The sequence below is a fragment of the Emydura macquarii genome, unplaced genomic scaffold (assembly GCF_026122565.2).
Source record: "Emydura macquarii macquarii isolate MOO-44397 ecotype Brisbane River unplaced genomic scaffold, CSIRO-AGI_Emac_v2 contig_2372, whole genome shotgun sequence".
Lineage (NCBI taxonomy): Eukaryota > Metazoa > Chordata > Testudines > Chelidae > Emydura > Emydura macquarii.
The window spans coordinates 1,956,616-2,185,226 of record NW_027132509.1 but is presented as its reverse complement, the minus strand read 5'-3'; the positions used below and the strand labels follow the sequence as shown (position 1 = coordinate 2,185,226).

The 228,611-nt window shown below is 41.5% G+C and overlaps 1 protein-coding gene across 5 annotated transcripts; it reads right to left on the bottom strand.

The window, feature by feature from the left end:
* Positions 1-361: 361 nt before the first annotated feature.
* On the bottom strand, positions 362-218,851 carry GRK5 (G protein-coupled receptor kinase 5). 5 transcript variants are annotated; one of them, XR_010922183.1, is made up of 17 exons: positions 218,584-218,851; positions 132,888-132,983; positions 86,359-86,471; positions 70,125-70,202; positions 45,723-45,823; positions 42,373-42,465; positions 38,748-38,811; positions 37,781-37,921; positions 35,297-35,487; positions 28,652-28,689; positions 26,891-26,980; positions 25,135-25,343; positions 15,115-15,252; positions 11,733-11,870; positions 10,256-10,387; positions 8,136-8,744; positions 362-1,292 (listed from the first exon to the last, which is right to left on the bottom strand). XR_010922183.1 is itself a non-coding variant. In XM_067561319.1 (17 exons), the coding sequence occupies exons 1-17, from the start codon at positions 218,633-218,635 to the stop codon at positions 1,197-1,199; spliced, it is 1,839 nt and encodes a 612-aa protein (XP_067417420.1). In that variant the 5' UTR covers positions 218,636-218,851; the 3' UTR covers positions 362-1,196. The 5 variants fall into 5 exon arrangements, 2 of the variants coding, with proteins under 2 accessions (XP_067417420.1, XP_067417421.1); XM_067561319.1 differs by having other exon boundaries at positions 8,676-8,744; XR_010922185.1 differs by lacking the exon at positions 362-1,292 and adding an exon at positions 10,014-10,092 and having other exon boundaries at positions 8,654-8,744.
* Positions 218,852-228,611: the final 9,760 nt, after the last annotated feature.

Below are 228,611 nucleotides of genomic sequence, written 5' to 3'. Positions count from 1 at the left end.
TGGTTCAAATCGTGGTTTACACCATGGGGTAAGCTAAAGCAGCACAAGCCAGGGTTTAATCAATACTGCATGTTCACACTGATGCAGCTATCCATGGCTAGTAACCCCAATGTAGACATGGCCGAAGATGCTGAACTATGGCAGATCAATTGGCCTGAGAGATGAGGTGACAGAAAAATGTATTATAATAAAACATACAAAGACAGCAGATGTCCCAGCAATGTATGAACTTGATCCTGCTCCCACTGAAATCAGTCCCATGGACTTCAGCTGGAGCACTATTTGGCGCAATATGAGCTCATGTCCAATAAAATAAACATAGGAAATAATGCATCAGAATGAGTAATTTTAATGTATTTAAATTAAAGAATTTATTTTTTTTTTAAAAAAAAACCCCGAACAAAACCAATAAACAAAACAAAAGTGGTTTGATCTAGATACAGCAGCACTGTGACATTATTAGACATTATGTACGAAGAATTCAAGCAGCCATAGAACACAGAAGCCATTATCTTCAGTAATAACCTCAAAATGAAACTAGTTTTTTAAAACAATGTTAGAATCTCCCTGTAATAAAAATAACAACAAAAAATCCTTTGGATACTAGAATGATTTTTTTTTTTTTGTACAATACCAACAGCCACTAACTCTTCTAATTGAGAACATTTGCTTTAATTTATTACAAAATTGATTTGTTGACTGAATTATGAAAGACAACTTTAACATTTCTTTAGAAGTGTCTGTTCCTCTTGCAGAGATTACAGTATTAGCAGTGTTTAAAAACACTGACTCCTGGATACGCTTTTGAAATTAGATCAGAAGAATACCGTGTGTGTGTGTTTATACCAAATATGAATTTTAATTTTCAAAGCAGGTGAAAAGACTAGTCTTAATATGAAACTCTGCAATTTTACAATTTCATCATTAGTCAGATATGGGCAAATACAAGATGGTTCATGAAATCTTTAGCTCTATCTACATTGCTTGGAAATGCAGAATGAATTTTTTTACATCCTCCACCTTCCAAGTAAAAGCTAAAAAGTGGAGTCTTTTAGAAGAGTGTCCAGTATTTAAAAGAAGTGCAATCAAATGAGATTGCACTCAACACATACAACATAACTCACATGGACTGGTTCATAAGCACACTGAACAGCTGTGGGATGACAAGAATGGAAAATACATTTGTAATCCAGGCACTATCTGAAATGTTTCTTCTTCCCTGGTAGTGATGGTTCCTTGGTGGCCATTTGATTTCCAGAAGGCCTGGGATTCCCTTTTGAAGTCCTTTGATCCTAGAAATGTGATAATCTCTTTAGTTTTCATATACGGGCCAGTGAGTTTTCCCAACGTTTGTCCAACATGCATAATTCTGATTTAATAGAGCATTTCAATTAGTCAGTATCTAGGAATTTTGTCACATGCAGAACAACTATTCAGCAGGCAAAGAGAGATTTTGAAGTTTAACTGGTGAATGTTATTTTTGTCCCTTCACTCAGACCAATTTTTTTTTTTAATATAAAAAGGGGAGGAGCTTGAATGATTGCTATTACTGATTAGCTCTGAAACAAGGAAACGAACACTTCAAAGTTATATCATCAGCTCTGCAGGAGGTCTCACTGCTGAAGCAAAGTGCATAAAATCTCAGCATCTCAAAGGAACTAGGACAAAGTATTTGAAAAAAATCATGAGCTCTTATTTACATGAGTTGTCTCACTGACGTCACGTAAGTAAGAGCTGCTAGATTAGGCTTAATTCATTCAAATAATAAAAAAGTAATTAATATTGATACTTAGCATCTTTTTCCATAGACTTTCAAGTGCTTTACAAAGGTGGCTAAGTATCATCACTCCTTTTTAAGCACAGGGAAACAGAAGCACATAGGTTAATTTTGTTGCCATGGACAAGACAGAGAATCAATGGCAGAGCAAGGAATAGAACCCAGCACTCCTGACTCCAAGTATAAACAAACAGACAAGGGAAACCAAGCCAGACACAAGGAGATAATCTGAAATCAAATAGCACTCTGCCAAAGTAAGTAATAGGTTGCTGTCTCTTTAAGAGTCTTTCAGGGTACGTCTCTTCCTTTATAAAAAAACGTTTGATAATATTCTGCAGTAACAGACCCCAACATGTCAGCTTACCTTTGTATTACTGCAGAGGAGAGGGGCTATTACTACAGAATGCTGTTGGGTGGAAGACTAACTTATTTTTAACAAAGATTTTGCTTTTGCAGACAAAGGGGGGAAACTATCCTCTCACAGCACTGTATAAAGGATATTAATTGTTATCGCTAAAGGAGGTTGTTGTTCTCCTGATACATGCAAGCTGGGAAGTTGCTCCTGGGGTGAATTTGATTTAACCCTGTTTTCTCAGCTTTAGCACAACGATGCTCAGCACTATCATTATTTTCTAAATTGTCAGTGGATTTAGTGCTTGTGAAAGGTTTCACATTGACAGCTCTGGAAAATGATGTCCTCTGCTTAGCCACATAACAGGCCCACCTTCTCATGTACATCCCTGCTAATGTTTCTCAACTCAGCCTGGTATAGACCAGGACCACCTCTAAGGATGAGGGCAGGTCAATCTCTGAGTCCATTCACCCCTTGGCCTCCCTGCTTCAGCTGCCCTCAAATGGGCCAGTGATATTTTGGTGAAATGGGCATCTGTTCACTAGGCATTTATTAACATTATTATTTAAATTAAACTAGCAGCCCCAGGCCCCATTCAAGACCAGGTCCCAATGGGCATGGTGCTTTTCAAAAACACCATCTGAAATCCAATTTTTCCAGTGCTGTTTAGAGAATACTCAGGAGTAGCTGATGAGCAATCTCATCTTGAACATGTGGGAGGGAGTGTTACAAACTTTGAACCACAAGAACTTGTGAACTTTTAGAACAGCAGAGGCTGGAACACCGATGCTTTCGTGTATACCCACTGTATAGTCAGACCTCATGAGCCACATCCAGGCCACGTAACCCCTGGATGCTTATGCTTGGGGGATTCTGGATGGAGAAACAAGTGTATGGGAACACAGACCCTCATACATGCTATCTGTCTAGGATTGGTGTACACCTACTTGGCTCTTAAAATTGTAATGGAGTCTGAGTTTGGTTCATAGGATCTATTTTCTCTTCTATACCAAGTTACACCAGTTGATGATATGGTCTCATGTGCGTAACTCCAACAACTGCTGTTACTTGCCCAACGAAGGTAGAATATGGCAGCTTTGGAATGATATTTCAGAATTGCCCTTTGCCATTTTCTGAGAGCCTTTTACATGTACACACCCACACACTAACCTAGTTCTCCAATTGTACTAAAAAGATCATTGATACTGTATCTCCATGCTTATGCTTATTTTGTTTGTACTATAGAAGTTTATCCAAGGCTTCTCTACTGGAAAGGATAATAGCAACTGGCTTTGAAATGTGAGACTTGGATGGAAAAAGTAAAGATGCCAGTTGGATCTAGCTTTGAAACATGACAGTTGGCTTAATAAAAATAGTCCCTGCTGGATTTTTGTGGGTTCTATTCTATGTCTACTCTGAAGAACAAAAAAAGCATCTATATGTGGTAAGACACCAATCAATCAGCAAAGTTTGGCTATCTGTTTCTTACAATGAAATACATAGTTACCAGCAGAAGAGAATGATCACAAGTGACTTCAAATATTTCTTAAAGACATTTCAAATTTTCTTTGAAAATGGAGAATGGCAATTGAACAGATCCCTCTTACTATCTACATTGAGTAGATCTGATGCAGTACTGCAAGAACAGTGTTCACCAAAGTTCATTTTAATTCCTATTAGCTGCTTGGTTTGATCAGCTTTGAGTATTTTTTCATTTGCATGAACAGGTTTTTTGTTCACATATGTCTTAGGAATGACCATGTGTGCACAAACACCCTTATTTTTACATGAAAAAGGTTATATGTGCACTTTCAAAAGTATTTATTTGCTATTATTTTAATGGTTTAGAAGTTTCAATCAGAGAGCAGAAAAAATGCCATGTGACTCCTTCACACACCACTCGTAAAGAACAACAAAGCACTGAACTGGAAAGTTCAGGATGAACTCATAGGCTGAAAATTATTCATCAGTCTATTTGGAGAAGACTTACAAATAAATCCATTTGCAGAATTCAGAACCAGTTTGTAAATGATTCCCAAACATTAAACTAAGCTAAATTTGCTCCACGGTCTACTCATCCAAATAGTTCAACCACATCTAATCATGTGCACTTCCCAAAAGGATCTTTGCTCTAACAGGAAAGATAATAGATTAAATGAATTTTGTGCTGGAAAACCATGAAATAACTATTTCTTCCTACTCTTTTGTTATGTACAAACCCACCTCAAAGCTATTCATTATGATTCAGAGTACTAAACACTCTCTTGCTAGCAGTATACTCTCTCCAAAGTAATATAAAGAAATAATAGGCCTGGTTTTCAGATGTGCTGAACGCCCACAGCTCCCATTGACTTCAAATTGAATTGTGAGTATTCACCACCTCTGAGAATCAGGCTCCATGCGTTTGGGAGAGTTAGGTTGTACAACAAATAGATTCACTAGAGTTCCATCCCTAGAAATCTGTGTTCCAATTTTTACTGGATCACACAAGTGAATCTGAGCACAGTGCGTTCTCAACCTAGTCTCCAGTGGGATATTAGCTGCATAACAAAAAATACTGCACAGCTTGGCACGGTAGGCAAGTCCTGTTCCGGAGAATCTCAGGACTGGCGGTCGAGACTGGTATTGACTGGCAGGGTTGTGGCCACCCATGATGTTCCTCCTCGCCAGCATTACCAATTGGTCATTTAGCCATAACAAACAGCCTTCAAGAGTGGGTTTGTTGCAATTATGGTTTTAACCATTAATCCATTGGTTCTCAAACTGGAGGTCACGTTCCCTCAGGGGGTCGTGACATGGTTATGTGGGGATCACAAACTGTGAGCCCCAACCCCTGGCGAGGTGCAAGGCTGTGAGCCGCCCTGTTTCCTCCCAGTGGAGGAACATGGGTGGGGGAGATGAGCAGTGACACACAGACACTGCTCACATACCCCCAGCATCAAGAACTGTTGCTCTCTCCCTTCCGCTTACGCACCCCAGATGAGGAAAGTGACCTGGATACAAGGAGCCCTTAGATTGCTCATTGCTGCCCCCCTTGCATTCCCCTAGGGGTGCGCAGAGGAGTGTTGTTGGAGGGGGACCGAGCAGCAATATTAGCTGCTCCGTGCATGCAGTGGGTGCAAGCCGAGGGTGGGGGGGAGTGCAGGGGAGTGGGGAGCCCATGGGGGATGGGGGTTGCACTCAGGGGCTTGCTGTGCGAAAGGGATCACCAATACAAAAAGTTTGAGAAGCACTGAAAGGTGAAGCATTCACACACAAAAAGAAAAGTGAGCTTCATAAAAGTGTAGAGAATGAGGTCTTCACGCAGAAGCTCAGCACTCACCCACATTTAATGATGAATATTACCACATGGCTCTTATACTGACTTTTATCCAAGGGCCTCATCACACTTTACAAACATTCATGATTTAAGCCTCACAAACCACAACGTGAGCGAGTAGCAGAGCTGAAAACGGAACGTAGGACCATGCTCTATCTATCTATCGCCCAGTGCTCCCTTTGCTTAGCATTTGTGCTTATGAATTAACCTGTTTGAGAGAGCACTAACATACTGCACACACAGATGAATCAGAGTGTATTTCTGGCATGTGGACGTCAGCCGCTCCCTTTTAAAAAACTTGGCCCCATAAGAATATTCTAGGCAAAGCAGGTAAAATTCTACATACAAAGCTTCTCATATACGTTTGTACTGAATCAGTGTGCCGTACAGTAAGCCCCACAGATCCTGAGGTTCACCTTAGATCCACACTTTGAAGTCTCACCTATATTTCTTGAAATTGGGTGAAATCCACCTCGATGCAGAGGGCGTGTGCAAGGCCAGCCACAGTACTTAAACTCTGCAATAAAGACCTAGTTACAAAGCCCTCTAAAGTCAGTGCACGGATTCCCATTGACTTCAGTGGGCTTGTGTCAGGCCCTCAGAACATCAGTGGAGAATTTCACTCAGATGGTACTTCTCTCTACTCACGTCCCATGCCTACTAGTGAGTTGGAACTATTACAACTAAACTGGAGACCTAATTAGTCCAAATTCGCACCATTCACTTCTCAACATCCTTTCACCTCTGCTAAAATCTGCAGTGGCATCACTGGCACAGGTGAACTGCTGGAGCTCTCTCTGTTGGATCTCTGAATTGATAAAAGTGTGGGGTAAACACCCTCTGTGCCACCCCATCTTCCCAGAACATCAGTCAAAAGGAAAAGGGAGGCAAATTTCCATTGCTGTTTTGGATTGTTTACACAGTCTTAATTAGCTGTATCTCTACTCGTGACTGAGAACCCACAACCTTATTAGTTGCCCTTCAGGGTGTCTTGGCTTCTTGGCATACTGTAATCCATCACAAACGCATATAAGCCCAATACATACATACATAGCCCAGTATCTCCATTCCTTTTTCCATCAGCTAAGTTACAAAAACCCTGACCCTGGTCTCTGTCCCTTACTGACCTTAAGTTGTTCTAGAACTTACTTTATTTTGAGTCCTTATCCATCATGGCTTTGGCTGTAAAAACCCTCATTGCACTCTGTTGCCCTTCCTGTGTTGGCCAGGGAAACCAGGTTCACACCAAACTAATAGAAATTCAGGGTTGGAAGGGACTTCAAGCGGTCATCTAATCTATCCTCCCAGGCTGAGGCAGGATTAAGTACCCCTAGACCATCCCTTCCAGGTGTTTGTCTAACCTGTTCTTAAAAACCTGCCGAAGTAACATATTCCTTGTAGTTAAACATACATGTAGTTCTTGCTAGAAAGATGCTAACCCAGTTTTCCTGGGCAGCACAGACATGGCCTAACCTTTGTATAATCGTTTAATTCTTAGACATGACTTGTTGGACATCAGTTGTCCAAAAGATACAGGAGAACTCAATCAATTCAGCAACTATGGCCAAAAAAACCAAACCGTGGTCAACCAAACTATTTTACAGCAAATGGTGAGTTCAGCAGACTGTCTACAGCAGTGGGACAAATGTTTTCCAGCATCAGCTGAAATGGGTGGAGCTGTATTGGACACCTGATGACCCACATGGCATATTTAAGCACAGATACATTCCTAGTATACAGTATGCTTTTGTTAACTGGTTCGCAGTATGGATATTAAACCTGACTGAGCTTGTCTACACCAGTGAGGCAGTTGTTTTAAACAATGATTTAGGGTGGCCTGAGATGAACCACTATAAAATTAAAAAAGGGCAAACTATGCAGTTTTACAATGTGCACTGACCTCAGCTACCTGTCTGTACTGGGACAGTCATTTCATCACTGATTGAGGAGGCCAGGAAAGGAGGCATGCTATGTTTGGCGCAGCCTCGGGGCTCTAGAACAGCTTACTTGAAAGTGGGCATGGGCCGGAATGGCTATAATGGACGTGGACAAGTTGAGATCCAGAGCCAAACCTTCATGGCTTGGTTCTGTCCCTACTAGAGAGGTGGCATTATAGCTTTCTTGGCCAGCACAGACAGGGGTACTGAGTTAATCTCCTGATAACTGTTTGACATGAGCAACTGCTTGTAAAAGCCTCACTTGTGGCCTGCACCATTGAAATCAATGAGAGCTTTGCTGTTCATTTCAATGGGTGCAGGATTTCAGGCCTTTGAAGAACTGAAGACAACTTGCCTTCCTTATCTCCTCTTGCTAGCTTTGTTCTTCCTCTCGTTAGTAATAGTAAAAAAGGTTAGAAAAGGAGGGCGGCTTAAAACAGGGTTCCATTTCAAACAATAAATATTCTGATGCTCTAACAACAAAAATAAGTGCAAATCTCAACAGTGCTGGTCCCATGACATTACGAACCTCAGACATAGCAAATAGTATTCTTAGATGCGGCAAAGTCTTGATTATGTATTTCAGCATTTAATACAAGACTTTACATACCAACAGAGGAAAAATGTATGCAGTGTTGCTGTAAACCAAATATACAGATGTAAAATAATTAAGAATAAACTGTGCCATAAAAATGCATGTCAGTAAAATCAACTTGATAAAGTGAAATATGAATAATTTTCTACACTTACTAAAAAGGTTTCTCATTTGAGGCTCTGGAAGTCTTGAGTCACATTTCTTTTTAAAAAAAAAAGTCTTAAAACACATGGCTTTACAGCTGCTGCTCAGAAAATATACACCCCCAAAGTCTGACTTTCTTTTAAATACAAATGTACAAAATGTAAACTGAGACAATAGAGAAATTTACAAAACTTTTCTTTAAAAATAATAAAGACAAAATTCAGTTCTAGTATGATGCTATTTAAATACGTGCAAGTAGTCATGTTCGTTGAATTTCTATTGCAATGTTCTAAATAGACAAATCTGATTCACACAATCTTGAGTGCCACCTCCAAAAACAGACCTGAGTGGAAATTTCTTCATAAAATGTGAGGCTCCACTGGAAGGAATAGATAGAATATCTCCATTGATGGGAGATCATTTATTTTTTAACTCAACGGTGGATGCTCTCTCATCCTTAGAAGCTCCATAGATTATAGTGGAAGGATGCAACACGTTGTTTCATGAAAGTCGAGTTCGAACTAGCTGCTTCCGGTGGAGTTTGAACTTACATGGTTTGAATTTATGTGGTGATTTAAACTCGCCTTTGAATTCGGTGAACTCTTTGAATTATTTTGATGCTGGAGAAAGGAAAAAACAATAATTATATCCCCAAAACATTCCATATCTGCCATCTCTCTCACAGTTTGATCATTTTCTTAGTCATGTCATATTATCCTGTCTGCTTCTGGTCTTGTAACATTGTGAAGATTCACTGAAATAAAACTTATTTGGCAGGTTTGCCCTTATTCTCCATAGGCCAGGAGAACCATGGGAGCTCTCCAGGGTCACAGAGAAGAGTTTACAAGTTACAGGAGCCAATTCAATACAGCACAAACTGTTCTGGTCTTCTTTGCCCTGCCTTATTCAGAGTATACCTGCTACCATTTAGGGAGACATGCCTTGTAACTCCAGTGTAATATGCTGGGCTTGAGATGTGGAAAAATGGTCAATCTTTCTCTAAAAAATAAGGCCTGTTGCTCATAAATAGGGATGATGGGTAGGCATGTCAGAGTCAGCACAGCAAGGAGTCAGGAATAGCATATGGGGGCCCAGCATATACCACTGCAAAGAGGACACAGAGCTGCGCATGCAACACAGTAAAATACGAAAGCCAAGTCTAAGCTCCACACACGCAGTAGGGAGCCCAGGTGGAGAGAGGCAGTGGAGGTGCTTATTTTGGGAGGGAGGCAGCAGAGTTTGGGTTCATTAGCATGACTAGTTCTCCCAACCTGGCAGTCAGCTTTGCTAATGCACCATTCTTAACAGGTGTTCTTTTCATGGACTCTCCAGTAGCAATCAGTAGGGGTGGCAGAGTTGCCCTCTGTTGGATATAGGTGCTGAGCCAGGGGTTACTGAGAACCTGTGAGGATGGAACTAAAACCAGCGTGTGGAGTAGAGAGTGCCCTTGCTAAATGCCAGCCTCTTAAACAACTTGCAACCTGTTGAGGAGAACATGATAAATAATAGAGCTGGTCAGGAAACGGGATTATTTTCTGCAGAAAATTTAGATTTTTCAGCGAAATTTCAAACACTGAAATATTTCAGGTAAAAATCAAAATATTTTAATTTGGAAATGTTGCTGTGGTGCCTCTTGGGAGTTGCGTTTTCGATGTCTCTTGCTCCCATTCTCCTTTGTGGGCTGGGTTCTCTAGTCGGATAACTCTCTTGTGTTTTGGGAGCTCATTTATTTAATGAAAAGTTGAAGCTTTCTAGGAAAAGCATGACCATTTTCTCTCCCCCACACACACTACAATTTAGCTTAAAACCCCAATTTTCCATTAAAAAGCCAGTTTGGATGGAAACTTTTCAACCAGCCCTAATAAATATCAGACTAGCTATGGACAGACCTTGGAATGTTGAAAGTACAGAATCAAATAAGAGCTCCCAGGTGCAGACACTTATTTACACCACCTGAACTTACGGAATCTGCAACATCAAAGAGAAAATTACAAGGGAACTGTGAGAACAGGCCCTCTCTGGTATTCCATGTCTCTCTCATGATGGAAATACCATAAGGGTAGTAAACATATCATACAGGAAAGTTCATTAGGACTCAGAGAGGCTCCCTGTGTTACACTTAAGATCTCACCTGACGTTTAAATATTCTGTGTAGTAATCCTTTCTTGGGTGGTTCTGGGGGGTAGCTTTTGTTTAGGTCTGGTGAAATAGTACCATTTGGTCCAAACACATTTAGTTCTTTAAAACACTCTGTTTCTATCATCTGGTAAAATACAGAAAGAATAAAAGAGATGATGCATTACTATTAATTATTAATTATTATTATTATTATTTAATATTACAAGAGACTCCAGATGCCCCAATCAGGATCAGGGGCCCCATTATGTTAAGCATTGTACAAGCATGAAATAAAAGACAGTTCCTTCCCTAAACCGCTTACAGACTCAAGAAAGACAAGATGTGACAGCAGGATGTAGAACACAACCAGGGCAAAATCAGTAACAGGACACTTGTCTGGCTATTATCATTAGGCAGTTTACCGTGGATGTAGTGGCAGAGATGCACAGTCTTCTGATGGCTTGTTAAATTGAACTGAATAACTCTAAGACCACAGAGTGGGAAAATCAGAGTTAACTTCACAACCTAAATACCACATCCAGTTTTCCCTGGGAGCTTCCGTAACTAAGCAATTCTGACAGTTGATGCTGTCAGCCCAAGACGACCTGACCTTAGTCACCTTGGGGAAGAGTCTCACTGTTCAAAATAGCAAGACAGTTTATTCAGCTTTCCCATCATATTCATCACCTCCCATGAGGAGCTGTCAACATACTAAGTAACCAATACAGTGTAAAAAGCATCTTTTGCCATCAAGGATTTGAATGGGGAAAGTATATTGTGTTTGAGCAAATTGTGCCAATAGCTGAAGCTCTACTTGTACTGGCAGGAGGAAAACGGATGGCTTCAATCTCTAATGTATATGATTCTGCACTATTCCAGTAAGTCTCATTAAGAGAATGCCCAATTAAATTTTGCATTGTTTTTCTTTCCTATGTGAGAGAATATAAAATACAGATCGTCCTGACCCCAAAAGACCAGTTCTGAGACCCCTAAATGATAGGGAAGTTTAGACTTGGATTTGAACTTTGCTGCTGGCTCCGTTTCTACGGCAGACAGAACAAATCCCCCAATCAAAAACCCTCGCACTTCAGAAAAGTTCAGATCCAGATTCAAATACTGCAGCTGGGACCCATCAGATACAAAATAATAATGAGATGAGTGTCACAAACAGAGCGCCCCATTAACACAGCAATCCATTCTGCGGAAGTTCTTTGGAGCTGTTATCAGAACATCTCTATGGAGACCAGCAGGAGGAAGTACAGGAGGGCCCTTGCCAATTTACACAAACGTGCAGAATCAGCAGATACAGTCACCTGAACCTGACATCTGTGGTGCTTTATAGATCTTGAAAGAGCGCATTTGTAACTTATGAATGCATTAGAGTCTGGCAAGTTACCCAGTGGGTATATATTACTGGAAGCGTACAACTGCTCTTATGCAGACTGGGTTAGAGATTGCATTGGGGTGATATGAACATGATGTACCCTTACCTCATTCTGCCATGGAATAGATACTGATCCTGTGGAAAACTTGGAATAGAAATCGTCATCGGTTTGGTCCAGGTTTACCCCTTTCACTGTTGAGAATTGCTCGATGTCCAGCACATCCTTGCAGTACACTGCTCTGGGCTGTCTCAGCAGAAAAAGCAGGAGAGAAAATGTTTTTGAGTCTGGCCACGTGTTTTTATTCACACACTCATTCAAGTGAGAATGTCTAACCACAAGTGACTAGCCGCATCCTGCTTTCCTATACTTGCTCTGCCCATGCATTTATCGTCAAAGGCTGACTTGCTTTAAGCATTTAAAGCTGTTCTCTTTGAAGTCCTTACAGCCTCAGCAGAACCACAGTGGGCTTTACTCATCCATGTAGCACATGGATAAGAGGTGAAGTGAAGAGCACAGAAAAAATAAGATAAGGTAAAAAGAGGGAAGGTGTCTTTTCTTTTAGAGAAGGACACACACACAAGCCATTCAAAAACTAGAAAAGCCATAAAAAATGCACACCTGAGATGGCTCTGTCTGCCCCAAATGGAAATCTCATTCTGGTCAGCCAGCTGTGGTGTTTACAGCTTGAAATTTTAAAGGAATTTGTACTAAATGCTGGAGAACACAGAAGAGCTTTGGAGTTTTTCCGTTGTTTGTGTTAATAGCTCAGCTCCTTCTCAACTGTCGGAAGCTCTCTAGAGCTATACCTATTAACTGCTATAATTTTCCACTGCTGTATTTCTAGAGATGCAAAGTCAAAATAACTTTAACTATTTTAATATAGTACTTAGCTATATCACTTTGAAATAACATTTTCCTCAGCTGACAGACCAATACTCAGGCCTGGTCTATACTGCCAGTGAAAATCGGTGGCAGTCGACGGGAGATATGCAAGCTACATAGAGTATCTTGCGTATCTCCCGTCAACTTCCTAACTTCTACCTAGTGCGGCATCTCCACAATACTGTGCCTACAGGAAATGCCCTCCCGTCGACGCAGCGTTAATCTTTTTGTGGGAGTGGATTAACGGCATCAACTTCCAGATCGATTGAGCGGGTCTCCAGTGCGGCTCAATCGATCCTGCAGAATCGATCCAGTGGCGGCGACAGTGCCACCATCAATATAGACATACCCTCAGTCATATTAAACAGAAATACTTGCTAGTGGTTACTTAACATGGACTCAGTGTGGCCACATTGCACGTCCATAGCATGTCCATAGAATTGCACAAAGTCACCCTTTAACACAGGCATAACCCAAGTGCAGCTTGCAGGACCACAGAATTCTACAATGTGATCCACTTATGCTATCATCGAAGTGTAGCTTCCCAAGCCTAGAGATCCCAGCATGCAATGATTAATCTAGAATTGAGCAGTCTGGCCAACTTAATCAAAATGAAGTGCTACCTTATTAAAGCTGAGGACAGCTGCAGTCTACTTAATTCTCTGTGGAAGCAGTGCGGTGCAGTGGCAGAGCGGGAGACATGGGTTCTCTTCCCACCTTTGTTCCTGACTGTGTGACCTTGGGCAAATCAATTAACCTCTCTGTAGGTATGTCTACACTGATGGCGGCAAAGTCATCGCCGTCAGATCGATCTTTCTGGATTGACTGAGCCGTCAGTGAAGACCCTCTCAATCGATCAGGAAGTCGACCTAGTAAAACCACCTCCTCAAGTGGTGTAGCACTGCGTTGACGAGAACACAGTTCCCATCGGCGCAGTGCAGTGAAGACACCGCGCAGAACGGAAGCACAGCAGTCGACGGGAGTTACGCAGGCTACTCTGCGTAGCTTGTGTAACTCCCATCGACTGCCACCAAGTTTCCAGGTTAAGTATAGATCAGGCCTGTGCTTCAGTTACCTTATCTGTAAAATGGCTATAATAATACTGTACCTATCTTTGTAAAGTGCTTTGAGATCTCTGGATGAAAAGAATGATGTAAATGCTGAATTATCTAGCATAGATCTAGCCCTTGAGTTACCAAAAAATTGCCAGGCTGCCCTTAATGGGGCAAAAAATTAAGCAGACACAGGTATAAGAGATGCCCTCTAGCCATTACATGCTACTATTAAGCTTTTAGTAGGCTGTAGCTGATCCCATATTTGAGCCCAGAATTTTCTAATTTTCTTTACGAGAAAGAAATACTACTTTGTCTCCTATTTCTTCCCACTGAAGCAGGTCATAACACCCTGGGCTAATTGGCAGGAATAACTAGGCCACATAGTAAATTGCAATGCCAACCAGAGCGGCTAAAGTAAACTTTTGTAGCTTTTAAACCACTTTGGTTTGGTTGAATTTGCAGCAATGAGACAGTTGCCAAACTGTTACTTTCCCTAACATGTTAAAAGTACAATGTTTACTTAGAACCATATGGGAACTTTAAGGCTAGAAGACCTACCCAGAAAGACAGGCTTGGAAGAGGAAAGTAATCATGGAACTCTATGCACTGGGGAGGAGATATATACCACAGAGGGCTTTGAAAGTTTTATTACTGTCACTGCAATACTGACCTTCAATACGTGCAATAGTGATGGGCAAACCTCAAGGGGAGGATCAGAGTTGTGATTTATTTCAAATAAGCACTAGAGAAACACTGTCGTTGGGAAGTGTTTGATATCCGAACCTATTTCTGAATTTTTCAAAGAACAGCTGTCTTTATAATGGCCAGACTTATTCCCCCAGATCAGAACATCTCAGAACTTGAATTCTGGATCCAGATTTTGAGGTTTAACCTAAAAGAAAAACTATCTATCTAAGGCACTTATATAGCCCTTGTTACTGGCATATCTGAGCACCTCACAATCTACAATGGTATTTATCCTCACATCACCCCCTCTGAGATAGAACAGTGCAAATATCCCCATTTTACAACTGAGGCCCAGAGAGTGTAAGTGACCTGCCCCAGGTCAACCCGGAAGTTTCTGGTGGAGTAGGGAATTGAACTCACCTTGCCTAAGGCTGGACTATTCTCCCTCTCTGTACAAATATACATACGTGCTTATCTGACCTTTCTGAACCTCCTAAGTCTCCAAAACTGGACTGGGAATATTTTGTGAAAATCTGTCTCCTTGTGAACTCGTTGCTACTTTGCAGGAGGGCTGGTGCCAGCAGGAGGTGCTTACAAAGCCCAAAAATAGAGGAGAAATAAAAAGAGTTCTTTTGGAACCCAAGAAAAGGTTGAGTTTAATTTGGGGCTCAGAAAAGGGTTTTATTTAAACCAGATCACCATCCTTAGTGGATATCCAAAAAGGAAATGAAACAAGGCATTGCCAGCTCTGGGAAACATAAGGGAGCAGTGATTTTAGGAAGAAATCTAAAGAAGGGGTGTGTGAAACACGTTCTGTCTAGATCCAGTCACGCTGTGTGATTTGTCTATCATAAGCTACTCACATCAGGGACAAAGGGAGGGTCCAACATTCCTGCTTCTAATCGTTTGAAGTTCATACTTTTGAAGAACGGGTGCTTCTTCACTTCCACTGCACCTTCCCCCTGACATCCCAGCCTCTGCTTCACATCTTTGGTTAGTAGCTGAAACAGACCAGGAGAGATTGTAAGAAAAGTCTGAAAAGCAATAGCCCTACAATAATAATTTTCCTCCTATTTGTACTTGAATGAACAGGGGCATGGGGAAAAAATTATTTTCATGACTTAACATTTACATTGTGGTACAGCCTAGTGGCTAAACATGTCAGGACTCCATTGTTCTAGGCACTATTCAAACATATAGACAATGATCTGCCCCAAAGAGCTTACAATCTAAATAGTGTTGTCCGCTGTCCTATAGCCTCCTCCCACTTATTTTCAATGGGCAGCTGAAAGAAGAGGGTGTTTGACATAGTCCCATATGCTCTCTGAACACTCATTCTCGAGTTGCTGTTGTCAGAATGATGCCCCTTTGTTACTTTGGCCTGTTTATCCCTGTCCAATGTAATACTTTCTAGTATAGTGTGTAATACTGAACTTTTAAATCACAATTTTTCTTTACTAAATGTACTGGGGCCCATTCCTTCTCCTGGTGAAGTCAATGGGAGTTTTGTCAATGGAGCCATGCTGATTCACACCAGCTGAAGATCCAGTATCGGTATATGTCAGTATCAGCAATGTGTCCAACCCCCATCAGTCCAAGCCTGGACTTTTACAGGGTAGCACAAGAGACAGACTCTGCACTGCTACATAGGTTTTAGAGTGAGCTCCTAGATCCTGAATTCAGGTGTCTTGTGATGCACTGAGAGACGTTCACGTGCAACACTGGAGGAGATCTGGCAGAATTAGTTTGACTGCAGAGGATTTCACTCTGCTTGCTAGGAATCCTTAACAGGGCAATGGGGATTAACTGAACTCAGCATAATTGATAAATTAGATAAACGTGCACAGGAAGACAACCCTCGGGGAATGTGTGTTAGAACCATGGGGAGGGCTCTGTGTTTCTGATAATTGGTCTGGGAGAGACCAGTTAGTTCAATGAAAGATCGGCATTGGAGTGAGATATTTTGGTGGATGAGGGAGTAGAATGTCTAGGCAAATGTTGCCTAATCCTTTTAAATCAAGTACCTGTAATCACTTAGAACAAGCCAATGAATTATTACATGGTGTTTACTCCATCTAATTATTGTTATTTTTTAGCATCAAAAGACAGGCAGACCTATGTGTGTAATGACTACCTTTGTGCATCAGCCTACACCCATTACAGATGGCCTTTTTTATATGTTGCTACTGCATCACAAATTTCAGACAGTATCCTGAACAGTAAAACTGACAGTGACCTGAGAGGTTTGGGTGGGGAGGGGTTGTCTTTCATTTCCTTTAAGTGGCTTTTTGTGCATGGATGCGTTTTTTAGCCAAAGCGGTGAAACATGAGTCAGAACTCATCAGAAACTCACACGGCCCAAGGAGACTGCAGTTGGCTAATATAGTGAAAAAGACTGCCCCTTGATAAGTCAAAGGAAAATAAATATGCAATAAAAGCAACTAATTTTACAAAATGATTAAAGTTAGATTTGTTAGCTGATTTCTAATGCTGAAAGACTAGGGAGAGAATAAAACACCTGTCCTTTTAAATGAGAAGGGGATACTTACTAGAGTCTGGGGAATACCATATGGGGAATATCTGACTGGTGAGTTAACTACAGACTCTCCTTTGGGTGTCTGAGTCCAAAAAGGTTGCCAAAGACACATGCTACACTGACAGGTCAGGCTAGCAAAAGTGTTAGGTTAAAAAGTTTTAACTTTTATCATGCATTAGAAACAAGGCTGTATAAGGGGTACTCCCTCCTTCTCTCCAAACACTGAGAAAAGGAGGGAAAAAAGTAGGATGGGGGAGAAATATAGCTTCATTCTCACTATGGAGGGAAATTATTACATAGGAGGGTATAGAGGATAGCGCACACAGCTCAGCTATTTTTTACCTAAAACATCTCAATCCACCAGGGGGCAGCAGATGAAAAGCTAATTGCAGCAACTACATAGCAAACATCTAGTATTCTGAGCAGCATTACACTTTCAAAAGCATCAGAAAACCTCGCTGAATAAGTTGACAGACCTCCAGCCAAATACACTCACTAGCACCATGTGATTCTATGATTCTATGATTTGCCTCTTTGAATAGTCAAGTTGCCCATTCCCAAAACGGGTTCTGCCCCCCGAGCAGGCAGATGATCAGCAGGGACATGGCTCCCTCTTTTGGGAAACTCTCTGGGGAGACTGCTTCCGAAGACGAAAGCACTGATAATTCCCAGAACAACACCACATCTTACTCTGAATTGAAGGGCTGCTGGAGCTCCAGCCTCGGGAAGGGCTGGAACCACAAGCCTGGATGCTCAGAGAAGAAAAGCCAGCAGGTCTTTCTTGATCATCTCCAACTTTGCCCTTCTACAGTGGGAGTTCTGCTGCAGTGAAACCCACAGGGAGGGACATGTAGATAAACCTCGCTGAGGCTAACATATCATGCTGAGAAATGGCTGCCACGGTGGACTTCCAGGTCTCCATTTTGAACTGTGATGTCTCTATGGATTTGTTCAGGGTCTTTGAACCCAAGCAAGCCATGCTGCCTGGGGAACGATCTGAACTAATCACTAGACATCTCTCCAACCGCAGTACTGAGCTAAAAGCCTCAATAATCAGCAAATGGGGACATAGTCACCATCATCTGCTTGTGCTTTCCCATGTCCCAGGAGCTAGGAAGGGGACAAATCACTTTGGAGGTGGATGTGAGGGAAACGGAAGAACTGCCGAATTTACTACACAGCCCGCTGGACTGACAATCAGAGGAGGATTCCTGCAGGGATCCCAGCACCTCAAAGATGGGGAAGGAGGATGCAGAGTCAGGAATCTTTGCTGCAATGAGAGGGTTGTCTGGAGATGCAACTCCCAGGCTTTCCACCTCATGATGTGTTCCCGTGCCCTCTGGCTGAGTTACCGTCTCAGCTGCAGGACCTGGCTGAGACAAACCTGGCAAGGATGGCTCGCTACTGATGGAAGGTCTGTAATCTCTCCTCAGGTGTCTGGCTAATGACAGGGGTTTCTCACCCTTCTCCTTGGCTTACAGGATAACATGTCCTAAGGCTTCTCCGGTTTGCTCCCTGCCTGGCACCAACAGTTTGATGATTTGCCTTCCATTGCCTGATCCATAAATAGCTTTTCACTTGTCACAGACCTAGTCACAAAAAGTATCCAGTGACAAGTCTGAGACCAAAGCCACTGGCTTCTAGTTCCTAGGTTGCATGATGCAGCCCCTGAGAGGGAGCCCATACAGCCCTGAACAGCTCAAACAAGGGATGCAGAATCAGCAGAATCTTAATGTTGCAGAGGTGGAATTGCCATGCCAGGAAGACTGAATCTGGCAATCGCTGGGATCCTTGGGTAAAAGATCCCCTCCCAACATGAGAACCTTTTCATTCACAAGGTTAGCAATGACAAAGTTGCCCTTTGTGAGGGTGACCGTCTGATTCTGGCACTGAGACTGCAGGAAACCGTTGAGACAGCTTAATGAGCCTCATTGTTGAGTAGCTCCACCCTGAACTGATCACCTTCAGAGCTCTTTTGGGGTAATGGATGGGGTTCGAAGGACAGCATCTATTTATTATCTCACCATCCTATGTGCACAATAGATTCAAGTGATCAAGGTTCAATGGTTACCTTGTGCGACATCATGCTGAAACAGTCCAGGGGAAAGAATCTTTCCTGGGACTCTTCTGCTGGATCCAAACAGACAACTTGCCTTCTTCAGATGAGGGGGAAGGAGGAAGTTTTGCTTTTGAAGGCTTGGATGAGACTCTGAACTGGGATGTCTTGAGGCATGTTTCTCTGCATTTGTTTTTTTAACCACAGCAGGATTCTAGATTTAGCCCTTTATAGGGAAAGCTCACTGAAGTCTGATGGCCTGAAGGGTTTCCAATCTGAGTCTGACTTTTCTCTACCCAGTTTCTGTAGCTCCGGGGCAGGGTGGACAATGATAACATCCACTTCCTGCATTTATGCTGCAGGTATTCTCTCCTTGTATGAGAGGAGGAATCCGAAGGCAGAAGGCTCTGTTCTACTCTTAAGTTCCCTCTGGCTCGTGTGCTTTACTTTTGCTGGCTTTTTCCTGGAAAATGTTGTCCAGAAGCTTTCAGGGTCAGGGCTGCTGACAAGTGAGATGCAGTGGGCAGGGGTAGACTTGGAGCAGCCTGTGTTAGACATAAAACACCTGCTGCTCTTGCTTAGAATGGAGGGAAGACAAAAGGGTCCTGTTGCCTGTTTACACTTTCCAATAGTCCTTGCAGGGTTTCAACCTCTAGGCTGGCTGGGGATATTAAATCAATCTGGGAATTGATCCTTGTCTGGCTGAAAATATTGGCTGCTGTTTGGTACATGTGGTCAAACGGTGTCGGGGCTGAAGCAGGGTGCGGCCTGCTGAGGAGACCTGAATCCCTCAGCAGTGTCCAGGAGCCAATTTGCAACAACCTTTGATGCAGAAGGCGGTCTCTGGAGCAGGAATGAAGTTGGCAGCTGGTGTATTGCTGCTTTTGGCCGCTGAGGCATAGCTGGAGCAGGCAGCTGGGAGTTGGCTGAAACTGCTGGTCACTGAACAACTGTGGGATCCTCCCGTCTGACCACTGCTGAGACACTGCCTCACAAGACCCACTGAGCTTGAAGCAGAAGTGCCAACAACTGTTCCTCCAGCTGGGGCCACTGCCTGGAAGCTGTTTCTGCGGGTGCTCTGGGGACTGTTTGAGAGGCAAGTGCACTTGCTGGGGGAGCTCCACCTGGAAGCAGAAAGAGCAAGATTCCCCCACCTGGCCAGCTTCAGGGAAGCAGCACTCGAGGCATTGCCTCCACCTGAGGCAATAGAGGAAAGCTGTTGTACACTGCTGAGCAATCGCCTTAGAAAGGTGCAGCGAGTCCCAGCAGGGACAAACCTGGAGCCATGTGAAAATTCTATAAGGATTTCCCAATGCTCTGTAGCTCAGGTGAAGTAGGAGACAGCTTATCTGTTGCTGTTGGCAGGAAGCAGAGTGAATTGGGGAGTTTTGTAGGAGGAGGACAGTCCACATGCATTGACAGGTCTGGTCCTGCCTCTGAAGCTCCAGAGCACTTTAGCAATGGCCATGCTGGATCCAAGACTGAAATGTACATCCCGTTTAGATATGACCAGGAACAGAGATGACAATTGTCATGTTTTGAGCTCTCTCTCTAGGTTGCAGGGGTTTTTCTTTTTAATGTTAAATTTGCAAACGATGCATTTAATATGAATAAAGCAGAACAAAAGCAAATGCATCACTACTGATGGCAAGGCCTCTTGGGACATTAGATACATGATACAAGCAATGAGACTTGAATTTAGTTCAAAGCCGATAATCTATGAACAGAGCTACAAGTCAGAAGGTCTCTTAGAGACCCTCAGTCCAAGCAGTGAAGTTCCTAAGCAGGAATACTTTCCATCAGGGTGATACAGGCACAAAGTGGGACAGCATGAGTGTGAAGGCACAAATTAATCCATAGCGATTTACAATGACCAGTTTAGAACTATCACAGAGTGGTCTGAAATGGCAATGTCACACTCATGTTAATATTTCTGCTTTGATACAAAGGATTCTCTGATCTTCTGATGTCACAAATTCAGATCCCAGTTGGGGATTCAAACTCTGTAATGTCAGAGACATTTTCTGTATAGTTTCCCCCTCTACAATAAAATAAATCACTGGAGCAGGGATTATAAAACAAATAAATCCACTATATACATTTATGGATTAAATATGTGTTAGGAAATTCAGTCAGTCAGATATAGATCATATCGTATGACAAAAAATGCTTTTCAATTCTAAAGTGACAGGAATAAGGGAAGCAGTTTATGAGATAATATGGAAAATGCTGATCATGGGGAAAAACAGTGAAAGGAGTCATAGCACCCTTTAGGTCAATTAATAAAGGGGGCCCATTAGATTAATTTTGGTCTCAAAATAGAAACAAGCACACAAAGGAGAGACTTTGTCTTAACTAACTTTTTTAAGGTTAGAAAAATAAGACAATAGGCACTAGGTCAGCACTCAGTGAATGAACAACAATGATAGTGAATGGGTTAGGTTATGAAGATGCAGGGATAAAATAAAACACTGTATATTACGCTAACCAATGTGCATGATGAATTTAACCCCAGCCCCATCAACCTGGAGGAGACTGAAAGTCTCTGGACAGAGTTAAAGGGGAGATTTTGTGATATTTTACAGTTCAATATCTCATTATTAGTGATTATTATTATTATTCTGTATTATTATTAATTTTGAAGAGTGCCCTAAAGTGTGTGAGGGGCCTCCCATGACAGATAAAAGAGATTATCAATGCTACCAGGCGTTTACAAGTTAATATCAGATATGACACAATGAGGAGGTAATAAGATGGTGGGGAGGTGAAGGAGTTGTGAAAAGAAATAAAGGGATCAGATCAATAAGCTGACCTGGTACTCAGGGTGATCTAGTGCACAACATAGTGAAGAAAAGGCTGGTGGGTTTATAAGGAATACAATATGCCTTTGTTGATAGTTTCTTATAGGTTTCACAGAAGAATTGTGTCATAAAATGGGACTTCTACGAGAAGAGGATATTGCGTGTGTGGAACACCTCAGCATGGTTGTTCTAAGCAGAGGGGGCAGCATAGAAGAAGGCACAATGGTGGTTGTGGGAGAAGCGGACAAATAAGATATCAAATCTGGGGTGATTGGCAAAGCAGAGAAGCAATGTAATAAAGGCGCAATCCAACACTCCCTGAAGTCAGTGGAAAGGCTCCTATTAACCTCAATAAGCACTGGATCACATCCTAGATTCAAGATTGCATTTGCCTTTGAACACATTTGTAAAGGTGAAACACGTATGCATGAAGGGCTAATGGACATTGCCTAGAATAAACAGGGAGCATTTTTAGAAAGATTTGAATTTTCACAGAAAAGAAAATATAAAGCAGCTTGTTATATAGGAATTGCACGTATGGATGCTTCCCACCAAGGCCGGCTACCCCTATTCCTAATAATTTATTATTCAGATCCATTTCATTCCACTAGAAGCTGGAGGGGTTGGCTTATGGGCAATGATTACAAAAATGACATATGCATAAACTGGCTGAATGATGACTGATGGGAGTTGTGAAATCTGCCTACAAGTATGTGAAGGGTATAAATATCAAGGAGGGAGAAGGATTAGTTTTTAGAATAAGTAATAAGGTGAAACTGAACAAAGGCACATTACATTTCCTAACAGTGGTTATTAAGCTATGGCATAACCTCCCAAAAGAAGTGGTAGAAGACTCATTTCTCATCACTCAAATCATGTAAAGCTGGACAAAGCAGAGGGGAAGGTACTGTAGGAAATAATCCTGCCCAGGGAGCAGACAAGGTGATCCCATATGTATTTTCTATCTTTAATTCCAACAATTCTACTTCTCATTTGCAGGTATGGTAGAACCTTAATTTCCCCCCATTTTAAAATCTTTTGACATCACCCAGACATAGCCCCCCTCCAAGAGGGTTTTGTTTTCCTATAAAATCAGCCAAAGGGTATGTGAAAAAAATCTATAAATCACATGTGTCCAAATTATACAATCTTAATAATACCAGCTGAGAATGGAAACAACTTTTGGATGAATCAGGAATCGCATATTCACTCACCCTCAGTACAGCACGCAATGTGCTCTCATAGCCTGTCATAATGGACTGTTAAAAGCATTACTGCCCCAAAGGACAGCATTATCTTTATGCAGTGTAGTTGTAGCCGTGTCAGCCCCAGGTTACTAAAGAGACATGGTGGGTGAGGTGATATCTTTTATTGGGACAAACTGAAAGCTTGTCTCTCTCACCAGTAGAAGCTGGTCCAGTAAAAGATATTACACCTCACCCACCTTGTCTCTCTAATATTATCTTTAGATACATCCATTGAGAGTTTGTGGAAACCACATGCCCAAACATTCCATCACATTCCTGGGACAATAATACATGTAAATGACTGCTAGTGGATCCGACCCATTACCAACAATCAATATTTATAGTATGGTGGCACTCAGACACCTCCATCAAAATGGGAGCCCCATTATGCTAGCACGGTACAAAACACACAGGGTATGTCTACACTACAATTAAACACACACCGCTGGCCCTTGTCAGCTGACTCTGGCTTGTGGGGCTCGGGCTATCGGGCTGTTCAATTGCAGTGTAGATATTCAGGCTCAGATTGGAGCCCAAATTCCGGCACTCTGAGCCTGGCCTGTAGCCCGAGCCCAAACGTCTACCCCGCAATTAAATATAGCTCCATAGCCTGAGCCCTTTGAGCCTGAGTCAGCTGGTATGGGCCAGCCGTGAGTGCTTAATTGCAATGTAGAGATACCCATAGATACACAGTTCCTGCCCCAAACAGCTTACAATCTACGAAAGGTGGTGGGAGAGGGATAAAATATAACACATACACTTTTTATATGTATGTGCTGTTTTATTATTCTCATAAATAAAGTAAGTACCAGCTACCTTCCACTGTCCTTCAACCTACTCTACATTTATTGGCTGATTTCTGATATGCATGACATCAGAGATGGGACAATTCCAGCACCGTTCCACACACCCTCACTTAACTCTCCTCAGCTTTAACTTTTCCTGGACAGTGGCTACTTCATTTTATTCTGAATGACACTTTTCCCCATCACACGCCCAGCCCTATAGCTAGGTGCAGAAACAGCAGTAAGAATAATTTTTGTCTCTTATCCATTTCTTTTTAACAGGCTTGGAGAAGGAGAAGGCCGGCTGTTTGAGCACATGACACCATCACTGAGGAGCCGCATACCGCCCTTGATCCTTGCACTCGACTCCGTGGGAGTTGACATCAGTGGGAGTTCTGCAGGCAGATCAAGAACTGTATATGGCATCGAGAATCTATCAGGAGTGATGCCAGTTAATTACCACGCCATGGGATGTTAGAGCACTGTGAGTCAATGACCTGCAGTCATGATACTTGGCAATGATGCCGTTCTTAGCTTGCTGGGAGACCTCAGTAGCTCCGAACCAGTCCACCAACCAGAATGGTATTAACACGCTGCTTGCCTGCGTGTCGCACAAGACTTTGGTGACGCTCGTGCTAGCTATTCATTAACCTTTCCTTTTCCTTCTGTCTCTCTGCTGATCTGCATTATCCTGCTATTGCCTCCACAGGACTCCGCACTAGAAATCAAGGCCAAGGCAACACCCCTTTCCAAATTAAAATTTGGCCTTCCGAAGCCATGCTCTGGAATGGCACCAATTAACTCTTATGTGGTTTGAGGATTTCCCACGTGGTCTGGGGATTTCCATTACCAGCAATGGCCGTTGTGCTAGAAAAGAGCACTCTCAGCTGATAGGGCAACAGAAGGCATTTTAAAGGACAACCCAGTAGCTATTTAAAAAGCTGATCAGCATGGCAGCCCTAGGGATAACTGATAGTAAAGGTAGTGGGGTGAGGGTGAGGAGTTTCATTACGTCATCGAGGTGCTGGGTACCCTCAACTCCCATGGAAGACAATGGCAGTTAAGGGTGCTTAGCCCCTTGCAAAAGATACTCAGAGCCCTGCAGCATCAGGACCCTTCTTCCCACAAGGTTATGAGAGCCACAAGGTGCATTCTTGGATAAAATGTGATGTTCAAAGTCTCCCAAATCCAGGAAAATATAGATATTGCTCCCCCATCCAAAAACCGATGAGATAAAATCAAGCTGATTATCATGAAACTCAAAACCAGCATGAGGGGAAAAAATGTCCAAATGAACCACTCAGCACAATCTGGATGAACAGAGGATGTCAACCTCCTGGCCATGGACCAGTGAGGTTAACCCTGGAGCCTGCAGCCCTCTGAGCTGTAGTTTATGTTCTACTTATTGGACACAGCCTGCTAACATATCTACCACAGTAAGTCATCAAATACCCTTACCATTTTACAGACAGACTTGGCCTCCTCAGAAAACTTATGGGAGTACACCTCTTCTGTCTCCAGGACTCTCCTGTCCACCTCTTCTCTCTTTACCTTCTCTTTCCTTCCACGAAACGGTGATTGTCCAGCAATCATTTCATAAATGAGGCAGCCTAGCCCCCAGTAGTCAGGGCTGAGGGTGTATCTCTGATTGTTCAAGACTTCGGGAGCTATGAGAAAGAAAGACAGATCTTGTGAGAACACTTGACATTTCTACTGAAAAATAACTAAAAACCCTAATCCTCTTATTTCAATGACTGAATACACAGCTGCAGAGAACTGTGGGGAAAATATAAGAGTCCCTCCTGGCTTCTACTAGCTGAGTTACAGAAAATACAGAATGAAGCTATTCATGCAGATGCATATATAAAAACACAGCTGGGATTAAAAAAAACAGCATAAAAAAAATCAGTGGAAGTTAAATATTTTTGACTGGCCCAATCTTAAAAGTTCTTTAAGACTTTAAATTTAAAAAAGAAATTACAAACAAACACATATTATTTAAACAAAAATGAAATTTCCTAAAAAGCAAATTCTATCCTTTGGATCAGTTTGTATATACTTTTTTATTTAAAAAGCAAACATTTACTGTTTGCTGTATATATACTCACTCTGCATACACACTATCACGCAGTCACTTTCCAACATGCATGTTTACTCTTTGAACACAAACAAACACATGGTCCTGATCTACACATAAATGTGCACCAGGATATCTAAAGGTCTGATTTACAATTTATTTAGTTACTTAGATGTAAGACTACATATGGAATAAAAGTGGCTAAAGTCAGTTCGTTTCCAACTTTAGCCAAAACATTTTCAACCACTTTTATTCCAAAATGTGTGTCCACGTACAGATTTACACTGAAATAATAGTTGGTTTTAGGAAACTGGGTTAGTTATATCCGTGCATGTTTGTGTGTAGACAATCACACAGACTCTTTCCTTTTCACACAAAGAAAGTCTCTCTCTGTCTGAAACATACAAAGATACACAAAGACTTGCTCACTCTATCACAAACACACAGAGACAATCTCTCTACCTCTCCTCCCGCCCACATGCTCATTTTAACCTAGCTATTTTATAGTAGTAGTGAGAGGTGGTGGCACGGGCTTCAGTACAAGCTAGCAACCCATGTACAAGTCCGCTGGGAAGCCTGGGTATATACTCTGGTTGTTGGACCGTGCTGCCACATCTTCCCTATCTGGTATGCCTACTGATGTTACAGCCACACCTTCACTTGCAGGGTAGATGTATCCTCACACTCTAATACACATACACATACAGCTCTCCCCCCTCTAGTGCACGTACGTGTGCGCACGCACTCTCTGTAGTTAACACTAGTATAACTCTGCTGATTGCACGGTTAAGTTTAGCCCACTCACACTCTCTCTCACTCTCCTTATTTTGAGGAGCTCTGAATTTGTAATGTGCTAACAGAATGCTGACTTGTTTTGTATTCTAAAATAGGAGAGAATTAATACTGCACTCATTTGAAGACCACTGCAAAACTTGAAACCCCTTTGGCAATTACCAGGAAGGAGGAACAGCTGTCCCTTAATATAGCACCTTAAAAATACAGGAAAACTCACAGACATTTCTTCTGGTTTGAGGCACGGGTCCTATAGAACAGTTTCCTGTAGGGTTAGTTAATCTTCACTCCAGACAGAGCTCCAAAGTCACAATAATCAATTAAATGAGTTACTGGGGCACTTACCCATATACCCTACTGTTCCTACCCTTCCACGGATTGATTCACCCTCAGGGATTTTAACGGCTAGACCCAGATCAGATATTCTAATGTGGCCTAAGGGGAAAAAAAAGCAATTATTATGGTACAGTCCTAAAATGGCTAAAATCACAGAAGTTATAATCAGTGGACGACTTTTGAAATTCATCTAAATAATGTGAGAAGAAAAATGCCACGAGCACTGAATTTAAAAAGTATAATCATTCAGGAAGGGAGAAATTATTGTGTGTGATGAGAAGGGATTTAGCTTAGAGTAATGCAATGGAATTAAAAAAGAAAGAAGGTTTAGGCTGAATGGCAGTGAAAAAATCAGAACAGTGAGGTCTATTAGACTGTGCACTAGTCTTCATTGCTTAAGACACTTAAAACTGGACTGGGAAAAAGCAATGGTGGGTATGCGGTCAGGAAATACGTTGCATTGACCTCAGTCAACTGACAAGTTGACCTAATTGGTCTTTTCTATCTCCAACATGTATAACTTTGTGATAGTTTACCTTGTAAGAGTAACTAAATGTAGTCCTGAGTCTATAACTAAAGGTCAAGTTTCAGGTCCTGTTTTGCTACATAGACTCTGTTCCTTGAGAAATGCTATTTTATTTAAGCACCTTAAAAAGCTGGAGGCTATTACTCCTTATATCCAGATCTTGGAAAGGCAAAGATTGGGGTGCATGTGAGCAAAGGAATAGGTTTTGAAATGATATTTGCCCCCCTCCCAAAGACCATATTTTTAATTAAAACTACATAAAATTATCTCAGAAAGGAAACCACTCAACAACTATAGAGTTACAACATAGCAATCCACTCAGGACTCCTGCATTTTACCGCAGTGTTTTTGTCAATAACTTTACAGATCCCTAGTCTATTGCACACAGTTCCCTGAGAAGGATGGGAAAGAGTCAAGACCGAGATAACTTGGGTAACAATCTATTCTGTCTGTTTAGGTCCCTATTGCAATCCCGTCTCTGTGGAAGAGGACCCATGTAGTAGCAATTTGACAGTACACTGCATTCCAAATGGTCTAATGATTTAGTAATGGTCTGAAGGCGGCGTAGGCTTGAAAGCCCCAGCTGAAATGGAAGCACATCATATACATGATGGTAGTCACTCATATCCTGTGCCAGGAAACGTGGGACTAGCAGGTCCGTGCTGAGCCAGAGTCATAGGAACACAGGATTTGCTGTGTCTCTGGCAGCAAACCAAGATTGATGCCTCAAAGAAAGATATTGGCTAATTCTGCAATGCTGTAAATAGGGGAAATTTCCTACCTGACTGTAGCAGTGACCAGTTTATGCACTGAAGCATGATACTTGATCATGGCAGATTGCAGCTAGCAATGGGTGCACTGGTTTGGATAAAATGAGAGCTGACCCAAACAGCGGGTAAAGTACCTCTGAAAAGGTATCTGGGAGTATAGATTTCACAACTTTCTTCATATTGTGGAAGCCTCCTTCCACGATGAAATGTAGGGAAGACGGTGGCAAAGGCATACCCATTGCTAGGTAAGACACTGTCCAGAGGAACATACTGTGCTATGCAGCCTGGTTTCCTCAGCTAATTGTAGTCCTTGTGCAAAGTTCTATCGCTTTATGCATCCAAAGACACAGGCATTAGTATGTGATGAGCCTCTTATTCACTTCAGAGCAGTATTTGCCTTCATACAATATGTGTCCTAAAACTAACTTAAGATACTTTACAGAGAAAGAATCTTTCTAAACCTCTGAGACTTACCATAATCATCTAACAGGATATTTTCTGGCTTCAAATCTCTGAAAATGAAAGATAGCAGTTATTTGTGTGAAAGCAGTTCATAAGCCCAGTGCAGTGTGTGAATACATATCCTGCTAGCGACAAACCAGTTGGGAGTCAACTGAAACAGTAAAGAACTTGTAAAGCCAATAAAAGACTCTATTACTTATTTCACAGTAAGACTGAGTCCATATACGTCTTTTTCTTAACTGCAGTTAAATTGTTTCCCTAAGCAAAGACTTCACTTCATAATTTGCTTTCTAATAGATTCACCCTGCCTTCTGATAGTTGGTGCGGCACATGTTATAGGCAGAGCTGGTAGCTACCCGACCGGGAGTTAAGGTTGTCTGATAATTCCCATTATAAAACCCCATTTTCAGTTGCTTATAAATTTGGCCAGCTGTAACCATTCAGGCTGACACTTTCCATGCCTGGTGTCTGCCTGAGCCTGAATTCTTGTTGGAAAGATTCAGCAACAATGGTTCAGCCATTTGAGAACAAGATTAGGGAAAAATATGTTGTTTTGCCCATGTTAAAAATGTTCTTACAACCATCTCACTGAGAAGCTCTACCACCCTCTATAGTTTGGAGCAAAGGCTTGATAGGTGATAAAAGGCTTGCCCTGGTGCCAGGGATGCGTTTTTTGCTATTCCTGTTACAAAATGCCCAAAGATTAAAGCCATTGAAAAATCTCGGTTCACACATACTCAGTAGAGACGTGTTAGAATTTGTCACTTTAATTCTTGGGATGTGACTGGGACTGGCTGGGCAAGAAACCTGGGACTGGGAGCAGTGGAGGGCAGAAAGACTAAGATTGGATAAGGATCCTGAAGGTGAGGGAGACTAGGACTATCTGAGGAATACAGGTTTGGGAAGAGGCACTCTGCTGCTCCTAATAGACCAAGTTCTTCCAATAGACCAAGTTCTTTCCTCAGTAACTCATTAAAGTAATGGGGTTGAACCAGGTGTAAATTCAGGTAGAATTTGGATCACTGTTTTTTAAAGGCCACCTGGATTTATGAATGTGTTAGATTCCCCGGTAAGAAACATTTCTTTTCAAAGTGTGTATGTGCGTGTGGGTGGAAGGTGTCAGAAGGAGAGAAATCTGCATTTCAGGAAGCCCACCCATCATAGACAGTACATACAAAAGTTCTCCCTGATATTTCAAACTGTTCTATTTGAATATTTGGAGTTTTATATTCTGACAATGCCGAGGGCACATTTTCATAACCTATCGTGCTCTCATTTATTATTTCAAGTAGAAACACATGGTGCCACGAACATTCCTCTCCTCCTCCTTTTGCTAGTTTAAAACCCTCTTGACCTCACAAGATAAACTTTGCTGAGTACCCAGTGGTACCCAGCCTACTTTTCAAACAAACAATACTCAAATATGTGAAGGGCAGAAGAATGCTGTGGAGAACGCATGGCTTTATTTTACATACTACTGTGTGCTTATCTCTCAGTGTTAACAAAAGGCTCTGAGTGTTGGAGCAATGCGACACAGGTCATTTCCCACATACTTTTTCAATCTAATTTTAAACTCCTAGAAGCCATTTCCTTAAAGAGCCTAGATTTCATCTTTACTTTTGTTTTCAATCCTGTCAGTCATCAATCACATTTCATGCTGCAGCTACAGCCAAGTGAAGTAAGAAAACAAATTCTGCATATTCAGGCGAATTCAGAAATTAATTTTTAGGTGAATAGGGGGCAAAGATGGTCTTGTGGTTTAGACTCTGGGCTGAGACTCAGGAGACAATGATTCAAGTCCCAACTCTGTCACTAGTTCCGTGTATGACAAGGCACTTTGGGTGCCCCTGTTCCCCATCTGTAAAACAGAGGTAATAATACTTCTGTTCTCCCAGCCTTTATTTGTCTTTTAGATTGCAAGCACCTCCAGGGCAGAGACTGTCTCTTATGCTTGGTCTAGACACGAATATTTTCATAGTATAACTATCAATTTTTAAAGTGGTGTGATTTTTTACTGAAATAGTTACACTAATAAAAGCCCTACTGTGGATGCAATTATAGAATCATAGAAGTGTAGGACTGGAAGGGTCATCTAGTCCAGTCCTCTGCACTGAGGGAGGGCTAAGTATTATCTAGACCATCCCTGACAGGTGTTTATCTAACCTGTTCTTAAAAACTGTCAACGCTTAACTACTCTTACAGTTAGGAACTTTTTCTGAATGTCTAACTTACTGCAATTTAAACCCATTGCTTCTTGTCCTATCCTTAGTGGTTAAGAGAACTTATCACCCTCCTCTTTATAAGAACCTTTTATGTATTTGAAGACTGTGTGATCATATCCCCTCTCAGCATTCTCTTCTTCAGACCAAACAAACCCAATTTTTTTCAATCTTTCCTCATAGGTCATGTTTTCTAGACTTTTAATCGTTTTCATTGCTCTCCTCTAGACTTTCTCCAGTTGTCCACATCTTTTCTGAAGTGTGATGCCCAGAACCGGATACAGTATTCCAGTTAAGGCCTTATCAGTGCTGAGTAGAGTGGAAGAATAACATCTTGTGTCTTGCTTACAACACCCTTGCTAATACATGATGTTTGCTTTTTTCGCAACAGTATTAGATTGTTGACTCATATTTATTTTGTGAACCACTATGACCCCCTGATCCTTTTCTGCAGTACTCCTTCTTAGGCAGTCATTTCCCATTTTGTATTTGTGCAATTGATTATTCCTTCCTAAGTGTATTATTTTGCATTTCTCTTTACTGAATTTTATCCTATTTATTTCAGACCATTTCTCCAGTTTGTCAATATCATTTTGAATTTTAATGCTGTTCTCCAAATCACTTGCAACCCCTCCCAGCTTGGTATCATCTGCAATCTTTATAAGTGTACTCTCTATGCCATTATTATTATTATTATGCCAAATAATTTATGGAGATGTTGAATAGAAGTAGACCAAGGACAGACCCCTGCAGATCCCACTTGATATGTCCTTCCAGCTTGACTGTGAACCATTGATAACTACTCTCTGAATATAGTTTTCCAACCAACTAGTTGTGCACCCACCTTATAGTAGGTTAGTCTAGGCTATATTTCCCTAGTTTGTTTATGAGGTCATGTGAGACACTATTAAAAGCCTTTTTAAAGTTGAGATATATCACATCTGCTGCTTCCCCCCATCCAGGAGACAGTCAAAGAAGGATATTAAGTTGGTTTGACACAATTTGCTCTTGACAAATCCATGCTGACTGTTATTTACCACCTTATCATCTTCTAGATGCCTACAAATTGATGGTTTGATTATTTGCTCCATTATCTTTCTGGGTACCAAAGTTAAGTTGACTGATTTATAATTCCCTAGATAGCCCTTATTCCCCTATTTATAGACATGTACTATATTTGCCCTTTTCCAGCCCTCTGGGATCTCTCCCCTCCTCCGCAAGTTCTCAGAGATACTTATTAATGGCTCAGAGATCTCTTCAGCCAATTCCTTAAGTATTCTAAGATGTATTCCATGCCCTGCCAACTTGAAGACATCTAACTTGTCTAAATAATTCTTAACTACTGCTTCCCCTATTTTACCCCATTTACACTGAAGTTCATTATATTAGTCATCTGACCACTGCTAACCGTTCTGGTGAAAACTGAAACAAAAATGGTATTTAACACTTTGGCCGTTGCTGCATTTTCTGTTACTGTTTTCCCCTCCCCATTGAGTAATGTGCCTATCCTGCTTGGTCTTCCTCTTGCTTCTAATATATTTGTAAAATGTTTTCTTGTTACCCTTTATGTCTCTAGCTAGTTTAATCTCATTTTGTACCTTGGCCTTTCTAATTTTGTCCTTAAATGCTTGTGGGTTTTTTTATATTCATCCTTCATAATTTGACCTATTTCCTATTTTTTGTATGACTCTTTTTTGAGTTTCAGGTCATTGAAGATCTTCTGGCTGAGGCAGGGTAGTCTTGTACCATACTTCTTATCTTTCCCACGCAACGGGATAGTTTGCTGTTGTAATAACGAGTCTTTAAAAAACTGCAAAATCTCCTGAACTCTTTTTTCTCTTAGACTTGCTTCCCATGGGATCTTACCTACCAATTCTCTGAGTTTACTAAAGTTTGCCTTCTTGAAGTCCACTGTATTTATTTTGCTGTTTTTCCTCCTACCTTTCCTTAGAATGGTATCATTCTATCATTTCATGATCTCTTTCCCCAAGCTGCCTTCCACCTTCAAATACTCAACCAGTTCCACCCTATTTGTCAGAATCAAATCTAGAACAGTCAGCCTCTCCCCTAGTCACTTTCTCCATTTAGGCAGGCATAATGATACCTTGTACTGATATAAGGTTATTCCCCTTCCCACATAGGAATAAGTTATACAGGTATAAGCACTCTAATACTGGAATAAGTGCATCCACAGTAGGGAGGTTGTACTGGGGTAGTTAAAGCAGTACAACTTGGTAATAAAGAGAAGGCCTGACTATATTTCTATCATGCCCAAAACAATGGGGCACTGATGTAGACGGGAACCTCCAAGCACTAATGTAATATCAATAATAATTAATAATTCAACTGGGCCAACACCATGCTTGCTTTCCATGAATAGTTGAGCAGTTGAGCACAAATATGGTTGAAAAGTGAAATTTAAGCTCAAATGTGTGATTAGTAACAGGAAGTGAACTCTGAATTGTGTCTGACTATAATATTCCAAATTACAGTTTCCTTTGATGGTTTGTTATATAAGTCACCCAATCAGGTAGCAAAACCAATAACACATTACTAATGTGACTGCCCCAAAGAGTGTGAGGTATTGGTTTCAGAGCTGTCTAATAATTAATATATTTTGGAATTTTTGTGAACTACTTGCAAATATTTTGCAAGTAGAGTAAGAAGTGAAATTTGATGAAAAAGTGTTTTGTTATGAATTATTCACTCAGCTCAAGCTGTGGCATTTTAGTTACTATATTTTATTTGCAAATAGTGCCTGAGCCTCCTTGTGAGAGCTAACAAGATCAAAGCCACAGCTGATATAAAATTGCAATAAATACTCTATGCATTATGGCCTATTCCTCACAACAAAGATAGCACCAGAAGTTTCATGATTTAGATGGCCACATTAATGATTTAAATTATGCTCTCATTTCAAAATGCATTATCTTCCTGTAAGTAATGCCCCTTGGATGGTGTCTTATCAATACACTGGACCTCTGCTGTATAGAATGCCAGTAATTATTTCACAAGCGAGGCTCAGGAAGACAAACATTACATATTATTTTAAACTATATTAGAGCTCCATTTAAAAAATAATTTCCTGGCATCCATAGGGCAGAAGTCATGAAAACTGGCTCTGCATCCAGCCTGCTGATTCAGCAAGAAATCCCTCAGCTGTCCTGCAAAAGCACTTGTACATGGTGTCCTGGTGCGATCAAATGCTCAGCCAATATGGAGATGGAGAGCTCAGACACCTTGTCTGTCCTCCTGCTCTGCTCCCTTTGTGCCATAAAGGAATGTTTAACCCCCATCGAGACCCATGTGCTGAGTTTTTCAGGTTGGAGTCAGATTCCGTCTGCCAGCTGCACATAGGGCCCCCATTCAGCTCGAAGCTCCACACATGGATCAAGGTTATGACATGGCCTATAGAGTGCCTCACATGCATGACTTCTATGAAGCTCAAATCAGTGTTCTTTCTTTCAAACATATTGTTTTATTCACCGTGCTGGAAGGAAGAGGAATAAAGCCCTCATCTACTGGAGGACCACATGCCTTCTAGTGTCATTATTCTTTTCTCTTCCCTGCTTATAGGTCTCCCTGTTAACTGACCTGTCTATTTTCAAGAACAGTGTTGCTGCTTGAGGGAAAGAAAGAAAGAAGGTTGGGTGGAGAGGGGAATTCGGTCTCTAATTTTCTCATGTTGCTGCTGATCCTGAGTACACTTGTGGTGCTTCTGAAGTCAGTATGAGAGGAGGGAAATTTATAGCTTGATTCTCATCTCACACCAGGTTTAAACCTCTTTGTTCATTAAGAAAAAAACATATTTGGTTACCTTGATGGAAAGAAGAGGGATAGCTATCCATAGCTTCTTTTGACTTTAGTGGAGTACCTCCTGATTTATACACTCATTCGTGATAGGAGAATTACGCCCAGTTAACTTAAAAAACTATATCAACAAAGCTCAACCATGTAATTAACAAACTTCATGTCCATAATCACTCTGATCACTTTGTTTGTATGTTATATTCCTTTCCATCATCCTTTGCCTTTGTATTTTTAAACTGTACCTTTCTTTGTGGGCAGGGAATGTCTTCCTCTGTGTTTGGGAAGTACTTAGCACATTACAGTCACTGCCACAATCTAACTAATAGAAATGGAAGTTTGATGTTCTAGGATGATCTCTGTATAATACTGACTAAGAAATAGCTTCGAATAAATAACTCCTAAAGGATCTAGCTTTAATTAGTTCTATAAAGTTAGTTCTATACTATCTAGACAGAATGTGTTCAGTAAAGCTACTGCTTCCTTCCAGTATTAGTGAGTCTTATTATGTTCCTCCAAAGCTCTGAGAATCCAAGACACAGAATAAACATCTAGGATGTATTGCACTGAAATGGGCCCTAAAACTCAAGATTCCACTGATGAATATCCCAAGACACTGGGGAAAGCTTACCTGTATACTGTGTTTTCTCTGTGCAGGTCTTCCAAGCCACAAAGAATCTCTGCTGCATAAAACAAAGCTCTCTCCTCCTCAAAGCCCGGGTTTCCCATGTTGTAGATGTGGAACTTCAAGTCACCCCCATTCATTATGGTCAGAACTAAACACAGTGCATCCTTTGTTTCATAGGCATAGGCTAAGTTAACCTAGAAAGATATTTGTAAAACAGCGCTCACAGTTCTGTCATAAGGTGGGTTGAAGCCATTGCTAACTGTAGTACATTAAAAATGACAAAATTGGACAATAGTTTGCGGTAAACAGAGCAAAGTGAGTAGAAGATGATATGAGCCTTCTTGCAACATCAGGCTTGTTTTACGAAACTATGTAAAAAAAATCAGCAATTGGAATATTATGGATTGATGTATTGAATCCTACCTACACGTATCAGAAGTCAGTGTTCAGTGGCACAGCCTCTTTACAGGTTGGGTAAGTTGCACTAATTCAAGCCTGCCTTTCCAGATAAATGGGATGTAGTCTTAATAAATCAATGGATGCACCCCTACAACTGCATTTACTGTCATCCAAGTTTCACTTTGTCATTGACAGTTGAACACAGAATCCAAATGCTAAGTCAGCTGTAGGAATCACATTTAAAGGGATCTGATCTAATTGAATGTATATATTTATTTACTGTTGTCAGGGGACATGTTCAGCAGTTGCACAATTCATGGTAAAGAGCATCTCAAAATTTGCGGCTTCACACAGGCAACCCAATAGGGTTTTGCCAACAGTGTAGTTGAGTAGAGCTTTGAAAAGAGCGTAACAGGGAACACAAAGCCCAGAAATGAGAGCTCTCTGCTGGAAATAACCAGCCATCAACTTCCATCTAGGAGCTGTCAGCTGAAGTCTATCAATTGACAAGAACTGTTACAATGGGCGTGGGGAAAGAGGCAGTTTCTCAGCTAACTAGGACACATGATACACAGGACTTCAAAAGCCATTGCGCCAAGAAGCAAATAGGCAGCAGAGAAAGTCTTTGCAATAGAGACTCATGTAAAATGCTTCCTGTGACCAATCCCAGTAAGCAAGGGGTTATCACATTCTGCAAAGCCTATTGTTTCTGAGGGCATGTCTACACTGCCGGCAGCTCTGTTGGCGCTGCTGGATCAATGACGTAGGATCAATTGAGTGGGTAGTGTAGACCTGCTCAATCAATCCCGGAAGTGCTCTCCGTGCTCTGTAAACCCACCCGCACAAAAAGCATAAGGCTGCGTCGACCGGAGGGCGTCTCCCGTTGGCACGGTGCAATGGAGATACCGCAGTAAGTCAAAGTGAGTAAGTTGACAGGAGATATGCAAGCTACACTACGTAGCTTGCATATCTCCCATCGACTGCCCCAGGCAGTGTAGACCAGGCCCCAATGGTCTTCAAGGAAAACCCAAATAGAGAGCATTGCAGTGGTCAACCTGAAGATCACAAAAGCATGGATTCGTCTGGAATCAGCCACAGTGGCTAGACTAAATGCAGATAAAACAAGGCACTTCTGGCCTACAATACCACCTGGGACTCCAGGAGCAATCAGGCATCTAGAAATACGGTGGTCATGCTTAAATACTTGCCAGTTGCCTTTGCTCATGCCTTCGATAAATAGGCATGGGTACCTCTGTATTTGCAGGATTCAAGGTATTTTCTAGAGTAATCCTATGGGATCCTGCAAACATTGAGGTAACTGTATTTATTTCTTTAAGGCAAAATTGACCAGTGTTTAAGAATGACCACTCTACTCTGAATGGCTGATCTCACTGACAAGCCCCTAAGGGCATGTCGATGCAGTATTTTGGACAGAGTGGCAGAAAGGTCAATAGACTTGGGCTAGAGGGGCTCAAACTGGTGTTTTAAAGCTCCAGCTGGAGCTCAGGCTCCGAGGCCCATACCACGCCTTAGGCTTCAGAGCTTGAGCCACAGCTGGTCTGAGTCTGTCAACCCATGCTGGAAGGCTGGCTCCCACTCGCTCCAAAACCCATGTAGACATACCCTCAGCCACAGGAGAGACCAGACCCACCATGCTGACTAGATGCTTCCTGCTAGCCAAGCACCATCACCTCTGTCTTATCTGGACTGAGCCTCAGCCAGCTTGCTCTCATCAAAGTTCCTCTCTCACCCAGGTGCTGGGAAATCAGGTGATCACTGGGGATAGAAATAGCTCAGCCTGATGCAACCCCAATAAAACGGGAGGCTGCAAACAGTAAACATTTAAAGTTCCCTAACTAGAAATACCCACCACATTTGGTGCACTTCTCACATACTGCAAGCGAAACTAGAGTCAGTTGAATGAAACAGAGAAGGGCTCAGGTAAACTGACTAGGCATCTAACAGTGGAACAGCTTCAGCTGCCACTACAGGGTACCATGAAGCCAATGGGAGGCACTGAAATTGACAGGAATTATGCACAGGGACTGACTACATTACCGGGCCCAGAAAAAGGACTTCAATACTCACTACAAATTGACTATTGACTTTTTCTAAAATCTGCTTTTCATTTAGTGCCATGGATTCGCCTTTCCGCTTTTTTATTCTCTTCTTCTCTAATCTTTTGCAGGCATACATTTTCCCTGTCGCTCGGACTTGGCAAGCGCAGACCTAAACATTAAAGAGAAGGGAAAAACAATTACTTGGGTAACTTAAAGAAAATACCCTTTATCTATAAAGTTTAATATCTCACTGTCTTATTTGTCTGCAGGCTTTTTAAGTGCATGCTACTGGTGTGAGAGGCAGTGTGGCCTACTGTGTATGGCTCAGGACTAAGTATCCAGAGACCTGAGTTCTCACCCCTGTTCTGGAACTGTGACCTGCTGTATAAACTTAGTGTAGTCACTTCACCTTTCTATGCCTGTTTCCAGTCCCACCCTTTGTCTGTCTCATCTACACTGCAGAAAAATCCCCATAGCAGCAAGTCTCAGAGCCTGGGTCAACTGACTCGGGCTTCCACTGCGAGGCTAAAAATAGCAGTATAGACATTCCAAGTTGGAGTCCAGCAGGTTCTGAGACCCTCTCCAGGTTTCAGGACCCAGGCTCCAGCCTGAGCCAAAGATCTGTACTGCTATTTCTAGCCCCACAGAGCAAGCCCGAGTCAGTTGACCTGGTCTCTAAGACTTAAGCTTTTTTGCTATGTAGACATGCCCTTAGATTATAAACTCTTAGATTATAAACTCTTAGATTATAAACTCTGAACAGAGGCCTCCAGTTGCTATTGTGATACAGATAATAACGGCGTGAGCATAATTCAAAGTAACTGTAACAGACAAAACAAAAGAGTCATTTCTGTAACGATTGTAATCTTATGAAATGTTAACAGAAAACTGTCAGCAATTAAGTGTAAAACCATCTTCTTATCAAAGATTTTTTTAAATCTACAGTGCCTGTGAGGTGAGAAACATTCTTAACAGAAGCTTTCAGAATTACTCACCTCCCCAAAACCACCTTTTCCTAGTACCCTGTATTGTCTAAATGTGTTTTTCGTTACTGGTTGCCTGCAAGAAAAGGAAACATAAAAAGAAACTCTAAACATTTAATGCACTCTCTAAGATGTATTTATTTCAGATCATACTTTTGAAAGAGCAAAATAGGTAAATATTATATAATCACATTATTTCAAGGTAATCACGTTACCTAATAGACTATATAATTATGTAATCACATTACTGCAATACTATGTATGGCTTGAACTTTTCAATTCCAACATATTAAGCTGTAATAAAATACAACACATTAGTGAGTCATCGGTGTGCAGCATAATTTCTGACTGAGTCTAAGGACTAAATGGGGACCAGACTCTCCATCATATAGTTTGTTTTTTTAAAAAATATGAGGAGTCAGAAGAGTCTGAAAAGACACAATCATTCTATGAATCATCTGATAGTTCACAGGTATCTATGAAGGGTCAAATCTTGCCCCTTTCTCCATGGGCGCAGAGTGCCCTGCCCCAGGTGGAAATTCTTCAGGCTCACTGGACTGATCAGAATCCCGTCTCCCATTTGTGACATGGCACCAAGCTTGTCAGGAGCTTTTTCCATGTCCCCATGCAGTGGGATTTGGTGAGGGGAGGCAGGAATGGAATGGGGAAAGAAAAGGGAATTGAGCAGCCATGTTTGCAATTTACTTTCCCACTGACCCAACTCAGTCTCCTGTAGTTGTCATGAAAGCCTGTTATTGTAGTTGTTGTTGTTATTTATTATTTGTATCACCATAGCACCTAGGTCATTGACCAGGACCCCACTGTGCTAGGCGCTGTGCAAACACAGAACAAGGAGATTACGATCTACAGACTGGTTTTCCATTCAGGCGTGTTTCTATAGTTATTTTAGAATAACTCCTATAGAACTCTACAGACTTCATCTCTATTAAATGTTATACAACTTTCCCATAAAAGTCAGGTCGGTCTCCAACTCTAATTCTGACATTTACCCCCCTCACATTTTTATGATATGCTGGAGAATATTTTATTCCAAATATCTTATTTTTTATCCATCACACTGTCACTAAGGAAATAAAGAAAATGACATTAGTAGCCACTGCTAATGAATATTGATAAGAATCTGATAGTAGTTTTGTTTTGTTGCTGTAGGGCAGCTGGCTGGCCAGCAAAGAGAGTACAAGTTAAATAGCATAGCTGTGAGAACAACACTGAGGATGTGGCTGATGACAATAAAGGAAATAAACATTAAGGTGAGCCATGCTCATTTGCGCTCTATTTAAAAAACAAGCGTGGGGAAGGCAGAAGGAAACCTTAGATAAACCAAGTGAGAACGGACCAAACTGGAAGGGGAAAATGTTATTTTCAAGCTTCTAAGAAAATATTGCACACACTGGTAGGGTTACAAGCAACAATTAACAGTGATAACTACGTCCCTGGAATAAACTGAATGTTTAGCTGCTCTGCTGACGCCAACAGGCTGTCAGAACAAGTGTTAATCATTCCATGCTAGTGAAGTTGTCTTTGTTTAATGATGGAAAGTGCTCTTCAGTTTCCTAAACAGAGTGGGCTCATCTGATGTCTTGTCAAGTTTATTTGTGGAGGAGGGTGGGAAAGAGAGGGAGAATAAAAATCTTCAATACACTGGACAAAACTCCAAATCCTAGGTGTGAAAAGAGGCTGAAAAAGGTCAGACTAGATAGGAAACATCTGATCTTTTTCAATTTACGTGTAAGAAAGAAAATAGAGCAGCACAGTGAATGTTGGGTGCAGTGGTTTTCCTGTGGAATATGGCATGTGCTGTCCTGAAATGGTTGACCATCAACCAAATGGATTTGTTGGTTTTTAATTTGAAAAGCTAGATTTTTAGCTGGTGCCACTGGCACATCTCTGATGACTTCATCTGAATTATGTTACACAAGCTGAGAATCTGGCCCTAAATCTTCTCTTTTAATTCAGTTGGTGTAAAGGGGGCAATTCCTTTAACTCACAGTGAAAGTGACCATTACCCAGCAGCCCCTGCTGTGGCACCAGCCAACAAAGAAAACATATTTCTTTGTCTTGGCAGGTCAAAGCCCCTAAAGATTCCTGAAGATGAGGTGTGTCTGGAAATGTGCATCCAATAAATTTGGCTCTAGGACACACATGCTGTAGAATTTTCCTCTGTTTTATAAAAACCGTAATAGTGGGTCCTCCAAAAAAAACAAAATGTCATCCTAGATCTGTCTTGGTCATCAGCATTCAAAGGTTGGCTATGTAAAAGGAAGGCTCAAATTGCAGAGTATATTTTTAAGTAGTACCCAGTGAACTGGAAGTTAAACACTACAACACACTAGCCAGAGCTGGGGTGTTATTCTGTTTTATTATTTATTTTTCTAGCAAGCAGAATCTGGTTCACATTGCTTATGCAGTCCATCTGTAAATGTGAAAACTGGAGACTTGACTCACATCTAAAACTTAGCATCATAGACACATGCAGGTAAGATGTAACCATTAAAATGGGTCATATAAGCATTTTCACAACAGGATGCAAACTTCTATTTGCCTGCAATGAATAACTTTTTGTGACAGGGAGCTCAGTAACTATTCGGGCAGAGATTTTTGAAACCACATAAGGAGATTTGGATCCCAGTTCCCATTACTTTTAATGAGAATTGGGTGTCAAAATTCCTCAAGCAGCTTTGAAAATCTCATCCTAAAGGTCTATGGCACACAATCAGAGTTCTGCACTGTAGCTTCCCAAAGTATTATCTGTGACTTATGGCCTGGCCTATATATTAAATCAACCTAGCTACATCACTGAGGACTGTAAAAAATGTCATGCTCTGTGCAACATACTTGGGTCAACCTACTGTAGATGCAGCAAGATTGGCAGAAGAATTGTTCCACAGACCTAGCTACTGCCTCTTGGAGAGGCGGATTACCTTCATCAATGGAGAAACCCCTTCCGTCAATACAGGATGCATCTACACTGCAGCGCCGCTGCAGCTGTGCAGCGGTAGCACTGTAGTGTAGACACATCCTCACTATCTTGAGGAAAATGGTACTCTAGAGAGTGGAGGGAAGGGGAGATTACTCCTGCGTGTGTGCATGTACATGGAGGAATGGGATCTAGCACCAAGTATGATTCTGATCTGTTTTCATTCTGCAGGACAAAGCCTCAATCTGCTTTTTTGGCCTTTCTAACAATGGACACTTATGATGACCAAATACTAAGCTTGGGGAAGTCTTTATGAGAGGAATGGAGATCCTGAAGCTCAGCTCAGGGCAGCAGAGAGCATGGCACGATGAGTCTTTGGGAAGGGGAAGAAGGAGGAGAGCAAAATCCAAGCACAGGCAAGAGGGAAAGCCGATGGGACAGGATGTCTAGCAGACGTCTGCACGGTCAGGTCAATTCTCACTACAATAAATTATTTCTTTCCCCCCATCCCTCTCCTCATCCATTGTAGTTTTACATTCTAAAATAATTTGTAACCCAAAGATAGGGCCAAATTCTGCCTTTGATGTAAAAAACAGAGGGAGCAACACATGCTTTTCTAAGGGCAGATTTTGACCCACAGATAGCAAGCTTTGCATAGAAACTGAAAATATATATATTTTTTAAAACAGCAATGCTTACCTTTCCAACCACTTCCACTGTAGAAACCTATCAAAGTACATGCTGTCAAGGTATTCTTGAAATGGCTCCCCGCTTAGGTAGTCAAGGACAGATCTGTCTCAGATGAAAAAGATATATAAGCATTTTATAATCCTGAACTTGGGAGGGTGGGGAAGGAATTCCAGTTTGGTTTTGAAGCAACGTTGCTTCATTTATTTCCACCTTGTTTTATTCATGGTTTTAATCAGTAGGAGCTACATTGGAACAATGTGTCATGTACACTGTACTTCACGATGTGTGGTATTAGTGTGGCAACATGGGTGGCCATGGTTAGTTTGACAGTGGCACTGGTTCTGAAACTCTTTAGCTGGCTGGCACCAAGAGAAGGTACTAAGCAGAGCTAACAGTGAAGTCACATGTAGTGGGCTTATAGGTCCTGATCAAAAGTGTATTGAAGACAATGGAAAGGCTCCTATTGATTTTAATGGACTTTGGATTAGGCCCTTAGCCATGAGGACAGTTAATAAGTTGAGGAGTAGTCCAAACCAAACCCCCCACCAGCCAGTTCTCCTGAACTCTGGATAATGTTCAGACCTGTATTCAAACTTTCAGGCATGACATCATCTCAGCTATCAAGTGACCGTCAGGGATGGCTGTTAGCTACAGCAAAGGAATCAGACGTAACTCATGCTTTTGGGAAGAAGTCATTTGAGTTCAAAGAAAGCAAAACATTACTGTAATGAAGCCAGAGGACCCTGCCCAGCAGCTATGTTGCTGGTGGCATGAAACAAATGAAGAAAGGAAGGACAGGCTTGTGGATCTGGCCCTGTGTCAGGAAGGGGCGTTGAGTGGTCATATCATGGATGCAAAGCTTTGGTAGAAAGCCAGTGTGACAATGTGTCAGAGAATTAGTGTGTGACAGGCAGCAGTGGCCAGAGGTAAAGAGAAGTCCTGTCAGACTGGCTGAGGGTCAAGGCTGAGAGAAATAAGATGAGCCAGGCCTCAGACACTGATGTGCATGGTCTGCTGCTGTACAGCTGGTGGCTAATCTGCCCCCTCAGGTCACTGCTGATTGGTGTGCTAGTGCCTCTGCTGGCATGCCATCAGGGGACAAAGTCAGCCCAGAGGAGAGGAGAGACAGCACAGGGAATGAGAGTCTCTCTCCCTGTGCCTCAGAATCACATGGCAGTGGCCCAGAGCGACCTGGGGGAAAAAGGAGGCACCTGCTCATATACAGTTTTGAGATAAGTCAGTCAGGGCTACTTTGATAGCTTGTGGTCTCCTGATTGGCTAGCTGCTGGAACCAGTCTTACCTTGTGACCAACCAACCAGCGCAATGGTAGGTATTGCATGCTTTCTAGCCAAATACACTTTAATTTAGAAGCGCATTTCAGAGTCAGAAAATGACATCCAGAAAAGCACGCGTCTAAACTGCTGGCAATGGAAACATAGCACAAGTGTCTCTCTGAGAAGAAGGCTGCCCTGAGAGAAAGGAAACATTTCTAGGGTATTTCCCATTGAGAAACAATCCTGCTTTGGGACTAGTTCTTTTCATTATCAGATATGGTTCTAGAGCCGAGCGAATTATTCACTGTTATTCATTTAGCTCCTGAATTTAGCTTTTCTCCATTCGTTAATTGCCCATGAGCCATTTTTAATTTTCTGGAGTTTGTTGGTTTGAAATTGTTTCCTAATAATTCTTGGTCTGCAGATTGTGAATGAGCAGTTAATTGCCAGTATTTTACATTCAAAAATCAAATTCAAGTTGTCTTGGTTAGTTTTGATAGGACACACAGGTGTATGTGGTATATGACAGGAAATATTTTTCCTCAGAAGTGTAAAGTTTACAGAAGAAAATCTCAACATTAGCCAATTACTACCAAAAAGAAACAAACAAAAACCACATCTAGACCCAACAAGATACCAGTGGTAGGAGAAACAGTATCTACTAAAAAACAAAACAAATACGTGCAAACATATATATTTCTACTGGGGATCAGTCTAATCCATGGAGATGTATTTGAAATAAAGTCAGGCAAACATCTCATTTGTGTGTCTGTTTTCCCTCTTTGGGTTTGACCATGCACACTTCCAAAATTAACATGGTTTGATACATTTAGCAAACACCAACAGCAAGTTTTTAAAAATTCCTTTTGAACCCATTGCAGTTCATGTGAAATGATCAGCATTTTTATTAATGAGGTGTCATAACTGGCTAATTTATCTGTTTCAGTTCATAAATGGTTATCACAAACTCTTCTGAATACAGCCTTAACTAAATGACGTCCAAAGCTAGCCATTTAGCAATGAAAAGCTTCACGAATTGTAACAAACAATGGCTGCCTTTCACCAGTTATTTGCTTTTTAGTTCCTCAGGTCAGCATCAATAAAATACATTTTACAGTAAACTGTCAGGTTAGAAATTGATATCAGAAATGGAAACCAACATCAGGTTTTTTACGTCAAGCACAGCTTTGCCTTTGTCATCATCAGGACTTGTGTACTCAATTGGTATAAGTTATATTAGCATCCCAATGGACACAAAGCCAATGCAAGTAAACAATTTGTTATAACAGAGGGCCAGAAATAATCCACAGCTTTTCCCAATGCAAAGCATAACTGAAAGCAGAAAAGGTCAATACCAGGAGTCAAAACAGTGAATGACAGCAGAGCACATTTTACAAATCCCCATTACATCATCGAGGGAAAACAAAATGTGCTTAGCCAGAGACCACATAAGATGATTCCTCCTTTTCGTATTTTTGTTGGTTTGTGATCTACTGGCATTAAATATACTAGGATCAGTGTTTGCAAATGCAAATTGCATATTGGGAATTTTAGGACAATAGCTTCACCTCTGCAAAACTGATAAGCCATTTTCCTGTCAAAAAGATTAAATAACGCACATACATCTCAACTCTCAACTGATGGTATTTTTTTGTAAAGCCCCATCCTTTTGTTGAAGGTTTTCAGGAAAAGCCATGCAAGGCAAAGTTTGCACATTCCACTCGCTAAATGGACTGTATAGCCACTTAATTTTTATTCACTTTTAAACAAATGTTTTCTTTGGATTCATTATCATTTTACCTCTTTTCACACAGCATGAAGTCTATGGCTGGTTTACTTGGCTAGAACATTCTGTCAAATACATGAAACATTAAGTGCCTGTATGTAGTCTGTATAGTGAAAGGGAAATATTTATTGTATTTTATATGGATGAAACAATTTCATCACTTGTCAGTTATTTGTCTGAGAATGTAAATTTAAGAAAATGCAAGCTGCAGATCCAAATTCCTCCCCTTCTCTGACCCGGTCTTTTACAAGCCTGAAGACTGCAACTGTGTGATCTTTGGAAGTCAAGTTATACTTACTTTGCACAGTGAGAAAACAGCTCTTTGCAGGGGCTGATTTCAAGTTTTTCTTCAGTCTGCTGGACAAGATCTTGACTGACTTCTGCAACATAAACTGGGGACTAGGGAAAGACAAAAGGAGCAATATTATCTTTGTGATAAAGAGCAGCGGATTCCCTGCTAGGACATTAAGTCATGTTCATTAGCCAAACTCTTGGCCATTCAGCTCCTTAGCCAAACTCTTGGCCATTCTAATTCAGCTCCAAGGGTTGTACAAGAGCAAAGGCACACTGAGTTATGCTGCAATAAAGTAGGATACTATGGTGATTTGCCCTACATGCCACTGTACCCCGACCCAAATGCGATGACCTTTCATGTACCCTTCTGTATCTTCACCCTTTCTTCATCCCCATGGATATGCAAAAGATCCTGGCCTGCCACCTCTTCTATCAGTTAACAGACCACATTTTACTTCCTTGAAAAATTTGCTATATTGAACTGCATAGGGACTAGTTCTGCATTCATAAAATCATAGAAGAGTAGGGTTGGAAGGGACCCCAGGAGGTCATTTAGTCCAACCCCTCCTCAAAGCAGGACCAATCCCAACTAAACCATCCCAGATAGGGCTTTGTCAAGCTGCACCTTAAAAACCTCTAAGGATGGAGATTCCACCACCTCCCTAGGTAACCCATTCCAGTGCTTCACCACCCTCCTAGTGAAAAAGTTTCTCCTAATATCCAACCTAGACCTCCACCACTTCACTTGAGATCATTGCTCCTTGTTCTGTCATCTATTACCACTGAGACCAGCCTAGCTCCATCCTCCCTGGAACCTCCTTTCAGGTAGTTAAAGGCTGCTATCAAATCCGCCCTCATTCTTCTCTTCTGCAGACTAAACAAGGCTAGTTCCCTCAGCCTCTCCTCATAAGTCATGTGCTCCAGCCCCCTAATCATTTTTGTTGCCCTCTGCTGGACTCTTTCCAATTTGTCCACATCCTTTCTGTAGTGGGGTCCGCAAAACTAGACACAATACTCCAAACGAGGCCTTACCAGTGCCGAATAGAGGGGAATAATCACTTCCCTCAATCTGCTGGCAATGCTCCTATTAATGCAGCCCAATATGCTGTTAGCCTTCTTGGCAATAAGGGCACACTGCTGACTCATATCCAGCTTCTTGTCCACTGTAAACCCCAGGTCCTTTTCTGCAGAACTGCTGCCTAGCCATTCAGTCCCCAGTCTGTAGCTGTGCATGGAATTCTTCCATCCTAAGTGCAGGACTCTGCACTTGTCCTTGATGGACTTCACCAGATATCTTTTGGCCCAATCCTCTAATTTGTCTAAGTCACTTTGTATCCTATCCCTGCCCTCCAGTGTATCTACCACTTGCCCCAACTTAGTGTCATCAGCAAACTTGCTGAGGGTGCAATCCACCCCATCTTCCAGATCATTAATGAAGATGTTGAACAAAACCGACCTCTGGGGCACTCCGCTTGTTACCGGCTGACAACTAGACATTGAGCCGTTGATCGCTACCTGTTGAGTCTGAGGATCTAGCTGGCTTTCTATCCATCTTATAGTCCATTCATCCAACCCATACTTCTTTAACTTGCTGACAAGAATACTGTGGGAGACCGTATCAAAAGCTTTGCTAAAGTCAAGGTATATCACATCCACCGCTTTCCCCACATCCACAGAGCCAGTCATCTCATCATAGAAGGCAATCAGGTTGGTCAGACATGACTTTGCCCTTGGTGAATCCATGCTGACTGTTCCTGATCACCTTCCTTTCTTCCAACTGCCTCCAAATGGATTCCTTGAGGACCTGCTCCATGATTTTTTTGGGGACTGAGGTGAGGCTGACCGGTCTGTAGTTTCCCAGATCCTCCTTCTTCCCCTTTTTGAAGATGAGCACCATATTTGCCTTTTTCCAATCATCTGGGAGCTCCCACAATCACCATGAGTTTTCAAAGATAATGTCCAATGGCTCTGCAATCACATCAGCCAACTCTCTCAGCACCTTTGGATGCATTGTACCTGGCCCCAAGGACTTGTGCATGTCCAGCCTTTCTAAATAGTCCTGAACCTGTTCTTTCAGCACTGAGGGCTACTCACTGCCTCCCCATTCTGTGCTGCCCAGTGCAAAAGTCTCGGAGATGACCTTGTCTGTGAAGACAGAGGCAAAAAAAGCATTGAGTACTTCAGCTTTTTCCACATCATCTGTTACTAGTTTGCCTCCCCTGTTCTGTAAGGGGCCCAGACTTTCCATTACCTTCTTTTTGTTACTTACGTACCTATAGAAAACCTTCTTGTTACCCTTCACATCCCTTGTTAGCTGCAACTCCAGTTGTGATTTGGCCTTCCTGATTTCACTCCTGCATGCTCAAGCAATATTTTTATACTCCTCCCTAGTCATCTGACCAAACTTCCACTTCTTGTAAGCTTCCTTTTTGTGTGTAAGCTCACCGAAGACTTTTTTGTTAAGTCAAGCTGGTCGCCTGCTATATTTGCTATTCTTTTTGTACATTGGGATAGTTTGTTCCTATCCTCAATAACATTTCTTTAAAATACAGCCAGCTCTCTTGGACTCCTTTCCTCCTCATATTAGCCTCCCAGGGGATCCTGCCCAACAGCTCCCTGAGTGAGTCAAAGTCTGCTTTTCTGAAGTCTGGGGTCCATATCCTGCTGTTCTCCTTTCTTCCTTTTGTCAGGATCCTGAACTCCTGAATTCTTTAACACAAAAGAGAATTCTCCCAGTGTTTCACCTCATTGATGCTTCATTGTGCTGTCTAAAAGAATCCCAATTAGTAGTACAATGAAATCTCAGAAGTATTAAAATAATCATTTCAGATAGGCCAATTCCCACCCAACTACCTACAAACTCCTTTCCAACCCTTCATTGCTGTAGGAAACATACCTTCAGCACTCTCCAAAATCCCTGTCATACAGATGTCTCTTGCAATGTACCCAGAAGGTCACCAAATCGGTCTATTTCAGACCAATTAACAGAAGGGACTTGTTTTTAGAAACATTTCATACATTTGCAAGTTGATAAGAAAATTGTGTAATCATAACATATGAACGAAATCTATCTATAGCTATATTTCATTCACGTTGTTATTTGGGCCTTATTCTCATTTACACTAAAACCACCCCTTATTTATTCAAATCAGTAGGATTTGAGCACCTCCCTCCCTTCAGCTCCTTTGAGATCCCAGCCATATGTATCGATTAAACCCTCTCAATATACGTGCAGGAGCTTTAACACTTTTGTAAAGCAAGTTTTTCATTCATGACCATGATCACCAGATGGTGCTGAGTGGGAGGATCACAGCACTTAATCACATACTTCTGATCAGATTGTCTGGGCAGCTCACGCTTGGTTTGTGATGTCCTGACAAGTATTGCAATAAATTGCTGTGATAATTGAACAAATGATTGGGGTGAAGGAGAAGGGAACAGGAGTAAGTAGGAAAAAATCTCCAGATTGATGGAAGCTGAATTAAATTGTTTTTTTTTCACTGCTGAAATGAGAGTATGGTCCTGATTACAACATGGAAGTATACCCTGTGCTCTGCCAGAGTATTTTTAAACAGGGCCACATTCTACAGTATTGGGCAACGGAGACTCAGAGTTTAGCATTTTAATAAAATCAGTAGAACATGATGACGTGTTTGCCCTCAGTGGAAGATTTCCTCCTTCACTCTGTATGTCTATCTGATCTTCCTTAGCCAAAGAAGGTTAGGTGGAACGCCCTGTAGAGCTCATCATTACCACTCAGCTCAGCCACAGGGTTTCTATGGAGACCAACATGAGGTGCACTTTCACCTGAGCTGGAGCAGACAGTCTCTACAGCATTCCCAGCACCGCCAGGAGGAATAACAAGAGAGGAGGCCTGGGAGGCGACACTGGTCAGCATCAAGTGCTACACGCAGGACCCATTGACATGATACGAACATTTTTAACTCAGCAAAAGGACTTCTAACCGATGCCATCAGACTACAACCAACTAAGTAATCCTCACGGCGCCCTGTGCGGTAGACAGTACTACTGTGCTCATTTAACAGATCAGGAAACTGAGGTAGAAGGAGGCTAAAGCCAAATTTTCTCATCTTGATTGCTCACTGCAGGCAATGGGAATTGTCGGGTGCAGAGCACCATGGAAAAAAATCAAGCCACTTATTTAGGTACCTGAATAAGGAATGAGGTCTCTAAATTTAGCCGCTCAATTTTGAAAATGTTTGTGTATGTGGCTAACCTGAGGCATGAACAGTGAACGAACTGAGAACAAAACCCATCGCTGCAAGATTACATTTGCTGAGAAAACATAATGTAAATTCTAAGGCATTCAGGAATACTCTTGTAGGGCCTGATCCAAAGTAACAGGAGTTTTTCCATTGAGTTGGGTTAGAAAAAATGTTAACTTGCATGTTTTAATTAACATGTGGTTAACACCCATTTAGTGTAGACAAAGGCAGCAGTGTTTAAAATGTGTTAGTTGGATGTGGTTAACCGAGCTGAATGGCGAGGCAATGATGTAACACAGTGGTTCCCAACCTTTTTGGCTCGAGGGCCACAGATATCATTTATACAACCCTGAAGGGCCACCAGTCTCCACCAGCAGCGCCCCCCCCCCCGCCCCCCCACACACACACACACTGCAGCCAGACAGAAGGAGTTCAGCGAGGAGGCTGCTTCCTCGCTGATCTCCTGTCTCCCTGGCTGCATAAGGGAAACCGCACATGTCCCATAGCCCTGTGTGCTCCACCTGGGTCCTTAAACAGTGGCTCCCATCTGCAACTAGTGGGAGGGGAGCTGTGGGCTATTTTGAAAGCCCCCGCAGGCCACTTTTGGCTCCTGGGCCACAGGTTAGGAACCACTGATCTAACATATTACAACATTCCTGTCCATAATTAGACAGCTAAAAAAAACGGCCTGATTCTTAGAGGTGTTGAGCATCTGTATCTCCTATGGGCTTCATGGGACCCTACACTACTCAACACTTTGGAAAACAAGGCCTTTATTTAAGTGTCAAAATACAGATAAAGGTGCCTAGTTTTAAATATTCAGTTAGAACACTTTGGCTCTCTTTCTATCCCCATTCACATAGCCATGCTCTCCATTTCTCCTCCTTTGTCTGGGATCAAGTTAATGTTATGGCACTCAATACATCACTTTTTGTCCAGAACCAAAGTGCATGACAAAATGGGGCCCAGCCGGGGCCCAGCTTTCCCCACCAGTACACACATACGGACACGGAAGTGTGCAGGGGAGACCTCTTACATAAACTCAGGGGAAACTAGGACTCAGGTGACACCTAACCTACCCTCCTTGGGGAAAAACTGCAGAGAGCAACCAGACACTAGGAGCAGTCACAGAAGCAGCCCAGGCAGGAACTTTTGCACATTCAAAGAACTTCCTGCAATTTTGACTAGCCATTCTCTGCCCTGTGCTGATTGGCTGTTTGCTCCAACCCTTCCTTTCCTCCTGCCTCAGTTTCTTCATCTCAGCTTCACTCCACACCTGCCCCTCATACCCTCTCTTCTCCTGCTCTCTCCCCCTCCCCTTCACTTCTCTTTCCATTAATCTTATCTCCTCTGAACTAACTCCTCCCACCCCGAAATTGGAACTAACCATGTTTGCTGCCCTCACACTGTTCATGCTGCTTGTATGTCATAGCTCTTCCCTGCATCCTGTGTCTGTCTGGTCCATAGATTGCTAGCACTTCAGGGCAGGGACTGTCTGATACTCTATTTGTACAGCGCCTAGCACCATAGGATCCCATATATCATAAGTACAATTTTAAGAACCATTTTAATACACAAGGAGACTGAATTTGGGATAATATGAGGGGAAAAGGAAGGGAAGAAAAAAGATTGTGAGAACTTTGCCATTCCACATTGCAGTTAATTGCCCTTTCCCATCCCAAGTTCATGAGAGACAAAGTCAATGCTTAATTTTTCAAAACCACTCGCAATTGACCTTTGAATCACTCTTTTCTTTCCTCCCCTCTTAACAAATCAACAGCAGACTCACAATATTAATGAAAGTAAAGCCATCTAAGAACACTAACATTCTGCACTTTTTAAAAGGAACCATATGGATGGACTGATGCCCAGTATGTAATGCAAACAGTTTTACTAGACCGTTTCATTTTCTATAACAAAATGCATTTTTTTCATGTGCAGTTCATTTTCAGAGGTATTGTATGTCTATGAAAACACGTTGTGTAATTGTGCAGTCATTGAAACCATTCAAAACCAGAGGCTTAAAGCCAAAGGGACCAATCCAACTCAATTAGTGTAGCCTATCCTTCTGTACAATGTATAGTTCCAAAGAGTCATCTATATATAATATAGACTGACATAATTCATTAGATTTTTCTTGTGATTTCATACCCCACAATGATAGACCTAATGTGTTGTCCATCTGGATTCTTAAACAGTCCTCACTGTCATTTTTCCTTAGCTTTTGCAATTCAACACACATTCACATCGATTGGATTTAAAAATAAACAAAAAAAAACCCTCTCACTCCCAAAAAACCCACCAAATCACATACCTTATTTTTGCTTTGGGGAACAACAAATAGTTAACAAAACTTTTGAAACCAAGAAACAAGCATTTGGGTCCCAGCAACTGAAAGTTACAAAACTAGCATCTTGTCTGACTAAAGAAGAGAATTGTTTCTTCCCTAGATAAGGAGAATGACAAACAGTTTGTGTAGCTTCAATGAAAAGTGCTCAGTGGCACTTATTTCATGCCACTCTCCCAGGATGCCATGGGCAAGGGCTGTAAAAGTAGATTTGGCTTTCGTCAGATGGTGGTGTACTCTCTAGTCACGTACACCACTTTTGCATACATTAAATGTTCTAAAACAGCCAGGAGATTAATTTATCAAAAGTAAACCTAGATTGTATAGATTAATACCATACATCTTGAATCTTGTGACTCAAGATCTTCTGTTAACTCCCCAAGTTCTCATGTTTTTCTTGTATTAAACCAAACAAAAAAACCCACCAAACCTCCACAATCCTGAACAGACATAACTGATGCATAGTATTGCATTTTCCCTAATGACTATTACATTTTCTCAAATGCTTAAAAGCCCAATTTTGGTCTCACTTGCACCAATGTAAATCAGAATTAACTCCACTGAAATCAATTTCACTGGTGTAAAACAGGAATTTCACTGGTGTAAAACATGTGTAATTCAGATCAGAATCACGTCTTAAGACTCTGACAGTGCATGAAGCTGCTGAGTTGATCCAATAAAAATAAAACTCTCATCAAGTTACACCTTTTGATTCATAAAAGTCCAAAGGGTAATCATTTTTGCCAGATTTTTAACCAAAGTAAAAACCATTATATGCTGCTCTGTTTGTGTACAGATGCATTTGTAATGATGAAGGTCAATAGGTATAGACACCTCATTATGCAAGTATTGAAGGGAAGCTGAGTTTGATTCACACCCCAGTGAAAGCTTCCAAGATGATTCTGAAGTCCCCATTATCTGTTATTTTAAACGTCACATTGTATTACTGTGCTTTAAAAGGTAAACTGGCCTGTTACGACAGTGCCGTATGTTTTGCTACAGGATGCTTCACTCATTATTTGTTGTCTACTGAACAAAAAAGGAAGCAAATTCCCCCTTCATTTCTATATGTTTTGTCATAATATCTGTAACATTTCTATGATGAGGAGATATTTTTCATGGGAATCTGTGCAATTCACATGGCATCTTGTCATTCTGCCAGGTGGTCAAACCCTTCAGAAATGAACAAATGCATCTGCTGTATTGGGTAATTCACTTCAGCAGTAAATGGCTGTGATTGGCGTATTAATTTCTCTTGTAATTATATTACTTTGTTAAGATGTGTTAAATGTGCTACTGCTCCTTTAAGATGGGGAACTGCTAAATGTGGTACTACTTTTCCTTTGAGACATGGAAACTTTGGTCAGGATGTAGTGAGCTGGAAGGACATGTCTGGAAGTTTCTGGGGGCTAATGGAGGCAATTAATTAGCTGAGGCTTGGGTCCTAAACCTGTTCTGTGGATAACAGAAGTTTCTTGTTCATCTGGGTCAGACTGACTTTTTAACCAGCAACAACAATTTCTTAGTCCATAAATAGGAATAATTAATACATTGCATTTATACCATGCTGCTCATCTAAGAACCTCAAAGCACTTAAGAGACACTAAGTAATTAAGCCACATCCTGCAGAGGCAATGTGGCTTAGATGGTAGAACACCAGACTGGGTCTCAGGAGACCTGCATTCTGTTCCTGGATCTGCTGCTTGCCTGCTGGGTGAAATTGGGCAAGTCACTTCACCTCTCTATGCCTCACTTTTCCTATCTATAAAATGGGGATAATGACAATGAGCTCCTTTGCAAAGCACTTTGCGATCTACTTATGAAAAGTGCTATATGGGAGCTAGTTATTATTATTACAAGCATTTTACAGATGGGTAAATTGAATATAGAGAAGTTAATGACCCCCCCAACACACACACACATCTTTCAGAGGAAATCAGTGAAATCAAAGAAGATCCACTGAAGTAAAAGCTGTGGGTGTTCAACACTTCTAAAATGCAGAGCATACATAGCTTGCCATTGTCACATTGTATGTTAGTGGCGACATAGGGAATAGAACCCAGGAATACAAGCTCCATCGTATGCTGGCTCTAGGACCATGGATGACACTCCTTATAGAACCTTAAACCATGAATGTTCATATAAAAGCATATCTAGACGTGAACAAAAATATCTTTTTGAATAGTACTGATTGCATGCAAGATCTCTGAGCATAAATATGACTACATTGCTAGCAAGTTTCAGAAATGCAGCAATGATGTGATATTGAACCATTATATGTTATTTTAAATGTCGCTGGTATAAAACAAAGTTCAGCATATGTTACGTTTCAGTTTCTGAAAACATTCCACAACAAACTAGTCTAAAATTAATTTAAAATGGTTCAGTCCATGGACAAAAGGTCGAGCCATAACTTTTCCTAAGCTGTCTCCAGACCCAAGCACTTATTTCTTAATAATGTGTATATTTTCAGATGTGGGCAGCCGACATTCCATGTGTAAACAATTTGCAAATTCTCTTTGTGGACTAAAAATTAGAAGAGGTATGAAAGCTCTGAAAGGAACAGTTTAAGATGAAAAGCAGACGTCCTATAGCATGATGAGATCAGAATGGTCATGTGAAAGAGAACCTGGAAAAAATGACTTTGTCCAACTGTCCTGCAGCTGCACTTGACCTGCATTTGCATATTTCACACAGCTGTGCAGCATAGAAAGCAACAGACTGTGTCAATGCTAGCACAACCTTGGCATGCAATATATCAATTCTGCTGCTGCTGCATTCATCCCGAATCCACTTCCAGATGTTTGTGGAAGGTGCAGCCATTAAAGGATGTGGTTAATGATGCCTAGTGGTGCTTAAGATTGTCCCCACTGTACGTCAGATGAACATGGTGATGAGAGGTCCTGCAATCAGAGAAGGGATTGGAAAGATCGGTGGTGGGTGGCTGGACTGAGTGTGAGTGCTTCTTGGATGAATGCATGGTCTCTGATGGCTGCAGAGAGGAGCACCCGTGTATGTGATAGTGTAGGAGGGTAGGAGAAGGCCCTTTAGATGGATACATTGGGAGTTGGGGAGCGGAGATAGTGGGCTGGTTTCACCCTGCTGACCAAGGCTAGCATTCTGCTTGCCAGTTGGGATTCACCCCGGAGAGGGCAGATAGTATTTCCACTAGGGGCTCCAGTGGTGCCCCTGCAATGGGAATACGCTGACTCTGCATAACCCAGGCCAGGCAGGGCCCCTCACTGAGGAGAGGGTACAGCTACTTTCTGCCACTGCAATCTCCACTTCCACCCCAAAGGGCAGGGAAAGGCCAGCACAAGCCAAGATTTAATGTGACCCAGAGACTGAGGGGCTGGGAAGAGGTAAGTAGGGTGAGGGACAGACTGAGGGGGCATGAGGTGAGAAAGGCGAAGGAGAGCGCAGTCAGAGAGGAGGCAGTAGGGAGATACCCTAGAAACTATTTATATTTCACCGTGGCATGGATCAGATATGTGTCTGTCCCTGAGAGAAGAAGGGATCCCAGTACTGTCTCATCACACACACATTTCTTTGGTCTCTTTGGTGAGGCACAAAGATGTTTGGAAACATCTGGTTTTTTCCCTTGATCCCCGAGTGTGATCCCGCCCGTTCAGAGCAAGTTGCATTTGTAGAAAATGGCCAGTTTCAGATCATGAGCAGCTGCAACATTTTAAGTAATCAGCTGCTGGGTTTTCTTTTCCTACCACAAAGTCATCTGGGTCCAGCTCAGGCAAGCCAGCTAAGCACAAGGCTTCATAGTTCCAGAGTATTTTTGTTTGATACACAGCCATAGGAATTGACACTGGGAATGGATAAGGAGCATGAACTGCAGCTGTGTTATTATTAGTATTAATTATTTATATTGATGCAGAACCCCACTGTGATACCAAGCCCCACAGTGCTAAGTGCTGTACATACACTTGGCAAGAGATAGTCCCTAACCTGAAGAGCTTACTGTCTAAATAGACCACAAAGAATGGGAGAGGCAATGAAGGCAGAGAGAGGTGAAGTGACTTGCCTAAGGTCACACAGTGGATCAGTGGCAGAAGCAGAAATAGAACCAGACTCTCCTGACTCCCAGTCCTGTGCCCTTAAATTAACATCTTCAGTACTGACTACAGCAACATGTATGGGCAGCTAAATGAAGCAAATCAGCACCTAGTAGCAAGAGTAAGATTTGTTTCATAGTCACATAGCTGATTTGAGACCATGACGAGATATAACCCGTCAGATAAATTTGCTCTAATATTCCACCAAAGGAACCAAAACTTTTGTTACCATGTGGAAAAAGAAAACAATTGATCACATCAGACCCCACATCAAACAGTTTGCTCCCCTCTCTGGCATCTTTGTTTCTCTCCTGAGTCTGACGTAATCAGACGTAATCTGACGTTCCAAAACATAGCCTTCCCTCTTCGGGGCTGGTTTAATAAAGTCTCATTTACACAGGAAATGTATCCCAACGCTTCTACAGGAAACTCTCACATCCTAGTCTTCTCCTCAGGTTTGAGTCACCCATCTGTTCCAAACTCAACAAGCTGTCTCTGGAGCCTAGTGTCAGGGCAAACTCCTCTCCTTGCATCAGGGTTTCCTACATCCTTCCTCTAGCTCTTCCAGGGGTCTCGCCATTGGTGCAAGGGTTCCAGACAGTTGCTGTCTCTCCCTGCTGGACCCTTGCTTGGAAAAACAGCCACTGTCACTTCCCTTCAGCCTTCAAGGGAGAAACTCCCAAGCATGCCACACTGTCTCCAACTCTCTTCTGGACTGGGGGACAGGATCTGTCTTTTAACCTTGTTTATCCCTTCCCAGCAGACCTTGTTGTAACCTACAGTTCAGAATTTTTTATTCCATGAATGTTTTCAATATTTCAAATTTTCCATTCTGATTCAGAATAGAAATGGATTTTAAAATAGCAAAATTTCCCATGGAATGAAAATTCTGTTTCCTGACCAGCTCTACGTGCAATGCAAGTGCAGTGAACCAGTTGAAAGACTTTGAACTCCACTGTCATTTAAAGAGGAAAACACCCCATTCATCCAAAGCAGTTAAGTGTTTCTTTTATAGAGTTTAGATTAAGGTCCCAGTTCTGTCATCATTGAAGCCCAGTGTGAGTTTTGCTGTGAACTTCAAGAAGGTTGGGCCCCATAGGAAGCTGTCAGCAACAGACTTTTCAACAACTTTCACATCTAACCCTTCCTACCCACACTGTTTTAATAGCACTTTGGAAATCTGAGTCTAGTTATTTCCATCCCAAAAGGTGTTTTATCTTCATTCTGTGTATATACTGGTTTATTGATATAGGGTTGTTCATGAATCAGAATACTGGAATTGTTTTGTATGAACTTCTTTTCAGAAATGAAAAAGAAAGTCTGGGTTTTAGCTGGGTTATTGTTTTCATTTTAAACAGAACAAAAGTTCAAGAGCTTTGCAAATGGCGAAAATGTAGTTGAAACATGGTACTTACTCACAACCAGATACCACAATTAAAAGCAGTTTAAGAACCAGAATAGAAGAGAAATAGTAAATAGAATTTTCAAGCTAACTGAAGTTAGAATACTCACAGAATCCAGATTGGTTCTGTTAGGTTACAGTCCAAAGGAGCTTATGGATTCTGGGAAGGATCCTTTGATAGCCCAATTACTACTAGCAGCTAGATGTGTGATACCTCATTTTTGGAAAAGGACAGATTTCTCAACATTTGTAGAAATAAAGTATGGGAAATCCATTCAATGGGGTCAAAAATGACAGCCTTTTGTTCAAGATCAAGTAGATCTGACAATATATGGTTGCCATTTTTGGAATTTGAATAAAATACATACACATATAATGATAAGATTCATTTATCATAAAATATGATAAAGATTCATTAGGTCTTTTAAAGGTAACAATTGAGGTTATGAATGAGATTTGTTAATACCTGTATGAAAAAGTTAATGTGTGTTAATAATGATAAAATAAGAAGTTAAAAAAGAGAATGGAATAGAACAGAAAGTGCTCTTTCAAAAACCTAATTTTCCTGACACACCTTAAAGGTTTCAGCCAAAAATCAAACATCTGTAAGAAAAAGGCACAGGATACCTTACATAGTTGGAAGAAAATCAGAACCAGTCTAAATTTTCCTGTTTCTGCTACATTTTGCCTGACCTAAGCACAAGCACCAGAATCAAATACCATTAGAAAAGTCTGGATTTTAGAATCCCGGCTTGTCATCTGGCCCTCCTATGTATCATAAAATAAGCAAACCCAAGCCCCAGATCGGAAGGCTCTGACACTTGTGGAAAGTTCAGACCTGACCTGTCTATCTCTAGTTCAACTGAACATTTTTCTGGGTTAAAAAAAAAAAAATTTAGATGACTATCGTCAACAATCAGTTTTCTTTTGTGCATGGCTCAGATTTCTGTTCCCATACAAGACCTGGCAACAAGAGTGATAAGACAATACAAGAAAGTCTGTTCTCACAAGCTTTCCTATACAGTTTAACAGGCTCAATAGGTTTGGATATGCACCCAGACGCTCAGCTGCTTATTGGAACTTCTCTACCTTTTGATGTTCTCCCATCTCTAGTGAGTAGTCTAAACATTAGCAAACAAACTTAGGTTGCAATAGTCACAGCTTGGCTTGCTTTGGTAAACCAAATGTCATTTGTTCCATTAAAAAAAGGTCTCTAAATCTATAAACACTCACTTACAACCTTACCTTTATTTAATGGCTTTCTAGTGGGAAAACAAACAGACTTCTGCTCAAATTAGCTCACCCCAAACACAAGAGTTTTGCAACTTTTATGCATGTGAGTAACCCTTCCCTTGCAAGCAGCACCACTGAGGTCTTTGGAGCTACAGTACTTGCACTGACTAAGGTTCGCACGTGTGCATGTGAGGCCTGATCCAGCTGAAGTCAGAAGCTTCCATGCTACCAACTGCAATGGGAGTTGGATTGGGCACAAAGTTTGCGGGCTCTGGCCCTCTTTAATAATGAACTTTATTAAATAATAGGTCAAAATCCTGAGAGAGAGAGTGAGTGTATGTGTGTGTGTGTGTGTGAGAGAGAGAGAGAGAGAGAAATACAAACACAACAGGCAGCTAGCTATTTGAGGGTATTAAAACAACTTGGAAATGAGTAAAATAAAAATAAACCAGGAAGCGGAGTGCCACTTTTACTGAAAGACTAGAAACACCCACATGAAAGCAGAATAAAAAAATCACACTAACACCCACCCCTTTTCAAAAGGGAGTCCCCTGATCATGTGTACTATGTGAACCAGCAGTGAGATAACACGCAGTAACTGCCATCAGAAGCGAACAGAGAAGGAAGATGTTTATTGTTCAGGATGACATGCTGTTTACAGCAGCATATTCTGTTCTTTCTCAGTTTTGGTCTGTTGGACAAACAACAGCTGTGTTAGGCTATTTAAATTATGATGCTAGGATTTTGAATTGGGTCCAGGCTTTAGCCTGATTAAATGATATTAAGTTAATTTACAAGCAGAGGCTTGGCATGCAGGTCAAGTGCTTTTTGCATGTGTAGTTTCCTTCTTCTTTTTTTTTTTTTTTTTAAATTAATTTAAAGTTGAGCACTTTGAGAGCCAACTTTCCACAGCATGAATAAGCTGGTTATATTTTAAACCCACCTGCCATCAAAGGAATTTTTGGAAGCTCATATTTTTAAAAAAAAGATTTTTCTCCAGTGAGGTTTTAATGCTTTTAAATACATTTTGTGTATTTATTACTTGTGAGACAAAAACAGTACCATAAGATGCTGCTGTGATTTTTGGATCTTGTTTAAATAAAACACTCTAATGTTATTAACAAAATGATTTTCTCACTTGAATTTTACCAGATAAGAGCATAATTCTCATGGCTCACCTCGTAAATCTGCCAAGCCCATTCATAAAAGGCTATTTCTAGACAGAGAAATTCAGAGGAAGGCATCATGTTTGACCTCGCTTTAACAGTCATTCATTCTTAAGGGAGATACAGACAGCAGGTAACAGCACAAACAGGCTAAGTGTAATCTGCATTAGTTCTGTTTGAGTCTTTGTCTCCTTCTACCGGCTGCACCACGTATGAGGGTTTATCAGTCTGCCACTGCTTCTAAGCTATTACAGATGCTCCTTTATTTCAAGAAGTAGAAACCCCCCTTCATGCTTTTAGATCCAGAGATTCCAGGTTCTAGTCCCATAGATGATCTCCACCAGCAATGTTGTTATAAGTGGTGGCCCGTATGGGGATTTGAACTGCTTTGGACCTTTGATGCTTAGGACACGTTTCCTTGATCTATGTGTGACCCATATATACCAGTCTAGGTTATGTGGGTTATTCAAGCATGGTGGGATACTTGCTTCTCTTCCGCACCCAGCACCATAAGACGTGAGCAAGCTGTAATAAAAGAATCACTTATCTCAGATTCCCCTGCTGGACAGTACACTATTATTAGTATTAATAATCATTTGCTGTTCACTACTTCAGTCACAGGCATCATGGTCTTTAACTAACTTTATACACTTTGTCTATAATATAGGAATCTCTTCTTCATCAAGCTAATTGTGAGAGGAACAATGTCATCTGCATAATCTCTGCAGCCCAACTTTTAGGAATGAGGTGAAGATTATCTTCTCCCAGTGGAACTGCAGGGGGGGATTTTGTATAGATTGGCAAAGCCAGGGTTGTCTTAGATTTGTAAATCCTTGTTACCTGGGTTTGGGTTTTGAAAAACAAATCCAAGGGTTTTGTTGGAGTTGGATCCGATTTTATGCAAAGTTCTATAGTTCAGGGTTTGGGAGTGGGGTAGAAACTCAGACAAATTATTAGTTTTGGCCCATTGCTAGAATGTAGATAGGCGGACTAGAATTACCCTCAACCTAAGCTGCAAATTGGCCTGTTACGAATGCCATGGGATAATGGTTTAGGAACAGAGCAGTCATTCTGCCCTCCTAGCTAATAAAGGAAAGGTTACTGCAGCAGAGATTACTCCAGGGTAAATGATGTGTATCCAGATATTAGGGATAAAATTCAGCTTTACAAATTGTTGGTTAAACATCCAACAAATGCAGCTCTAATGCTGACATCCGTAGAAAACAACACCATCTAACTTCTCAGCTACATTTGCTAGAACACAGTCTCCATGACATGAGTCACTGTGAGTTAAACAGCCTATGAGGCCTGTCCAGATCGAATGACTCCTATGTCGTCCAGTTGCACACATTTTGCTAACATGATTCAGCCGGCACAAACTTTTAATTTTTCAAAGGCTCAAACTAGAGTAGTTCTGTCAAACCTGAGCCCGATAAATGGCCTTTGGCCGTAGACCAAGACGTCTCTTTGCCTTTCCTGACCACAAATGACAAACGGTTGAGAAGCGTCTGCTCGGCAAAAAATATATGAACCTGAGAATTTAACCCCACTACAAAGACAAGGAGGGGTCCATCCTCAAGTGACATTTCCATTTAAAATGTGAGCAGTGCAGTTATTGTACCTGGCCCAACCTTTCAGCCACACAAAAAAGTGTCATACAAGTATAGCCCTATTGAAGTCAAATGAGCACAGAGGACTGCTCAGAGATTTATTTCAGGACAGTGGACTAGAACAGACTCCATATAATTTTCAATAGGATATCTAGCAGTTTGGGATCATTGCAGGAACCAGAAGTCCTCAGTAAGTGTTTAGTTAACTAGCATATATATTATAAACAGTAAAAACAACGTGAGTTCTGTAGCACTTTAAAGACTAACAAATTATAAATTATAAACAGTGGGTAAGGTATTAGGGAACAGGGCTTGACAAACCATGGGAAAATGCCATTTACTCTGAGACCACAGCAAGGGAATTCCTCATCAAACAAGTTGTATGATTTTTTTTTTTTAGAGCTTGTCCCCTGTAATTTGAAGAATGCTTATTAATAATAAAGCCTGATTATAAAGCACTAATTTGAGTAGCAAGGTCACCAGGCTGCTGTTCAGAACCTTTGCCAAAATGGGAACATCCATGTGACTGTATGAGATGTGCTTGTATAGAAAGCACACTGCAAAGTTTACTTCCCAACTTCCTTAGGATTGAGACACACTGATCACCAGAGACATTGATTATGCTGTTTCTGAAACAACAACAATTACATATTGATTTCTCTGGAGCCTGGATTATGTATTGATTATGCTCCATATAAGATGGAGGCTCAAGTTACACACTCACCACTGGATAAAACTGTCAGTGTATAGTAGCAAAATCAATACAAGGGGGAACGGCAAATTCATCGAGTCAGAGGATGAAATCCTGGCCCCACTGAAGTCAATGACAAAACTTCCATTAACTTGATTAGGGTCAGAATTTCACCTAAAGTATTGGGCATCCTAAAGGTCTTCTGCTAGTTCTAAAAGCCACAGTGAATCACATTCTGAGCTGGTAAATAACCATAGCCAGTCTCAGAACCAGGCAGCATGTTGTGTACACATAGGGCACCGCACTGCACGCCTCTTCTGTGTCAGAAATCAAGTGCTCACGGCTTTGCCAGTAATCTGGCTAGGGGACTCTTGTGCAGTCTCAGAATAGTTCTGTGACCAGCTCTGCAGATAGCCACTCCCCTTTGCACAGGCTCCTACCTCCAGCACGACATGCATCATGTATGTTCTGTGCAAACACTGCAGGAAACACACACAGGGAGTCCAGTGAAAGAGCACGCACTGTACTGTATGGTGTTGCTCTCCTGTTGAGACATATAACGGGAAAAAGAAAGACCAGCTGGATATATGGCCAACCGGCTGGATTTGCTTGAGAATGCAGTATTCTAGAAAGCAATTCCTGGAAGTTCATATCTCAGAACACTAAGCCTCTGTCTCACACTAAGCTTTCTAGATTTTACGGGAACTTTAATTTCTTCTTTCTGAGCATCGTTTCCAGTAACTTTCAACTTCTGTTCATGGCTGCTCCAAAAAATAATTATAGCATCTTTCCTACAAGGCATTTAGCATAACTAAACAGACAGGGAGCAAGAGGTCTCAGAACTATAGTGCAGTTCTCAGTAGGATGTGACCTGCCGTTCCATAAATGGGATACAGCCAAAATTATTAAAAAGTGATACAGTGAGCTTTCTTCATGGGAGATGGAAGGCAGCAGTGATCAGAGAAGATGATTAATCTAGCGAGTTGAGTGCCTTGATTTTGCATTTATTTCACCAGTGGGGAAAACAAGAAAGGAAAAGAAATCTCAAGGAGAGGATAATGGATGTATTTGAAAGTGGAAAATAAAATCCTCAGTAGCAGGATTAAAATGATGCTGTGCAACAAGAAGCTTATTCTACGACAATGCACAACAGAGACAGGCTCTGGGAACACTAGACTCAAGTGGGCGAAGTTTGTCCAGCAGAAGATGTTAACATACAACTGTAATTTCCTCCCATCCATATTAAAAAGAAGTTGACATCACTGAAAGAGCCTAATGTGAATGCAGAGCACTCCTTAGTTGGTATGCAAATACAAGGCCAGACACTGCTGATCAGCAATTTCCCCTTCATAAGACTGAGCCCTCCCTTCCTTATCCTATAATTGTTTGTAAAAACAAAGGACACATTTTTTTAAACAAAATACCCATTGCTCTCCCCTCACTGGAATATGTGGAACTATACCCTTGTCCTATTCACCTTCTGAAGAAAAGGGAAAAAATGGCAAACATGGCCTTTATTCAGTGCATTTCCTGAAGGAAAAGTAAATGAATAGGAATTCAGATAAGAAAACAACTGCAGTTACCGTTCTGCAGATTCTGTAAAGTATATTAATGGGAATAACAATGCACATTAGCCATCCCATTCAGTAACATTTTTAGTACCCAGCTGAGTCCAAATATAAACTGTAATGGCATATGGAGAATGTCTTAAGAGACATTTCAAATCAATTTGCTTTTATATAGCCTCTCTCAGACAAACTTTGCAGTGAGAGAGAAAATAATGAGCTAATGATTTAGTAGATTTGGGTAAAGTGGCTCTCATATAGACAGCAAGGCAAAAATGATGCAGAGAGATGAAATGCAAAGCTCTAATTTAAAAGCAGTACTGATGTAAATATACCTCTTTGCCTGCTATTACAATAGGTGGGGGGAAGGAGAGGGAAAGAGGGTGGGAGGAAGTCAGGTACAAAAGGAAGCTAGATAATGAAGTAAAGCTGTGTTGGGTTTTGTTATAACTGATCTATGACTACCCCTGGGGACTTTCTATCCATAGATAAAATGGAACTTAAATCTCAAATATTCCCATTATATCTGGATTTAGTTTTATAAAATTAAAACCCAGTATGAGCTTATGAAAAACCAAAACAACAGCCTGCCAGTGAAATCAGGAAAAAATGTTTGTGAAAATTCACAGGAACATTTTTAGCAACTGATGTCACAGCCTCAGAAATTTGCTTTCCCTTTCAGACTTCCAGGGTGCGTCAGCCTGTGCTCTTTGAGTTGGACCTGTCTCTCCAATATCTAGTTAAATCAAACAGGAAGGTGTTGAATAAAGCTCATTAGGAATTTTTAGACAAAATATCTTTTGTCGAAAAATGCCAATTTGACAAAACCAAAACTTTCAATGGAAATGTATTGGTTTTGTCAAAACTTTCATTAGAAAGGTTTCTCACATCCAGGATTAAATTTCTAGACAAAACCTGAAAGAGAGAGAAAGAGAGAGAGGTCTTTATTTTGTTCTGATGAGGAATGAAACAAAATTCTGAAACCTCAACATTTTTCACAAATCAGAATTCTTGTTTTCTGGTCAGCCCTAGTGTTGAATACATTGTTTGTAGAGATTGTTAAAGTTTTCCTACAGAAAGTAAGGTGTCATCCTCCTTCAAACAAGTCCCTAGGCAAGAAACTCTCTCAAAGCTAACTTTGCAGACAATTATTGCCCAGCCTTTAGCCTTTCCTTTTTGGTGAAGATTATGGAGAAGGTTGTGGTGAGACAACTCTGAAGTCATCTGGAGTCTTCAGATTTCCTAATTCCTTTCAGACGGATATTCTGCCAGGGTATGTCACTGGTGTTGTATTATACAGGTCTCTTCTTAGTGATGGACAAAGGCCTTGTCCATGCTAATTGGCTGGCTCTGTCAGCAGCCTTTGATTCAGTAGCCCATGAAATTTTGTTGACTCACCAGTGGTGCCTATCTGGGGAAAAGGGTGCAACACTGGAGTGATTCTATTTTTTCCTCTTCCATGTAAACTGGGTGAGGTTTAAGGTAATTGCTCCTCTGCCACAGGAGATCTCATATGGGGATCTCAAAAGGATCTATTTTATCTCCTCTCCTGCTCAACATTCGTGTGATGCCACTAATGAAGATAGCAAATCTTCTTGCACTGAGGCAGCATTAGGCTGTAGATGCAGTTCTCTGCATTAGTATGTCTTATTTCCACCAGAGCCAGAGAGTGCAGTGCCTCTGTTTTCCCAGTGCCTGTCTGAGACTGGGACTTGAATGTGAGTGTGGTGGCTTCCGCTTAGTTCAAACAAGAGAGAGGAGATGTTAATGCATCAGGGTAAGGTGGAAGGATGGAAGTACCTGGAAGTACACCTGGAATTACACCTGTCTTCTGTGGCCAAAGGAACCTATTTTATCTGCATCTGGTTAGGCAGCTCTGCATCTTGCCATGGTGAAACATGCTTTTGTGGCTTGCAGATTGGATTATTACAGCATGCTCTAAGTGGGCCTGTTCATGGAGACGATTTGGTGGCTACAGCAAATGGTCAGAATGAAGCTACTCAGTTTCTTTATCATATTAGCCATAGCAAACACATTAGAACTCTTCTCCATGAGCTGCACTGGTTACCTACTTGCTTCCAAATGCAATTCCAGATGTGGACTTTGATCATAATCTGAGTCATAGTTATCTAAGACATTGCCTCTCTCTTCATCACCTGATGTGAGGTGCTGAGCTAGCACAGCCTAGGTTTAATTGTCTGAGGGCTAGTGCTGAATATTCTCAATACAGGGACTTTTACTCTGGAATTCACTTCCCCTACTGCTCTGAGGACATAGTGCAGGGCTCATCTCTCTGCAGGGGTAGTGAGATATGGTCTGTTTATTTTGGGGAATATTTTCTTCTTCTTGTTTCTATGAGATGTGTAACTGAGCGTATTTTAGAGTGATGATATATTTTATTTTGTTATACTTGTAATTCTTTCTATCTTCATTCCTTATACTTGAACTCACTTAAAATCCTATTGTTAATACATTTGTTTTAGTTTTACTATAAAGCAACTCAGGGCAGTGTTTGAAGGGAAGGGTATATTTACCCCAGTTAAGTTAATAAGCTGTAATGTGCTTTTGTCTTCGGTTGTAGAGAAATTCAGAACTTGGGGCGTTTGGGTCACATTGCTGGTTGTAAACAAGGCTGGGAAAAGCCAGAGTGTAGATACGTCTGCTGGGGTCAGAGCTGCTGAAGCAGGGCTGTCTAGCACACAGACACTTAAGATGTGACCTGCACGCTTGCAAACTGGCTGTGAGCATCCCATGATATAATGATGATCTGTTACATATATTGCATCCTAATGGGCATGACACAGCTACAGCAATACTTAAGACAACTTAGAAATCTAAATAAAATATAAAAATAATAATGAATAGCCAGAATAGGGAGTCTGCATTTTAGTTTGATTTTGCTTCTGATCCTGCATTCCAAACGGCAACAATAACAAATGTACTCTGATTCTAAATCTGAACCATCTTTCAAAGAAATAAATCAATAACATCTACAATTTTCTTCTATCAATCAAGTTTTATGTCAAACTATTTTTATACCAAGATAGTGAGGTTCTTTGAAGCACAGACATAAACCTTCTTAAGAGAAACATTCATCTGAAAGCAGAAAGTGTTTGAATCTGAGATTACTTTTCTTTGCTGGCTTGGCTGGTCCCCCATCTGCTCTATGTATTTAGGCTACATCTACGTTTACATTGCCTCACAGTTCGGACTATCAGGGTGTGAATAGCAATGAACACTCTCCACTGTAACTCCCCCAAGTAGACCCTGCAGGCTTGAACTAAAAAGTTCCTAGTTTGCATTAATTTAATACTGTTTATGGGGGAGTGTAGACAAGCCCTTAAACTCCTTGAGGCATGAGAGGATTTGGTTTAGTAAATCTAGTAGCCAATCTGCAGAGGTGGCACAATTAGCCTAGCCTCTGGGAAATAATTTCTGCTACATATCGAGTTGCACTGGTGTCATCTCCAGAAAGAAACAAAAATGCCACAGTCAACTTCTTCCAGTAATAACAAAGTGAAGGGCTGAGGCTAGTGCAGTTACTAATCTCCCACCTCTGGAGACCCAGAGTTAGGTTACAAGGGAAATAATATAAGTTTGCATTTCTATGACCCCTTCTACCCAAGGATCTTAAAGGAATGAAGCCTCACTATACAGTTAGGTGGGTAAATATGGCAGGGCACAGGATGGAATCCCCAACTCTTGAGGCCCAATAAACTTCATAAATCTTGATATATCTTGATTTTAATAAGGCTTTTGACATAGTCCCCCACAACATTCTACATAAACAAATTAGGGAAATGTGGTCCAGATGAAACTACTATAAAATGGATGCACAATGGTTGAAAGAATGTACTCAAAGAGTAGTTAACAATGGTTCATTGTCAAACTGGGAGGGCCTATGTAGTGGGGTCCCTCAGTCCCTGGGTCCAGTTTTAGTCAATATTTTCATTAATGACTTGGATAATGGAGTGGAGAGCATGCTTTAAAATATGCAAATGTCAGCACTGGGAGGAGTTGCGAGTATTTTGGAGGACAGGATTAGAATTCCTTGACAAACTGGAGAATTGGTCTGAGTTCAACAAGATTAAATTCTTGTGACTGCAACACTAATTCAAATAACAATAGCAGTGAAGCCATAGCAAAAGATGCAGCAACATGGGCTGCACAAGTCTGTCAGTCCCGGACCCCGGAGATGTACTCAAGCAGCTTCACTGCTATTGTAATTCAAGTTAGCTAGATCAAAGCTCGCTTAGGTATGTGTACAAGTGCTGCAATCACGACCGACTGCAACGTAAACGTATCCTGGGATTGCAGTGGTGCTGTTGGTCAGCACTGAGGTGGATTGTCAGAGATGTGTTGGGAAACTGCACAGTTCCTGGCTGTGCTTAACTCAAGCCAGTGAGGACTGACCTTCTCTCGCTTTGCTAAAATCATAGAATCATACACCTGGAAGGGACCTTGGTCATCTAATCCAGTCCCCTCCACTTATTATCTAGACCATCCCTGACAGGTGTTGGTCTAACCTGCTCTGAAAGATCTCCAATGATGAAGATTCCACAGTCTCCCTAGGCAATTTATTGCAGCCTTTAACTACTCTGAAGTTTTTCCTAATGTCCAACCTACACCGCCCTTGTTGTAATTTAAGCCCACTGCTTCTTGTCCTATCCTCAGAGGTTAAGGAGAACAATTTTTCTCCCTTCTCCTTGTAACAACTTTTTATATACTTTAAATGTCACAGACATCACCAAAGCTCATTTCTCCACTCCAAAGAAAAACAAAACATGTTTCTGGGGCAAGATGAGAATGATGGATTTTAAATAGTCAATCCTCGCCCCACATTACTCTGTAACAGAAACTTTAAGCTAAACTACCACATTGGAAAAATAAAACGCAGTGTTAAACTTAAGGTCTATAATGAATGGGTAGCAGCAATTCATACCAGCGGCACCTCCTCTTTATATACCTGAGATATCAGGTTCAGTCAATGAAACTAAGTTCCAGACAGAACTTAAAGTACACAATAAACTTTATTGTAGGAAAATGATTGACTGGAAAAAAAAAAGCGGTCTGCCCTGCCTCTCCACCTCCAAAACGTACTGTATCATTTAAATATTTTAAAAGGCATTTACTATAAAATGTAGTATGTTATCTTTGGGGTTAAATGCATTCCTCTTGTAAAAATCATCTAAGCAGTGTTCGTGGGACTCAGTTACTCTTTAAGCTTTCAGCAGCTTAAAGCCTACGCTAATTTATGTGTTTGAAGATCAGCATTTGTTACGTACTGGCACAAACTTCTGCAGAAGGTTAAATGTGGTCAGCAAATGAACAAAAAAACAAAAAAGAACTAGTCCCAGCTGCAGCCTGCCCAAAATTCTTGCAGCAGTCTTGTGGTCCAGTTCGTAATGCCACCCAGTGGACACAATGTTCACATAAGCTTTTCTCCTTCATGAATACCAAAGATTTAACAACAAGGATTTGATAGGGAGGAAAGAAAAAAATGTGATTTCTGAGTATGAATCCATCCTTAAGAAAGCAGCTGAAGAACAGCGTCCCATATCTTATGCCATAAAGCCATATATACCACATAGCTCCATAAAGCAGTATGCCGGGGATATAGATACAACATTAAGGAGTCTAATTCACCAAATGATATACAGCAATTGCCACTAAAAAGCCATTATTCGCCAATGCTCAGCACATAATTGTGTCTTTTCCCTTTGATTAGGATAGGAAATAACTGTGGAATCTGCTGGCAAATGTTGGCTTCTTAATAGTGGCCACAGTGTGAGGATTGTATTATAGTGTATATGTGTAACTTCTACATAAAGGGAAGAGAAACCCTCTTCAATTGATGCATAAGGCCCCTAAATCAATTGATGCATAAGGCCCCTAAAAAGTTCATTATCTTTCAAAGTCAACTTTTGGACTGAAATTTGAACTAATTTATACCTAGCTGTTAACTTAACAGATTAAGTTTTGTTCCCTGGAAGATATTTCCATTAAACTGCATAACACTGGTTTAAGATCTTGAATCACTCCATTTAGCAGAGGAGTGCCCTGAATTCCTTCAGTGATATCATTTTGGCAGCTTCTTACCTCTGGGGTGAGGTATTTCATCATGATTTCCTTTCCTTTCTCCCCCAGTTTTTCATCTGGAGCAATTTCATATTCTGCCTGGAAAAGAAATAAAGAAACCATCAATATTTGTACTCACGCTTCATCATTATATCTTCATTTTGGAGTTGGCCTTAATTGAACATTCCACTTGAATTATTTGGAAGGCAAATAAAATCTTCTGATAGAGGTAAAAACTGTAGAGTTGATCTAATTGAAAAGCAAAACATTGCTGTCAAGATGTTTGGACCAAGACCAAGAAAACAGTTCTCTGAAACCAGCTCTCTTTGACTAGGCCCACATATGAGTAAATTTCATTTATTTATACTTTATCGATTTGCCAAGCCAATGTTTTGAAAATGTTTCTGATAATAAAGGACACCTCTCATGGAGCTTTATTTGTTTTCGCTCACTGTCTGCTTAGATGTAGGGAGTGGAAATTAATTTTTCCAAATGATAAAGGAGGATTATTTGTTTTGTCAGTCTCTATCACAGCAAAAACTACTTTATATAGGCATAAGGAGAGCGCCCTCAGCAGGTTGGGCTTTTGGAATCTTGGGTCCTCCTGTGGATTTTAAATTTTTCTCTCAGTATAACACTCATTCCTCAAAACTGTTTCCCTCCACAGAGTTTTTGCCCATTACTTTCAGCACTTCTTGATGCAACCTCTTGAAAAAGGGAAAGCTCAAAAACCTGGGTTATTCCAGAGCTTAGAAAAATAAAAGGGACTAAATGTAGAGTGAAGTTCAAAATATACTGGAACCTTGTTTGATTTCTACTGTGCATAACAAAAGAGCATATACATTGTCTGCATTTTTAAAATATTATTAGGAGGGTTCTGCATATTGTACCAGCACTGATCTGTGATAAATTTTATTTAGAAAACAAAATATTACTTAGGCATCACTGAGACATTAATCATTTTACTTAAAATTCGTCAGCAATGCAAGTCATTAAAAGACAAGAAAAGAAAAACCCCAAACACTTATAACTTGCAAACCCAATCGAGACAATAACTAAACGATAATGACAAATTCTTAGAGACATCCTAATTTGTCATTGGTTGGGGTACAAGACGTCAGTCTTACGATCAAAAGCGCTTTCCAGAAAAAAAAAATCAGTTCAACATTTTTTTATGAATGCTCATATGAGAAAAAGAATCCCAGACCCTCTTGACAAACCAGTTAAGTAAGTTAGTCCAATCAATACAAGCTGTCAGACGATAAATGAGGAGGAAGTAAAAGAAAACATGATAGATCAGTCTGAACTGGAATTTGGAGGAACGAACTTCAGAACTGTTGCCCACTTTAGAATATATACATTGCTCTCAGACTGATACAATAAAGAGGAATAGGAAGGATAAATAGGAAGGATGTAATAAATACTTTACCTACACAGACTAAGGAACAACATGAAAACCACAAAAGTAATAATAATGCTATTTCCCATGTAGTCAGCCAATGAAGATTATTTAGCCATTGTAGCTTAAGGCTGCGTATTTATACAGCAGGTTGTTCAAACAATCAGATTTAGTTTGGTAAATGACAATGGTCACAAATAAAAGAAAACAGTACTGCTGATGAGAAATACACTGATGGTTAAAATCCACAAGTACAGTACTTCCTTCTTAGTAACCATGTTGGGTTTGAACCGATTATGTTCCCATAAAATTTAATACAAGGTTTTTTTTTTAAATCTTTCATTCAATTTCCTGTCTATTTAGATGGTATCTGACTATAGGTCATTTCAGCTCTTGAGAGCATGAACACTTGAGAGTGTTTATAGCATTTTAACAGCATTTTTCTCCCAGAATCTGTGCTGAAGGATACAGCAACAGCTGAAAGAAGAGCAATTTAAAGGTCAGAGAAGTTGCATTTTATCTAGGCACTCACAGTTTCGGATAACTTCAAAGACTGACTAGGGAATTTCTAATTTAAAGTAAAGATTTAAATACAAAACGTCTTTTAAGAAGAGAAAATATTTGTATTTAAATTTAACTTTCTGTGCAGAAGACTGCCCCCCAAAAAGCCAAAATTTATTGGTAATGTCTCAATGGAAAAGCATTTGGGAGCATAGCTAAGCCCTCAGTTCAACACAATTCATAAATCATGTCATTATTATCATTCATTGTTCCATGAGTAGCTTTGAGATGCTACATATTTTACCATATAAGAGGTTTAGCAAACAGATCCTTTAAATGATTTTAGTGGAGCTGAATTCATATCAAATTTGGCCACATAGTTCATATAGTTTGAATTAATATCGCATTTGCTTCAGTAAAACAGAGATCAGGAATTCAGGTAGTATTCTCAGTGTAAGCATCGTATATTGTGATTGGCTGACAAGTATCATATTCTCTACTGGATGTAGTTAGACTTGGGTACGTGTGTGATTGTCTTGTTTTGTGGCTTAAACAGAACAAACAGAGATTTTTTAGTTCATTTCAAGTGGAAGAAGCCTGAGTTTCTGAAACAGATCACAAATTCCGATGCCCATGCCACATATATTCAATTTATTTTATGACGTTAGTGTCTGTATCCAGCTATGGACCATGGAACTCCTGTCAATCCTAGATGCCTAAAGATAAGCTTTGCATTGACTCAACTTTGGAAGTGAAAGGAGTAAAAGGAATTATGTCATGTATTTGTTGGGGGTGTATATAAACCACTGCCCTCCGCTAGAAAAAAGCAAACCTCCTCAAACAGCTGTGATTATCCTCTCCTCATGGTGTGATTATTGCAACTTATTTGATCTAACAATGAATTCTCTCTCCTCAAGAACACTACATCTGGTACAAAACACAGCAACTTGTCTGCTTAGCAGCATAGGGTGCTGTAAACAAGACACCTCAGCTCTTTACTCTCTTCACTGGCTCCTGACTAACTGGAGTCTAGTTCAAAGTCTCTGTTCAGATATTCAAAATCCACCATGGGACTGTCTACAGCTGCCAGGAGAACGACTCTCCCTTTGCAGCCATGACATCCCATTAGCGTTACCACCACAATGACACTGTTGACCAGTAGGCAAAGCAGGGAAAAAGACAAAACTTCAACAGGAGCAGGACATATACGACAGAACTCACGCCGTAAGAGATAGGGATGACCGTGGGCCTCACCACATACAGAACTAAATGCAAAACTCATCTCTTTGACTAGCTTTCTGGCAGCAAGTTGCACTCACACACATTCTACACTAAGCCAATTTCTCCTGCAGCTGGGAATGACGAAAGAGATATTTTTATAGTTATTTCTATTTTAAGTTCTCAAGAGGGGCTCAGATACTGTGGTGAAGGGAACAGATAGACAGATATGAGAGTGATGATCTTATATGGGCCTATAAACGCTAACACTGGTGAGCGTTAACAAAGATTCTCCTTTAGCTCAAATGTTAGAAGCTAGGTTTTGATTTTTGGAAGGAGATCATGAGTTTTATCTCCCGTATCACTTTTGTGCTAGTCTGCTCGCCATGGGCACCTGTGCATATTCTGCCATAGATGGTTACAACAGGAAGAATTATACAAGTACAGACAGATGAAGTGACATGCCCACTCAAAACTTGTTCCAGAGCATGGAAGAGTGCTCGGGGCTGCTCACTCACAATCTTGTGCTTTCACCACCAGACCCAACCCCTTTTCCCCCAGCACTAGAAAGATTGGTGATACTTTGAAAGGACATAATTAATAGAAATAGCATCATTAGTTAAAAGTGCGACATGGTGCGCACTCAAAGTTCCTTAGGGTGCTTTCACATTCATTAAAGTCCTGTAGGGAACTTTTAGTGCACACAGCAGAGTCTGCTTGGCCCAATTAGCGCACAATACGTTAGTGCACTTTAGAAATCACACCTCCGTAGCGCGCAGTGCCGCGCCCTGTAGACATGCCCTGTATCTTACTGCACAAGGGGGTCAAATTAAGGTTATATGAGGAATCTTGATTCTGGCATTTCCTCATCAGGGTGCTTGCCTTTGAAACCTTAATAATATTCTTTAGCGTAGGTTTTTTATTGTGTGCAATTTCCTAGCTTAAAATAAAAAAAAAATCCAAAATGTGAATGTCACAGGGAGCCATATAGATCCTCCACATGGGTCATTGGTAGGGTTGGGATCCAGTAACTGGCAGCAGTAAAAGGCTGTTATCTTCCATGCGGACATATTGCTACAGGGGCATGGAGCTGCACACTTTGCCCATGGGTTTCACAGCTATTTGCCAGACAGCAAAGGAATGTGGTGACTCAGGAATAATGGGTTCAATTCCAGGTCCTGAAGACCCTTCTACCCCATTCCCTCTAGCCTCTCCCTGTCCCCATCTACTCCTATTCCCCTCTCCCTAGCTCCTGCACTGGTCCCGCTCCTTCTCCTGTCCTGAGCCCTGGCCCTTCCCTCAGCTCATGCCCATGTTCCTCCCTGCTCTTATCCTCCCCCATCCTTGGTTCCTGTGGTTTACCCACCTCCTTCTGCTCTTGGCCCTCCCCCCCCCAGCTCCCAGCACCTGTTCCTAACCCCTTTCCCCAAATCTATCCCCTGCAGCCATCCATCTCTTCCCTCTCTTACAGTCCCTGTAGCCCAAGAATGGAGCGTGCTCAGGCCCTCTGTGGGTATGGTGCAAGAGCCATGTGGTCAGCACATAGACACTGGGAGGGGATGGAACATGCTCTGTAGAGATGAAATCTTTGGAGAATCTGAGAGAGCAAAGGGAGTGAGGACAGAGCTGCCTGCAGGAGACTTGAACCCTGGAGCAGGCTTGCTAAATGAGCAAACCAGAGATGCCTGGCACAGGAAGGGATCCAGAAGCAGCTGGTTCTGTATGAGAGAGCTGAAGCAGATGTTTGAAGAAATTGACTCCAGGAAGTCTATACAGGAGTCCGATCTGAACGGGCCGAACCCCCAGGTGGGTCACCCCCTAAGAATCCATAAAAAAGAAAAAGGACTAGATGAAGGAGCCCTTTCACTCACCCAGGCTCTGAGGACAGATTATTTAAGGGATTCTGAGTATTACTTTTGAGTTATTGCCTGAATAAACCCAGACCCCTATAAAGGTGGTGACTGGACAAACAAGTGTGTGGAGTCTCTGTAAAAGGGCCTGGAACAGGGAAAATAAAGGGCAAAGCAGAGGCCCCCCACCCACAAGATGGCACATGGGAGGGAGGGGGGGAGGAAAGGCAGCTCATTCTTCCACAGAGAATTTAGTTGCCAAACTCTCACAAGTGTCTACTGCGTGTGTGCAAAATGAGATTTTGGCCAAATTTTGGTGGATTTTCACAAGGACAACAAAAGCCCATTCTTGATAGCAGGGCAACCCCCCTGCCAGATTTTAAGTCACTGACCCACAGCATAGAGATACGTCACCTTTTCAGACACATGGTTGTCACAATTTTTATAACATGGGCTAAACAACATATTTTCCCCTAACCGCAGTCTATGAAATGGCTTAACCTGAGACAGACATCCAGAATGGAAAATTTCAGCCCAAATGGTTAAAGTTTGGCAAAGTGATAACGGGAAAAGTCAGGTAACCTTAACTGTAGACATGTGCTGCTTACCACCACCCCCACCCCCTCTTCCACACACACACACACTGCAGCTTGTACACCATGTACGGGAATCAAACTAAACAAATTGAAATCTGTCTAGACAAAAGGGTAACTTTTAATAACTGGCATTAAAGTGAATGCTTGTTCATCATTTTACCCCCCCAAATGTATGTCTAGGGAAGCATTCAGCTGAAAAATTCCACATGAGGTAATTGTAACCCCCACTGCCAACCCCTGGCTCCAGCAGGAACAACCTAGACAGGCATTTGGGCTGTTCTCTATTCTTAGATCATACACCTCACATTTCAGTGTATGTAAGTACAATGTATCTCTGCTCTTCAGTGGGTGAAGTGATTTGGGACCTATTTCCCTCTTGGCCCAAGTCAGCCAGAGTCCGTTCACGACTCCCTCCTCAGATCAATCCTGGCTCATGTTATAAACTGAGAAGCTCCCAAAATGACTAGGAATCTTCAATGTAGAGGAAGAGGGGGAGGGAACTGAGGGATGCTGCGCAATGGGCAGACGACCAGACCAAAAGGAAATGATGATATAGCAGACACCTGCTGAAAGTCGGAGCACCTGTGCATGGATATTATTTTATGAAGTATTCATGTAGAAATCCTGCACTGCATTACCATATGCTAGTTCTGCAGATATTGGCTTTGAGAACAGGAAATGTATACAGCTACCAGGTCAGCTGCTTATTGATCCCCTCTCCAGCACAAGAAATGTGCCCCATCCATAACACTTTATTTTAAGTGGTTCTTTCAACAGGTCAGAAGAGATGTTCCTTTGCTACAATATTTGTAAGCATGCTAGGATTAGTGATAGGGCAGCATATGAATAAATTACAAGGGTTTGCAAGAAAGTTAATTTCATCACAAAGCAACTACACCATGCTGCAGTAATAAAAGCTTTCATTGTGTATAATGCCTTCCTCTGAAAGTCTACCAAAGAGTTTGGCAAACGACTGTTTTATGCACAGGAGATATTATATACGTATGCATATGGATACAGTGGGGTGTGTGGTGGTGGGGAATTGGTAGCGTGATGTGGTAGAAAGAGGATGCCTGCAATTCAAGGTTGGGGTGCTCCTCTCACATTTAAGGGAGGGACCTATTTTGATGGAGTAGCTCAGGAGGCCAATGGAAGCAAAGAGATTTCAGATGACTGGAGGGGAGTCCTTTATTGCCAGCTGATCACCACATCATAGCAATCTTGTGCCCATGACTGTTGACAGTGGCATCTCAATGCTGTGTCCCTTGGCTTTGCCAGCCCCGGGCACTGTGGTTTACAGGTGAGTTGGGACGGGTGAGGTGAGAGGGAAAGCTGGTTAGAGTGCAGCTGGGGTAGGGCGTCTCCTGATTTTCAGGGCTGGTCCTGGGCTCCCTGTTGGGTTTATAAAATTTAGTCAACTCTCTCTTTGGAGTTTCAGCGCGTTTCACTAGCCAAAGGTCTGGCAGTGTTAGGCCACCACATGCACATTGAGCCATGTCCCTCCTGCCTGGTAAAGACCAATGGTAAGACACTCCTGTCGTTTATATTACTTAGCCAAGGTCACGGCCCCACTCCCCTAGGTGCTGTTCGTACACGTAGCAGAAACTGTCCTGTCCCATAGCGCTTACAACATAAATAGTCAGGACAGACAGTGGGTGGGAGAAAGAAATTCTTATTATTCCCATTGCACAGATGGGGAACTGAGGCACAGAAAGACTTGCCTCGGGCCACACAGGGAGTTTATAGCAGAGTTAGGAATTGAACCCAGATCTCCCAAGTGGTAGTCTAGTTCTTCAGCCACAGGATCATCCTTCTTTTTCTGTGTATATTAAAACCACCAGTTTTATTACAAATGTGGGACGTTGCCACTTGCAAGCCACTTATACATATCCATTGTTCATTTTAAGGGCCGCCAATTTCACTCCTAAGGGCTCACAGAACGTATCTAATTTCTCTAGACACACATGCCGTCCTTACAGAGAAGCACATGGACGCAGAGCTGTAATTCTTCTGTGTGGCAGGACAGACTGACACATTCCTGCACATTTGGTCCGACAGCACACCAGTCCCCCAGTGCATAACAGCATCACAGTCTCAACCCCTTGCAATGCATTGCTAGGAAACATTTAAAACACAGGGGGACCAGTTTTAACTTTCGGATAGTTTATTCTGTTTGAGAATGGCTTACATTTACAAAATTGTGGCCCAGTTTTCGGTTAAGAGCCACAGCTACCCTTTTGGCAGATGCACTTCTTAGCAATGGGCTCTAGCATGCCATTTTGGTTAGCATCACTAAGGCTATGTACACATGAATTCGCCGTCATCAGATCCATCGTTCTGGATCGATTTAGCGGTCAGTAAAGACCCGCTCAATCGATCCAGAAGTTGGCGCACTAAAACCACCCCCTCAAGTGGCGTAGCGCTGCGTCATTTCCCGTCGGTGCAGCGCAGTGAAGACGCCACGCACAACAGACGTTAAGAAGTCAATGGGAGTACTCTGCGTAGCTTGTGTAACTCCCGTCGCCTGCCACCGAATTCTCAGGGAAGTGTAGACCTGGCCTTACACTTACGGTGACCATACGTCCCGGTATGGCCAGGACAGTCCCCTTTTTCAGCTCTGTCCTGGCCGTCCCAACTTTTTTGCCAAAACTAGGCATTTGACCCTCTCTTGCGTAGGCAGTGCTGCCTGCCAGCAGTAGCAGGGAAGTAAGCTTCTCCACTGCTCCTGGTGGGCAACGCTGCCTTCAGAACTGTCCCCCGGGCAGCAGCTACTGCTCTCTGGCTACAAGGGGTCAGCAGTGCTAGGTTAGCTCTGGGCTTTGCTGACACCACCTGCTGAGCAGGGGACTCCCAGTAAGCAAGACAGAACTAAGGGAAGTGTTGGGGATGGGCAGGAATGTGACTCTGCACAAATGACCCCTCCTCAGCCCATCTCTGCTCCCCCTACATCTGTCACTCCGAGAGCTGCTGTCCTCACTGGCACACACAGGCTCTCGCTCCCATTAGGAGGAGTTGATAAAGCTACAGAAAAATGCCCCCTGGGATTGGGACACAGATCAAGTGTTCCAGCAAGGAGGGAAGCAGTTAGACAGGGAAAGAGGAGAGAGACACACTGAAAAAGGTCTGCAGGGGAAATAACTGGGGAGGGAGATTCCCAGCTCCCAAATCTGCCCAGTTCCATTTACTGCATCAGCCCTGGGCAGATTCCTCCAGTGCTGTGAGCATGGATTTCCCCCTCTCTGGCTTGCACAGGGGTTTCTTTTATGCCAGGCACCTGCCTCACTGAATAATTGCATAAATTTATTGCTGCTCCTCCCCTTGCTTCTTTCAGACAGACACTTTTGTGATTATTTTCTCTTCTGTAGGAGGCAAAGAGTGTATCATTTATCTGTGGGGGGAGGTAGGAACCTCACACTCTCATGTGCATTGTTAAAATAATAACCAATGATGCCATGATTATTATATTATCCTCCTGAGGCCAGTGTTGCCCCACTACTGAGCGAGAGATGGCCTAGGTCTTGTGGGTCAGTTTCCCAGTGAAGGAGAAATCAGTGAACAGAGTTAAGGTTAAATCTCAATGTGATTTGCTTTATTTACACAAATACGCCAGCCCTGGAAGAGGCAAATAGCATGCAGGCAGCCCTGTCCTCCAGAAATCTCAGTACACATCGATGCCTGGTTCCCAGGAAGCTACTCTGTGCCAAGCATTGCTGCTGCATACAGAGAATAAAGCAGTGCAAACTCTGCTGTCTGCCACAGCTTCTCTCCCAGGACAATTGCATCACTGAATTCACAGTGATGCGCTTGTCTTCCAAAGACTGAACATTTGCTCACATGCTAAGAAAAAGAACCTGTCAGCCAGGGTAGCAAGCAGAGCCAGCTGGTGCCTCCCACAATTCCTGGTGGAAAGAAGCCAGGAGCTCTTGGGGGAGAGGAGAGTTCAGCCTCCAGCACCTCTTCAGCCTGGGGCTGTTCTGCTGAGGCTGTGGAGCATATTGTTAGCGAGGGGCAAAGAGGCTGGGTGAGGGATGGTTCTTGTGAGTTCTCAGAGCTCTGTGCAGCTCTCAGATGCCCCTTAACATGCCAGGTGTGTGGGGGTCCTTCTTTCAAAGCCACTCCATAATTGAGGATTCAGATCTGGGGTCTGTCAGTTTCCTGCCCCCTCCCTGGCAGCAAAGGGTGACAGGGATTGTGAAATAAAGTGAATTAGGCAAAAACCCTCAATGAGAGCAGCAGGTAGAGAAGCTTATATCCCCGCTGTCTCTCCGCTGCCTGGCTGGAGGTGTCAGGGATTCTGGTGTTACTGCTGTGGGACCCTGAGCTGCATTGCCAATCGTCCAATAGCCTCATCCCCTGGCGCCAAGATCAAAAGCGCTCACACCCTGCTTTGCTGCCCAGATCCCAGCCCACACCCATTCCTCTTTGCCCTCTCTGCCATTTGGCTCAGTTGGGGGTGCAGAGGAACATTTGGGCAGGAAGGGTCTTGGGCCACCCCGTGTGTCCCATTTTCAGTTTAGGGAAATATGGTCACCCTACTTATATTCCTCTCCTCTCCATTCCTTTTTCTGTCCTTATGATGGAATTGACCTCTCTGGAACTGCTCCTCTCTATTTGGCACTGGAGTAACCACCACTGGAATAATGTGCCCAGTTTTGGTGCACACAGTTCAAGAAGGATGTTTGTAAATTGGAGAGGCTCAGAGAAGAACCACAAGAATGTTTAGATGATTAGAAAACATGCTTTATATAATGCTTTATATAATGATAGACTCAAAGACTTCAATCTATTTAGCTTAACAAAGAGAAGGTTAAGGGGTGACTTGACTACAGTCCATAAGTATCTACCGCAGGGAACAAAAATTTAATAATGATCTCATCTTTTCAGTCAAGCAGAGTGAGGTATAACGTGATCCAATGGCTGGAAATTGAAGCTAGACAAATTCAGATTGGAAATAAGGTATACATTTTTGACAGTGATAGTAATTAACCATTGGAGCAATTTATGAAGGGTTGTGGTGGATTCTCCATCACTGACAATTTTTAAATCAAGACTAGATGTTTTTCTAAAAGACATAATATAGGAATTATTTAAGGGAAGTCCTATGGCCTGTGTTATACAGGAGGTCAGAATAAGTGATCACAATAGTCCCCTTCTGACCTTGGGTTCCAGGTTTCTCTTCCATTTCAACTGCTGGTTTATTATTCCTTATTTCATTATCATTTCTTATTACTAGATTTGGAAGAATTTGATATCTTTTTTTATCATTTCAACTGATAATATCAATGTTTATTTTTAAGCATTTTTTTTTTTCAATTTTGATCAATTTGAATTTTCGCAGTTTGCGGGAAATTAGGCAGGGTCAGACAATTATTTAATGACAGTTCCAGACATGACATTCAAGAAGTTAAAGCTCTATAACCATTAAAACACAAATTATCAACATCATATGTCAAAATACACAATAGTAAATAGCCTTAAGTCAAACTCTAATAATTTTTCAAGCAACATTTTTCTTATACTTCAGCTATCTGTAAATTTTTATCACCATCGATGGAAATATTTTTTGATGGTTTGTGTGTGTGTGCGGTGAAATCGATATTTAGCTACAGTTACCAATTTACAAAAACATAATCCTTCCACGCCTCATTATTACAGTAATATTGTCCTTTCAGATATGCATCAGTAAGTGAACAAACTGCTCTTGTGTGGAGAGGACAGATGTGAGACCAAGTGTGGAGAGTTCTCCCAATACATTTTTCTGTACGGTGGCCAAAATTTCTAAACTTGGCTGCTAAAGTTAAGCACTAAATTCAAGTTTAGGCACTCTGGAAAATGGCCCTATTTTCAGGAGTGCAGAACATCCACATTTCAACTGACTTCAGTGGGAGTGACAATCTCCTGCAGAATAGAACCAGTTAAAAGTAAGTATCTAAATCCGGATTGAGGCACCCTAGTTTGGAAATTTTGGCAGGTATGCCTGTCTGTGACTGAAACACACTGTTTGATAGCGAGGACACTGTACAAAGAAGATAAGCGTTTGGATCTTCACATTTCATCTCTATGTTCAATGCTAAATCCAGCCAGTTGTTAATTTCAAGAAAATATTGTATTAATGTATGCAGGTGGGATTTTCAGAAGGGCTCAGTGTTGACCTAACTCTGCCCTCATTGATGACAAGGGGGTTTTGCCCTGGATTTCAATGGGAGAAGATTTAAGCTGATGCTGGGAGCGTTGGAAAATCCCATCCATTGTCAATCAATGCAATCATGTGTCCTGTCACTGCCATTCAAATCTTCCCCACTCCACCCCATGGTTCTCTACCCACATTGTAACAACCTGCCCCAACTGACTTCAGAGGGTTGTAGATGAGGCCCCGAATTAGTAACACAGATAAATCTATTTGAATTTGTAAGCCCTGGTTCTCCTTTGCCTTGTGCCTTGCGTAGTCAGTTACACCTGGGCAAAGTGCTGGGCAATAATGCTACTATTGTGATTGAGCAGCATTTTTTTATGCCCATGTAGCACTGGGGTGGCAGAGATGTAAATGACGGTGCAGTGGGGAATCAGGCCTGTGATTTGTATCTTGTCAGTGTCCCTTGTCACAATCTAACTGTAGCAACTTGACAATTGTATCAGCAGGAGGGATCTGTTTCCAGTTCTAACTTTAGTGATTGTGGAACTTGCTTTATTATAAAAATGAATACTTTAAAAATGCAAACAAATATATAACATGCCATATAATCAATCTCCCCGGGAGATCAGGTTGGGTACTCATGACAGCTGAAATAAATGCCATGCAAAAGAGGATTTTTTCTCAATCTGTAATCCAGGTCAATACTATGGATGTTTGAAATAAGAGGAGTGAGAAAGTTCTCTCTAAACTGCATCTGACTTGGATATGGAAAAGAGAGATTATGAGTAGGCTGCTGACAGTCTAACTGAACTCCTCACCTTCCAGTTTCCTCTCCTACTTGTGTTTGTAAATCACATACAGCATTTACTGTTGCCTGCTTTTGGAAGCAGTAGTGGTTAAAAAGGGGCCTGGATGGCGGGGGACATAGGCATATTCCAGGCTGTGCTACTGATTTGCTGTGCAACCTTGGGCAAGTCACTTAATCTCTCTGTGCTTCAATTTCTCTCTCTGTACAACAGGGATAATAATACTTGCAAACCTGAAGAGTGCTCTGAGATCTTCTGATGAAGAGCTAAGTATTTTTACTTAGTACCAAATAAACACAAAAAATAAGTAAAAACAAAGCTTCATTGTGTTTGCTGCTTTAAAAAGAATAATGAAGTCACAGAGAAACCGGAAGGCTGCACTTCTCCTGCTGCAGATCCTGGGGCAGCAGATGGTCTCTAACAAGGTATGATTCACATTTCTGGTGGTCTCAGAATGGGGCTGTAAAGTCAAACATTATGGTCCTCTTTTGCCTAACCTAGGAATTAACCCACGCCACACAGAGTGACTTCGGTGGGTGAAATTCAGTAGCAATCATTCAATGTAATGGATGTGTGGCTAGACCTTAAGGTTGGATAATGTAGGAAATTCCACCAGTTGTCAACAAACTTTAACAAAAATTGAAATCGATTAACAAAAGCCATCAAAATGCTTAAAGATCAGAGAGTGAATATTCAGATCTCCATGTAGCTCAATCATTTTATTCAACCTATTGTTGATCACAGTTTTTCTGTGAATACAGATCTCTGGGCTACACAAAAATATTGTAATAGCACTCAAGACAGTTCAGGTCCAGAGCAGCAAGCTAAGGGTGTTTGCCAAAAGCATCCTGGCAGAAGGATCTTGGGTTATTTGCCTGGGGTCATTGGGGTTTGGAGCTTTTAGACACAGCCATTTCCCTTACTGACACCAGTACTCTCTCAACCTTTCACAATATTGTTGTCCAAGGATATGTCTATCCTGCAATAAAACACCGGCGGCTGGCCTGTGTCAGCTAACTTGGGAACGCAGGGCTGTAAAATTGCAGTGTAGGGGTCTGGGCTCGGGCTGGAGCCTGGGCTCTGGGATCCCATGATGGGGGCGGGTCCTGCATCTACACTGCAATTTTATAGCCACACAACCTGAGCCTCCCACCCGCGAAACTGAGTCAGCTGACATGGGCCAGCTGCGGGTGTTTTATTGCAATGTAGACATCCCCCCGGGCACTGCACTGCATCTAGGAGAGTATTGAAATGCCATAGCTCTCTCAGTGGCTGCTAAGGATGTCTAGCTAGGGGTTGCAGAAGGGTGAGGCAGTTTGTTGCCCTAAATTCCAGGAGTGAGACTGACTGCAGCAATTCTCCCAGTACTTTATGTAAAGGAAGATTATCATGTTGTATTGTAAAGTTGATTGTGTTGTTGAGACGAGATGATATACACCCAATAGGGATAATAATACTTCCTTTCGACCAGCCTTTGTGTATTGTTTATTTAGACTGAAAGTTCTTCAGGGCCAAAGCTGTCTCTTACTATGTGTCTGTACAGGACCAGCACAAGGCGACCCTGATCGCTGAGGCTTCTAGGCATTACTGGAATACACATATTACAAATACAGAATTCAATTTTTAAAAAATAATTGTGACAGATAATATCAATGTTTATTTTTAAGCTTATCTTCTGCTTTTATCGATTTAAATTTTTACAGTTGCAAGAAATTATGGGGAGAGACCAGTCAATGGTGCGGTGTAGGGCAAGAGGGAACGACAGGCAATTATTTAATGACACTAGATACTGAGATTTCAAAAGTTAAACCTTTATAACCATTAAAACACAATTAGTCAACATCACATGTCAAAATATACAAAGTAAACATCCTTACACCAAACTCTAATAAATTCTCTAGCAGCACTTTTCTTACTTTGCCTGTCTGTAAATTTCAATTATCATCGATGGAAATGTTTTTTTCCATTGGTTTGTCTGTGTATGGTGAAGTTGACATTTACAGATAAAAAACTAATTCTTCCAGCCTTATTAATAATAGATAATAGTGGCGCACAGAGCCCCTACATCGTGTAACCGCTCTAAATTTTAAAAAAACTTCCTTTTTTTGGTTTTTATGGAAAATACACAGAAACGGAAGATCATTCTTTTCTGTTGTTGTCTCCCAAGCCAAAGAGTAAGAAATAATTTATACGTATTTTAAATGGACGACTAAAGGCACTTTCTTCAGGCAGACAAAGACCACTGTACACATCTGTCCCCACTTCCTGAACTAACCTATTGTGGAGTGGCCAAGAACACCCTTGTGTTTCAATGGAGGATGAACAGATTCATTCTATGACAGCAGCTTCTGCCTGCCCTCCTACTGCAGCCCCCAGATTTTCTAGCAGGCACTGGTGTAGAGTAGCTAATAAATGTCACTATAGGCACAGATTTGGCTGCACAGCCAGCTGGAGCTCAACATGGAAGCTGTCTGGCTACCTTACAGAATCTACTCCACTGCTACTCTATGACAACTACATGATAGCTACGTCTAGAAGGTTTAGAGCCAGGCACTGAACTTTCCACTCTCCTTCTTTGACAGGGATACAGCATAACATAACATAACACTGCAATCTTAGATATATTCTGATATCTCGTTAAAGAAAATAGTAACGTTTTTGCTCTACTCAACAATCTGAAAGTTCAGACGTGAGCACAGGGGGTTGCACGAGGAAACTATGAAATGTATTTGCAAGGAGTGAACCCAGAGTTCAAAGGGATGGCAATCTGGCCTCTAAAACTGCACCAACAGCCCTTCACATCTAAGAGTCTGAGTGTGCAATTCTCTGATGTTCAAATGCATTTATGCATGCCACTCCGAAGTTGGCGCATCTGCAAAAACACAAACATAAAAGTGGTGGAGGCAATTTTAAGGCCATTTATTACCAGTGGGTCTCTGTGCTCTCTAGGCACAATGTAGAGCATTTCTGAGCCTGCTTATGAAAGAAGGTATATTGCCAAAGGTTGTTTATTACCGAGGCAAGGCACCATGGTAGTCCAACACATTACATTTAGAACCAATTGCCATCCTGTTTAATATTGGTACAAACAATCCAAAGAAAGACTTGATGTTTAATACAGGGTGAGCAGATGTCCTGATTTTATAGGGATAGCCCCATTATTCAGGGCTTTTTCTTATATAGGCACCCATTACCCACCACCCCTTCCTGATTTTTCACACTTGCTAGCTGGTCACCCTAGTTTAATAAGATCCTGATCTTGCAATACATTCCATGGGCTCAGCAGTCTACATACAGATTTTGGTCAAACAGTATTAAAATTCTTTTTATGATTTCTATCAGACTAAAAAACACTTACACCCTCTTACATTGGGTTCACAGATGGCTGGTACAAAATGTTTCTTTTCAAGTATCATGGGATCATAAATGCCAATTAAATATTATTAAAAACCCTGCATTTTCCAATACATTTTATAGTCAAGGTTTACAATGATTTCTGGATGTCAAGAAGAATCTTCTGGAGAGGGAGCAAAATATTTTGACTATTTACCTGATAGAGATGTTAATGGTGACAAACAAAATATTCTGCAGGAGCATACTACAGGAAAGGCTCACATCTTTGTGCCATGTAGAGCATTTTACTCCTAAAGAACAATGGTTTATTTTTTGTACTCCTACACTGATGTTCTTCAGTTCATTACCAAGGAACAGAGTGCAATAAAGAACTGAAAATATCAGAAGAATTAACTTACCACCGCGTCAAGGAACCTAATGCAACACTCAAGCTCCAGTCGAGTTTCACAGAACTGCCGAAAGAGAAGCCTTCCAATTGGCTGCTTGTCACATAAACTGTAATAATCTCTCTCTAGAGGCAATAAAAGAAGAAGAAAAAAAGAGTGTAAAAACCTGAAGATCCTCTTTATGTGTTTTGGGCTGGTTAGAATTTTAAAATACCACAAGTGAGCTCAGTATAAGAAATCCAAAACATAACCCCCCTTGGAAAGTCAAAGCCAAAAATTCTGGACCCAAGAGGCAACACAATGAGCTCAATTCTACAGTCCTAGTGCAGGCAAAAAAGTCTCACTAATGCCATTCAGCTGTGATAAGATGACAATTTTTGGTCTTTCATTTCTGGAGCTATGTAGACTCAGAGAAGGCAATCCCCATATTGGTTACCATTGCAGGGAAAAGAGAAAGGAAAAAAACCTTGAGGGGAGAGTCATCAGAAGCCTTGAAAAAGTGAATTTGTACATGCAGCTGCATCAAAATTTGGAATTAATGGGAACTTGCAATAGCCCTATGCCCTACACCCTATGCTAGCTCCCCCTGTATATATTTAAATATTGGTCAGAATGCCACGAAACTCTGCGAAAATTAGGATTTGACTTTGTAGCTAAAACCATCCTCTAATATACATATATTTATAGGATACATATTTTTAAAGTATTTAACATCAGTGCTATCCATTCATGGGCGGTAACTAGAGCTTTGCACATACAGCACCTGTGACGGGTGAGACTGAGTTTCACATGCCGTCCTATTGTATGTTATTTTTAATTGTAGTTCCATCACTGAGCAGCAATCTGACTCCAGTGAAAAGCACTTTATGAGCCAATATCTAATAGGAAAATGAGGGAAAAGAAAACCACAAATTGTAGTCAAATATGGTGTCAAATATTAGTTTTGCAAGATGAGCATTAAACTCTGGTCAGTGTGGAGCTGCTGCACACACTTAAGATATATTATTCCTTTAAAAATACACAAAATGTCAAACAACATATTGTGTTTCCTTAAGCGTTCTTCTCGCCCCCTTTCTTGCTGCCATATGGCAGTCACTGTTATTATGGAAACAACTCACTTCCAAACACATAACATAACACTGCAAGCAGACATACAAAACCCACACAAGTTGTCAGCGCCTCGGTTACTTCGATTTTACAGCTATACTAGCTTGTGCAGCACCCTTTATTTCCCCCTCATCCCTCCACTAGTAGGAAAAATACAGGTGAACACAGGAATCTACGAACACACCATCCATTCGCTGGAGATTCTATAGACACAGAATAGGTTTTTATCCACTAGAGCTGATTTCATCATGCTCATCCCTGCAAGAAGAGGATGTAATCCCCAGGCGGAATACATATCAGATATTGGACTGGCTCACATATGGCCAGATTGCAGCCATCTTTTGCATGGGTGTGTAAAGGCAGGGGGAGCCAAACACCCTTCCCCTCCTATGCAGGGGCTAGTGATTGCATTCACCCATGTATATAGATTGCAGGTTTTCTTGCATCGTCCTTTGATGCATCTGGTACTGGTGGCTGTCAGAGACAGGATACTGGACAAGTGGGACCATAGTTCTGATCCAGTAGGTTCAGTATTTGCCAAGCACCCAAAGATAAATGGCGCATTATTATTTTAATCTTAACTGATCCTCTGGACCACCCACTAGCAACAGCTTGTGGTTCCGGTGTTTGTATTGGCTGGGGCATGCGGCACGGAACGCTATGACACAGACATGCCCTGAGAAAAAGTCAGCACGCTGAATGGTAGGCCTAACAGCCTGGACGGTGGCCCTTTCAAGTGCTGCATAGCTATGCAGCTCAAACCTGTAGATGTCTGGAGAGAAGACATACGCAAAGCAATGGCAACCAAAAGAGAATTTGCTAAATTCAAGTGAGGACAGAAAAACAAGAATCCTTTGATTGGAATCGGGAGGGGAAGAAATAGATGATGGGAAAGGAGAGTCAGATGGTAGAGAAAGGGAGAAAGGCATAAAGGGAATACCAGTATGCATTGGGACGATGACAGCTGGAAAGCAATCATGCTGAGACATGGCACAAACCCTTCTCCATCAAAGCACTTAAGTAAGTGCTTAACTTTAAATATGTGCATACGCTTTAGGCATGTGATTACATTCTTTTCTGGACCAGCGTCATAGTGGGCAGCAAATTCAGTAGGAGTTTGCAGTGCAATAGGGGAGTGGAAACAGAGACCTGTGGCAAGCTAAAGGTGCTGAGCCTCAGATGAGATTTAGCTGGAGTTCTGAAGGTGGAATTACATAGGTTTGTTGCTGCTTTCATTGTCTCAGTGCAAGGTTAACAGTAATTGTTTATTTATTGTGCGTAACATACACCCAGAAAAAACATCCCAAGTCTCTGCGTCACTCATCTTTCTCCCAAATTAGAAATCAATCCCTTCTAAAAGTCCCAAACTCTGCTATGATCGCTCTGAAGCCAAGACAATATAAAGTGAACACTGCAAAAAGTAATATTTCTTAATACAGATTAAATATATGAATCTTAATGTGGTAAAAAGCAGTGTAAAAGTACAAATATATGTAAACACTTGATGCATTTTAAATGTTTCTTATGTAGTCTTATTTTATGTATAGCATAATTATTTGTAATACAAAAATATATGCTGTTTTTTTAAATTTGTCAAACAGTATAGTAGGGGTAACATTCACCCTAAAATGCTTATAATATCACTAAAGATTAATATCTGAGCATATACATTGCCTGAATAATATACCAGAATCATACATTCAACAGCTTGACATCATGGCATGCAAGATACAGAAAACACTATTAAGAAGCAAGTTAAACATAATATGGATAATATGTTTATTGTTACAATCAACATAGAGAATAAATGAACACACACACCTGCTGCTACAGCTCTATAACATGGCCAGCACATGAGAATTGTTAACCCATTTTTAAGAAGGAAAAAGGAAATACCAGTAGTAAACCAGCTAAACACAAGAGTCAGTCCAGTTCCCCTGAGCCACCCTATCTTTGATAATCTCCCCTAAAAAACGGGATATACTTGATAAGTAACATAAATAAATGGCATCGTTGTTTTAATTCCTTTTAGGTGACATACATTTTTTCTGTAGGCCCTGATCTTGCAATTGACCCTGCTCAGTCAGTTGCAGGATTCTGGTCTTCATTAGTATTTTGTGATATATGGACCATGTACTGTACTAAGAAGTAAAACCATATGTCTCAGTTCAAGCCCAGAAGGTGACAATTTTGTTATATTAAACAAGTGCAAAGCCAATGCAAACAGTGCTTTAATTGCATGTCCAGATTCCTGACTACAGACTAGCAGGGAAGGGAAAAGACAGACTGTGGGGCAGCTCAGATGATCAGAAGCCTATCTTGGGCTGGGTTTAATTATTGTGTCATTCTCTGTACGTCTGCCAATAAAGATATCCATCCAGTTTCAAAAGTTTAAACAACAGAAAGAATGATTTCCTGAGGAAATGGAAGGAAATGTTAAACATTTGGAAGTGAAACCATATGTTTGTAATGACGCAGTGGAACTAAAACAATTCTGGGAGCAATATCTCTAGCAGACTGCCTCTCCCATTTTGGAAGACTCTTGCTTTAACACCTGCAAGGTCACAGAGGTGTGAAAACTATAGGAGGTCAGTTAGTTTTAACCTTTCTGTTTCTTTATTTAGAACTGGCAAATACAGTAGACTGCCAGTGAACTATTTATCATCCCAAATAAGCAACTGTCCAGATTAATAGAGGAGGCCATTAAAAAGATGGCAGAAAAGATTTATGTCAATAAAATATAGTCACAGAAATACTAGATGATAAATTATATTCATTCCAGGTTTATTTTATATTTATTTGATAACTTCTATATTAAAAGATCAGAGTTTCACACTTTAAACACCACTTGAACACTTGGAACTGGCCAACAGTGTTTTCACTGAGCTAATTATGTCTTGAAAAACAAAAAAGTCTCTGCCATTCACCATCATAAGGCTAAGTTTGTTCCCTGGGAAATGTCTCAGTAAAATAGGACTTCTGATTAAGGCCTCAGTTCAGCAAAGTATTTGCCTAACTTTAAGCATGTGAATAGCCCCATTCCCAAAATTTCATTTTGGTCAAACTTTTTGTCACACACACAAATAAAAAAACATTTTTAAAAAATGGTTTCCAGTAACTTTTTTTTACCTTTGGTAAAACTTTGTTAATGGAAACTGGTGGTGGTTGTTTTTTGCCAAATTGGTTTGCAAAAACTGAAACAAAATCATCAAAAATATTTTCTGAAAACTGATAAAAAATAAATGGGCTTTGATTTGGGGGGAAAAAATGCATCCCCTACCCCCGCAAATCTCTTGAAACATAATTAGTATTTTCTTCCAGCTCTAAAGATGGCCTCAGCGTTTTTGGAGGGAGATGGGGGGGAGGAGGATTTTTTTTTTTTTTTAAATCTTTGCAGTGTAGATTGTTATTTTTTGGAAGAGGAAGGACTGAAAAACTGGAGAGGGATAATGACATTAGGCCAACAAAATTATACTGATGTTTTCAGGTAAAGTGTAAATTGCAAGTGTCAAGCTGAGAAATTCTCTGCCACATTGCTGGAGAAGTTACACTTCTGCTTTTGGACAGAAGTCCTCAGTTTCATGTGCCACTAGTCAAGCACTTGTCACCAATTTTCCTCCAGTAACAAGTTTGGGAAAAGTTGTTTTTTGTTCAAACCTCATTGCCCTTTAAACTCACAAAATCCAGGACCAGCATTCTGGCGCTACCGCAGCTGCTGATGTGACCGATGGTTGTGCCACATGTTATTCATTCAGCAAGAAGATGGTTTTCTTTAAAAAAAAAAAAAAAAAAAAAAAAAAGTCCACAGAAGAGATATTTTTCAACGCTGCATGAAGGCTCAGCAGAGACTATGTGCCATGCCATGGCAGATTTGAGTTTGGATGTAACCTCTGGATCTTTGCTCTCCATGGCAATTGGAAGGGCTCGGTTAAAATTTAGTGGTGCGCAAATTCAGTATAATTCTGAGTTTATTCTATTCATCTAAAAATAAATATATAAAATACAAAACCTGATGCAGGAGGAATCACTTTGTCTACATGCCTATTTTGCAATGGGCGGCAAGGGGACGTTCTTAGTCTGATTAAGACAAGGAACTGTCTGCCAACTCCAAGGTATCGTTTTCCAAATGGAGAATTAAAATAAAATGTATCTTCCAACTAGCTGTCTCAGCTCCCCCCATCTGCCATAGCATCCCTGAGGGGAGACGTTTTCCAGCCACACTAACAAAAGGCAGAGTGAAAACAAACAAGAACGCTAGAAGAGGTGGGAACCCTCGCTCTCTGCCCTCAGGTCCAAAATGGCAACCAATATCAGAGTCATGACTGGATTATAAATCAGATTTCACAGGTCATCATCACACCAAACTTGCAACTTTTTCCCAAGGTGCCGAAACCTGTCTGAACCAGCAATAGGCATCTGTGGAACATTTATCTAGAAATGGGTTAAAACCAGAAACATTTAGCCAGCATCTCTGTCCCCCACTCAAAGTTAGGATGGTTGAGATAAAAGAGATCCTGACTAGCTTTCGTTTTGGTTTTGCAAACCTAAACCCCAACTAGATTTTACAAAACAAAAATCACTTCATTTTTTGCCCATCTTTGCTTACAAAATGTAATCTTTCAAAAGCACAACAAATGACAAAAGCAGAAATTAAAATAAAGTATTAAATGAATATATTGCATTACTGCACTAAAGAGACTGTTTTATATCCAATAGTGCAGTGGGTACCAACGATAATTAGCTATTTGTTTATCCAAAAACCAACACAGTGCTTTTAAATATATACATAATTGTTATGCGTATTGTCAGCATACTAATGGAAAGTACCTTTTACAACCTTGAATAACCCCATTTAGAGACACATTAAAAAGGAATATGGTTTTCCTTTTAAAAGTAAGTCTAACACTAGTGCTTACCTGCTATAATTTACTCTTGCCATTCTCCAGTCAAATGTGAAATTACAACTGTCTACATATAAACATAATAAACAGACCATACTAAGCCATCTAATCTTTGAGGGTGATGAAAGTTGTTTCCTATCAAAGGCTTCTTTGTGCATTATTTAAAAGGAACTAGAATGCTTTGATTGCATTATTAACAGTGTCTGTGTTGCTGTTATATTTTAGAATAAGGTACAAAGTTGGAACATCAGCTATTACAGTCTATAAAATATGGGTTTTCATCTCCTATAATAAATATGTTTCACTACAAAAGATAATCCTTGTGTTCAAAAGTAAAGGGCCAACTTCAGCCTCATTTACATCAGGGCTATCCCAATTATTCTGTTCTATTCTATTCTGGTCTTTATCACCACAGATCTGAAAGCCAACAGAAGCTGAATAAGGCTTACCGGGGACCATGTATTTGCAATCTGTAATAAGAAAAGCACCGTACAAGAGTTCAGCATTGTTATCTCTGAAAAACCAAAATACAGGTCCACTGCTCATACAGTTTTTCATTCTTAATAGGAACACAGGGGATTGTTGCCTCAGCTCTGCCTGCTGGAAAAGTATTTACAGTGGGAGGGGAGGATTTCATTTGCTTGGTGACTTAAGAAGAATACTGCAGGCAAGTTGGTGGGATGTGCAACATATGTCTCACTTGTTTTATCATCAGGTGAATGTGGCAGTCTGTGGGTTCAGATAGGGCTGAGAATTCACCCTCTGAAAAGAGGCCTCTCTAAGATGTCTCAAGCTGGACACTCAAAATCACAAGTTACTTTTGAAAATCTTGGCCTAAAAATTAACCAAGTGAATTTGAATATAAGATCTAGTCTAGGGTGACCAGACATCCCGATATCATTAGAACCATCCCGATATTAGGGGATTTGTCTTATATATGCAATTATAACTTATACCTCCCCCGGGAAAAAAAAGTATCCCGATTTTTCATACTTGCTAGCTGGTCACCCCAATCTAGGCATTTTAAAAAGAGAACACAAGAGGAAGAAAAAGTGATATCTCAGTTCGCCCAGGAGATCCCAGAAACCGTGGTGATGATCACATTATAATTGCCGAATGTAGACAGATTCTTACTGGAATCCATTCACCACTACAGAAAATGCTGCGTACACTGCTCAGATGTGCACAATATTTCCATCTGCAAAATGGGGAAAATAGCACTTCCCTGCCTCACAGGCATGTTGTGAGGATAAATAGCTTAAAGGTGAGGTGCTCAGATACTATAATAGGACCACATAAATGTGATAGATTAGATTAGATCTGTGGTTTTCAACCTTTGCAGACTAATGTACCCCTTTCAAGAGGCTGATTTGTCTTGTGTACCCCAAGTTCCACCTCACTTAAAAACTACTTGCTTACAAAATCAGACACAATAATACAAGAGTGTCACAGCACACTATTACTGAAAAATTACTTACTTTCTCATTTTTACCATGTAATTATAAAATAAATCAACTGGAATATAAATATTGTACTTACATTTCTGTCTGATACTTACCATATAATAGTATATACAGCAATACAAATAAGTCATTGTCAGTATGTAATTTTAGTTTGTACTGACTTTACTAGTTCTTTTTATGTAGCCTACTGTAAAACTAGGCAAATTAGTTGATGTACCTCCTGGAAGACCTCTGCGTACCCCCAGGGGTAGTACCCCTGGTTGACAACCACTGGATTAGATTATCTGTCAATCAGTCAACTTCTTTAGGAGCAATTGACATAATATTGTTTCAATTGCTAGTGTCTCTCAGAGAAAACCCTCCTATAAGCATGCTGCTTTCAGCTAGCCTGAAACCAACATAGACATTGGTGATTATCTAGGAAGAGAAGGAAATCCAGCCCCATCTTATCCAGTTCTAAGGAATACTTTGGTGTATGAGTGAGTGTCTGAGCATCTATCTGAGATGCACATTGCTCAGATTGGCTAAAGCCATAAAAAATCCAATGAATTAAGGTCCAGTATAATAAGGCCTGAACAATAACAACAGGTGCAACACAAGGAACAAAACATGTCTGTTTTTTGAAGAACTGAACTGGATACTCAGAACTCACCCTTCCATATAGCACAAAGTGCTACTAGATAGTCCTAAAATTTCTTGCTAATTACTTGTAATCGAAATCCAGGGGTAGAGATTGCGTCTAAAATCTTCTCTTTTTATATTAAACATCTACATTTAGGCTTGGAAGGATTACAGTTTAATTGGTAAATGTTGATTTCACCACACAAACAAACAACAAAACATTACCATTGATAATAATCAAAACAGGCAAGAATAGGAAATGAAAGAAAAATGTTGCTTGAAGATATTTATTTTGTATATTTTGACATGTGACATTGAGAATTTGTGTTTTAACAATTATAAAGCTTTTACATTTTCAATCTCAACATCTACTGCCATTCAATAATTATTCTGACCCTCTCCACCTATAATTTCCTGCAACTGTGAAAATTTAAATGGATAAAATAAGAAAAAAAATCACTTAAAACCCATCATTTTATACAATTGTGAAAATTTAAAATGGATGAAAATTAAAAAAAATGCTTAAAAATAAACATCTGATATTATTAATTGATATTATTAACATCAGATGTTTATTTTTTACAATTATTAAAAAAATAAAAATCGAGTTCTGCCAAGCCTATCTATAAGGCACCATAATTTTGCATGAACTTTACAGAGATTTAAAAACAAAGATATGGACCAAGATACTCAAAAGTGCTAATTCCCATGGATTTCCTAAGGAAGTTAGGTGCCCAAATACTTTTGAGGATCTGGGCCATGGTTCCTGTCTTAAAGAATGCACATATTAATTAATACAATGTTAGTACTGCACAAGTGCATAATACAAATCCTAAAAGTAAGGTTTCTGAAGGAGTTACTTTACCAGTAACAAAAGCACACATTTTCTAAAATTCAATACTTCATCCATTTTTAGTTTTATTTAAGATAAATATTAAAATTGATTAGACCATGCTACAGATGAATGGGTTGCAACATTTTTTATTTTAAACTGCCATCATTTTCAGTTTGCTACTCAAGCACTCTTATTTTTTTCCACAGTTGTGTAACTTAAAAACATCCAGACAATGTATGCTAAATTTCAGCCTGGAGCACATTTTTATGTCTGAATCATTTCCCCCTTTGTATGTGGGATATTATAACCAGAACTCAGACAGCCCCTCAAACAATCCCTTAAGAGTGGGTTTTGTTTTTATGCAGACTACACTGGTCTAATTAATTTAAAACACAAATATAAGTAAGATTATTTGTAACAATTAAATTATTTCAAACTGGTTTCAAGTCCTGGCAATTTAATTTTCTGTGCTTGTCAACTGTCTCTTAAAACAAACAAAAATAATCTTCTGATCTTTAATCAACCTATTTAATTATTCAGATTCAGACAATGCTTTGTCTACCTTCCTTTCCTTCTCCCACCCCTCACGCTTCTCCGTGCTCATAGTATTCAACTACATAGATAAATTCCATGCATCACAGAAGCACTACACTAAAGATGGAAATGTTCCAAACATGAGAACTAGGCTGATATTGCAAAAAAATTGTTAGGGGAATATTTCAGCAAATTCTCACAATTACATTCGCTGCAATGATATACGTGGTCCCTGTTATTTGTTTCCTGTGAACAGATGTGGTGAAGTTTTTCCCATGGACATTTCTGTGGAAAGTCAAATCCCACAAACAGCTGCATGAATATCTTTGCACAAGTATTTGCACCAGAAATGTTTATGTGGCCATCTGAAAATCCTTTTGTTGATTTTGGAAAAATTTTTTGGATGAATAGCAAGAGGGATGACAAACCATTACCTCTTTTTGTAATGTGCAGCAGCAGCAGTCAAAGTAAATGACAGTGTTGTGGGAGCTGTACAGGGGCCACCACCACCAGAAACATCACAGGGTGTTGAGAGCATGGTGGCACTTCATTGGCAGGAAGGCATCTGGTAATCCAGTCCTGTGTCAGGACTAGAGCCCAGTAGTGAGGCAGGGGAGTCTAACCCCTGGGATTCAGCAATGATGTGATAGCATGTGTAGCCCTTCTGCCAGTTGGAGTTGGAAGCAACAAGGGCCGACTTCAATATCTAGGGGTTCCTTTTTGACAGTACAACACAAAACCAGCTCATTCCAAAACATATCATTCCTTGGGTACTTCTAGAGGCAATACTTCCCCTCTTGCAAGCACAGAGACTGAGTGTAGAAAAGAAACTTTTAATAAAAGGGGAAAAATAACCTGGCATTATCTTGGGAAAATGCCGCAGACAGGTTTCACAAGCATAAAACCACAAGCAAAACACCCACCCCAGAATACTTTGGGCAGTTTCCATTTGCCTCAGTTTCTTAAGTCCAGCATTGCACCCCACTCACAGTTGTTGTCATTACTCAATGCAGACCCAGAGTTCAGAGGTGCAGCTTCAGAGTCTACCTCATACCCAGTTGAAGGATGGCGGGGTGGGGGGGAGAGGAGGGGGAGAAGAACCCTTTGCTCACTCGGCTGTCTGCCTCTGCTGACCACTCCCTGCTCCACTGGCCACCCTTCCAGTCACTCTGCTGGCTGCCCTGCCAGCCGTCACTGATGCACGCCATCACCTGCTGCCATCTGCTTTTTGCTTCTGATCTCTGCTGGTCAGTTCCTTGAGGTTCCACCCAGCTCATATAGATTGTCAGCTCTCGGTGGGGAACTTGATTACTGAAGCAGGCTGGGCAGAAAACGCTGTCTCACAATAAGTGATTTCAGCTCCAGTGATCACTTAACAAAACAAGGATTCCTAATGGAGCCTTAATTAGCTCTATCTTCAACCAGTTAAAAGCCAGTTAAACCATGCCTAAGAGGCAGAGTCACACCTCCTGGCAGGGACACCTGTCCCCACCCCCTCTACCTTTCACCGGGGTCTGCATCTGAGCCCCCTGCTCACCGAGTTCAGTTCAGGGGAGGATGACCTCTCAATCAGGACAGGCTAAGCACAGTTCTGCTGCCCTTTACCCAGGCAATAAGAAAAACAACATTTCATTTACCCTGCATTTAACACTAAAGTGATTTGTAACCCAACACCAGCCAAAGTGATCATTTGGGAAAAGCAGTCCCATCATGCTGAGCACCTAGGCAGGGTGGGTGTGCTCATGCAAATACAGTCTGGTCCTGAAGCCTTTTGCCCTCCACCCAACCATCCTCCTCCCCGCTAGCTCAGCCAGGGAGAGCTCATTCAGACCCTGCTTACACATGTATCTTTCTACTTAATGAAGCCGTCTGTCCACACTGGCTGCAGACAGGCAAGTACATCTTTCAATGACAGTGCTAGAAATCCTTCTGAGTTATTCCATCCCTCGTCCTCTCTCCAAAAGTTCTGTCCCCCTGATTTGATTACCATAAGTATTACCACGTGACTTAGGTGACTGATAACACAGCTCATATAATGAATTGCAGATACTGTAGAGTCAAAGTAATTGTTCCAGAGAAGAGAATGTGAACATTTGTTCATACAAAATATTCAAACCATTTTGAATCATGCACCAAAAAAAATTTGCTTGCTGACGATTTGTGAAGAGGAAAAGGGGGTGGAACAGCTGAATGAACTGTTAGTTACAAATAATGAGCCTCATCCCAAGCCCATGGAAGCCAATGGAAAGACACCCATTGATTTCAAAGGGCTTTGTATCAAGCCCAGCTTGCCCATCTCTGGCAAGCACACTTTAAATGAGTAAAACACTCAGGACCTCTCTCAGCTATGCATTAACGTTAACACAGTGATGAAAATGCATGGGAGGTGACCTGTAATTGGGTATCTGTATTCTGAGTAAGCAATGTTTATTTAGCTTTTTTTTTTTTAAAAACAACCTTTTCATCTAATGATTATCTAACTCATTCTTAAACAAATCCTACACTTTAGGAATGCATTTGGTTACCAATTAGAATTTAGTGCATTGGAAGGAGTCAAAGAACTTGAGAAGAGCTGGTATATTTTTGCACATCTTTGTTAGTTCAATATCCAAATGACTAGTTAGGAAGTGGCTACTGTACCTGTAAATCACCCTTTATAAACATGTCACTGAATCCATGTCTCTGAGGGAAGGTTTCTTAGGCCTGGTCTACACTGGCGAATTAGGTTGACTTAAAGTCACTGAAGTCGACTTACACCCACGTCTACACTGGTACCACTGTTAATTCAAATTAAGGTGTCTCTAAAATCAACTTAATAAGACCACCTCTGCAAGTGGCGTAGCGCCTAATTCAAATTTGTTAAATCGATTTAGTGTCAGTGTAGACACAACGGAACTTAAATCAAATTAATTGACCTCTGGAATATATCCCACAATGCCCCGTTTTGACCACTCTGGACAGTCACGCTGTGCTGCTCAGTGGTCACGCTAGCAGGAAAAGTCCCCTCCCCACAAACCCCGGAAAGATTTGAATGTTCATTTCCTGTGCTGCCAGCATAGAGAGAGCTTTGTCACTGTTCTCCGCATGGCTACTGCAAAGCCCAAACGCGCTCCAGCATGGAGTCGACCAGAGGTCTTAGATCTCATCGGGCTGTGGGGCAAGGAGTCCCTTCTGGCTCAGCTCAGAGCCAGCAAAAGGAATCTGGACATTTACAGGAAGATATCCCAGGGCATGCTGAAGAAGGGACACAAGAGGGACGCTCAGCAGTGACACGTGAAGATCAAGGAGCTGCGCCAGTCGTATCAGAAAGCCCGGGAAGCTAACAGCCGTTCTGGTTCCTCGCCCAAAAAATGCCGCTTCTACGATGAGGTGCATGCAATTCTCGGTGGCGATCCCACCACGGTGCGACTCTGCAGCATCGATACCTCCCCTAGGTCACAGTCCATGATCAATGATGAGGACTCCGTGGACGAGGAGGAGGAGGAAGCTGAGGATAGCAGGGTGCAGAAGAGCGGGGTGTCTGTTCTCCCAGGAAGTCAGGACTTATTCCTGACCCCAGAGCAGTCCAGCAGCACACAGGACAGCAATAATGATCCCAGGGAAGGCACATCTGGTGAGTTTCTTTTCTTCTTAGCATTTCTGTCCCTTTACATTGGATGGGCGGGGGGTGGGGGTGGGAAGGGGATCTCAGGCGTTTTAGTGACTGTACTGGGGGGTTACCCAGGGATCAGTTTTTTTATGTAATGAGAAATGCTACCTTTATCATCAGTTGATATCTCACAGAAACTTACATGTATGTAATCTGTTATCCTTTGCAAAACTTTTCAGGGGAGGGCTGCCTTGTTCCTCCCTCCACGGTAGGATACTTCGCTGTAATCAAGGGAGCCTGCATCCTGGCGGAACCCTGCTGGTACCCCGCTGCATCCAGCAAATCTGTGTTTTAAACATAGCCCCCTCCCCCACGCTATCCGCAGTTCTTCTCTGTAAGGGTTTAAAATACAAGCAGAGCTTGCCCCCCCCCCCACCACATTGTCCTCAGATCCTGTCTGAAATGGCACAGCGAGCAGACTGTTCTGGGACTTCAGGAATGGAATGAGCTTCTGTGTTTGCCCTGTGCACTGCATGGAGACTATTGTCTATATTGTAGCAGGGGATCATTGTCTACATTGTATCACGGGATCATTTGCTACATATTTTCAGGGGATCATTGTCTACATTGCATCAGGGGATCATTATCTAAATTGTTACATTTGTATCATTTTCTTCACTATGCTAACTGTGGCTACCTTGTAATTTTTCTTTCATTCTGTAGAAACTTCGGCACTGGACCGACCCTTAAGAAATGCTGTGGAAAGACTCTCAAATTAGAAAGGGGGGGGGGGGGGGAAGCAGAGATGACATGTTTGGCGAGCTCACGAATGCCTCAGCTGCTGCAGAGACAGAGCAAAGAGTGTGGAGGCTGCCCTTGTCCCAAAATATGGACAGGAACAGGGAGAGTCTCCAAGAAATGATGGAGCATGATTGCAGCACCATGCAGGAAATGCTGCGAATCATGCGGGACCAGGCAGACGTGCTCCGGCGGCTTGTGGAGCTTCAGGAGGAGCGGAGGCAGGACAGAGTCCCGCTGCAACCCTTCCATAATGCTCCTAAACCGAGGGCTTTGCCGCCCTCCCCGGCCCCAAAGAGGTCTCAGAGAAGAATGGCCAGGCTGCAGTGCAGGCAAGCAGAGAGCAGCGGTGGACACGCTGATAGCTGGCCAGCAAGCTACCAACCTACCCCTTGAGACAGTGAATGAACACTCCCCTCCCCCTTCCCCCATTACTTGAATGTTAAGAAATAAAGTTTTGCATCGTTTCAACACGTTTCTTTATTAAATCGTATCTTGTTCAGGAGGGAGTTGGAGGACACAGATATCTATGGGGAGGTGGGGTTTCAGCAAAGGCAAACAACATACAAGAACAGCAATCAGTCCTGCATCTCATTGGAGAATCGGGTTTTCAAAGCTTCCCTAATGCAAAGCGCTCCACAGTTCGCTCTCAGCGTAGTGCTGGCCTCTGGCTGCTCATAATTGGCGGCCAGTCTTTCTGGCCCAACCCTGGAGGAACCTCTCCCCCGTCGCTTCACACACATTATGAAGAACACAGCAAGCAGATATCACAGAACGGAGGTACTTCTTACTCATGTCCAGCCTAGTGAGGTGACTCCTCCATCTACCCTTTAAACGCCCAAAGGCACATTCTACAACCATTCTGCAACTGCTTAACCTCTTATTAAAACACTCCTTGTCACTGTCAAGGTGGCCAGTGTATGGCTTCATTAGCCAAGGGAGCAAGAGGTAATCAGGTTCCCCCCGGATCACTATTGGCATTTCCACACTCCCGATGTGAATTTTTTGGTCAGGGAAGAAAGTGCCCGCCTGCATCTTAGAGAACAGCCCCAAGTTCCGAAATACACAAGCATCATGCACTTTCCCAGACCACCCCGCATAGATGTCAGTGAAACGACCCCTGTGATCCACAAGCCCCTTCAGGACCATGGAAAAGTACCCCTTGCGGTTTATGTACTTGGTCGCCAGGTGGGCAGGTGCTAAGATAGGGATGTGCATCCCATCAATGGCCTCCCCCCCCCCGCAGTTTGGGAACCCCATCGTGGCAAACCCCTCCACTATATCCTGCACATTTCCCAAAGTCACTAGCCTTCGTAGCAGAAGTCTACTTATGGCTCTACACACCTGAATCACGGCTATGCCCACTGTAGATTTACCAATGCCAAATTAATTCCCAACTGAGCGGTAACAGTCGGAGGTTGCCAGCTTCCAGAGAGCGATGGCGACTCTCTTCTCCACAATCAGAGCTTGTCTCAAGCAAGTATTCACGTGCTTCAGGGATGGGGCCAGCTCCGAGCAAAGTTCGAGGAAAGTTGACTTTTGCATATGAAAGTTTTGCAGTCACCGATCATCATCCCACAGCTGCATAACGATGCAGTCCCACCAGTCAGTGCTTGTTTCCCTGCACCAGAACCGGCGCGCCACGGACTGCAGATGATGCATTACAGCCTGCAGCAATTGGGAATTGTTCTGCTCGATGTCTTGTAGCAGGGCAGCCTCGGTGGCATTAGTGTTGTCTCTGCTTCAGCTTCTTGCTCTATTTCTAAAATAATCGATGATAAGCAGTGATGCATTTGTCACGCTCACAATTATAGTGCAGAGTTGAGCTAGCCCCATGTCTCTGCAGCAATGGCGATCGCAGGGAGTAAAAAAACGGCGCGAAAATCCTTTTCCTGTTTGTTGGGGGGGGGGGGGGAGCAGCGTTGCATCCTGGGACGATGACACTCATCCCAACAGCCACCATGGCTAGTTGCACTGTGGGACAGCTACCCACATTGCACTGCTTTGCAATTCAAATTAAGGCTGGTCAGTATAAACGCAAGAGACCAGCGCAAACAGCGTAGTGTGTACATGCTGCTGTGATTTCTAAAAATCGGCTGCTGAAAGTCGACTTCCCACGGCAGTGTAGACATAGGCTTAGTAAAACTTGAAGAATTGGTCCTATGGGACTGGTTGGGACGCTATAGAATGGACAGCTGACTTTTGTATTCCCTTCATGTATCCTGTAGCAGCTCATGACACCAACTGCCTTGGCACAGAATACTGCCCCCAGCCCTGTTAACACAAACATGGTTATTGTTATATAGCCTTTGTGAAACTATTAGCAGTTCCTTGATAACCATATCCGATCTACTCAGTTAAGTTTGGCCAGGAAAATATTTTTTGCCTTCTTAAACAACGCCCAATAATGTATGAGCCACAAGGACAGATGGATGGAAAAATTCCCTCAAAGAAACATGAAAGGTCAAGTCAGACTAAAGGTGTCCCTTGGAGTAGGGAATAAAGGTTTGGTTATCCCTATTTTGTAGTGATTTTGGTAGTGGTGACTCAGTTAAACAGTCCTAAAAGAAAGCAGCTAATGAGTTTGTCTTTTACCTTGGGGCTTTTATGTCTGGTCCCAGAGATCTGACTGAAATACCCAACTTATTTTCTGTGTAGTACTTTTATTTAGTCGTCGTTCTTGTTATATTCTGAGTAATATATGCTGAAAGAATTTCAATAAAAGTTGTAATTTGAATGTTTAAGGTTATGAATTCTACAGAACTGTTGCTGTTGTACACAGCACAAAATAAACATCCCAGTTCCAGGAAACTAAAGGAGACATCTTGTGAATCATTTTCTTAACATTAAAAAGAGTTCTGCAAAACCACTCTTTGCCGTCTGAATCAATGTAGACTAAACCTTCACCAGATCTATACAGTGGTATAATGGCCAAAGTAATATGCCAAGGCATATATAAACAATATAAGTTGCTACTGTGCATATAATAAAATTCCTTATGCAAAGTTGTTACTGTGTATACTATCCAGTAGCCACTTCAAGTTTTAAACATCTTAGCCATTTTATTAATGATTTTTTAAACAAAATATTAGGGTCTGTTAATTGCTCCCCGGTTGCCAGCTTTCTCTCTTTCTTTTATGTTCTTCTCCCTCTTTTTGAAATACGCTATCAAAAGCCCCAAACAAATTATTGAAATCCCAGTCTTACAATGGCAAATTCTTTTTTAAACATTTGTCACCCCCTCATCTTAATTTTTAAGTAAAAACTATTGAAAAACAAACCCAATAATTATATTAATCAAACAGTCAGTAACACACAGTAAAATAATTTTTTAAAAATCAATTACTTTCACCAATTTTGAAGAAATGGATATAATTTTCGCTCTTTAACTGATACCAGTCTTAACAAGTTAACACCAATGCTAATTTTATGGCCTACATATCAGCTTTTGAAAAACAAGGTCTCTCTCTATAATCAGAACTCTGACATAAGCTTAATTTATGCTCTCTGTCTGCTTCAACTTCCTGCTGAGTGATAACCCCAGCTGAGTGGGTGTGAAGGCGCTGGTATGCTGGGTAATATTGGTATTAATAGTGGAAAAGTGATTTAAAAGTCATTTGGAAACTCAGAAGAAACTAAGAGGAACTTGTGCTAAAGGGGACCGTTAACGGAAAGTATGTTGATTTTCTTTTTTAACGGACGTATGCAGTACCAAGCTCCTCTCTTCACTGAATGGTGTGATGGATCAAGAGGGCTCAGTGGCGGGTGTCCAAACACGTAAAGACCTTGAACAATATTAAAGAGAGCTAAAAAGAGTGTATTTTTAATAGGGAAACTCCTTCGTGTGTTTATGAAAGCTGATTTGTTTCAGGAAACTGACAATGATTTCCCTCTTGGCGATCATCCATACATTCTCTACACTGATCTGAACATTATTCTTCATTTTATCTCCTTTCATTCTTTTCTTCCATTTCCTGGTTTAGTTTCATACTGTAATATGAATCTTACATAGTGCCTTTCATCCACAAGCACCTTAACACATTCTTAAGCACATTCTTAAGCTGCAGTATACACAGAGATCACTGAAAAGCAGTTACTGTTTAGCAGCATACACGAATGCTACACAGCAGCGTACAGCAATGAGCAAAACCAACAAGGAGTTTCAGTAAACAGACTATAATTACCCCCCTAGGAAACTGGCATGAACACCAGTCGTAATTAACATCCCCACCTCTGTAAATTGAATCACAAACTATGAAATGTTTAAATCACCACAAGTGGTCAGGAGTTTTGATTTACCTCTCATTTGAAAGGCAACACCTCAATGCCCCATGCGTACTACTGATGGTAAGGAAAGTACCACCCAGTGAATCACCAGCCATACCTCCTGCAGCTAGCTCCTACACATCCCTTGAAGGACTCCCATCCAAGTGCTGACCCAGCCTAATCCCCATAGCTTGACAGTGATAACAGGAATGCTACACAAAGGGCTATGACTATTTGCAAACTACCTCAACAGTTTCAGAATATTTGATGTTCTATGTAGTGTAGTGTGCCTGCTTATGCCATCATGTGCCAGCAAATGCCCCTCTGCCATGTACATTGGCCAAACTGGACTATCACTACGCACAAGGATAAATGGACACAAATCAGACATAAAACATAACATCCATAAACCAGTGGGAGAACACTTTAATTCCCCAGGGCATTCTGTCTCTGACCTGAAAGTTGCTGTACTTCTCCAAAAAAACTCCAAAAACAGACTTCAAAGAGAAGCTGCTGAGTTAGAAATGATCTGCAAACTTGACACATTCAAACTGGGTTTAAACAGAGACTCGGAGTGGCTATCTCACTACCGAAGGTAAATTACTTTGCTCACCCATTCTCACCTCCTACTCAATGGTCATTTAGGTCTTAAGTACCGGACTCCACCTCCACCATTGTTCTCAATGCACCTGGATACCTATAAGACGCCTCTGTGTTACCTATTTTCTGTATTACTGCATCTGAAGAAGAGAGCTTAAGTCTCTCGAAAGCTTATGTCTGCAAATATTAAATTTGTTAGTCTTTAAAGTGCCACAGAACTCTCATTGTTTCTGTGTTTACATTGTTCATGTAAACCAGTGGTTCCCAACCTGTGGCCTCCTGCTGGCTTCAGAAGGGAGCCGCTGCCTAAGAACCCAGGTGGAGCGCACTGCCAGTGCAGGCTCCTTGCTGCAGCCTAGGGGACTGGAGATCAGCACTCCTCTCCCCCTGGCTGTAGTAGGGAGCAAAGCAAAGCACTCACCTGGGTCCCTAGACACTGGGTTCCTGCTGGAGCCAGAGGGAGGGAAGCACTGATCTCCCGTCCCCCTGGCTGCAGAAGGGAGCCACTGCCCAGGGGAATGTGAGATCCTCCTCGCTGAACTCCTTCCCTCTGGCTGCAGTGGGGGAAGGAGGGAGGCTGCTGGTGGAGACTGGTGGCCCTTCAGGGTTGTAAAAATTGTATTTGTGGCCCTCGAGCCAAAGAGGTTTGGAACCACTGATGTAAACTATTGAGTTTCAATGAGCAAGGAGAGATGCGGGGTTATCTCACTGTTACAGTATATTTATATTTTTTACATATGCATATGGTTTGACTTTAATGAGGAGTTGGGTGGCTAATTCCATACATCTCTTTGAAAACGTGAGGCTGAGGAACGCACAACACTGCTCGTGAAAACAGGCATGCTGTGTGCCAGGCTACACCCAGGCATATGATAGAGCAACCAGAAGTCTGCTCTAAATTACACTGTCTGCTGGCAGTGGGGGATCAGCCAGGCAAACAGAGTTATGGGCATAACAGAGTCATGGGCATGGCCCCTTTGCTGCAGACACAGCACCTGTATGAGTAGTAGTAGAAATAAGGTGGGAGTCACCAGGTCAGCTCTATGGCAGTGGAGGGCGATCCTCCCTTTGTGCCAGCATCTCAGTGCAGATTTTAGATTAGTTTTGTTTTTTTAGTGTGTGTACATTGTACTTCATTATCCTGTTTTCCTTACTGATGATAAGAGCCCATTGCATGAACATAAGGAATTAGGGAGCTCAAGCCAAAGGAAATCCTATGGGCTTGAAAGGATTAGATTTTTATCGTAAATGGTAGCAAACGGTGATTTCACCATACACACACAAAGCTACAACAGCATACCCCTATCAACGATAATCAAAATTTACAGATAGGCAAAGTAAGAAAAATGCTGCTTGAGAACTTATTAGAGTCAAAATCTAGTGATTTAGAGTTGTGAATTAGGCTTGTTACAAATGGACTAGTGAGAAAACAGGTATGATTTGTTGACCTAAGGATATTTACTTTGTATATGTTGACAATTCGTGTTTTAGCAGTTTATAAAGCTTTAGCTTTCTGAATCTCAATGTCTACTGCCATTAAATAATTGTCTGACTTCCCAGAATTTCCCAAAATTATGAAAATTTAAAATGGAGAAAAATAAAACAAACAAACAAAAAAAAGGTTAAAATTAATAATTTTTCACAACTGCGAAAATTTAAATAGATAAAAATCTTTTTTTAAAATGCTTGAAAATAAACATTGATATGATTCATCAAATAACAAAAAATAAATAAATAAAAAAACCTGAATTCTGCTAAGCCTATTTATGGTTTGTGAACAGAGCAGAATCACTGTTCCCTGGTGAAAAACCTGGGGGAGGAAAGGAGATGCAGTGTTTCATAGTGGCTTGGATACTACAGCGACAGACATCAAGAGACTCTAGAGAGCTAGAGCTTGTTCTGCACCTTTAAAAACAACAGAAAAAACCTTAATATCCTGTTCCTACCACAGATATAACCATTCTAGCTACTACTGTTTATACACAGTTGTTTCTAGCATGATTTACTATGGGTTTCCAGACCAGTATGGGTCAAGTTGGGTGGGTGGGGTTAAAAATCTATACTAGACATTTAGAGCAAACAGTTTCCTCTGAGGTAGTATTTCTTAATAGGTTAAGAGGTTGCATGAAATCAGGCTGCAGATTCCACAGCAGGGTGGTGCTGTAACAATCGTAATGAAATAGAACAAAACAAGTGCATCACTCCAAGATCCATCTAGGAGCAAGAATCCAGGGACTGAGTTGTGCTATCTTCTGAATCATCAAGCGAGTCCCTGAATTTAAATGAAAACTCGGATTTCCTTTTCACTGGCCACATGAAATATGTTTGTGAGAGGGGAAGAAAAAATTGAGGTGGAAAAAGAAGAACGGCATGCCTGCTCTGAAAGGAAAGCATGTTTGTGCCGACACTCAAACATTAGAGACATTGTTCAAGAGCAGTTCATCCTTGCAAAAATATTATCCTCGTAATTTTGCCAAGGTCAGTGAAAGTATGGGATACCTGCCATGGACGTACTGGCTATGTATGCTAGCCCTGCCCAAGGGTTTATTTGCACTCTGCACCCAACTTGTCAGACACTCTCAAGTTTAGTGTTCATGTGCTGGCATGATCTGTTTACTCATGCATTTTCTCCCCTTCCCTTTATTTGCCCTTCGGGGAACCTTTGGGCCCCTGACCAGGCAGTGTTTGAAAATTCCATTGCTTGCCAGAGAAACCCACACTGATTAATTTCATCCCACGTGCATGGAAGAGGCAAGGTATGCAGCTTTCCAACTAGGGACAAGGAAATCCCTGCTGCTTACATGCCACATCAAATAAGTAGCTCCTGGATAAAGCCATCAGATTTCAGAATGTTTCACTCCACCCGCAGGAAAAATGCAAACTGCCACTGCAGCATGAAAACAGACAATATTACAAAACTGCTCACTTAAGGATAGGGAACAGCAATGATTTTCTTGGTAACAGTATAAACAAGGAAGAATTCAGCCATTGCCCCACATATATGTCACTTCCTTAGATTATTCAGTTACTTTACTTACAATTACACACACAATATCGAAGTTAAAATAGTATTATGAAGATTGTAAGTCAAGCATTCGAAAATTAGGAAATGCTTAAATTAAGGTGACCGGTGAAACCCGATTTGGCCCCCTTGTGCGTATGCGTTATCATATGGTCTTTAATTATATGATCTCATATTATTTTTTCCATAGGACCTCTGCCTCATTCAGTGCACAGGATGGATGAGACTCACTAAATGATCAGCTATTCAATATTTTGTTTTCTCCTTGTTGCTCAATGTGCGACCCTAGGCCTTGTTTACAGCACATTATAACCCTACTATGATGACAGAATTTATAACTTTCATTGTGGTCTTTTCTACGGTGCTCATCAGGGCCCAAGCATAATTTTTTCAGGTTTAGTACAAACTTGTAACACGAGCCCCCTCCCACACACATACCACAATCCATCATCCCATACATACAACCTCATGAGCCATGAACATTTTTTTCCTCATGGTAATGAGGGTTGCAGCCTGGGCCGGGCCCCCCAGGGCCTCCGGGACCCGGTAAAGTGTACCCTTCCCCTTCTCCCCCCATGTGGAGGCCCTGGTGTTCATCACTATTGTATCTGAGTACTGCGTCATAAAGATTCATGAGCTTCATCTGACAAAATCCCTGTGAGGTGAGGGGGTATTATTCCCATTTTACAGGTGGGCGGAGCAGCACTGGGGGCAGGGGGTTGTGGGTGCTATAGTCACCTCAAAATTTGCCTTAGCACCCCCCTCTCCTCCTTAACCACTCTGTAGCAGCTGCTGCTCTCCAAGAGTGGAGAGAGCGGCAGCTGGTGGCCAAGCAGCCAGCTCCAGCAGCAGTGCAGGAGTAAGCCTGGGGGTGCGGAAGGAGGGGCAGAGGTGCCCGACAGCAGCCTCCAGCTCATGTTCCCACCGGGGCACATCACCCAGGGCAGGTGAAGGTTCCAGGGCATGCCACAGTGGCCCAGACTAACCCACTCCGGCCTGGGTTCCACAAGGGCAGCACCGTGCACTGCCTGGCTCTTGGCCTCCAACTGGACCAAGAGGGGAGCTTCAGGAGGGAGAGGGGGAGTAGAGGGCAGGGCCACGGAGCAGGGCGGGGGTCTCATGGCAAGGGGGGCTTAAGGCCCACCTCAGCCGCCCATACAGATGGGCAAGTGAGGCACAGAGAAATTAAGATAAAAAACTTAGTATGTTATAGAAAGTATATGTTCCAAGCATAGCTTCCTTTGACTTCAGCAGCAGCTGGGAGTGCTCAGCACTTCTGCAACAGAAGACACCAGGATCCAAAGTGAGGCACACAGAAAATGAAGAACACACGGTTAATGACCGTCTTTGAAATCAGGCACACTTTTGAATGTGACCACATTCGAAGGAGGCAGCTTCCCTCTTCATACTGCCTGGGCCCATCAGGTGTCTACCTCAGACTGGATATTTTGAGAAAATTTCAGCCAAAACATTGCAGCTGTTGCAAGAATGGGGCTAGAGGGAAGTACTTTGTTTTGCCCATGTTAAAAAATGCTGGTGACTTTGACTTTGAAAAAAGCTTTAGCACCTCCACGCTTTGAGCAGGGCCTTGAAATTCGGAAAGGAGTGGCATTGACAGTCCCGTAGAAATCCCCCCATATTTGGCTAAGTTAGATGTTTTTGAAAAACTGCAATTTGGTACATGCTCAGTGAGACTTCTGAGATTTCAGCAGCTAAATTCTCTCAAGATTTCATCAGCACTGAGAGCATGCTCCAGCCCGGGGCTGAGCAGGACTTTCCCTGCAATTGCAGCTTTGAGCTGCTGAGGGCTGTGAGGGGTCCAAGTCTGGGCACTTGAGATCAGGGAGACGATCTCTCCTGTGCCCTCAATGCCTCCCTGGGGCAACTGAAAGCAGGGTCTTATAATGGAAAGGTTGAACAACCTTAGTAATAGACAGAACTACCAGCCCCACCTATAACAACAACCGTTACTCACAGATTTTGGCTTTCGGAATAACACGTTATTACATATTATCTGTGACGGGCCCATTTCTGTCCAGCCCTCCTTATGCTGAGTAGCACATTGCTCTGCAAGGTCTCAGGGGTCTCAGCAGGACGGCTTACAAAATAAGGTGCCGCTGAACGTGTGTAATGGAGGCAGAATCAGGCATCAAAATGGCAATCCCAGGCAGTCTCTGCCCCAATGACCATAAAATACAAATTAGACAGATGGGGGGAGGGCAGGATTCAGTGGAGAACTAAGAAGAGAGAATGACCAGGATTTTGAAAATATTCTTACTATTATGGCTTTATAATAATTATTAATCCTCAGATATTTATTAATGCTTAAATTATTCACACTCTTATCTCTAAGAAATTCATTCAATCCTTGCATTTATAGATATTCCATATGAAGATTTTCTGCTTTCTCAGAACTTGAACTTTGGTAAGGACTCATTACGATATTAAAATCTGGAGACTCTGATTTAAGAAAGGCCATTTGGGGCTGAACCATTGACCACTGCTGTAATATGCCAGCACAGGTAAAGTATACGATGTCAGTAAGGAACTAATACATTTTCTTTCTAAATCATGAAAAATCACTGGTAGTAAAACGTGTAGATAATATTTTGAGAGATTTTTTTTTTGAGTAACTTCTGGTTTAAAATATTATACAAAGCTTTGCATTGTGGCCTCCAAAGAGGCTGAATTGTGAGTTGTTATTGGTATCCTTGAACCCACTTCAATCAATGAAAAGTTTCATTGGCTGATGGATTTGTTGCTTTGGGTAGCTGCCTGGCTACTAGCACAAAAAAGCATGTAATACTGTCATCGGATAAACAGGAATGTACTGTCCAGCAAGCAAGAAATGCAGGGAAAAATACATTTCCCCCAGCACATTTTGCAATCTCCACGTTATTCCCTTCTCCATCTTGCTTTGTACCAATCTCATTTGTGGAGGGCCAGAAGAGAGAAGAATGCAGGAAGTAGCACATGCTGACCAAGAACATTTTAGTCCCTATGGTCTGACCAACACAAGTCACCAATACAAGGCCTGTGCATCACACAGTTCCTTACAATACATGGTGTGTTGGCTCTGTGTTGGGATCTCACACAGGAGTGAATTTCACCCCATTAAACAGGAAGCAGGCGTCTTTTGCAGAGCTTTTCTGCAGTGGTTGTGAGGTAGGATGACAAAATCCTCCCCCATCTTGGGAAGTGTCAGCAAAGTTGCTCCTTGCCCTTGGCATCTTCCTACACAAGGATTTTGCTCAGTAGATCCATGATGTCACTCTTCATTGGCTAATCCCTTCTTCTCCACACTGCTCTGCCCCGTCTTCCTCTGTGCTATGGTGGAAAAAGGCCCCTTATAGCAGTCTGTGGAGAGCAGAACCCCCTACTTACACTTTCCATGGCCTGCCCAAACACAGCAGAACTACACCCTTTTCACGGTCATTCAAGCCCGATGTGCTTGCACTGGGGACAAGAGGGGGCAGGATTATGGCCTTAGTGTGTTGGTAACTTGGGACAGTCTGCAGATTACCTGTTTAGATTTCTAAAATCAAAAAGTACATCCATAGCTCTAGGCACTGTGATATCAATTCAAATATCAACTTTGGCCACCTGGTGCCCAGTAGCTACCGAAATGGAGGCAGTTTTTTCCTTCTGTCCCATGTTCCTCCCACGTATACTCTCAGCCCTACTTCTCATCAAGGACATTAAATACATTAAAAATAATGCGCCTGAAACATTTAAGGTTTCACAGTCAAAATGCCAAAGTTAGAAATGCAAAAATGACAGATCCAAGAGTAGTGGTTCTTAAATGGTGGGTCGCATGCGGCCCAATCAGCACACAGCGGTGGCCCATGTGACATCCTCAGGGCCATACAGGTAGTATATGTAAGTGTGTGGATGTGGCCCACATAATGCATAGAGAGCTGCATATGCAGCCCACAATGGTAAATAGGTTGAGAACCACTGTCCTAGAGCAATGCTAATTCACCCCCTTGTACATATTCCAATTCTTTTTAATGTGTAGCTGAATATAATACTCATTCTGCTAAACCTATTTAAAATGAAAAGAAAGGATGTGCAAAGGTTGCTACATTCACAGGGCTGCAGGAAGCTTATCTGTTGAATTTGCTGTTTAGTGTGGCATGAAAGTAGGTTTTTTCGCGTTAGGTGTGATCCATATATATGTGATGGTGATAGTTACATGAAAAACTGCATGTACCTTGCACTTTGATCTCTCATTTGCCGTCTGCCCAGTCTGCTATATTTCTAATATTCCAAACTCCAGAGAGGCTTTCAGAAAAGCACTTAAACCCCTTTGACACCAGTGGTACTTGTTTAAAGTTAAGCACGTGCTTTGCTGAAAGAGGGCACAAACAGTTGCCATTTAAAAAAGAACCCAAAACAAAAATCAACCATCCCACAAGAATATCTTCCCCCCACAAATGTGGACTCTTCCCTGCAAATAAGACTGGCCTGAGGCGCAGGACTGACATACTCAGTTCCAGCCTTGTGACATAGTAAGGTCCAGCATCATGCGGCCCCCACTAGGGCTAGCAAAAAGGGCATTGCTCCCAGTAGATATCTGAGAATCACCTCTGTGTAATGGGGCAGAACATGTGTTTCTAGCTCTGGCACAATAATGGAGCTGAAAATGGCAACATTATGGTTTATGCAAAAGTTATTTTTAGATGTACTTCTCAGGGATTAGTTATTCATTTCCTCTCTCTCTGAGGTAAGTGCTGTTGGCTTCATGGTAGTGACCCAACCTGGAAGAGGCACTCCAAAATTGCACGGTCTGATTTCAGTTGGATGACTTGCAAAGCGAGGTAGTACTCAACATGAGACGGGGGCACGGCATTAGATGCACAATAAACAGTCCATTAGACATTTTGCTCTTCCGCTTGCCTACCTGTTCTGTCTGTGCTGTAAATCCAGTCTCAAACATGTCATGGCATCTTGTTTAGTGACACAGTATACACTGAATGCCTGGGTGGTATCTTTTATGCAAGTTCCAAGACCCTACTTGTGTTGTGTAGCTTGCAGAAGACATAGAAGAACAAGTTCCACAGGCATGAACTCTAACCTCCGATATGTTATGTATGAATGTGTGTGTCTGAGACTCAGGACTCAGTGTCTAAAAATATACCACTCATTTCACTTTTTCCTTAAAAGACCATTGTTCTTGTTCTTTTCATGAGGATCCAAGTATGAGGAACAAGATTTTCCTCATTTAATTGACGAGAGCACTATCTAAAAATATAACAAATGGAACCAGTTCCTTGAATTAATTATGTTTCAGTTAAAAATAAACCTGAAATATAAAATGACATTTAGAGGCATCTGGTCATGCGCTGAATAAACCTACAATTCTTTCTGACCCTCATGCCAACTTTCAGGGTTTCTTTTATGAGGAATCCCAGAATCTTGCCACCAACCGTTGGGTCACCAGGCCTTGCCTGTCTGAGAGTAACCTTTATTGCTACACCTTATTATATAGTTCTGTGCATTTAGAAGGAAGATACTTTCATCAATGTTTTTAAAAGAAATGGGATTTGTTCTTTTTGGCACTCTGCACTGCAAAGCAAAAACATGTCCGCAAAGCAGACCTCATATAGGGGGAGCTGCAGACACTAAGCCTTAAGGATTCCTTAGCGGTTCAGCACCCTTTTAACTCCACATAATGGGATTCAGTGGGATGTCTACGGGGACATTTACATATGCCATTTAGAATTTAAAACAGTGAGACCAGCGGGCTCAACAATAAGGGGTCACCTGGTATCCTTGCAGAGGAACTGCCGACTGGACAAGCCAGCCACCGCACAGAAAGGGGACCCAACAGAGTGTGGGGAAACAAGGCTATTCCCTGGAAACCTACTGAAAGGGGTAAGGAACTACCTGAAAAATCCCCCAGAGAGCAGCAAAGCATTTAGAGGGAGGCAGGGCCTGCTATTATTATTATTCATTATTTGTACTGTGGTAGCACCTGGGAGCCCCAGTCATGGAGCATGACCCCATTGTGCTAGGTGCTGTACAAATACAAGAAGACAGTCTCTGCTCCAAGGGCCTTAAAGATTTAGAAAAAGTGGATAAATGTCCATCCCTTTGGATGCCTGTTTAACCCACCTTTCAAGCCTTCTCAGATTCAACCATTATGATTAATTTACCAAGAGAAACTTTAATCATGATTTACTTGGGTAAAGGAAGGGACACTCTAAAAACACATGTCCTGGTGATTAAGTCAAAACAAACAGAACAAATGAGCCTGTTACGTAAATACATATTCAGAGAACAATCCTGATGTAAAAGATTATTTTTCCTTCAGATCTGTGTTATGCACCAGCTCTAAATAATGTACAGTAGCTACTGTGTTGTACAGCGCTCTGATGCTATGGTGTTAGCGGCTATAGAAAAACCTAAGAAAAGTAGATATACTAAAAGGTTAACAAATGAATCCAAAGTCATGGAGAAAAGGGAGAAAACATAAGGAACTGGTTTTTCATCTAAGTGTATGTGTTGTTCTTATTAACATTATTTACAGATTCACGTTTCTGAGGGGAGAAGAGACCCCACAGAAAGCAGAACCAGGGGATGCGATGAGTGATTCATTATTAGCAATGGACAATCTTCAAAAGTTTGGCGGCTTGTTTTACTTAAGTATCCAACTGGGATATTTAGGTGGGCAGAACGTAAACACCATGATGGAATTTGGAAAGGACACTAGGTTTAACACCCTATTCCTAATGGGGAGCACCATGCATGCTGTAATTTCCAAGCAGAGCAGACACAAGTTCAATGTTAAGGTCTCCTTTGGAAGACCTACACACAGCAAACTGCACAGACCTCAATTTGTATGCCTGGGAAGTATGAAAGGTGGACCTGGCCCACATCTGCCAAAGGTGGTATAGTATTTTGAGCAACATTTGGTTTGCATAAAAGCAAGTAAGGCAAGTGAGCTTTTCCTAGGGGAGTCCAGGGCACGTGCCACAGAAAAGAAAATTGTCTGCTGTACGCCCTGTCTCCCCTCCCTGTACTGTTGACTTGCCTCTCTTCTTCGCACTCATTTAAACTCGCTCACAAAGTAACGACAGCCTCCCTACCCCGCTGGACACCAGACTCTCAACTAAAGGAAATGAGGTGTTGGGAGTGTTTTCACCTTCTCCTCTGCCAGAGGCCAGGAACATTTTCTTCCCTTTCTATTTCTTTCTTTCTAGGAGCAGCCAAGATACTGTTAAATCACAAGCTTTCAATAAAATACAATTATTTTACTGCCTTGTTTCTTCCTCTTTCCCTTCCCTTTTCCTACTCATCACTTCTGTTTTATCTTCTTGTGTCATTTCTTTACTCTCCCCGCTTCCCTTCACCAGTATTTTTCCTCAGACTAAATTTTCTTCTATTGTTCACTAAAACTCTGTCTTCTCCAAAAACACCTCTATCTTCTAGTATCTAGTATTAGCTTCTGTGTGTTTATCCTCCTTCCCTCTGTCTCATCTTTTTCTACAACATAGTTTCCCTTTATTTTCTCCTATTCAACCCTCCCCCCCAGGTCCTTTCTTCTCCCTTCCAAATGTCAGAGTTCTGACATTAGTTTATTTTAAGGCAATTTACTGTGATTTGGGAGAATGTCATTGACCCCAGTAAGTGCTTTTACAGTTCCTTACATGGTGTGCGGACATCATTTTAGAGATAATAATGTGATGCCTTAAGAAGGTAAAGACCACGGGCTACAATCAACACAGTATTGCTCAAGTTTTGTTGGTGTGAATCCACTGAAAACAATGGAGTTGCACTGACATAAACTGGAGTAATGTGATGATGAAAAAGGCTCAGAGGTCTTTGTTTATTTCCTATATGCTCCAGTATTTCCGACGGGCCCACATTGGCATGTGGGAACTAGAAGACATGCCTTCTGTGTGACTGTTTCTACTCACATCGTGTTCTTCCCATCCTGCTCTATCTATAAACTAGCCGTGACCAGCCAAGCTGTTTATGTTCCACTGATAACAGTTGGAGGCCTGCTTTCGTAACAAGAACTCTACTATACTCAGGCTACTTCCTTCCAAAATTAGTCTTTGCCTTCTGTGCTGCTTAAGCTCAAGGAAGTTTGTTGATCTTGGATTTTGGTACCCAGACAACATAGCCTGTCTACAGAGATCTGAACAGAAAGGACATGAATGGAAAAGAGTCCCACAGAATTAATTTCAACAGACTCTCTAAGCAGTTCAGAGGAGTCTGTCATATCATCTACTTCAGTGGTTCTCAACCAGGGTTACATGTACCCCTGTGGATGCGCAGAGGTCTTCCAGGGGGTACTTCAATTAATCAAGATCAGTGTTTCTCAGCCCAGGGAGGTCACAGGGTGAGTTATGGGGTGCAGGGGTCACAAGTGCAGGGCCAGCATTGGTGGGAAGGGAGGGGATCTTGACAATTGCCCGGAGCCCCATGCCACAAGTCATATGCTTCAGCCCCAGGCAGCAGAGCTCAGGCTTCAGACTCCTGAAAGGGGTACAGGAGTCTGGAAAGGTTGAGAACCACTGATCTACTTAATGCCTTTCATCCTAGGATCTGAAAGTGTTTTAGAGCATTAATTAAGCACCACAAAAACCCTATGAAGTAAGTATTAGCAAAAAGACGTTTCATTTGCATCTGTCATTACCCATATGGTGGTATCAGCAAAATATTTAGATAAGTATATTGCACGGGAGCTGGTGCAAATTATCAGTGACAGGGCATCTGATGAAATGAAGGATATTTGGATGATATACTTTATATACTTTATATTTTATGAAGTTACATTATTCAGGTGGAAACTTATAACTAATATATTTTGCTTTTACCTTTTACAATAGCAGTACTTTAAATTTAAACTTGCTATTTTAAACATTTACACCAATGGAATATTTCTGTAAGTAACTGCTTAACAATGAGAATAAGGGGGCACAATCTGGCTCTGTGTGCCTTGCTCAAGGTCAAATTAAAAGTCAGCGACTGAGTCAAGACTAGAATCCAAGACTCTTGAATCCCAGTTTGCTGCTAAGACATACTGACCACATTCCATATAACACAATGGCCACAGGACTGGAAGGTGTGGGTGAGTCTGTGCAAATGGAAGTGAGGTTGGGGCATTCAGCAAGGTGACAGATTCTCCAAGGTGAGTATCATAAGCCTTTTTCAAGAAAAGGCTCGAATCATGGTTCAGTCTTGATAGATGCCAAAACGCAGAAACCTTCATGTCCAGCACATTAAGCCTTTCAGACGGCTGGCACTTGGAGAAAGCGGAATTTTCTATCACGTTAGTCTAATAGAACTATTCCAAAACAAAATCTGTGTCTTGAGAAACACTTCACTGATTATACATTTCTGAAGGTTTGTTTTCAGCCTCTATCAGCCCATGGTGCAGTAGCAAATATCATAACAGGTGGACTCTGAAGAAACGTAAAGTGCAGCATTTTTTATTTAGACCCTTACACTTCATTTTAACAGGAGATGGGCTATGTACAAAAAATAAATAAAAATGTTTCATTTAAAGTTAGATTAATAGGAAAAAAAGTATGTTGCCCATTATTTCATCAATCAACCCAGTAAGACCAACAATGGCCAACTGGACTATTAATATCCAAACAACCCAGAGCCATCTGCCCTTTGACATTTTCAAAAGCCTGGGAAAACAGGTGGCCATTACATGTCTTAGAGTGACAGACTCAAGAAGCACAATCTATTTAGCTTAACAGTGAGAAGGTTATGGGGTGACTTGATCACAGTCTATAAGTACCTGCATGGGGAACAATTATTAATAATAGTCTATCAGAGAAAAGTATAATATGATCCAAGGGCAGAAGTTGAAGCTAGACAAATTCAGACTGGAAATAAGGCATTTTTAATGGTGAAAGTAATTATCCCTTGGAACAATTTACCAAGGGTCATGGTGGATTCTCCATCACTGACCATTTTAAAATCAAGATTGGTTGTTTTTCTAAAAGAGATGCTCTAGGAATGATTTTGGGGTAATTCTATGGACTGTGTTATACAGGAGATCAGACTAGATGATCACAATGGTCCCTTCTGGCCTTGGAATCTATGAATCATACCCTGTGATGAAGCTTGAAGTGCAATTTTCTGCATAGTTATATTTAAACCTGCAAGATGTGTTATTTCTACAAAGAAGTTTTCTATATCTGCAGCAATTATGAACTTAATCAAACGCTGCTTTCTGGCACACATTAAATTGCCAAGTAAAATCTGTTTGAAAAGGGTAAACAGAAAACAACAATTGGCATAGTGAGATGCTCCCCAGTACACATTCTACATTCAGTCATCAGTATACATTGTTTGTGCACCTAATTAACTGAACTGGAAATAAACAGATCTATATCTTAGACCTTATTACGACTCACAGCATAAGCTTTAATGAGCACAAATTACTGTGTAGGCAACTTTTAAAAGCCAGTTTAATATTTGACTGTTCCTAATTACACCTTAAAGATATAAGAGAGCTGGCCTCAGACGCAGTGACCAGCAAATATTTAAATATGCAAACTGCAATTAAACTTTTGCCTTGGTTTCCTTTTACAGTGAGAAATAGGTTGACTAGCGTAAACTTGTTAGTTTGCTTAAAATGCACAGCCCAGCTAGACTGAATATGCATATATTAAATGGTTCCATTTGGCAGGAATTGGCTCTAGATTGGAAAAATGACATTGTTTATTTTATACAAAACTCCTATTAATATTTACTTTGTTTTGTTTAATGTCACACTGTTAACATGCTCAGTTTTTCACCCAGTATAATCCCAAATCCTCCCCTTGGTATCACCACCTAAGTTATTTTTACCCACATCTACATTTCAATATTCAAATTATTCCCTCCTTCATTTGCCACACTACATATCTTTAGGAATGCTGAGCACATGCAATTCCCATTGACTTCAGTGGCAGTTGCAGAAAATCAGTACCTCTTGGGACCAGACAACTGATCTGATGTAATTGATTTCAGACCTTTTTTTCCAATTCATCCTGATCATGCTGTATTTTAACCCTATATTCTAATGTATTTTGGGATCCCTCTCCATTTCATATAGTCCTCAGTTGTGATTAGTTTTTTTTCTCCACTTCATCCTCCAATAGTTTGATTGAATCGTTGCATAGTACTGAACCCAAAAGAGGCTCAGCAGGATCCTACTGGATATCTCGCAACTCAACACAACCTCTAATTATTTCCTCGTTGTGTGTTGCATTGTATTCAGCTTTGCATCAAATCTATATTTCTCTAGTTTCCCTTTGAGAGTGCCAAGTGGAACCATATCACAGACTTCTACTTAAGTCAGCCTTACTATATTGACTGCAATTTCTTTCCCCATTGCTGCCACTCCTTCTCTCTGTATATGAATAGGTAACAAGTGAGTTTTGGGGAGGGGAACTTCTACAGTATACCATTATTAACAAAGAAGTGTTGACATTATGTCTTCAATGCCCTTTGTGAGTTTTCTCTAATATCCGCTCTAAAGTCTATAGGGGCACATAATACTCTTACAATTTAATATGACACTAGAGGATTGTAATTCCAGAGATGACCTACACAGTCATTCCATAGTGATGTAGTGCTGGCAAAAAGCATGAGAAGAGCACTCCTTTTAAATGAAGACTTTCGTTTAACCAAAGAGCAGGTACAGCACAGCTAAAAGCAGTGCAAGCCTCCCATTCCACTCTGCTAATGGTCCTTCCTTTCATTTTCTAGGTGAGAGAAAATAGCTCCACTCCTGGGGAACATGCAGTCCTTGGCCTCTATTGAGACTGATGCCAAGGGAACCAGTTCTGTGTCCGTTGTGATGGTGCTTTTTTGTGATTTGGATTTTGTTTATTTATTGCCATGCTTACATGATGGCCCTCTTTGTTAATCACTAAACTACAACCTAAGCCAGATACAATTTAGTGACTGAGAAGTGAAAGATGAAAGGCTTTTTGTCCCATTGCCAATCTTGGATGTCCAGGAAGAAGAAGTTGCCAGGAGTGCTATGCAATTGACAAGGTTACCAACCTTGATTTTTTTTTATATGGACCTTGTCATGGTGACTCATTCCGTTGTCACCTTCAGACTAGACTACAGAGATGCTCTCTATGTGGGACTCCACTTTCCAACCACTGAGAACTGATAGCTGGTGTAGAATGGAGTGCTCTTGCTGGGTTTCCTGCTCAGACAGCACATTACATAGGGCTCTGCAATCCCCACTAGCTAACACGTGACCTCCAGGTGGAGTTTCAGTCATTGACAGCTAAAGCCCTAAATGATTTGAGACTTTTGGCTACCTTCTCCATGTATCATCCCATGTCAAATGCAATCATCCACAGTGCTCCAGCTAATAATTGCAGTGGTTTAAACAGGAGGATAGTTGCAGAGTATTCTCAGTGAAAAAGTGTACTCAACTCTGTAATGTACTTCCCCACTTAAGCCACCAGAGCCTAGATTCTGTGACTTTCAGATCATGGTGCAAGGTCCATCTGTTTTCCCAGGCTTTGTGGGACAGAGAAGTTTGAGAGGTTGTGAGGCTGCAGTGGGAAATGTTTAGTTGCAGGGAGGTTGGAAACTTTGCAGTTTGGGCACATTGTTCCATTGGGTATAGATTTTACCAATATTGTGTAAATGCACCCACGATGCAGGATTTTAATAAATCTAAAGACAAAAACACTTTTTGACTTTGTTGATAGACCAGATGATAGAGTATTTCAATAGTTTGATAAGCAAAGTAGCACTGATTCAAACTTACATTTCTATGAATAAAGCAAAGTGCAAAGAAAAAAATACATGCTAGTAGGAAACAGATCTTGGGATTGTAATAAAAGAACATGAAAAGAAAAGACATTAATTTCTTTAAGAGTTTGTTCCAAAGAGATTAATTAAAATATTTAATGTTGTTCCCTTTGCCTTTTAACTCCTTAAAAGAAATAAACATTTTAAGTAAATTATACTTTCAGTTTTGCCTGTTTTCTGCTATATTTATATTAAACTATTACAATGTACAAGAATCCAGAGAAAGCAGCTCATCTTACTGAATGTTGCCGGGAATGGTTTTCTTCAGATGACTTTAACATAGAAGGCTTTTAACACAGGTCAGCAGATTACCCCAAACAAAAATATTGGAATTTAATCTCTGCGTGTATGAGCACTTCACTTACATGGCCTTCAGTGCTCTTTAATTACATTCCTACTGTAAACGAGAGCTAAAAAAATCCCTTTAAAATGGCAGTTCAGTTTTCCCTGACAGACTAACTATAAATACTGTATTAGGGAGGTGCCAAGTTGCTTGCTGAGGTCCTATGTCATTTTACCTCTTTCAGGGATACATGTTTAATTAAAGCATTCCACAAGCTTTGAAACAGATTTCAGATGGGAAATGAGTTCGGTGTTGTGGATTTTGATTCCCCTTCCCCCTTAATAAACCGTTTACTTCTTTTTCCACAAATGGTAGATTCAACTCATGAGAGCTAAGAAAGTAAATGTCAGCTCTACTGCACAGCTTTACCTTCCAGACTGATAGGGCAGACTGAAAATTAATCTTTCTTGGTTTCACTTTCTATTTAAAATGTGTTTCTTAAATGAGATTATTGGAGGGGAGGGGGGAAACATCGGAAAACTGTATTATTTAAAAGACTGTGGGATTAAAAAAGAATCTGAATAATATGCTGGTATGGCACTTCTGCTGTGGCGCAATTTGTGTGGGCAATTGGCAAGTTAGAAAAATATCACCGTTACAGCTGCCACCTTGCAGTCTCAGACAAGAGGCCAAAATAGGAATCGGATTGGGAGATGAAATATTCTCCCTCTCTTAGCTGTTTGCCTTTCAGGGCTGAGGAACAATGGCATGGCAGTTTACCTGTTTGGTGGATAAATATAGGATTTCTCTATCCAGTGCTGTCAGTTCACCATCTGTCACTGGAACTTAAATTTATATACATTAAGAAACAAAAGAGAAGTGGTATATTTGCTTTCTAGTTATATAGTCTAGATGATCTGTGTCTTACAAATGGAAGCTTGATTTGAACTCTCAGTAGCATCTGACTGCAAGAATTCAAACAAGGAGGCTTCTGGTTCATCCCACGGTACGCGTTTGGGCCACATGTTGTGAGTGGGTGGTTGACAAGTGTGACTTTCTTTTCTTTACTCCTACCCCACCAAAAAGTGAAACCCTGGGAGCAGTCCGATTTGGGGACTTGTTAGAGAGATGCTAGCTTGCTGCAGGAAGGGAAAATGATAGGGTAGAATCCCACCTGTTACTTTCAGATAAAACATTTGCATTGTTCTAAGGACATCTGCAGCTACTTTAGACACAGGACACAGGCTTTCTGTAAGATTTTTTATTAATTATTACCTAACATTTAGCAAGGGAGTTGGTAAAATCATTAATAAAGTACAGAGGAACTACCAGCATAGATCTCTTTTCATTGCCAGTGATGAGCTTACAACTGCTGAGCTTACAAACTGAATGAGAAAAGAAACCTGTATCTTTCAAATACCATTACTTACACTAAGCATTCATAGAGCCATTTACAAGTTCAAAGTGCTGTGCAGGTGCTTAATAATTTATTGCTACGGGTGGTATTCACTTTCCTTGCACAGAACCCAAGTAATTCAGCTGTGCTAAGGAGCAAAGGATGAAACCTACCCCCGGTTCTCAGCTCAGGGTGAAAATGGGAAGATCCATATCCATATCCATATCCAAGCCCACTGAATCTCCAGCCCCACTTCCTGCACCACCTAGGTCTTCCCTAAAGGCGTCCCACACAATTACTCACAGAATGACCATGTTCAGCTGATGAGATCTGGCAAGGACACAACTGGAGCTGGCTGCTGGTTATAAAACTATGAAAGCATTTCATATATTGGATTGGTATAATAATAAAGCTGGCTAGTGTGAAACTGCCATAATAGGCTACATACAAATTAAATACTCTGCTCCACACAGTAAGTATCATCTGTGCTTTGGAGTAAAAGCTATATAATAGTGTTTGCCGCTTACTATGGTGATCCAATTACTTCCTAGGCCTACAGTGGACTCTAAATGTTGAAGTTCTTACTAACATGATGTTGAAAGTTTTAAAAATGTGAAGGATCTTGAGATTTCAGATTATTTGCTCAAGCCTCAAGCATTTGCACTGAGCTGTACCCATTTCAGGACATTTTATAGCCTTTGATTGAAGACAAATACATAAAGGCAGTGGGCTGTGCACAATTTGTGTTATCACTGCTTTGCACCACTTGTGTACCTCAGTAACTTAGGTAGCCTGATCCCTCTCTATATATATGTCTGTCTTTATTGCCCCTTGTCTTGTCATGTCTTCATCTAAACTGTAAGCAAGTAGAGGCAGGGGGCATGTTTATTTCACACATCTCAGAAGCTATAAAACAATATATAATGTGTGTAACCACTATTAGCCGGTACAGTATTGGCAGAACCAGGAATGCTATCAAAAAGTGATATTCGGATCTGAACCCCTTTTTACTTGACCCACACTCTACTGCTGAGAATGTATTTTAATTCCAATTCTCACATTTTAATCTGCAGTGCATTAAAAGCAATATCTTTATTATCAATTCCAAGAAGTTTTCAAAATAGCATCTTAAATGACTATTAGAAAAGTAAGTAGAATCTGTGAATAACTGTCCCGATGAGGCAGATGTAGTCCCATCCCACAAAAAATTCTTTAGTACAGTTAGGCCAAATGATGGAAAAATCAGGTATTTAATATCCGCCAAATCAGTTTGTTTTCATCACTTCTTAAAAACAGGGTGGTAGCAAAGAATGGAAGAGCAAGTCTTTGTAGGTTCACCATAAAAATCTCATGTTTCTCTCTTCCCCTTATAAGACTAGAAATTGGGAATCACCACAATATAATAGGCCAGATTTTTATTTACACTAAGGTCCCTTTACCCTTCCTCTTGCATTGTAAAAAGGCCTTAAAGTAGGTGTAAATTATATTTATTATTAATATATTTATTAATTTAAATTGGCTGTATATTTAACAATAACATATTTTTTCACTGAAAAAGTGTTTCAACACAAAGTTTCAAGCAGTTCTATTATCTCCTATATCTACATTTGTGTGTGTATGTAAAATAGGTGAGTATTTCAGAGAGTTGAGTTAGATAATACTAATAAGAATAATAAACAGCAACTATTCCAGAATAAGGTGGTGTGTGAGTTTATACCAGAACACCAATTCTGGAGTAACTCCCTATGTGTGGGCACTATTATTTTGGAATAAAATTGTCTTCTTCTGGTTTAACTTAATCCACTTCTAAAGTGGAACTAATGGAGTTATTCCAGAATAGCTATTCTGGACAGAGATGGGAAATTTTTAAGACAAAACTTTTTTTCCACCAAGAAGATGATGATTTAGGTCTGTGACATTTTGCAGATGTGTGTCAAATTCACCAAATTGTTTCAGTCAGAAAAAAAAAAAAGTCCAGAAAAGCAAAAAAGTTTTGTTTTGACTTTTCAATTCAAAATGACTTTTCATAATTGAATTTTACTTCAATTTTATTTTTAAAAAATAAAAAGGTTAAAAAAAATCTAAAAAATTAGAGTAAATGTTTTGTTTTGGGTCAAACTGAAATAACTTTTTCCCCTGTTTTTTTGTTTCAGACATAGCACTGAAAAATCGGTTGGTGACACAGCTCTAATTCTGGAATAACCCCATGTAGACAAGCCCTTAAACTCCACTTTTACCTCAGTGGAACTGGATCAGCTCCTCACTGCTCACAATGTTAAGGGCTTCCTCTGTCGTGCTCCTTCCCTTCAATGGTGTCAATGGCAAAATTCCCATTGACTTCAATGGGAACAGGAGTAGGATTTTAGCATAAATTCAGCCACCCTTCTCTCTCCCTAAAACCAGGATATACTAACTCCAGTTTAAAGAAAATTTCCTTAACAATTAGGTAATAATACTTAACATGAACACTGAGTACTTAGATAGCACTTTACAATTTCAAAGCTCTACACAAGTATTAATTAGTGTTAATGACTCATATTACCTAATAAGATAATGACAAACCCTGCAGCTCACAATATCTAATTTCTATTTTAAGTGATAGATAAGAGGCATCTCTTAAAGGATATATTTTCTTCTAGCTCCCTTTCTGCCTATTACTCTAATAGCTTTTGGAACATGAGTGTGCATTGTGGCATTTCTCTTTTTAATTTGTGGACAAGAATTCATTGCACAAAACACACTTTTTTTCCACAAAAAAGGGTTTTAACTATAGTATCTCTGGTTTGGGGTTTTTTGTATAGAATGACACCAGGTCAACGTGCGCTCCTAAGCAATATTGCGTGAGGAGAAGGGGATTCATGGCTGCCCTTTATGGGAAACAGCAACGGCTTTCTTGGTTTCTTGCTGGGTTGCCATTGCCAAGGTAATGCTTAATGGATTAAGTCTTGTGAAATAAATTCTGTAAATAGAATGTGGGCTGAGATCATTTAAACTCATTTCCCCTGTGTCCCCTTACAGTCCTGGAAGCTGTCAAGTGCAGGCAGCCTGCAAGCAGACTGTTTTCCCCCAGTGTTAGTCTTGAGTCTCAACAGATGCATAAAAGAGCTTGTTTTTCACATACTTTCTGTGATGGTATTAAAAAATTACAAAAAACACGTCTCAGTTTCACTTATTGCCTTAAACTGCATACAGCTAATCCCACAAGGGCACCAAACATTGCTCTATTTGTCCATCATTAGAACATTAAAGACATGTGTTAATGGAAGAATTATATGCGAGTTTGCAGGATTTTAAATAAAGGAACTGCACCAGAGATGGGTGTATGAACAAACAGTAATTTTAAGCAGTATCATTTCAAGTGCTGGAAGCGCATACAGCATGAGGCCAGGCTCTTGCCCTGAAGAGTTTATAGTCTAAAGTGGGCGATCGCATGACATGGAGTAACATGTCAAACCTGAGAAAATACTCTCAGAGCTGGTGCTGTGGGCAAGATCCACCTAGGAAGAGTTGTGAAAGAAACGGGAGAGAACATTCAATTCATGGAAGGGGGAGGCTGTTCCAAGTGCAGAAAAAGGAATAAACCTGAGGGTGGGGAAGGACTGTGCAGAGAACCTTGAGAGACAAGACCCTGGAGGACAAGAAGGGGGTGATCTTCATTTCTTATTTAGAAATAAATCAGTTTCATTTTTCAGCATTGATGAAATCCATAAATCTACATAACTTTTTCCAGAGTAATAAATCCTTTCGGAGGCTTTTAGCAGTTTCTCTAATTTGGACGTATTTTGATTTCACTCATCCACAGACTCCTCTCTTTCCATGCTGAGTGTTGCAGAGGAAACCTTCTTATGCAAGCCAGGGGAGGTAGGGCAGGATTTCAACTTGAGCAGGGAGTGAACAAGAATAATGCAGACCCATGACGCTAGATGCAGTTGCCATGAGAATGTCATCACCAGCTAGGCTAAGAGAAGCAATTAATCTCCAAGGACACCACCACCAAGTAAGCAAGAGTTGTGCTAAGCAAGCCTTCAAAGATGGGAGTTGGGCATCACTGGCTGTCTTGCCTTTCACCATCATATTATCTTGCCATGCAAAACTACTAGTCTAGACATTCTGCCTTCTGGAGGTGCTTCTTCCAGAAAGGACAACTCAACATGCTAGATCATTGTGTGTGGGATTCTCAATTACCTATCATTACAGGCAGGAAGTCCACATTATATCCATCTACTAATCATACCACAGCTGAGTAAAACACATCCTGTAGCTACCACTGGGCCTGAATTTACATATACTTCCACCCAGGGCACAGTGCTATTAACATGTAGTCCCAGTTGATGTCAACTGAGTTCAATCGGAGTACTACTCATCTGAGTAAAATTACTCATGTGCGTGTTTGCCAGATTGGCCCAGAAGTGATATGGAGGAAAGTCATCGTTTTCTTGAAGTTCTCTGGAAATCGATAGTTCAGTGAATTTAATAATTGTATGATTATTATATAGTATTTAGTACATACATAGTGCCTTTTATCCAAAGGCTTCACCAACTACAGTGGAAACCGAATCACTCATAGCAGTATCTGAGGCCTCAATCCTGCAGGCCCTTATATTCATGCTCAAATATAAACACGTGAGAAACCAATGGGATCAGCAGGACTGGTCACATGTGAAGTTAAGCATATGCCTACATGTTGGAAGGACTGAGGCCAGAGCTAGTACAAATGTGGCCCTGTTTTCAGTGTGTCTTGTGTATCACAAAACTTCAATCTTATAATTTAGACCTGGTCAGAAAATATTCCCCATGGAACATTTTGATGAAAATAAAAAAAATCATGGAAAGATTTGCTGAAAAACAATTTTTCCAACAAAAAATGGAAAATTTTCAAGTGAAACAGAAACTTTCTCTGAAAAATTTTGTTCAATCAAAAACTCAATTTTCCATCAAAATACAGTTTTGATGGAAAATGTTTGATTCACTCTACTTATAATATTTGATCACTACTTTTATAAAATGATCATGAAAATCATGCATTCCTTAAGCACTCAAAATGGAAAGATAATTGCAACTCTTTACTAAGATAAAATGTTACTTGGTAATTAATGGGAGTCCACTTTCTAACCTTTGTCTTCAGTCATTATGAACATTTGAATTGAAAAAATAGCTGAGAGAAAATAAATGGACATGAAGATGTGATTAGATTTTAAAATGAACTTTGAATATTATTTATTTCTATTACCATAATGCCTAGGAGCCCTTGGCATAGACCAGGTCCTCTGTACAACCAGAGAACAAAAAGACAGTCCCAGATTGTGATCTTTTTGCACACTGTTCTGTGAACATTTCAGCATTTGAGTTCTCTGAATACAAATGCTCACAGAATTAATTTTATACCCAAATGCTCAATTTCTGAATTGTGTATTTGATTGTAAAATGTGCAGTTTTTACTGTGTTGGTTGTTTACTTAAGTCATCCAATCTGGAAACAGAAAGCGTCTAATGTAACTAACTGAGGCCCTGACCCGGCAATTTGATCTGTATGGAACCTTACATCCAAGCCAGAGCAGGGGCATAGGGTCTGCCCATGAGAATCAGATTGCAAGATCTGGGCCATGAATTGTAGGGACTGAAAGTGTGTATCATCTAGTAGCTAGTTAGTAGCTTATACAAAATGAGTTGCCAGTCTCAGAGCGGTTCCCAGAGGAGAGGAGGAGATATTGCAAAATATCTGCACAATTGCTATTAACTGGCCAGTTGGCCAAGAGTAAAATTGACCCAGAAGACTAAATTGAGCTTTCATCCTTAAAGACCCAAAACAGGATTGAAGGTGCACAGTGGGCAGGAGAATGGGGGTAGGAAGTGATATAGAGACATGTGCATTTCTTTTGCCTGTGCGGTACTGGTCTGTGCATCATCAGAGAACTTCAGTCTGTCTGTCAGGCACTTTCAACAATTCCATTTAAAAGGTAAAGAAATCAGATTTTCTGGAGGCTTGGAAGCCTTTGTAAAGAGACCAGTTCTTTGGGGGGAAATCTCTGCACTAACAGAGATAAAAAACAGAGGGAGGGTGTGGTGGTTGAAGCATATGTGATGTAGGTTCTATTCCAGCCTCTGCCATTGACTTGTTCAGCAACCTTGGGCAAGCGTCTCTACCACAGGTTCCCCATCTGTAAAGAGGGTGTAATCATACTTCCCTTCCTCACAGAGTTTAATGATTCATTAATATATTTCTAAAGTGCTTTGAGATCGTTGGAGTAAAGGCATTAGAGAATTATTAGCGGGACTTCATTAAGACTCATAAAAGCCAAAATATTTGAAAAAATCACCCATCTGAAGGTCTCGATCATGTCTGAAAAAGTGTGAACTTTCTTTTTTAAACCAACTTTCACAAAAGAGCCAGCCTGTGAATGGTAAGATTTGACTTTTGACCAACTTACTCTATTCATCCTGCCCACAAAATATCTCACACTTAGAAGAGTATTTTTAATAGCACTGAACCCACTCCTGCCAAAAAAAGAAGTTCAGAGTTAATTTTACCCTGACCAAGACAGACACATATGGCTTGCAATAGGTTAACTGCACGGAGAAGAATTACTATTATTTTTTAAACCAAGCATTACAAGTGGTAAAGCAAAGTTAGTGTTGAACCTTTTGATTATAAACCTCTAAGTCTAAACGCATAACAAGATAAAAACACCAGAGTTATCCTTCTTATAGTGTATAATCCATGAGAAGAATCCTCTTTACTGAAGGAGTTAAAGTTCTTGCAATAAATCTAGTATGCCACAAGCTAAAATTCTTGACATCCAATCTGGTGTAATGCAACAAATCAGTGTAACATAACAAACAGCAGACGCATTCTGTGGCACAGCGTCCCCATAAACTTCAATCTCTGGGAAAAAAATCTTGATTTATTATATAGCTTTTGGACTCTTACGAAAGAAAATTTGCCAAAGATCAGAATAATCAACTCTTTCACCCAAGCAGTTTTTTATGAAAAAATAAAGCACAGAATGGGTCTGAGCAAAATAAATAAAAATTCCACACTTTTAACCCACAGAACCTTTTGCGTCATTCAGAAATATTTGCAAGACATCAACAATCTTTTATCATAAAAAAGGCACTCAAAATTAGGACTTTTTCTTACATTTTCTTTTATTTATGGCCTTCTAACTATCCTGTTTGTGCCATCTCAAACTTGTACACACTTACTCAGGTTACATTTGTCAAAGAAGGGCTTTTTAAAGATTCATGTAGCTAATTCCCCTGAAAACTCATCTGTTTTGCTAAGCTATTATCTGCAGGTTATAAAAATAGTGGTATACAATTTACAAATAATATCTATAATAGGATTCATTGTTGTGAATGTCTGAACCACATATTTTCATCCACTGAAAGGGAAACTAATACTTCAGACTCCTTGGAAATGCTAGATGTTTTAATGTAGTTTGCTTCTCCTTATTTTGGACCCATGAAAAGGAACAAAATCATACATTAGCCATTCATAATAAAAATACTAGCCCCATTCAGGGCATGTAAAGGCATTACTGTTGCATCACTCTGAACAGCCCTGCTGTTCCAGTTGCCCATGTAATTATCACACAATGCAAGCCAGACAGTTTCCTTGTGAAAGGCACTGTGTACTTAGGACAAAATGAAATAGAAATGGTAAATAAATAAATAATGGCTGTTTTGAAATCTGACCCACGAAATGGCTTCTTGGCTTAATGGCACTTTCATAAAGATATTCCCATTGTTTGTTGATTTATGGAAAAAAAAACATTGCTACTCACTGCTGTTTAGATATTTGTATCTGTGCAGAAGAAGAAGAAGGAAAAAAAAGGGGTTATTAAGCAAGTCTTTCAGTAAGACACCAGATGATGGATAGTCAAACACAGAGTCTCCTGTAAACACAGGAGAGAACCAAAAGGTTGAACTGACTCATAATTGTGTCAACACAGGTTGCAGACCCTTGGTTTATTTCAGCTTTCCTGTTTTTCACAGATTTCTTTTCACGCCACACTGTTTAGACACAGTCTCTTTTCAATACACCCCGGTGGGGTACAAAAGAATACAAGTTTTCACACTGCAATGCAGGCATTTACATGCACACAGACTGAGCAGCCACAATTAGAACAGCAGAACTACTCTGTCGCTGGCTCGTGTTTGCACAAATTAAGCAGTGCACTTTTGCACAGGAGCCCTTTGCCAACTCTAATCAGAAACTACAATCTACTAATCCTGATCCCCCTTGTATTCCAGGCTGGGCAGCCGGCTATCAGAGATCATCCATACTAGGGAGGGGTTAAAGCGCACGCACACAAACACAAGTAGGTATTTATACTTTTGCCATCTCAAGAGCCCAACCCTTCAACTGCTCCTTAAGCAATTAAACTCACTAAAGTCAATGAGGTTTTTCACCTATGGAAAGGTTGCAGGATTGGACCTGTGGTTTGAAAATAGGTAGTCACATGGAATGCCAGATCTTTTTCAAACATTTATTTTAAAGATCTCACAAAAATATATCATACTAAGCAATGCAGAGCCAAGAGAACTGCTCCATCAGATCTTCATCCTCAGGAACTTACAGAGTCATATATTAGGCTTAGGGCCAGATTGTGATGTACTCATGTTGAGTAGTGCCTTAGCGCTTGCATAGTCTCATTAAAGTCAATGCGTAATGTGCTACTCAACATGAATAAAGGTGGCAGGATCTGGACTTCTTTATATCTCCATCTGTACCAAAAATGCATCAATTGCTATCATTTTTAATCAACAAATAACCTTTGCAGCAAATCCACATCTGACCATTTCGTCCCAAGGGAAACTTTCTGCCTGCATTTTTTTTTCCTGGTCCATTAATAAAAAGATAAAAAGAAAACAATATTTAAGAGGGAACTGCTACAAATAAATGTCAGAAATAACACCCATAGAATATTTCAGAAACAATAGAAATTCAGACAGATTGAATTTTTTTAATGGTCTTCCTTTAAGGTTATTGTGTGTTTCTCTGTAGCAGGAAGTCTCATGCACTGCAATTTTTCCCTTTAGGAACCAAGGTTAATTGAACAGCAGAGATAATTCCATGTGCAAATGACAGTATAGTAAGTTCCCTGTGCTCTCAGCAGGTTCCCTACCTTTAGAAATTGTTCCAAGGTTGTGTGAATATAGAGTAGGAAACTATCCATGAACTAGAAAAGGTTTTTTGTTTGTTTGTTTGTTTGTTTTTAATGTCCATTTCCCCTCTTTAGCACTCTTCAGCCACATACTGAGGGAACTGAAACAGTTTCATAACTTTCCATATATTTTCCCTGCACAAATACTCAGCAAATTTGGAGCATAAATCATGATACGGCACATTGGTCAGGCCCCATGAGCACCACTGAAGTCAGACAAATTATGGCATTTGCTATCTAAGTTGTTACAATTTCTTGCCTTTCATTTATTCATTGCCAGTATCTGGATTTACATCACAGGGGAAAAATAGGAGTTTCATCAACTAAAGTTAACCCCTTATTGCAGGAACAGTAACATGTTTTCCAATAGCAATTTACAAGGATATACCCATTAACATTGCTTTAATGATGCAGTTAAGAAAATGCTGAAACTTTCTGGACGTGAGCAGGACAGATTATACTCTGTGGAAACGGCAATTGAAAACTCCAATTCCAAACCTTTAATATTTGTTTTACATCAATAAAACAAATTAAAAAAATTTACAAGCATATGTAAAAGAGCATAAAGGCAGTTCTCTGACGTGTATGCCGGTTGGTACTGCTGAGCGGCTCTGCCTGGCTGTACAAAGTGTTTACTGCTTGCATATTACCTCCAGAATAAAGTAAGTTATTAATGTCCAACCACATTAAAAGGCTCTCTGCTTTTACCAAGTCTCCTATTCCCTGATATAGGGCTAATTCTTTCAAGGCAATGCAGGGTGATGCAGAAAAGGGTCCATTTCCACTCTGTAGAGCCTGTTATGCACGAGGTTGCCCCCCCCCCATGGACCAACCACAGCATCTGCTACACGTACCCGGAATAATCTAATGGAGATACATCTTGTAAACGCAAGTCCCTTTTGGCTGCTGGGGCCTGCACATGCAACCAGTGGGGCATGGCCTCCGTCCTCCCAAGCCTCTGCCATGCAAACGTGCACCTGTTGTAATGGTCAGTGTGTCTGATGCCCACAACTCCGAAGTTAATTTATAACGCCTCCTTCAGAGATAGAAAATGCATAGTTTGCACAATGATGTTACAATGATGTTGGAAGTCACTTAGGTGAGGAAGTGGTGAGAATATGTACTTTCTTTCCGTAACGTTTCTAAAATAGAATAGGCCTCTTACCTATTGTTCTTCGGAGATCTTCACACTGGCTAATGTGAGGGAATTTCAAGATTTCCTTCCACTTTTTGCTTTTGCCTTTGCGCTTTCCTCCACCCCCTGCAGAAGAAAGAGAAAAAATTATAGTCTTTTTTCAGTGCCAGGCCCAGTGCACAGCTGGGTTGTCCTCTCACTCAGACTTACTAGCCCACTAGCCCAGTCACAGCCCCCATAACACTTTTTGAATATCACAACTTTTTGATAGTGGCAGTCAGAGTCATCGTTGTGTTAGAAAATGGCCCAGGCTACACTGAGATTTGAAAATTATATTGGCAGAGATACAATGGAGGCAACATTAGGATCCAGTCTTGGATTTCTAAAGTCTGGAGTTTAGTTTGAGCCACAAGCAAGACCAGGAAGTTTGAGAGTGCTGAACTGAGCTGTTCTCATGGCATTTCAAACCAAAGTGGCAGCCATTTCATGAAAATCAGACATTCTTCTGACCTTTCCACTATCTTAGACTTCATCTGAGGCAGATCTGAATAACAGGCCCTTTCCAGTTTTGAATCCAATCTAAGCCCCATATCTAAGGAAGGCTTGGATCTGGAGATCAAAATTCAGCACCACCTGTCCCCACCTCAAATTATTTATACAACCATAATCTCAAAGTGGCATTGTCATTAGGAGTAACACTCATGGATCACAGCTACCTGAGTAGGATTAGTATTCATTTAAAAGAAAAAAGAATTTAAGAGAAAACTGTCAATTCCCCCAACTACAAGTACAAAAAGAAGAGATTATTTTCTTATCTTGATTATATTTTAGCCCAATTGCAAAAAAATAAGAGGTAGTTTGGAATTAATCTGAGGCCTGTTTTGCTCCTAAATACCATTTTAAAATGTGGATTGTAAAGCAATAACAATGAATGCTTTCATCAGTGGGTGATGAAAATGAGCAACAACAGTTTATTTAGAAAATAATAAAGTATTTTTTAATATATCACTTCATCACAAAGAAAATAGTTCCCAATGAGGACAAGGGACAAGGGCTCTGAGGGCAAGTGTGAGATGCTTTGTGAGCACTGAGCTACCTGACATGTACACAACTCCTGGCAGCCTTCCACATAGCTACACGTACCCCCCACTGAAGTGCAGCCACCTCTGGAGAGGAACACAACAGGTGTTTAACAGCCACACACTACAACAGCACATTGTTGTGGAGGGCAGGGTTTCACCTGGAGTCTGGGAAGTTCCTAAGCAGAGGCAAATTAAGATTTATTGGGGCCCTGGGCGCAAGGAACATTTGGGCCCCCCACATCCTGGAACCACGCCCGCCTTCTTTTTAACATGGGGATAGTAGCCTCAGGCAGGCATGGAGCAGCAGCAGCAGCAGCAGGGGCTGAACTTCACGGCGGGGTAGCTGATCATCTTATGAGTCCCTCGCCGTGAACTGCAGCCCCTGCTAGCAGCGCCAGCCTCTTCTTGGTGGGGGGCCTGAGGTGGGCCTTATCCCCTCCTCACCACGGGGCCCCTCCCCCTGCTCCTCCTCTTCTCCCCAAGGCCCAGCCCCCTGGCCAGGACCCTCCACCTGCCCTTGGTGGCATGTCCTAGAGGGGTGGGGACATGGGCCAGGGGCTGCTCTCAGGCACCCTGACACCCCGCCCAAGGCTGGTGGAGAGTCTGGGGCTCACCCAAGCAGCCCGGACTCCCTAAGTGGCTCTTACCACGGCCCGGCTCCAGCTTCCAGCCCGGCCAGGGGGCAGGGCCTCAGGAGGAAGAGGAGGAGTAGGGGGCAGGGCCACAGTGGTCCCCCCACTTCTACATGGGTTCTGACATTCCTGCAGCAAATTGGCCTGTGGGTTAATCTGCCACTGTTCCTCAGAGCCCATGGAGTACAAGTTGAATTCTGCCTCTGCAGCCCCAGCTGGGGCCAGAGCATCAGGGGTTGCTGCCTGTGCCTCTGCTCCCACTGAGACCAGTCTGGGGTGGGTTACTAAAGCCGCCAGAGCACTGCCGCTGAAGCTCCAACTCGAACCAAGTCACCAAGGGCTTGTCTACTTGGGGAGGAGAGACAAGTTAACGAAAGCTGTGACGTTCATCCCCGCCCCGTGGATGCTCTCGTTCAGGAGTAAAGTGACCTTAGTTTACGTCTGTACGGCCACTTTGTTTCCGAATGAGTGCATCCACACGGGGGTTTAATGTGCTATGTGCTTTAACTTCACAGTTTTAGTTCATTCGTCTTAACTTTTCTAAATGTCCTTGGGCAGACAAGCCTTAGGGTTGAGTGTGGGCCACTCTCTTTCTCTCCCATAACCCCACCAGACACCTGCCCCCAAAACCACCTTTACAGACTCCACTGCTGGCATCGCTAGCTTCTCTGAACAACCTCTCTCGTGGGCATGTTTAATAATGTCACCTCCTGCCTTTTTATTTTTTGTGCTCCCCTAACACCATCCTCCCCTTTTCTTCATCTCCTTTTCCCCCACAACTCCACCTAACTGCATCGTCCTCCACACTCCTCTCCTTCCTCCTATCTTCCCTCCATCTCTTGCCTTCCTACATTCCCAGCTCACCTTGCTCTTCAGTTTTGACACAGTCATAACTATACCTGATCCTCCTGAGCGTTATCTACACTACAGATTCCACCAGTAGAGCTGCACTAGAATGATGTCTATAATCAGATTTTTTTAACCCAAGATCTGGGGACAAGGAATGCACGGGCTGGGGAAACAGTCCTATCAGAATTTAGGGCAAAGAAGAATGGTAATTGTGCCATCTGTCCAGGAATCAATCAGATGAGGTTTTGGACAATCAGTATCAAAAATAAGTCCTGGTCTAGTGAAAATTAAATAATTTTAGGTCACTTTCTCTCTTAGCCTCTAGAGTCTCCTACACGAGAGTATTTTTAGAAGAGCTCGGTTTCTTGCTAGGATCTCCAGAGGTTGTAGCACCTATGACTCGCTCCTTTCAGTGCACGGAAAAATAACTAAACTAAATGTGCAGTAATTATTGTCTTGTTGTGTAATGCTAAGTGATTTCTCAGCCTACTGAGGGTATGGTTAATACTGGGTCTCTTTTTTTTCCCTTTCTCACCCAGCATTTTTAATTCTAACTTTTCTTTCTCTCCATCTTTTTCAACTTCCTCCTCTCCCAGGATTATACCCCACTCTATACAATGGGGTAAGGAGAAAGATGTAAAAGAAAGTTGCCACATCCACAATAATAAAGGATATAGGAAATGTGATGAGGAGGGTTTCACTCTCGTTGCAGTTCCTAGTATGTGTCTATCCCAGTTAGACAGACTGTGTAATCAACAGAGAATGACTATTCTCTGAATATTCTGAAAATCTGAAACCCCAGCTCCTTTTCCTGAGATTTCCCTCATTGCTGTATTTATTGTGTTTCAGTCTCTGCACACAAAATCTGATTCACATGATTCTACTTTAGATGCCATGCCACGTCAAATGACTAATTCAGAGCTGAGTTCATTCTGTTGGTGAGCAGGGAAAGTCGCAATCATAGATTGAGAGTATGTTAGATACTTATAATTTCTGCAGACTAAATAAGGGGTGGATTGATTCAACATATATCAGAATATTACATGGAAAGCTTGAAAACTTTGAAATTTTGCAAAAATCATGTAGTATTTGGGGGCACTTCTGATCATGTAAATACAACCTTTCCACAATATCAGATGGAGGGGTGTTCTTTCTTACCCGTGACTAGCACACTTCTCTATTCTCTTGCTAATGGTTTTGTCGTTTAAGGGCTTGCCTTAAACTTTAAACTCTTTATTGACAGGAACTTAGTTATTGTAATACTCTCCTTTCTATCCTTCCCTCTTCTCATCTCTTCCCTCTCCGGTCCAAAATGCTATTGCTAAAGAAATTTTCATTTTCTAACCCTCTGACCATGTCCTCCCAGAGTCACCTCCTTTGCTTTCTGGCTCTTACACATTGAATTTTCCTCACCTTCAAAAGTCTACATAATCTTGTCCCTGCTGATGTAATACCCATCTGCACCCACAATCATCCTTTCTGCTTCTCCCACTCTTCACACCTTATGCTCCCTCCATTGCATCTCTTATTATGCTGTCCCTGCATGCATATCTCCCACTTCCTGCCTGCTAAATATCTTCTCTCTCTTCCTCTTCAGACCCCATTGTAGAAACCACTTCTTCAAGAAATATTTTCTTCTTTCTAACCACAAATAATTTTGATTGCATTCTCTTCCCTGAACTACTGTCTCATGTCTTGTCTTGTGTTTGTTTGCCTTGTGTACTGTAGACTGTAAACTTTTGAGTGTCCTGCTCTGTGGTGGTATATCTCCATGGGAATTTACTGCACTATAATAAATATTTATGAACTAGTTGTGGGTGCAGATCCTCAGCTGGTGTAAAAAACAGAGCTATGATAATATATACCAGAGGAGGATCTGCCCCACTGAGTATGAATGTGCCAAAGATTTTAGGATCATCCCTTTTTTTTTATTATTTTTTAAAGCCATCTTCATGGAAATTCTCAAGATGTGGTTCCAACATTAGCAGCACAAAGCAGTGTAATACATTATAAAGCAACTCTCCACCTTAAAGGTCAGTTTCAAGATTGTGTTGGGGGAACCTGACCACTATTGTTGGGTCAGAAGGACTTTTAAAATGCATTTGATTCAAAATATATATTGATACAGAAAAGAAATGGATGATGCATTTGGACAATTGGCATCACGATCTGGGAAGGGCTCCTAGATCCCCAGTTACAACTGTGACTAATGAATGGCCTAACCAGTGAGTTCTTTCCTTTTCTGTGCCCATCCTACAAAAAGCAGCAGCCTCCTCTGATGAATGGTTTGATCTTAGCCAAGCACAACGTGGGGTTACTATTTTGCCTGTCACATTTTTATGTTAAAGATTCTGATCAAGTGCTGTAATCTACCCGACCTTTCAGCTCTCAGCCTCTCTCCCAGAGCTGGCTCCAAATGTAATTCTAGGGTGTTTGAAGGACGTAATGCACTGAGACAATTGAGACAGGCTAAATTGTCTGGCAGAGCTAAAAGCGAAGGTTTCTCAAAATAGTTTGGTAATTGTGCAGGTTGCACAAGTAAAGACTTTTCACTTGCCTTGATTCCTGTCTTTACACTGAAAAGTTCCAGAGGGGTAGCCATGTTAGTCTGTATACAGCAAAAACAAGGAGAGTTCTGTAGCACTTTAAAGACTAACAAATTTAATTTCTGCAGGCATAAGCTTTCGTGGGCTGCAACCCACTTCGTCAGATGCAAGAAATAAAAATCAGATGGGGGGTGTGTATATATATATACATCCAAGGGTAAGGAACAACAATGGGGAGGGTAGGTGTTAGCAAAGTCCATTCAGTTAGAGTAGATGAGGCCTATTCACAACCATTGATTAGAAGGTGAGACTGTGTGAACAGTGACAATTATTTCTCGCAATGAAATAACCATTCCAAGTCCCTATTCAGACCCAGTTTGATTGTGCCAAGTATAGGGACTTGGAATGGTTCTCGAACGCTTTAGAATTTAGGATGTTTAAAATCCAGATCTAGATTTTGCAGCTCTGGCCTGTCTGGAATGATTATTGCCACTCTACAAAGGCAATTATATGCATTGCTAACATATATATGCCCTAGGTAAAGATGGGCCAGAGTTGAAACACTCAGGTGGATTTTAAACACTCCAGAATTTCAAGGTATGCAGGGTTAAGGTTTTGGTTCAGGCTTATCTATAATTATAATACAGGCTAGCCTACGGCTCTCTGTCAATCAGGTTTCTTCCAATCTGTGTTCTTCCAAACACTATACCAAGATAGTATTAAACTGCTACGATGGGGCTACTTTCTCCCCTTGTGATAAATTATGAAATGATGCTACTGAAGTTATTTCCCCAACCACTATCAGACAAAATTCTTCCCTGGGTGAGCATGACTCCAATATTTTGCTCTACCTCCATGTAACTCTGTTGACAATATGAATTCCAACTCTGGGAGACCAGGACAATGGAACCCTGCTCCACCAGGTGCATCTGCGAGGAGCCCTTAGATTCTAAACAGCATCACAGCAACCTCTCTCACTAGAGCATTCTCCACATTTCAGTTTACTTCACTGGTAGCCTTCAGAATACAATGAAGGGTGCATTTATTTAGCTTTTGGCTAACTGGATTTTTTTTTTTTTTTTTTTGTATCTGGCTGAAGTAGCTATGCTTTTTACACTACACATTACAGGGAGCTTTGTATAATTTGTGTCTTTTTGCATCAGTACCAAAGCCCCAATCAAGCAAAGTACTTAAGCACATGCACAGCTTTAGAAATGAATGGTCCCATTGAAACTGGGGTCTGACTATATGAGCACCTTTCTCTAGACGTTTCAATTGTCAGAGAAACATAAAAATTACCATACACTGTATCAGACCCATTGGTACATCCAGTCCAGTATCCTGTGTCTGAGAGTGGTCAACTCCAGGGGCCTTAAAGGAAAGTGTAAGCTACCCTGCAATAGGCAGTTACTGGATAACTTCCACACATGGAAAGTTTCCTCCCAATCCAATTAATTAGATGTGGTTTATTCCCAGAGGCATGAGGGTTTATATTTCTATGTGGGGCAGGGTGGGGTTTGGTGGGATTTTTTGTTTTTTTGTAATCCATACAATTGTAATTCTGGATGCTCTCATTATCCATATAAATGTCCAGTCCTTTTCTGAATCCCACTAATTATTTGTCCTTAATGATATCTTGTGTCAAGAAGTTCCACAGGCTAACTGTACATTTTGTTAAAAGGAATGATTTTTTTATCCATCTCAAATGTGGTACCTTTCATTACAATGAACATGCTCTTTTGCTTGTATTATAAGGTAGGGTCAGAGGAGTTGCCAATCCACCTTTTTTATCTCATTCATTATTTTGTGCATCTTTTACATGTCCATTCCCTTATTTATCTCCTCTCTAAAGTAAGTAATCCCAGTCTTTTTAGTCCCTCCTTCATCTGGAGGTTTATCCATGCCTCTAATCATTCTTGTTGCCCATCGACCCTCCCCACTCTGCAATAAAAATGTATTGTAAAAAATAAAAATGGTTCCTGTTACAAACATGAAAGTCATTCTCTCCCCCACAATCCCATCCCTTTACCCTGGGAAAAAGAAAACAGGAAGCTTGTTTTATCCGTACAACATATTAGAGGATCCCCGTGGCTAATCTGGTTTTGGAAAACCTTAGAGAATCATTGGAATCTCCAAAAGAATCCCCCAATCTACTATGCCCAAGAAAAAGAAGAAAGTTAGTGTCTATGGCTTATGAAATACTATAAAAAGCCCAAAATATGCTCTCCAAAAAGAATCAAAGCTACCATCATCTATCACAAATGCAAAAGCCAGAGTCACAATCTGTCAGGGGCTTCTAAAGATCTCTTTTTGCTGAACATGGCTCTCAGACTAGTCCAAGATTTTGTTAATGTGTTTGTAAATATCTTCCCTGTTGTCACGGCACATTTGCACGCAAATCCATCTGCATGTTGCTATAGATATACATGCTTGACAGCCTCAGTTTGGAAAGTATCCCATAACTGTTTATTTGAGAATTAACGGCAGACGCAATTCACGTTCAATCCTCCAGACCTAGAGAGGTGTGAATTTCCTGACTAACATCCTAATTTGTGTCTAGATGATTACAGTTGTGTTATGATAATTCTCTGTCATCTACACCGCTGCTAGAGGACCAAAAGACACACATCACAATCTTACTACTGCTATTTAAAGCCCTTCATAATTCTGGCCCAGGTAGTCACTGTTAAAAAGCAAACATTTATCCACAGAAAAAATTCGTTATATCTAGAACAGAAATAACTGTGGTATCTTAAATATCAGAGCATGGAAACTCTGGGTAAAGGACTCTTTAATAAGAAATACTTTACCTGAGTGACTGCCACTCACCTATTCCTCTTGCCCACAAGTCCGATCAGCCATAGCGGATTGACTCCTGGGGCTTGATTTTCATTTACACTAAAGGCCCTTAACACCACTCCAGCAGTATAAAGTGGCCATAATGTAACTTACATTTTACCCCCATTTTAAGGCCTCTTTACACAGCCAGAGTCAAGTGACTCGTGTATAAATGAGAATCAGGTCCTGAATTTTTAGTGTTGGTCATGATCAGCTCAGCAGCAGAGCTTGCTTTGTTGAGGGACTGGAGCTGTGGAACTCTCTGCCACATGAAGTCTGTCTGAATCCCTCATTGGCTGCTTTTAATCCATATTTGAGGTCCATTCATTGTAGCCAATTTATCTTTCTCCACCTTTGGGCCCATTCAGTTGTTTTGAATAGATGCTTCCCTGTGGAGTGTGTTAATTGGGAATTATTTGTTGATCTGGTTTGCCAGAAGGCAGGTTTGCCAAAGCCTTTGGGGGTTTCAGTTGGTGTCTATTTGGGCAGGTTGTTCTTTAATGTTTTGTATTTTATTTGTGTGGTGCTTAATTGCAGTTGAGTAGATGCCATATACAGCTCTTCAGAGAGATTCTTATATGGTACTGTGAGCGGCAGAGCCCCTGCCTAGTGGTTAGAGTCTGTCACAGCAGCCCCGCCTAGTGGTAGGGGAACCACTCCACTGGTTCCAACTCAGGGCCTCCTTGGGCACTGTAAGGAAGGTGTCCACTCCTTGCAGTTCAGCTAACTCTCTCCCCTGGGGATCTCTCCCTGCTGCTCTGTCCGTGCTTCAGGTGTGTCGTGGCTTGCAGTTGTCCTTGCAACCCAGTCCACAGGCCTCTATGGGCAAGGAGTCCTGGCTTCATGCAGCAGTCCTCCTCCAGAGGACGCCCTCCTGGCATAGCCCCTCTGCAGCAGTGAGCACAGGTCTGTCTCTCTCCACCCGCCCCCCTGGTGGGCTGCAGCGCCTCCTTTTTAAGCCCCTCCTCCAACTGCTGCATGGCCACAGGCATGCCAGGGTTGGGCCACCTGGGCCCAGAGTTGTTCCTGCACCCCTCTCTCTCCAGTGTGGGGTTTATGCACACCATCGCATGTACAAACCAAAGAAATCAAATGCAAATGCACATACATAAAACGTAGGTCTTAACAAAATCAGACCCCAATGCCATCCAAAATGCGTGTGTGCGTGCATGCGCGTGCGCTCAAAATAGATACACTCTGCTAGGCCACTAGTTCAAATCCAGCCCATCTCAGTCACAATTAAAAGTTGTTACTATGTAGTGCCTCTTCAGGGGCTTGTGTGAAATGAGCTGGTTGCCTCAGTCCAGTCCATTTCCAAGTTAAAAGGGGTCTAGATCACAGGTAGTACCCCAATTGGCAGTGACAGTAGAAAGGCCAATGATTAAATGGGCATGGAGACAATATCCCCTCTGCAGCGCTGGCTGTTTCTGCCTCCATTAAGGTCATTTTACATCTCCAGAGTAACATAAAGTGGCCATGATGTCTGCTGCAAAGCCCACTGAACTCAACAGGAGTCTTTCCACTGACTCCAGTGGGGTTTGGATCAGGCCCTTATTGAGGGACAGAATCTGCCTCTAAGCCTCAACAATTTTTTTACTCCTACAGGTGGCCCCATCAGATCAGAAGTTTGATTAAAGCTGGTCAGAAACCAGAAATTCTAGGGGAAATACCGGTATTTCCAAATTTGCTTCCATCCTGAATCGGAACAAAAAGTTGACATTTCATAAATCTTTTTGGAACAGAAACGACACAAAATTTAGATTAGGAAATAACAAAATATTTTGTTTTGATAATGTCAAATCATTCCATTTCAATGAGGTGAAATCTCTCATTTCTATACTGTTGAAAGATAGAATATATAATATTAAATATTAAAATTATTGTGAAGTAATTCAACAGTAGAAACAACACAAGAAAGAATTATTTGTTCCTGCAAAATGTTTTGATTTCGATGAAACTCTGTTTTCTGACAGAAAACCATTCCGTTTAAAATTTCCTGACGAGGTCTAGTTTTGATACGTTTTCTTGGCAGCGTAGTGGAAGCCTGCACAATAACTACCTTACTTGTGCCTGGTTTGAGTGTGTGGGGAGGGGAGACTGATCTTAGCTCTTCAGGGCTGGCAACTTTCTCCAGCATTAAAATCATATGAAAAGTAAAGAAACCAGAGAATGTTCTCCCTGGACCTGACAGTTTAATTGCATCCCATTTCCTACTTTCACCACTACTTCCTTTAATCTAAATGACTTACACCACTGGAACATATATTGAACGTAAGAGGTCCAAGAAAGCATAATCTTGGGTTCCACAAAGCCTGCTTGTAAAGGGCTTGATAACGTCTCTTCAGAAAGGAATCATTTTTTTACAACAGCTTTTTAAACTTGTGACCCGCCTTATACATTTATTACCCTGTTTTAGTTACCCATACAAAAGCTACTGCCTACCGTTTAAGAACTTGATCCTTCAAACACTTGAGCAGGTGAGTGACTTCACTGCCACTGAACGCTATGACACAACTCACATGAATAAAGGCACTTACGTGCTTACGCGTTTGCAGGGCTAGCCTTTCAATCCAGAATTTCCAGAAGTGCTCTGGTCCGTCCCATTTAGATATCAAAAAGAAGTGGCTAGATTTTTGAAAGAGCTCAACCCACTGAGTGCAAAGCTCTCTTGGAAACCTGGCCTTTAAGATCACAATGGGAGCTGTGATGGATGGAGTGCTTGTGAAAATCTGGCCCTTGTGCAGGTACCCAAATGGGAGTTGAGCTCTTCTGAAAAAATGGGTACCAGTTGTAGGTGCTTAGTACTTGTAAATTTGGCCCTGAACTCTAGAAACTCAGGGCTCCCAAGTCCTGGTCAGAAATTGCTGAGTGAGCTTTTTCTCCTGAAAAAATCTATTACATGGTCTCTAAAAAGAACTTAGGTTCCCTTTGTTCCCCTCATTCATGTAACATTTGGGTTTTTTTACTACATGTATTTCTGAGCTATGGAGATCAGACCCAGATCCAATATTCCCCACAGGTTGGGAAAGGTTCCATTTAGGAACCATGCCGTCTTTAACCAATCTCTTGGAAATTAGTTTTCTCTATAAACTTGATTATGGGGCGGGGAGGTGTGAGGGGAAAGAAAAAGCCTTTTAATAAATGTGACAAAAAGTTAATGATCTGGAACAGAAAAAATCCTTCCTAATCTGACTGATTATTACGAGTTCCAGTTAATTACTGGGAGCTTTCAGATGTTTGGATAAGAACCCCAGAAATCCAGATGTATTATTTTTTCATAAACAAATAACAACATGCTCATTTTTTATTTCAGATTCCGGAAAACACCCAGAAAGAGCCAAATGTACAATCTCCATGAAGGAGGCATTAGACTGAATCTCTCAAGCTGCAAGATCCTCCATTTTGAATCCCCTCATAGCCCTGCTTCCCAGCACACAGAGAGGCAAGACTCTAAACATTTAAAGATGCAGCACGCTCAGTCATAACTATACAGGGCCTGATTCATGGTTACCTTGCAGCCCTTTTTCACCATCTCTGGCAGCACAAAGATGTAAAGCAGCTTCACAGGGACTTTCCTTGCCGTTGCATCCCCCTATCTTCTGTAGCAGCCCCAGCATATGGGATGTTCCAGGGTGGGATAGGCATATATGAGAGGGTGGGTGTTGTGGAAGTGACAGAGAGTGGCTGGTGCATTCTTACGCTGTGGTGTTTCTGCACCACTGCAGTGGACCATAGGAGCCATGGTATACGTTGCATACTGCCCTACCTAGAATTATCCCTTCACTGATGCTGGCATAAATCCCCCTGATACTCCACAGAAGGCTTATGCAATCTATGTGAACCTCCCGAGGCTGCAAAATTGGGCTGAGACTCTTAGGAGAATGGGTTGACTTGCAGAATTTCCTGTACTTTCTGCTCAGTTGGGCCAGAGGAGCTTCCAGAACATTCTCTTTTGAGTCACTTCAGCCCTTCTATTTCCAGAGCCATCCAGAAAGAAAACTCAACATTGTAGCATTAGTAGTTTCTGTTGGCGTTCAGGGCCTATCAAGGTTCGGGGGTAGGCACAGAGTCTTATTGTTCAAGACACCCTGCGCCTTGCTAATCACTGATCTTGGATACAAGTTTGTGTTATCTGGGGAGCAGGCTAAGTGTGGGAGAAAAGGTGTCAAGCTGCTTTTCAATTAGAAGAGGTGGCAGGATAGAGAACTACATGGCATCCAACGCAAGAGCTGTGGATCCCTCCCAGCTAGTTAGCCCTGAGGAGACTGAAGGCTGCTGATGCCTGAGTTTAAAGGAGTCTTGTCAGGACACAGAAGCAGAGTGAATTAAAGAACTAGCTCCCCCTTTCTGCCCATCAGAAGTAGATAATTTCATTGTACATGTATGCTGCAGAACTCCAAGTCCTTAGCCAGATCCTCACACTGTTGCACCCACATAGCCACACTGACAGGGAACATTCCCATGGACAGGGCCATGTGCTCAAGGTAGGTTCCCCCCAATACGTAACTTAGTCCCACAGACACAGTAAGAATTCACATGCAATATGCAAAAATACGTAGAGGGTGTCTCTCAGTTAAAATCAGTTTGAAATGCCAGTTAATATCAAGCATTTGGCAGCCGCAGTTAATTGGCTGGCACAGAGAAAAGCTATATGCCAGGCACAGTGGATTAAACATATGCTGACTGGCTGGCTGACTGGCTGGGCAAGGATGGAATAGCTGCTAATCCGGATGGGGAGAGACATCTTTGTAAACAGAAAGGATTGCAGCATTGTGGGAGCACTGCAATCCCTTGACTTCAAGTGGCACATTGGTATTAAAGGGTTAATAACAGAGGAAGCAAAAACAATTTATGGGTTGACTGGGCATTGTCCAGGAGTGCCACCTCTTAATTTATTATGCAGCCTGCCTTATTCTACCACCCTCTTCGGCCTGGCAACAAAGTACCAAATAGCTCCTTTTATTGGATCTTTGCAGTACACCATGTTAAATTGTTCCTGAAATACTAACCCTAAAGGAAACGCTGCCCTGAAAAGCTGTGAGGAAACTGCCCACAAGACTACAGTAACATGATTCTATGCTGCAGAATTTAGGATCATTATGGTCGAAGGCCTGAGAAGGGATTCTGAGGTAACTTACAAAGCTAAGTGATAATCTATTGTAACAGGTTGCACTGCCTGTGGTTCATTTAATTCTGTCACAGCATTCTGCAGGTTGCAATTGCAAATAACGAGGAGACTGTATCTAGTTCTCCAGGAACTGGGAGTACCCTGGGCTGTATGAAAAGATCAGGCAGAGCTTTGGTAGGAGAAGTTAGTAGTAGCTGTGTACTATTTTCACTCATTCATGAGTGTTTCTATAGTTACTGGTGCAGAAAGGCTCAACAAGAAAGGCAGAAAAGAAAAGAGAAAATTAGAAGGGACAGGGAAATAAATCAGAGGAATCTTATTACAGATCAAGCTGGTCAGGCGGCTTAGCTGCTTCGGTAATGGAGTGCCAGAAAGCAGTGAATAAAAAGATGGGATTTAATACGGTGTTGGTTATGCTTTAATTTCAGATGATGCAGGCAAGTGCTGCCTGCTCATCCTCCCTCTCGCAAACACCCACCTGAAAAATTCACTGCAGCTAGCACCATTTTAATGAACTGAAACCTACAAGCCTCGTGCCAGTGATGGATTAACCCTTTTTCTATTGCTTTGTGGAATCATGGAAATGTAGGGCTGGAGGGAGCTCGATAAAATACTGCCTTCCATCCTGGACTCACGGCACCCAACAGGCAGGAATTTTAAAACTGAGTACTGATTCTAAACTAAGCAAATAGGCAAAGCTTCATGTGTATATACAAACGCATGGGACCCAGCACCGAGTGACCAGAGAGCCAGCCAATGGGAAATACACAATGGAAACAGAAACAATTATCGAAAAATGATGGAAACAGAAGCAATTACTGAAAAATAAGAGGGACAGGGCATTCTCCATGAAGGGCTTTTCATATCGGAACATACTCCCCTCCATGGTCACACATAGTCCATCCTTCAGGGAATGCTGCAGGGCCCAATTCTTTACCCAGGTGTTGGGAATGGGTTGGGCACAAGTGTCCCGGCTGGTATTTATGGGGATGAGGAAACAGTGTGTCCCAGTGGATAGGGCAACAGTCTAGGAGCCAGGAAGACCTGGCTTCTACTATCAGCTCAATCACCCAGGTTCAGACATTTGGTGGATATGCTTGACTGAGGAAGCAGTGGGGCAAAGCTACCATCGGTGGGCTTATGACTGAATGCCTCTAAAACTGAATTCCCCTTGTCTGGATGTAAGGAGAAGATGGGGTAGTGTACACCTTCTATTTTATTTCCAGTTGGATATTTTCTGATTCCAGAGCAAGTGGATGCTGCTAGGTTATTTTTATGGGCTAAGTCATGGCTTCTTAGCCTACGTGCCCAAGCATGGGAATAAACAGGACTTACGCTCTGCACAAGCTCCCCAGCCCTTGTGTCCAGGTGCAGAAAGCAAGCTGGTACTGCTTCCCCCTTACTCTCCAGCTCCAGAGTAGGTGGGCAGGGAATGGGTGGCAAATGAGTGGAGCTGTGGCTCCATTCCCATGTTCACTGGTCTGCACAAGAGGTATCGTTATTTACTGCCAGAGTAAGGCAAAAGCTAGCTACTACCCCATCCCAGAGCAAGGCGGCAGCAGGGAAGGAATTGGGACTCAGAGGAGTGTCTGGGTCACAGTATGTCCTGCAGCTACTCCTAGGGGAAGGCCTGGTCTAAAGTGACAATCCAGGCCAACGTGAGTGTATTTAAATGAGTGTCAAAGGCACCTAGAGCCAGGGATAGGCACTTCTAATACTTATTATAAATCTAAATAAATAATCCATGTACATCATCTCGCTCTTTTGCCACCTAGAGGTTGTCCCTTGTTTGTTGTTATCCTTGGCCTTATCCTATAGATTACTATGTCTTGGTTCGGGACAGCCTATCACCAATGTTCATTACAAAGCATTGCTCACTCCTTGGTGATGGGTAAAGGCTAAGGTTCTGAGTAAAGAAAACTCTAGGATAGCTTTTGGGGAATGACAGTGAGCAGATATTCACAGGACTCTTTCCCTTGTACCTAAAAATCACTTACAGGGAGGTCAGAGGCCACTGGCTTAATTGATCAATGAATTAATGTTGACTAATGTCTGTCTTCCTCTCTTATAATCTGGTTCACATAAGCAGTGGTGCATTTGTCCACATTAGACCTTTCCACGGCTGAAAACAAAATTATTTGAGGAGGGTCATCATCAACATAGGCCAAATCCTGTTCCCACTGAAGTTAGCTGAAGGGAGCTTTCTCATCGACTTCAGGGGAAGCAAGATCAAGTCCTGTGGGCCCGGTCTAGCACTTATTAGCTATCTTAAAAAAAAAAAATTACAAAGCAAACGCAGTCCTCATAAATACACTAGGAAAAAATAATTCGGGGGGTGGGAATTGTGCTCCTAAAATCTCGCCCAGATGGTTTCATCTCATTTTGAAAGGAAAATATAGAGAGTGACAAAACCCAGAAATACTTTGTCTGTGGAAATACTTTAAAAAATGTAATTTAGAAAGTAAAAGCCTTCCTTTGGGATTTCCTTCCTTCAGAAAATGCTTCTCTTTCATTGTTCCATATAAGCCTAATTTGGCGAGGATACGTTTTTGAGACGTAAATGTCATCGTAAGAGAAATAACAAAAATGGGAAATACCAGGGGCACATTTTTATCCTGTTAATGACATTTTGTGAACCCTGTTAACAATTTACCATTGTAATGACCTTTCATGGCGAGAATGAGGTCTAGTCACTTTGTTTTCAGTTTTTGTAATCTCATTTCAATTCAGATTTTAATGTGGAAAATGGAGCTATAAAAATACAGTGAAAGCTTCTCTTTGTTTTAAAGTTCTCATTTAAAGCCACTCAAGTTAGTTCTGAGCTATGTGGTGTAATAAGATGAAGGGCACCTTCCCTCATCATCTGAAATCATGTGAACCCATCTAGCACTTAATTTAAGCCACAAATACAAAGAAGGAGATTTTTCTGGATTATAAAAGACACCGTATCAGTGTAACTGATCATTTCCAGTGCCTTTAAAGTAATTCCTTGCATCATAAATCATTTCTCTTAACATGGGATATGTTGATGTCTTTAATTAGTAATTGTAATATAGAACACTGTCAACAAGGATATGCAACAGTGAATTAGGCAACTAAAGACTACACACACACACACACACACACACACACACACACACACACACACACACACACACACACACACACACACACACACACACACAGAGAGAGAACGTTAACAGTGTATTTCTGAAGAGATGTCAACTAGGAAATAGGCATACTAGTTTTTGAAGTAAATCTGTGTATAGAATCTCTAGTTATCATGGCAACTTTTGCACTGCTATATTAAAGAGTCATGCCAGTATGTCCATGACAAACCACTATGTTTATTTGTTTCTAATTCAGAGGGGGAAATGTATTTTATAGGGTCATATTCAATCCTAATTGCAACAAAAGAGAAGTTAGTAGCAGGTGGAGTTTTTTGTTTCTTTGGTGTTTTGGTCTCGATATACCTTAAAAAAAAGAAACCTGTTTTATCATTCATTTTTCCAGAATTGATGAATTAATAATTTTTGTTAATTAAACAAATAAAATCTGGAAATAACTGAGCATCAGCGTTAGCATACATTTTATACATGCTAGTGTTCATGCAGCACCTTTGTCACTCATCAGGATATAGTTTAATCTCTGAAGCCCAACACATCTACAGACTAAAGAAGCCTTGAGGTATTTCTGTAGGGGTAAGGGAGGCAGGTCATGTTCACAAATTAAATATTTGCCCAATTCATTCCATATTGCACAGTTTAAAAACTGACTTGATAGTTTGCTATAATGAACTGAATAGTAAGCATGTGTATCACTGCCCTTTGCTGATTTAATCAGAAATGTTTTGCTATGTTTCATAGATCTTATATGGCTATCAGTAAAATTAAACTAATGGCAGATATTTTTGGAGTAGGAGGATGTCTCTCCTCTGTGCTGTTGTAAAGCTGACGAATGGGTATGATGCATCATAGTGACAAATATGAAGACCTAGGTGGCCACAAATTATATTACAAGTTCCATCATGCCACTGTGTAACAATGTAATGCCATTCATTTAAATAGTATTAATTAAAAATCATTCATTTAAATGGTTTTAATTCTCTGCTTTTTAAACTCACAAGAGCCAAGAAATTCAGAGTTTACATGGAAAATCCAAGTTGCTTTATCTGTCTAACTCAGCCTGTATAGCAGCACACGCAGAATGTGACATAAGGCACTGACCTAAGACTCCTGCAGTATCTAGACACAGCTCGACAAGGGACGAATGGCATATCAGTCTGAACTCTGGATCTCCTTGGATTTGTTAGTTTAGTCAATTTCTTAAGGGACTTACATTAACTTTTTTTTTTTGCAGTTGATATTTAGCCTGCCACAAACTATTCCCACTATGGACATTAAACTTTATTAAATCTCAGGTGTCTTCCGCTTTAAAGCTATGTTTACAGATAAAACAGGTCAGTTGCTCTTCCTGGCCAGCCAAATAGCATCCTATCACTTGTGTTTAATAGAAAAAAAATGACTGAGCAGTGATAAAGTTGACCATTATGATTTTGAGGAAAAGAAAAATGACCACAGAACAATCTAATAACAAGGGAATTTGCTTCCTGTGTAACATGACATTTAGAACCTCCTGAATAAGAACATAAAAATGGGGGAAATAATTTCAGTTGGCTGGAGTTAACATTCTAAACTTTAAATACAATGTTTAAGGGTGTGATACACAAAAACAACAAGAAGACAGGAAACTCAAAGTTCAGGCTGCCCTTTGCTCCTTATGCTGTAAGCTCTTCAGGGCAAGAACTGTCTCTCACATGTGGATATACAGTGTCTAGCCTAATGAGACCATAATCAAAACAGGGGCCTCCAGGTGTTACTGTAATTCACACAAATACTAAGCAACACATTATATCAGCAGGTGCAGATTAAAGTAGGATTGGTTCTGAAGCAGTCCTTAGATTTTCAGACAAAATTCCTAAATTTTGTAACCCCAGTGAATGTACAAGTGTCTGGATGGGAGGAAAAGCATAGTTTTGACCAATCTGGGCCACATTTACTATAAATCTGAACATTTCTTAGTATTTTCAAATAAACAGACAGACCATACCTCGATTTTCAATTATTTTCTTGGCTTTTGTGTATTTACATCTTTCCTAAAATTTTAGAAACCAGGCAATAGTTGGTCAAGACCCTAGGAAGTCTCACAAGAGAGAGAAAACAAGCCTACAAACTCCAACCTACATCCACCCAGATACTACAATTAAAATTTTGCTTCAGGAATAAGACTCTGTCAGATTTCACTGTGGGGAAACTTTCTGTGGGTGAGTGATAATACCCAGAAACTTAAGATGTGGAAGAGCATCTATACTGATAGAAGAAAACAAAATAATGTAATTGATTTGTGAGCATTTTATACACAAAAAGGGCAAAGGTCTTCATTAAAAAAAATAATTGAAATGTGTTTATCAGTTCAATATATTTAAAAGTAGAAAGGAACAAAAGCCTGTATTTTATGTGTGTATATATATATGGCAGATCTTGCTTCATTTCACATTCTTCATAATAACAGATGACAAAGCAGCTTGCACTTAGCTGTCTTGACCTCACATTCCAAATGAAAAACGTTTTTGAATCTTTTTAAAGTGTATTAATAAAAAGAATAAAATCAACATTATACTTGGCATTTCTGTAGTGCCTTCCAGCTACAGACCTGAAAGAGCTTTACAAACAAAAGAGACTAGGCGATTATTTACCAGATTCAAGATGAATTTTGTCTTCAGATGTGTTAACATGACTTTAACTGACCTATAGAGTTGTTCCACATGCACATCTGAGATGAGAAACTGGCACAATATATTTAAATCATATTAAATATATTAAATCAATGTAACAGCCATCACCCCCCAAAACCTCTTCTGTCTGAATTGTTTTAAGGTAACACTGTCACAAACTCCAAGATTACCAGAACTGAAGGAGGCTAGAGGGGAAAAATGTGTTTACCTATTTGGTTTGGTTTATATATTATTGTTAATATTTGTATTGCGGTAATTTCCAGAGGCCAACCAAACTGGGGCACTACTGTGCTCTGCCCTCCACACACAAGCCTAGCCCCAATGAGTTAATAGCCTGAATGAACCGAAGTACTCTGTGTGAAACCCTGGCTGCTCTGAAGTCAATGGGAGCTTTACAGTTTATTTTAATGGGGCCACAATTTCCTCCCCTGTGACTGTTTCTTTTCTGTAATCAGTCAGTTCCCCCTTTTTAATTACGTGAGCATTTCACACAATGAATGGGGAGAGAAAAAACACATTGTTCAAAACCAGCAAGTATTATTGTCAAAGCATGTAAAATTGGTAAGGGACATTTCATATTGATAGTGTCCCTTTAATGCAAACACAGTGATCCAAAGTGGATAGTGGTATAAGAGGATGTCAGATTAATGTTAAGAAGCTGAAGTTACACTGGAGCTCTTTGCTTTGGCACAAAAGTTTATGAACTCATTGGTATCCTGACCAGTATACACTGTCTTTAGGAAAATAAAGCAAGATAGAAAGTGGGAAAGTAAGACTTCAAATCAAATGGCAGTTCTGGGCCAAGATTTTCAGAAATGACTAATGATTTAAGGATGCCTAGATTATATGTGCTACAGAAATAAAGGAATTGATATTAATCTCTCTTCACTGATGTAAATCTGGAGTTACTCCAGTGAAGTCAGAAGCAGGTATTTCTGTTCTGTTCTATCAGGTGCAGCAGAACTGAGGGGTGGGGAGAGGTGAAGGTTAACACCTTCACAATGGAAATATTGCGGGGGCTGAGCTACATTTCTGCCCGGCACATCATTCCCTGTAAACTGTGCTCATGCATGGGGGAGGTAAAGGGGGGCACACCTCAGAAGAGAGAAGGATCTGAAGGGGCTGGAGTGGCCACCCCAGCATCCCAAGTCGGGTCAGGGAACAGATAGGAAACACACACATGCTAAGTTTCCATAGCTCCCTTTGTTCCCATGCAAAGCACCCACCACACTTGCCTCTTATCCCTGACCCTTGCACTTCCCCCCTCTGCCTGATTCATTCCCCCCCACCCTGCACGCAGAGCACCTCTGCCTCCCTTCCACTCAAAGCGAGCTTCCATCACCTCTGTGTTCTATTACTGACTCACAGATCAATGCCCTCTCTTTTTCCAACAGCCAGTGTTTAAGATTCCAGCCTTATGTGTTAGATTTCAGTATCTGATTAACCTGATAGCTCAGTTTCAGTTATTGTTGGTGGCTCTTTGTTATTAGCCCTATTATTAATTTATGCTTGTACAACACTTTGAAAGCAAGATGCTGTAAGTGTATCTAAATTATTTCCATAGATGTGAGAATTCATGTTTATTACATTACACTGTGCATTAAGTCTACAGGAGCACCTCAGTTGAACATCACTTTTTCTTTCTTTGACTGTACAGGGGCAGGGCTTTGGACTCCTTTATAAGCACCCAGAACTTAGAGTCTGATCCTGCATTGCAAACCTTTTGATGTTCTCATCTCTTCATGCCTGACATGCAACAGACCTGTAATTCCAAATCCAATCAACACACCCAATCAACACACCCAATTCTTGTGTTCGATTTTTGTGATATAAACAAACAGAGTGAAATCCTAGCTTCATTTGGGCATGAACCATTCTGATTTTATTAAAAACAAAACATTTCAACTGACCCCAAAACTTTTTTTGTTTTGTTTACAGGACATTTCAGGGTTTTTTTGTTTTGTTTTGTTTCATTTTTAAATGGAATTTTTTTTAAATCACAGATTTTCTCACAAAATGAGACACTATGCAATTTGAGGCACTCAGGTACTATGAAAACAAGCGCCGTACAATTACCTAGGATAGACTAACACACTAAGCAAGTCCCTCTAGAGTGATTAAACCAGGACATTGGCCAAATACCATCATGCAAATGGTTCCAAAATGGGGCCACTTATGGTCTGAGGCTTTTGAAAGATTTAGCTCTACTGCCATTGACTTCAGTCAGAACAGAGTTAAGCCATCACAAAGCACTTTTGAAGAACCTTGTTCCATTGTTCAAATCCTAGCATGCATCAAGTACAACCCTCCCCATGCAGATTAATTTTAGGATCAGAAGGAGTTGTATATATTTGGGAGGGGCTATACAGCTGCCATTGTTAAATTAGGGAGTGACAAACAAGATAAAGTAGTGTAGATGACAACTCCTAACCCAGCCCCACCCTGGTTCCTGTTCAAGAAAGAGGATGTAATATTGGAGTAGGGTGACCAGATGTCCTGATTTTATAGGGACAGCCCCAATATTTGGGGATTTGTCTTATACATGCACCTATTACCCCCCCACCCCCTGTCCTGATTTTTCATACTTGTCATCTGGTCACCCTATCTTGGAGGGGGCAGGGGGAATCAAAATTGCAAAGTTGTTTCTGTTTCACAGGGTTCAAAATAGACCCATGTTCCATTTTTGGAGACATTTTTTATGATTTTTTTTTTAAATGAAAATGTTTTCAGCATGTTCTTGTCTAATCAAGAACCCAGTGTTCAGCAAGAAACGACAAGAAAAAAATCCAGCAGTGATTCTGATACAAATTTGTATGAAAATGTCAGCAAAGTATATCACACAAAGCTTCACAAAACATGAGTCCATTTAGATCCTGGGAAATAGAAACAACTTTGGGGGAACATTTAAAAAAAAAATAATGTTAATTTTTTGTGAAAGGTTTCTTTAAAAAAAAAAAAGCCTTTTTTTTTTTTTTCTTTTTTACAAGAATACCATGTGTGATAAAAATTTCAACTCGTTCTAATTCCTGTTCTGGAGCCTGCAGAGCAGCCTCCTCTGGAATTTTTGGGGACCCAGAATCAGAATAGAAGGCTACTATCTCTACATCTCTGGCCCCATGTTCCTGTAGTTTCAGGCAGGGCCCTATGTGCAGCACCTGGCTAGAATCTGATCCTATGTCCAGTTTCTTCTATCAAAAAGCAAGAAATTTCAAAAAACAGGAACGCGCATTGAAACAGATCAGACAGCAACTGTGTGTGGGGACTGCAACCGACTCTAATCATCTACATCACAGGACCATAATCCGAAAATCCAGGCGTGAGCTATTAGGAAATCCTTCTAATCAATAGTAGAGATAAGAGCATAATTTATTCTTTGCTGTGAAACACAAGATGTACTGGAGCACCAGCTCACTAGCTACATCCCTCTATTCATTTTAGAGAGCCCAGCAACACCAGTTATGAACGTAAAACTGGATATAAAATAGAAAATATGAGCCAGCAAAGCCATGAGAAGGCTGTTGATACCTCAGTAAAGTCAACCAAAATCAATGGGTTACTTTGCTTGTTAAATAGGTTTTAAAAATTGCCACTGTGTAGTATAACAACATCACTGATTCTTAATCCTTCAGCGTTAAGGGCCAGGTTCCCTGTTGCCCTGTGCAGTGTGCAATCATTCTCAGGAGGGCAAAGCAGGGGTTAAAATGCTGCTAAATCGGAACAATAGCAATTTACACCCACTTTACACTGGTGCAAATGAGTGCACAAGATGTAGAACAATGGAAAATCTGGCCTAAAGTCTCTATTAAATCCCTACAGATTTGATGGGAGATTATAAATATACACAACAATTGTAAATTAACCTAATTAAAAATCATTCATCCCACTGCACAGCCTAGATTGGAAAGTCACCAATGGAAAATTGTGCATTTGTTCAGAAGGGTTGAAGTTCAACCACTATTGGCAGACAATATACTCGTGTAAGTACTATAAGCAGCCCAAAACACACATGGATATCTATATTTGTTTATACAAGTACAAAGATCTGATGCATTACTGTATGTGAAATTGATAGTAAAATGTATTCTGACTAAACCAGAACAATTAATGCTCAGGGCACATAAACATTTAATGTACACAGTTCATGTCTAGATATGCAATATATACCCAAAACAGAAAAGAATTGGATGATGTGGTAATCCTAAATCTTTAGAAAAAGGATTTATAAGAATGAATCCCAAAATGTTTATAAATTCCTTTCTCACACACACTTCATTAGAATATATCACCTCATTCACTACTGAAAAGCCCCACCTGTGCGCATGACTCTTAAGACAAATGAACTGCGAAGTCCTTGCTCAGATCTAACACTAAATGGCAGTAACTAGTGCAAATAATCACACTAGCATTTTACTAGTACAATGGAGAGATGGGTGAAAATTTTTGGTGGAAACTTTTTTCACTGAAAAATGCAGATTTGGGTCACCAGAACATTTAGCGAAATCATATTGATTTCAGCAACCAAAAAAAAAAAAGGAATATTTTTGGAAATGTCAGAATGAATTATTACAATGTTTCTCAAATGAAATATTTAGATTTTTCAGGGTAGAGTCACAGGGGGGTTTAGGTGCCATAATAGGAGGTTGTGTCCCCCTCTTTCCCACCACCTTTAGCCCTGTGACTAGGGCACTCAGCTGGGATGTAGAGGAGCCAAGTTTGAGTCCCCACTCGGGAGCAGGGACTTGAACTCAGGTCTCCCACATTTTGTTTGACCCACATCCCCCTCCCCAACATTTTTAATTAGCCAAAAATGAAAAACAAATTTGGTTTCGGTTCAACCCAAATGGAACAATTTTTGTCGATTTTTTTGGAATTGCCAGGAAACTGAAAATAATCAGTTATTCGCACAGCTCCACTTCATCGGACATCTATCACCATGCAGGGGCATAGAGATGATATCAACCCAGAGGGAAGAGTTCCACCTACTGGATTTCTTCCTCCTCTTCCCACAGCTCCTGGTTTTCCTTGACTGCCAGCCAAGTACTGAGCAGGGAAAGGACATATGGGGCTTGTGAAATATGACAAACTGCAGCTCAAGGAGGTCCTCCTGAGCATAAAATCTATTCAAATAGAATTTGCCATTACCTAGCCCAAAGCACTGCACATGAATCGTGAGGGTCATGGCTAGAGCTTACAGAAAGCACTAACCACTAAAAATTGTCCTGGTGGGTCTACTTTTTTTCCTGATCAGCTCATACATGTTTCATGAAATAAAAGGCAGTTTAATGAGGTGAATAACAACAGCTTCTGCAGCTATATTAGGTAGGTGAAAGTGATAAAAGGGCTGTTGGTTCACATGCTTTACGGCATACTCTGATCAACTGCCAAAATCAGAAAGGAATCCTTCCCCTCCACCTCCCCTCCTCCATAGTGCCTCCACAGCTGGGTGTTTTGGAGGAAGGTTCTGTTTCTTCGTTTGACTCACTGGTCACTATCGAAGATATAATGCACACCTCAGTGGGCCATGGGATCTTCCTGCATTCCTTGTTATCACAGTTAAAATGGTAATGTGTCTCTGTACAAATCATGAACTCCTACCCAAGGAATATTCTTAACATTCCCATAGAATAGAAGGTCACTGTTTTTTTCTGCCAAATACAAACAGATCTCAGAAGGAAATGACAGTGTTTCACCTGCAATAGCTTAAAGCAGAAATATTAAAAAAGATTACAGCAGGTAAGATATCAGTCCCTGAAATACATTTCTTTTGCAAATCCAGATTTATAAACTGCATTTGATAATAAAAGGCAAAATCTGAATATCTTCCTGAGATGCTTAAACATGCTAACCTGATCATCTCAAAACACAACAAAAGAATGTGAACGTTATGATCTATTGCTGTGGCACAATACAACCAACCACATTTATCCTCTCGCAATTCAGTCACGAAGAGTACCTTTTATTAATGAAAGCTTCCATAAATGTAATACAATCTATAAATATCACCAAATCCTCTGATGGTTGAGCTGAATGAAGTCTGACCTTTAGGGTTCAGATTTAAATGCCATGGGTTATGAGCACAGTATGATGCAGCTACTGACTGCTGTCTAGGGCTCAGTGCTGACAGATGTCCCTTTAAAAATCAGTAACATGGAATGAATGGAATGCCTCCGTACAGTTCCTGGTTGCCAAATAACACATTTTAAATGAACTTGAAAGAATCCATATCTTTTTAAAGCCTGCAGATACAACTACAAATACATTATATTTCACCCATTTTTTTAAAATCACATAATTATTTTAAGCAAACACATTTTCCCTGTTCTAGAGCACATCATATTCTTGACTCAGAATTAAGGACAAAATTCTCCTCTCAGATCTGCAGAGTGGATCGTGACTCCAATCTTCTGCTTTCCCTGCAAGAGCCTATCTCCCATTGACGTCAACAGGAGTTCTGCACACGTAGGGAGATAAGCATATCGGATGCAAGATCCGCCATACGGATCTGAGTGGAGAATTTTGCTTTAAGAATTCACAAGCCTCTGGAAGGCTAACAGTTTTCTCTCTGATTAAAGCAAGAAGGAACGTTACACAAACATGACTGCTGACTCCTGGCTATCTTAAGTCTGCCTCACTCAGGGCTGTCTGCTGTTAACCCATCAGTTTATTTTAGAGAGAGAAAACTTTATTTTTTAAATAAGTCAAATCTAAAAACAAAAACCAAACTAACAAAACTTTGGTTCGTTATAAAGTGTATCAAAGCAATGCACTCTCAAGATACCTTTAAAAGCCTAGCAAATATTTGTGGTGCAGATTTAAGCAATGTGCGTGTGTATTTCCTCCCCACCCCCATTATTAATCATTGTGTTCTTGAAATAAAATGTCAATTAAGGAAAAAATTATCAATTTGCTGATTTGTCTTTCTTTGCTCTGGTGTCTTTCAGCCTCACTTTCAGAACTGAGACTATATTGGCAGCTCTTACTTCTGTCTAGCCAGAATATAAACTCTTTGGGGGCAGGAACTGTACCTTCATTTCATGTAGCTCCCGTGCCTAGCACAACAGGGCCATGACCCTGAGTGGAGACTCCACTATAATACAAATAAATCATCATCATCATCATCTCAGGATAATCTGGAAAATGTGAAATCTCAACATGTAAATAGCTAAACACAATGGTTCCATTTTGGGGATGAGTGAGGCCACACTGAGTACATCTAACTTTTGGAGTAAGAGAACCATAAAGCTGAATATAATGGTTCTGTCACCTCAGCGATTCGCAAAGATGCTTAGAAGCACACCCGAAGAATACAACACTGATAAACAAAAGTGCTTTGAGATCTACTGATAGAAATCACTATATAAGAGAGAGGTATTAATTATTGTTATAAATATTATAGCAGCAATATACACAAACAGATTTATGGCAGATACCTAGTATACTATACAGTTAATTTAGGCTGAGACACTTTTTCCTTTGGAGACATCTCTGATTAGTAATTTATTATGACAGTATCTTACAAACTGCTTCTCAGCAAACTACATCTTTAGAGTTGTATTGACAGTGCATACTACGCTTCTTACTGTGTGCATACTATCTTATTCTGTCTCTTTTATGAAGAGGGTTTTGTAGCATTAGGTCCATATTTATCCAGAGTTAATTTTGTATGTTAAGTGTAAGCTTTTAAATACACTAGCACATAACGTTTTTCATGGTTACTCTGTTTTCTTATACTATTTCTGTAGTATGCCAGTTAAGCACATTTCATTTCATACAAGTGACTCTCATGGACTGTCTGCCATTCACAGAGGACAACGTGGGTGAAATAATATCTTTTACTGGACCAACTTCTGTTGGTGAGAGAGAGATAAGCTTTTGAGAAGTTGGTCCACTAAAGGGTGTTACCTCACCCACCTTGTCTCTCTAATACCCTGGGACCAACACGAGTTCAAACACTATACACACAGGAGTCCCACACAGTAGTACAAGAGATTGCACTCCATGCCTCTCCAGAGTCATAGAAAAAAAATGTATACTATGTTGTACTATTTAAGAAATAGTATGTGATCACACAAGTAAATACTGAAACGTCATGCACATACACAAGGCGGCAGAGTGAAGATTGCATGTTGAACTGTCCCACTTCCTGATTTTTAAGCATTTCCATTTCTAACCCTAACATTCCATTACTAATATAGCGATTGTGATGCATGATAAAGGTTATGTGCTTGGAGTCTGGCTTTGAGCTCTGGCATATGCGTGACATTCATCACAGCAAAAAATCCTCACTTGGACAAAAAGGAAGTGTTGTGAATGAAGTGCAGCCAGAATTTAGAATGGCTATTTTAGAAGCACAGAATACTCTGGAGCACAGCTATACCTCAGGCTGAGGCAAAGTCCCAGTTTACAACAGGCACAAAGGTTATTTGTGTGGCAGAGCTTATTTTTTCTGCCATTTTTCATCCACTGCCTTATTATGTGCTGAGGAAAGAATATGATTCTCATCTACAGTCAATAGGCGCCTTCTTTCCTCTTTTTCTTCAATCTGGACAGAACAAGGTATGTCCACTAGAGCAATGCAAGAATGGAGGTAGAGAAATGATCAGTTACTGTAAATAATACAGGCTGATGCAATCTTCACCATTGTGGAACTGCTCTGTGGTATATTTTGATAGTTTCATGTTACAAGATGACACTTAGGAGTTGTCATTCTGGATGATGTTACTAGTCCATCAAGCCTGCTTGATGCTTCAGAAGAAGACATTTCTGGTAACGTATGCAGTGCTTTACGTGAGGTTGGAGAAGCGGGTTGAATTGAGATTATTTACTGACCCTCTCCGGTTGATGAAACCATTCCCTAAAGCATGAAATTCAATTATCTTTCCCTTATGAGGCATAACTACAAATATTATTAATCACAGAATTATCCAGCTCTTTAAAAAGTCTCCCTTCAGAATCTGACTCAATGGCCTTCTGCAGCAGTGAGTTCCACAAACTGACCATATATGGTGTGCAATAATATTTAGTTTTATTTGTTCTCTCTCTGTCTATTAACTTGGTAGCACGTATTTTTGACTGTGTTCTGCAACAACATATTGAAATCTGTTTGGTCAACTAAAGCTACATGGAAAATTTTGGACAAAAGAGTCCTAAATAAAGTGATATACAAATATTTATTGCTGTTCTACTTTCAAACTATAGTGATTTAAAATCAACTTGTATCTATTTGCAAAAACTAAAATAAAATTGAACTGAGGCAGAAAAGGGTCATTTCATTATTTTTTCCCTGTTAAGATTTCACATAAATTGCTGGTTGTCTAGATGCCAGAGGAAATCAGGAATTAAAACACAGAGCTGCCCAAGATGGCCTCGGGACCGTAGTTTGACACAGTGGTTTCTGTCTGTGACCACACTTTCATCTCATTGAGATGCCCTTGAAAAACTCCTACTGCAGTCAAAAGCAAAAGCTTCCCCGATTCCTGGAATGCATGAATGCGATATGAATCCTCACAGGCCAAGAAATTCCACAAAACACACGTGGATTAACTGTGATAACATCTCTTCCCATAATATTAAATACTGACTGAAAAAAAAGATGAACAATTTTAATATGGAGAAATTCAGGGCTCCCTGTGTTAGGCAACTATGCACAACTTCACAAGAACAAAGCTGCCCTACAGTTGGCTTAACTTGCTGTGGGAGGATCTCCCTTGCATACAGAGATCCTTGGAAGGCATGCAGCCTCTGTAGCACTCCTGTGGTCGGTGGAGGGAGCGTGGCTGGTGGGGGGAAGAGATGTTGCCAGGGTGTTCCTGCACCTTGGCACCAGAACAGCCCCTAGAGACATAGGCACCTAGTGTAAGTTACAGCAGCCTTCACACTGCTCTAATTTATACCTCAGGACCAGACCAATGCAAAGTAGCTTCACGATCAGGGATGGCAAAGGAGGTTTCAAGACACAATTGTACCCAAACCCCCAACTCCTCATCCACCCTAAAAATGCTTCGGCTGCAGCGGAGGATCCAGCCCCCAATATTCCTACTGACTCCAAGTAGTGCTAGCTAGAGCAGTGTGACATTAATGGGACTGCTCACATGCTTCAAGATAGGCTCACTCTTAAGTACCTTGCTGAATTAGGGTCTAAATGCCAACCAGCTTCGTATTACTGTTTCTCCTGTATGTGTGACCCAGCCCTGGATCTTCTATCACTCCAATACATCTCCCACAAAGCTTGGGAGAGTTAGGTTTCTGCCGTTGCTCGGTGACTCTTGACAGCAGCCGTTCCCATTGCTGAATCAAGTACCAGAGCAGCAATACTGCAGGACATCGCATGGAACAGGATTTCACGTGACAGAGCAGGTGAGTCACAGACACATATGGGACTAACATCTCGAGATCTAGAAGTCCATGTGACTGATGTACTGGGGTCTTTCAGCACCCGCACAGTCAAGAGTTTGGATTAAGGTTCAGAAGTCTCCGTAGGCATCATTTCTCAGCCAAGGGGTGGCCTGGTGCAGCCGAATTTAAAGAGGTTTTTCTAGCTAGTATTTTCCTTCTTCCCCTGAATGCCAACTAGAGTACCTCTTTCTTAGAGTGCGCCTTAACCCACCTCAACCAAGGCAGCCCAGCTATCCAGACCATCTTTGCCCTCAGGTTGTGCAGCTCTGGCTTTTCCGTACCCTTTTGTTAACCCTCTAGCTGCCAATAGAGCTGGGTGAATAATAGATGTTTTGGATCTCTGGCAGTGCTGGAAATCAAAAAATATTTCAGTGAGGGTCAAACTGAATTCAAAACATGCTGAAATTTTTTAATTGAAAAAGTCATTTCAGGTTGAATGAAACACATCGTTTGACCCAAAACATTTTAATTCCAGGCATTTTTAAAGGGCTAGACTGACAACATTGCTGGAGAAGGAGGTGGTGCCAATGCCTCCCACCATATAACCCCTAACCCAGTGCTTAGGTTAGTCACTTTGGATGTGGAAGATGAAGGCCCAGTTCCCTGCTCTGTCTGGGGTGTAGAAAGGATTTGAACAGGATTCTCCGACATGGAAGGAGAGTGCACTTGCTACTGAGCGATGGGGGATTCTGGGACAGGGCCAGAATAAAATGTGCGCGTGCGTACGCATGTGGATGTGAGAAAGAATGAATGACTCTATAGCCCAGAGGTTAGAGCACTCCCTGGGAAGTGGGAAACCCAAATTCAAGTCCCTGTATAAAATACTTGTATAGTAATTGGAGCGAAGTGGAGCAGCTTCAGCGGGAGAAACTGGGAAAGACCTGCCCCACAATAGCCCAGGGACATTCTCTGGCAGCAGGCGAGATCTGAGTTCAAAGTGCTTCTTCACATGAGGCACAGGGGGAACTGAAAGCTGGGAGTGCTCCTACCACTAGGCTAAACGTCATAAGGTAGGCATCAGCACTGTCTGCTCTTCTTCCAGCTGTTTTGTGAATGGTGCCTAAATCCCCTTGTCAATCCAGTTTACTTTTATTCGTGTGTGCGATGTGTGTATATATGATATATTTGGTGAATAAACTATTTGCCCAAAAAATGTTGCCCAGCTCTAATTGCCAGCACCTGGATAGAGTATAACCCATCATAGTGTCCTCTTGCTGTGTGTACTCCTATGATGCAATATAATATAGATATTCCAGTGTGGAATATACAGCCATCAGACTATCAGTGTTATTCAGTCACACGTCACATGGTTTCCAAATGGTAGTGTTTAGTCTCTTCCACACGCATCCCATGCATTTCCTGTTCATTACTAGCGCTCTTTGACTAGCCCATCATTTACATGTGTCCTGTAGCAGGCTTTTCATCTCCTGTCAGCAGGATGTTGGGCAGTCAAATGAGGAAGCTCTGAAGCAGCTCTGGTTACCAGACTCCTGGATGTCCTATGAAACCAGCGAGGGTTATTTCAAGCATAGAACTTGTGTGGTCTTATTTGTTATTGAATCTGGAGATGAAACTGTGGGTCAGATTCATCTCTGGAGTCATTCCATTGACTTCAGCAGAGCAGCAGCAGTGGTGAAGTTGGCCCAGCATGTCCTGGGCTGTGAGAACAGAATACCAGCCAGGCAGGAAGCAAAAGCTGGAAGCTCTTTAGGACTCTGTTCACACTTTAAGTTTGACAGTGGCACCTTTCCATGCCCAGGAGCGCTCAGCAGAACGTGAAGCAGCTTTCCACATGCTGCTGATGTGTTCGCACAACATTCAGCCAGGTCACATCAGCTCATTTTGGCCAGATGCTAGGGAGGCTTCCCACAAAGAGCCCAAAGAGTGCTGAGGAGAGCTTATTATAATGCCCCTCTGTGGTCTTGCTTGAACCAAACGGCAAAAAAATTGCCTAGCCTGATCACTTTTAAAATATAATTAAGTTCAAGCAGATACGCCATAGGCCATGGCCCCTTAATCATAGCCACATAAGATCAAGAGGAGCATCCACATCAGCATTCTGCTGGGGGAATTCTGTCCACAGAAAACAGTTCATGTGCATCCAGAGTTTGTTGGCTGCCTGTACTCAGGCACATCTGTTCATATGGCAAGGTGCCTGGTCAGAAACAGGCTGGAGGCTTGCCCTAGAACATAGGTGCCAAGCCAGCTCGGGTTTAAATAGGCAGCTCCTTTACCGTGCACAGCACAGCATCGGTGCTGCGTTCTGCTGTACACCTAAAGCTGGCAGCCGACACACTGCGCCAAACACACGCACATAAATAAATAAATAAGTAAACAGAGATGGAAAGGACGACACGGCTCACAAGTGTTCCTGGCTGATTCTTGCAGTGGGTGTTTGTTCAAACGTTACAAGGAAACAACAAACAGCATAAAGTCCCATGTCTGACAATGGCGCTGGGAGGCAAGATGAATCCAGGAGAAGTTAACTTGTAAAACTCTGATACGGATTTATTTGGAAGAGTGGGCAGCCATCCCAAGGCAGAGCTAACCCTGCCTGGTCAGCTATGCAGTGGGTGGCAGAGATGAATCCCTTTTACGTGCTTCCTTGAAAATCAGAGAGATTGAACAAGTTTGTTTCGACAGGGAAACAGCCTCTGGTTCATGGAGGATTTAAAAAAAAAATTCAAATGTGAGATTACAGAAGATAGGTCATTAGTCTCCTGAGCGCAGCCAGCCTGTGGAAGGCGCTGCAATAAGTCAACGTGGCAAACATAAGAAAAACCGGTGTTTCCATTTAAATAGCAGTGGGCTATGGAAGTGCGGTCAGTTTGCGTTCCAGAGACCTCTCCTGCATTCCAGTGCTAATGTCCTCTCCAGCCATGGCCATGTGGGGGAAAAGGACAGCTTGCACAGTGTTAGACCAGGTCCGTGCATGCCGCCAAATCCAATGTTCAGGAAAAAGTATTTGGCTACTGATCCAGGGTTAAGTTACCTGGCAATGTGAAAGGCCCACAGCCTCAAGGAAGCTGAATTTTTCCCTTTCTACTTAAGTTAATAGCTGTGGAAATTTCAAGTCTCAAATTTCTGAACCAAATATGCTCTTAAAGTGTATCTACAAAAATATAAAGTATAATAATAAGAGATAAAAGGTGACATTTTCAAGTTTGCCTCAGACACTTAGGAGCCCAAGTCTCATTGAAAGTCACTGGAAACGTTGGCCAAAGCCTCCAAAAGGTTAACTTTAAGAGGACTAGATGGCTCAGGGGCTTGGTCCTGAGCTATGAAGCTTTCACCAATTTAAATCCAGCCCAGTTTGGTAGTGACTAACCATTATTGTAATCTGATAGACTCAGACCACCATGTAAGGCCTAACTCCTAAAAGGACTGCATCACAGAAAACTCTACTGTAATTGGCATAAACCTGGAGGGAGACCTTAGCAGAGGGCCTAAGAATAAATTGCCCATTGAAACAGCTCAGGTAGTACTTGCCTAGGCCAGTGGTTTTCAACCTTTTTTTCCCATTCGTGGACCCCTACAAATTTTTGAATAGTGGTGTGGACCCCTTTGGAAATCTTAGAAATAATCTGCAGACCCTCAGGGGTCCGCAGGTCACAGGTTGCAAACCACTGTTCTGTGGTAACAACAACCTTTTGCAAACCCCTTAGACATAGTCTGCAGATGCAAGGTTGAAAACCACTTTTTCCATGCACAGTCCTGTCAGGTTCAGTACTTTTCATGAGCACTAAATTCAATTCAGTGCCCAATTTAAGCACTTCCAATAGAAGAGGAAGGATTTTTTATATTGAATCGGTTCCTTTTTAAGAATTTCTACGGAGTGGCGAAGATAAGAAGGAAATTCATGCAAGTAAACCAGTCAAACACTGAAGGACATCGTCAAACAAGAATCTTTTATGGGTCTATAGTGGGAACAAAGATGAATGAAAAGATAAAAGAAAGGTTTAGAAGACAAGGAGACAATGCCAGGGAAAGGAGATGGAGACTCTGTGAAGACAGAAGCAGGAAATTAGAGAAAAAACACAGAAGTGGATGTTATTTGATACACCTATGCGAACATTGGATTTTATGTGGGAACATAAAGCCACATTTTTTCCAACATTAAGCTAAGAAAGGTAATGATTAATCAGTAATTAATGGAAATAAAGCCCTGGTCCAGATCCTAAAGTCGAATAATATTCTTGCAAAAGTGAATGCCATGGAAGATTCTAGACCCCCACATTAGGTATGGCGAGGTCTCAGGAATAGGGCAAACCCAGAATATTTAGAGTGCATGGATGTCCTCAATGGGCCAGCCAATCAGAGAGCCAAAGCACTCTAACAAGTCAGAGCACCGTTCAAACCATGTCAACAAGCAGGCACCCTGCACACCCTCCAAACTTCGTATGTCCCTCATTTACCTTAGTAGCCAGCAGCTTCACCATCCTATTTGTGCATGCAGGGGCAAGCCATGAAACTCGCTCTTTCTTCCATGTTGTACCTGTGATACCACCCTGCCCTGAGACCACAGACTTCAAAATGCAAGCAGTTACCCTGCACACACGGCCTATTTTCACTTTGCACCCACGTGGGTTCTCTCCCTTTGTGTCCCAACAGTATACTTCCAAAGCACCTCCGCAGTCAATGTGCAAACCCTACCTCTCCTTCCCAGGCTTCTACCTCCTTCACTGACTCCTCCATTCCACCTCAACCTGTGCCAGCCAACACAGGGCAAGGGGACAGGGGCAATGTTGCAGCCTCCTCGTGTGGGCCACTCCTTCAAGGAAACAAAAGACAAAGGGGCAGTAATTTACCAGCCATCAAGAAAAGCAAAACCCAAATAATTTCTCCCGACTGCTCTTTTGCTGATTGCCACATAGCTGTCTTGTTGATTTCCACAGCTAGCTGATGCATTCAGAGCAATGTTGGACTAACTTGAGTAAAGTGAAACTGATTTCATCAGCTGCCTGTGTGTGCGTGCCTGATCTGGACACGCAGGCCTCCTTCCTCCTCTTCAATTACCCGTCTGTTGTGTTCCCCAACAGCAATGCTGGTCAACGTTTTTTCAACAGAACACTACTCCTTTGAAAAACGCTGATGTAACTAAATCAAAATATACCACAGGCATGGATTGATTCTCTCACAATTTTCTATAACAAAATGCTCAAATCATTTTCTTTGGACTGTGTTATAATTGATCGTATAAACGTCAAAACATTTTGACATTAGACTTTAGACTGTAATACCACAAAAGTCAAGTGGCCAGTTGAAATGGAATATTCTGACTTTATCCAAATGAAATGTCATCTTTTGATTTTCCCTAAACCAAATTTCAGAATTCCGGTTCGATGGGAAATTAAAATTAAAAATAAACCAAAACCAAAAACACGTTAGTTCGGTTCCGAGTCAGAATGAAAATAAAATGTGAAGTGTCAGAGTTCACAGGGAGCAGGATTTCTGGGTTCTGACCAGCCTCTCCCTGAAGCCCCATTCACCTGCCTGCTGAAATACCCGTTCACTCTTCCCTTCTTCCCTCCTGGCCTGTCCCCATTTTAAAGCAGTGGCATGACAGACGGCTGCATTGTTGGTGATGGCCTTTGCTGCACCTACTTGAAGCTGTTCCTCCCAGGGAACTCCCCATTTGCATCTTTGCCCTTTTCCATCCCCCTGTCCTGCCCCACTCTTTTCCAGGGGTTTCATACCACATGCTTGCTCTCTCTCTCTCTGCACAACTCTAGTTCTGCAGTGTATTTGGGGGTCTTTGCAATCACTGGGGTGAGGTTTGTGGTTGTGCTGTGTTTGCCTTTGCCAATGCGGGCTGTGTGAGATGAAGGTGTTAAACTGCACATGCTGAACTCAGGTCATACCTCAGGTACAAATGAGTATCCATGCACTTTTCCCCCAATTCCCACCTGGATCCTTTGCGGGCACTTAAACCCGCATTTTGAAAATGCAACACACACCCAGAGTATACCCCCACTGCCAAAAACAAACAAACAAACAAACGACATTTAGTTTCCCTAATAGTGGTGCACGCTTTGGAGAATTTTGGCCATATTATATAATCTCAGGCTTCCTGCTACAAAAACAAAAAGGCAGATTTTGCATGGGTGAGGGTTGTGGTTAACGGGTAGCCAGGCCAGGAAATGGTTACCATTATCTTCTGCTTTATTCACCCATTAGTTCTCCCTCCCTGTTTTGTGTTAGTGCACAAGTTACATTTGTTATTGTTCACATGTGCAGGTCTGCTAGTACTGCACTGTTGTAAGGTACAGGGCAACTGAAGCACTTGTTTTGGAAAAGAATAGCCACAAGTGCATAGAATTACATCAAAATCTTTCTTACAGGAGCAGCTACTATCATTCTCTCTCCTCCCCTGATTTCTTATGGCGACGTGGCAGATTTCAAACAAAAGTGATCCTATAGAAAACTCTCCCCCAAGTGTGGAGGTACTTCTAAGGAGGGTCTAGTTAGTGGAGGGCACACAGCAGTGGGACTCAGGAGTGCTGCGTTCTCCTCCCAGTTCAGCCACAGACATTGGGCAAGTCACTTAATCTACTTTGTGCCTTAATGCCTATAAAAAGGGATTAATACCACCATAGTCCAGAGGGGCATTGTGAGGAGACAATCCATTAACAACTGAAAGGTACTTAGATACCACAGTGCTGAGAGCCATATACCAACCTAGAAGGTCGTTTAAGGATTTTTTCAGTCACAGAAAAAAAAAAAAAAAACCCAAACCCCTCTTACATGTTGAAATGTCAAATTTGAGTTCTTTTAATAGCTGTGGTCCAACAAGAAGCAAACAAGATTGTATTGTATTGATGTGCTTGAGTAAACAATTTATTGTAATCTAAATCAGAAATTTTTAATTGAGGTATTAAAAAATCCATTATCAATGGAATACAGGGACTAGAAAAATTACAGCTCATGAATATGCAAATCACTTGACAAAACACATTCTGTAAATGCTTCAGCAATTTTCTGAGATAAACCTTGAACAAGCTGCTTCTTTCAGCTGCAGTTTTATTTGTAGATAAGTAGCTGGTGCTCAGTAACGCAGTTTTAGGAAATACGTTTTTACACTGCAGTCATGTAGAGGAGTTTCTGGCTGGTAAAATACCTTCTAAAAATTCTTCTGTTTTACTCTCCCGTTCTCCTTTCTGCGTTATTTAGGAAAGTTAAGGCTTGAGCTTCAACAGTTTCTAACCACTTTTAACATTTCATACAGTAGGTGAAGACAACATCGAGCCACAATACCCACCAGTACATGAAGGAGCACAAAAGTCAGAAAGCCAACCACAAAACCAAGATGCTGAATTGCTACAGCCAGGGTCCCTCTGGCCTTGGCCTGTCAAGGGGCTGAGCACTCTGGTCCTGATTAAGCAAAGCACTTAGGGTCAGACTGACAAAGGGATTTAGGTATCTAAAGAAGAAGATATGGACCTAGTGGGATTTTCAAAGCATCTATCTCCTTTAGGTGCCTAAATACCTAGGTAAATTAGGCTCTTATCATAGAATCATAGAATCATAGAATCATAGATTCTGATCTTGCCCCACTGAGGTCAGTGGGGACTTTACCATCATGCTTAACTAGATGCATGTGAGTAGCCTCATTGAAATCAATGGGGCTACTTGTATGCTTAAAGTTAGGGACGTGCTTAAGTGCTTTGCTGGATTGAGCCAGAGCACTCAGCATCTTGGAGGGCTGTGTCTTCTCTCCATAACATGATTACTGTCCTCTGAAGGCAAGAATCAGGCAAGCCTCAGAGACCAAGGAAGCGTTCTTTATAGGCCCAATCCAATACCCACCAAAGTCAACAGGAATCTTCCACCGGCTTCAAAGAGCATTGCATCATACTTTATATGCTGGCCTGTGGAGTCACAAAATTGCAGCTGACTGCTGTACATACTGTACTGTTATCTTTCTAGGATCCAGGCCAGCACCCTGAAACTGAGTGCATATGGGGATATTTTTTCTTTTTCAGCCATAACAATAATCTAATCATTACAAATGTTAATATGACAAGATTTAGAAGAGAAGCATTTGCTAAAGATTTAGTCAATTCAGAAAATATTCTAAAGTGACAAAATTCATATTCACTCTTCTGCATTTAATTGGGGACAAGCAAAAGGATTCACAATTATAAAGATAAATGTTTTCCTTATGGGCTGTAATGTAGTAGTGAGATGGTTAGTGTGCATGCATGTGTGCACACCATTCCCATCTACTGAACAGAATCAGAACTGTTCTACTGTGTATCATAAGACTTATGCTATCAGCTATCAAAGGTAATTCACCTTTAAGTTTGAGTGGTCTGTGTTTTTTGCAGCAAGAGCATCGGAATTCCAGGTCCGCTGTCCCTGTGAAATTCAGTATGGCCACAGAGTGCAGCATACTGACAACCACAAAGCCCTGCATTTGTTACATCCACACATTGTCAACAAACCAACAATGGCCCTGCTACGAGCATTGGCACTGGTGTTCTTCTGTTTCCCCTCGGGGCTTCCTGGATCATTGTGTACACACTGTCTTTTTGACAATGGGTAGTGTACTGGCAGAGATCAGCATTTAGATTAGGTTTTGCTTTGTGCACCATTTATTCCTTGTTTTATAGGGAGACATGGGTAAAATACCTGGCTTTCATCTATCAGTAGTCCCGATCTATAATCTACACTAGTGCTTATTCTGATCACTAAAACAGGAAACTTTCATACACTAATACACCACCAGGGTATTGTCTTGGAAGAGTGGATCTTGTGGAGAGTCAGCCTTGCTCAGGAAACTGCCCCTAAAGATTCTGATGCCTTAATTTGGGAGGGAATATTATATGATTATTTTATTCTACAGAGTGTAATATATTCAGAAAATATGTATTTATAGTGCAACAGCACTAAGGGTGTGTCTACACTGACGGAGGCATTGATGGCAGTTCAGGATTGATTTTGCGGGATAAATTGAGCAGCAGTGGAGACCCGCCCAATCGATCCAGAAGTCGACTTAATAAATCCACCCCTGCAAAAAGATTAACACTCATCTATGGGAGGCCATTTCCCATCCGTGCAGCGTAGAGGGGACGCTGTGCTAATTAGAATTTAGGAAGTCGAGGGGAGATAAGCAAGCTACTCTGCGTAACTTGTGTGTCAACCGCCACCGAATTTCGCCAGCAGTGTAGACCAGGCCTAAAATTGCATACCTCTTTACCTATTAATGCTGTAAAATTTTCTTTGGACCTAGTACAATTTTTCACAAAGCAGTTACGGAATGAACACCATATCCGTTGTAGCTGTTAGTTTTACCACTTAATCTGGATAAGTTTAAACCCCCTTTCTGGTGGGTTTATATGTGCGGCATAAACAGGAATAGTAAAGAGAGAATTAACAACATACAGAGAGATACAGCCAAGTAAGCATTTAAACAAATTGGCATTGGGATTTCTCTCACTTAGTGCCTGTGCAAATGCTAATGGGTATCAGAGTTAGGTCAGGGATGCAAAAATGTTTTTATAGCCTGGATCACATTTTCATTCAGAGACTGTCTAGTGGACCACTTCCCCTGCCATTCATAGTCACACGATGCACTTCCCATTTGTAACTGGAGAATACCCTCCGACAGCAACACCAAATTCTTACATGGTAAAGTGATAGTAGCAATTTGTAATGTACACATTAAAACTATCTTTCATGCAAGTTAACATCTGGAAACAACTGCTTTGCTGACCACCGGTGGCCCAGAGATCAGATTGAGAATGACTGCATTAGGGTGATGTGAAACTGAAGATAGGAGTTGACTGTAGATAAGTTACTTTGACCTCTGAAAACATGTTTTTTTACATTGTTTCCATATGCAACAATTATACACCCCAAAACCTAAGGATGTATAGATTTATTCAAGTTGCTCTTCCCAAATGAAGATCAAATACTAACTCTGACCAGAAAGATACCAGTATGCCGGATATCAGCCATGTTGCCACTGATACGGATGTGGCCTGAGCAGATGTGCAGAAGTACTAGGAACCTTTAGGTGCCCTGAGATCTGCATGTTAATTTAGGGAGCTGCTCCCACTGCCTGTTTTACAGAGCAGTAACCCCACCCTTCCAATCCAGAACCAAGGGACATGCTCCTTTATGTGAAAGGCCGAAAGGAAAAGGGCTCCACCCCAAATCTGAACTCCATTGTAGTAAATTGGATGAGGAGCACTTGACCGAAAGAGGGAGTGGAAAACGGTAGATGATTTTATTTAAAATACAGGGTTTGACTTTTATACACACCCATATCCCTTTCCTCCACCTTTTGTGTTCTGCTTTGTCTTAAGCTATAAACTATTTGGACTAGGGATTGTGTCTTCCTATTTTTTAGCACAGCACACGGCCTTGATCTTACTTGAAACTTTGAGTGCTGCTGTGGTACAAATAATATATAACAATAATAATTTAGTAATAAGTTACATATATAACAAAATATATATTCTAATACACACACACACACACACACACACACACACACACAGAGGATATAGGTATATTTGGGAGTCAGGCACAACTGTGATAATCATATCAGCAGAACTAGAAAATATGTCTTGAATATGTGCAGTTTCTAAACAGAGGAATGGATGTAATTTACACACGTCAGCACAGTATACCCATTTGCTCATTTTCCATCCCTGCCATAGGATGTACATTTCCCCCTTACATAAATGGAAAAGCCCCCTAGTGAATTTCTTTTCCTGCTATGACTGCCAGGCAACTGTAAGATCAAGGGATTAAGATGCATTTTCTCAAGTTCCAGCCAATCCAGCCTGGCTCCACACCGCAGTTATTTGTCATTACTTTTTCCTCTCTCAAAGCCCGCCTCATTTTTCCTAAAATTGTTATAGTTAGTTACATTCGTTCTTTCATAGGGAAAGGAGATATTTTCATAACCCAGCTGTTTATATTATTTTACAAAAAATCATTCATTTTCAGTATCTGAGGGAGACCAAATGACTTCATGCTTTAGTTAAAAGAGAACAGGGAAATGAAATGAATACAATGCCAAGTTCAAAGAACTTGAGCAATAAACAACGAACCTATTTGAGTTTCTTGTAATTTTTTTTAGCATCTCAAGACAGTGTTTGATGCACATCTAGAGATGCATGAGACAATTACCAAGACCTAAAGCCTTGTAGTTTGTTGTTGTCATCATCACATGCCTGCAATTCCTGGTTTGAGATAGGAGGTGACAGTGAGTCTGCTTTTCAATAAATATGTTCTGCCCTTGGGGCAGGATGGAGGGAGGGGTAGGGTACAGGTCTTTTTTAAGCCATCTTTCACTTCCTTCCCTTCCGGAACTGTTCAGCCCTGGTATAAATTAAAGCAACCCTGAAGCTGTTCTAACTCATGCTCTGCTTTCCATGCCCCCTTGTAGGAAAGAGCTGTAGTGCAGTGCATTCTGGTCTTGCCTCGGACACATAGCCAATCCACTCCCTCCTACGTCAGATTGCAGGGCTAACGTGGAGCCCTTGTGCAAGTTCTACAGGGCCAGGGAAGCCCTCTTTATGAGCATTATTCTTAAGGTCTCTCCATATTGTCAGACTGCTGTAAGAGAGCTTTAGCATAACTGAGAATCAGGCCCAGTGAATAAACGTCTCCTTGGCTATTTCTCAATAGGCTAAAGCCTTGTTCTCACGATATTTTTAATCTCCATTTTGAGGTTTGTTCTCCTGGCCAGGAAGGAGAGGGCAGAGTTGTTTGGGAGCAGAGCTCAAAAGTGTTGAGCCCAACAAGATGTTTTGTTTTGTCCTGCTGGCTGTGTAGCAAGTCTAGAAAGGGACAGCTCTAGCCACCGGAATAGAGTGAGGAAGGTAACTAAGAAAGGAAAGAAATCATTAAGCCTGCCTGAGTAGCTTCTTAAAGAACAAGCATCAGATAGTGCAAGCCTGGTTATTGTTGGGGGAAAAGGGGAGAATGGGAATTCAGTTTCTGCCTCAGTGGGAGTGTTAAACAGGGCCCGGAGCTGTCGTCTTCTCTCAGAGGTGGGGGCAACTGCACGACTTCCTACCAGCCATTCCAGCAAAGCCAACGTGGACACCTTTTAATTTGTGCAACCAATATTCAAAAGTTCAGAAGCAGAGATGTCAGGCAGCTTCCCAGAAATGGGGTGAGCTCATCCCAGGTATGCCAAGAGATGCCCCCACAACTTATGGTGAGCATATTAGGTGGAATTATGAGCATCTCTAACCTCCATTGAGTTCATTGGGACAAGCAGGTGCTCAGCATCTCTTAGGATCCGGTACTTGTTGAGGAAAGTCAGCATGTCCTCATTTGTTATATTTCTCTGACCAAAGCTAATGAAAGAGAGACAAGCCCCTGAACTCTAGGTCTAGGGGACAATCATAAATGTATGTACTGTTACATCATCATTAGCAAAGGAATCATCAGCATCCGCAAACTCAGACTCCCTCCGATCTAAGAATTTGAGCTACTAGAAAGTGGCAGCATTTCCAGAGGGTGAAGAACAGAAACTAAAACCCCTGTTTGTCTCTCCAGAGTATGCTGATGAGGTAGAGGAGGTGGAAGAAGAAACGCCTTCCTGTCTACAAAGTGTGCAAAAAAGGCCTGAAAACCTGAAACTTGCCATTTCTTCCATGTATCAAGAAAACTAAAAGCTGAATATTAATACTTAAAATAAATCAATGGCCATGTCCCAAGTAATGGCGCTCCTTGTATGTTTCACGAACATTGTTGAGCTATTTCCACAAGCAGAGATTTTTGCAAGTTCCCTAAAATCCTGTAGAATGAGTGAGGAAAGGGGCAGAGCAATGGACATTGAGAGCCATGCTGAGATTGGGGGGGAATGCTAATGATACTCTACCACCACATCCCTAGGCAGCAGGAACTGAACCTGGGATCTCGTGCCAATTCTGTGAGTGCTCCAGGGCTCACGCACCCACCGAAAAAAAATAGGGGGTGCTCAGCACCCATGAGTCACAGCATGGGAGGGGGGGTATAAGATGCTTAGGGAGGCTTAGCTTCCCCAAACGGGGCAAGAAATGATGGATGTGGTGCACCTCCTTTTGGAGGCCCGCCGGCCCGCCATCTTTGGAACACCACCGCCAGAAGCTCACAAGAAAGGAGAGGTCTCCGGTGCCTGGACCATGGCGCCACCCCTGCTCCACCTCCACTCTGCGAGGAGGCCCCACTCCTGCTCAGCCTCTTCCCCACCCCCAGGTCCTGGCCTTGCTCTGCCCCTTCCCCCTCTCCACCCCCCCATGTCCCTCTGACTCCTCGCTTCTCTCCGTTCCCTTTCTCCCCCATCGCTCGCCCTTAAGGGGGGGGGGAGGCGGCAGAAAGAAATGAGCAGTGGGTGCTTTGTGGGAGGGGGCAGAGAGGAACACCCACCGGCAGAAATAAAAGTCAGCAGGGGAAAGGCAATCCTGAGTGGGTTACATTACCACAGTGACTATGACACCAGCGTAAGACTGATGTTCAGTTGTCGTTTTTTTAAGCTTCTTCAGCATACATGGACCTGAAAGGTTCAGATTGTTCAGGTAACTTTTAGAAAGGGTTTTAGAGGTTTTATCTCAACCAAATCAAATGCATCTAAACCTTTTAGTTCGCTCATCACTGGATGCAACATAAAAATATCACGTGGCATTTTTGGAAAAGTTCCATTATAAAGAGGCACAATGTAATGTATTTTGTAAAGACACATCAGCAGGTCCTGATGATGAGAAAGGTCTATAGATGTTCTGAATTGCTTATTACCAACACACATAACGCTTCCTTTCCCAAGCGGATGATCTGTTCACATCTTAATTTGCATCTGTTTCTCCCCACCAGGTTTTTTTAAGCATGACTGTGATAGAATTGGTGGTAGGCTAGAAGATCTTTATGTGACATGGGATTTTGTTATGACCATGCAGGCTGCTCCCAGCAGCTTAAACACAGAGAGAATGTTTTCATACCTGTGTCACTCAGAGCTATGCACTCGATTACCACGCTACTGTATGCTTAAGCCACAGTACAGTTGTGATATCACTAACCAACGTTCTACTCTCTTCTTTCTGTCCCTTCAACTCCCAGACACTCTTTCACCAACACTTCCACAAAAGAAAGAGCAAACAAACATTCGTTAATGTCAGACACATTTACTGTCACACCCTGGCTTTTCAGGAAATCCCATGAATTTACTGCCTACTGTGTTTACATACCAGTGGGTATTCCCACTCCAGCCTTCATTAATTCAAAGAGACACACATGTGATGCCCTAGGACACTTTGCAGTTCTCAGTGACTCTCTCCATGGCATGAGATTCTGAACTATGTTAAGTCATCATTAGCCTCCAAAAGTATGCCATTTCTTAGGTTTTTAAATCTATGCCTATGATTTTCACAATGCCACATACTGATGGATCTTCTTGCTATTAGAAACTGTGTTTACTTTATTATTAGGTATCTAATATTAAAACACATTAGGCAATATACAATAGAAAGACATGCTCTCATGGCAGAGACCCAGGAATTCCTCTGATTCCTAATACCTATGCTCATGCTGCAATTTAGGGCAAATCACTTATTCATTGTGCCTCTGCTGCTCCATCTGTACAATAGGTATAATACTTTTCTACCCCACAGTGGATTGTCAGGCATAGTTAAGGATTGTGAAATGCTTGGAAAAAACAAATCCACTATATAAAGTGGAGCGTGTTGCTCTGAGAGCACTTTTGATCTGAAGATATCAAAGCACTTCACAAATGCTAATGCATTATTAAGCTTCATGGCACTCTGTGTGGTAGAGAAGCATTATCTTCATTTTATAGATGGGAAAACTGAGACAGAAGTAGGTTGAATGATAGGTCACACCATTATAGCAGATCAGGATATAACTCTCCTCCCCCCTCCCCCCCCGGTGAAAAATGTTCACAAAATGAATAAATAAATAAATTGGGGGTTTGTTTGTTTGTTTTCATTGAAATATTTCAGGTTTTCATTGAAACTCTGCAAACCTGAAAACCAATTTTTATGTAGTTATTTATTTTTGGTTTTCAGAAACTGCAGACTTTCCATTTTAAACTGAAAAATTCTGACAAGAACCTGAACATTTTTTATGAAAATCACTGACTTCCTGTGAAGCGCTCAGATGTGATGGTGAGGGGGGCCATAGATAAATCACGAGATATGCAATACAAAGTAGAAATATAGCTTATTTTCTGGTCAATCTAAAAACATGGGTGAACACACAAGCTTCTCTTCTTACAATGGATTTGGTCTTGCCCTTAGAGACTATGACAATATTCTCTAGTAGTATTCCCAAACACTATAGCATCACTGTAGAATACTATTATATTTTGTGTTTTAAAGGGCAAGATGGATACGGGAGGGGAAGATGGAACACTCTGATGAGCTATAGAAAGGCTCTCATTATGGAGACTTGGAGAACTTTTCAAGCAGATGTGACAGATGTTTCTTGGAAAGAAAAAAGAAAAGACTTCTACAGGTGGACTCTGAATCCCACATGCAATGGTAGCAATGGAATAAACAAGATCAAAATTACATATTAGTAGGCACAAGTGACCACTTTGAATACCATAGCAGTATACCACACTAGCAGCAGTGAGTTCAGTTGCTTTATGCCACTCCCTAATAAACAGCCTACATACACCATGAATGTACTGTTTGTACAGTACAGGACATTCTGCATATGAACTCTGGGCCATATTTCTGAGGAAGAATTTTCAGAATAGTCTAGAACAGTGTTTCTCAATTAAATTTGGCCACGGAACCCTTTTGAACTCCATAAATAATTGCGGAACTCCCCAAACTCTTAACACCAAACGTCAGCATTTCTCAATTAAATTTCACTTAAATTACACTTGCACTAGATACCCTCCACCGACAAATCCAGGACATCTTCCCTTTTTCGGCGGCACGGAGAACAGCTGAGCGGCAGCACGGAGAACAGCTGAGCGGCGGCACGGATTGAGAAACACTGGTCTAGAACTATTATTAAGTCCAATCCTTCACTTTTAGATGGAGAAGACTGTCACGTGAGTGCTGGCTCAAGACCCTCAGTATATCAAAGCTTCAAGATGGCCCTTTGGAGCCAAGCAATGGGAGGACGGAAAACACTACAAGGATATCAAAGTGATGTTTCAAGGCCTATTAGACGGGACCTCTGCTGAAGTGTTTGTGTCCGCTGCAGAGAGTCATTAGCCTCCTGAACTGCAGTGACTCTTTTCTTGAGGCTTTCCAGCTGAACACTGGACTTAGAGAATGTAACAGGGAGTACAACTATGCTACAAGGTGGGTGGCCTAGGATATTACATTTTGAAAAATCTTCAACTAGATCTCACATCAGGCCAAGTCATTATCCTTCCCAAGGCCATACAGGTAAATACAGTGTCTCAACTAGTCATCATCTGTACGCCTTGCAGACCATGTCTCTATTCTTGTAAGAGAAAATGTAACAAAGGACACTACCCAGAGAAAAAACACAAAAAAGAGGGACCCAAATCCAAACATACTTAAACAAAGGAGACAAGCAAGGACATTGTCAAAACAAGCCACAAAAAGTGAGGAGCTCAGTCTTGTGCCCACCAACGGAGCCCAGCCCAGCCAAATACTTAAAAGTTTTCTTATGTAAAAGAATAGAGGCACATTCAGATCATGCCAGCAGTTAGCCACAGGAACAAATGCCTGGAACAAAATCCAGCTGTGTAAACTCTCCAGAAACCAGGAGAACCATGGGGCAGGCCCAAGTCAGCCACTGTTTGAGTTCTTCATGAAGAGAAAGGAACAGAGCAGTTGGGAGTTACTACCCCTTGGATTGCTCAGGCAGGCACTAAAGCACCTCCTGCTGGTGAAATAACTCAGAGCTCTGAAATTCCAAGCAATGCCTCTGATGCATGATAAGTTCCAAGGAGTGAAGATTTATTACAGCTGACATCTTTGGATGAAAATAACTTACCTTAGTCTTTTCATTGTAAACTGTGCATAACCAGCTAGTTAAAATACCAAAATGAGAAGAATTATTGAAGTATTTGCTTTAGGAGAAGATTAGTTGACTGAGGCCCTGGCTATTTTCTTCAAACCAGAAGATTTGAACGATGTATTAGTAAATGCACTTTGGACATTATTTCTCTTCAAAGATGAAATCAAAGCTATGTCTGGAATGTGTCTCTGCGGTGGTCTGCCACTTTCATTTTATCAATGTAAAGTACCAACCTCTGGCTTTTTTTCTTGCTTTTAACACTCTTGTTTATATTTTTCAGTAGTTTGAATGTCAAAAATACAGCAAAAAGTTTGGTATTGCACTACAATAATAACTATGAAGTTAAGGCCTCTTTAAGGTTAGAACTTACATTAGAACATAAGAACAGCCATAGTGGGTCAGACCAATGGTCCTATCTTCTGACCAATGGCGACCAATGCCAGGTGTTTCAGAGGGAACGAACAGAACAGGCAATCATCAAATGATCCATCCCCTGTTGCCCATTCCCCTGGCAACCAGCTCCTGGCAACCAGAGGCTAGGTACACTTCAAAGCATGGTTTAGTAAACTTTAGTTTATCTGACTCTGTGTTGGTACTCCCCTAAAAATGAATGAATTATAACTATCCAAACTAAAATTGAGAGAAAATAACATTGAGAAGGGATAAGATGCAAAGACTGAATATGGATTCAAATTGCTACGAAGTTCAGGAATGATTTTGATTTATTAAAAATATATAGAGCCAGATCTTCAGTTGGGATCAATAAACAGAGCTCTACTGAAGCTGGTCTATGGAGCTACACTGGCTTGTGACAGCAGGAAATTTGGCCCAATATTTAGCGGTTGAAATCTTAAAATCTACAATTCCCATTGCACTTAATGAGAATTGTAAGTGCTCAACTCCTTTGAAAACCCAGGCCATCAATGCCAAGTAGTTAATTAATAGTTGAGCCGGAAACATAACCCAGGATTCTCAAATCCTAATCTCCCTCTCTAACCAGTAGAGAGTGCTCATTCCCTTAAAATGTAGATCTCAGAACATTTCATGGATCCCTTTACCAGTCTTCAAAGGAGCGAGTTTGTCAAAAGAAAGCTCAAGGATATAAATCTCTCCTTTAGATGAGGCATTCAAGGGACACTCAAGTTGTTTGCATGCAAAACTCGACGAATTTAAAATAAAAAAATATGGTGAGCTTGTTCTCCAGAATGTGAAGAGTCATCTTTATAAATATCCACCACCCTGGCAATGAGAAGCAGGAAAAAACAATAATCATCATATCTGTGTGGCACAAACACAAATCCACCTCCTGCTACTTTGTATCCAATATTTAACCAACAGATACTCTGCCCAGAGCTGTGTTAATTCTTCCCCACATCATATAGATGTAAAACACCAGAAATAAACAAAAGGGAAGCATACTGGCTTCCTCTCAACTAGTAGTGTATAAAACTAATCTGTGTTTACTGAAAGATTTAGAAAACAATCCATAGGAAAATCTGTCTTGCATTTTCAGGTTACTAAGAAGTAGTGCAAACGATGAAAATAAAAAATGTTAAACTCTTTTAAAAAGGAAAAAAACAATTTTTTGACTCTAAAGAATTTTTAATCCTAGGCATGTTCTGTTTTGTTCTGCTTAGAGACTGAGCCAAGCCGCAAAATTTGGATCTGAGCATTCCCAAAGTTTAGGGTGTTTGGATCCAGATAGTTTGGTTTGGACCAAACTCTAATTTTGTTACTGTACGGGTCAAAAATCTTAAGATAATGATAGTAAACAACAAGAAAAAGTTCACAGAAGGGCCAGTACTCCCTCTGTCCGTTAAGATCACAGAAAGCATTAATAACAGTGCAATGTGGGTGGATACCAGAAAGCTCACAAATATGGTAGTTTTTATATGGCAAGTTGGTAAGGTAATAATTTATCCTAGGTTAAGTACATTCAAAGACTGACTATTAAATTCAGAATATAGTTATTAGTGAGTTAACAGAAAGGTTCCTCAAGTCATTGTTTTACCCAAATCAGCTCCCATCCTCTCACCATTGTACTGCTAGCTATTGCCCTCAGAATTTACCACCCATATATCCTCAGAAAATATGGCCACCTCAGTTTCTGACCTTCCCCCCCCTTAACACTGTCATCCCATCTAGTCCAAGTCTCAACACGTGCCATTTCCCCACAGCTCCCTTAACTCTTCTTCTTATTATTTATTGTTTGTATTAGCATAGTGCCTCGGAGCCCTAGTCGTGGACCAGAACCCCTCTGTGCTTGGCACTGTACAAACACAGAGTAAAAGAGATGGTCCTTGCCCCAAAGAAGGCTTATTGGCGGAGACTGAATCAAGCCCCCGTTTAAACTAATTAAAAACTGGTCTAAATTAGAGTGGCAGGATGGGGCAGAGGGACCGGAAGTCGAAATGGCCATTTGTTATGGGTATCCGAATGGGTAGTTCTGAGTACAAAAGCCAAACTGAAAGCAGGGATTGCCATAATAAACGTGGAGTTACACAAATTGAGGCATGTATCATACTATAATAATATAGACAGAAATAATATAACATTTTGGTCTTCTGTAGAGACGTTCACGTGAGGATCTCAAAGTGCTTTATAAAAAATTAAATAAGCCTTATAAAGACTTATCCAGGCAGGAAAGTACTTTTAGCCCCATTTTACAGATGGAGAAATGCAGACAAAGAGTGATCAAGTGACTTGCTACAGATCACAATGTGAGCCAAAAGAGATCTTGGGATTGAAATAAAACTCATCTTCCAGGTCCATATTCTAACTACTAGCCACGCTCCCCCCTATACATGGTCTAACCACTGGATAGGCAAGCTACGTAGCTTTCAGTTTTCCTAAGCCTTTCTTAAACAGCAAGCCAAACCCCTTATTTTTAAAAACTAACCAATTTTTAGAGATTGACAGACTTCAGATTTAATCGTAAAACTCCCACTGAAGTCTATTGACTGAAATGGAAGCTCCATTCCTTTGCTTGAGGAGAGATTTTGCCTGCTGGTTTCACTTGTGGGAACAAGCTGCTATGATTTGCTTAAAAACCCTGCAGGAGGGAGAGTATGTCAAAGAAAAACAGACAGTAGGGCTGAATAAATGGAACATCAATTTCCATGACAGAAGATATCCTACTCGAACACTTTGCTCTGTTAGTATTTTTTATTCCCCACTTGGTTTCTTCATTCCGGGATAGTCAGAGCCCTTACAGATTCAGGCACAGACCTTCACAATGAGCTGGCTCTAAGTGTGAAATCAACCCAGTTTTCTCTTTTTCAAAGTAGGGAACTCTTTGTAATTCCAATCAAACCCTGACAAGGCTGAAAGCCAGCTTAATTACTGTTTGTTCCTAGAAAACGCTGGAACAGAAACACTCAGTCCCCAAAGGAGTGTCCCCACACAGCCAATAAACTGCATCACGTTTGAACCACTGAGCAAGGGGCCATGTTTTGACATCCGTAAGAGCTGTATGAGACAGCTTGTCTATTATTTGTTGGGTGCCAGTAGCAAAGGACTTGGCATTGTACATACGTATCATATTGGCTTGGTGCTGTGCATATAACAGGAAACAATATCTATCGAGTGTGTTCATCTACTTTACAGCTGCACTGAACTAAAAAAACCTAAATTTTCATGGTGAAGAGAGCAAGAATTTGGCACCCACACTTCTGAATACTTGCTTAAACCACCACATATCCCCAGGAAAGCCCAACAGGTGACATTTAGTTGACACACGCCCACAGCAATTAGTTTCCATTTTATACTTATCCCCAAAAAGTGCTCCTTCTCCTGAGGCAGTGACTAATGATCTCTGGCTGGTTTGGGATGAGAAGATCTATGCTTCAATCACCTCTCTATTTCAGGCTGACTTTCTCCCAAACTCCAGTGTCATCCCACCGCTCACACAATGTCCCATGTTCTGCACCAACATGGCATGTGACATGCAGCATGAGGAAAAAGACCCAGGCTGCTATGCCATCAGCTACCTTCACAGTGGGGAGGACGGGGGGATGCAGGCTGCACAGCCTTTCCTCCAGAATAGAAAGGATTAACACACAGATGCTGTCAGACCCAAGATACCTCCCGAGCCCTTCAAATTAGCATTTTATGCTACATGCCCAGACTTAATGTTGGCAACCAATCAATTCTGGAATAAATTATTTGCCACCTAGGACTCCACATTTGTCATCAAAGCTGCTCAAAACTCTGTGGTGATACCTGGGACAGAACTCAGATCTTTCTGCTCCCCTCTGTAGCTAAGGAAAAATCTTGATCAGTTTATGACCCAGGGTACGTGGTATAGCAGCTCTGATTGCATCCAGTAGAGGGCAGTTGTTTGCCAATTATTACAATAGCCCAGTGGTTTTCAACCTTTTTTCATTTGCAGGCCCCTAAAAAATTTCAAATGGAGGTTCAGGCCCCTTTGAAAATCTTAGACATAGTCTGAGGACTCCCCAAGGTCTGAGGACCAGAGGATGAAAATCACTGCAATAGCCCTAAAATTGCTGGTTTGCTTTTTCTACATGGCTATACCGATGGCTTAAGTTATATAACTAGCATCTACCAGCACTGTGTGTGACAGCCATCATCTTGGCTGACACAGAAGGGATTGAACAGGGTATCTTCAGAGACAAAAGCATGAGTGGACACAGCTTGAGCTAAAGAGTTAAAGCTCCTGAGGTGGAAGTGACAGAGTCATATCCTCTGCAGACTGGGCACCACGGGAAACCTGTAACAAACACTGACCAGTGGATGACACATACGCAGTGTCGTGACACAGTGAAACACAAGCCCCAGAATGTCTAACCTGCACAAAGGCCTTTAAGTTTACGATGAAATGTAATCAAAACAGCATTCAACAGCACATGGAGTTTGCCTACCACGTCTGGTAGCCAAGCCAAAAGTATTAGCTAGAGTTAACTTTGGCTGACACTACAGCTTTTACTGTTTAATTTCCTGATACTTAAAAAATAATTTAAAAAAAAAATCTGTATCTTGAATGTATCTGTGTTTGGGGACGGCTCCTTATTTCTTTAACAACGGCTGTGTTTTTACACGCATATTTCTCAGAATATTTATCTTACTCTGCTCTGTACAGCAGAAGCCACAGCATCTTGGCTTAAGCCTCCCATTGACAAATATGTCACCAAACATTTCTGGCAGGATATCCTTTGCAGATAACTGAAATGCCAAGCTCAAAACAGTCTTTGCTACTTCCACGGTCCCTTTCCCCAGAATGAAATCTGTTGTTTTGCACAGTAGTTTGACTTGGGCTCAGTTGTAGAGTTTTACGGGACCCAAAGTTTGGTCGTACATGCATCGTCATCAGGTTAGATGGAGGAGGGGGTGGAGGACGGTGTTTGCAACCCCTGGGTTTGGAGTTCAGATAAAATCAAAATCTTAAAGTGAAACTCAGTTCAAATAATCAAGTTTCACCTATTTTACCACTTCCTGTTTGGGTGAGGAAGAAACTTCTCCCTAGGTATGTTATTGCATGGCTGTCCTTTATGGCGGTATTATGCATTCCTCAGAAACATTTGGTACTGGTCACTGTCAGAGAGATATTAGAGGGCTAGAGAGACTACTGATCTGATCCAGTATGGCAATTCCTATATGGACCCAATACTATGCAAAAAATGCCCAACAAATCCCATCCCCCACAATTTATGGCTATTTATGGCTTCAAACGAAGAATCAGGTGCAGCCCAGGTGACCCTGAAATGTTCATGAACATCACTTATTATAAAGCATTTGAGAGTGCCCTACGTCTATGCAGGGCTTTGCAGAACACCCAAAGAGATGTTCCCTGCCCACAAGAGCTTACACTATGAATAGAACCAGACCAACACAAAGAAGGAACGTCAGACAACAGTGCAGGTAAAGGCGAGAATGGGGACTGCTGAGAAGAAGAAAAGAGGAGAGAGGCTGTAGGTGTTTGGAAAAGGTAAGAGAGGCTGCTTGGCAGAGAAGACAGGAAGACTCTGCCAGGCATCGGCGCAGCGGGACACAAGGCACAAAGCAGGCAGCGGGAGAAGGATGCACATGAGCGTAGAGCACAGAGGTAGCAGAGCAGAGACAGGTGGAGGGGTAAGATTACATTGGACCTCATGGGGGAGAATAAAGAACCTGAGTGTGAAGCAGTATTAGAGGGAGGGGCTCAAGGAGCGAGTGGGGGGTTAGAGCAGCTGCAGCGGAAGAGGAATTGTGGCCGAGTATAAACTTTGTGCCGAAACCTACTTAGCAAGTTTCAAGTGGTTTCAGGCATTGTTTGTATCCATGATTTAGATGATATTCCACAGCAATATTAGATTATATACACACGTAATATGGCATTATTGATGTTCAGTGTTTAATCACTTTGGGTCTGTATTCCCTATATCTTCACTTCTCCTCCCTCACCTCCACCCCCAACCCTCCGTATCTCCTCTACATTGATCTCTTCAACTCTATTCATTGGAAAAGCTGGAACAAAAATACCACTTTGCGCTTTGCCTAAGTGGGGCCTCATCTCTCTATGCATGTGTCTGTCTGGATGCGCATGAGACTCCCGTCTGACAGACTTTGGACAGCAACTGCCCGCAACTACATTCTGATTAGCTGGTTGGATATTTCTAACTATGCCCCAGCTCACCACGCACACACAGTTAAGACCTCACCATTGACTAACCCACACCCCAGATCCAATCTTTCCCTAATTTCAGGATGTTTTCACGTGGCTGTGAGTTTCTAATTCCCAGCTGGATTTTAGATCCAACGTTTTGGTGGGGCACATGTCTACTGAAGGTATGTGACAGACTGAGAGATCATTACAGTGCCAGTCAGATAATATTTTGCCAACCTCCTTTTTCTCCATGCTTTTACAGCTGATGATGTGCTATAGTGTAACAAACATATCAGAAAGCATTTCAGTCTTGTTGCTAGGCCACCCAGGACTTCCTGGTGATGGCAGGGATAGAACTCAACTTCTCTGGCCCATACAACTTGAGCTCCATGAAAATGTCTATTAGCAGCACTCTATAGGGTCTAGGACACACAGCTAAGCCAATTTGTTTCCAGTAAGCAAAGGGAAGTGATATAAAAGTGACTTTTACTCTTGAGAGTAATAAACTAATTTTCTTTCCCAAGGAAAGTGACACAGTGACATGTAAAACACTCTACATTTTCTAAGGAAACTATTGTTAAAGCCCCAAACTTTTCCATTAGAGTGTATTTAAAAACAGAACAATCAGGCACAACAGAGTACATGTAACTTGGCCATTTATCATTTATCACACGCAGCTAAATGCACGAAGGCCCAAAATTAAGGATGAGACTCACAGATTCCGTGACTTTCAGAGACCTCTGTGACATTTTCCATTTAAACCACAGAGCAGCAACTGTCAGCTGGTGGGGGCCCGCAACTCTCAGCAACCCCAAGGGGCAGGGGGCCTTGCAGTTCTCCACTGCCATGGGCAGTCCCGCATCTCCAAGCTGCCCCAAAGCTCCAAGCCACCACGGGCAGTCCCAATGCTCCCAGCTGCGATGGGTGGTGGAGGAGCCCCCACAGAAGTCACAGACAATTCATGGGCTTCTGTGAATTTTTGTTTATTGCCTGCGACTTTTACTAAAAATAACCATGACAAAATGTTAACCTTACACCCATAATGTATATTCTGGTGTGGTTTATGTCTTAATTAATGTGCATGGCTCCTCTTCATACAGATAGATTCTTAGAGCAGGGCAGTCTCCTACCTATCACTATTTGGTGACCTTCTCTCCATTTTCCCTGTTGGTATCTAGTGGTATATGTATTGAGAGAAGCATTCCAAAGCAAGGACACTTTGTCTATGCATCAAAACCCAAAACCTTGAGGACTGCAATGGGAGCAGTTCTGCAGAGCTAGGAATCCAATAACATCAGATACTGAAAGAGCAAAGGCCCCATGTATTAGCCCAGCTCACACATTGAGACACAACACAAGCAAAAGTCTGTTTAAATTGTGGGCTGCATAGGAAAGTGGTTCTAGGTTCATCGTTATGGTGTCAATCAACTAAGTTAGGTAAAATGCACCATTTAAAACATGCAATGTTGCTGTAGCTGTGTTAGTCCCAGGATATTCAAGATAAAAGGTGATCCTATAAAAGATAATCCCTCCCCCAACTTGTCTCCCATTTAAAAAAATAACTTTTACCATGCTTCCCAGGAGAATTGCATCCAGTTTTGCCAATATTTAAACATCTCCAAAACATAAGCCAGGCAGCAAAGGAAATTCCATGCAGCACACTAAGTTCGAAGGAGGTTTTTCTGCTAGATAATGAGCAAGAAGAGAATTTCTGAGCTCTAGTTCGCTCTTACGTGCTCACCATGCAAGGATACTTTCCAGAATCTATTAAAAGAGAGAGCGCGCTGCATCAAATCACCTCTCCCATTTAACTTTTCTTTACTGTGTGCTGTAGTCTCCATTATGTGAAATGCCACTGTCACATCCTCTGCGACCTTGACTTGACTAACACATCAACAGATGCAGATTTCAGTCATTATGGGCCTTATTCAAAACCCATTGAAGTCAATGGGGGTTTTTCTACTGATTTCAATGATGGATCTGGTCCCTTCTGAGCATAGCTTAAAAATGAGGAGAGAAAATACAACGGGAACTTGCCTCAACAGTCCCTACTCCTTTTAAGTCCAAGTTACCCCCACCAAAATGGGCAGGGCAAGTACTTGAGGCTACATTGAAGCCAGAGGCTATGGGGGTCTGCCATCTTGCTCATGGCTTGCATAAGCCAATCAATCCTTTTTGTACCCTGAACCAAGTAATATTTTCCCTAAAATAAAACTTAAAATTCTAGTCATGTTTCAAACACCACGGTAAATATACTAGCCTGCTATCCTTAGAACATGAGGCATCTCTGACTAGAAATGCTGTGGACTGGGAGGAATTTGGAGAAAGAAACTGTATGATTAAATGATGCCGTTTGTTCCTGGCTCAGAATGATAAAGCTAACAAAGAGGGGAACAAAGGACAGAATATGAGGGGACAGCCATGCAGTTATTTTCCACAGAGAAGCAAAAGGGAATGGCATAGTTGTAATTGCAAATGACCTTGGTCTTGCATATGTATAGCTGAGTCCCTAAGTAAGTGGAGGGTTATTTTAGGCTGAGAGAGAAAGGAGGTGAGGGAGTTGTAAAGGAATGTGTGTGTGAAAGCGTGGTGTTGAAAAGCACAGCTCTCAAGCTGCCAGGGAAGGGCTCAGATGTCTGACACTTGGCTTTAGAAGGAAAGGCAAGGAAGGAAAATGAGGGTTTTCTAAGCCTTTTATCATTTTTGTTGCTATCCTCTGGACTCTCTCTAATTTGTCCATATCTTTCCTAAAGTGTGGCAATAAGAATTGGACACAGTACTTCAGCTGAGGCCTCACCAGTGCCCAATGACAGTAGGACAATTATTTCCTGTGCCTAACAAATAACACAGTTAATACACTCCAGAATGATATTAGCCCTTTTTACAACTGTACCATACTGTTGATTCATATTCAATTTGTGAGCCATTATACCCCCAGATCATTTTCAGCAGTACTACTGCCTCGCCAGTTATTCCCCATTCTGTAATTGTACATATGATTTCCTGTCTTCTTAAGTGAAATACTTTGCACTTGTCTTTATTTAATTTCATCTTGTCGATTTCAAACTATTTCTCCAATTTGTCAAGGTTGTTTTGAATTTTAATTTCCTCCTCCAAAGTGACCTCTCTCAATTTGGTGTCATCCACAGATTTTATAAACACACTTTCCCCTCTGTTATTCAAGTCATTAATTAAAACATTGACTAGCACCTGGTCCCTGCAGGATCCCACTAGATACACCCTCCCACTTTGATAACAAAACATTGATAATTACTCTGAGTAAAGTCTTTCAACCAGTTATGCACCCACTTTACAGTAATTTCATCTAGTCCATATTTTCCTCGTTCGCTTATGAGAATGTCACATGGGACTGTGTCAAAAGCCTTACTAAAATCAATATATATCACATCTACTGCTTCCTCCCATCCAGTGACCCTGTCAAAGGAGGAAATTAGGTTGGTTTGGCACGATTTGTTCTTGACAACTGCATGATGGCTATTCCTTATAACCCTATTATTTTCTAACTGCTTCCAAATATCCAGTATTCTTCCAGGTATCGAAGTTAGGCTGACTTCTATAATTTCCTAGATCCTCTTGGTTTCCCTTTTTAAAGGAAGGTACTTGATTGACCTTCTCCAGTCCTCTGGGACCTTACCTGTCCTGCATGTGTTCTTGAAGATAATTGCTAACTCTTCTGAGATTGTTTCAGCTAGCTCCTTAAGTACCCTAGAATTAATTTCTTTGGGCACTGCTAACTTGAATACATCTAACTTATCTAAGTATTCTTTAACTTGTTCTTTCCCTATTTTATCTTTTCCTTCTCCCTTGTTGTTAATACTGTGTTAAGTATCTGGTCATGATATTAACCTTTTTAGTGAAGACTGATGAAAATAGGCATTAAACACCTCAGCCTTCTGATGTCATCTGTTATTAGCTTTCCTTTCCCACGAAGTAGGGGACTTACACTTTCCTTTGTCTTTCCCTTGCTTGTAAAGTATTTATAGACCCTCTTCTTATTGCCTTTTATGTACCTTGCTAGGTGTAACTTATTTTGTGTCGTAGCATTTATTATTTTGTTCCTACACGCTTCTGCTATCCCTTTGTACTCATCTTCAGCAATTTGTCCATGTTTCCACTTTTTGTAAGACTCCTTTTTGATTTTCAGGTCATCAAAGAGCTCCTGACGAATCCATATTGGTCTCTTACTATTCTTCCTATCTTTCCTTCACATTAGGATAGTTTGCTGTTGTGCCTCTAATATTGCCTCTGAGAAACTGCCAGTTCGTCTGAACTCCTTTATCTCTTAGATTTCCTTCTGTGGGACCTTATCCTCCAGTTTTCTGAGTTTGTTAAAGTCTGCGTTTTTGAAGTCCATTGTCCTTATTCTGCAGCTCTCACTCCTTCTTTTCCTTAGAATCATGAAATCTATCATTTCATGATCACTTTCACCCAATTGTCTTCAGCTCTGGAACCAATTCCTCCCTCTTAATCAGGATCAAGTCTAAAATGGCTGTTCCTCCCGTTACTTCCTGCACCTTCTGAAACAAAAAATTGTCCCCATTACTTTCCAAGAACTTAGCAGACATTTTGTGGTTTGCCATTTTACTTTTCCACCAGATGTCTCGGTAGTTAGTCCACCATTACTACCAAAAGACTTGTGTTTTCAATATTCTGTTATTTGTTCTAAAATTGCCTCATCCAACTCCTCTTCCTTATTTGACGGTCTATGATAGACCCCTACCATGACTTTGCTCATTTTTTCCACTTTTATCATCACTTTATCCTTGTGTTGTTCTATTTTATATTAAAATCAACTTGTTTTGTGCTGCCCTGAAATATGTATTTTCAGTGTGTCGAAGAATCTCGTCTTGAAAACAAATAATTACAACGTAGAATTTGTCAGCAGGGAATCTGGTTGTGTTGAAAGCTTGGTAAGAGACAGCCTGGGGTTTTTGGTAGCTGGGTAGAGGATAGCTAATAACCAAATTAAACTGGATATTTCTGCTGATCTGATCAATAATTGAATTGCTAACATTGTTGACATTTTAACTGACTTGAGTAGGTTTCAAAGTTAAGTCTGTGTTGAGCTGAATGGGGAGCAATTCACATGTCTCAGACCTATTGTTTCAGGCTCTTTGGAAACTCATGTAGAATAGATTGCATCAGGTGCACCCCATATAGGTTTGGAAAGTTTCTTTCAGAACCACATATGATTACAAATGTATTGTTTTTAATGGAAGCTTAGATCCTGCAGCAAACTGCATGAATTCCAGAATACACGGGATCCTGTCTATAGGAGGGTTAAAACAAACACCAAAAACTCACTAAAGAGATATTAGTATCTATTAAATTCCAAAGATTTTTAGAATAACTTCTATAGAACACTATCATTTTCATTCCTATTAAATTCTACAAGACTTTTCCATAAAGGAAAAGAATGTTTATATTTCACTAATGTCAGTTGTGTGTATACCTATGTACTGTGTATATACAGGAGAAAGGGCAGTGTTCCAGGCAGCTATGAGCTATCTTGGCTATTAGCTTGTTTTCTCGTCGTGATCAAAATAAACACTACAACAAAATTCAACGGGGCATAACAGCACATCTATTACAAATACACATTTTCCATCAGACTCTACCACTTTTTAGGCACAGTTGGGATTAGAAGCAGTGTCAGTGGGATCATTTATAAACAGGTGGGTTAAGGATCTTCAAAAATGTGTACACAATAAAAAACGGACTCTATTTCCTCTGAGTGGGATAGGATACTGGAGCCTGAATGCTTGTTAACAAGACCCTACATTATACAGGAACCAGGCCTTAATTCAGGGGAAATGTTCACTTCCAGCATCACCTTCATCAAAACAATTTATGTCACAAATAAAGAAGCCCGTTTAATACACCTCCACATGGCAGATTTGATGGCAAACCATATCTTTTTTAAACACAAATTTATTTCATCCTCAATATTATCACATGAGAAATTTTCAACGTATGAGGAGGGAAAAAAAACATTTGGCACGGATACCATCTAAATTCCATGTACAAATTATTTTAACAAAACCACCAAGCTTAACATCCTTCAGTTTTATACCCTTCATAACACTTGTAGAATTACAAAGTACCAACAACTTACAAAAACTTCTCACTCGGTTCTCCTTGAAAGTGAATCACAAAAATTACTCTTCCAAATCCCTCACCAGTAACAGAACGGGTTTGCACTTCGAAGTGATGACAAATGCTTCAAGTCCTTTGCTGCCCAGGGATGAAAGTCAATGGAGTTTTGCCATTGACTTTATTGGGGCCAGGATTTTACCCCAGATGAGCAGGGCCTGGGAGCATTGAAGAGGAACCAGTCAAGTGCAACCAGTACTCTAAGTAGCCATGAATGACTTTGTTGGATACCACATCCCACTCCCGTGCAAAGAAAAGCCTTTGGCTAGACAGGAAGAGGATGGCTCAGGGTTAGCTTGGGACTTGGGTGCAATTCCCTGTTTTGCCACAGATACACTGTGTGACCTATAGCAAGTCACTTAGCCTCTCTGTGCCTTCCTTCCCCCATCTGTACAATGTGGATAATGGCACTTCCCAACCTCACAGAGGTGCTGTGAAGATAAATGGATTAAAGATTGTTAGGTGCTCAGATACTCTGGTGATAGGGACCAGAGAAGTACCTAAAATAGGAAGAATTATGGATCATTCCCTCAATAAAATTACAGGTATAGGGCCTTTTCCCGAAGCACCTACACACGAGTAGCTGTACACACAAGTTGTACCTTTGGTGATGTCTCATTCGCACCATTCTGAAGTCCGTTGGACTACTCATATAATACAATAAGAGCTTCAGGAACAGGAACATAGCCTCAGGTTAAAACCAAGCATCCTTTACTTACCTGTCCATACTTGATCTTCAGATTATTTTTCCCTGCAGGAAATGTCCTCATCACCAAATGCCTAAAGAAATTCAGGAAAATGCTCTGGACTTTAAGGGTTCAATGGAATCATGAACTCAGGCTTTAGCTGGAAAGTATCACTCGAATATAAAACATCCTGTTACTCATATGGGAATTTACACAATATTCTTAGAATTATTAAAAATATGCTTTTCCCTTCACCCTTAACTAGAGACATTTATTAGTTCCACATTTTACTAACATTAATTACTTCTGGGAGCCAGACATTCACGACTCATATGCACTAGAAACAGGCACCTGTGTAAACTTAAAATTCAATCTGTCCTGATGTTGTTATAATCTGCTTGAAACTATCCTCTCCATTCAAAATATCTCCTTTTCAATAAAGCCAATGACCACCACTTTGACCACAATGGTAATACATTTTTTTTTTAAATTCTTTCAATCATATAGAAACCAATGTGTAAGGAGCTCCCCCTTCTAGTCTGATGGAGTGCTTGCTTACAAAAAAACCAAAAACAAATGCTCTCAGAGCTGCTTACGTTAGTGATAAGTTTAAAAAAATACAACGAAGATCAATGAATCATCAAACTATGAGATTACAAACCATGAAGAGAAAAATAATGAAAGAAATAGTTAACAGTGTCTCCTTAAATCTTCCTGGGGATATGTAACCAGCATCATGGCCATGGTATTTTGGAAGGATTTAGTCTTTAATTTGGGAATTAATTTAGGGCTAGGTGATGTGAAGAACTGATTACAATGGCTTCAGTTGGTTATGATATGGGCAGCTGTAATTTGTCCAAAGACTTTCCATCTCGATTTGTAACAGCTTTGTTACTTCTAGCATGACCTCTTGGAGAACACAAGCAATTAAATCAAGCCAGACTGCAGCTTTTGTTTGTATGGATTAGAATGAGACCGTCAAATTCATTGTCACCGACAGCAGGATCACAAGCCAAATCTCTAGAGGTGAAAGGCTCTTCACTGGGCTTGAGAGTTCAGTGCACAGTCAACGGAAGTCTTTCCGCTGACTCCAATGAGCTTTGCTTCAGGCCCTAACAGGCTGACAAACAGCTTGTATGAATAAATACTAGTAATGGTGAAAGTCAAGTTTTACTGACGTGATTAATTTCTGCTATCCAAGGTTTATCGTTCATGCTGCCATATGTTTTGCTTTCCATATAAGTGAACAATATTAGAAATTCCATTTCCTATAGGAAGAATCTGACCGTGAAAAGTGCAAATCTTAAGTCAATCATTGGCTAAAAGCCAGGGCAGTGTTTGGCTATCTGGATCTAAAGCTAATTGAATTCATGCTCTCTGGGTCGAATTGTAAAGTGTTGTCTTTGCAGACATTTGTTTTAAATGAGCGATTTGTTGACATTTTTCCTTGTAATACACAGGGTGGGGATAATTCAACAGGTCTACCAAGTTACAGTAACATATTCCTAATGCCGTACTCAAATAATGCTTCTGCTACATATTATAAAGACATGAGACAACATTTTAAACATACATTTTTTAGAGTCCAAACTATTAGACCCTATTTGGAGGGAAGGATGGGTTTAACTATTTGAAATATAATACTGCTTGTAATAAGATATGTAGTGTGAGCACCTTCTTTGGAATTTGCGCTGTCACTAGGTAATACCTTGGGGAGCTGTGGGCCTCTATTTAGTGTACTTTTTATGCCTAGAAGTTATTTCTTTAGTAATATTCCTTTCATCTCCGTATAAGTGATTTCTTCTGTTTTCTTGGCCATCAAAGAGGCCTTGGGCAACCTCTTGTATGGCAGATTCTGTTTCATAGACAGCTGCAGTAGCATGAGCTTCTGCTTTACGTTGTACTTTGCCATACTTCTACTCTGTAGGTTGATCAGATCTCAATCTGATCATGTACGGTCATAGGGTGGATAAGCACCTTTGGACACCAAGGTGATGTGTCCTTCAAGAAAAACAGAAAATGAAACTTAAGACAGAAGGTCTTCACAGTTACAGAGCTTTTGCCCAGCAGTTTGCTGTGGGATAGGACAAGTTCATCTTCAGAAAAAAAAAGGAGAGATGAGGCCTGAAACAACAACAACTGGATATGTCTCATAGCCTCTTAGTATCTGCTGTAGAAGGCAGTGTGATTCACTGGGCTTTGGCCTGGGACTCAGGAAAACTGAGTTCTTAGCTGGGGCCTCTAGGCACTATTATAATATCGACAATAGCATTAAAAGAGGGGATATATGGGGACAAACTGTAAGACAGCTTTGTTCAGTATCACCGGAGAAAGTGTGCCCATTCCTCACTTGTGGCGGGTAGAGGTCGCTATAACCCCGGGGCTGTGTGTCCTATAGCCTCAGGGGATGCAGCTTAATGGCCAAAGCCAATGCGGCTGTGCTCTCTCTCCGAACTGTATGTCCTAATGGCCAGAGTCAATATGGTTGCCCCTTCCCTCCAGGTGGTGTGGCCCAATGGTCAGAGGCCAAATGGCTGCCTCTTCCCTCAGAGCGCTGTGGCCCAATGGCCAGAGTCAATATGGCTGCCCCTTCCCTCAGGGTGGCATGGTCCAATGGTCAGAAGCCATATGGCTGCTCCTTCCCTCAGGGTGGTGTGGCCCAATGGTCAGAGGCCATATGTTGGCCTTGGTGTACAGGGCAGAGAGGTCTAGTGGCTGGAGTCAGGAGGATGGCCCTGGCATGCAGGGCAGCGAGGCCTAGTGGCCAGAGTCAATAAAGTCATGCACCCCTGTGGGATAATGTGGCTATTGGCACGTTGGGAAAATGGGGCACCACCTTGGGGTAGTCTGACAGCCTGGAATCCGCCTGGGGCTCTGCATGCCTTAGCTTTGGGTTCGACGCCTGTCGCAACTCCTGGGAGACAGCCAGCAATCCGTGTCCTCCGCCTTCTGCAGTCAGCCCCGACTGAGCTGCTTGGCTCCCACTTACACCCAGTCTCCAGCTGGAGCATGCCCATCAGGGTCATGGGGATGTGGCCTTCTCAGCCCACAGGATTGAGTTAACCCTTGGAGAACCAACACGGGGCAAGCGTGCCCCATCACATTCAGCTTCAGAATGAACCCTAGGTAACAGAGGGGGTAGGGCAGTACATGTGGAATTAGCTCATTATTAGTGAAAGGGAGAAGTTTAAAATGTTTGATCAGTTGTATAAACACTGTATAAGCACGGCTATTACAAACCCTAAGACAGATATTCATCACTTCTGATATGCAAAGGAAGAATAGTCAGTTGTGCAAAAAACTAATTGTCAGAATATTCCCAGGGCAGTTAATCAAACCCTTGACATGGAAGATACAGATGCCAGACACTGGAGTTCTGAGATTTGCCAAGAAAGAATCGAATACCCTCTTGCTCTTATTTATATGTAGTAGGAAAGAATATGATCGATACATCAGAACCAAAAAGGAATCCACTCCAAAAACAGTAGGAAGAAGAAGGCAGAGCTCGCTCTGAATAGTGGAATTAAATATCAGATATGTGATCATACAAACAGGCAACAAATCTAAGATCTATAGGCCGAGTTCTACAGTCCTTATTCAGTGAAAATGCCCAGGGGCTCCAATGGGAATTTTAATTGAGTCAGGGACACAGGAATGTGTTTGATTTGTTCATGCTTTTATCTAGATGCAAGACAATTGTTTTTCAAAGGACAATAAACACCTAGCAATTTGTTTCTCTTCTTTCTTGCATGACCCAGCTAATAGAACAACCAGACAGAGGCCATCTGCAGAAGGCGAGGTAAGTCATAACAATGAAATAGTACAGAGATCCAGTACAGAGATACGGTACTATATTTACTGATCAGAATAGCAACAGCAAGTAGATAAAATATTCTGATCAGTGAATAGACAATAAGCAAATCGATAAAGATTGTGGCTCTCCAGCAGGATGTGTCACTTCATAGTATATACTACACTTTCCAGGTGTTTCATAAAAAGACTTTGCTTTTCATAACCCCTTCCATTGAAGGATTATTCTAGTCAAGGTGCTTGTTTGAAAATTTAATGAGTGGCTGAGGGAGGTTAGGATCATGAGCCAGTTAGAGGCGTCCATTCTCCGCTAATTCTCTGCCATTCCCTCTTCCATGCAGATAGACTGTTAAGTAGTGGCTGATCTTCCTCCCTGCATGGGATCTGGCAAAGCAGGGGGTCTAGTCAGTGAAGGAAGAGGGCTCCCTACAGCCTACACCACATACTCCACTGCTTGGGTGCAGAACTGAGCTCATGATTGAGCCCTGACTAATTACCAATAAGAAGGCTATTTCTAAAAAGAGCACAATTGATGGGAAACCACCAGTGCGTTATTAGGAGATATATGGGGTGGTATTATGCCTCCATTTAAAAATGTTTGGGATAAGACTCCATCGGCAGATGGGCCTATATACTATAGGGTATTTACGGCTGGACAGCAGGGTGAAATACTATTACATCAAGTCAACATTTTGGTGGAAAGCCCCAATAAGAAAAGATGCCTGCTCTTCAAATGATACTAGTCTACTCTTAAGATCTAGAACAGTAACTTTATCCTGAGACAGGGGAACATGGAGGGCAAAGTATTGTAGAGTCTATCCCAGTTAGTGTCTTGGAAACAGTGATGAAAGTCTAAGCAATTGATTAAATGTTTCAAACGTTTGGACATTGCTTTGTAAACTGGACCATTTCTTTATACAATGAATTATTGCCTTTTAGACTAAAAGAGAGACAGAATCTCCCAAAAATTTAAAGAAAAGTTAAAAAAAGTTGAGGAGAAAATTCAGAAAATTCTTTATCTTACCGATTGATTTTTAATTCTACAGGTAGTTGCCGACTTCCCAAGTCATTGTGAGGTTTAAGCAATGTTTGTAAAGAATGCCATGCTCCTCCGCTTAATAGTGCAAATATTTGAGTCTAACAACAACATTAAAGTGCTTCACAAAGAGGGATATAGCATCACGAACGCCATTTTGGGGAAGGGTAGGTGGTCAAGGTTATGCAGTGAACCAATGGCAGAGCTGGAAACAAAGCCAGGTCTCCTGCCTCCCGGATTGGTGCTCCATGCATCAGAAAACAATGCCTCCCTATTTGCCGACCAGCGAGTGCAACTTTCACAGGTACAGTACATGAGTCAGAGAAAGGTGAGGCACCAGTCTGCTGAAATGCATTGGCTGACATCATATCATTGCCATACCAAGAATGGAGGATTTGAATGACCAGCTTGCTCTTTTAGACTCTGATCCTGCAATAAGCGCGCATGCTGGCAGGCCCCTGCATTCTCGTGGCGGCCACTTCAGAATCGGGGCCTTGGTCACTGCGGTCTGCCACAGCAGCGTATCTCTTTAGCACGTTAGAGGTTGAGTTCCTGCTGAAGAGAAAATCTTTCTTCTAGGTGGCACTATATCTTATGGAAAACTATTCAGCAAGTTAGGGATTCCTCATTTCACTCTCTCATTGCCTGCAGAAAGAAGAACAGCAGCAGTTTTACAGTGAGGCACGGCTGGAGAGCACGGACCACTTACATGAATGAGGAACAGTGGTCAAAAGATCACTTATTGCAGAATATAAACGATGTCCATGTGCTTTCTATGCTCACCTCATTGATAGGATTGGTACTGCCATTCATTCCATGTCAGCAGTAAGCTGGGATTTTAGCTTATTTGTCAAAGTGAAAGGAGTTGGCATGCAAATACATTTCTCTGCAGTTTCCAACTTAAAAAGAAAGGCACCCAGTACCAGTGGGTTGAACGGAAAATGATGGTGATTTCACTCTGTTCCATTAAATAAAATTTAATACCATTCAGCTTGAATTGAGCCTTTGGCATCCACCCAAACATTGCAGTCTCTTGCATTAGAAAGAAAAGAAGATGTGCTTCATGCATATGTATGAGACAGTGGAATAAAACAGGAGTTAGCCATAAAGCTGTATGTAAGAATTGCCAATTAAACCTTTTCTCTGCTACTGTGAAGAATAATTAAAAATAACAAAGTCTGAGGATACACGACATGTGAGGAGAGCCTTTTACCTGCCTTCAAACCAGAAACTGAAGTGCGACATCAGATTGAGATTTAAGGACAAGTGAACAGTCTGAGAGTTTAATGCAGTGTAAAAATTTGCAAGACCATTTTACGATTCACACCAAACGGTTTTTCAAGACTACAATACCCTAAATTAGATAGCTCAGTCCTATCATTTCTTTTTATCATTATTTAGTTAGTTATAGCTTTAAGATGGTAGCTTAAAAGGAAGATGTGAATATTCTTATACACTTAACATATCATCACAAAAAAAGTCAGAAAAAATTTCTAAATATGCAGCTATTTTCACTTTATAACATCTGATTAAAGACCAGATCCACACCGTGTAGCTCTGACTCCATCAGCATTGCCATTGAGTTCAGTGGGATCATTCACGGAGCAAGGTGAGTAAGGGTGTCAGAACCTGGTTCCAAATAGACAGCTGTGTTTACAGATTCTTTCATGTGTTGCCTATTTTTAACCAGTGAATCAATGCAATGAAAGTGCTTTTATTCATAAAATGTATTTTCGGCAAAACATGCAGCCCTAATCAAAAACTGCTCTGCTTATATGCCAAGCCTGAAGCTTTAAATCCAGATCATTTTCAAATTACTCAGGCTTAAAAAAAAAAAAAAAGGGCAGGCTGAAAAGCGTCTTCACTGGTGAAAACCACCGGTCTCTTACACACTGGTAAGTCAAAACAACTAATTTCTGTCAAACTTTCCAAAACAAAATTCACCCCTGTGCACTATCTACATCCCACTTTATTTCTCCACTGAACTTCGCACACAGTGAGTAAATGAAATTTCAGCCTTAAAGAGAATTGGGGGGAGAAATGCATACACCAGTAAAGAAAAAGTCACCTTCATTCTAAACTCCTAATCAGACACTTGGTAAAAAAAAAATACAAAGCTATTAAAATGTGAATCTGAGTTACTGAGTACTATAATTATCTACAAATCCACTTGCACTCATGTAATACTGGAAGTGAATGAGATTACATATTGCACATTTAATGAAAACAGACAATGGCATCATAAAAGTAATTTTTTTTGTAAACAGCTAAGCCCTTGGTATTATTTGCCAGAATTAGTGTCTGCTCTTGCAAACACTTATGCAAACAAGTAACTTTACTCACGTGAACAGGCCATAGGCCAGGTTGAGAGCCATTTACTCCACTGATGAGTGGCAGTTCCCACAAGTCGTCCCACTGAATGCTCGCCACGGGGAGTAAGAGGCTTACAACAAGGCCCAATGGGACTTCATGTGTGTAAATGACTCATGTGCCTAAGTGTTTGCAGGACAGAGCCCTTAGCGTGATGATCGCTACTGCACTAACATGGGATTTGGGATAATATGGGCAATATAACATGCTTCCACACACTTCCATTTTTAGAAAGTTATAGTATATTGTGGGGTCTAAAAGGTCAACTGCACCATCCGTACCACCAACCGTCCAAGATCAAGGCTGTCAGGGATATAGGCCTCGATCCTAAATTACAGCTGCTTTGCGTGGGTGGAGTGCTGTGCTTGAAGTTCACGGGGTGCTGTGGGTCTGGGCTTCAAGGTGCTTATGGAAAGTTACAGGCCTCCCACCCTTGACATCATGCACTTCAGGAGACACAAGTTATTTGGCTTCTTCAGCTGAAATTAACCAAAATGCTTCAAAACAAACAAACAAAAATCGTTTTTAAGGTGGTAGCAATAGAGAGAAGATTAAAGTACAAAGATAGGAGGACTTAAATAAATACTAAAACATGATATTAGTGCTTCCTAAATGATCCACACACAGGTATTGGGATACAGATCCTTTTGACAATGGATCATTAACGCAAATCAGGAGCAGATTATTAGAAACCAAAGGTTCTCACCACCTGATGGCTGTTTAGAAGCCCATTTTAAAGGAGCTCTTTATCTCTGTCCACTTTTAGTGGGCCAGTCTGCATCACAAAACCCACCATGACAGTTAGTGGGGAAGAGGCTGGATTACACCTTCTCTCTCACTCACACATACCACTGCTGAGAGGTGGGGTCGAGCCAGTGGGCGTGTCTGGAAAATTATCAGATTTAGCAAAGTGATGATAAAGATGGAATAAGCAAAGGGCAAAGTAATTAAGCTCTACCATGACCATAACCAGGGTCAGGCAAGCAGGGCAACCACCCAAAACACAAAGCTGGGGAAGTGGGGTGGATAGGGCAAAAAAACGGGGTGGAAAAATTATTAAAAGAAACAGTAGGGGGTAGAGCCCTGCAGCAAGACTGGGATGCCGTAACAGTGGGAGCGGAATAAAAATTCAACAAACAATGCGGGAGCGAGTGGAAGTGGGTATTGTGGGGCAGGACGGGAGCAGGATTAAAAAAATAGTTCCGAGCAGGGCTCTAGCAGGGGGCACAAATATGGTTGCTTGCCCCTGGTGCTAAAAATGCCTAATTGCGGCACTGGGTTCTATGGGAATTAACGCACACACAAATAACAAAAGGATAGAGAAAAGAAGTTCCAAATTTCACACAGCTACTAGCTTTAAAAAGGGGGTCTACGTTTTCAGAAACAGCCAAGCACTTTCTCTCTGAATAACAGGCCCCTTTAAGGTCTCTCCCGGAGGGCACCCAAAAGTGAAGCACCCAAATCATTCATCACTTTTGAAAGTTTAGGCTGTAGCCTCATAATAGAGCATGATCAGTTCTTTCCTTCTAAGCCAGTTCACTTTATTCTGGGCTTCTGAACAGTCTAAATGCCATCACCTACCTGATAAATGTTCAATTAAAACAGTATTTTCAAACCCTCCACTCCAAAGAATTTGTAGCACGTAGATCTAATCTACAAATAGCACATTTGGTTTCAGCTTAGAGAGTTAATTTACATAGCACTTGATGTGTTGTTTTTAAAGTTCCCTTCTATTTACTTTAACATCTCCAATTACCATTTTGTTTATACAACTTACAACATGGGGTCTTACAGAAATCACTGTTAAAAATAATATAGTGTTTCTTTAGCTACTTCCCCTGGGCTATTGTGTTCTCAGGGCCAGGTTCTGAGTAGTACTTTAGAAGTCCATGAGTAATCCCATTGACACGGGACTATTTTAGAAGTAGACTGCTACTCAGTAGGAGCAAAATGTTAAAACCCGATCTTTAAAAATTAACAAATTAAAGTACTCTATATCCACATCTTTCCATTGGATTTTAGACAAACTGATTTCAATGGGGATTACTACTCAAAAACTGAGAGTACAACATGACCAGTTGCAATCTGTGCTGCAGAAATTTGGCAGCTGTTCTAATTTTGCAGTAGTTAAAATATCCAGAATAAGATTGCTGTATTTCGCCATGTTAGGGCTAAGACAAAAATGCACATTGTAGCAACTCAAAATAGAAGAGAGAGGGGAAAAAAACCACTAGGCATATCAAAAAACATTTCACTACCTCACAGCACTTCCATGCCTGGATGTGGTGACGAAATACTCTACAGCAAGAAGTCTGTATTAACCAAAATAACAAATGCACCTGAAACTTGCCAAAGATCACAGAACGGACCATCTGATTGAGGGTTTTATTACCGTGCTTTGTAAATCAGACACATGGTTGTGGATAGGCATATATACACTCTATAAAGCACAGTTTCTTGAGGGCAACATTTCTCATGGGGACTGGCAGGTGTTCTGTTCATCAAGCCTTTTATTACCCAAACTGGGTTTAGTCTACATGGGGACATATAGCCTTACCTGGGCAGCACCTGAACATTGGCCCCACAAATTATCTTAGATGGGCTTTAGGTGGTCTGATTGTCAGGCATGAATTATGTCTTGTTGTGGAGTGTCCAGTCGGAGATGCGGTCAGTCAACAGGAAGTCCCACTACCTTCCTTTGCTGGTAGATGGCAATCTCCCCACCCAACACTTTTTTGTTCTGATCTGTGTATTTTTTTTTTCTGGCTGGAATTCTTTGGTTTTGGTCCAAGACAGTTAGTTAGGGAGGTTGCTCTGCATGGCTTGGAGCTAGTCAATTTGGTAGCCATTGTGTTGTACAGGGTAACTGCAAATCACCGTATCTGGGATTAGGCTGGGATGTTTTCTCAGGGCAGATTTGCCAAGCCTTGTGCTTGATGTGGTACACAAATAAAGGCCAAATTCTACATTTCGATGTTCCCACTGACTTCAGTGGAAATCCTGAATGCACGGCCCTGGGCAGAATTTGGCTCTAAAAGCTTAATTCTTCTGACTCTCCCATTGGTAGTGCCAAAAACATTGAGTATTTTTAATGCATGAGTGGCTAACAGCAACCAAGTCTGTGCCACACTACTGCTCTGAAGCATGGGAAGCTACCAATAGCATACTTTGTAGAAGACAAGAACTGATGACAACACTTTGCACTTGAGCACTTCCAACAGGTGCACAGTAACCATGAGAGGGAAATTTAAGTCCTAAACTCCAGTAATCTACAAACTTCTTCCTACATATTAGCTTTACAGAAGCATATTTCAGGAGCAAACTGTAGTTTAGACTCTTGGCGAAATAAACAAAGCAGATGAGCCTCCGCAGACATGTAATCCACAGAGAGCCATTTGTCTGCCTGTGCTTATGTATCTCAGCACCCTAAGGAAACACAGAATCTTGTCTGAGACATGATCTGGATCTGTGACATTCATGGGAGAGGAAAAGAGGAGTTTGTGCTCACAAGTCAGTTACGGACGATATTCCTGCATCTGCAGGTTATTCTATGTAACAAATAAAATATTGGAGAATGTTCCTCCTTGAATAGTACAAAGGCTTACCCTTCAGCGTAAAACTACCTTCTGTTTACTTAACTGAGCTAACACACCTGAAATTGCCTCTGAAACACTTGCAAGGCAGGGGACTGCCCAGCTGCTCCTAAAGGTATGGAATCCTTTGCGCCGGCTGCAGTGCTGTTTCGTAGGAAGTGATAGGCCAACTGCCACTGAGGATTCTCTGGCACGTCTTTCACTGGTGTCATTGGTTCCCTCTCTTTGTTTCAGTCTCTCTCTTTCCTTCTTTCTACGTTTCTGTTTTTTGCATGATCACGTTCTTTGTAAAGAGCTTGATGGAAACTGACTACTCAGTATTCCTCTGCAAGCTGCGCAAAATGAAATTGACTAGCGTGCTATTGAGCTTTTCGCAGCTCTCCTGCCAGGCACCCCCTTTGATGTAACACACTATGTGATAACCTGTTCAGTCCCTTCATATGCCTGAAATGATGCCACACAAACGATCACTTCTTGATCTCTAAAATATTTAGTGGATGAAGGGACTCCAGGAGACATCCTTTATGAACTGTTTTAACCAAGTGTTCTCATAGCTTTACAAAAGCAGTTTGGATAGGAGTCCTCTCAACAATGACTGAAAATTCACCAAACAACAACAGAGGACAATAAAGAGAGAAACAATGTGTCAGGCCAAAGGTGCGCCCAGTAGAGACTGACATTTGCCCCAATCTTATTCAATATAAAAATAAACAGCATTTAAAATCAGTAGATGATGTTGAATTGGGAAGTGGTGCAAACACCAATGAGGGCAGAGAAATAACAGGTTAGACATGTGGGAGGGAAATAATTAAAGGAGATTCAACCTAGAGAAATGCAAGCTAACGCAGCTGGGGAAAAAACAATCTAAACACATTCAATGGGAGGAAAACAGGAATGGCCCAGGAGGATTAGGGACAGTTAAACATGAACAAAATAGACATTGTGCTTTGGGCTGCAGACACAGAAAAGTCAGGCCACAGACGTGCCAGTCCCCCTGTATAATCCTGCAGTGGTGATGCTGGACCTAAAATCATGCAGGAACCTCAAAATACCAGAAAAATTCTAGGCTTGATTCACCCCTGTCCTGCAAGAAGGAGCAACCTGCATCTGGAGGACAGCATTCAGCCCCAACGCAAGTGGCAGGGCCTTCCTCACAGGGTTCCACTGGGGAGAGGCACAGCTCTGGGTACAGCTCCATAATAGCCCCAATGATGGAGGCTGCCCAGAAGTTATGATGGTTCCTCCTCTCATCAGCCCTGGTACCACCCCTTCCCCAGGTAGGCCCCACCCACTGTCAACTGCATTGGCTCCACTGTAAATTCTAGGCCTGTTTGCACTGATGAACCCGGCCCTGGACAGAGTTCCTGCTGCAGGGAGTGATCTGGTTCCGCTGACTACTTGAAAGGAATTCAAGAGAGAACATCAGAAATGACTGAAGGGACAAGCTGAGCGGGGAAAGAACTGAAGTGTTAAAGTTGGTTAGATAATAGCGAAAGGTAAATGTAATGACAAGTATCTGGAGGGTGTGAACTCCAAGGAGCCAGAGGAACTGGTTAGGATGGTAATTCGGAGTAATGAGAATGAGTAAAGGAAAATTTAAACAGAATCGTCAAGGAAAAATTAGATCTCTCAGACTGCAAGAGTCTCCCATAGGAGGTAGCAGAATCCCCATCTCTTGAATCATTTAAATCAACACTGGGTAAAGCACTGGAGAATATACAGTAGAATGTATTCCTATGCTGGGATGACGATTTGATAGGTCTTTGCCATCTCCAGGTGCTTATGGCCAAATTCACTCCCAGTTACATCTGTCTAACCCTGTTGACTTCAGCGGAACTGCACCAGTGCAAACTAGAACAGACTGATCCTTAAAGTCACACTCTTACAGACGTTTACTCATGCACTTAATTTTAAACATGTCAGTAGTCTCAATGAAGTCAGTGAGACTACTCATATGCTTAAAATTAAACACATTCATAAACGTTTGTAGGATTAGGGCCTAAAATTATTTTATAAGGAAACCTCATCCATGGCTCTGTCACAAAAGAAAAATTAATTATGAATAAATAAATTGTGTTTATCCACAAGCACATAGAGATATCCCTCCTTTGTTATTATTATTAGCATTATTGTACTCCTCGGACTTGTGTATATTTGTATCCTTTCAGCCTGGCATGTCTTCTTTGAATAAGTGTTCTTGTCAGTTTCTTCAAATGCATATGAAAAGACATGACATGAAATAGAAGCAGCTGGATTATTACTACATGAGTTCTGCAGCCATTCACTGCGTCATCCATCTTTCCCATCATTCTTGTTATGTTTTGTCCTTTCAGTTTAACTAGTATCCTTGCAAAATTTCCAAGAAATGCTTGACTGTTTGTGGGATTTTCTTTTTAAGAATATTTACTTAAATTCTTGCTCGCTGTCTAATCTTTCTGACAAAGCAATGTGCATTTTTAAATCCTCCAAGCAAAATAATTACAAAGATAATCCAGCACAGTGTAATCAAACTGCAGGGTTCTTTATTTTCCTGGACTTTTAATTTAATTTCATATCCTGTGGTCTCTTAAAGAAATATTAGGATTATATCATCTTTTTATTGTTTAAATTACATGCCTGTATGAAATGAAGACTGGTTGGTTTTCTTCCCGTTCATTGTTACATCATATACAACATTGCTCAATTTAAAATGATACTCATAGACTATAAGACTCATAGACTATAAGGTCAGAAGGGACCATGATGATTATCTAGTCTGACCTCTGGCACATCGCAGGCCACAGAACTTCACCCACCCACTACTGTAATAGACCCCTAACCTAAGACTGAGTTATTGAAGTCCTCAAATAATGATTTAAAGACTTCAAGGTACAGAGAATCCACCAGCAAGTAACCTGTGCCTCATGCTGCAGAGGAAGGCAAAAAACCCCAAGGGCCTATGACAAACTGCCCTGGGGGGAAATTCCTTCCTGACCCCAAATATGGTTAAACCCTGAGCATGTGGGCAAGACTCACCAGCCAGACACCCAGAAAGAATTCTTTGTAGTAACTCAGAACCCACCACATCTAACATCCCATCATAGGCCATTGGACATATTTACCGCTAGTAGTCAAAGATCAGTCAATTGCGAAAATTAGACTGTCCCATCATGCCATCCCTTCATAATTTTATTAAGCTCAGTCTTGAAGCCAGCTAGGTTTCTTGCCCCCACTGCTCCCCTTGGAAGGCTGTTCCAGAACTTCACTCCCGTGATGGTTAGAAACCTTAGTCTAATTTGAAGTCTAAACTTCCTGATGGCCAGTTTATATCCATTTGTTCTTGTGTCCACACTGGTGCTGAACTTTAACTCCTCTCCCTCTCTGGTATTTATCCCTCTGATGTATTTATAGAGAGCAATCATATCTCCCCTCAACCTTCTTTTGTTTAGGCTAAGCAAGCCAAGCTCTTTGAGTCTCCTCTCGTAAGGCAGGTTTTCCATTCCTTGGATTATCCTACTAGCCCTTCTCTGCACTTGTTCCAGTTTGAACTCATATTTCTTAAACATGGGAGACTGGAACTGCATACAGTATTCCAGTTGAGGTCTGACCAATGCCTTGTATAATGGTACTAACACCTCCCTATCTCTACTGGAAATACCTCGCCTGATGCACCCTAGGACCACATTAGCTTTTTTCACAGCCACATCACATTGGCGGCTCATAGTCATCCTGTGATCAACCAGAACACCCAGGTCCTTCTCCTCCTCTGTCACTTCCAACTGATGCGTTCCCATCTTATAGCAAAAGTTCTTGTTATCAGTCCCTAAGTGCATGACCTTGCACTTCCCACTATTAAATTTCATCCTATTTCTATTACTCCAGTTTACAAGTTCATCCAGATCTTCCTGTATGATATCCCGATCTTTCTCTGTATTAGCAATACCTCCCAACTTTGTGTCATCCGCAAACTTTATTAGCACATTCCCACTTTTTGTGCCAAGGTCAGTAATAAAAAGGTTAAATAAGATTGATCCCAAAACTGATCTCTGAGGAACTCCACTTGGAACCTCCCTCCAACCTGAGCATTCACCTTTCAGTATGACTCATTGTAGTCTCCCCTTTAACCAGTTCCTTATCCACCTTTCAATTTTCATATTAATCCCTATATTTTCCAATTTAACTAATAATTCCCCATGTGGAACTATATCAAATGCCTTGCTGAAATCTAGGTAAATTAGATGCACCGTATTCCCTTTGTCTAAAAAATCTGTTATCTTCTCAAAAAAGGAGATCAGGTTGGTCTGGCACAATCTACCTTTTGTAAAATCATGTTGTATTTTGTCCCAATTACCGTTAACCTCGATGTCCTTAACTACTTTTTCTTTTAAAAATTTTTCCAACACCTTGCATGCCACTGAGGTCAAACTACCAAGCCTGTAATTACCCGGATCACTTTTTTTCCCTTTCTTAAAAATAGGAACTGTGGTAGCAATTCTCTAGTCTTACGATACAACCCCTGGGTTTACAGATTCATTAAAAATCCTTGCTAATGGCCAATTTCATGTGCCAGTTCCTTTAATATCCTTGGATGGAGATTATCCGGGCCCCCCAATTTAGTCCCATTAAGCAGTTTGAGTTTGGCTTCTACCTCAGATGTGGTCATTTCTAACTCCATATCCTCAGTCCCATTAGCCCCCCTGCCATTATCCCTAAAATCTTCATTGGCCTTATTAAAAACTGAGGCAAAGCATTTGTTTAGATATTGGGCCATGCCTAGATTATCCTTAACCTCCAACCCAGTTTAGCGGTCCCACTTTTTCTTTCTTTGTTTTCTTCCTGTGTATATGGTTATGGAACCGTTTACTATTGGTTTTAATTCCCTTAACTCCCATTTTAATGGTAGTTATGGGTGTAAAGTCTCCTGCCCAGCAATGATAAAAGAGGCTTCATAGATTTTTATGGAGGAAAACAACTTCATCTGAAAAAGGGTTTGGTTTTAGATTTTTTTCCCCTCCAAATGCACTTATGGGACCAGATTGTTATCTTGCTTGGGCTTGCAAGAACTCCCATTCACTGCAGTGTGACTACACATGCTTAAAGTTAGGCACGTGCTTTACCCCAGTCTAAATCAGGAGTGACTCCAATAAAGTAAACAGAGTTACACTAGTATACAAAAAGTGAGAGAGGAGAATCAGTTCCACATTCAGCTGGATAATGTCAACCAAGATTGACAATTAAATGCTGAGGGATGCTACAGTACATTCTAAAGAACAAATTTAGGCCCCATTCTGGCTCAAGGATCTGCATACTCCTATACCAGCAAGTCCAGTGCAGGCTTGGAGCCTCGAACCCTCCATTAAAAACATCCTGCCCTCAGCACCTAGAAGATGTTCTTCTTTGGTTAATGTGAACGGGAGCACACTGGCGAATCTCACCTATCACAGCAATTCATGGAGATAGCTGTTTGAAAGACCATCTAAGCCTCAACTCTTACGGGACTTATGATCACTAATAACACTTTGTATTGCAGTCAGGAGCAAATAGACTAGAGCAGTCTTTGGAGCAGTGGTATAACATGCTCCCTGAGGTTAGCACTGTTAAGTAGAAGAGCCATTATATTCTTCGCTGGCTGTAGCTTCTGAGTGGTCTTCAGCATCTATGAGCGCATGGAGGTAATCCAATTTATAAATGGAAAAAGCATGGATCTGGATCAGGCAAAGGCTTCTGTTCATTTCTTCCATTCCTAAGTTATTTATCAGAGTGACTGATCTCTCTCCCTCTCTCCCACAAACACACACACTGTAGTTAGGTCGAGGTACCAGTAGAATGATAAAACACAAATTCGGACGAGAAATAAGGTGAAAATTTTTAACAATGAGGATAATTTACCATTGGAACAACATATCAAAGGTTGTGATAGCTTCTGCATTACTGGCAATTTTTAAATCAAGGCTAGATGTTTGTCTAAAAGATATGCTCCAGTTCTGACAGGAATTAATTCAGATAAGTCCCATAGCCTCTGTTTTTCAAGAGATTAGACTAGATGATCACAGTGGTCTCTTTTGGCTTTATACTCTGTGAACAATGAGTATGTGCCTACGGTCTCAGATGAATACATACTTGGGGGGCAGATCCCGCTGCCATGGATACACTATATTTTGTGTGCTAGACAGGTCAGAGCTAGTGAGAGTATGTCTGTCTGCTCGATCTAGGAATCACATACTCTAATCAAGGTATAGACATGACCTCAGAAATCTTTACCCAAATTCTTTAATCTAATACAGAAAAAAACCAAAATGCTACCACAATCCCACAAATTGTGTTGGTTTCCCAAGAAATACTGTAAATTCCTTGTTTGATTGTTTTTTAGTGAAGATAATTGACTACCTCCTTTCAGAGCAGGACCATATGAAGACACCAGTAAAGGCATTCTCTCCATAAGTAAAAGTTTTTTTATTTTCCATTTGAGGAAAATAATCCCATTGGGTTAAATGAGCAGATAAAAGTAGCGCTATTCAAGTCCTGAAGTTAATGTTTGATCCAGAAATTCCAATATATACCAGGAATTAATAGTTTCCAATATATTATCAGGTTAATGACCTAATAGACTATTATATAGTTTTTACCAGGAAGACAAACCAAACAAGCTGAGTGACTATCAGGCCATAGTATACTGATTATAAAAGCCAATTCCTAAGCCATATTGTATGTCAACAGATAGAGAGGGATATAGTCCTAGTCTCTTCAAAATAAAAAAGAAGCCCACGTCCTACTCTTCTGGGCAGAACAGAACCTGAAATCTCCAAGGGCTCTACATAGCAAGGGCAAACTATACACCATAGTAGACTGACTCAGTAATCAACAGATACATCCATAGAAGGCCAAGGGGAGTGGAGCGTAAGGTAGATCAGCATCAGTGTTGCTCTGACTTACATCAGGTATCAGGTCGGCCTCCACACAGCCCCAGAAGTGCAAAACAAACTGAAACTGATTTAAAGCAAATTTTGCCTCTTCCCGCCTTCCCAGCTCCAAGAACAAGAACAGAATAACCAAGAATGAAACCCCACTATGAATACTGTATCAATCTCATTTTATGTAATGGTTTTTGCTGTTACCCACTGGCTCTTTAGCACAAAGTTCACAAACTTTGTGAAGGCCAAGAAACTGACATTTTAGTGGTTTTCCTGATTCATCTAAGCTAGATCATCATGAAAATAGTCTAAACTCCTGAGACAGATTTTTCAAGAAGAAATGGTTACATGCTTTAAAGGGAATAGTATGATTTTTAATCCTCTATTTAAAAGTAAACGGTCTCATTCATGCTGATTTACTATATTTGAGGCAAAGTGATTCCCAATTCCATTCTTGGAATTTATCTATTTCTTGGTCTCTCCTGGAATGATCTTCCCTTTAACTCAAAAGAGTTGACCTACTTTGGTTTCATCATGTGCTGATTTCCTGTATTTTTATAGCAATAACTGAGATTTTCCTTACAATAGGGTTATTTTTTTAAGTATCACCTCTAATGGGCTGGAGGACAAGAAATCAGAAGCTGTATTCAGCTATAATGGTTTATGAACCTTGCTAAAGTCAAATTACAATAATCATATGCACGTTAATGTTCCATTAGGAGATGAGTTACACGAGTCATTGCCACCAGATATGGTCTGTCACTAAAGTGAATCTCTCTCCTTCTAAATATGCCCTGTCCAGTTCTATTGCCCTTTTTAAAATTCTTGTCCTACAGCTGAGTTCTTGGATAGAGTGTTTGTCTTGCTTAAGATATATTGCTAATCTATTGCCAATAAGGATACGCTCAGATCTGTACTGGTATCTTCAGGAAAGGGAAGTTAAAAATACAGCAATTTCAGGACTGGCTCATTTCACATTTTTGCTCTTTATACAAAAACACTATGAGAACCATAAAAATAGAGCATCCCATTTGGTTAGCGTCATCAAAGGACCTGCTTGGGTGGCATAAGTATAGGTTTCTTTTAGTATCTCTGTCATCCCTAAAAAGGAAAAAAAATCATATTTCTGTTGTGTTTTTAGTGGGTTGTGTGTTTTTTGTTTTGTTTTTTGCTTTGATTGGGTTTTTGTATAACCATTCTTTTGAAATTCAATATTTGAGAAAATTAATAGTTTCTCTTCCAAACTGGCCCTTCTTTAAAACTAATGACCATGACCACCACTTCAGTTATTTCTAAAACTTAACAAATTTGTAAAGAATCTAGCAATATATTTTAGCATTATGTTGTCTAAAGAAAACTCCTGTGCATGCATGCAATACCTTAAACCAGACAGGACAATGTCTTTCAGGCTTTGAAAGAGCTGAAGCTTGTCAAAGAGCATCTACACAATCACCACTCGCTTTTTGGTTATTTAATCAAATTGTTAGTACTTTACATAAGATTTACTCTTCTCATCAGTCTTTATAGGACAAAGCGCTCTTTGAAAGATAGTGGATTCCAAACTAGAATATGCCCTCTAGAAGAGCCATTATTATTTTTAAACATGCAGTGAGAGATACAGAACCATGACCATCTGGATGAGTTTTAGAACTTGTATTTCATGTGTATTTTATTGTCCTGTTTATTGTTTTTATTCACTCTCCCTTATACTCTGTAACCACTTTTTTATAATAAAAAAATCCTATTCAAGAACATTGTTACAGCCAAACAAAGTGATGCCAACTTGTGATTTTGTAAGTCTTTGTAAGTCTTTGTGGGTTTTTTTTAAAAAAGCCTCAGTTCATGGAGTCTTGTGATTATGTAAGAATCTCAGTGTTCTCTCACTTTCCTTGCAAGCTCCTAGCTCTCATGCTTGAGAACTGCTTGAAAACGTGAACCCCAAAGACTCAAAACCCAAAGGCAAATAAAATAACCCTAAATTTATTGGGGTTTTTTTAATCGCATGATTTTTAATTCACTCTCACATTGTGGGAGTAGAGGGGCTGACTCAAGATTTTTAAGTACCGAGGGCTGGCAATACTAATATCTCCAAATATCTTTAGAAAATACCTATCCTAAGCACTGAAAAGGAGGACAAAAAATGTAATGATTTACCCATTGCCTATTCTTCATCACACAAGGTGGACAACATTGTCTCAACTGTTTAAAAAGACATCCAGATAATCATATTTAACAAAAAAAATCTTTGCTATGTTATTTATAGCACCTTAGAGTTATACATCTGGTATAGCTAGAACAATCTAATTGACTCTTCACCCTTTATACCAACTGCCTAAGTGTAGTGAAATGAACAGAGAAAACAAAATTAAACTGATTGATCCTGCTCAATTTCACATTCTAATTTGTTCACTAGCACAACGCATTTTCCCCCTTCAGTCACACATGAGGATACTTTCATTTTTTTAGAGAAAGTTTTCAGTGATTTTTAAGAAGAAACATGAAAATATTTATATTGGGTTTTGTGTATTTTTATCTTTAAAAAAAAAATCCCTGAATTTTGAGCCTACATTAATGAATGTAAATCTTCTGATTTCCCCTATGTTTAATATGAGTTTGCATTACAACCCTCTGTTTTGCATTTACAGGTTGGAGATCTTCTTGGTCGAGGTTTACTTAGTTTCAAATTGTTTTCGTTTTAGGAAGAGATGACCCACCCTCTTTGAAAGCAGGCCCATCCAATCAGATTTTAAGCAGTTCATCCCAAATTTTTATCAGCCTCTGTTTCACTTGTGACACAAGGCTTGTGCCCACCCGTGTCAACCACAGGCCCTACCAAAAAATCAGTTCTGGCTACGCCTTTATTTAGGATGGACTGGAGAGTAGGGTAGCACTGCTGCACTTGCACTGAGGTAAGAAATTGCAAGAGAACTTGGCCTTGCAATCCATACTCCCAGTGCCTGATTTTGTGTGACTTTTGTTATCCAACCACAGTAAAGCTCCTAGTGGTTCATGCAGAGTAGTTATAGCTACCTTGGTCCCAGATTACCTCACCCACCTAATCTTCCTAATGTTTCAGCATAAATTATGTATAGAGAGAGGGCTTATTCTGGGCCCAATCTGCTTACAGTAGGAATTTTGCCTGAATAGGGAAAACAGGATTAGGCTCATCATGGCAAACTTGGCTCACCTACAAGCAAAGCAAACTATAATTTTGCTACCTCGGGGCTTCTATCATAATAACGCAGTTTGCCAGAGGAAAAGTTGCTTTTGTGTGCATCATGGTTGGATGAGTATTTAAACAAGTCCGTTTATCAGCTACTCTTTCTGAAATCACTGAAATGGATGCATCGTATCAAAACTGAAAGTAATATTCATTCCACTTACTTTAATGGACAAATATGTAGGGGGTGTTTCCCCCCCCCCCTCCCCCCGCCATTATCTTTCATGGTAAGTACTTAACCTGGGAGGGAGAGACAAGTATTAAAAAGGGAGAGATCTGTCCCTTAATTATACTCACCCTCTAGTCTATTTCCTTGCTGATTTCCGTTATTGTTTTTTTACCTATATCTTGTGTTTTTGAAACATCAAGGCCTCTGTGTCCTGCTTTTATCTTAAGTGTCTGGGCAAGTGTGTATTACGTATCCTGGTTTTCCAAAATCATGACATGACTGGATAGGACTACACTTATTATTATTTAGCTATCTAGTTTATCTTCACATGCTTCTTACCTTTGGTGCCTGTTCTTTTTCAAATTAATAAAAGATGGTCCAACATCTCTATTTTTTCCTTTTAGTTAAACCTGATATGATTTCTGTTGAAACCTCATAAAGCTTGGTAGTTTGTGTAACATGATTGTGTACTGAGAAAAGAAAGATGAAACTGAGGAAAAAAATAAAAGAGAAACAAACCTGCAAACCCAAAAATACCATTTAAAAAGTTTCAGCCAGGCAGACTTCTGAGTACAACTAATAACTCAATTGATAATTTACATGATTAGTAGTGCCTGTAAAATCATGAACATTCTGCAAACAGATCAAAATTTTCCTTGAGTTTATTCATTACTTGCAGTTATTCAACTACGTTTTTTTGTGTGTGCAAGTTGTTTATTCCCTGGCTTGCAATTTCAGCTGCATTGTTCAGTTATGACTGGTCAGATAAGTCACAGGGCACTGGTTCTGTTTATTGTTTGGAGGAGTGTAATTCTTTATTATAATCATCAGGTTTCTGGTGTGACTGTTTGTATAAAACAATTTAAAGTTTGCTTTCCAGGTCAATTTCAGCTTAAAAAAAATCCACTTTCCACTGCTGGTTGTGCTCCTATAACAATCACAAAATGAGCTTGCATAAAGGGAGCACAAGCAAAGCCAAAGCAAATTTTCTAAAAACCAATATTTGCTGGAAAATATTTATCTAGCTCTACTTCCAAGTCTTTGACATAGTTCTTACTGGATTTAATGTTGCAGGCTTACTGAAGCTTTGATTTAAAACCATTTTGAAGTCTCGCCCTAGAACAGTGACTTTGAGCCCCATGCTCCCATTTAAATTGAAGGCAAAACTTCCATTGCCTTCAAAGGGAGCAGAATAGGCCCCTTTGATATCATGTTTTGCTTCTCTTGTCAGAAAATGTCAAGCCACAGCCACTGAGTGAACCTCACTATTTAGTTTAATTACTTTGTTCATTTCCATCTCTTGAGCCACTCCTGTGCTGGTGGAGTTCCTGTAATTTTCAGAATGTCCCTATTGTTTCAGGGCAGTGTTCTTGCAGCCATGTTGGTCCCTTGAAAGCTTGTCTCTCTCACCCACCCTGTCCCCCTATTGTTTCAGCTAATATAAGCCTTCACTCTTGATATAACAGAGACCGGTAAAGGCCCGAATCCTGCTGCTACTTATGCACGTGCTTAGCTGAACTGGGAATACAGTTAAGAACATATGTAAGAGTTTTCAGGATTGGGGCCAAAGTTTTTGCAAATTCAGTTTCAGATGGAGTTACTCTTGAGTTATTTAAGTAATTTTTCTTTTAAAGTCTTGGTATTCAGTGCAAGCAGGTGTCTCATTCATCTACATTTGCTTTCTGAAAACAAATTATTTTTAGAATATTTTACTTATTGCAGTTTGTAGTATCATCTTGGAAACCTCAAGACAATCTTATGCATCTCTTTCATTTAGCATTGTAGGATCATCCAGGTGTACTAGGTTTTTATTTTTAAAAAAAACCTCTACTGCTATGAAGCATTTGCTTTAAAAAATAAATAGAATCATATACAACAAGTTTCACAGGCTTTGCAACCATGTAATAAAAGAGAGAGAATAAATCTATACTGTTATTTTTAGACCTGTAGTGTGAGCCCCATGAGTCCAAGTCAGTAGAGCTAGGCTCTGAGACTCGTTGCTATAGGTCTTTCTGTGTGTGTGCACGCAACCTTGTGCAATATAGACACACCTTTCCTAGGCCATATTATAAAACCTAGCAAAAAACAAAAATGCTCTAGTTGTGAAGTCAGAGAAGTATAATCCACTGATTTGCTCTATGAATACACTCTGTTTTATTTATACACAGACACACAGAGTACATCTTTTATTCTGAGGATCTCATGGCTTTACTTAGTAGGAAAATCTCAAAATACCCCTTTCAGTTATACAGAATTGTTATGCATTTTGACTATTTTGTCTAGGACATTCATTCATGCGATAGCATAATGCTTGGTGGAGTAGTTTAAATTCTCTCATTTATTACACTAATATTCCTTTATTTGACAGACAATAGGAATTGCCAGATTGGATCAGACTTGAAGTCCAACTGGGCCAGTGTCCTGTCTGACAGTTACCAGTACCAGCTACGTCAGAGGAGGGTGCAAGAAACCCTGCAGTTTTCATCATGTCTAGAACAGTTTGCTCTAGTAACTGTTTTCAGTATATTGAAGTTTAAACAATGTTGGATCCACACATTATTTTAAAACAATCAAAAATCAGGGTTGCAATTCTTGCATGAAATAAATTCCATCTCAGAGAAATTGTAACCTCCAAGAGCAATTGTATATCACACCAATTCCCTTCTCATTCTCCATGAAATGTTCTCTCTATGTTGTACGCTTCTGTACATAATAAATCTCTGTTTAAATGATTTCTGTGGGTGAGAGATCCCCAAGGGTAACATTGCTTCCTCATTTAGGTACCAAAGTTTGGTGGCAAATTGGACATAAGAGAAGGAATGAAATAAGGAAGCTTAAACTTTCATTCCTGAGCTCCTTCTCACTAAGATCTCTTGCCACGGTGAGGATGGGTGCTGGTGGAATCCTGACATTATGAACAAATAAATTTCCTGTATGATAATCTCAGAAATCCCTTGCTGAGACTTCTCAGGAAAATCTAATTCCTTAGCCCATAAATAAAGGTTAACCACCACTTATTTAATACCACTTAGAATAAATTAGTCTAATAATCTAAAACTTCACAAAATTCACTTTATAGATAATATAGGGGCTGTTCCTCCAACAGAGGAATGAGAAAAGAATCTCAGGAAATAGGAGCCTTTGTCAGAACTGGCTCTGCACTAAACATTTTGCAGTATATGTATCATATCTGCTATAGTCACACAAAGAGGAATTAACTTTCTATCCCTTTAGAGCAGCGGCACTCAGAATAGCCTGCTGCCCCTCCACATGTAGGGATCTCAAAAGTCATAATTTTGACTGCTAGAGATTTGTTTCCCCCAAGCCATGAATGGCATAATAATTTTCAACCACTAGGTGGCTCCTCACAGATGTTCTCGCTCGAGTTCCCCCCTCCCCCTGGAGCGCTTAGCCATCAGTGGACTACAATGTCTTGCACACAGGTGTTCACACCGACCTTAGCACACAGAAGAACTCGAACGCATCAGGATTAGACAGTGAAAGGATTGGAATCACAATGGGTTATTACCGGAGGGTGGGGGCGAGGGGCGGACACCACATAAACAACGAAGACTGCAATTGTTGATGGAAACTTCCACCCCATCCCCCCCCCCCCAGTAAAGAAATGGGGGAGGGGATGAGACCATTCGAAATAAGTGTCAATGGGTTTTTCTAGTGAATGGAACCTGCCAAGGAGTGAATTAATTCCCACAAGTGTAACAGCTACATAATAAATACCCTGCTGCATTATCTAATGAAAGCCCAGCTGAGATCCGTGCCTGTCACAGAAACCCAGGGCTGAGACCGAGGGCGGAAAAGGCAGGAGAGAGAATGAAGACACGGGAGTCATCATGTTTTTGGCAAAGGGTTCTTCATTCATTAAATGCGGTGAATGAACACATTAAAATACTGCGAGCCAGGGTAAGGAGCTGTTCCGTTATGATCCTCACAAGACGTGAAAATCTCGCACAGAGGCTCAGTATGAACCTAATCATTCAAACCAGAAAACCACTTCCCCCTCTGAAAATCCGCTGCACCTAAGGTTTGGAGAGTCATCTTCAGCGATGCAGCTAGCTCTGTAGTTTGCCCGGATATTTTTTTTTTTAAACGTCTGTTGCATTTTTTAAAGGATGAACCCAAATCATTTTTAGCGATGACTTTCTTTTCGCATGTCTCTAGCCCCTCCCTTCAAACATCCATCACCCCTCCCCGATCTAGCGATATCTGCTTTTGAAAGTGGCCCGTTTAATGGCAGTTTTACACAAATGATCTGTCGCTAACCCAGCAAGCAAAGAAACAGGCAGTTCAGCTATTCACACACAAAACCCCTTCCGAAACCGTGCATTATTTTGCAGATCGAGACGCCTTTTCATATGCACCGTACAAGCTAATTACATGTCACCTCGCTCCATTTGCATCCGCTCGCTTTTCCATATAAAACTGGAGTAGGGTTTTCAAAAATTCTTAAAAATGGACAGTTCCCAGCACCGTCATATCAGCTAAGACTTCCGAATAAAGCAATGGCTGGGTTCTCCCAGCCGCACCACACAGAATGAAAGGCTATTTTGCATATTTGCTAACCCTTTTGAATGAATGCATCTGCAGCTGACCTTTAACAATAGACTCCGAAATAGCACAATCTGAGGGATCCGATTTGCGAGCAGGGGGAGGGAAGCGCGGTGAATATTTTAACATGATAATCTCTGCGATCTCAAAAACATCTTCCCACAAAACCCCCTCAACCACTGGGGATAAAAAAAAATGCCTTTTGTTTAAAAGCAGCGTTTTAAACGCAGGTTCAGCCACATGCAACTTGGAGAGCGATCGGGAACAGCACTGGGTCTACAAAATCGACAGCATGCATTTCCCCCTGCCTCCGGCTGTGCTTTGCCTACCAGGAGGGCAAATGCGACAGGGATGCTCCGTCCCTCTGTCTCTCTCTTACCTTCCCTGGCTTTCAGCAAGACAGTGTTGGCCACAATATTTTCCAGCTCCATTGACAGGATCAGTCAGCGGAGGTAGCGGCACTGCAGCAGGATGTCAATGTCTGTAGGTGCTGAATTGATTCTCTGGGCGATAGATCAGCCTCCTTCTTCTAGTGCATTATTCCTCCTTATTCCCTTCTTCTGGAGTTCCCTCGTGCAGAAAGTCCCCTGCTCGCTCTCCCCTCACTAATATTTTCTCCCCCTCTGTATTGCTCGGCTACTCCATTCTCCTCCTCCCCTCCGGCTCTCTCTGATGGTTTAATGTTTCAGATGCTGCTGCTGCTGCCGCCTCCCTCCCCGGGGGTGTGGTACTATGAAGCGGGTTCCGCAGCATTGCGCAGGCGCCATCCTCCACAGCTGGTTCCATTCCTCAGCGCTACGGGGCCGGGCATGCTGGGAGTTGTAGGCGGGGAGCCGGCTCTGGGTTCTGGCTGGCCCCTCGCGAAGGAAACCCTCCATTATGTAACCCCCCCCCGAGAACGGGGAGTCGCCGGGGAGGTGCAGGGGCTATGATACATGGGCCCGAGCTGTGGTGGGTGAATGCAAAGGCAGCAGCTCATTTGCATCGGATGTTCGAGCAAGCCCAGCCGGTGTTTAATCCCGGGTGAGGCATTGCAGAGTTCGCGGCCGCAGGACACTCGCTGTTGCTTTTCGGGGGGGGGAAACGAGGGACAGATGAAAGCGACCGGCGGGGCGAGGGGCATGACACACCCCAGCCTGCGCTGAAAGGATTGGAGTCACCCACGGCCAAGGAGGGTCTCCGGTTACTTTGAAGCCCCTGCCGCTTGCTGGGAAGCGGGGGGAGGGGGGGGGGCAACGCTACCCCCCGCTTCGTGCAGCGTCCCCCTGGACCACGCCTGCCTGCGCTCCGGGCTGGCAGCGAGTTGTGACTTTGCTGCTGACGCCTGTGTCATGGCAGACCGAGCCAGGCAGGCGTGCACGGGCCTGCCGAGTGGTTTTCTTTAGCGGGTGCAGCGCCGGGGGGCGGGGGGAAGGGGAAGAGCAATGATGCTTTGTGCACAATATGTAAGTGAACGAGTGTTTTCCACGGCCCCTGCTTCAGTTGCATTCAGCGACCGGCTCAGCTCCTTCCTGTGCAAAGTCCGCCGGGTTTCCTGCAGCTCTGACTTCTCGAGAGGTCAAGGTCCCACGCGCAACGCGCCGCCCCTGGGCCCGGGTGGGGAGGCAGGGGCTGCGCGGGGGGCTGGAGCGATTTGCAGACTGCTTCAGCAGCAGCACTGACTCACTAGCTCTGTGGTCCGCGAACACGGGGGGATGTAGCAGGCACGGCCCCGCCGCAGGGGTCAGCCTTGTACTGGGGCGCCATCTAACGGCTCGTGGCAGTCACTACCTACGGTTGTCAGGGCACAAAGCGAAATGCTGTCTCCCTTACGAGCACCGGGAGGTTTGGCAATTGACTTTATTAGGGCCAAAGAGTCACCCCCTCAGTTCAAACATCAGAAGGCCTTATAAAGCCTCGGCTCCCACCGACTTCAGCTGCCACTAGGGGGGCTCAGCAACTGCAACAATCAGGCTACTACTTTTAAAGACAAAATGTTCTTACCTGGATTACAGCTAAGCAAATTTGCCCACCCCCCAAAAAAATCAACCCCTGCTTACTTTATGACATTTCTTTACTTTTTGTCTTTTATAGCTAAAACTGGCTGATCAGTTTCATTTCAAGCTGATTTGATGTTCATCTCTCACCAGGAACTCTGCATAGCTAGTTTGCAAACACTGTTAGGGAAAGTTTATATCCCAAACCCAACTTTTTTTTTTTTTTTTTTTAAGAAAAAGGAAACCTCTTGAGCACGGAGTTTTTAAACATTAGACACCTTAATACTGAGTGCTAAACTAACTGACAACATCCCATTATGCTTCCTGAGTACGTTTCCCCCTTCTATAGCAATCCCTAAAAAGCTCCACTACCTTGTCTTCCACATTCATGTAAGCCCATTAACTTCAGGGGGGTTGTACATGTGTAACTGAAGAGAAAATTTAGCCCAGGGAAAATTTTTGAAGCCCAAAACAATGTGAAGCCTACCTACATTTCTGTGAATGAGTTTGCTATGTAGAACAGGTACCATGTAGGAGCATGATTCTGATCTTATTTACACCTGTGTAAATTAGGAGCAACCCCACAGAAGTCAAGGTAATGACAGCCACAGTAAACAAGTTCAATGAGCCCCCTGCTTATCTGCATTAATTAAATCCTTGTGAACCAATCCAAATTAAAATGCACTTGGCTTCTTGTAAGATATAATCACCCTATCTTTGTATGCATGCTCACCATAGACCAAGCTAAACTTATTTTCCTTTCTGATGGCCATGCAAAACTGTCTGGGAAAAATGAGAGACTCAGCTCTTCTACTACATGAGATATCTGAATATAGGAAAAATAATGAGCAGTTAAGAACCATCATCTCTGGCATTGGAAAATATATGGTGTTAAATATCTTTTGCACCTGATTAAATGACAAAAATTGAGTTGGTTGGGGGAGAAAGGTTAGACCTTTGAGTTGTTATACTAATATCACCAGAAGCTACTACTACACTGTCTTCCAAGTCCTCCTCTTAACATGTGAGCAAGTGTTCAGTGTCTGGGGAGACATGCAGTGTTCTGGTTAGTTATTTGTGAGAGAGAGATACAAGGTGGTAGAGCTAGAGTTGCTCCCTGGGAACCAGGCATTGGTGTTGGGCTAAGACTCCTGAAAGAAGGGACTACCCCACCTGTTGTTTGACCACTTATGCCCAAGAGGGGATGTTTATGTGCAAGTAAAACAAGACAGTTTGACTACAGCCAGAATCTACCTCACAGATTTCTCTGTCACTGGGAAGATGACACACAAGGCCTTGGACACCTGCTACCACTCTGAGAGGTGATAGTGAGGTCAGAACAGGACATTGCCATGTCTTTTGACCCCAACAATATTTACTGTAAATAACATTTTTCATATTAAACAAGAGAAATATGACTCAAACCTCTCTCTCACCTTGTGATGCAGCTTTTTTCCTGAAGTCATCCCAGTGATCCCCCCCACAAGAAGACACTTGAACAGAAGCATGTTTAGGAGAAGCAGTGATTTGGAAGTAGGTCTTATAAAGTGAAGTGATCCTTTAGGCCCTCATCTTTCCAGCTGACAAGTGGGTATAGGCCTGAACCTCAGTGAGACTCCTTGGGTGCAGAGGTTCACTTGTGAAGAACAGCTTATAGGATTAGGGCCTCGGGCTTCCACCTCTGAAGTGCTCACAGCAGCCTGCAACATGCCAAGCAACCTTAACTCCTGTTAATACTAATAGGAGTCATGTGCACTCAGCACCACCCAGGACTAGGCTCTTCAACAACAGGAAACCATTGTTTTCTTAGGAACTTGGGGGCTGCTCAGGCATCCACTGAAATCAATGGAAATTTCACTTGTATAAGGAGGAGCACAGACTGAACTCTTAGGGCTAGATTTTCAAGATAGCTCAGCACCCACCATCTAAGCCTTATTTAGATGCCTACATGAAAAGCAAGCCCTTTTGACAAACTGGCCTCAGTTTGTGGATGCCGACCACTTAAAAATCTAGGTGCTACAGGTGCATGTGGGCCAAGTATTGCTTCTGCTCTGCTTTGCTCCTATACACAGATGGTTTTATTTTGTATATAGTAGAAGAATCTAAAGCTACTCTATAGGATGGAGAGAGGGATTCTGAGGGCTGAATTTATACTACATGCCTTGTGAATATATATTTTTATTGTCCATGTGAGAAAACAACGCAGCTTTCAGCATATGGGGAATATATGCGCCATGATCTGAAATCCTATTACATGTGGAGTTTGCCCTTTGAGCTTGAGTTTGCTTTGAGCTTGTTGGGGAAATGCATGCTGAGCTCATCTTCACATTCCTGGTCATTGAGATGTAGGTCTTCACATATAGTAGCAATATTTAGTCCACCTATTGCTGTTAAAATGATGGGGAGGGTTTGAATGATTTTCAAAAAAAGTTGTCTAGGGTGATGGTTTCTAGTTAGTCTAAGAAATAAAAGAGTCACTTGTAATTAACAAAACATTCTTTTAAATAATTCAGCTCATTGCAATGCTTTGGTGCTGGATAAGAGTTGCTTGCATTCATAACTTTTTTAAGAGAGACTGTCCTCTAGGTTTCCCCCTCCATCCTCTTTCCTACATCAGTCTATTAGGCCCCGCTTCCACTATCAAGTCCACAGTGGGGCTCTGTGGGGGCACAAAGACCTGAAGGGCAGACTTCCATCTCCACAGACCACAGTGGAAGTGCAAGAGTGAGCCTGCAGCAATCTAATTGCAGGAAGAGGCCTTTGGCTCTGTGGATGGGCTCTGCATCTGTGCTAGAGTCTTATATTGTAAGGTCTTTGTAGCAGAGACTTTCTTCATCTTGGTGCCCCTCAGCAAAGTCCTGGGGACTTAAATTACAAATATCTGTAGCTAAGGGTGCCCAGAAGCTGAAATCATCTTCCACCCTGCTCTCAATGGTGCATGTGCAGGGAGGAAGGGGTAATTTACTTTCCTGGTTTTCTGCTGAGATGGGGAAAGTACTCACATACAAGAACACACCCAGTGCAGTAGGTACAATTCCCAGCTCTAGAAAATTAGCTCTGATTGAGCTAGCCTGTTACAAACATGACAGCACAAGCACGGGCAGCAGGATAGGCTAGCTGCCCTGAGTACGTACCATCTGAGATCATAAGCATGTACTCAACGTGCTTAGCTTGTCCCAACAGTTGCACTGCCATGGCTAGTGCCCTTTAATTTTAGCATGCCAGCTGGATGACTGTTAGTTGTCCCTTCAGGCTGGAAATCAGACCCCAGCTCAGTGCAGACATACACACGAAAGCACAAGTGTAACTGCATAGTCCATCAGTGCAGGATTACTTCATGAGCTATGTCACATTCTACATTCAACAGCTATATTTCAGACATATACTTCTCTCCTCGCCCTCCCTCCTGGGTATGGAGACCTCTCCTTGAAGGTGGGTGAGGTAATCTCTTATTGGAGCAGCTTTGCAGACCTGGAGAAGAGCTCTGTGTAGCTCAAAAGTTTCTCTCACCAACAGAAGCTAGTCCAATGAAAGCTTTTACCTCACGCACCTTGTCTCTAATCTCCAGGGACCAAAACAGCTGTAACTGCCTCTCCGCAAAGCACCGCTCTAGAGCTCATCTTTACAAAGATAGAGGGGCGGGATGTTCTCTTTTAAAAGGTTCTCCATGTGTGTTTTTCAACTTACCTAACTGAGAAATCCCTATAAAGACATGCATTACCTCTGGGAGTAGCCAGGCTGCTGAGGAAAAGACATTGAGCAGTCTTACCAACTAGTTTGGATGATTTCACCCATTTCTTACCTTACTAATGGTCTCTGCTAGTGATCAAGGTAGACTCAGGAGCGTAGTATCTTCCTTTTGTAATAGCATTGCTGAAAGGAGGGAGCAGAAGGCCTGGCCTAAAACAGAGGTAGCTGTGGAGTATACAAATTGAATCTAGGCTCCAATGTCTTCGCTGTGGCATGCCTTCTCTTTAAGTCCCTGTTCTAGGTACCCTGTTGCACAGCATCATAGGCCAAGCTCCGAGTTTGCTCCCCTCCCCCACATATCTAAAGGAGAAACGCAGGGAAGGAGTTCAAAACCAATGATTAGAAGCAAACACCATTCTGAGCAGCATTCACTATTGGAGGTTTCCACCTGAAAAATCCCTGGTTCTGTTCCCAGCTAGGGGAGGACACTGCCTCTAGAGCAATTATTCTGCACCCTTCTGTACCGCTCTGAAATCCCAGAGCCTCAAGTGCATGTGTTACATTGCTCTGAAATCCCAGTTCAGGTAAATGGATTAGGAGGCAGGGGAATGGGTGTGTCTAGGCACCACCTTTCTTCATCAATTATCTGCCTACCTTCATGAACTGAGGCCTGATCCCAGTGGCATACCAACAGGGGGGAGAGGGGGAGGCAGGAAGGCTCCAGGGTGGCTGCTAGGCCCCTTTACAATGCACAGAGGATTGGGCGGGGGGGGAGGGTGCAGGAGGCTGAGCCACAGCTGGACGGAGCCCAGGGCAGGTAGGGGGCTGAGAGCTTTAGGTGACCAGGAGGAACCTCCCCCCCCACCTACTACCCTCCAGCGGTTGGTGAAACCACCCCACCTGGTAGGGGGAGCCAGCACCAGACTGACTGTGCTGTGGGGCTGGAGCAGGAGAGTAAGTATGAGGTGCAGAAGGAGGAAAGTGGCATGCTCCCCGCAACAGGTACAGACCCCCCCTTCCTCAGGGTAACTGGGGGGCAGCATCATCCGGTGGGAGCCAAGGACCTCTCCTGCCCTGCATGGGGGTCGCGCAGATGAGGCATGGGGGAGGCACAAAAGCAAGCTTTGGCCCCCAGGCACCGGAGACCCATGGTACATCACTGCCTGATCCTTCTCACAACTGTGCTAGAGGATCAGGACCATAGCACAACTGTTCGCTAGGGAGAAGAATTGAAGCTCAGAAGAATAAAGGTATAAACAGAGCAGAAATATTTAAGCTTTCACAAATGAAGGCATTTTTCATTTAGAGTGGTCAGAAAAACCTCACCAATCCTCATAAAACCCTTTTTATGACTGCTGGACATCAGGAAAACACAGTGCTGGCAGCCCTCTTCCATTTCATTTATGGATGAAGTGCTGACTGTTAGCTACAAAGGCACAAATGCATCACTGTAATAAGAAAAGGAGGGCAGTTAAGCAGAGCGTTATGAGCCATTATAACAGATGAGTCATCGACAGGGTGGGCTCACAGGTCTAGAGCCATGAATACTGCAGCAACACCCAACTTTATCCTGCCTTCAGAGCACCAGCCTCCTGGCCTAATTACTGTATTTTTAAAAAGTGTTAGTATATGACACCAAGCTTACCCGCTGCCAGAGAGGCCTTTGCCTATATTATCGGGAGGAAACATTCTCTCTCCCCTCGTATACACCACACCCAAAAATATTTAACCCACTGATGTCCCTTCATCATCATCTCTAAGCTGGCCTATGTTTGAAATGGAGTAATGTCCAGCTATGCAAATCACTTAACCCCCTCAGCTCCCGTGATATTCCATAGCAGTAGGTTGAGATTCAGCTGGCCTATGCAACAGCCTTTGCAGATTGACTGTGTACCATGTAACCTTTACAGAATCCTTTGCATAAGGAGAGAGGCTGCCACCTACCAACAGCATTGGGGTGTTGCAGCACATCCACAACATGAACCACCAGTGCTAAGTCTGTTTTGGTTTACATCTATGAAATATGGAATCTGCAGGTCCATGTTACTTCTCCCACTGTTTCTAAATCTCTTGTGGAATCACATTATCATGAAGCAGAAAAGTGACTAATAGCAATTTAAGTACTTGGAGGGCAGAGACTGTCAAGGAGGCAACAAAATAAAAACTGAGTTATGTAGAAAGTGGCCACATTTGGAATCAGCAAGAAGTCAAACACTAGCCTGACCATGGCAATGGGAGATGGGCTTTTTGTGCTTCCTCTGACCTCCACCCCCATCCTTTTAGCTATCTATTAAATTTGGATAAAGGAATAATTTTTCCACTACTAGTGATCCTGTAAGATGCTTTAAACCCTCAACTCTCTCAGAATCATTAGTGCTTTTCATCAATAGATCTGAGTGCTTTTCAAAAGCAGACAAGTATCATTATCCCCATTTCATAAATGGAGGCACAGAAAGGGTAAGTGACATAGCCATGGTCACACAGCAGGCTCATAGCAGAGTCCAAGTCCCAGCCCAGTTCCTATTAGGCCCCTTCTCTCAGCATCTTGTATGATGAGGCTCAAATGCCTGATCCAAAGTCCACTGCAGTCAGTCAAGGGGCAGTCTCTCTGACTTCAGTGGGGTTTGCATCATACTCCAAGGCCTCAATCCCACAACTGATAATATGTAGCTAGATTAAGGTGCCCACATAGAGTCCCAATGACATTCACAGGGTCTGCCTGGGACCAGTTCTGCCCACACACTCAGTTGTAGGATTGGGGCCTGCCAGATCAGAGAACTGTGGCTCAGCCATTTTTCTCTCTATGATCTCAGGTGTGAACCACATTTTGTGACCTGGTGTCAAACTTGCAAAGTTGAGGCACAAGAGCAGAACTCCCTCAGAACAGCAATCAAGACCATTTGTGAAAGAAATCTAGTGCTTTAATTATCTGAGTAGATCATGACTCCAATTTTAATATTTTATAAGCAAATATTTAAATCAGAATGTTGTCTTATAGGCAATAAAATATGAATCTTAAATATACTGATGTTAGAAATAAACTAGGATTCTATAGATTAAAACCAAAGAAATGGAATTGGTGAAAAGGATATACATAACAGGGGAAGGAGGAAGAGTACCATCTATGATGACATCGTTAAAACATGGTTAAGCTGTGGCCACACTGCATGATGGGACTGTTTTAACAGCATCAATGGACCACTGCAGTGCATATTAGGTACCCACACAGTTGATTTTGTGATCTAAGCAGCACCAAAATGGGAGCTGGAGAAGCTGGGAGAATAGAGAGAAAGGCAGAAGACAAGAAGGGGAGAGAGAAACAGGGTTTTAGGCGGATGGTCAGGGAGCAGAAAGATGCACCAGACAGCAGAGGAGAAATTTCAGCTAAACTCAAATTTCCCACTCATACATAGCTCTCTGTGCAGCTCTTAACTGTGCCCATACAAGTTGTAGTTATTTCTGATTATTGGTCCAGGTCAAGCGCTTTAAAAAAAAAAAAGCTTACTGGTCCTGAAAATAAATTATTATGGCTCATCAGAGTGTTTCTAGAACTCACAGGTTTTGAGACAGTGAGCCTTTAAAAAAGGCAACCCCCCTTCTGATAATCATCATTTTAGCCACCAACAGCTAGAATTGGGGCAAGTCCCTAGTGCAGACAAGGCCCTGAACTCAAAGTTAATATAAACTATTTACCTTACAACTCCACCTTACTCCACAGTCTATCAGGGCTTAGTTTTTGTTCTGATGCAGGTCTGAATTTCTTAATCCAGGGCCCTCAAACCAGCATCATTTTCAATCCCTGCCTTCTCTCAAGGGGAAAGCAACACAATTGTGTTCCCCTCCTACTAAACCTAAAGCTAGTTAAATTATTTGCATATACCATGAATAGCTACTATGATTTTAAGTTTAATCATTAGGACACCTGAAGCTTTTTAGAGACTGTAGAAGAGCAAGCACCAACCAATACGCTATATAACAGCATCTTCCCCTCTGCCATGGTGTCCCATTGAAAGCTACTCCAGGCCTGTGACAATCTCCTTCTTGTGACTCATCCCTCCAGCCAAGCCACATTTGGTTCAATCTTGTGTGGGTAGCAAACTCCTACACAACACTAGCTCAGCAGCCTTACACCAGGTCTTTAGCCCACCACTTCCTCCACCCAGCCTCATTAGTGCCCTGAAGTCCTTCCTTTATTAGGAACTCAACTCCCTTCCAGCTGGCACTCATCTTTAATTCAGCCACCCAGATCCTTCAGACCTGGTCCTAATATTAAATTGGACCTGGCCCACCCTACACGTGTAACCAGGTGCACTAATTCCAGTTAACTCTTTCTGTGCCAGTGTGAGGGTATACATCCCATCACAAGGGGCCATATTTTACTGTTATTTAAATCTAATGAAATATGTAGTTTTAAAGTGCAAGGGGGTGGTGAAAACTCTCACATATTAAAGGTGACTAAATTGGCCACCTAACCCATCTATTGTTTTATCATTTTCCAGCTGCTGCTTTCTGTGTGTGCTACCCTATTTTCCTAACTATACCAGATAGCAAATTCTGATGACTGTCAGCCCCTTGCTAAGACTTCTTTCCCATACAACTTCCCCTCATACGTAACATAGGCTAACTAAAGAGGGTCTAATGAGCAGCACACTCATATCACCACGTATTACTAGAAAAACAGGATCATTCCTTCCCGCAGAGAGGCACACACAATTTGGACTGTGAGCACATCTGCGGTGCA

Bases quoted from the DNA above. Each gene is read 5' to 3' on its own strand.
- GRK5 (XM_067561319.1), bottom strand. From the start codon at position 218,635: ATGGAGCTGGAAAATATTGTGGCCAACACTGTCTTGCTGAAAGCCAGG. The intron at 26,981-28,651 runs GTAAGTCTCAGA...TTTTCCCCTTAG, and splicing joins TATCCTGTTAGATGATTATG to GCCACATTAGAATATCTGAT. The intron at 25,344-26,890 runs GTAAGTGCCCCA...TCTTTCTCATAG, and splicing joins AGGAACAGTAGGGTATATGG to CTCCCGAAGTCTTGAACAAT.